The sequence below is a fragment of the Pseudophryne corroboree genome, chromosome 6, assembly GCF_028390025.1.
Source record: "Pseudophryne corroboree isolate aPseCor3 chromosome 6, aPseCor3.hap2, whole genome shotgun sequence".
In the NCBI taxonomy this organism is placed as follows: domain Eukaryota; kingdom Metazoa; phylum Chordata; class Amphibia; order Anura; family Myobatrachidae; genus Pseudophryne; species Pseudophryne corroboree.
Window position 1 is genome coordinate 777205528 of NC_086449.1, and position 288358 is coordinate 777493885.

The 288358-nt window shown below is 46.2% G+C and overlaps 1 long non-coding RNA gene across 1 annotated transcript; it reads right to left on the bottom strand.

The window, feature by feature from the left end:
• Window positions 1-8070: 8070 nt before the first annotated feature.
• On the bottom strand, window positions 8071-149779 carry LOC134935709 (uncharacterized). Its single transcript, XR_010180356.1, has 3 exons — window positions 148922-149779; window positions 114423-114461; window positions 8071-8840 (listed from the first exon to the last, which is right to left on the bottom strand). It is a non-coding gene; the product is annotated as an uncharacterized LOC134935709 (long non-coding RNA).
• Window positions 149780-288358: the final 138579 nt, after the last annotated feature.

Consider the following 288358-nt stretch of genomic DNA (forward strand, 5'->3'; position numbering starts at 1 on the left):
GGATGATGGAGGCTACTGTGCTTATTGGGACCTTCAAAGCAGCAGATATTTTTCTGTATCCATCCCCATATTTGTGCCTCGAGACAATCCTGTCTCGGAGGTCTACAGACAATTCCTTTGCACTGCCAAGTGTGGGACCTTATATAGACAGCTGTGTGCCTTTCCAAATCATGTCCAATCAACTGAATTTACCACAGGTTGACTCCAATTAAGCTGTAGAAACATCTCAAGGATGATCAGTGGAAACAGGATGCACCTGAGTTCAATTTTGAGCTTCATGGCAAAGGCTGTGAATACTTATGTATATGTGATTTCCCAGTATTTTATCTTTATAAATCTGCAAAAATTTAAGAAAAACTTTTTTCACGTTGTCGTTATGGGGTATTGTGTGTGGAATTTGGAGGGAAAAAATGAATTTATTACATTTCGGAATAAGGCTGTAACATAACAAAATGTGGAAAAAGTGAAGCGCTGTGAATACTTTCCGGATACACAGTAAATATTACATTTGTCCATATGTGTAGTCTGGATGAGCCCCTTATGCTGCTGGACCATGGATAGCACTTCCAGTTTTCCGGTATCCATCAGGGAGGTTTTTGTCTTGTACCCAGGTGAGCGTGGTTTGGGTGGTTGATTATGTGCCAGTTTTCCTTTATATAGCAACCATTTGGCAGTGCAAAGGAAGGAACCTTAAGGAAGGTTGTGTATACCACCAAAGTGATCATGCCTGCTAATACTTTACTAACTATGTGATATTGTGGCTGCTACTATGTGAATATAAGCACTTTATTTCTATAACTGGTGGGAGAAAGAGAGCATAAACACACAAACGTATTGCTTCTTTATGAAAGTCTGGCACTTGCTCAGAGATCTTCCTTGAGGACTGCCAGATCAATCAAAATGACTTGGCCACTTATTGACTCACCTGTGTTGTAGTAGAGATATCTTATTTAATTTGCCCTGCACAGTTTGTCAGGATCACCACTGTCTACCCCCGGGCAAGGCCTTCTAGCTTGCACGACCACTTTGTTTTCCAGTTAAAACTAACACAAAAAGTTTAACTTAAGTTCCCTATCACTGCAGGACTGATTTCTTTAATAGCAGGTTGTCAAGTAATTACAATGAGCATGGCCATCCGACTTTTCAATTAGATCTTGATAAAAATACAGAGATTGTTTTCCAAGATATTTGTTCTTTTGTTTCAACAAAACAGAGAAAACTGAATAGACAAGTATATAAACAAGGCTACTACTGTGATGCCCCAGAATAGGGTCAACGTGCGTGAGGTAAATGTACCTTTGCAAGTCAACATCATGTATTGGTGAGAAGGTGTGTAATTACGAAGAATAGGTCACTCTTCCACGGTTGAAGAACATTAATTGTCCATTCTGATCCATGTTTGGTGAAGTATAGGCCATTTCTCAGGACTTCCTGTTATACATACTTAGAGAAATAGATTGTTTAACTCCAGTTTGTCAATAAAGTTGAGTATGTTGAATCCCCATCACAAGGCTGAACAGATGCCATAGCATAACAATAACTGTAATAAATATCAATCACAGATTGTTAATAATAACAACAAAAAACACCTAATGTTAATGGGTGTTGCAGTTGCAAGAGCAAACTATTTTGTATTAAAATTTTCTAATCACTAATTTTAATTAACTTTAGTTTGTTCAGAATTAAGGACCATAGGTGAAATCCACTGAAAGTAAATAATAAAAAAAAATCTTAATCCCCTTATTAATTGCTGCAAAGTCCTTATTTCGGGAGGTAGTTAAATGGTCGACAGCTGTTGTCTGGACAGTCAAAACGTCTACGGCATAATGTTGAGTGCAGTATGCCGACACAGAAGTAATGTAGAGCATTTTTATCATGTCAGCATTAAAACTGTAAAACTGGTGTCGGCATTCCGTGCTCAACATTATGCTGTCGCTATTTTGACTATCCACAGCATAACTGTTGACCACATATCCTTAGGGTTGCCAGGGCTTGCTGGAATTAGTAGTTTCCCAGTAAGAAGTGCTGATATCTATCTTTAAACATTGTATTATCCCAACACACACAAGAGGTGCTGGGAGGTGTCCTGGTGTTATCACCAGCACAGAAACTGTTATTATTTTATTTAGGGAATTCGCCACACACCGCGCTTGTGCTTGGTCTGACATTATGAGAGGGGACCCAATGCTTCAGGGATCTCTGTAGTAGTGTCATAGTGTCACCAGTCCTCCCATTATAGGGGGTCACTCTGAGTTGATCGTAGCAGCATGTTTGTTAGCAATTGGGCAAAACCATGTGTACTGCAGGGGGGGTGGGGGGGGGGGCAGATATAATATTTGCAGAGAGCGTTAGATTTGGGTGGGTTATATTGTTTCTGTGCAGGGTAAATACTGGATGCTTTATTTTTACACTGCAATTTAGATTTCAGTTTGAACACAACCCACCCAAATCTAACTCTCTCTGCACATGTTATGTCTGCCCCACCTGCAATGCACATGGTTTTGCCCAACTGCTAACAAATTTGCTGCTGCGATCAACTCAGAATTAAGCCCATAGCCAAGTGCTGGTAGCAACTTTTTGGTGGAACCCTGTGCAACTTTTTGGTGGAACCCGTGGAACCATTTCTGCCACTAGCTCAAGTATCGAGGTTTTGTAAAGGGGAATCACATTTTTTTTAAATTATTGAAACACATGTTTTACTCTAGCATGATCCTTGCCAAGGTTTCATCATCATCATCATCATCATCATCATCATCACCACCACCATTCTCATCATAATTATAGATCTTGGTACAAGGTTGTAACTAAAGGGTATGGGTCATTAGGTCGACCACTATTGGTCAACGTGCATTAGGTCGACATGGTCACTAGGTCGACATGGTCATTAGGTCGACATGTACTAGGTCAACGTGGAAAAGGGTCGACATGAGTTTTTTTACTTTTTTGTGTGTCATTTTCTTTGTAAAGTGACGAGGAACCTCAATTAGTGCACTGTGTCTCCTCCCATGGATCACTTTCAGGCAAGGTGCCTCGCTACGCTCCTGCTGTGCTCGGCACAGGTTACTATTCCCAATCGTAATCCATGTGAATTGTAAAGTAGGAAAAAGTAAAAAAAAATGTAAATAAATGTGTAAAACTCATGTTGACCTTTTTCCATGTCGACCTAGTGACCATGTTGACTGTCGACCAAAGTGTTGTCGACTTAATGACCGTATCCCTAACTAAGGGAGGCTGAGCGTCCTTAGGGATGCTCCAATTGCTCAGTTCTACTTGCTCCACCCCCTCATCGTGACGCTCTTTTGGGGGAGGGGGAGGAGTTTGCACAGGACAGATTATAATCTAGCTATAGGCCTGTATTTTATGGCGGGTCTAACTTTGGCTGTCTTGACCTCCACATACACAGCAAGTACATATACACACACACCTTTACTGTAATTACCCTACGTTGAAACACCCCATTCACTCTCCCCGTTCGCCTCTCAGAATGTAATCTCCTTACAGGCCTTGGATAATATGATCGCATGGATGCACATTGTACACATATTGTTCAAAAAGGCAGGTTTTAACCTATAGAGCCAACATTTTTATAGACTCCCAAAATGTGGAGAAAGATGGGAAATTCATACATTTACTCCACACAAAGCACGCTAAAGTTATCAAAAAAACTTACTCGAGAAAAAAATAGCTCAATTAAATAATTCAGCTTAATGTATCATTTTCAATTCAAACAACATTCTTGTCCTAAAAATAAGCAGTAATTAAGAGTTCTATTAGTATCCAACCAAAACACGACTAAAAGCCAGTTACTGTATGTGCAATTATCTATCAGACCACCTGAAAAACTAAGGATCTGGCAGAGGATTGTATAATGTGTATGCAGGTACAATCTCCTATTAGCTCAGCTAAATCAATAAGATTGAATGATCACATCTTCAAGAAATGTCATAAGATGCGATGAGTTTGGTCACAGAATCGTCCAAATTTTGCAGTGTGTATGGGGGTAATTCAGAGTTGATCATAGTCTACGATCATTTACTCTGACATGCGGCGGGAAGCCCAGCACGGGGCTACTTGTCGCATCCCGGGTCGCAGCTGCTGCGTGTGATGTCATGCAGCCACCGCAGCCCTCCCCCCACACGGTCTGGGCATGCCTGCGTTGCTTGCACCGCGCACCCAAAACGGCGGCCAAACGCCGCCGCCCGCCCCCTCCTGCCCAGCGAACGCCTCTGCCTGTCAATCAGGCAGAAGTGATCGCTGGGCTGAGATGCCGATAGCATCTCTAGCATGTACATGCGCATGCACAGTTCAGACCTGATCGCCTGCTGTGCGAAAACGCACAGCAGCAATCTGGTCTGAATTAGCCCCAATGTGCGGATGACCAATACCTGTACAGCCATTTAAGAGAGGAGAGGGCCCTTCTGAACACTGTACGTGCGGGCCCCCTTCTCTTTGGCAGCGCAGTAGACATAAGCGGCTTATTGTTGGATGCATTTTTTCATGGGAACAATGTCAGAATTGACATAACATATATATTAAGATGGATACTACAGGGGTGGTCTTCTGGTTGCCGAATGTCGTGATCCCGGCGCACAGTATACCGGTGCCGGAATCCCGACACCCAGCATACCGACACATATTCTCCCTCGTGGGGGTCCACGACCCCCCTGGAGGGAGAATAAATAGCGTGGTGCGCATAGCGTGCCACCGTGCCCGCAGCGTGACGAGCACGGCGAGGGGCTCATTTGCGCTCACCACGCTGTCGGTATGCCGGCGGTCAGGCTCCCGGCGCCAGTATGCTGGTCGCCGGGAGCCCGGCCGCCGGCATACCATACTACACCCTACTACAGTATCTCTATTCAGGGGCTATATTGGACCGCAAGTGAGTTGCGATTGTGGTCCACCGAGGAATTAGTTGCAAAATGAGTGACAGGAAGACAGCATTCAGGGGTGTGAACGGGGGGAGTGGTCAGAAAAACGCAGGCACGTCATGGCAGTTTGGACTGCGTTTTCTGGGCGTACATAAATTAGCAGTTACGCTCTTACTTGCTAATGGAGAGCGCTCTGTGGGCCTAATTCAGAGTTGATCGCAGCTGCAAATTTGTTAGCAGTTGGGTATAACCATGTGCACTGCAGGTGGGGCAGATGTAACTTGAGCAGAGAGAGTTAGATTTGGGTGGGGCGTGTTCAAACTGAAATCTAAATTGCAATGTAAAAATAAAGCAGCCAGTATTTACCCTGCACAGAAACAAAATAACCCACCCAAATTTAAAGGGGGGTACACACGGAGCGATGTTCAGCTAATTCCTAAGCAATCTGACTAGATTGCTTAGAACATCGCTCCGTGTGCAGGGGTGCCGGCGACAGCGATGCGTGGTCCAGCGTGTCGCTATCGCTGGTGCTAGATTGGCCTGCATGTAGGAACAATCTAGCAGGTCGCTCATTTCACCGGTGGGTGAAATGAGCGGTCCCCCGTGTCCCCCCCCCCCCCCCCTCCCTCGCTCAGCACATCGTGCTGTGCTGAGCAGGGGGAGAGATGTGTGCTGAGCGGTCTGTGCTAGACCGCTCAGCACACATCTCTGGCGAAATCTCCAAGTCAGTGCGGCCCTTAACTCTCTCTGCACATGTTATATCTGCCACACCTGCAGTGCACATAGGGCCTAATTCAGAGTTGATCGCAGCAGACAATTTATTAGCAGTTGGGCAAAACCATGTGCACTGCAGGTGGGGCAGATTTAACATATGCATAGCGAGATAGATTTGGGTTGGGTGTGTTCAAACTGAAATCTAAATTGCAGTGTAAAAAAAAAGCAGCCAGTATTTACCCTGCACAGAAACAAAATACCCCACCCAAATCTAACTCTCCCTGCAAATGTTATATCTGTCCCCCCTGCAGTGCACATGGTTTTGTCCAACTGCTAACAAATTTGCTGCTGCGATCAACTCTGAATTACCCCGTGTCTTCATATGCACTCAGACTCTGTGATATGACCCAATTTGCGATGATGGTACCGATGTTTCATCAGTTGTACGCCGTAAGAATGCTAAATTGATTTCTCACAAATATTTAAAATGCCCGCTCTAATATATATTGTAAATGCCTGCATCTCTTATTACCATATCCCATGAATGTGCGCTATACATCGCAAAACACTGTATCCCATAAGAGAAAACAATACACCCACACATTATCTGAGATCCGAAGCTCATTGATGTATATATTTGTTATTAAAAAGGATATGGATTCAATATATATTACAAAGTACAGTATACATATAGTTACATGGTTACACTCACACAGTAAGCAGTTAAAACATAGTTACATACAATTACATGCCATTACATACAGTTTCAGTTACATGCCAGCGATACAATTACCATTCCCTCCAATGCATCTTATGTCTCCCTCTCTCTGTAAATAAATACAGGAACTGAACTGCCAGCAAGTCCATCATCGTCTCAGACCTTACAGCCACTAACTTCCTGTGTGGTCAATGTGTTATCTAGTTTCTGGGGGGAGGGGTTCACGATGAGTCACCAGTTCCTTTGTATATGCTGAACAGGTTCAGCCTTGGGGATGTCCAAAGGGGCTGGCCTGAGTTTCCTGTTTGGAATATCTATTGTTCTAATAAAAGTGATTTTAGCTTTTATACATATAATCATAACTATTTGTTGCAATGTCCTACAACTTAATAACAAGTATCAAATTAATCTACACATTAAGCTGGTTGTTTTAACAGTAAACACGACATGTCTATCTTGTTTCTTTCAAATAATACACATACATGACACCACTCCATCATATACAATTCTAAATCATCATGATGTCTGGCGCTTGATATTATTATAATTATGTACTGTATGAAATAAGTGTCGAATCCATCTCTGTGGCATGTCTGTGTAAATGCGTGTGTTACCATATATTGCTGTGCTCGCTGCGCGTATTTGCAAGTATAGCGACTCATATGTGTGTAGTTTGTACGTTCTCTTTATGTTATATTTTTTACTTCGACAGCCGGCAGAAGGAAATGATGCAACAGCAGTGGGCGTCCCTGTGCTCAGGTTAGCTTCTGCACATATTAGCATATAATCGCAACTGCGTACGGCAGAAAATAGCTACAGCAATCGCAAAACCAACCAACCTGAATTAGGCCCAAAGTTATTTATTGCTACATTTGTATCTTCCCAATGCTAAATTTGTTTTGCATAAGTATAATTGTGTCATCTTGTTTTAATTTGTATTTTTATGCAGTTTTTGTTCTTATACTAAAGTTTAATTGTGTTCAGCACTTCTGGACCCATCTGAGTAGCGCTTCTTTCTCTTAGAGCTATCTCTCTTGGTTTTTTTTTTATAGATGAGTGAAATGTTTAAACCACACAGAGCTTATATTTAGACAGCAGCAGGAGCTTGCAGCATAAATTAATAGATTAATAGAATTTTTATTCACTAGACTACATATTATTGGCTTCCATTCTACTGCTTATGCGCAGGTCTCCAGAAACATGGCACCTGCGCTACAGTATGTTCCCAAAGACTTCTCTACTGCGCATGCACAAATCTCTGGGAAAAGGGATCCGGTCTGAAGATCGACAGTGTCTAGGTCGACAATGTTTAGGTCGACCACTATAGGTCGACAGTCACTAGGTCGACATGGATGGAAGGTCGACAGGGTTTCTAGGTTGACATGTGCTAGGTCGATAGGTCTAAAGGTCGACATGAGTTTTTCAAAAAATTTTTCTTTTTTTGAATTTTTTCATACTTAACGATCCACGTGGACTACGATTGGAACGGTAAAGTGTGCCGAGCGAAGCGGTAGCGGAGCGAAGGCACCATGCCCGAAGCATGGCGAGCGAAGCGAGCCATGTGAGGGGACACGGTGCACTAATTTGGGATCCCGGTCACTCTACAAAGAAAACGACACCAAAAAAATAATAATCCTCATGTCGACCTTTAGACCTGTCGACCTAGCACATGTCGACCTAGAACCCCTGTCGACCTTCCATCCATGTCGACCTAGTGACTGTCGACCTATAGTGGTTGACCTAAACATTGTCGACCTAGACACTGTCGATTTGATGAACCACACCCCCGGGAAAATGTCTGATGCGCCATTTTCCCAGTGATGTTTGTCTGCAGCACTGGCCAATGTGGGACTCTGGAGAAGGACATATAATTATATGGGTGCAGGGTGTGCGTCGTGGCCCCCCCTGGACCCAGGGGCATGTGTGCACCGTATACCCTGCATCCATTACAGATACAAGAACATGGTCTTTCCTTCAGATCACCCGGACAGATAAATAGGAGGATCACATGACTACAGGAGGGTTTCCTTGCAAGAAAAAAAATCAGGAGAGTTTGTTGCGTCTGAAGAAACAATTGTACAGTGTGTTCCCAGCCTGTCTTGTTCCTTTATCTCTGTACGCAGAGATCTGTATCTAGTAATTGGTTGGAAAAATGCGTTATTAGCTTTTAATGAATCCGTCCAACACATACAATCTTTCCACCCTTCCATTTGCAATCGGCATAGATGTAGGCTCTTTGAGAATTCTGATGTCACTGTGCAGCGGTAACAATGCTCTTTTGAGAAGTCAAGTAGCAGCTAATTTGCCAGAGTGTTTCTGAAGGAGCAGGCTCCATGTTACCTGAATTGTTGCGGATCATCACCTGCGGCACTCTGCCTGTCACACGCTCAATGGGAAGCACTTGTTCAGATGCTTGGAAGTGCACAGAAGCGTATCCAATCCATTGGTCACACTAAAGCATTTGTCAATCAAACGAAGAAGAGAGCAGCTGTACACATCTCTGACCACCTACTACTGCAGTCGCTGTTTTCTTTTACCCCCTGAAGGAACACATAGAGGAGATAAGAATCAGGGAAACGTAATACAGAGGACCTGAAAGATAAACAGATGTGGGGTTTTTATTTTATGCTGCCAGATAACCCAGGTACCTTTCCACCAGCTTGGGGCACCAGCATCAGAACTGGACGTGCTCTTGTAATAGAGGAAAGCTTTTATGCAGTTTAGTAGGCTAGACTCTAATTATGCTGTTTTCAACAGAGATGTCAGGATTGTAAATGGAAGAAAGGACAACTTGACCTCAGTTCCCTTTTTTTTTTTTTGACTCACATTGAAATTCTCATGTTTGGGAAATAAACCAACAAGCAGGAAACTCTCAAAAGTAATATCCTATGTCTAACCTGTAGATATGTCTTGTTGATGGAGAGTTTGCCAGTTGTTTTCACGTGAGACTGTTCAGCCATGTTCCAGAATTGGTGAGTTGACCATGGCAACCAATCAGATGCTTTCTATCATTTTCAAAAAGGCAACAGAGAAATGATAGACAGCACCTGATTGGTTGCTATGGGAAACATCACCAATTATCTGGTTTAGAAGCTTTAGTCAATTTTTCCCATAGTGTCTATATCGCTGGAATTGAGCAGGACCAGCAAATTGGAACCTATAACATTTGTATCTAAGACAGTTCTTGTAATGAAACTCCACACTAGCATCACATATTGTATTTATTGTAAACAAAACAAAAAATATATATAATACAGTACACAAATATCAATGAAAATGGTCATTTGGATAAATTAATTAAATCAAATGTCTGTAAATGGAATTAACTAATTTGTCTGAAGCACCAGTGTTTGGGAGGTATCCGCTTGATAGGTCGATAGTGTGTAGGTTGATAGTCAATATGTTGACATCATATTGTCAACATGCATTAGGTTGACAGGTACAGACGGTTGACGGGTACAGAAGGTCAGCAGATGAAAGGTCGACCTGCACTAAGGTCAACAGGTTTAAAAGGTTGATATGACAATGGTAGACACAAATGGTCGACACACATTTTCTTGTTTTTTTACACAGGTTTTCCCAACATTTGCTTGATCAAAGCAAGCCCACAGGGTACATTTTTCCACTGATTGTGGTCTCATATGATGAAACATGCAAAATGACACCAAAAAAACTAAAAACTTGTGTCGTCCATTATCATGTTGACCTTTTGGTCTTGTTGATCGCTTGTACCTGTTGACCTTACCCACTTTCAACATTGTACCTGTCGACCTTTTGTCCCTGCTGACTTTTTGACTCTGTTGACCTAATGCATGTCGACCATCAGGGTCAACCTAATGACTATATCTTCTATACCACACCCGTTTGGGAGCACATGGTTGATTGTCATTTGCTTCCATATATTACCATCTTTTTATTCCAACCAACCATATGGGACATGACTTAATCCCCTGCTGTATTGTTCTCTGTATTGTATTGCAGTTGAGAACAATAGATGAAGGGTTTATGCTAATAAGTCATGTTGTGCCTAGGCGCAGAAAACTAGTCAAGATAACCGTGGACCCATCTGTATATATCTTTAGGTCTGTACCCAGCTTTAGGGGCTGTTTCAGAGGTGAGTGCAGCAGTGTATGTGTTTGCATCTTTTGGCCGTCTCCCATCTTAAGTTCTACGCATATTTCACTACAAAGCTTTTCCCTTGTATATATTTGTGCATCCAAACGTGCAAGGACTGAGGTGCCCACTTCTAGCATCTGTAGACATTGGAACACTGATGGCTGCATCTGTAGATGCCACCATCATTAACACCTTCTAAAAATGCACTAGCCCAATGGCTGGAGCATTTTCTCCGTCAGAGGATGGCCTCCACTGTAGACAATTCTGCATCTCTGTACGCAACCTGTATCAGCAACACGTTTGCAACAATCTCATAACCCACCCATAAGACGGACCATCTCTGTGGGTCAGAGGCGTTTCTAGTGAGGAGGGGACCTGTGTGCAGAATCCGTGTGTGGACCCCCTCCTCTCCTGTCGCCGTCACCGCCGCTGTTAGCGCTCTCAGCACTGAGACTCTGGCACAGTGCCAGAGTCTACAGCGCATGCACAGGACTCCGAAAAAATGGCCGCCACACCATTTTTTCAGAGTCCTGCACATGCGCTGTAGTCTCTGCCAGAGTCTCTAGTGCTCAGTGCGCTAGCAGCAGTGGTGACGGCTATGGGAGAGGAGGGGGCCACACACAGTCGCCAATGGATGCCGGAAAGGTAAGTATAGAAGAAATGGGTGCAATGCGTGCAGTGTGGGCCTCCTCTGGACCCAGGGGCCTGTGTGCACCACACACACTGCACCCATTGTAGATATACCACTGCCGCGGGTGCCCGAAGCCATCGCCATGTTTCTGCTCAGCAGCGCTCACATTCTTTTCAACGCATTTCTGAGACCACGGGTCTCTCGTGCACCCCAATCACAACTCTTTGACTGTATGCATGTGACTCAGAATCCTGCCCATAGTTTTTTGCTTGTTTACTTCTACACAAACACATTTGAGAATATAATTAAGGAAACTGATAAATAAGGCCCCGATTTACCAAGCCTTGGAGAGTGATAAATAGCACTGTGATAAAGTACCAGACAATCAGCTCCTAACTGTCATGTCACAGGCTGTGTTTGAAAAATGACAGTTAGGAGCTGGTTCGTTGGTACTTTATCACCGTGCTATTTATCACCCTCCAAGGCTTGATAAATCTGGGCCTAAGTTCTCAAGTATATGTGTCATTACACACTATGACCTGACTGATCTCCAGTTAAAATCATACTTACTGTACCTTCTTTGTATGTCTACTCTTTGCGAGAAGCCTGAAGAGGAGTCTCTACTGGCCAAGTCGAGTGGCAGGTCCGGGCTTGCATATCACTCGACCCTGCCCGTTGCTGCAAAATGCCACGATTTGTGCATTCCCGGGCAGGGGGCAGGGCTAAATGATGACATTTTGTGTAGTTTAGCCCCCCCCCATATGGAACCAAAAATACAAGGAATAATCTCCATATCCAGCCCGCTTCACTAGATAGTAGATGGAATGTGGGCGATGTGACCACTCTTCTGTGGATGCAGGGGCAGGGTTGGACTGGCCCACTGGGGAAGGGGAAACCTCCGGTGGGCCCCACTGCCTGGGCACCCCCACCTCCTCTAGGGAATCAGTTTCCAGACTGAACACTTGAATTATATATTATACATATATTACCTTATACTGCACAGGACTATGGTCTATTTTCTACAGTGCATTTTCGTTATTTAATCTGGTACATTATAATGCATGCACTAGCAGTATTTACTGTATATACACTGCTCAAAAAAATAAAGGGAACACTAAAATAACACATCCTAGATCTGAATGAATGAAATATTCTTATTAAATACTTTGTTCTTTACATAGTTGAATGTGCTGACAACAAAATCACACAAAAATTGTCAATGGAAATCAAATTTATTAACCCATGGAGGTCTGGATTTGGAGTCACCCTCAAAATTAAAGTGGAAAAACACAATACAGGCTGATCCAACTTTGATGTAATGTCCTTAAAACAAGTCAAAATGAGGCTCAGAAGTGTGTGTGGCCACCACGTGCCTGTATGACCTCCCTACAACCCACACAAGTGGCTCAGGGAGTGCAGCTCATCCAGGATGGCACATCAATGCGAGCTGTGGCAAGAAGGTTTGCTGTGTCTGTCAGAGTAGTGTCTAGAGCAGTAATTTTCAACCTTTTTTTACTCGCGGCACACCAAACAATATTTTAAAATTGCCAAGGCACACCATCAGTTCCCCACAGAAAAAAAAACAAAAAACACACATTGGCCCTCATAGTAAAAAAAAAAATCCACACATACATTGGCCTACACAGAAAAAACAATCACATTGCTCCCCACATAAATCATGTTGCTCACACATAAATCAATCACATTTCTCCCCACATAAATCCTATTGCTCCCCACATTAATTATTCACATTGTTTCCCCCATAAATCCTTATTCTCCCCACATAAATCCTATTGCTCCCCACAGGAGAAATAAAATAACAAATATTAGCCCCTACCGGTCAGCTGTCCTCCTCCCTGTCCCTCAGTGGCGGGGGTTGTTCATAGTGTAGTGCTGCGAATACTGAGCAGCGGGCAGTCGGGCAGGTGTGGATGAGGGTGGCCAAGGAAAGCTGTGTATGCAGGCGGGAACTGGAAGATGTGTATGCAGGCGGGTGGGCTGGCTGGTGATACGCGTCGGCCGTGACCTATGATATCACACCGCCACGTCTTCAAGGCATACATCACGGCCGGAGCACGACTGATCCTCTAAGAAGAGCCCGGGCCAACAGTTCACTCTGAAGGTGCAGGAAGCTGCTCTGGCTCCGCGGCACACCTTGCAACTGGTCGCGGCACACTAGTGTGCCACGGCACACTGGTTGAAAAAGCCTGGTCTAGAGCATGGAGGCGCTACCAGGAGACAGGCCAGTACATCAGGAGACGTGGAGGAGGCCGTAGGAGGGCAACAACCCAGCAGCAGGACCGCTACCTCCGCCTTTGTGCAAGGAGGAACAGGAGGAGCACTGCCAGAGCCCTGCAAAATGACCTCCAGCAAGCCACAAATGTTCATGTGTCTACTCAAACGATCAGAAACAGACTCCATGAGGGTGGTATGAGGGCCCGACGCCCACAGGTGGGGGTTGTGCTTACAGCCCAACACTGTGCAGGACGTTTGGCATTTGCCATAGAACACCAAGATTGGCAAATTCGCCACTGGCGTGCTGTGCTCTTCACAGATGAAAGCAGGTTCTCACTGAGCACATGCGACAGACGTGAAGAGTCTGAAGACGCCAAGGAGAACGTTCTGCTGCCTGCAACATCCTCCAGCATGACCGGTTTGGCAGTGGGTCAGTAATGGTGTGGGGTGGCATTTCTTTGGGGGGCCGCACAGCCCTCCATGTGCTCGCCAGAGGTAGCCTGACTGCCATTAGGTACCGAGATGAGATCCTCAGACCCCTTGTGAGACCATATACTGGTGCGGTTGGCCCAGGGTTCCTCCTAATGCAAGACAATGCTAGACCGCATGTGACTGGAATGTGTCAGCAGTTCCTGCAAGACGAAGGCATTGATGCTATGGACTGGCCCGCCCGTTCCCCAGACCTGAATCCAATTGAGCACATCTGGGACATCATGTCTCGCTCCATCCACCAATGCCACGTTGCACCACAGACTGTCCAGGAGTTGGCAGGTGCTTTAGTCCAGGTCTGGGAGGAGATCCCTCAGGAGACCATCTGCCACCTCATCAGGAGCATGCCCAGGCGTTGTAGGGAGGTCATACAGGCACGAGGAGGCCACAGACACTACTGAGCCTCATTTTCACTTGTTTTAAGGACATTACATCAAAGTTGGATCAGCCTGTAGTGTGTTTTTCCACTTTAATTTTGAGAGTGACTCCAAATCCAGACCTCCATGGGTTAATAAATTTGATTTCCATTGATAATTTTTGTGTGATTTTCTTGTCAGCACATTCAACTATGTAAAGAACAAAGTATTTAATAAGAATATTTCATTCATTCAGATCTAGGATGTGTTATTTTAGTTTTCCCTTTATTTTTTTGAGCAGTGTATTTATCAATGGACCTAATCCATGCACTCTTTAATGGTTAGCCAAGCCTCTGAAGTTTGGCCACACCCCTAAACACGGGCCCTTACAAATGCATTCCCCCAGTGGGACCTTTTCAGTCCCAGTCCGACACAGTGTATAGGGGACGACCCGAAAAATTCTTTCCAGCAACTTGCGTCCAAGTAAAGTTAAAATCAAATATATTTTCAAATAGCCGCTACTTTTTAAATGTCACAAAATGAGCAATTCATTTGCGTATTGTGAAAAAGTCTGTTGGCAAACTCATCATGGGAAAACGCTATTTACAGGGCAACATGCAAGTATAGAATAATTAAAGTGCATGCTGCCTGTCTACATTCAGAGTTTTATAATAGTCCATAGTTCAGTTTAGCCTTTGGTGCACTTCAAATAGACATAAATCTTTGAGCTAACTACCATAAAAATAGTTTATTGAACAACAGAGTGTTTACTCTAATACCTTTTGTCTGCCGCAGCTTTCTGCTCAGCTTACAGTAACTCAAGTAATTTCTATAAATCCTTTGAACATAAGATTTATAAGTTGAACCTTAATCAGAAGTAATGTTCCCCTGTAAATAGGGTGTTCCTGCAGTGTGTGTGCGGACAGACTTTTCCATTGTAAATCTTGTGGGGAGCAGCAGGAGCGGCAGCTATAGACCTCATCGACAATGGTGTCTCAGTCCAAATGGCTTTTGAGTTTAATGGGAAGACTGACTGTGGATATTACACTTCTGACCCTGTGCTGGCTTTTATGTCATGCCTTATACGGGTAACACAAAAGGAAAACAATGTCTCTCCGTCCTCATTTTTATATGGAAAATCAAAACAAGTTGAATGAAAAGATTTTTTTTTTTGTAGATTTTAAACTTTTATGGTCCAATAATAAAAATAAGATTTTTTTTTTAATCTTTATTTTCAGATATCCATGGCAGCTTCTCAGATGTTATAAACATTTTATATCAACATCATTAGTAATGGTAATGTATTTCCTTATTTTCATGAATATACCGCACAGACCATATCTACGTTGTGCTGCATTTTACTGTTGGATTAGGCTGCTCGGCACTCACAAATATAATTTGCTCCAAGGATCCTACAGATGTTAGGGAAATAACACGTTGCTTAGTACATTTTGCTTGTGCCTCTTTGAGACACTAGTAGAAAAAAAGCAATGTTTTACCTACTGTAATACCCGGACTTGCATGCGTACTACGGGAACTTGTGGCTAATTGACTCTGCCCCTAAATCTGAAAATGTATCTTCCAGCATTCGGATATGTATTTTGCCACTATCCCTTACCCTAATCCCTACACCTAATCATCCCTATAGTGCCTTGCCCTAACCACCCCCTTCTGTAGCCTATCCCTAACCTCCCCCCACCTAAATCTAATGTTGACAATCTCAACGTTCCCCAGAATGTTGACACATTACCTATCGACATTTTAACAATGCAAACAAACAGTGGTAGCAGCTCAATCACTCTGGAGATACTTATCAGGTGCTAGAAAAGGCGGAGGGGGTCACAGCAAGCACAAAGGGGAGGGGAGGGCTTCCCCCCCGGCATCCCCCCAGCACACTGACTAATAGCTGTAACAATACTTGAACCTATCTGGTAATATGGCAATTTGCAAATACATGGAAAGCTGGAAAGCTGTTGAGCCACGTCACGGCTTCTCTGATACAAGAGAAGCTGTGATGTGGCTCAGCAGCTTCCATGTATTTGCAAATTCATGTAACAAATATCTCTGAAATTCTATTACCAGATAGGTTCAAGTATTGTTATAGGTATTAGTCAGTGTGCTGGGGGGATTCCAGGGGAGGAAAAGCACCTCCCTCTCTGTTAGACATTTTAACAATGTCAGCATCATAACAGTTAACATTATGGTTTTGACATTATTGTGTATGATGACATTGTTATTGTCGACCTTTTGACTACACCATTTAAAATATGCCTGTCCTATCCAATACAATATAGATAGCCAATTAGAGGCCAGTAGTAATGAGATTGCAATATCTGATGGTAACTTGCTTGGCAATGGAAGAGATTAACAGAATGCTGGAAGTACTGTAAAACAAACTTGCCTATTCTCATGGAAGTTGTGGGAGGCTCCCAATTTTTCCGGTAGTACCTTGTACCTCCGCAAGAGCAGGGCGATCTCGGCATCCCGTGTACTTCCCTAGGGTGTGGAGATAGTACAGGGAAAATGCGGTGCCATGTGGAGGAGTAAGGCTAAATGACGTAAATCCTTTTAGGCCCACCCTCTACCTGAGAACCTGCAAATCGTGGCATTTTCCAGTGAAGGGGCTGGGCCTGGCGACCAAGGGGCCAGCAATGGGTTTCACCCAAAAAGGAGACTACAAAAGTCGGTACGTATGAAGCACATCATTACTCAGTATACTGTAAGAGTGCATGCAAAAATTGCATATTCTCAAGAAGTGACCACATCTGTGTGCTAAGAAAATGCCCGTGTTTTGCTACCAGTCATAGCTGGGTGCAAAAGATGTGTCTCCTAGCAGCCATACATTCACTTACAATACTTACACTTTCTGTAGTTACATACACCAATTTTGTGAGCATACACAGTGCAAGATATGCTCCACAAATGGACCATCGTTCAAATCGTTATCATTACTTAAACCTGTCTAGGTTGAATTTTTTAAAAGGTTATTATCCATATGTAATTTACCTCAGTGTTCTTGGAATGTAACAGAGCTGTGGTATGCTAATTTGATTCCTATATGGATTATACACAGTAGTTCATACAGAATACACATTTATGTGGATTCCTCTTATCCTTTAAGGACATCTATTTCATTAGCAATTTATTGGACAACCCAGTTTCTGCCTGCTTGGAAAACAGCAATTACTCACCAATTATAAAATGGCAACCGCCATTGTGAAATATGCAGATCACACTGTCTGGGAACAAAGCCTAAACAGACTATTGTCTCTAGTTGTTCATGGCTTGTATCTACATTATCTGCTTCTATAGTAGGATGCAGAGATGCCTCTGTTTGCAAATTTAGTTTTATGAAGGGGTCATGTGCACACTTAGTAGGGTCATTCCACTGACGGATTAAAAAAAGTGGCCTGTCCGTTGTCCATAAACCTTTTCCCTCATAAATCTGCATAAAAGCTGCCCAAATTATGATATGCAAATGAACCATTGTAGAAGAAAAGCCACCACAAAGACCAAAGAACGAGTAATAGCTTATGGTTGTTTGCATATGTTAACTTATACAACTGGAATAAAATACTTGCTTGAAATAGAACACCGGTAAGAGTCACACACTATAATATAAAAAATAATATACGAATTTGACAAAAAATAATAAATTTGTAACAAACACAAAAAAAATATGTTTGAGCAAGTCAGTAAAATGTGCTTTTTATTACCTGCCAATACCTGTGAGTACAAATCAGCTTTTGCCCATCATGTTACTACATTTTGCCCCAACCAAGATGGCCGCTACAGTAACTGGCTAGTATTGTATCTCCATTTACTAAGCATACAGTAGCATTGATCATTAATGTAACAATGAAGACTATGAATATTTGAGGAAGGTGAACATGGAAGAGCTAAAAATAAGCAATGTATTGGAAACACATATTGCCGTGGAAGTTACAGAGATTGGTTATGGGAATAAGTGGAAGGATGTAGGTTCATAGCAGGGATATATTAAGAGGGAAGGTGTTCTTAGATGGTAGTTTGCAAGTTACATGATCTACTGTACATGCCATGTCTGCTAGGTGCTAGAATGGGATGTATTCAGCATGCTTGACATGGAGAAAGCTTGGTCCAACAGTTTCATAATTACACTGCAATTTATATTTGAGTTGGATACACCCCTCTCACATCTACACCTATCTGCACACTTTCTATCTCCCCCACCTTCAGTGCAGCATGGTTTTGGCCAGGTGCAAAGTTGCTTGCTCTTTTTTGCTTCACTCCCACCTTAAGCTGGGTACCCACTGGGGCGATGGACATTTGTTCCAACATCGGAACGAATGCCCATCAACCCAGATAGCCCGTACACACTGCAGTGATGTTAATGAAGATCATGTTCCATCCTTCATAAGCACAAACAAGGTCGCTAGCGATATCGTTAGGTTTGATGTGCAGCACATCAAACCTAACGCCCGTCACTAGCGACTGCGGGAGCGCGCAATCGCCCGTACATAGGGGGTCATTCCGAGTTGATCGCACACTGCAACTTTTTGCAGCCCGTGCAATCAACTAGACGCCGCCTATAGGGGAGTGTTTTTTGCACAGCAAGGCTCTTATCGCTTGTGCAGCCCTGCTATGCAAAAAATTTTTTGTGCAGAACTAGACTAGGGTAAGACTTACTTATCCTGTGCGATCAATCCAGCATTGATGGTCCCGGAATTGACGTCGGACATCCGCCCTCCAAACGCCTGGACACGCCTGCGTTCGCCGCACCACTCCCAGAAAACGTTCAGTTGACACCCCAGAACGCCTTCCTCCTGTCAATCTTCTTGCTGTCAACGCTGCGACCGATTTCTTCGTTAGTGGTGTCGCTGCCTGGCGACGCCCGTCGATGGGCAACGACACGCCTGCACAATGCGGCCGCAGAGCATGCGCAGTTCCAACACGATCGCACGGCTGCGATGAAGCGTAGCGTGCAATCGGGTCGGAATTACCCCCATACTGAGAGATGTAGGCGATTTGTCGTTATATCGCTCCAGTGTGTACCCAGCTTTAGAATCAGCCCCAATGTGTGTTTGTATTCGACAAAATAGTGTATAAAAGCATATCAAACTATGAATCTGTGTCCTCCAACCCTCCCGTGTCACACAGGGACACAGACACACAAAGCTCTGCTAGGGCTAGCTCATTCAGAGTCTTTGTCCCAGACTACAGACCTTCTGTAAAACTATTCTTCACTAATTCCCCACTCTCCCAATTCTTCCTCCTACCCCTTGGTGTTCTTTCAACCACTCACTACCAAAATAAACTAATTGAACGTGTACTGTAGCTGCAGACTAACAAGTAGCAGCAGCCACAGTCTATATACCTGGGACCCGGTTACCGCAGACTTTAACTGCCACATTTTTTGTTAACTGACAGAAGCCTCACAAATGGTCACCTGGATCCTCTTTGAATTATTTTCCTGACCCCTTTCCCCCCTCCCTCCTCGTAACCCCATTTTCCATAACGCATTCTATACATTTGGTCCTCTGGTTCATTACTGTAGCTTATTTTGCAATCTGGGCCATAACTAGGGGTGTGCAAGTGCTGCCATTGCCCAGGACACAGAGAACTGGGGGCGACATCATCGCTGCCCAAGGATTCCAGCGTTGGGCTAGCAGGGTTCTAGGATTGACACCCTGCACCCAGTAATGCTGCTGTAGTGCATTTACTATCGAATACAAAAAATATATATATATATATATATATATATAGTTTTTACCAACACATTGCAGAACTGTTAAATGTGATTTTGGATATGATGTATGAATGAAGCAGCTAGTCATGAAGGGGTTAAGTGTTCTCCATTCCTGTACAATGCACATAATTTATACTAGTAGTCATGTACTATTTCTTATATTAGTAAAAATAATATTTTTAGAATAAACTACCCCCTGACAGTGGATTTCACAATGTTACTGCTAGTTGCAATGCTGATGGGGAATCCGGTCAGGATCCCAACTACTGGGTTAGGCTGCGGGGTGGGGAGGGTTCGGTTTAGGCTGCAGGATGGGGTGGGTTTTAGGTTTAGGCACCACCGGGGAGGCTTAAGGTTATGCACGGGGGGAGAGTTAGGCTAAGGCTAGGGTTAGGGTGTGTGTGTGTGTGCGTGGGGGGGAGGGGGGTTGGGCGTTGCCCCAACCCACATGGAATACAAGGCCTGCATTTCAAGCTGTGGGGCCAGAGTGATGTACTTTAATACTGTATGCAGATATCAGTACATATATACAGCTATCCATGGTGCTGACCTTTTTCTTTATTTCACATTTCCTCTGGCCATGTTTATCACCCGACTCTCCATCAGAGAGCAATGGCTCAGCATGGGCGGCTTCTGGATAGGCCTCTGCCAACTCCTGCCCCTTTTTCCCTTCCAGAGGAGCTCTCAGCCACAATGAGGCTCTAATATATAACACAACAAGAAGAAGCAAGGTGTCCCCAACATGTGCACAAATCTGATGAAGAGTAGGGCACAATTTGGTAAGATTTGCAGCTGGCAATTAGGTGCAGCAAACAATGGGCAGGATGCAAGGGAGGACTGGCAACGTTTGATCTGGGAATGAAACTAAAGTGACTCAGAACCTCTGAGAAGAGGCATGGCCACTATCGGTATATTTTTAGTTCTGAGTCAAGGTACCACATACTCATATTAAGTACTTATACAACAAGTATTGCCTCTTGCTCTTCTACCCAGTGCAATATGTCAAACCTTATCTAATGCCCAGTCTTATTGCAGAGGTATATCTGATGCCAAGTAATGTGCAGCTGTCTCCAGAACCTTCACGTAGTTGACAATCCAAAATCCTTGGCAGTACCGCTGCTAGGCATCACTCAGCGAAGCTTGGCTAGTCATGACAGCTACTGGGGGGTGTTCTGATATATTTATCAAATGATTCCATCTCCCAACCAGTGCTTCCATCTCTAACAGTCTGCACAAGAATAGATTCTAGGCTATAGTGGTATCTGGGTCTTATATCAGGGTGAGGGAGTGAACCTGGAGCCTCAAGGCCTACTTCCATGTCTACTGCTGAGTGGAGACCTGCACATCAGAGGCTTAGCTATTGCACTACGTGTAGCAGTTCAGTAGTGAATAATATTTAATGAGGACAAACCTGTGTTAATGGTGTTTGCAGGAGCAACCTGAAGGGTGGTTACTAATTAAACGGGCCCAAGCTTATCTGTGGGGACCTGGCAGGGACCCTGGCATGGAGGAGGAGGAGATTTGGAAATAAATGCAGATCTCCTTCTGTATTTATGTTAAGCTGCATCCGTGCGACTACACTGTTCCCAGCCATACGCAGTCATCATCAGCGCTCATTTGCACCAGACTTGTGTGTTGGGGCAGGAGATCTGTCTGAGGTCCGACAGGTTTCCAAGGTAGCAGCAGCCATAGCAACTCCTTCCACATTTGAGTCAGCCCAATCAGCATCATCATGCCATAGCATCTCTCCCAGTTGGGGAAGAGGGAAGTGGTCTAAGCCTCCCTGGAACAGTTACAACACTGTACAAATGGTCACAGGACTGTAGTGTCACACTGCGGGCTGTAATTGCCTTCTCTGCAACATGGATAATGATCCACCTGCCAGCTCTGGATCAATGTGTTGTACCAACAGCATGATTACAGTCTGTAAGAGAGCACATGCTCCCAGTATCTTCTCCTGTACATGTCCAGGTCATTCCAAAAGCAGCACACCTTGTACCAGTACCTTACAGACATGGACAGCTGCTTGTACAGCAATTCTACGCCTGCTCACAGAGAAGGTTCCATGACCCCTCTTCCCCCCAGTGCCAGATTTAACCCAGTGGAGGCCCCTAGGCAGTCGAAATGTAAAGTTTTTTTTCTTTGAGTGGATTCCTTTTTTCTCTCTTTTGGAAACAATTTAAGAAAGCTTGATTGTAATTTTCTGTCAAGATCAAATCAATATTATTTTGATCTGTTGTCGCGGGGCCCCTAAAAGGTGCAGAACCCATAGGCCGGTGTCTACTCTGCCTATTTGGTAATCCGACAGTGGGAATAGAGCCTGTGGGTCGGCATTCCGACTACTGCCGGCATTTTAAGCGCTCGGGATCCCGGCATCGGCATGGTGACCGCCAGTAATCCCAGCACCGGTCACATGACCACATCCCCTCTCAACAGTTGTTCAGGTGACTTCATGCTGTTAAACAAAGATCGCCCGCTGATAATCGAGCTGTTGATCCCATTGTACCTTCCGCCAGATCATCTGCTTTATATTACACATTCCATGTATTGCAAGTCATATTATATAGACCAAGCCACCTTTTTCCATTGCTTGATGTTCCAGTTCTCATGCTGAAGTGCCCATTGTAGGTCCTCTCGGAGGTGTGTCAGCAAGGACACGCTGATTGGTCTGCGACTATGCCTCCCCATATGCAGCAAGCTGTGATGCACTGTGTGTTCTCACACTTTTCTATCATAGCCAACATTTACTTTTTTTATAAATTTGTGCTAAATTGCCTAAATTTAGCATAGCTACGATCAACTCGGAATGACCCCCAGAGTGCAAACTGATGCAAGGTGCACTGCACATAAGGGCATACATATGGGAAGCAGTGATCTTCCCGATGGCTGCGATCCCATCGGTCAATGTACTGACGCCGGGATCCTGAGGTAGGATGCAATGCCGGCATCCACATACCGACACCGATCGGGATGCCGGCAGCACATTACTGACAGCCGGCATCCCGATCGCCCTCACATTGGAATGTGCTGGCATCCTGCCGCGAGAGGGGGAGTTTAGGTTTAGGCAGGACAAAGGGGGTTAGGGTTAGGGAGCAGGGAGGGGAAGGTTAGGCTTAGGGACCGGGGAGGGAGGGTTAGGCACTTAAAAGGGAAGGTTATGGGTTAGGCATCAAGCGGGGAGGGTTAGGTTTAGGCAGCGGGGAAGGGAGAGGTAGGGTTAAGCACCACCGGGGTGGGTTAGGGTTAGGCACCCAGAAGGGAGGGTTAGGGTAGGGAATGGGTGAGGGTTAAGGAGCAGAATGGGGGGCTGTCAGGATCATGATGGACGAGATGCCACTGTCGGTATACTGACAGCCGGCATCCCATCCATCTGCAAATCATACTGAACCCACACATATAGCTCTGCACCATCCCTATAGTGTTATTCAGTTACTTAACCTTTTGTGAGTTTTCCTACAAATCTAGTAAATTACACATAATGGTCCATGTATCATTTATATCTGTAACCTAATTCCATTACTAAAACAAACAAGTGCAGGAACCGTTTTGCCAAATACGTGTTTCAGACATATTGCTCAAATAATAATTTTGCAATATTTTGCCATGGTAAAGGGATGCCCTAAAGCCCAAATAAAGTTACAGATGTTTTCCAAAGTTAAAAAGTAAATAAATTCTTCTATATGTTTTTTCTTGGGTTACACCAGCTGAAGTATGCTCTGGAAATACAATGCACATTAGCTGATTAGCTCACGTGGCTGTTGTTATGTGTGTAGTTGTATTTTTGCATTGATTTGACTATAAATTACAGGTTGCTGCTCTTGTGGGGCGCTGAGAACATAATTGCATATCTATAGGTCTAAATTGCCTCCTATGATTAAATCACACTGATGGGGAACAAATCGTGCTTCAGATCACGGCTGGAAAATGTGAGACGTTACACCATCATGTAAAAATAGTTAAAAGCTTATTACAACCATTCATAGCAGTATGATTTCCCCTCCGTCTCAGAAAACCCCTGCCCATCCTTTCATGCTTTTGTAAACGGAGCAATTCAAATCTCTCTTTGTTGCCATGAATGGCCACTCTTAAAGGTCTTTTATGCCAACATATTCCCTACAGGCACATGCCCTTTAGCTCTGTTACTGATTTACCCAAGTATTCATCCTTTACCTTCTGCTTTTCTTTCTTACTCACTGAAGTTCCAAATGACACGAGCCTCTGGCTCCTTTATTTGCTCATTGAAATTTGCGAACCGGCCCACTCACTTTCTATATCAGAAAAAAGTACTTTTTACAATTATTGCTATTATATTATATATTATTATTTTACTTTTCACAAGTAGATGTTTTAGCACAAATTTAAAAGAAACACACACAAAAACAACAAAACAAAAACACAGCACACATGAAAAACAAACTAGGTTAAAATAAGAAAGGGGGGATTCGGATGTGCTAATTAATTGTTATTAACTCTTGTTATGTAGATCCAGATTTAGGGGTGCATTTACTAAAGGTTCTAAAAATGAAAGGTGGTGATGTTGCCTATAGCAACCAATCAGATTCTGTCTATTTAGGATGCAATAGTATATTTAATGCCAGTCCTAAAATAAATTTGAAAGTTTAGGGCAAATTCAGGCTTAATAACAAAATTGCAAAATGGGCATAAACAATTATGTTAATATATATATATATATATATATATCTATCTATATCTATATCTATATCTATCTATATATATATATATATATATATATATATATATGATAGTGCAGTGATAGGGATACAAGCGACCACTGGTATTTTAAGCTGTTATATTAATAGAAGGCTTATAGAGTTCCGGAGAATAAAATATGTATAACGTGGGACAATTCTTTATATAGAGATAAGCAGACCCAGTTTGTTTAGGTAAAAAAATATTGACAATATTTTATTTTTAAACCAAAATAGTTAAAGAAATTATGAAAAAATGTTTTTACACACCATAAGAACATGTAAAAAAACATATGAAAAATGGACTATCAGACTGAGGCATACAAAAAAAAAAATAATAATAATAAAAAAAATAAAAAATAAAAATATATATATATATATATAATTCAAAATTATTTACATACATGTGCAGAGTGTGAGATGATTTCAGCAATGGTATCTATGCACCAAGTTTAATCTAAGCACAAATCACAGACACTACATTGCACTTGAGCATTTGCTTCCATTTATTTAACAAGCGTTACCTATTACATAGCAAATAAACTACAAAAGCATCACTAATGCAGGTGAAACAAGCTCCAGGATCAGCTTTTGTCCCAATTTTTCTCTTCAACAGCTCTCACTTCATTTCCCACTTTCACGCCACAACAGAGAGGCAAGGATCCCCCCCCCCACCCGCCACAACAGAGAGGCAAGTATCCCCCCCCCCCCCCCCGCCACAAACAGTGATCAGATCAGAATTTTTTACAAAATAAATCAGTTTATAACTCTGCTAAGGTTTGATATATGACTCAGATGATTACCCAAGAATAGGGCATAAAGTAGAAAGAAAGCACAGAATTCTCATAATAATAATAATAATAATAATAATAATAATTATTATTATTATTATTATAATAATTATAATAATAATAATGGCTCTGCAATAAATTGGTACAAAGGACTTCTTAACACTGTGAACAGGGACGGCTTAACAGAGGAGGGGGCCCATGTGCAGACTCCATTGGGGCCCCCTCTTCTTTATGGTGGAGTGTGTGCGGTGTGGACCCCTGGACCCAGGGACCCATATGCACTGCACACACTGCACCCATTAGATGGCTTTGATTCAGTAAAATATTGTACAATTGCATTAGGATAAGGTTTACTAATTTAGCTGCTTTAAACTTGATTAACTGAACCTTATATGCTACCAAATATCTATACATGTATCTAAATATCAATCTTACAGCCCTAGCCTCATATCTATATATATAAATGCGAAAGCCCTCACTGACTGACTCACTGACTGACTGACTGACTGACTCACTCACTCACTCACTCACTCACTCACTCACTCACTCACTCATCACTAATTCTCTTACTTCCCAATATGTTAGGAAGATGATATATAACATAGGTATTCTTCAGGTGGGATTAGCAAAACAACAAAATTGGAATTTTAATAAACCTCCCCTAAGGAGATGAAAATGGGATTGACATAATGACATCATTACCGATGCATGGCTTGCGTTGCGTGAACGATAACGCCCAAATGGACAAGCGGATCAAAATTTGGATTGCACCTCTAGTGGGTAGAATTTAATAAACTACAAAAATGGTCCTGTCACTTTTTACCGTATCTGCTACTGATGCTCCTCGGGTAACGCCAAGAACCATGGATTAATATTTACTTACATTAAGACGTCTCAAATTTACATCTCAAGAGATTTACCACATTTTTAACACTTATTTATACTTACAACCATGAAAATCAGAAACTCCCGTGCGAAGAACAGGGAGAACAGCTAGTATATATAACATCTATTTATTTGAGCTTTCTCAAACTGTTCTTACAACACTTGTTGTGCGTCTCACTCATCTGACTACAACTTTGATTATCTTATTAACTAACTAACTAACTAACTAACTAACTAACTAACTAACTAAGGTGCAGATTTATTAAGCATGGTGAAGTGATAAATTACACGGTGATAAAGTACCAGCCAATCAGCTCTTAACTTCCATGTCACTGGCAGAGTTTGAAAAATGACAGTTAGGAGCTGGCTGGCTGGTGCTTTATCACCTTCCACTTTATCACTTCACCAGGCTTAATAAATCTGCACCTACCTTACTAAAGGTTGCCTTTGTGTACACAATTTGAGCCCCTTGCACTGAATATTGCAGTTTTAATACAAAGTCTATCTCTCTCACTCTTTCTCTCTCTCTCTCTCTCTCAAAATTCCAGCTGACGGCATTGTCAGCATTCGGTATTCCGGCGTCAGTATCCGGAACGCCGGAATCCCGACTTCCGCCAATGTAACTGTATCCCTGTAAACTTATATAGATTTTATTAAAGGCCAGTTTGAAAGTAGCAAATATTCTTGTATTCAAAATATTATATTATACAGTAAGACAAGCAATAAAAGACATAGGCCCAGATTTATCAAGCCTTGGAGAGTGATAAATAGCACGGTGATAAACTGCCAACATACCAGCTCCTACGTTTCATGGTACAGGCTGTGTTTGAAAAATGACAGTTAGGAGCTGATTGGTTGGTCCTCAGTATGCACAGGAGGTCTGTCTCTCCCTGAAACAGATTCTCCATACCTCTCCAGCAAATATCTATTCTAACCTTGCCGCATACTGTACACAGTGGTCTCTCTCTTTTTGTTTGCTCTTCTTCTTCTTAGCTCAGCATCAGCATGACAATTCCATGCACTAAACACACGTTCGTCTTCCCCGGCTTTTTATTGGTTCATTGATAAGTAACTGACATCTACCAAATTGAGTGTTCATGCTGATGCAACACTGCCATGTTAGTAAGTTGGCCTATGGGAGGAGCCAGTAGGCCCCAGAGGGAGAGACGAGGCAGATGATCTCTTCTCCCACAGCAGGTGACACTGCATTACCCTATTCCACAATCTCGAGCAAAGTTTAGATAGAACGGTGGAGGAGTTGTAGGGGGGGAACACTGGTAGATGAGGAGGATCAGGTAGACAGCTGGGTCACGGTTAGAAGGAAGAGAGGGGGAGAGGGAGACAGGACATCGCCGATCTGCCAAAGCCCAACAAATTTCGCCTGGTTGGACGAAGATTTTGGGGAGGACAGTGAGGAAATGACGGAACTGGAGGAGCCTGTTCCCTCTAGCAACCATAAGAGCGGTCCCTCCGGTGCAGATGGGAAAAAAAGGTAGTGAGGCACCTAGTCAGATTGTGGTGGTAGGGGATTCTATTATCTGGAGGACAGATAGGGCAATCTGCTACTGGGACCGTGATTGCCGTACAGTCTGTTATCTTCTGGGTGCTCGGGTATGGCACATCGCGGACCGGGTAGATAGATTGTTGGGAGGGGCTGGTAAAGACCCGGCGGTCTTGGTGCAAGTTGGCACCAATGACAAAGTTAGTGGTAGGTGGGATGTCCTTAAGAAAGACTATAGTTAATTAGGCAGAAACTTAAGGCAAGGACATCTAGGGTAATATTCTCCAAAATATTACCAGTGCCACGCGCTAGCCCAAGGAGGCAGGGGGAGATTAGGGAGGTAAATGTGTGTCTTAGAGACTGGTGTAGGAAGGAGGGGTTTGTGTTCTTGGAACACTGAGTGGACTTCTCAGTCAGGTGCCATCTTTTTTGTCACGATGGAATGCACCTGAATGATGAGGGGGTTGCGGTGCTGGGGGGCAGGATGGTTAGAGGGTTGGAGGAGCTTTTAAACTAGGAGCCTGGGGGGGGGGGGTTTAGCTATAAGCTACTGGTCAAACAGTGAGAATAGTAAAGATGGGGGTAGTAATCAATTTGGGGGAGGAGTAGGGGGGAGCGCAAGGTCAGCCGGCAAGGGCAAAGGTATTTGCATGGGTATTGGCAAAGGATTTACTGACACAGGTATTGCCCACGATATTCCCAATTTATTACTTAATGATAATTATGGCTCAACAATATGTTTTATAGAAAATTATGTTAGGTCAAATAGAGATAGTAATGAGGAAGGTTGTATTAAATATGATGGGGTAGAAAGGGAGGGAGGAGAATAACAGTCGGTAAGGGTAATTCTACAAAGACACTCGTACACATAGATAAGATACCATTAAAATAAACGGGCAGGGGAAATACTAAGATAAAATGTATGCTTGCGAACGCAAGGAGCCTATCAGGTAAAATGGGGGAATTGGAATGGCTTGCATCAAAGTATCAGTATGATATTACCGGTATTACGGAAACATGGTGGGATGACTCTCATGACTGGGCTGCATATTTGGAGGGATATTCTCTTTTCAGGAGGGATAGGGCTACCAAAAGGGAAGGAGGGGTATGTCTCTTTGTTAAACCCTCTCTTGAACCAAACTTAATAGATGTAATTTACGAGGGGACTGGGGATAACGTGGAGTCGCTATGGGTTGAGATCACTAGTGGGGGCACTGATACAAAGAAACTAGTCATTGGCACGTGCTATAAGCAACCAGATATTAGCATACATGAGGAGGAACAACTCTTACAGCAAATTGAAAAAGCTTCGGGAATGAGGGACATCCTACTGTTAGGGGATTTTAACTATCCTGATAAAAAATTGGAGTAACGATTCATGTGTAAAAACTAAGAGCAGCAGATTCTTAAATACATAAAAGGATCAATACTTGACTCAATTAGTAGAGGACCCAACTAGAGGTAAAACTATTCTGGACCTAGTTATTACCAATAATGTGGACATTATATCAAACATTAGTGTTGGGGAGACCTTGGGTAACAGTGATCACTATATGATCACATTCGACATTAGTTTCAAGAAACATACCTATAAGGGATCAACCAACATATTTAACTTTAATAAAGCTAACTTCAATATGCTAAGACGGGCACTAAACGACATTGACTGGGAAGTTTTGTTTCAAGGTAAAGTCACAACGTAAATGTGGGATGCTTTAAAAGGGTTGCTTGATAGCAATATTCACAAATTCATTCCCATGAGCAGTAAATGCAGGAGTACTAAACACAAACCAATGGGGCTTAACAAGGATGTCAAAGTAGCAATGGCTAAAAAGAGTCATGCTTTCAAAACATTTATATCCAATGGTGGGGAGGAGTCATTCCTGTATTATAAGGAATGCAACAAAAGATTCAAGAAAGTAATAAGAGCAGCTAAAATTGTAAACGAAAAGCAAATCGCTATAGAAAGTAAAACCAACCCTAAATTTTTTTATAAGTACATAAACAGTAAAAGGTTAAAGAAGGAGAGCATAGGTCCATTAAAAAATTAACTGGGAGCTTTGGTAAATGATGACAAAATAAAAGCGGAAATACTGAACAATTTTTCCTCAGTATTCACCAGGGAGGATCAGACGGTGAGAGTAGTGCATAATGATAGTGAAGATAATGACTCTTGGCTTGATACTCTTTTCAGTGAGGAAGTAGTCCTGAAGAGACTAAGCAAAATAAAGATTAATAAATCACCAGGCCCAGATGGCATTCATCCAAGGGTTATTATGGAGCTCAGGTCACAGCAAGCAAAACCCCTATACTTGATTTTCTATAGCTCTAGTAGATCAGGCATGGTACCAAAGGATTGGCGCATAGCTGATATAGTGCCCTTATTTAAAAAGGGAAATAAAGATAATCCTGGAAACTATAGACCAGTTAGTTTAACCTCTATAGTGGGTAAAATATTGGAAGGAATTTTGAGGGATAGCATAGAGAATTATCTGCATACTATTAAAATTATTAGTCATCATGGGTTTGTAAGGGACAGATCGTGTCAAACTAACTTAATTAGCTTCTACGAGGAAGTGAGCGAGAAGCTTGACCAGGAAAAAGCAGTGGATGTGGTCTATTTAGATTTTGCAAAAGCCTTCGATAGAGTGTCTCATGGGAGACTGATCATCAAATTAAGGGAACTTGGCCTAGGATAATAAGATTTTAAACCTACCGGTAAATCTTTTTCTCGTAGTCCGTAGATGATGCTGGGGACTCCGTAAGGACCATGGGGATAGACGGGCTCCGCAGGAGACATGGACACTTTAAGAAAGACTTTAGGTATGGGTAGGCACTGGCTCCTCCCTCTATGCCCCTCCTCCAGACCTCAGTTAGAGAAACTGTGCCCAGAGGAGACGGACAGTACGATGAAAAGATTTTTGTTAATCCAAGGGCAAGATTCATACCAGCCACACCAATCACACCGTATAACTTGTGATATACTAACCAGTTAACAGTATGAAAACAACATAGCATCAGTCCAAGACCGATGAAAACTATAACATAACCCTTATGTAAGCAAAACTATATACAAGTCTTGCAGAAGTAGTCCGCACTTGGGACGGGCGCCCAGCATCCTCTACGGACTACGAGAAAAAGATTTACCGGTAGGTTTAAAATCTTATTTTCTCTTACGTCCTAGAGGATGCTGGGGACTCCGTAAGGACCATGGGGATTATACCAAAGCTCCCAAACGGGCGGGAGAGTGCGGATGACTCTGCAGCACCGATTGAGCAAACAGGAGGTCCTCCTCAGCCAGGATATCAAACTTATAGAATTCTGCAAAGGTGTTTGAACCCGACCAAGTAGCAACTCGGCACAGCTGTAGTGCCGAGACCCCTCGGGCAGCCGCACAAGAAGAGCCCACCTTCCTAGTGGAATTGGCCTTTACCGATTTTGGTAACTGCAATCCAGCCGTAGAATGAGCCTGCTGAATAGTGTTACAGATCCAGCGAGCAATAGTCTGCTTTGAAGCAGGGGCGCCAACCTTGTTGGCCGCATATAGGACAAACAGTGCTTCTGTTTTTCTGACTCTAGCCGTTCTGGCCACGTAAATTTTCAAAGCCCTGACTACATCAAGGGACTCGGAATCCTCCAAGTCGTGCGTAGCCACAGGCACCACAATAGGTTGGTTCATATGAAAAGATGACACCACCTTAGGCAAGAATTGAGGACGTGTCCGCAATTCCGCTCTATTCATATGGAAAACTAGATAGGGGCTTTTATGAGACAAAGCCGCCAATTCCGACACTCGCCTAGCCGAAGCCAAGGCTAACAACATGACCACTTTCCAAGTGAGATATTTCAACTCCACCATTTTAAGTGGTTCAAACCAGTGCGACTTAAGGAAACTCAACACCACGTTAAGGTCCCAAGGTGCTACCGGAGGTACAAAAGGAGGCTGAATATGCAGCACTCCCTTTACAAAAGTCTGTACTTCTGGGAGAGAAGCCAATTCTTTTTGAAATAAAATGGATAAGGCCGAAATCTGAACCTTAATGGAGCCTAATTTTAGGCCCAAATTCCCTCCAGTTTGTAGCAAGTGTAGGAAACGGCCCAGATGGAATTCTTCCGGAGGAGAATTCCTGGCCTCACACCAAGCAACATATTTTCGCCATATACGGTGATAATGTTTAGCTGTCACGTCCTTCCTATCCTTTATCAGAGTAGGAATGACCTCATCCGGAATGACCTTTTCCGCTAGGATCCGGCGTTCAACCGCCATGCCATCAAACACAGTCGCGGTAAGTCTTGGAACAGACAGGGCCCCTGTTGCAACAGGTCCTGTCGTAGAGGAAGAGGCCACGGATCTTCTGTGAGTATTTACAGTAGATCCGGATACCAGGTCCTTCGTGGCCAATCTGGAACAATGAGAATTGTCTGTACTCCTCTTTTCCTTATTATTCTCAACACCTTTGGGATGAGAGGAAGAGGAGGAAACACATAGACCGACTGGAAAACCCACGGTGTCACTAGGGCGTCTACAGCTACCACCTGAGGGTCTTTTGACCTGGCGCAATAACTCTGCAGCTTTTTGTTGAGGCGGGATGCCATCATGTTTATCTGGGGCAGTCCCCACTGACTTGCAATCTGTGTGAAGACTTCCTGATGAACTCCCCACTCTCCTGGATGCAGGTCGTGTCTGCTGAGAAAGTCTGCTTCCCAGTTGTCCACTCCCGGAATGAACACTGCTGACAGTGCGCTTACATGATTTTCCGCCCAGTGAAGAATCTTGGCGGCTTCCGCCATTGCCACTCTGCTCCTTGTGCCGCCTTGGCGGTTTACATGAGCCACTGCGGTGATGTTGTCTGACTGGATCAGAACTGGTCGGTCGCGCAGTAAGGTTTCCTCTTGACGTAGGGCGTTGTATATGGCCCTCAGCTCCAGGATGCTGATGTGAAGACAAGTCTCTTGACTTGACCAAAGACCTTGGAAGTTACTTCCCTGCATGACTGCTCCCCAACCTCGGAGGCTCCAGGATCCAGTCCTGAATGCTGAACCTGCGGCCTTCTAGAAGGTGAGCACTCTGCAGCCACCACAGGAGAGATACCCTGGCTCTGGGGGACAGGGTGATCAACTGATGAATTTGTAGATGTGACCCGGACCACTTGTCCAATAGGTCCCATTGGAAAGTCCTCGCATGGAACCTGCCGAAAGGAATGGCTTTGTATGATGCCACCATCTTTCCCAGGACTCGATTGCAGTGATGCACTGACACCTGTTTTGGCTTCAATAAGTTCCTGACCAGAGTCATGAGTTCCTGAGCTTTTTCTATCGGAAGATAAACTCTTTTCTGGTCTGTATCCAGAATCATGCCCAAGAAGGTCAGACGAGTCGTAGGAACCAACTGCGAATTCGGGATATTAAGAATCCAGCCGTGTTGCTGTAACACCTTCAGTGAAAGTGAGACGCTGTTCTGCAACTGCTCTCTTGATCTCGCTTTTATGAGGAGATCGTCCAAGTACGGGATAATTGTGACACCTTGCTTGCGCAGGAGCACCATCATTTCCGCCATTACCTTGGTGAAAATCCTCGGGGCCTTGGAAAGCCCAAACGGCAACATCTGAAATTGGTAATGACAATCCTGTACCGCAAATCTCAGGTACGCCTGATGAGGTGGATAAATGGGAACATCAAGGTATGCATCCTTTATGTCCAGAGATACCATAAAATCCCCCCCTTCCAGGCTGGCGATGACCGCTCTGAGCGATTCCATCTTGAACTTGAACCTTTTCAAGTATAGGTTCAGGGATTTTAAATTTAAAATGGGTCTGACCGAACCGTCTGGTTTCGGGACCACAAATAGGGTTGAGTAATATCCCCTCCCTTGCTGAAGCAGGAGAACCTTGACCACCACCTGTTGAAGATACAATTTGTGAATTGCATTTAACACTATCTCCCTTTCCGGGGGAGAAGCTGGTAGGGCCGATTTGAAAAACCGGCGAGGAGGCACCTCTTCGAATTCCAGCTTGTAACCCTGGGAAACAATTTCTATTGCCCAGGGATCCATCTGTGAGTGAACCCAGATGTGGCTGAAAAAAAAGTCGAAGACGTGCCCCCACTGGGACAGACTCCTGTAGCGGAGCCCCAGCGTCATGCGGTTGATTTTGTAGAGGCTGGGGAGGACTTCTGTTCCTGGGAACTAGCTGTGTTGTGCAGCTTTTTTCCTCTGCCCTTACCTCTGGCAAGAAAGGACGCACCTCGTACTTTCTTGTTTCTTTGTGATCGAAAGGACTGCATTTGATAATGTGGCGCTTTCTTAGGCTGTGAGGGAATATAAGGTAGAAAATTCGATTTACCAGCTGTAGCTGTGGAGACCAGGTCCGAGACACCTTCCCCAAACAATTCCTCTCCCTTGTAAGGTAAAACCTCCATATGCCTCTTTGAGTCGGCATCACCTGTCCATTGCCGGGTCCATAGGACTCGTCTAGCAGAAATGGACATCACGTTGATTCTAGAACCCAGTAGACTAATGTCTCTTTGAGCATCTCTCATATACAAGACAGCATCTTTTATTTGCCCTAGGGTCAATAAAACGGTATCCTTATCTAGGGTCTCAATTTCCGCTGATAAGGTATCTGTCCATGCTGCTACCGCGCTACAAACCCAGGCCGACGCAATCGCCGGTCTGAGTAAGGTACCAGAATGTGTGTAAATGGACTTCAAGGTAACCTCCTGCTTGCGGTCAGCAGGATCCCTGAGGGTAGCCGTATCTTTGGATGGCAGCGCTACCTTTTTGGATAAGCGTGCTAATGCTTTGTCCACCCTGGGGGAGGATTCCCACCGTATCCTGTCCGTTGGCGGGAAAGGATACGCCATAAGAATCCTTTTGGGAATCTGCAGTTTTTTGTCTGGAGATTCCCAAGCTTTTTCACATAATTCGTTCAACTCATGTGAGGGGGGAAAGGTTACCTCAGGTTTCTTTCCCTTATACATGTGTACCCTCGTGTCAGGGACAGGGGGTTCCTCTGTGATATGCAAAACATCTTTTATTGCAATGATCATATATCGAATACATTTAGCCAATTTTGGCTGTAACTTTGCATCATCGTAGTCGACACTGGAGTCAGAATCCGTGTCGGTATCTGTGTCTACAATGTGGGATAGTGGGCGCTTTTGAGACCCCGAAGGTCCCTGCGACATAGGGACAGACATGGGTTGACTCCCTGGCTGTTCCCTAGCTTCAGCTTTGTCTAATATTATGTGCAATAAATTTACATTAGCACTTAAAACCTTCCACATATCCATCCAGTCAGGTGTCGGCGTTGTCGACAGAGACACCACACTCATTCTCTCCTCCTCCTCCTCCCCCTGAAAGCCTTCTACCTCAGACATGTCGACACACACGTACCGACACACCACACATTCAGGGAATCCTCTTATCTGAAGACAGTTCCCCCACAAGGCCCTTTGGAGAGACAGAGAGAGAGTATGCCAGCACACACCCAGCGCTATATGACCCAGGATAAAACACTATATAAATATATGTTTACCCAGTAGCGCTGTTTGTACATATATAAATGCGCCAAATTATGTGCCCCCCCCCCTTCTTCAAAACCCTCTTTCACCGTGGTTAAGCAGGGGAGAGTCCGGGGAGCTTCCTCTCAGCGCTGTGCTGTGGAGAAAATAGCGCTGGTGAGTGCTGAGGGAGAAGCCCCGCCCCCTCGGCGGCGGGCTTCTGTCCCGCTCAAATATACTGAAAACTGGCGGGGGCTCTTTATATATACAGTCCCCATACCTATTTTTGCCAGAGAGAGGTTTATATGCTGCCCAGGGCGCACCCCCCCCCCTGCGCCCTGCACCCTTACAGTGACTGCCGTGTCCCGTGTGTGAGGTGTATGGGAGCAATGGCGCACAGCTTCACCCTTATAGTGACTGCCGTGTCCCTTGTGTGAGGTGTATGGGAGCAATGGCGCACAGCTTCACCGCTGTGCGTTACCTCAGTGAAGATCATGAAGTCTTCTGCCGCCTCTGAAGTCTTATTTTCTTCTCATACTCACCCGGCTTCTACCTTCCGGCTCTGTGAGGAGGACGGCGGCGCGGCTCTGGGACGGACGGCAAGGGTGAGACCTGCGTACTGATCCCTCTGGAGCTAATGGTGTCCAGTAGCCTAAGAAGCAGAGCCTTGAAACTCACAGAAGTAGGTCTGCTTCTCTCTCCTCAGTCCCTCGATGCAGGGAGTCTGTTGCCAGCAGGCTCCCTGAAAATAAAAAACCTAACAAAATACTCAGGAGAGCTCCCTGTAATGCACCCAGTCTCCTCTGGGCACAGTAGTAAACTGAGGTCTGGAGGAGGGGCATAGAGGGAGGAGCCAGTGCAAACCCATACCTAAAGTCTTTCTTAAAATGCCCATGTCTCCTGCGGAGCCCGTCTATCCCCATGGTCCTTACGGAGTCCCCAGCATCCTCTAGGACGTAAGAGAAATATTATTTGTACATGGATAAGTAATTGGCTGGGTAGCAGACTACAACGTGTAGTGGTAAATGGGGTGTTCTCTAGCTGGGCACCAGCAGTCAGCAGAATACCGCAAGGGTCCATACTTGGCCCGCTACTGTTCAATATATTTATTAATGATCTAGGAATAGGCCTGGAAAGCACAGTGTCAATCTTTGCAGATGATACTAAACTGTGTAAGGTAATTAATTCAGAAAGTGATGTGGATTCTACAAAATTACTTATTTAAACTTGAAACCTGGGCATCTTAATGGAGAATGAAGTTCAATATAGAGAAATGCAAAGTTATGCATTTTTGGTTAAAAAAAAGACATGCATCCTAAACTCTAAATGGGGAAAATATAGGGGTAACTGTGGTGGAAAAAGATTTGGGGGTGCTCATAGATAATAGGCTAACAACAGTGCACAATGTCAAATTGCAGCAAAGAAGGCAACTAAAGTGCTTGTGTGCATAAAACGGGGCATTGAGATGAGGGACGAGGATGTAATCTTGCCTCTGTACAAATCATTGGTGCGTCCCCACCTGGAATATTGTGTTCAATTTTGGGCACCATATTATAAAAAAAGATATAGGGGAGCTAGAAAGAGTTCAAAGAAGAGCTACTAAACTGATTAAAGGGTTAGAGACTCTGGAGTATGAGGAGAGGCTTACTAGGTTAAATATGTATACACTAGAAAACTAAGAGGAGACATTATTAATATCTTAAAATATGTAAAGGGTCACTATAAGGAGTTAGCAGGGGATTTGTTTATTAAAAGAACTCTGAATAGGACACGTGGGCACTTGCTGAGGCTAGAGGAGAGAAAATTCGTACACAACGTAGGAAAGGGTTCTTCACGGTAAGGGCAATAAAGATTTGGAACTACCTGCCGGAACAGGTAATAATGGCAGACTCTGTAAATAAATGTGAAAATGAATTGGACAAATTTCTAACTGGAAAAAGTAACCAGGGCTATACCTCTTAACATAGTGACATTAATACTCTATCTGGAATTGGTAAGAACCATAGTTGTCAATTGATACTAATCCGTTACTTCAGATGGTGCATTATAATATGCACAGCTTAACACAGAATACAGGTTGAACCCGACGGGCATCTTGCCTCTTTTCAACCTCACTATGTAACTATGGGAGTCATTCCGAGTTGATCGTAGCTGTGCTAAACTGCAGCGAGCGATCGGGTCGGAATGACCCCCTATGTAACTATTCCAATGGTTCTCAATCTTTTTTGAATCACGGCACCCTAGAGTTACCATTGCCCTATCCTGATGGTGCTGATATGTTTCTTTGATGTATTGATTGCACACACTGCCTCCATATCATTTCAGCACAAAAACAGAGGTGCCACTGGAGGAATGAGATATTTCTCCACTATATGCCTCTTAATAAATTTGGAGCTGTTTTATCTCTGCTTGATAAATGGGTGTGGCTTGTTGGGTCGACAGTAACTAGGTTGACATTTATTAGGTCGGCCACTATTGGTCGACAGTGACTAGGACGACACCTGAAATAGGTTGACACAGTCATTAGGTCGACATAGAAAAAGGTCGACATGAGTTTTTTAAATACAAATTGGTGTTATTTTCTTCGTAAAGTGGCCGGGAACCTCAATTAGTGCACCGTGTCCCCTCGCATGGCTCGCTTCGCTCGCCATGGTTTGGGCAAGGTTACTATACCCAACCATAGTCCACATGGATCGTAAAGTATGAAAAAAGTGAAAAACCCATGTCGACCTTTTCATGTGTCGACCTTTGTCATGTCGACCTAGTGACCATGTACACCTAATGCATGTCGACCTAATGCATGTCGACCAATAGTGGTCGACCTAATGAGTGTCGTCCTGAGTGTTGTCGACCTAAAGACTGGATACCTTGATAAATATACCCAGTAAGTTACAGGAGTAGGTGGGTCTTGCACAGAATTCTATGAACATCCTCGTTCCCAAATAGAAACTGCAAAAAACAGAACACCCCAAACAGGGTGTCCACCATGGAATGCTGTCAAAATCAGTGTACCAGATTCATTCCTATATTGTATATGCTCCATTGCATGACAATTAAGGGTGGGAATGCTGGGGCGTCTTCAGCCGAGGTCCCAACACTTGTATATTATCCCCAGTGGTGACTGCAAGTAATAAAAGTAATCTCTGTGGTGCTATTTATCCCACTACCAATAGCAATGTATAGTGGTGAAGAGGTCACAGCAACCCTTGACCAATGCACAACTGCTTCTCCATCATGTATCAAAAAGGTTTACTAAACCAGAGGTCAAGAAGACTGTTGACCTGTGTTTAATTTCCTAGTAACAGCTGAGCCTGCATCATTTTGGGGGAGGGGGTCTAATAGGCTGGCCAGTATACTTCACGGGTCCATAGAGTCTGCTTAATCTTTGCCATGGAATGTTGGTCTCACAAAGCAGGAAGCCAAGGTCATGGCAGATGCTGCAAGGTCAGATGATAGATACCAAATAATTAGAATAATAATGGTCAGGAATAAAGGCAAAGTCACCTATTGCTCACACTGGTGAGATATGTCAGAGGAAGCCTTCAACAGACAAAACCACTGGTGTCAACACGGAAGCACCCAATTATACAAGTGTATCACCCAAGTGCGCCCAACCAAGGGTAACAATAAAGAAAGATCAGTAAATTGAATGGGAATCTGGAGTTTTAGATGGCAGTCTATATTTAGGTCAAGGATAAAGACAGGTGAGGGATTTACTGCACTATGGGCCTCATTCAGAGGTGGATGCAAATGTCGTCGTTCCTGCGATCATGTAGGTGTTTGGTCTGTATTTGTACAGAGACACCCACTGATAGCACACCATTGGTCGCACATCACCACAAGCAACCCTAAGGTGTTTAGAATGTCTGTCACAAATAATAAGCTGTCGGAGCCTTTACAACTGCAGATTAATGTACATGAAAACGTATGCCCTTATTTATCAATGAGTGATAAATTTCACTGTGAGTGATAAATTTCACCAGCCAATCAGCTCCTAACTGCCATGTTACAGACTGTGGGGCCTAGCTATTTACTAAGATTTGGATGGAGATAAAGTGGATGGAGATAAAGTACCAGCCAATCGGCTCCTAACTGTCATTTTTCAAACTCAGCTTGTGACATGGCAGTTTGGAGCTGATTGGCTGGTCATTTATCGCCGTCTACTTTATCTCCATCTAAGGCTTAGTAAATAGGCCCCTTATTAGCTTGAAAAATGACAGGAGCGGATTGGCTGGCGAAAATTATTCCTCACAGTCAAATTTATCACTCATTGATAAATAAGGGCATTAGTCACTGGCTCAGACGTGCCCACTAAATGGTTGAGACAAGCGTGCGTTTGAGTCGACGACCCCGTTACCTGCCACAAACACTCACTACCTCTCACTAATTTTGCAAATAAAGTCTCACTGTATCCGCCATCACTAGCCAGTCGCCGTGTGTGCTCAGTGCAACTCTGACACATGAAACAGTACAAAAAATAAGAATTTACTTACCGATAATTCTATTTCTCGGAGTCCGTAGTGGATGCTGGGGTTCCTGAAAGGACCATGGGGAATAGCGGCTCCGCAGGAGACAGGGCACAAAAAAGTAAAGCTTTACTAGGTCAGGTGGTGTGCACTGGCTCCTCCCCCTATGACCCTCCTCCAGACTCCAGTTAGGTACTGTGCCCGGACGAGCATACACAATAAGGGAGGCATTTTGAATCCCGGGTAAGACTCATACCAGCCACACCAATCACACCGTACAACTTGTGATCTAAACCCAGTTAACAGTATGACAACAGAAAGGGCCTCTTAAAGATGGCTCCTTAACAATAACCCGAATTAGTTAACAATAACTATGTACAAGTATTGCAGATAATCCGCACTTGGGATGGGCGCCCAGCATCCACTACGGACTCCGAGAAATAGAATTATCGGTAAGTAAATTCTTATTTTCTCTATCGTCCTAAGTGGATGCTGGGGTTCCTGAAAGGACCATGGGGATTATACCAAAGCTCCCAAACGGGCGGGAGAGTGCGGATGACTCTGCAGCACCGAATGAGAGAACTCCAGGTCCTCCTTTGCCAGGGTATCAAATTTGTAAAATTTTACAAACGTGTTCTCCCCCGACCACGTAGCTGCTCGGCAGAGTTGTAATGCCGAGACCCCTCGGGCAGCCGCCCAAGATGAGCCCACCTTCCTTGTGGAGTGGGCTTTTACAGTTTTAGGCTGTGGCAGGCCTGCCACAGAATGTGCAAGTTGAATTGTGTTACAAATCCAACGAGCAATCGACTGCTTAGAAGCAGGTGCGCCCAACTTGTTGGGTGCATACAATATAAACAGCGAGTCAGATTTTCTGACTCCAGCCGTCCTTGCAATGTATATTTTTAAGGCTCTGACAACGTCCAACAACTTGGAGTCCTCCAAGTCGCTAGTGGCCGCAGGCACCACAATAGGTTGGTTCAGATGAAATGCTGATACCACTTTAGGGAGAAAATGCGGACGAGTCCGCAGTTCTGCCCTATCCGAATGGAAGATTAGATAAGGACTTTTATAAGATAAAGCCGCCAATTCAGATACTCTCCTGGCAGAGGCCAGGGCTAGTAACATAGTCACTTTCAATGTGAGATATTTCAAATCCACCTTTTTCAATGGTTCAAACCAATGGGATTTGAGGAAATCTAAAACTACATTTAGATCCCACGGTGCCACCGGAGGCACCACAGGAGGCTGTATATGCAGTACTCCCTTGACAAAAGTCTGGACCTCAGGGACAGAGGCCAATTCTTTTTGGAAGAATATTGACAGGGCCGAAATTTGAACCTTAATGGATCCCAATTTGAGACCCATAGATAATCCTGATTGCAGGAAATGTAGGAAACGACCCAGTTGGAATTCCTCCGTCGGAACCCTCCGATCCTCGCACCACGCTACATATTTTCGCCAAATGCGGTGATAATGTTTCACGGTGACTTCCTTCCGTGCCTTAATCAAGGTAGGAATGACTTCTTCTGGAATGCCTTTCCCTTTTAGGATCTGGCGTTCAACCGCCATGCCGTCAAACGCAGCCGCGGTAAGTCTTGAAAAAGACAGGGACCCTGCTGTAGCAGGTCCCTTCTCAGAGGTAGAGGCCACGGTTCGTCCGTGAGCATCTCTTGAAGTTCCGGATACCAAGTCCTTCTCGGCCAATCCGGAACCACTAGTATTGTTCTTACTCTTCTTTGCCGTATGATCTTCAATACCTTTGGTATGAGCGGCAGAGGAGGAAACACATACACTGACTGGTACACCCAAGGAGTTACCAGTGCGTCCACAGCTATTGCCTGTGGATCTCTTGACCTGGCGCAATATTTGTCCAGTTTCTTGTTGAGGCGAGACGCCATCATGTCTACAATTGGTCTTTCCCAACGGTCTATTAACATGTTGAAGACTTCTGGATGTAGACCCCACTCTCCCGGATGAAGATCGTGTCTGCTGAGGAAGTCTGCTTCCCAGTTGTCCACGCCCGGGATGAACACTGCTGACAGTGCTATCACGTGATTCTCCGCCCAGCGAAGAATCTTGGCAGCTTCTGCCATTGCACTCCTGCTTCTTGTGCCGCCCTGCCTGTTTACATGGGCGACCGCCGTGATGTTGTCCGACTGAATCAACACCGGCTTTCCTTGCAGGAGAAGTTCCGCCTGGCTTAGAGCATTGTAGATTGCTCTTAGTTCCAGAATGTTTATGTGAAGAGACTTTTCCAGACTCGTCCATACTCCCTGGAAGTTTCTTCCTTGTGTGACTGCTCCCCAGCCTCTCAGGCTGGCGTCCGTGGTCACCAGGATCCAATCCTGAATGCCGAATCTGCGGCCTTCTAATAGGTGAGCCTTCTGCAACCACCACAGAAGTGACACCCTTGTCTTTGGTGACAGGGTTATTCGCAGGTGCATCTGCAGATGCGACCCTGACCATTTGTCCAACAGATCCCTTTGGAATATTCTTGCATGGAATCTGCCGAATGGAATTGCTTCGTAAGAAGCCACCATTTTTCCCAGGACTCTTGTGCATTGATGTACTGACACTTTTCCTGGTTTTAGGACGTTCCTGACCAGATCGGATAACTCCTTGGCTTTTTCCTCTGGAAGGAAAACCTTTTTCTGAACCGTGTCCAGAATCATTCCTAGGAACAGCAGACGAGTTGTCGGGATTAAATGGGATTTTGGAATATTCAGAATCCACCCGTGTTGTCTTAGCACCTCTTGAGATAGTGCTAAAGCTGTCTCCAGCTGTTCTCTGGACCTTGCCCTTATTAGGAGATCGTCCAAGTATGGGATAACTAATACGCCTTTTCTTCGAAGAAGAATCATCATCTCGGCCATTACCTTGGTAAAGACCCGAGGCGCCGTGGACAATCCGAACGGCAGCGTCTGAAACTGATAGTGACAGTTTTGAACAATGAACCTGAGGTACCCCTGGTGTGCGGGGTAAATCGGAACGTGTAGATACGCATCCTTGATGTCCAAGGATACCATAAAGTCCCCTTCTTCCAGGTTCGCTATCACTGCTCTGAGTGACTCCATCTTGAACTTGAACTTTTTTATGTAGAGGTTCAAGGACTTCAGATTTAGAATAGGCCTTACCGAGCCATCCGGCTTCGGTACCACAAATAGAGTGGAATAATACCCCTTTCCTTGTTGTAATAGGGGTACTTTGACTATCACCTGCTGAGCGTACAGCTTGTGAATGGCTTCCAACACCCTCTCCCTTTCGGAAGAGACGGTTGGTAAGGCAGACTTCAGGAAACGATGAGGAGGATCCGTCTCTAATTCCAACCTGTACCCCTGAGATATTATCTGCAGGATCCAGGGGTCTACCTGCGAGTGAGCCCACTGCGCGCTGTAATTTTTGAGACGGCCCCCCACTGTCCCCGAGTCCGCTTGAGAGGCCCCAGCGTCATGCTGAGGTTTTTGCAGGAGCCGGGGAGGGCTTCTGTTCCTGGGAAGGAGCTGCCTGTTGGTGTCTCTTCCCTCTTCCTCTGCCTCGTGGCAGGTACGACAAGCCCTTTGCTCTCTTATTTTTGTAGGAGCGAAAAGGCTGCGGTTGAAAGGTCGGTGCCTTTCTCTGTTGGGGAGTGACTTGAGGTAAAAAAGTGGATTTCCCGGCAGTAGCCGTGGCCACCCAGTCTGATAGACCAACTCCAAATAACTCCTCCCCTTTATACGGCAAAACCTCCATGTGACGTTTTGAATCCGCATCGCCTGTCCACTGTCGTGTCCATAAGGCTCTTCTGGCTGAAATGGACATAGCACTCACCCGAGATGCCAGTGTGCAAATATCCCTCTGTGCATCACGCATATAGATAAATGCATCCTTTATTTGTTCTAACGACAGTAAAACATTGTCCCTATCTAGGGTATCAATATTTTCAATCAGGGATTCTGACCAAACTACTCCAGCACTGCACATCCAGGCAGTTGCTATAGCTGGTCGTAGTATAACACCTGCATGTGTGTATATATTCTTTTGAATAACTTCCATCTTTCTATCTGATGGATCCTTAAGTGCGGCCGTCTCAGGAGAGGGTAACGCCACTTGTTTGGATAAGCGTGTGAGCGCCTTGTCCACCTTAGGGGGTGTTTCCCAGCGCGCCCTAACCTCTGGCGGGAAAGGGTATAATGCCAATAACTTTTTTGAAATTATCAACTTTTTATCAGGAGCAACCCACGCTTCATCACACACGTCATTTAATTCTTCTGATTCAGGAAAAACTGTTTGTAGTTTTTTCACACCATACATAATACCCTGTTTTACGGTATCTGTAGTATCAGCTAAATGTAACGTCTCCTTCATTGCCAAAATCATATAACGTGTGGCCCTACTGGAAAATACGTTTGAATTTCTACCGTCGTCACTGGAATCAGTGCCCGTGTCTGGGTCTGTGTCGACCGACTGAGGCAAAGGGCGTTTTACAGCCCCTGACGGTGTTTGAGGCGCCTGGACAGGCATTAATTGATTGTCCGGCCGCCTCATGTCCTCAACTGACTGTTTAAGGGAAGATAAACCATCACGTAATTCCACAAATAAAGGCATCCATTCTGGTGTCGACCCCCTGGGGGGTGACATCTGCATATTTGGCAATTGCTCCGCCTCCACACCAATATCGTCCTCATACATGTCGACACCACGTACCGACACACACCGCAAACTCACAGGGAATGCTCTAATGAAGACAGGACCCACTAGCCCTTTTGGGGAGACAGAGGGAGAGTCTGCCAGCACACACCACAAAGCGCTATATATACAAGGGATATCCTTATATTAAGTGCTCCCTTATAGCTGCTTTAATATATATATATATAGCCATTAATGTGCCCCCCCTCTCTGTTTTACCCTGTTTCTGTAGTGCAGTGCAGGGGAGAGACCTGGGAGCCGTTCTGACCAGCGGAGCTGTGACAGAAAATGGCGCCGTGTGCTGAGGAGATAGGCCCCGCCCCTTTTTCGGCGGGTTCTTCTCCCGCTATTTTTCCAGTCAGGCAGGGGTTAAATATCTCCATATAGCCCCTATGGGCTATATGTGAGGTATTTTTAGCCTTGTATAAGGTTTATATTTGCCTCTCAGAGCGCCCCCCCCCAGCGCTCTGCACCCTCAGTGACTGCCCAGTGAAGTGTGCTGAGAGGAAAATGGCGCACAGCTGCAGTGCTGTGCGCTACCTTATGAAGACTGAGGAGTCTTCAGCCGCCGGTTTCCGGACCTCTTCACGCTTCAGCATCTGCAAGGGGGTCGGCGGCGCGGCTCCGGGACCGGACTCCACGGCTGGGCCTGTGTTCGATCCCTCTGGAGCTAATGGTGTCCAGTAGCCAAGCAGCAAATCCACTCTGCATGCAGGTGAGTTTACTACTTTCCCCCTAAGTCCCACGTTGCAGTGATCCTGTTGCCAGCAGGACTCACTGTAAAGAAAAAAACCTAAACTAAACTTTCTCTAAGCAGCTCTTTAGGAGAGCCACCTAGATTGCACCCTTCTCGTTCGGGCACAAAATCTAACTGGAGTCTGGAGGAGGGTCATAGGGGGAGGAGCCAGTGCACACCACCTGACCTAGTAAAGCTTTACTTTTTTGTGCCCTGTCTCCTGCGGAGCCGCTATTCCCCATGGTCCTTTCAGGAACCCCAGCATCCACTTAGGACGATAGAGAAATAATCGCTCAACTGTGCAAACATTGGCACTGTGTCCTCTTCTGAATCAGAAGATAGAAGAAAGAAGAGCAAAGGAAACTATGACAGGAAAGATGACAGAAATGAAAGAAGACTAAGGAGCCGATTCAGCATGGGACATTGCCCGCCACAGTGTGCGCGTGTGCAGATGCCGCGACGGCATCTCACATATGTGAACGCCTCTGCCTAATTGACAGGCAGAGGCTTTCTCAGGTCGGAAGGGGGTGTCACGGTGGCGTTTCGTGAGTAGCATTTGCAGCGTTGGGGGGTGGGCGCGTTCCGGGCAATGCAGGTGTGTCTGGACCGTTTGCAGGATGGGCACCGGAGGCTGTATTCAGGCGATGCAACCCAAAAGATGGCGGGTTGCCGTCTGCCTTAGCAGGTAGACTGCGTAGGCAGAGGGCAACCCTAAACATGCAAGAGCATCGCCGAACTGCGTTGCGCTCACATGTTTCCGGGAGGGGGGTTGGATCCGGCATGCGGGGCGGACTTGCCCTGTGCTGGGCGTCCCCCGCATGTCAGTGTAATGGGTTGTAGAATCACACATCTACGACCCATACTGAATTAGGGCCTAAAAGAGTAGAGGAAAAAGTACAGGAAGATGACATGAGTGGTTTTAGAAAAGAAGGAAAGGAGTGTTTAGAAAAGTAAAGTTTTCTCTGTATTATGTTTAAAGAAGGGGTTATATTTTCATTGCCTTGATTACTATATATACTATATTCTATTTCAATAGGTACCCTTTACAGGTTTTTCGGGTTTTGTGTTTTGGTTTTGGGTTCGGTTCCGCGGCCGTGTTTTGGGTTCGACCGCGTTTTGGCAAAACCTCACCGAATTTTTTTTGTCGGATTCGGGTGTGTTTTGGATTCGGGTGTTTTTTTTAAAAAACACTAAAAAACAGCTTAAATCATAGAATTTGGGGGTCATTTTGATCCCAAAGTATTATTAACCTCAAAAACCATAATTTACACTCATTTTCAGTCAATTCTGAATACCTCACACCTCACAATATTATTTTTAGTCATAAAATTTGCACCTAGGTCGCTGGATGACTAAGCTAAGCGACCCTAGTGGCCGACACAAACACCGGGCCCATCTAGGAGTGGCACTGCAGTGTCACGCAGGATGTCCCTTCCAAAAAACCATCCCCAAACAGCACATGACGCAAAGAAAAAAAGAGGCGCAATGAGGTAGCTGTGTGAGTAAGATAAGCGACCCTAGTGGCCGACACAAACACCGGGCCCATCTAGGAGTGGCACTGCAGTGTCACGCAGGATGTCCCTTCCAAAAAACCCTCCCCAAACAGCACATGACGCAAAGAAAAAAAGAGGCGCAATGAGGTAGCTGTGTGAGTAAGATAAGCGACCCTAGTGGCCGACACAAACACCGGGCCCATCTAGGAGTGGCACTGCAGTGTCACGCAGGATGGCCCTTCCAAAAAACCCTCCCCAAACAGCACATGACGCAAAGAAAAAAAGAGGCGCAATGAGGTAGCTGTGTGAGTAAGATAAGCGACCCTAGTGGCCGACACAAACACCGGGCCCATCTAGGAATGGCACTGCAGTGTCACGCAGGATGGCCCTTCCAAAAAACCCTCCCCAAACAGCACATGACGCAAAGAAAAAAAGAGGCGCAATGAGGTAGCTGTGTGAGTAAGATAAGCGACCCTAGTGGCCGACACAAACACCGGGCCCATCTAGGAGTGGCACTGCAGTGTCACGCAGGATGGCCCTTCCAAAAAACCCTCCCCAAACAGCACATGACGCAAAGAAAAAAAGAGGCGCAATGAGGTAGCTGTGTGAGTAAGATAAGCGACCCTAGTGGCCGACACAAACACCGGGCCCATCTAGGAGTGGCACTGCAGTGTCACGCAGGATGGCCCTTCCAAAAAACCCTTCCCAAACAGCACATGACGCAAAGAAAAAAAGAGGCGCAATGAGGTAGCTGTGTGAGTAAGATAAGCGACCCTAGTGGCCGACACAAACACCGGGCCCATCTAGGAGTGGCACTGCAGTGTCACGCAGGATGGCCCTTCCAAAAAACCCTCCCCAAACAGCACATGACGCAAAGAAAAAAAGAGGCGCAATGAGGTAGCTGTGTGAGTAAGATAAGCGACCCTAGTGGCCGACACAAACACCGGGCCCATCTAGGAGTGGCACTGCAGTGTCACGCAGGATGTCCCTTCCAAAAAACCCTCCCCAAACAGCACATGACGCAAAGAAAAAAAGAGGCGCAATGAGGTAGCTGTGTGAGTAAGATAAGCGACCCTAGTGGCCGACACAAACACCGGGCCCATCTAGGAGTGGCACTGCAGTGTCACGCAGGATGTCCCTTCCAAAAAACCCTCCCCAAACAGCACATGACGCAAAGAAAAAAAGAGGCGCAATGAGGTAGCTGTGTGAGTAAGATAAGCGACCCTAGTGGCCGACACAAACACCGGGCCCATCTAGGAGTGGCACTGCAGTGTCACGCAGGATGGCCCTTCCAAAAAACATTCCACAAACAGCACATGACGCAAAGAAAAATTAAAGAAAAAAGAGGTGCAAGATGGAATTGTCCTTGGGCCCTCCCACCCACCCTTATGTTGTATAAACAGGACATGCACACTTTAACCAACCCATCATTTCAGTGACAGGGTCTGCCACACGACTGTGACTGAAATGACGGGTTGGTTTGGACCCCCACCAAAAAAGAAGCAATTAATCTCTCCTTGCACAAACTGGCTCTACAGAGGCAAGATGTCCACCTCATCATCATCCTCCGATATATCACCGTGTACATCCCCCTCCTCACAGATTATCAATTCGTCCCCACTGGAATCCACCATCTCAGCTCCCTGTGTACTTTGTGGAGGCAATTGCTGCTGGTCAATGTCTCCACGGAGGAATTGATTATAATTCATTTTAATGAACATCATCTTCTCCACATTTTCTGGATGTAACCTCGTACGCCGATTGCTGACAAGGTGAGCGGCGGCACTAAACACTCTTTCGGAGTACACACTTGTGGGAGGACAACTTAGGTAGAATAAAGCCAGTTTGTGCAAGGGCCTCCAAATTGCCTCTTTTTCCTGCCAGTATAAGTACGGACTGTGTGACGTGCCTACTTGGATGCGGTCACTCATATAATCCTCCACCATTCTTTCAATGTTGAGAGAATCATATGCAGTGACAGTAGACGACATGTCCGTAATCGTTGTCAGGTCCTTCAGTCCGGACCAGATGTCAGCATCAGCAGTCGCTCCAGACTGCCCTGCATCACCGCCAGCGGGTGGGCTCGGAATTCTGAGCCTTTTCCTCGCACCCCCAGTTGCGGGAGAATGTGAAGGAGGAGATGTTGACAGGTCGCGTTCCGCTTGACTTGACAATTTTCTCACCAGCAGGTCTTTCAACCCCAGCAGACTTGTGTCTGCCGGAAAGAGAGATCCAAGGTAGGCTTTAAATCTAGGATCGAGCACGGTGGCCAAAATGTAGTGCTCTGATTTCAACAGATTGACCACCCGTGAATCCTTGTTAAGCGAATTAAGGGCTCCATCCACAAGTCCCACATGCCTAGCGGAATTGCTCCGTGTTAGCTCCTCCTTCAATGTCTCCAGCTTCTTCTGCAAAAGCCTGATGAGGGGAATGACCTGACTCAGGCTGGCAGTGTCTGAACTGACTTCACGTGTGGCAAGTTCAAAGGGCATCAGAACCTTGCACAACGTTGAAATCATTCTCCACTGCGCTTGAGACAGGTGCATTCCACCTCCTATATCGTGCTCAATTGTATAGGCTCAGATGTATAGGCTTGAATGGCCTTTTGCTGCTCCTCCATCCTCTGAAGCATATAGAGGGTTGAATTCCACCTCTTGCTTCAGATGATGGCAGGGCAGGTTCAGGTTTTTTTGGTGGTGCTCCAGTCTTCTGTACGCGGTGCCTGCACGCCGAAAGTGTCCCGCAATTCTTCTGGCCACCAACAGCATCTCTTGCACGCCACTGTCGTTTTTTAAATAATTCTGCACCACCAAATTCAAGGTATGTGCAAAACATGGGACGTGCTGGAATTTGCCCAGATGTAATGCACGCACAATATTGCTGGCGTTGTCCGATGCCACAAATCCACAGGAGAGTCCATTTGGGGTAAGCCATTCTGCGATGATCTTCCTCAATTGCCGTAGAGGTTTTCAGCTGTGTGCGTATTCTGGAAAGCGGTGATACAAAGCGTAGCCTGCCTAGGAACGAGCTGGCGTTTGAGAGATCCTGCTACTGGTGCCGCCGCTGCTGTTCTTGCGGCGGGAGGCAATACATCTACCCAGTGGGCTGTCACAGTCATGTAGTCCTGAGTCTGCCCTGCTCCACTTGTCCACATGTCCGTGCTTAAGTGGACATTGGGTACAACTGCATTTTTTAGGACACTGGTGAGTCTTTTTCTGACGTCCGTGTACATTCTCGGTATAGACTGCCTAGAGAAGTGGAACCTAGATGGTATTTGGTAACGGGGGCACACTACCTCAAGAAATGGTCTAGTTCCCTGTGAACTAACGGCGGATACCGGACGCAGGTCTAACACCAACATAGTTGTCAAGGCCTCAGTTATCCGCTTTGCAGTAGGATGACTGCTGTGATATTTCATCTTCCTCGCAAAGGACTGTTGGACAGTCAATTGCTTAGCTGGAAGTAGTACAAGTGGTCTTACGACTTCCCCTCTGGGATGACATCGACTCCCAGAAGCAACAACAGCAGCGCCAGCAAGCAGTAGGCAGTACACGCAAGGATGCATCGGAGGAATCCCAGGCAGGAGAGGATTCGTCAGAATTGCCAGTGACATGGCCTGCAGGACTATTGGCATTCCTGGGGAAGGAGGAAATTGACACTGAGGGAGTTGGTGGGGTGGTTTGGTGAGCTTGGTTACAAGAGGAAGGGATTTACTGGTCAGTGGACTGCTTCGCTGTCGCCCAAAGTTTTTGAACTTGTCACTGACTTATGATGAATGCGCTGCAGGTGACGTATAAGGGAGGATGTTCCGAGGTGGTTAACGTCCTTACCCTACTTATTACAGCTTGACAAAGGCAACACACGGCTTGACACCTGTTGTCCGCATTTCTGTTGAAATACTTCCACACCGAAGAGCTGATTTTTTTTTGGTATTTTCACCAGGCATGTCAAGTGGCCATATTCCTCCCACGGACAACAGGTGTCTCCCCGGGTGCCTGACTTAAACAAACCACCTCACCATCAGAATCCTCCTGGTCAATTTCCTCCCAGCGCCAGCAACACCCATATCCTCCTCATCCTGGTGTACTTCAACACTGACATCTTCAATCTGACTATCAGGAACTGGACTGCGGGTGCTCCTTCCAGCACTTGCAGGGGGCGTGCAAATGGTGGAAGGCGCATGCTCTTCACGTCCAGTGTTGGAAGGTCAGGCATCGCAACCGACACAATTGGAGTCGGACTCTCCTTGTGGATTTGGGATTTCGAAGAACGCACAGTTCTTTGCGGTGCTACTGCTTTTGCCAGCTTGAGTCTTTTCATTTTTCTAGCGAGAGGCTGAGTGCTTCCATCCTCATGTGAAGCTGAACCACTAGCCATGAACATAGGCCAGGGCCTCAGCCGTTCCTTGCCACTCCGTGTGGTAAATGGCATATTGGCAAGTTTACGCTTCTCCTCCGACAATTTTATTTTAGGTTTTGGAGTCCTTTTTTTACTGATATTTGGTGTTTTGGATTTGACATGCTCTGTACTATGACATTGGGCATCGCCTTGGCAGACGACGTTGCTGGCATTTCATCGTCTCGGCCATGACTAGTGGCAGCAGCTTCAGCACGAGGTGGAAGTGGATCTTGATCTTTCCCTAATTTTGGAACCTCAACATTTTTGTTCTCCATATTTTAATAGGCACAACTAAAAGGCACCTCAGGTAAACAATGGAGATGGATGGATACTAGTATACTTATGGATGGACTGCCGAGTGCCGACACAGAGGTAGCTACAGCCGTGGACTAACGTACTGTGTCTGCTGCTAATATAGACTGGATGATAATGATATGAAATCAATATATATATGTATGTATATATAATATCACTAGTACTGCAGCCGGACAGGTAGATAATATATTTATTAGGTAATGATGACTGATGACGGACCTGCTGGACACTGTCAGCTCAGCAGCAAAGCAGACTGCTACAGTAAGCTACTATACTATAGTAGTATCGTACAAAGAAGAAAGAAAAAAAAAACCACGGTAGGTGGTATACAATTATGGATGGACTGCCGAGTGCCGACACAGAGGTAGCTACAGCCGTGGACTACCGTACTGTGTCTGCTGCTAATATAGACTGGATGATAATGATATGAAATCAATATCATATAATATCACTAGTACTGCAGCCGGACAGGTAGATAATATTATTTATCAGGTAATGATGACTGATGACGGACCTGCTGGACACTGTCAGCTCAGCAGCACCGCAGACTGCTACAGTAAGCTACTATACTATAGTAGTATGTACAAAGAAGAAAGAAAAAAAAAACCACGGGTAGGTGGTATACAATTATGGATGGACTGCCGAGTGCCGACACAGAGGTAGCTACAGCCGTGGACTAACGTACTGTGTCTGCTGCTAATATAGACTGGATGATAATGATATGAAATCAATATATATATGTATGTATATATAATATCACTAGTACTGCAGCCCGCCGACAGGTAGATAATATATTTATTAGGTAATGATGACTGATGACGGACCTGCTGGACACTGTCAGCTCAGCAGCACCGCAGACTGCTACAGTAAGCTACTATACTATAGTAGTATGTACAAAGAAGAAAGAAAAAAAAAACCACGGGTAGGTGGTATACAATTATGGATGGACTGCCGAGTGCCGACACAGAGGTAGCTACAGCCGTGGACTAACATACTGTGTCTGCTGCTAATATAGAGTCTAGACTGGATGATAAATTATTGATAATGAGATGAAATCAATATAATATCACTAGTACTGCAGCCGGACAGGTACTATATATATTTATTATGTAATGACTGATGACGGACCTGCTGGACACTGTCAGGTCAGCAGCACCGCAGACTGCTACAGTAAGCTACTATAGTAGTATGTATAAAGAAGAATGAAAAAAAAAAAAAACACGGGTAGGTGGTATACAATATTATAATATATATATATTATATACAATTATATATATATATATATATATATATTAAACTGGTGGTGATTGATTATTAAACTGGTGGTCAGGTCACTCACGTTGCAACTTGCAACTAGTAGAGATGAGCGCCTGAAATTTTTCGGGTTTTGTGTTTTGGTTTTGGGTTCGGTTCCGCGGCCGTGTTTTGGGTTCGAACGCGTTTTGGCAAAACCTCACCGAATTATTTTTGTCGGATTCGGGTGTGTTTTGGATTCGGGTGTTTTTTTCCAAAAACACTAAAAAACAGCTTAAATCATAGAATTTGGGGGTCATTTTGATCCCAAAGTATTATTAACCTCAAAAACCATAATTTACACTCATTTTCAGTCTATTCTGAATACCTCACACCTCACAATATTATTTTTAGTCCTAAAATTTGCACCGAGGTCGCTGTGTGAGTAAGATAAGCGACCCTAGTGGCCGACACAAACACCGGGCCCATCTAGGAGTGGCACTGCAGTGTCACGCAGGATGTCCCTTCCAAAAAACCCTCCCCAAACAGCACATGACGCAAAGAAAAAAAGAGGCGCAATGAGGTAGCTGTGTGAGTAAGATTAGCGACCCTAGTGGCCGACACAAACACCGGGCCCATCTAGGAGTGGCACTGCAGTGTCACGCAGGATGGCCCTTCCAAAAAACCCTCCCCAAACAGCACATGACGCAAAGAAAAAAAGAGGCGCAATGAGGTAGCTGTGTGAGTAAGATTAGCGACCCTAGTGGCCGACACAAACACCGGGCCCATCTAGGAGTGGCACTGCAGTGTCACGCAGGATGGCCCTTCCAAAAAACCCTCCCCAAACAGCACATGACGCAAAGAAAAAAAGAGGCGCAATGAGGTAGCTGACTGTGTGAGTAAGATTAGCGACCCTAGTGGCCGACACAAACACCGGGCCCATCTAGGAGTGGCACTGCAGTGTCACGCAGGATGTCCCTTCCAAAAAACCCTCCCCAAACAGCACATGACGCAAAGAAAAAAAGAGGCGCAATGAGGTAGCTGTGTGAGTAAGATTAGCGACCCTAGTGGCCGACACAAACACCGGGCCCATCTAGGAGTGGCACTGCAGTGTCACGCAGGATGTCCCTTCCAAAAAACCCTCCCCAATCAGCACATGATGCAAAGAAAAAGAAAAGAAAAAAGAGGTGCAAGATGGAATTATCCTTGGGCCCTCCCACCCACCCTTATGTTGTATAAACAAAACAGGACATGCACACTTTAACCAACCCATCATTTCAGTGACAGGGTCTGCCACACGACTGTGACTGATATGACGGGTTGGTTTGGACCCCCCCCAAAAAAGAAGCAATTAATCTCTCCTTGCACAAACTGGCTCTACAGAGGCAAGATGTCCACCTCATCTTCACCCTCCGATATATCACCGTGTACATCCCCCTCCTCACAGATTATCAATTCGTCCCCACTGGAATCCACCATCTCAGCTCCCTGTGTACTTTGTGGAGGCAATTGCTGCTGGTCAATGTCTCCGCGGAGGAATTGATTATAATTCATTTTAATGAACATCATCTTCTCCACATTTTCTGGATGTAACCTCGTACGCCGATTGCTGACAAGGTGAGCGGCGGCACTAAACACTCTTTCGGAGTACACACTTGTGGGAGGGCAACTTAGGTAGAATAAAGCCAGTTTGTGCAAGGGCCTCCAAATTGCCTCTTTTTCCTGCCAGTATAAGTACGGACTGTGTGACGTGCCTACTTGGATGCGGTCACTCATATAATCCTCCACCATTCTATCAATGTTGAGAGAATCATATGCAGTGACAGTAGACGACATGTCCGTAATCGTTGGCAGGTCCTTCAGTCCGGACCAGATGTCAGCATCAGCAGTCGCTCCAGACTGCCCTGCATCACCGCCAGCGGGTGGGCTCGGAATTCTGAGCCTTTTCCTCGCACCCCCAGTTGCGGGAGAATGTGAAGGAGGAGATGTTGACAGGTCGCGTTCCGCTTGACTTGACAATTTTGTCACCAGCAGGTCTTTCAACCCCAGCAGACCTGTGTCTGCCGGAAAGAGAGATCCAAGGTAGGCTTTAAATCTAGGATCGAGCACGGTGGCCAAAATGTAGTGCTCTGATTTCAACAGATTGACCACCCGTGAATCCTTGTTAAGCGAATTAAGGGCTGCATCCACAAGTCCCACATGCCTAGCGGAATCGCTCCGTGTTAGCTCCTTCTTCAATGCCTCCAGCTTCTTCTGCAAAAGCCTGATGAGGGGAATGACCTGACTCAGGCTGGCAGTGTCTGAACTGACTTCACGTGTGGCAAGTTCAAAGGGCATCAGAACCTTGCACAACGTTGAAATCATTCTCCACTGCACTTGAGACAGGTGCATTCCATCTCCTATATCGTGCTCAATTGTATAGGCTTGAATGGCCTTTTGCTGCTCCTCCAACCTCTGAAGCATATAGAGGGTTGAATTCCACCTCGTTACCACTTCTTGCTTCAGATGATGGCAGGGCAGGTTCAGTAGTTTTTGGTGGTGCTCCAGTCTTCTGTACGTGGTGCCTGTACGCCGAAAGTGTCCCGCAATTTTTCTGGCCACCGACAGCATCTCTTGCACGCCCCTGTCGTTTTTTAAAAAATTCTGCACCACCAAATTCAAGGTATGTGCAAAACATGGGACGTGCTGGAATTTGCCCATATTTAATGCACACACAATATTGCTGGCGTTGTCCGATGCCACAAATCCACAGGAGAGTCCAATTGGGGTAAGCCATTCCGCGATGATCTTCCTCAGTTGCCGTAAGAGGTTTTCAGCTGTGTGCGTATTCTGGAAAGCGGTGATACAAAGCGTAGCCTGCCTAGGAAAGAGTTGGCGTTTGCGAGATGCTGCTACTGGTGCCGCCGCTGCTGTTCTTGCGGCGGGAGTCCATACATCTACCCAGTGGGCTGTCACAGTCATATAGTCCTGACCCTGCCCTGCTCCACTTGTCCACATGTCCGTGGTTAAGTGGACATTGGGTACAACTGCATTTTTTAGGAGACTGGTGAGTCTTTTTCTGACGTCCGTGTACATTCTCGGTATCGCCTGCCTAGAGAAGTGGAACCTAGATGGTATTTGGTAACGGGGGCACACTGCCTCAATAAATTGTCTAGTTCCCTGTGAACTAACGGCGGATACCGGACGCACGTCTTACACCAACATAGTTGTCAAGGACTCAGTTATCCGCTTTGCAGTAGGATGACTGCTGTGATATTTCATCTTCCTCGCAAAGGACTGTTGAACAGTCAATTGCTTACTGGAAGTAGTACAAGTGGGCTTACGACTTCCCCTCTGGGATGACCATCGACTCCCAGCGGCAACAACAGCAGCGCCAGCAGCAGTAGGCGTTACACGCAAGGATGCATCGGAGGAATCCCAGGCAGGAGAGGACTCGTCAGACTTGCCAGTGACATGGCCTGCAGGACTATTGGCATTCCTGGGGAAGGAGGAAATTGACACTGAGGGAGTTGGTGGGGTGGTTTGCGTGAGCTTGGTTACAAGAGGAAGGGATTTACTGGTCAGTGGACTGCTTCCGCTGTCACCCAAAGTTTTTGAACTTGTCACTGACTTATTATGAATGCGCTGCAGGTGACGTATAAGGGAGGATGTTCCGAGGTGGTTAACGTCCTTACCCCTACTTATTACAGCTTGACAAAGGGAACACACGGCTTGACACCTGTTGTCCGCATTTCTGGTGAAATACCTCCACACCGAAGAGCTGATTTTTTTGGTATTTTCACCTGGCATGTCAACGGCCATATTCCTCCCACGGACAACAGGTGTCTCCCCGGGTGCCTGACTTAAACAAACCACCTCACCATCAGAATCCTCCTGGTCAATTTCCTCCCCAGCGCCAGCAACACCCATATCCTCCTCATCCTGGTGTACTTCAACACTGACATCTTCAATCTGACTATCAGGAACTGGACTGCGGGTGCTCCTTCCAGCACTTGCAGGGGGCATGCAAATAGTGGAAGGCGCATGCTCTTCACGTCCAGTGTTGGGAAGGTCAGGCATCGCAAACGACACAATTGGACTCTCCTTGTGGATTTGGGATTTCAAAGAACGCACAGTTCTTTGCGGTGCTTTTGCCAGCTTGAGTCTTTTCAGTTTTCTAGCGAGAGGCTGAGTGCTTCCATCCTCATGTGAAGCTGAACCACTAGCCATGAACATAGGCCAGGGCCTCAGCCGTTCCTTGCCACTCCGTGTGGTAAATGGCATATTGGCAAGTTTACGCTTCTCCTCCGACAATTTTATTTTAGGTTTTGGAGTCCTTTTTTTTCTGATATTTGGTGTTTTGGATTTGACATGCTCTGTACTATGACATTGGGCATCGGCCTTGGCAGACGACGTTGCTGGCATTTCATCGTCTCGGCCATGACTAGTGGCAGCAGCTTCAGCACGAGGTGGAAGTGGATCTTGATCTTTCCCTAATTTTGGAACCTCAACTTTTTTGTTCTCCATATTTTATAGGCAGAACTAAAAGGCACCTCAGGTAAACAATGGAGATGGATGGATTGGATACTAGTATACAATTATGGACGGACTGCCACGGTTAGGTGGTATAAAAAAACCACGGTTAGGTGGTATATATTATAATAATAATACAATTATGGATGGACGGACTGCCTGCCGACTGCCGACACAGAGGTAGCCACAGCCGTGAACTACCGCACTGTACACTGGTTGATAAAGAGATAGTAGTATACTCGTAACAACTAGTATGACACTATGACGACGGTATAAAGAATGAAAAAAAAACCACGGTTAGGTGGTATATATTATAATAATAATACTACAATTATGGATGGACGGACTGCCTGCCGACTGCCGACACAGAGGTAGCCACAGCCGTGAACTACCGCACTGTACACTGGTTGATAAAGAGATAGTAGTATACTCGTAACAACTAGTATGACACTATGACGACGGTATAAAGAATGAAAAAAAAACCACGGTTAGGTGGTATATATTATAATAATAATACAATTATGGATGGACGGACTGCCTGCCGACTGCCGACACAGAGGTAGCCACAGCCGTGAACTACCGCACTGTACACTGGTTGATAAAGAGATAGTAGTATACTCGTAACAACTAGTATGACACTATGACGACGGTATAAAGAATGAAAAAAAAACCACGGTTAGGTGGTATATATTATAATAATAATACAATTATGGATGGACGGACTGCCTGCCGACTGCCGACACAGAGGTAGCCACAGCCGTGAACTACCGCACTGTACACTGGTTGATAAAGAGATAGTAGTATACTCGTAACAACTAGTATGACACTATGACGACGGTATAAAGAATGAAAAAAAAAACACGGTTAGGTGGTATATATTATAATAATAATACAATTATGGATGGACGGACTGCCTGCCGACTGCCGACACAGAGGTAGCCACAGCCGTGAACTACCGCACTGTACACTGGTTGATAAAGAGATAGTAGTATACTCGTAACAACTAGTATGACACTATGACGACGGTATAAAGAATGAAAAAAAAACCACGGTTAGGTGGTATATATTATAATAATAATACAATTATGGATGGACGGACTGCCTGCCGACTGCCGACACAGAGGTAGCCACAGCCGTGAACTACCGCACTGTACACTGGTTGATAAAGAGATAGTAGTATACTCGTAACAACTAGTATGACACTATGACGACGGTATAAAGAATGCAAAAAAAACCACAGTTAGGTGGTATATATTATAATAATAATACAATTATGGATGGACGGACTGCCTGCCGACTGCCGACACAGAGGTAGCCACAGCCGTGAACTACCGCACTGTACACTGGTTGATAAAGAGATAGTAGTATACTCGTAACAACTAGTATGACACTATGACGGTATAAAGAATGAAAAAAAAACCACGGTTAGGTGGTATATATTATAATAATAATACAATTATGGATGGACGGACTGCCTGCCGACTGCCGACACAGAGGTAGCCACAGCCGTGAACTACCGCACTGTACACTGGTTGATAAAGAGATAGTAGTATACTCGTAACAATTAGGATGACACTATGACGGTATAAAGAATGAAAAAAAAACCACGGTTAGGTGGTAGGTATATAATAATAAATAATACAATTCTGGTCGGACGGACTGCCTGCCGTGTGCCGACACAGAGGTAGCCACAGCCGTGAACTACCGCACTGTACACTGGTTGATAAAGAGATAGTAGTATACTCGTAACAATTAGGATGACACTATGACGGTATAAAGAATGAAAAAAAAACCACGGTTAGGTGGTAGGTATATAATAATAAATAATACAATTCTGGTCGGACGGACTGCCTGCCGTGTGCCGACACAGAGGTAGCCACAGCCGTGAACTACCGCACTGTACACTGGTTGATAAAGAGATAGTAGTATACTCGTAACAATTAGGATGACACTATGACGGTATAAAGAATGAAAAAAAAACCACGGTTAGGTGGTAGGTATATAATAATAAATAATACAATTCTGGTCGGACGGACTGCTTGCCGTGTGCCGACACAGAGGTAGCCACAGCCGTGAACTACCGCACTGTACACTGGTTGATAAAGAGATAGTAGTATACTCGTAACAATTAGGATGACACTATGACGGTATAAAGAATGAAAAAAAAACCACGGTTAGGTGGTAGGTATATAATAATAAATAATACAATTCTGGTCGGACGGACTGCCTGCCGTGTGCCGACACAGAGGTAGCCACAGCCGTGAACTACCGCACTGTACACTGGTTGATAAAGAGATAGTAGTATACTCGTAACAATTAGGATGACACTATGACGGTATAAAGAATGAAAAAAAAACCACGGTTAGGTGGTAGGTATATAATAATAAATAATACAATTCTGGTCGGACGGACTGCCTGCCGTGTGCCGACACAGAGGTAGCCACAGCCGTGAACTACCACACTGTACTGTGTCTGCTGCTAATATAGACTGGTTGATATTTAAAGAGATATTAGTAGTATACAACAATACTATACTGGTGGTCAGGCACTGGTCACCACTCCTGCAGCAAAAGTGTGCACTGTTAATTAATATAATTGTACTCCTGGCTCCTGCTAACAACCTGCAGTGCTCCCCAGTCTCCCCCACAATTAATTATAAGCTTTTAATTTATACATTGATGACTGTGCAGCACACTGGGCTGAGCTGAGTGCACACAGACTGAGTCACACTGTGTGACTGACTGTGCTGTGTATCGTTTTTTTTTTCAGGCAGAGAACGGATATAGCAGAGAGAAGTGAACGGATATATTATATTAAATAAAAGTTAACTAGCAACTGCACTGGTCACTGACTGTGGTAAACTAACTCTGTCTGCGACTCTGCACAATCTCTCTCTATCTAATCTATCTATCTCTATTCTAATGGAGAGGACGCCAGACACGTCCTCTCCCTATCAATCTCAATGCACGAGTGAAAATGGCGGCGACGCGCGGCTCCTTATATAGAATCCGAGTCTCGCGATAGAATCCGAGCCTCGCGAGAATCCGACAGCGTCATGATGACGTTCGGGCGCGCTCGGGTTAACCGAGCAAGGCGGGAAGATCCGAGTCGCTCGGACCCGTGGAAAAAAAAGTGAAGTTCGTGCGGGTTCGGATTCAAAGAAACCGAACCCGCTCATCTCTAGCAACTAGTACTCCGAGTCCTAAGCAGACAATCACAAAATATATTATTATACTGGTGGTCAGTGTGGTCACAACAATGGCAGTGTGGCACTGACTCTGGCAGCAAAAGTGTGCACTGTACGTTATATGTACTCCTGAGTCCTGCTCTCAGACTCTAACTGCTCCCCACTGTCAGTGTCTCCCCCACAAGTCAGATAATACAATACACTTACAGTCACACTATCTAGTATCTAATCTATATCACTTCAGCAAGTAGTATAGTAGTATAGTAGTACTCCTCCTAATAATGCTCCCCAAAATTACTACTACTGTGTCTCTCTCGTCTCTACTGTGTCTCTCTCTTCTCTAAACGGAGAGGACGCCAGCCACGTCCTCTCCCTATGACTCTCAATGCACGTGTGAAAATGGCGTCGACGCGCGGCTCCTTATATAGAATCCGAGTCTTGCGATAGAATCCGAGCCTCGCGAGAATCCGACAGCGGGATGATGACGTTCGGGCGCGCTCGGGTTAACCGAGCAAGGCGGGAAGATCCGAGTCGCTCGGACCCGTGAAAAAAAACATGAATTTCGGGCTGGTTCGGATTCAGAGGAACCGAACCCGCTCATCTCTAATTATTAGCATCATTGTACTTTTTACTGATTATGGGGCAAATTCAGTATGGATCGCAAGTAGTGATTCGTATGGAATTTTTGCTGAGGGGCTGCGGGCGCACGTGCAGCAGGCCCTACTGCGCATGCGCCCGCAATTTCTGCGGGGGGGCGCAGAACTTACGATCGCCTCTGCCTGTCAATCAGGCAGAGCCAGTCGCGGGGAGGGAGGGGGGGCGGCAACGCTCCGTTTTCTGGGTGGAAAGGGAGCGTTGCGGGGGCGTGCCAGCCCAAATGGTGGGCTGGTACGCGCAAACGGGGGCATGTCGTGGGTGCGGCCGCAGCGGCTGTGTGACGTCACACACAGCCGCTGCAACAACAAAAATGGCGCCGGGACTCCTGCGGCTGTAACTAAGCTTCGCCGGCAGGAGTCATCCTTAATATCTGCTAACAAGCAGAAATTGCGTGCTGTTTGCAATTTCTGCTTGAAGCAAGGGGGAAGGCGCCGGTCAGCATGTTGGGCGGCCTTGCCCAGCACTGGGCGGCCCCCAGCATACGTGCTAATGGTTAGCAAATTTGCTGATTAGCAGCATCCGCTAACCTTACTGAATTGGCCCCTTTATTCTTTATTATTATTATTATTATTATTATTAATAATACGGTATTAATAATAATAATTAAAAAATAATAATAATACATTCAGCAAACTGCCACCAAAACTACCTTCCAGGTAAGTTACAAATTTATTAGCAATCCAAAAATATTTATTTAGAACTCGTTTTGAAAATAAAAGTATGAGGCAAAAACATGAACAGTACATTTATAAACAGAAAATATAATGCGGTCTATTTACTAAGCCTTGGATGGAGATAAAGGGGACGGACATAAAGTTCCAACCAATCAGCTACTGACTGTCACTATGCAAACACAGCATGAGACATGACAGTTAGGAGCTGATTGGCTGGTACTTTATCTCCGTCCCCTTTATCTCCATCCAAGGCTTAGTAAATAGACCCCATAGTGGTGTACCTATAAAGGAGCACATGGGCCCATGATTGAAGGGGTCCTTGTGCCGTATACCCTGTACCCAGAGCAGACTTACAAGGTGCCCACCAGTGGGGCCCACCTATAGCTGCTACAATTGGCATCATCTTTCTGGTGATGTTTTTTTTAGAAAGATCATGGTGCCAGCAAAGGAGAGGGTTGCTGGCACCATTGTGTTGCCACGCACAGTATAAGTACAGGGACCCCTTCTGATTACAAGTATACCCGAGTTTTTCCTGTGGCATTTTTTTACTTAATTATGATCTCCTGAAATATTAACATAGGAAGCTTTACCAGTGGCTCAAGTTATTAAATGCGCTAGTTAAAACATTTCCTAGCCATGTTCTAATGTATTGTGTTAACCTGTGTTCTGTTATGTCACTGGAATTATATCTCCAGAAAAGCGGAAATTAATCAACAATGGGAAGACCCTGAATTTGGACAATACCATCCTCCCTTACAAAGGTGCATTATATATGTACTGTAGAAATGTATTGTACCATGGGGGTAATTCAGACTTGATCGTAGATGTGCTAATTTTAGCACATCTACAATCACTTTCACAGACATGTGGTAGGGACGCCCAGCACAGGGCTAGTCCCAGTGGCAAACGCAGGATTTCTAGAGGGGGGGTTTCCAAATGCATTCCACAATCTCCCACTCTGCAGAACATTGGAGCAAGTGCAGGAGTCTGGGGGAGCGGTAGAAGAACCTAGTAACGACTTTGAACATTGGTCTTTTTATACTTCTCTGACAGCAAAACTGTGTCAGGACATGCTAGGATATGTAGTTTCACAACAGCTGGAGGGCCGCAGTTTGGACATGCCTGCTGTATACTGTATGGAATACAGTATTTATATTTAACATTATAGATGGTCTATAGTATAGGCTGTATAAAATATACTTAAATAAGATAATTAAGATAAGTGGTCAGGAAAAGGTTGAGAATACTATAATAAATAAATACACAAACATAATAGAACCAGTACTGCACTTTCTAAGCACACATTATCCCACCTGATGGTAAGGCTCCTGTTTCCTCTTTCTAGTAGCTGCTTTCTGGTCCAGTGCACTGATTGAGGACTCAGATCCACAGACACAGCAAACTTGGTAGAAGAAGCTGCTACCACTGGGCATGTGCAGATGCTCCGCTCTGTCCCAAAAACTGCATGATGTGGTGGCAGCTCTAGTAATTGTATATATCATTACTATTGTTATCATAATTTGAGCAACTTGCCAAGAGGAGGGGGGTTTCCGTGCAACTGGAACCCCCCCCCCCCCCCCCCTGCGTTTGACTATGAGTCCGCCCCACATGTCTGGTTCTGCCCCCCCCCCCCCCCGCACAGGTACAAAAGCATCACACAGCGGCGATGCTTTTGTACCTGAGGAGTAGCTCCCTACAAGCGCAGCTCCTGCGCGCTGGCAGGAAGCTACCCGTTGCTCTCCGGGTCGCAGCAGCCGCGTGTGACATCACACGGCTAATGTGGCCCCCCCCCCCCCGCACGGTCCGGTCACGCCTGCGTTGCCCAGACTGCACCCCAAAAGCAGCGGCCCAACGCCCCTGGCCCACCCAGTGAACGCCTCTATCAATCAGGCAGAGGCGTTCGCTGGGCTGAGATGCCAATCGCATCTCTGGCATGCGCAGTTCAGAACCTGATAGCCCGCTGTGCGAAAACGCACAGCAGCAATCAGGTCTGAATTAGCCTCCATGGTCGATGCGATCTACATTGACTTGAAACAAAGAAATATGAAGCTAAATATAAACTAAAAACCGTAAGATTTTAAAATGCAACTACAATAGTTTTATTATAATTGCGTAATTTGTTTACTGTTGAACTCTTGAGATATGGGTGTAAATTTACTAAAGGTCGGTTTTGTGTTTTTAGTAGCTTTTCCATCGATTTTGCAATACCAACCAGTTACTAAAGTCAAAACCAAAATGGCCGAAAACCCGACTTTAGAACACTTTGAAAACATTGGAGCAACTATTGATATTTGTACATAGACAAATATAGGAGACCCAGATGCATAAGAAGAACCAGCCTCTGAGACTAGGCTTGGGGTTTTCCTATTTCCCAATAACCAGTACCAGGCTGAATTAGCCAGGAAGCTACTGCTATAGCAGGGGGACTCACAGCATGGTGTCCCCCTGCCATAATGGCAGCCAGCCACAAACTAGTAAGTCCAGGGCAGGAATCACTACTGTAGGTAAGTGGGGACCTCCCACTTGTGGATTTATAATGGCTGCACCCATTTTTTAGAATACTCACCCCTCTGGAGTCCCGCGCCGATGTCAGCAGCATTGTTAAATCATTGTGAAAATGGCACAGATGCCATTTTCACAGAGTTCTGCACATGCGCAGTAGAGACATCACTGGGAAAATGGCCGCCTTACCATTTTTCAGGAGATCTGCACATGCGCCAGTGCTCAGACTCAAAGCACACCCGGCAGAGAGAAGGGGGCCCAAATGGAGGAGGCTGCACATGGGCCTCCTCCTCTCTCCAAGTGCCCCTGGGACCTCCCCAAAAAATGGAGTCAACCCTGCCCAAGGACAGCCACCTTTTGGTGCAGAGGTGATATTCATTAAATAGTTAAATGATTTTGTTCTTTTCAGGTGGCTCATTGGCACATGTAGTTCACCTACTGTAGAAAAAAAATGATTAAATAAAAGACATGACACACACACCATTGGGGAAATGTAATAGGGTCTGAGTTTTCCATATTTTTAATGCCGCAATTATTTATAAGGCAAAACCAACTTAGTTTTGTCTTGTAAATGATTGCTGCTTTAAAAATATGGGCAATCTCGGCTGAAATCCCGGACCTCTGCAAACTCGGACCCTATTAAGTTTCCCTGCATGTGTTAAAGTCCTGTATTAAATAAATACGTCCTCACACATTGTTAGTGGTGGTATGGCAGAGTAATGGTACACATCAGTGGATACCCTGAAGTCAGTGAACAGACCAGGGGGTTTATTTACTAATATTCATGTTTGTGCCATTTTTAAGGGAGTTTGATCTCGAATTTTATCGGACGTAACTTACTGCAACTTTTTGAATCCATGGCCCTCATTCCGAGTTGTTCGCTCGGTAAAAATCTTCGCATCGCAGCGATTTTCCGCTTAATGCGCATGCGCAATGTCCGCACTGCGACTGCGCCAAGTAAATTTGCTATGCACTTAGGAATTTTACTCACGGCATTTTCATCGTTCTGGCGATCGTAATGTGATTGCCCATGGCCCTCATTCCGAGTTGTTCGCTCGCAAGCGGATTTTAGCAGATTTGCTCATGCTAAGCCGCCGCCTACTGGGAGTGAATCTTAGCATCTTAAAAATGCGAACGATGTGTTCGCAATATTGCGATTACACACCTCGTAGCAGTTTCTGAGTAGCTCCAGACTTACTCGGCATCTGCGATCAGTTCAGTGCTTGTCGTCCCTGGTTTGACGTCACAAACACACCCAGCGTTCGCCCAGACACTCCTCCATTTCTCCGGCCACTCCTGCGTTTTTTCCGGAAACGGTAGCGTTTTTTCCCACACGCCCATAAAACGGCCTGTTTCCGCCCAGTAACACCCATTTCCTGTCAATCACATTACGATCGCCAGAACGATGAAAATGCCGTGAGTAAAATTCCTAAGTGCATAGCAAATTTACTTGGCGCAGTCGCAGTGCGGACATTGCGCATGCGCATTAAGCGGAAAATCGCTGCGATGCGAAGATTTTTACCGAGCGAACAACTCGGAATGAGGGCCCATGTACGGTGATTTACTAAGCTGACGAATTTTCTAGTTTTGTATTTTCCGATGTCGATGTGATTCGTATTCTCAGGCAGTGTTTTACGGGAGTGATTAGTAAAACACTGCCTGACATAACACAATGAATCCCGGCCGGATCAGTGAGATCCGTGCAGGGCTTCATTGTGTATATTCTATTAAGTGATGAAAGGGTTAAAAAGGAAAAAAAATTGCGTGAGGTCTCCCCTCCTATGCGTAACCAGCCTTGGGCTCTTTGAGCCGGTCCTGGTTGTAAAAATACAGGGAAAAAATTGTGTAAGGTTCCCCCATATTTAAAAAACCAGCACCGGGCTCTGTGCCTGGTCCTGGTGCAAAAAAATACGGGGAGCAAAAGACGTAGGGGTCCCCCGTATTTTTAACACCAGTACCGGGCTCCACTAACCAGAGAGATAATACCACAGCCGGGGGACACTTTTATATATATAGTCTCCGCTGGCTGGGGTACCCTGGAGGAGTGGGGACCCCTTAAATCAAGGTGTCCCCCCCTCCAGCCACCCAAGGACCAGGGGTGAAGCTCGAGGCTGTCCTCCTCGTCCGTGGGCGGTGGATGGGAGGCTGATAGCCATAGTGTAAAAATAAAACATATTGTTTTTTGTAGAAGAACTACAAGTCCCAGCAAGCCTCCCCCGCAAGTTGGTACTTGGAGAACCACAAGTACCAGCATGCGGGAAAATAACAGGCCTGCTGGTACCTGTAGTTCTACTACAAAAAAAATATCCCAAAAAATACACAAGGCACACACCGTGATAGTATATCTTTAATTTACATACATGCACACTTACACACACACATACTTACCTATGTTGACACAGAGCACCTCGGTCCTCTTCTCCAGTAGAATCCACGGGGTACCTGTAAATAAAAAATATACTTACAAACAATCCTGTGTAGCTCGGTCCTCTTCTTTAAGTTTGTAATCCACGTACTTTTTGGAAAAAAAAACTGAACAGGGGCAGTTAAGCGACACAAGTGTGCGGCACAAACACCTGGCCCATCTAGGAGCGGCACTGCAGTGGCAGACAGGATAGCAGATTTAAAAAATAGGCCCCAAACAGCACATGATGCATAGAAGAAAAAGAGGTGCAATTAGGTAGCTGGATGGCTAAGCTAAGCGACACAAGTGTGCGGCACAAATAACATAGGACGTGCTGGAATTTGCCCAGATGTAATACATGCATAATATTGGTGGCACAGAAGAGTGTACCCCTAAAATGAATTTGGATAATAATAACCCTTTTATTTGGAGCTATTATAATAATATGCAGAACAGGCAAGCGTACCCCTACACCACACAGGGCAAACCCTGTAAAAATTATTTGGATAGTAATATAATATATAAGTAATGTATATAACCCTTTTATTTGGAGCAAATAATTTACAGCACAGGACACTACCACTGGTCAGATGCAGGACAACACAGCGACACTGTAAGGGACTTATTATACAGTAGCACTGGACATATGGCAGCAGAGGACACCACCACTGTGACTGGTCACTGGACTGACTGATGCGCAGGACACTACCACTGGTCTGATGCAGGACAACACAGCAACAATGTAAGGGGCTTATACAGCAGCACTGGACATATGGCACCAGAGGACACAACCACTGTGACCGGACTGATGCAGCACAAGACACTACCACTGTATTGATGCAGGACACTGAGAGAACGGAGACACGTCCCCTCTCTACACTCTCCAATGGCGGAGTGAAAATGGCGGCGACGCGCGGCTCCTTATATGGAATCCAAACCCTGCGAGAATCCAGCAGCGGGATGATGATGTTTTGCCTCGTTCTGGTTTCCGAGTAAGGCGGGAAAACCCGAGCCTGACTCGGAACCGGGCTCGGGTAGTGAAGTCCTGTAGGGTTATCTCTACTGTAGATGCAACAAAGGTATTCTCCCTAATTAAGTAAATTGCAAGCTCAGTATTTGTTACAACTAGGCTAACTGCTCTCTGATCCTCATGATTAAGATCCCATGGATTAAGAACATCTATTTAAAACTTATCCTACATGATTTTATTAGAAAAAACATAAAATTCACACTTGTAAAATATTGATTGCCCCCAAATATTGGTTCCCAATATATCGTATTACAGATCATCGTAACATTGTGGCTTTTGTTTTTAGTATACCAGGCAGCTACTCCTCTCTACAGCCACCAGGTGTATACAGTGCAGGTAAGAGCTGTTTCATTCACATTGTCCCAGTGGCTGCTAATGTCTGTAGCCGTGAGGTGGGGGCTGCAGTGATTGGCTGCATGGCAAGCACTGGGGGAAGGAACCTGGAAGCAAAGGCTGGGAGTTTCCTCATCAGATGTGACCATTTCAGCAGCGCCGGACTGGCAATCTAGTACATCTGGAAAATGCCAGAAGGTCCGATGGCCTGCTGGGCAGGTCCGGCCACACAGAGAAAGGGGCCGGTCAAGCAGCACAGCCCCCTAGCTTTCCCACCCGTCCATGGGCAGGATACAATTAGATGAGGGCACGCTGTGAGACCAGGCTCCCCTGGGTCATGACATACCTCCGTGAGCCGTGGTCACACACCCTTTTCCCTCATGCCTGCAGCCCTAAACAGCTACTTTGGTACCGACCCGGGGGGCCGACGGCACTCCACAAACTGTTTCAGTGTTTAAAGTGCATATTTAATTTATGATGCCAACGTTGCAGGACCAATACATACTGTATATATTTTTCCAGTGTGTCCACACACAGGCATAACGGTCCGTAATGCTGAAGGAGCAACCAAAATCAGGCAAAATAGCCATAATCTGTAATGATCAATGAGGGGGTGCACTCACAAGTCTTACAGGAAAGCGGCAAACGTTATTTCCATGAAAAGCCATCATAAAGTGAGTTGATGGGATGTAGTCACGATACTCTCGGTCAGAATACCAATGCCAGGATCCCACCCACCAGAATGCCGGCAGGGGTGCCGAGGGCTATACCCACTCGTGACACCCATATAGTGGGAATAGAATCTATGGTGAGCGCAGAGAACCACTGAGCACGCGGTGTGGTGAGTGCAGCTTTGTTGTGCTTGCCCCCCCGCGCCGGCGTTCTGGCGGCTGGGATCCCGGTGTGGTTATGCTGACCGCCAGGATCCCGGCTGCCAGTATCCCGTATCCAAGGCTATATATATGTGGGTATATATAGGCAAAGAATGGGAGCACTCACCAGTCTTCATTTAAGCAGGGTTTTAATTTATAATTTCATACCAGACAAAGTAATCAATCGACGTTTCGGTCCTCACTTGGACCTTTGTCAGGATTAATACATATTGAAAAAGACAGACATATATACCCAGTATGTGCCCACCCACCAATTAACATCAACCAATCACAATAAAATCCATTTTAACTGTTTGAATATCACACTAGTGAGTAGTCAAATGTTTACATCTGACATATACCTTAACAAAAAAATTTAAGCTCACCTATAGAAGTGTATCTGTTAATGGCATCCCTGTGTCCATAGGGTCATACAACTCCACATGCTGGGCGGCGTGCGTTCCATTGCCGCCATCCATCCCTAATGGAGCACGAACGGCTAGGAGTATGTACAGCCCGGCTCACGGCTGTACTTTCCATCGCCGTCATCACTTCCTGTGAATGGAACGCACTTCCGCTCCCGAAACCGGAAGCGAGTGCGTTCCACCACACGCGGGGCATGTGTATAGATTGGCTCACAGTGATGCGTTCCACCACCATTGTCTTATCCTATAGATGGAACGCATTTCCATCACTCAAACCCGGATGCAAGTGCGTTCCAGCCCCCATTACTATCTTACTGTATGGCCTAAAGATATCAAAGTATTAACTTATAGGAGGCTATTTGTATAAGATGGTGGAAATGGACACAGGGTGCATATACAGTCCCCTCATCTAGGTGGCTCTAAAAACAACCCCATGTTGTGTAACGGGATACACAGCCTGGGATCCAATATACATAGAGAATTATTTTATTTCTATTTTATTTTTATATATATTCCCCATATATATTTCTTTCTGAAAACCACAATAGTGCTAAAAACAATCCCAATAATATCCTAAAAAAAGCTACAAACCACTCATGGAAGCGGACCTTATTGCACAGAGCCCAAAATAAAAATAAAAATAAAAAATAGAAAAAAGCGTGTTTAATTAAAAAAAAACACCATATTGAATACCATCATTTAGGCCTCTTGGCCGTGTTGTATCCAGTCGGTAAATCCAGCTTGCTTCCCGTTTTAGAAGCATTTTACCACGGTCACCACCCCTTCTCGGTTGGTCCACTCGATCAATGATCATGCTCCTTAGCGATGCCAGTGAGTGACGAGCTTCCACAAAGTGTCTGGCAACTGGTTTGTCGGAGCCCCCACTCTCCAGTGCAGATCTAATTGATAGGCGGTGATTCATCATCCTCTCCCGGAATGGGCGAATAGTCTTACCCACATATATCAAAGAACAGGGGCAAGTGAGGATATATATCACACAGTCAGAAGTACAGGTGACCCTGTGTCGTATATATATCTTTTTTCCGGTATGAGGGTGATGGAAGAATTCACCAGTCATCATGCTCCTACATGTAGTGCAGTTGATGCATCTATAGCATCCCATCTTCTTAGGTTGTAACCACATGACTGGGGATTTTGGGGGTACTCTGTCTGGTTGCATTAGAATATCCTTCAAGTTTCGTGCTCGTCTGAAACTCATCAATGGTTTCTCTGGTAATTTTTTAGTGAGCATCGGGTTGGTCTTAATTACGGGCCAGACCTCCCTAAGGGCCTTCTGTATACTTGGACCAGCAGTGTCAAATGTGACCACAAAGGGATTTTTAACTTTATGTTTGTTGATATTTCCTTTGGTAAAGATTGTCTTTGCTTTTCTCAGACATCTGTTTACCGTCTGTAGATTATAACCACGAGCCAAGAAGCGATCCTTCATTTCTCTCAGTTGGGTTTGAGCCATATCTTCATCAGAGTTATTACGTAGAACCCTCAAAAATTGAGAGATTGGTAAATTTTGTTTTAAAGGGCCAGGATGATGGCTCTCAAAGTGCAATAAAGTATTTCGGTCCGTAACCTTCCTGAATAGTTTATAGCCATATCCCAGTTCAGTGGCGTAGACACTTACATCTAAAAAATCAATAGTCTCCTTATGGTATTGCATTGTTAAACGAATCGGAGAATCTAGATCATTCAGATGTTGTACCATTGTTAGTAAGGACTCCTCAGAGGAGGTCCAAATTAGAAATATATATATATATATATATATATATATATATCTATATGTCTGTCTTTTTCAATATGTATTAATCCTGACAAAGGTCCAAAGTGAGGACCGAAACGTTGATTGATTACTCTGTCTGGTATGAAATTATAAATTAAAACCCTGCTTAAATGAAGACTGGTGAGTGCTCCCATTCTTTGCCTGTGTATTGTACTGGTGACTCCTAATAGGTCTCCAGTTTTGGACGGCACCCCAGCAGAAAATCTTGAAACGTGAGTGTGGACCCAACGCTTGGTATGTTGTGGGTATATATATATATATATATATATATATTGTAACGCTGTAAGGGAACAAGGTGCCGTTTTCTGGGGTAAATGGCACCTTGCAGCAGCTGAGGAATCATACAAGTCCAGTTTATGGTGCAACTGGCCATGACCAGTTTTATTAAACAGAAAATAAAACAAACACCAAAAGAAAATACCTTGCCTGTCCGGCACTAACTAAACACAAGACGTTCCTAACTGTCTCTAAACAAAAACACAGAGTCTTCCAGTCAATACTGTTTAGCTCATTTGTATAAGGAAGCGTATCTCTCTCACAGAGATCCTGCAGTCTTCCCAGGTAGTCTGCACACACTAATCAGGCTAGCAGCCCTATAACACTCTTACACAGCTGAAACCCTGATTAGCCCTCTGTGAGGCCAAAGACCCGAACTGGGCCCAATGTCTGGAACTTGCCCTATCTCTCTTTCAAGGCCCTTATCCAGCTTTTCCAATAAACTTAAAAGGTTCTGACAAAACAAAACATTTTCCTAGAAGTTTTCATTTTTCTAATACATGTAAGACAAGAACCTGGGACACACATACCTGCCCTCAAACACTATTCCAGTGTTCTTGTCACATATCCCCCTCCCTTGTTTCGACCCTGGGGGCCGGAACACTTGTAGCCCCCAAACCATACTTGCCTACCTGACCCTCTCCATGAGGGAGAAAATGTTCTGTTCCTGGACTTTCCTGGTAATGTATGATTGCCATCACCTGTGGTGAAACACCTTTCTTATCAAATAACTAGCTCACCACAGGTGATGGCAATCATACATTACCAGGAAAGTCCAGGAACATAGCATTTTCTTGCTCATGAAGAGGGTCAAGTAGGCAAGTATGCCCCAAACAGAAGATGCGGGACAATGCATCTGCGTTGGCCAATTGTGTACCCGGTCTATGTTCGACAGTAAACTTAAAATCCTGCAATGCTAGAAACCATCTAGTTACACGAGCATTCTTGCCTCTATTTACATACATCCATTTTAAAGGGGCATGATCTGTCACTAGTCTGAATTGTCTACCCAAGAGGTAATATCTCAAGGTATCTAGTGCCCACTTAATGGCCAAAGCCTCCTTTTCCACAATGGCATACCTTTTTTCATGCTCATTGAGTTTCCTACTCAAATAAATGATAGGGTGTTCGTCCCCATCTCTGGTTTGGGACAGCACAGCCCCTATCCCTACCTCTGAGGCATCTGTCTGTACCACAAATTCTTTTGAAAAATATGGTGTTATCAACACAGGTTGTGAACACAAAGCCACTTTTAACGCTTGGAACGCTTTTTCTGCATCAGGGTTCCATTTTACCATATTTGACTGCTTCCCTTTGGTAAGGTCTGACAACGGCACTGCTGTGGTCGCAAAATTGTGAATAAACCGTCTATAGTACCCAGTTATTCCGAAAAAAAGCCCTTACCTGTATTTTATTCACTGGACGAGGCAAGTTTTGAATAGCATCAATTTTGTTCAATTGGGGCCTAATCAGACCTCTGCCTATGGTGAAGCCCAAGTATTTGACCTCCTCCATTGCGAGGCAGCACTTCTTTGGGTTAGCAGTTAACCCTGCCTCTCTGATTGAGTCCAGTACTGCTTGTACTTTAACTAAATGGGACCCCCAGTCTGTACTGTGAATTACCACATCATCCAAATAGGCAGCTGCATATTTTCTATGGGGCCTCAAAATTTTATCCATCGCCCGTTGAAAGGTTGCTGGAGCCCCATGCAACCCAAAGGGTAACATCTTATACTGGTACAGCCCCTCCGGAACCGAAAAGGCTGTTTTTTCTTTTGCTCTATCAGATAAAGGTATTTGCCAGTAACCTTTGGTCAGGTCCAACGTGGTGAGAAACCTGGCTGTTCCCAGTCTTTCTATAAGCTCATCCACACGGGGCATGGGGTATGCGTCAAACTTGGACACCTCATTTAACTTACGAAAGTCATTACAGAAGCGTATGCTACCATCTGGCTTCGGGATGAGAACTATGGGACTGGACCACTCACTGTTAGATTCCTCTATGACTCCAAGTTCTAACATGGTTTTAACTTCTTTAGAAACAGCTTCTCGCTGAGCTTCAGGAATCCTATATGGCTTTAAATGGACCCTGACCCCCGGTTCTGTGACAATGTCATGTTTTATCATGGTCGTTCGGCCAGGCAGCTCTGAAAATATCTCCCTATTTTGGATGAGAAATTCTTTAACCTGATTGTTCTGATCAGCTGATAATGTCTCTGACACCATTACTGCGGGAAGCAACCGAGGTGAAGACACCGAAGGGCAAGGCTCCGCTGACAGAGACAACCTATCTTTCTAGGGTTTGATTATGTTAACATGGTAGATTTGTTCAGGTTCTCTCTTTCCCGGTTGGTATACTTTGTAATTAACCTCATTCACTTTTTCCCTAATCTCAAATGGACCCTGCCATTTAGCTAATAACTTGCTTTCCACAGTGGGTACCAAAACAAGAAATCTATCTCCAGGAGCAAATTCCCGTATCTTGGCACTCCGGTTATATACCCTCTGTTGAGCACTTTGGGCCTGTTCCATGTGCTCTCTGACAATAGGTACCACGGCTGCAATCCTATCCTGCATTTGTGTTACATGTTCAACAACACTTCTTTAAGGAGTGGGCTGTCCTTCCCACATCTCTTTGGCAATGTCCAACAGCCCTCTGGGGTGGCTACCATACAACAAATCAAATGGAGAAAACCCCATAGAGGGCTGAGGAACTTCTCTGATGGCCATTAACAAGTAGGGCAACAAACAATCCCAGTTTTTCCCATCTTTATCAACAACCTTTTTTAACATACTTTTTAATGTTTTATTAAACCTTTCCACCAACCCATCAGTTTGGGGATGGTAAATGGACGTTCTGAGGTGAGTGACCTTAAATAATTTGCACAATTCTTTCATGATCCTTGACATAAATGGAGTACCTTGGTCAGTCAAAATTTCTTTTGGTATTCCCACTCTACTAAAAACCTGCACCAGCTCCCTAGCTATCGCCTTGGTTGTGATAGTGTGTAAAGGGACAGCCTCAGGATATCGAGTGGCATAGTCCATTATTAACAGTATATACTGGTGGCCCCGAGAGGACTTTAACAAGGGCCCCATGAGATCCATGGCTATTCTGTCAAACGGGACCTCTATAATAGGCATGGGAACTAGTGGGCTCCTGAAATGGGGTCTAGGGGCATGATACTGGCATTCAGGACAGGAAGAACAATATTCAGACACTTCTTTATAAACCCCTGGCCAAAAGAACCTTTGTAAAACTCTTTCAGTGGTTTTTTCTGCCCCTAAATGTCCTGCTGTAAAGTGACTATGAGCTAAATCTAGTACCGTTCTCCGATAAGGCTGGGCAACTACCAGCTGTTCCACCACATCCTCACCCCATTTGACAATGTGGTACAAGAGCTCATTACAGATGGCCATGTGGGGATACGTAACCCTGTCACCTGGTACCACAGGTTCCCCATTAACAATCTTAACATTCTCTCTAGCCTTTATAAGGTAGGATCCTTTAACTGTTCAGATGCAAATAGATCCTTCTTTACCTCCAGGTCAGGCACGTTTTCAGTTCTAACTACTATGTCTCTGTTCCCAGCAAGAGGGTCTTCACTGGACTCCCCATCTGTCACTTCCCCAGCCAAGCTAGCAAAAGGCAAAGGGTCAGAAAGTTCCAAAGACACGTACATCCATAAAATCACCGTGATTATCAACTGGCTCTTTACGTCTCACATCTGTTGATAAACGTGATTCCCACAGTTTCCAAAAATGAGGAAAATCCCTCCATATTATGGCCTCATGCACTAAGGTGGGGACCAGTCCTACTTTAACAATTGCTGACCCACAACAAGTTTCTATATTCACTTCAGCAGTGACATAATGTTGGGTATCCCCATGTGTGCAAGTTACCCCAATAGGTATTTGCTGGACCTTTAAGGGGTTCACTAACCCAGCTTTCACGAGGGTAACTAAACTTCCTGAATCTAGCAAGGCATCTACACGGTTACCGTCTAAGAACACGTCACACATTTGTTTTTCCAGCTCAGGTGAAGGTACCACAATACAGGCTAACCTAGCAAAGAAAGACATTCTGCGACATTCAAAGGCAGCATCACATTGCATGGGTTCTTGCGTGACTGGGCAATTGGCAATAACATGACCTGGCATACCACACCTAAAACATTTAACCACACGATTATCAACCCGTTTGGGCAGCATAGACCTTTCTAGCCCCATTGGCCTGTCTCCAGGGCCAGTGTTTACAGTCTCTCCAGCCTTGCGTTCTCTTATCCGCCCAGCAACATTTTCCCACGGAACAGTCTTACCAGTCTTTACGGAAGGGCGCTGTTAAGGATCTATGGGTTGCTGGGTGGTCATCAGTAGTTCCTCTGCCGCCAAGTAGCTCTCTACCATGTCCACTAATTGGTCAGCTGTATCCGGGTTTCCATGGCTCACCCACTTGCACAGGACCACGGGCAAAGATCTCAAATAGCGGTCCATGACAATTCTTTCAACCATCTGGGGACCAGTTAATGTCTCTGGTTGTAACCATTTTTTTGTTAGCTGAATAAGGTCGTGCATCTGGGAGCGAGGAGGCCTCTCCATGGCGTACACCCAACAGTGCACCCGTTGTGCTCGTACTGACAGCGTGACTCCCAGGCGGGTCAGGATCTCAGTCTTTAGTTTATCATAGTCCCGAGCCTCAGCAGGGCTTAAATCAAAGTACGCTTTTTGGGGTTCACCTGACAGAAAAGGTGCCAGCAGGCTGGCCCACTGTGCTTTCGGCCAGTTCTCACGCTCGGCAGTCCTTTCAAACGTGGTCAGGTAGGCCTCCACATCATCAGCCTATGTCATTTTCTGCAGGAAGTGACTGGCCCGTATAGAACTAGAGCTGGTCGGAGTACTGACGGCCACATCTCCAATCCGGGCTGCAAGGCTCTGCACCACTTCTGCTAAGGCCTCTCTATCCTGACGCTGTTGCCTCCAATTTTTCTCCATTGCCACCTGCTGCTGTCTAATGGCCTCCTGCTGAGCCGCTGTAGCTTGCAGCAAGGCTTTGAGCAGTTCCTCCATGCCGACAGATTTTTCAGGCGGCTTTGTAGCTGCTTTCACCCAGGACATATATCAAACACTCAGGGGTGAGTCTCAGCAACTTCACACTGGGCTGTATCTGCATAAACTAGTGATGTGCACCGGAAATTTTTCGGGTTTTGTGTTTTGGTTTTGGGTTCGGTTCCGCGGCCGTGTTTTGGATTCGGACGCGTTTTGGCAAAACCTTACCGAAAATTTTTTGTCGGATTCGGGTGTTTTTTTCAAAAAACCCTCAAAAACAGCTTAAATCATAGAATTTGGGGGTCATTTTGATCCCATAGTATTATTAACCTCAATAACCATAATTTCCACTCATTTTCAGTCTATTCTGAATACCTCACACCTCACAATATTATTTTTAGTCCTAAAATTTGCACTGAGGTCGCTGGATGGCTAAGCAAAGCGACCCAAGTGGCCGACACAAACACCTGGCCCATCTAGGAGTGGCACTGCAGTGTCAGGCAGGATGGCACTTCAAAAAAATTGTCCCCAAACAGCACATGATGCAAAGAAAAAAAAGAGGCGCACCAAGGTCGCTGTGTGACTAAGCTAAGCGACCCAAGTGGCCGACACAAACACCTGGCCCATCTAGGAGTGGCACTGCAGTGTCAGACAGGATGGCACTTCAAAAAAATAGTCCCCAAACAGCACATGATGCAAAGAAAAAAAGAGGCGCACCAAGGTGGCTGTGTGACTAAGCTAAGCGACACAAGTGGCCGACACAAACACCTGGCCCATCTAGGAGTGGCACTGCAGTGTCAGGCAGGATGGCCCTTCAAAAAAATACTCCCCAAACAGCACATGATGCAAAGAAAAAAAGAGGTGCACCAAGGTCGCTGTGTGACTAAGCTAAGCGACACAAGTGGCCGACACAAACACCTGGCCCATCTAGGAGCGGCACTGCAGTGTCAATCAAGACAGGATGGCCCTTCCAAAAAATACTCCCCAAACAGCACATGATGCAAAGAAAAAAAGAGGCGCACCAAGGTCGCTGTGTGACTAAGCTAAGCGACACAAGTGGCCGACACAAACACCTGGCCCATCTAGGAGTGGCACTGCAGTGTCAGGCAGGGTGGCCCTTCAAAAAAATTGTCCCCAAACAGCACATGATGCAAAGAAAAATGAAAGAAAAAAGAGGTGCAAGATGGAATTGTCCTTGGGCCCTCCCACCCACCCTTATGTTGTGTAAACAGGACATGCACACTTTAACGAACCCATCATTTCAGCGACAGGGTCTGCCACACGACTGTGACTGAAATGACTGGTTGGTTTGGGCCCCCACCAAAAAAGAAGCAATCAATCTCTCCTTGCACAAACTGGCTCTACAGAGGCAAGATGTCCACCTCATCATCATCCTCCGATTCCTCACCCCTTTCACTGTGTACATCCCCCTCCTCACAGATTATTAATTCGTCCCCACTGGAATCCACCATCTCAGGTCCCCGTGTACTTTCTGGAGGCAATTGCTGCTGGTGAATGTCTCCACGGAGGAATTGATTATAATTCATTTTAATGAACATCATCTTCTCCACATTTTCTGGAAGTAACCTCGTACGCCGATTGCTGACAAGGTGAGCGGCTGCACTAAACACTCTTTCGGAGTACACACTGGAGGGAGGGCAACTTAGGTAGAATAAAGCCAGTTTCTGCAAGGGCCTCCAAATTGCCTCTTTTTCCTGCCAGTATACGTACGGACTGTCTGACGTGCCTACTTGGATGCGGTCACTCATATAATCCTCCACCATTCTTTCAACTGTGAGAGAATCATATGCAGTGACAGTAGACGACATGTCAGTAATCGTTGGCAGGTCCTTCAGTCCGGACCAGATGTCAGCACTCGCTCCAGACTGCCCTGCATCACCGCCAGCGGGTGGGCTCGGAATTCTTAGCCTTTTCCTCGCACCCCCAGTTGCGGGAGAATGTGAAGGAGGAGATGGTGATGGGTCACGTTCCGCTTGACTTGACAATTTTCTCACCAGCAGGTCTTTGAACCTCTGCAGACTTGTGTCTGCGGGAAAGAGAGATACAACGTAGGTTTTAAATCTAGGATCGAGCACGGTGGCCAAAATGTAGTGCTCTGATTTCAACAGATTGACCACCCGTGAATCCTGGTTAAGCGAATTAAGGGCTCCATCCACAAGTCCCACATGCCTAGCGGAATCGCTCTGTTTTAGCTCCTTCTTCAATGTCTCCAGCTTCTTCTGCAAAAGCCTGATGAGGGGAATGACCTGACTCAGGCTGGCAGTGTCTGAACTGACTTCACGTGTGGCAAGTTCAAAGGGTTGCAGAACCTTGCACAACATTGAAATCATTCTCCACTGCGCTTGAGTCAGGTGCATTCCACCTCCTTTGCCTATATCGTGGCCAGATGTATAGGCTTGAATAGCCTTTTGCTGCTCCTCCATCCTCTGAAGCATATAGAGGGTTGAATTCCACCTCGTTACCACCTCTTGCTTCAGATGATGGCAGGACAGGTTCAGGAATGTTTGGTGGTGCTCCAGTCTGCTGTACGCGGTGCATGAATGCCGAAAGTGGCCCGCAATTCTTCGGGCCACCGACAGCATCTCTTGCACGCCCCTGTCGTTTTTTAAATAATTCTGCACCACCAAATTCAAGGTATGTGCAAAACATGGGACGTGCTGGAATTTGCCCAGATGTAATGCACGCACAATATTGCTGGCGTTGTCCGATGTCACAAATCCCCAGGAGAGTCCAATTGGGGTAAGCCATTCTGCGATGATCTTCCTCAGTTGCCGTAAGAGATTTTCAGCTGTGTGCCTATTCTGGAAAGCGGTGATACAAAGCGTAGCCTGCCTAGGAATGAGTTGGCGTTTGCGATATGCTGCTACTGGTGCCGCCGCTGCTGTTCTTGCTGCGGGAGCCAATACATCTACCCAGTGGGCTGTCACAGTCATATATTCATGAGTCTGCCCTGCTCCACTTGTCCACATGTCCGTGGTTAAGTGGACATTGGGTACAACTGCATTTTTTAGGACACTGGTGAGTCTTTTTCTGAGGTCTGTGTAAATTTTCGGTATCGCCTGCCTAGAGAAATGGAACATAGATGGTATTTGGTACCGGGGACACAGTACCTCAATCAAGTCTCTAGTTGGCTCTGAATTAATGATGGATACCGGAACCACGTTTCTCACCGCCCAGGCTGCCAAGGCCTCAGTTATCCGCTTTGCAGCAGGATGACTGCTGTGATATTTCATCTTCCTCGCAAAGGACTGTTGGACAGTCAATTGCTTACTGGAAGTAGTACAAGTGGTCTTCCGACTTCCCCTCTGGGATGACGATCGACTCCCAGCAGCAACAACAGCAGCGCCAGCAGCAGTAGGCGTTGCACTCAAGGATGCATCAGAGGAATCCCAGGCAGGAGAGGACTCGACAGACTTGCCAGTGACATGGCCTGCAGGACTATTGGCTTTCCTGGGTAAGGAGGAAATTGACACTGAGGGAGTTGGTGGTGTGGTTTGCAGGAGCTTGGTTACAAGAGGAAGGGATTTAGTGGTCAGTGGACTGCTTCCGCTGTCACCAAAAGTTTTTGAACTTGTCACTGACTTATGATGAATGCGCTGCAGGTGACGTATAAGGGAGGCTGTTCCGAGGTGGTTAACGTCCTTACCCCTACTTATTACAGCTTGACAAAGGCAACACACGGCTTGACACCTGTTGTCCGCATTTGTGTTGAAATAATTCCACACCGAAGAGCTGATTTTTTTAGTATTTTGACCAGGCATGTCAATGGCCATATTCCTCCCACGGACAACAGGTGTCTCCCCGGGTGCCTGACTTAAACAAACCACCTCACCATCAGAATCCTCCTTGTCAATTTCCTCCCCAGCGCCAGCAACACCCATATCCTCATCGTGGTGTACTTCAACAGTGACATCTACAATTTGACTATCAGGAACTGGACTGCGGGTGCTCCTTCCAGCACTTGCAGGGGGCGTGCAAATGGTGGAAGGTGCAAGCTCTTCCCGTCCAGTGTTGGGAAGGTCAGGCATCGCAACCGACACAATTGGACTCTCCTTGGGGATTTGTGATTTTGAAGAACGCACAGTTCTTTGCTGTGCTTTTGCCAGCTTAAGGCTTTTCTTTTTTCTAGCGAGAGGATGAGTGCTTCCATCCTCATTTGAAGCTGAACCACTAGCCATGAACATAGGCCAGGGCCTCAGCCGTTCCTTACCACTCCGTGTCGTAAATGGCATATTGGCAAGTTTACGCTTCTCCTCAGACGCTTTTAATTTTGATTTTTGGGTCATTTTACTGAACTTTTGTGTTTTGGATTTTACATGCTCTCTACTATGACATTGGGCATCGGCCTTGGCAGACGACGTTGATGGCATTTCATCGTCTCGGCCATGACTAGTGGCAGCAGCTTCAGCACGAGGTGGAAGTGGATCTTGATCTTTCCCTTTAACCTCCACATTTTTGTTCTCCATTTTTTAATGTGTGGAATTATATGCCAGTATCAATAGCAATGGCCTACTACTATATTTACTGCGCACAACTAAAATGCACCACAGGTATACAATGTAGATGGATAGTATACTTAATGGATGACGAGTGACGACACAGAGGTAGGTACAGCAGTGGCCTACCGTACTGCTATATACAGTATAATGGACCTGGTGGACACTGTCAGCAAACTGCTAAACTAGTCTAAAAAAAAGGCACCACAGGTATACAATGTAGATGGATGGATAGTATACTTAATGGATGACGAGTGACGACACAGAGGTAGGTACAGCAGTGGCCTACCGTACTGCTATATACAGTATACTGGACCTGGTGGACACTGTCAGCAAACTGCTAAACTAGTCTAAAAAAAGGCACCACAGGTATACAATGTAGATGGATGGATAGTATACTTAATGGATGACGAGTGACGACACAGAGGTAGGTACAGCAGTGGCCTACCGTATTGCTATATACAGTATACTGGACCTGGTGGACACTGTCAGCAAACTGCTAAACTAGTCTAAAAAAAAGGCACCACAGGTATACAATGTAGATGGATGGATAGTAAACTTAATGGATGACGAGTGACGACACAGTGGTAGGTACAGCAGTGGCCTACCGTACTGCTATATACAGTATACTGGACCTGGTGGACACTGTCAGCAAACTGCTAAACTAGTCTAAAAAAAGGCACCACAGGTATACAATGTAGATGGATGGATAGTATACTTAATGGATGACAAGTGACGACACAGAGGTAGGTACAGCAGTGGCCTACCGTACTGCTATATACAGTATAATGGACCTGGTGGACACTGTCAGCAAACTGCTAAACTAGTCTAAAAAAAGGCACCACAGGTATACAATGTAGATGGATGGATAGTATACTTTATGGATGACGAGTGACGACACAGAGGTAGGTACAGCAGTGGCCTACCGTACTGCTATATACAGTATACTGGACCTGGTGGACACTGTCAGCAAACTGCTAAACTAGTCTAAAAAAAAGGCACCACAGGTATACAATGTAGATGGATGGATAGTATAATTAATGGATGACGAGTGACGACACAGAGGTAGGTACAGCAGTGGCCTACCGTACTGCTATATACAGTATACTGGACCTGGTGGACACTGTCAGCAAACTGCTAAACTAGTCTAAAAAAAAAGGCACCACAGGTATACAATGTAGATGGATGGATAGTATACTTAATGGATGACGAGTGACGACACAGAGGTAGGTACAGCAGTGGCCTACCGGTCTGCTATATACAGTATACTAGACCTGGTGGACACTGTCAGCAAACTGCTAAACTAAAATGCACCACAGGTATAGGAATGTAGATGGATAGTATACTTAATGGATGATGACACAGAGGTAGGTACAGCAGTGCACTCTGCACTGTACTCCTCCTATATAATATTAATTATACTGGTGGTCCCCAGTCCCCACAATAAAGCAGCACACTGTGAGCACAGATATGGAGTGTTTTTCAGGCAGACAAACGTATACTGGTGGTCACTGTCAGCAAAACTCTGCACTGTACTCCTGTTATAGCTGCTCCCAAGTCCCCACAATTAAGCAGTGTGAGCACTCAGCACAGATATATCATGCAGCACACTGAGCACAGATATGGTATGGAGCGTTTTTTTCAGGCAGAGAACGGATAAAAACTAAACTCTGCACTGTACTCCTCCTAACAGCTGCTCCCCAATCCTCCCCACAATTATAGTAATAAACAAGCAATCAAATCAACTGTCTTTTACTAAACGGAGAGGACGCCAGCCACGTCCTCTCCCTATCATCTCCAATGCACGTGTGAAAATGGCGGCGACGCGCGGCTGCTTATATAGAATCCGAATCTCGCGAGAATCCGACAGCGGGATGATGACGTTCGGGCGCGCTCGGGTTAACCGAGCCATACGGGAGAATCCGAGTATGGCTCGGACCCGTGTAAAAAAGGTAAAGCTCGGGGGGTTCGGTTTCTCGGAAACCGAACCCGCTCATCACTAGCATAAACCACCGTTTTCTGCAGGCCTCATAAAGCTGCTGCTTTCACTTATGCGCAGAACGGCATGCTCGCATTCTCCACCAAGTTGTAACGCTGTAAGGGAACAAGGTGCCGTTTCCTGGGGTAAATTGCACCTTGCAGCAGCTAAGGAATCATACAAGTCCAGTTTATGGTGCAACTGGCCACGACCAGTTTTATTAAACAGAAAATAAAACAAACACCAAAAGAAAATACCTTGCCTGTCCGGCACTAACTAAACACAAGATGTTCCTAACTGTCTCTAATCAAAAACACAGAGTCTTCCAGTCAATACTGTTTAGCTCACTTGTATAAGGAAGCGTATCTCTCTCACAGAGATCCTGCAGTCTTCCCAGGCAGTCTGCCCACACTAATCAGGCTAGCAGCCCTATAACACTCTTACACAGCTGAAACCCTGATTAGCCCTCTGTGAGGCCAAAGACCCGAACTGGGCCCAATGTCTGGAACTTGCCCTATCTCTCTTTCAAGGCCCTTATCCAGCTTTTCCAATTAACTGAAAAGGTTCTGACAAAACAAAACATTTTCCTAGAAGTTTTCATTTTTCTAATACATGTAATACAAGAACCTGGGACACACATACCTGCCCTCAAACACTATTCCAGTGTTCTTGTCACAATATATATGTAGATAGATAGATAGATAGATAGATAGATAGATAGATAGATAGATAGATAGATATTATTGTAACATATGTTAACATATGCAGTGCGGATGGTGTAATGGTTAGCATTACTGCCTCACAGCACTGGTGTCATGGGTTTGACTCCCACCATGGCCCTAACTGTGTAGAGTTTGTATATTCTCCCCGTACTCCCGTGGGTTTCCTCCGGGTACCGCGGTTTCCGCCCACAATCCAAAAATATACTGATAGGTTAATTGGCTCCCAACAAATATTAACCCTAGTATGAATGTGTGTGCATGTATATGTGATAGGGAATATAGATTGTAAGCTCCACTGGGGCAGGGACTGATGTGAATGGCCAAATATTCTCTGTAAAAGCGCTGCGGAATATGTGTGCGCTATATAAATAACTGGTAATAATAAATAAATAAATTATAACACAATTGTTTCTGCATGATACTTATACTTTGAAAATGTTTTGAAAAAATGAATATATAATGAATAGAATGTTGATGCTTTATGATGCTATCTAGATTTGACAATTCTAAATACTTTTGTCGTATAAACAACCCTTTATGAAGTCTAAGAACACTGTACGCTGTTTGCTTAAGAAGTACCGTAATGGTACGCTAGTTGCGTAACGATCGCTCAGCCGTAGGCGAGACGCTCAAGCGTCACGTTCGCTCACGGCCCAGTGATCACAGGACACGTTATTGGTTATGACTAGAGTAATGATTCGCTATGGCGTAGCATACGCTCGAGACCACGAGGAGGTCACCAGCGGCGCTGACGCTCACAACGCTATACCTTTATGTATAAACCTTATACCAATGAAATACACAGAATAACTTAATGTGAAAACAGGGTGTAAGTGCAACCTTGTGTAACCTGACTAACTACAAAGCTGCTTGAGCGTCACCGACGCTCAAGTGAACACTTAACACTATAGAAAATACACAGATACTGGTTTAGGTTCCAAAGCCTATTAACTGTATTATATCTAATATATATGTAAAAGGGGATAACAGTACAAATGATACACTACAATATAACAGAGACTTCCTAACCACAGAACTAAACAATAAATACAAAAGGACAATACTACACTGACCTAAATGCAATACAATACAATACTATCTAATACAATACAATACTAGCCTAGTCTAGGGGAGATATGAGAGAACAGAACAGGGAGAGAGAGAGAGAGAGAGAGATGAGAGAAATTGGCTCACAGAAAGACAATGATTACGGAGAGAAACTTACGCACAAAGGGTATGATCGCCTGCGCCTCGATATCCAGCTCCCGGCTATCAGCAGATAACCGTTGATGAGAGAGTGAGAGCTGGATGTGGTCGGCCTGCCTATTTATGCCCCACACACAATGCAATCTCCTGGTCCTACAATCCCATTGTCCATTGGCCGAAGGAATTCGGCCCTGCATCATAACAAAAGGTCATAGGGTGATTCATACAGGTGGGCTGTGACGATTTCCAACAGCTCAGGTGGGTGGGAAACTGGGTTTCCCGCCGCATACCTGAGTATGTGTAAATAATAGAAATGGACATAAACTTCTTATGTCCATAACTATTCGCACGAGCGATTAATACGCTCCAAACCAACACCGGAATATTACTAATTAAATACTCTTCCGATGGGTACCAAACACTGCTGTATGATTCCTGTCAGACCCTTCGTACAATACAAAGAGGGATTCCTTTAAACAGGGACCTTCTATTTTAACCAGACTTTCAGAATCTATCAAGGTGACCATGATCTACAAACTACATTAATTGTGAACATTTGTAATGAATGAGTCGCACGCTACGACTACATAAACTCAACCGTAAATACGCATACCGCGCCTGCGAGTGCACGCTATCGCGGGTATGCGCCTTCACGGGAGAGCGTACGCATGCGCAGCGCGGACCAGTGTGCGGTGCAAATATGGCAACGTGCATAGAGACATTTTTCTGACTTTGACAGTCCACCCTTTGGCAGTCAATAATAACTGCCACCTTCTAAAATATTTAAGGAGAAAAATGTAAGTCAGGGGTTAATTGATTTCCATGGTTGGGTAGGGGAGAAGAGTGGAGTAGGTGTGAAGAGGGTATGACCTAGTGAGAAAGCAGAAGCATGTGTGTATGAGTCCATGTTTGGAGGGTCATGTATCATCGTGCCGTACGTGTGGTAAATCAAGCTTCGAGGTATTGCGAAGTATACATTTGAATTCCTTCTTATCCTGTGGTACAGGTCTGTGGATGGGCTGTCAAACTCTACCGAGCTCATTTCGGCTGTGGTTGTAACAAAATGGGGATGCACATTTTAGTTGATGATACATGAATGGGGGAGGTATGTGGTTGCTGATATCTGTGCCTGTATTCCCTATCGTCTATGTGTGTCGTTACCTGAGGGTTGTAGAGATGAAGATAAAGAACACTTACGAAAAATGCAATGATATTCTATGTCAGGGAAATGTACATCTGTTGTTGAAGTTGTGTTCGGTATCTGTTGAGAGTCGTCTTCTTTGCGCTGTTTTGCTCCTTAGGCATGAGCAACAAGCTTTGTCAGTGCCATCAGATTTACAAAAATGTTGGGCTAGCGTGAGTTTAAAAATACTAGGGAAACTGGGGATCCATGGCAAAGTTCATCAAGTGTCCATATTTAAAGTTGTCAAATCTTCTTCTTTGGTGCTTGTCTGTTGTCTGTATAGCGTCTCGTCAACTTCCTCGTCCAAGGGGGTCTTTGTATCTTGGAGAAAAGCAGAAAAACAGGTGAAAGAAACGGACCGTATAATCGCATTTTCATCACATTCTGGTTTCTATCATTGGGTCATAAATCAAATCCAGGTTAATTACGGTTTCCTCACTCCTCAAGCTCATCACTTTTGTACTTTGTTTGCACCTCATTAAAGCCTGCCCGCATCTAAATATCAATCCAATCGATATAACGACACCCAAGATACATAGTAGAAACTTTCCAACATCCATTATGACTCCTTGAGCCCAGTCTCCTAAACCGGAGAACCAATTTCGCGGGTTCAACCATGACACCCAACCAGTCAGCTCATTACCTACAGCAGCAAGGGTGAGATTGTGTTTTCGACGAAATTCCCACTTTAATTGCAGAATATCGTCCATCTTTTGGTCTATGACCTCTACCGGATCCTCGGTGCTATTTGTGATATACGTGCAACACTTTATGCCGTACTGTGTTGCCAATGTAACACAATATCCGCCTGTTACTGCTGTAAGATAATTAAGAACCATCCTATGCTGAACTAGTTCTGTTTTGTAAGCTTGAAGTTCTCTTCCAGTGTATCTAAACGTGTCATCATACATTTCAGTGATATTATCTAACAAATTGGCGAGTGCGGAAATGTATCTATAATTCATCACACCTCGAGCGGTACGAGTGAAATCTAACGCTACCAGAACCTGAATCCCGGTGGATTCATGGATAAGATCAGAGGCCGGATGCTCTAACCTTTCTGACAGTTGTCTTTTAACTCGGTGCTCGTAATGAGTGTGAGTATAAGGAGCTTGGGCACCACGGTGTATGTCCTTCATTTTGTCATGTGTAACAGTCATCACTTCAGGCAATACTTTTCCAATATAACACAATCCTTCAGAGTTTGGGGCAAGCCACTTGTACGCCTTTCTCCCGCATATGAAATATGCATCATCGGGGAGAACATAAGGGACGGAGAAGGACATGATCATGTTACAAACCTTCCAGGTGAAATCTCCTGACCCTAATTCTTCCATCTGCTTAATGCACGTATCAGTTTGTACGATATGTGCACAGTATCCTGGTGATACCTCTCCAACTCTAGTAATCCTATTTCCTAAGGTATATCGATACCGGAAAGATTTTCCTCTACTGGCTATGTGGCGTACGAGCTCTGTATCTGTAGGCATTCTATCTGCTCTGTGTGAAAAGGTCATGGTAAGGTTGCTCCACGACACTTCCCAATTTCCCGGTTTTCTGGGATTGGAGATGTTGAAACATAAGAGGGACCTATCCACATGGTATTGGTGGAGCTTCAAACTAGGAGGGCTGGAGATGTTAAACCTCCGGTCCACCGGTCTCCCACCACTTAGCTCAAGTACCTCCCCTAACGTTAAAGGAAATGGTACTAGCCCTGATTTGCTGTGACCCTGAGGTACTTGAGAGCATACCCAACAATCTGTTTGGTTTAACACGTTACCCACTAAGGAGTGATAGTCACTCAATGGATGCCGGTCCATATGGATATTAAAACTAGATTGGCATTTCTTTATGCATCCATCTTCAACCAGATTATCACAGAGCCTACAGATACAATTTTCTTCAGCTAACAATCCATCACAATTTCTTCTATCGGATCGTTTTCTGATACTCGCCTTTGCTTGTTGGTTTGGTTGATCTTGGAAGACTACGCCTCCATCATCATAATCGGAACCCATTCCAGAACCTCTTTCGACCTCTATGGTACTCTCGCCGGAACAGACTGCTCTGGTCAACATCATGGTTAACATCAAAATCCGGATCACAGTCTCTTGGGGCAAGTCCATCTTTGAGGAGGAAATAGAGAAGAATGAGAAGGGGGAAAAAGAAATTTTAAGGGAGAGGGGCTGGGAAGTGGAGAAAAACAATAAAAGGGAGAGGGGAGTCGACAACTGCTTCCGGTCTTCAAGGCTCAGGTGCCGCCTCAGTCCTCCTGGAACAGACACTCTAGTGATACAACCTCTACCGTCTGTTCCTTATCACGGGACTTCTCTGGATCAGCAACCTTTTTGCAGTGGGATGAATGGACCCAAGTCTCTCTCTCAGCAACCTTCAATGCTGTGGTGCTAGTCAATAAGACCTGGTATGGTCCTTCCCATCTATCAATAAGACAACCTGAGCGTAGAAAATTTCGTATCATTACATAATTCCCAGGTTCAATGTCATGACAATTACTATCTGGTAAATCAGGAATCACCAACTTCAGATTATCATTTTGATTCCTCAACTGTTTACTCATGTTAATTAAGTATTTTACAGTTACTTCATTGTTACATTTCAAATCATCCTGAGGGTTAATCATGACATGCGGTTGTCGACCAAACAAGATTTCAAAAGGAGACAGATTAAGAGGGGACCTGGGAGTGGTTCTGATGCTATACAAAACAATGGGTAAAGCTTCTGGCCACGTTAATCCTGTCTCTGTCATTACTTTACTCAATTTATTTTTAATAGTGCTGTTCACTCTTTCGACCTTCGCGCTCGCCTGTGGACGGTACGGAGTGTGCAGCTTGCTATCAATTCCCATCAACTTACACATTCCTTGAAAGACATCACCTGTAAAATGGGTACCCCTATCACTTTCAATGATTCTAGGGATACCATATCTACATACAAATTCCTGCACAATTTTCTTAGCTGTAAACATAGCGGTATTTGTAGCTGCTGGAAATGCTTCGACCCAATTCGAGAAAACATCTATACAAACAAGTACATATTTCAAATTTCGACATGGGGGTAATTGAATGAAGTCAATTTGTATTACCTGGAAAGGGCCGCCGGCAGGTGGGATATGGGATGGTTCTGTAGGTATTGCTTTTCCAATATTCTTTCTCAGACAGGTAAGGCATGACATTGCTCTTTTACTCGCATGAGAGGAGAATCCTGGGGCGCACCAGTATGCTCTTACCAATTTGCACATCCCCTCCTTGCCTAGATGAGTCAGCCCGTGAGCTGCTTCAGCCAGACATGGAAGGTATGCCCTGGGGGCCACCGGTTTACCATGTCCATCCGTCCAGAGCCCTGAGGACTCCTGGCCATATCCCTTTGCCTTCCAGACTGCTCTCTCCTGTGTGGAACACAAATTCTGCATCTCACACAACTTTTGTGTGTTGATGGTATTAAATACCATCAGTTGTGTGGTGTCTGTCTGTATGGGGGTAGCAGCTGCAAGCTTTGCGGCTTCGTCTGCTCGGCTGTTACCAAGTGACACTGGGTCTTGACTATATGTATGTGCTTTACATTTGATAACAGCCACTCTGTCGGGTTCCTGTATCGCTGTTAGAAGCCTTTTTATATGAGCTGCATGCGCTATCGGTGTGCCAGCTGCCGTCATGAAATTTCTGAGCCGCCATAGGGCTCCGAAATCATGGACTACCCCGAAGGCGTATCTAGAATCGGTGTAGATATTGGCTGACTTACCCTTAGCCAATTCACATGCTCTGGTTAGGGCGACCAGTTCAGCAACCTGGGCTGAGTGAGGTGGGCCTAGCGGTTCCGCTTCTATGGTGTCTTGGTCATCTACGACTGCGTATCCAGTACACAAGTCTCCCGAGTCTGACTGTCTGTGACAACTACCGTCCGTGTAGAACGTGAGTTCTGCATCTTCCAGTGGATTGTCACTGATGTCAGGCCTTGCGGTAAAATTTTGGGTCAAATATTCCATACAATCATGTGTATCTTCCTTTGCATTAAATCCTCCTTCCCCATCACTCTCACCTTCCACCCTTTGTGTCTGACCAGGCACACCTGGGAGAAATGTTGCAGGGTTTAATGCACTGCATCTCCTTATGGTGATGTTTACTGGGGCCATTAATGCCAATTCCCATCTTGTAAACCTTGCTGATGAGACGTGTCTGGTTTGGGCAGAATTCAATAAGGCAGATACCGCATGCGGTGTATGGATTGTGAGGTTGTGGCCTAGCACGACATCTTCGCTTTTTGTCACTAGCAATGCTATCGCCGCAACGCTACGCAAGCATGTGGGGAGGGATCGCGCTACTGTATCTAGCTGAGCGCTGTAATATGCAACTGGCCTGCTGGCATCACCGTGTTTTTGTGTTAGTACACCTGCTGCGCACCCAGCACTTTCTGTTCCGTATAGTTCAAAGGGTTTCCCATAGTCTGGCATACCTAGTGCTGGTGCCTGCGTTAGACACTGTTTGAGTCTCTCAAATGCTGTTTCGGATTCGTCTGTATGCGAAATCCGATCAGGTTTGTTTGAGGAGACCATTTCCTGCAAAGGTAGCGCCAATATGGAAAACCCTGGGATCCAATTACGGCAATACCCACACATTCCTAGAAACGTCCTGATCTGTTGTTGGGTTTGTGGCAGTGTCATGTCTCTAATGGCTTGGATTCTATCAGCGGTCAGGTGTCTCAGTCCTTGTGTTAGACAGTGTCCCAAATATTTTACCTTAGCTTGGCATAATTGCAACTTGTCTTTGGAAACCTTGTGACCTGTGTCTGAAAGATGAAACAGGAGCTGTTTCGTATCCTTCAGGGATGCCTCCAATGAATCAGAACACAGTAGTAGATCATCCACGTACTGTATCAACACTGATCCACTCTCCGGTTGGAAAGACTGTAAACAATCATGCAAAGCCTGAGAAAATATACTTGGACTATCTATGAAACCTTGGGGTAACCGAGTCCACGTGTATTGGACTCCTCTGTATGTGAATGCAAACAAATATTGGCTGTCAGGGTGCAGAGGTACCGAAAAGAATGCGGAGCAGAGGTCAATAACAGTGAAAAATTTGGCAGTGGGAGGAATTTGCATTAGGATGACAGCTGGATTAGGCACTACGGGGAACTGACTCTCAACTATTTTGTTAATCCCCCTTAGATCTTGCACTAGCCTGTAACCCCTCCCCCCACTCTTTTTAACAGGGAAGATGGGACTATTTGCTGTGCTGGACGTTCTTACTAGAATGCCCTGTTGTAGCAAGCGCTCTATTACTGGGAAAACTCCTAACTCCACCTCTGGTTTCAGAGGATACTGTGGGATTTTTGGAGCTATCCTACCATCTTTTACTTGTACAACTACTGGAGCTACGTTTGCCATTAATCCAGTGTCCTGTCCATCTTTTGTCCAAAGTGACTCGGGTATCTGAGATGTCATCTCTTCTACTTGGGATGGATTCCTATTTGTCATAATGGAATGTGACATTAATTTTGATGGGGAGTCTAACATGTCTCGTACTTCCTGAGCGTGATTCTCAGGGATGTCCAAGAATACACCTTCAGGAGTACAATAAATGACGCAACCCATTTTGCATAGTAAGTCTCTTCCCAGGAGATTAGTTGGTGCCGATGCAGCCAGCAAAAAGGAATGCTTGGTATGCAAAGGCCCTATTGTAATCTCGGCTGGTTTGCTAACAGGGTAGTGCTGGACTACTCCTGTTACTCCCATGGCTGGAATTGTCCTACCAGTGGTTCTCATGCCCACTGTCGAATTTATCACTGACTTGGCCGCCCCTGTGTCTACAAGAAAGTTTAAAGTTTTACCAGCTACATTGATTGCAATTTCTGGTTCGCTTCCAAGACTAGCAATCAACTTAACTGGGTGCAGATTACAGGTATGGCCACACCCCTATTGGGTATGCTGACCTCCCTGAATCCCGCTGGCAGCAACTACTTGTGAGGGGGTTAGCTGGGAACTACCAGAGGCATGCCAATCTCTGTTCGGGGGATATCTTTTTGTTTCCCCTGTATGTGGCTCAAAACTCCGCCTCTGTGGACCCTGCTCCCAATGTCGTGTGTTGTGTTGTTGTCTAGGGGGTTGAAAAGATCTTTGTACATTCTTTGTTCTACATTCTCGTGCAAAGTGTCCCGGTCTGTTACACGAAAAACATGTTATTACACTTGCCTTACCCACAGGATTCGGTGGTACATACGCAGGCTGCTTTGTGGTCAGCGCCTGTATACTTACTGACATCAACTTATCACTTTGCGACTCCCTGTGCCTAGTGATATTTCTGTCGTGATCAATAGCAGCCTCTCTCAATGTGGACACTGACAGACCTCGCCAGCATGGTTGCGTGGTCTGTACCCTAGCTTTTAATGTTTCTTTCAAACCATCCATCAGTACAGATACTGCTACTTCTCGATGGTTTGGGTTGGTCTTAATGTCTTCTATACCAGTGTACTTTGCCATTTCTAATAGTGCCCGGTGAAAATATTCTGTTGCCGTTTCGGACTCCTTTTGCTTAATGGAAAATATTTTATTCCATTTAACAACGGCTGGGAAATACTCCTTTAGCTGTAAATTTATCCTTTTTACATTATCCTTGTTGTACACGTCTGTAAGCGGTACATCTTTATCCAATGCACAGTCAGCTAAAAATTGAGTTGCGTCAACATTGGAAGGTAAACAAGCTCTTAGCAGTATCTGCCAATCCTTGTTGTTGGGTTCTACAGTGTTACCTAGATCCCTGATGTATTTTTGGCTAGCAACTAAATCCTTCCTGGGGTCAGGAAATTCGGACACTATTGTTCTTAATTCCATTCTGGAAAATGGAGTGTACATGGCAATGTTCCTTATGGGAGTGGCTCCAGACACATCTGTTTTTCCATTGGGAACTGCTATTACCCTTACAGGAGCAATTCTAACAGCCTCTTCCTGTGTAGATTCTACAGCTTGTTGTGGTACAATTGTTTCAGTGTAGTGCATGGTGCCGTACTTACCCGTTGACACGACCTCACCTATCCCTCCGCTAGGGGCTTTCACTAATCTCGTGGGTGTCGCTGTGCCTACTGTGGTCTCTGCTATGGTGGCTGCAAGAGAGAGAGCTGAAATTGTTGCTGAATCGTCTTCTTGATCACACTCCTGAGGAAGGTTCAAAACAGGGTACATCTTGCACGGGTTAATACTTGCATGAGTTATTTGGTTAACATCATTAACATTTACAGGGTTACTAAGAGTTTGTGTTTTACAACCCAGTGCGTTTCTCTCCGTAATCAACTTCTCTCCTGCAATGTATGGTGGAGGAGGAGCTGTGGCTATCAGCTTCCTGACTGCCCCAGATCCTGCCGCCAGAGCCAAACCTCTCTGTATCTCACCTTCCTGGTGCCATAACTGTAAATAATCATGATGTTGAATTCGTCTCTTTGCTGATTTTACGAGACATATCCTCCTCCTTAAATTTTGTAACACTTCTGGACTAAAGCTACCTATTCTTGGGAATTTGTCCCTGTCTTGTACAGTCATTCTCTCCCATTCATCACATAAAGATTCGGTGTGACTTCCATATTTTTCACACATTACATATCGTGCCGACCCAACTGGTCGGTTCACAGAATCAACCTGAACCAGGGTTGATCGCCCCCTACCTGAGCAACTGGCCCCCATAGTCTGCAGGTGTTGCTTAGTCCTCCTTGGATCTCTGTATCAAGGTTTTCAGCAAGCCTTTACAGACAACCAAATTACTCCACAGTAGGCCGGCGGTGGCGGTTTACCGAGTACCCCACTCACTCGCCCACCTCGACCAATACGACCTGATCACACCGACGTGGTGCTGGCGTACTCGATACAGGGCCCCTATGGAACCTTCAGTTTACTGGAACATATGAGGGTTACCCGCAGGACACTTACTCTTTCCAGTAAAGGTGGGGTTGTTAGATAGTTCCTGAGTGACCAGCGAACTTCCCTTCCAAAAATAAAAAAATTACACAAATCACGTCAGAATGTACAAATAGCGTTTGTGACCACTTTACTCTTATGGTATTAGGTCAGATCACTAACTACTGCACACAATTACGTGCGGTCCAATCGTTCAGTACACAAGCACTACTTGTTATGTACTGAAAGATCAATGGAATCGATGTTTCCGGCCGCGATTCCTTCAGCAAGAGCTTGTATGGCCTATATGGGTTCTGCACCAACACCCCAGGCGTTGTGCCACTGGACTTTTATAGCGGACCTTTTACCTTACGACCTCCTGGTCTTGTTACCTTATGACCTCCTGGTCTTGTTACCTTATGGTCCGCTATACTCTAATGCTCAAATATTATTTAACCAGGGATGCCTCCCTAGCCACCGTATATGTCACTTACACGTATGTCCCTTGACGAGTACCCGGCTTTCCTTTTGGTTCCACCTTAAAGTTGTATAAACTTATGTATACAAAACCACACTCACTCAACACATGTACACTTTGTTTCTATAGCTATTTCTGCGCAGAAATTGTCTTCAGTCCAACAGTGTTACCAATTAGGAGCAGGATCTGTTAAACTAAATTTCAGATTTTTTTCCAAAAATAGATTTGCGTTATTTACCGCGTCGCGTTATCTACCGCTGTGCGTTACTTATCGCCTTTGCGCTAATTATCGCTTTGCGCTAATTCAACTTTTCGTGACTTGAGCTACGTGAGCGTAACCGGACGCTACGTTGCGTAATGTACGCTGCGTGCGTCTGCCTTTTGGATTGCGTACGCTAGTCTTTGTTAGCGACACGTGTACGCAATGCAAAGATCCACCGTAACACAATATATACTTTTATCAATGTAAATGATCCCTGATCATCTACCGCAATCCACACTGACTGCCTTGTCTCCTAGACAAATCGTGTGTTGTTCTATACTTTAACTATTACCTTTATTATGAAATAACAGCAAATCTCTTTTTAGCACTTTCTATCAACTATAAAAATTGGCAAACAGGAATAGTGATATACGAAATTGAAAAAGAAATGCAGATAAATGTATGCGTGCAAGACAGAAGAGAAATAAAACAGTTTTTAAAAGACACAAGCGTTTTGTTCTTACTTCCGGTTCCCGGATTCCTTCAGCACTCTTTATCTAAGCGAAGCAGACGCTTATCCCGTCAGCACTGGGAGACAACCTCCCACCCTTTGCTGGGGGATAATGTCTGCTGATCTACCTAGTGCAGATATGAGAAGGATAGGACGAGCCCCCAATTGACAATTCTAAATACTTTTGTCGTATAAACAACCCTTTATGAAGTCTAAGAACACTGTACGCTGTTTGCTTAAGAAGTACCGTAATGGTACGCTAGTTGCGTAACAATCGCTCAGCCGTAGGCGAGACGCTCAAGCGTCACGTTCGCTCACGGCCCAGTGATCACAGGACACGTTATTGGTTATGACTAGAGTAATGATTCGCTATGGCGTAGCATACGCTCGAGACCACGAGGAGGTCACCAGCGGCGCTGACGCTCACAACGCTATACCTTTATGTATAAACCTTATACCAATGAAATACACAGAATAACTTAATGTGAAAACAGGGTGTAAGTGCAACCTTGTGTAACCTGACTAACTACAAAGCTGCTTGAGCGTCACCGACGCTCAAGTGAACACTTAACACTATAGAAAATACACAGATACTGGTTTAGGTTCCAAAGCCTATTAACTGTATTATATCTAATATATATGTAAAAGGGGATAACAGTACAAATGATACACTACAATATAACAGAGACTTCCTAACCACAGAACTGAACAATAAATACAAAAGGACAATACTACACTGACCTAAATGCAATACAATACAATACTATCTAATACAATACAATACTAGCCTAGTCTAGGGGAGATATGAGAGAACAGAACAGGGAGAGAGAGAGAGAGAGAGAGATGAGAGAAATTGGCTCACAGAAAGACAATGATTACGGAGAGAAACTTACGCACAAAGGGTATGATCGCCTGCGCCTCGATATCCAGCTCCCGGCTATCAGCAGATAACCGTTGATGAGAGAGTGAGAGCTGGATGTGGTCGGCCTGCCTATTTATGCCCCACACACAATGCAATCTCCTGGTCCTACAATCCCATTGTCCATTGGCCGAAGGAATTCGGCCCTGCATCATAACAAAAGGTCATAGGGTGATTCATACAGGTGGGCTGTGACGATTTCCAACAGCTCAGGTGGGTGGGAAACTGGGTTTCCCGCCGCATACCTGAGTATGTGTAAATAATAGAAATGGACATAAACTTCTTATGTCCATAACTATTCGCACGAGCGATTAATACGCTCCAAACCAACACCGGAATATTACTAATTAAATACTCTTCCGATGGGTACCAAACACTGCTGTATGATTCCTGTCAGACCCTTCGTACAATACAAAGAGGGATTCCTTTAAACAGGGACCTTCTATTTTAACCAGACTTTCAGAATCTATCAAGGTGACCATGATCTACAAACTACATTAATTGTGAACATTTGTAACGAATGAGTCGCACGCTACGACTACATAAACTCTACCGTAAATACGCATACCGCGCCTGCGAGTGCACGCTATCGCGGGTATGCGCCTTCACGGGAGAGCGTACGCATGCGCAGCGCGGACCAGTGTGCGGTGCAAATATGGCAACGTGCATAGAGACATTTTTCTGACTTTGACAGATTACAATTGTACAACTGTTGGTGCATCCCATGTGTCAAATTTCTTTGGAACTCCCCCTCGTTCCGTTCCATTTTCATGCAAAGCGAATCCGATAAGTTCATTGGCAGCGAAATTGGGCAGATATAGATTTGCAGGATAAACTTTCACTTTCAGTCGCGTTTCATGACGCACAGCTGCCACTGCTAAACTTCAATATGAAAATAAGTCCTAAAATCTTTTCAGCTCGATTAAATGCAGATGACACAGTGACGGGAAAGTCAGTGTTAAAATAACGCTAGAATCCTAACAGGATAGAAGAGTGTGAAATCAATGCAAAGGGGCAGAGAATAGGCGGCGATGCAGGCCATTCTTCAGCACGCATGCATCCTAGACAATTTGACTCTGGACCTATTCAGCTGGTCAGCTGGAGCCTTTTCTAAACTTGAATGGACACATTTGGAGAACACAACAGTGCGAAAGAAAAACACACATTTGTAGAGAGATAATACGTGGTATTTTACTGCAAAAATAAATAATATACTGCAGTCGTAGACAGACATGCAGACGATACACACACTACATGCCTAACAATTCTAATGTATTTCCTTTTCAAGTGCTACACTTATATTTTTCTGATAAATTAAACTTGAGTCAATGATATCTGTCTTAACTAGTGTATCAAGATTATTGCCCAGTGCCCACCTGTCCTCAATCAGTGTATGGCTGAAATAATTTAGGGTTCTCTTTCTTAAGACCCTTCCGAAAAGAACATTTTCTATCAGTGGGAAATCTTCTTTTCGGCTCTTTATAACATGGGCTTCCAGTTCCAGATTCAATTTAAAACAAACAAATAAAGAAACAACAACAAACAGAACAAAAAAAAAAAAAGACAAAAAAAAAAAGGAGACACACAAAAAAAAACCCCGGAAAATTAATATTACAGTATTTTTTTCCTTGGGCGCACATATGGCTAAAGGTGTCCTTAGGGTGGGTTAGCAATCGGAAGACAACGGCGGTACTTTTAGCTTTAGCAGGGCTTATGAGAGGCCTAATTGGGGTGATTATATTGCGTAATGATAAGCAAATAAAAATGTTACAACATCTGATTATGGTTCACTGCACTGACCTTGATGGTTATAGAAGGCATTGCGGGCATACTTACCGATATCCAGAAATCCCTCTCCAGGAGGGGAAAGCCAGGTCAACACAGCACGCAGGGCAACCATCGGGGGGGGGGGGGGGACTGTGGGGACTGGTGTCCCGGGCCCTTACAGAGAGGAGGCCCAACCCCTGGCTTCTACCGCCAATACCTGTACAGCTGCACCAGTCTGTAAATCAGCAGCAGGCTGATGCACAGTGAGTACTTCTTAAAACAAGCCTTCCCTGTGTAACAGTGAACAGTTCCTGTAGGTTCACAACGCTACACCTATATGTAACGTCACAATATATGACATCACATAAGGTGGAGCAGTGCGGCAGAATCTTTTTTTTTGGGGGGGGGGGAGGGAGGGACCCTGTCTATTTTGTCAGCCTCGAACCCCACAATTTCTTATGGCAGCCCTGACAGCACGTCACCATAACCACACACCCTGCTATACAGCAGTGAGATTACCGTCATTGTGCAGCAGGGGGCGTGGCTATAATGGCTGGGGGTAGATGGTGGCCGACTCCGAGAAGCTTCCAGGCATCCGGGAGCACCACACAATTTTCGGGAGCCTCCCAGCTGTTTTGGGAGAGTAGGCAAGTGTGATCAATGTGGTAAATTTACTAAGTGATAGGTTTAAAAGCAAAACACCCGTTAGGGTTTTTTTTTTTTTAATTTAAATATATTTTAAAAATGCATTCTAAATGTATTTTAAAAAAAATTAAATTCCAATTTTTTTTAGTGCTATCATTTATCGCCTTAGTATAAAATTCATATTCAGATTGATATTATGACATTATTTTGCAATCACGGTTACATTTAAAAATGAACTCATGATAGACGGGAATATTTACTTTGTAGCGTTTGACTACTGTACATCAAATAGCAGCTGCTGAAAGTGAAAGTGAAAGGCAACTCTTATATAGATTACGTCATTAAACGCTCACATTGGGCATTTTTCATATACATGTGATAAAGACAATCTTGTTACGACTTGTTCTTATTTTACTCCCCAGACTTTCACATTAGGGCCTTTGGTTTGGTGCACGTTGCTAGTTTAGAGCCTGAAACACTGCAATGCTCTGGTAGCTACAGAAAAGGCTTCAGCTGTCTCATCAATGCCTCTAGAGCTCAGATAGCCCCTTCAATTGCTTTACTGCTCCGATAACTGTTTTGTTAGTTTATATGCTCCAGTACACACGTCAATGGTCTAATAGCTGTTTCGATAGCCGCGCTGATAACTTCAAGCCCTGACAGTTATATCTCCGCAGCCATCAGTCGTATCAAGTAGAAATGTTGTATTATTCTACAGCTGAACCTGATTGCCTGTAAAACAATGTCATTTGATTAAACTTGTAATAGCTCTTCTTACTCCCAGCTTCAATGTGACCTCGCTTGACCAGCGGCCACCCTAAAGCTGAGCCGTCACTATTCTTCTCAGTGGGTGACAATAGCATCTCAAATCCCCTTTATATATTTCCTTTGTTCATATCAATCCAAGGGTATCCCATTAATTGCTAGCCTGTCATCTTGCTATTATAATAATGGCTTCATCTAATGCAATCTTTGCTTTTATTGCGCTCCTAGCAAACTTTTAAAAGTTTATTTAGCTGAATAGGATCGTCTTTAAATTAATTTAACGTACAGGGAAGTAAAATTCAGGCAATGAAGGTATAGCGCACACACACACACACACACACACACACACACACACACACACACACACACATTTAGACACACATACACATTGTGTTTGTTTTGTGCACCTACTAGTTTTGATGTCATCACCTCAATGTTTGTGCTGTGATGTCATCACCTCAATGTTTGTGTTGTGTACTCTATTACATTTGGCCCAATGTTTTTCAGTTTTGATGTCATCACCTCAAAGTTTGTGTTGTGTATTAGAAGCAAACTCATATTGTTCCTTTGAGACTTGTAATCAGTGGCGTTTGTATAATGGGTGCCAGGTGGGCAGTGCGCTTATACCCGCAGACACTGCATTCAAGAGATATCTATCAGTGTGCCCATCTTCCACTATTGTATTCAGAAAGGTGGCAGCACACATAATAATAGTGGATTTGGTCAAGCCCCCCCCTCAGTACGGGATTAATACCTGCACATTATACTTGAAATATTTAATGTCTAGCAATTTTAATACTATCAACTTGTTCTGCTGTTATATCAGCCACCACACTCCCTAAGGGAGACTTTAGAATTCACTAATTGCAGTCTTTAATTATAGCAGTCCATCATTGTTTGGTATTCTAACAATTTCTAAGGTTCCCATCTTCCATGGGATCCAGTCAGCATACCGGCGACTGAGATGCCGGCAGTCGGAATCCTGACGCAGGAGATCCCAACACTCAGTGGCGTAACTACAGAGGGTGCAGGGGATGCAACTGCCTTTCAAGATTTTACTATGGGACCCACAAAGTTCTAGTTATGCGCCTGCCAGTGCCAACATTGGTCACAACTCACAAGACTGACGCTGGGATCCTGACATCTATTACAGTGCCGGTGCTGGAATCCCGGCTGCCATCATCCCGATCGTACATATGCCGAGGAGGGTTAGGCTGTGTGTGTGTGTGTGTGTGTGGGGGGGGGGGGTTAGGGTTAGGCTGCTGGGGGAAGAAGGTTAGGCTTAAGCCAGGGCTGGCCAAACCAGGCCTCGAGATCTACCAACAGTTCACATTTTCCAGACCACCTAGCAGGTGTAGTCATTACTAATTAAGATGTGCTGCATTCGTTCATAACTGACAATTCTACAGATCTCCAGGAGGCCTGGAAAACATGAACTGTTGGTAGATCTCAAGGACCGGTTTGGCCAGCCCTGGTTTAAGATGTGGGGGGGAAGGATTAGGGTTAGGCACTAAGAAGGGGGTTAGGGTCAGACACTAAGGGGGGAAGGTTGGGATTAGGCTGCGGGAGGGTTAGGGTTAGGCACTAAGGGGGGAAGGTTAGGATTAGGCTGTGGGGAGGGAGGGTTAGGGTTAGGCACTAAGGGGGGAAGGTTGGGATTAGGCTGTGGGGAGGGAGGGTTAGGGTTAGGCACTAAGGGGGGAAGGTTGGGATTAGGCTGTGGGGAGGGAGGGTTAGGGTTAGGCACTAAGGGGGGAAGGTTGGGATTAGGCTGTGGGGAGGGAGGGTTAGGGTTAGACACTAAGGGGGAAAGTTGGGATTAGGCTGTGGGGTGGGAGGGTTAGTATTAGACACTAAGGGGGGAAGGTTGGGATTAGGCTGTGGGGAGGGAGGGTTAGGGTTAGGCACTAAGGGGCTACTTATTAACATTAGTTTTAATAAAATAATGTGAAAAAGGGAGTTTTCTGTTTTCACACACTTTTCACATTATTTTATTATCACCTGAATGTATTAAAGGGCATTTACAGCAGTTATCATGAAAAACTGCTCCAAACCCTTTAATTCACTTTTTTTAAGTAACCTACATCGCATTCCCCATACTTATAATGGGAAATGTGATGTGGCCAAATTTACTAAAAAAAAATGTGAAAAAATAACGCAGTGTGCCCTGTGATAATCTCACCAGCTCAGGCTGGCGAGTTCACAGGGCAGCACTGCGATAATGTGGCATTTGCCCAGCTTTCTCTGCCCCTGGCAGAGAAAGCTGTGCGGGGACCCGGCAGAGTGATCAGCTATGCGTGTCCGATGGACCTATTTGTCCCACGCCAGTCAAGCTTTTTATCACCTTTAAATTATCTGAACATGGGCCCCTCAGCATCAATTGGTATTGCTGCTAGCCCAGTGTGTTATGATTTAAGACATAAAATATCCTCAGTCTCCTCTCAATACCAATTGATGTTGAGGAGCCCATTTACCACCACTAACCACATACTGTATAGGGGCATGTTTAATATACACATTCCCGGAAGCCGCCCACATCAACAGTAACTTTTTTCAGATATGTTTATTCCTCTTATAGCTGGAGTGGATGAAATTGTGCTAATAGGAGTGAAGAAGTGGATTCTGCATAGTGGCAGCCAGGACTGGTACATGGTAAATCAGTATAGTGGTAGGGAGGAATGAAGCCATGGATTGGTATATGATAATTCTACAGGGTGGTAGTCGATAAAAAAAAGAAACACTCAATAATCTGTCAATATGAGAATGGCGTTGCCAGATACTTATAGTCACTAAGATGTGCCAGCCACAGTACCAACATGATCAACAGTGTATTTTTTTTATTATTTTCCAGTGTCATTTTTCAATACCTCTATGTACAACACTATGGAACCCTTGTTGGACCATATCAGTAACAGATGGTAATAATAAAAAATAAGAATATATACAGTAATAATAATAATAATAATAATAATAATGCAATCTACCTTTGACAGCATACACAGCCCTAGGCTACCCTTTACACATGGGCTACATTAATGCCAGGGTTTTTTGACAGCGCCCCCTCCTTAATAAGCGGCTTCCAGGATCAACTTAGGGGCATATTTATGTCCTCCACAGGTTTTTATGAACGTTCATCCAACATACAACTTTGCATTTTAAAAAGTGTTGTCATTTTATAGCCAGTACCTGAGAATCTACAACTTCCTTCACAATAAATTATTCATGCCCATGAGCAGTTTTGAGTAGTGATGAGCGGGTTCGGTTCCTCGGAATCCGAACCCCCCCCGAACTTCACCCTTTTTACACGGGTCCGAGGCAGGTTCGAACCTTCCCGCCTTGCTCGGTTAACCCGAGCGCGCCCGAACGTCATCATCCCGCTGTCGGATTCTCGCGAGATTCGGATTCTATATAAGGAGCCGCGCGTCGCCGCCATTTTTCACTCGTGCATTGGAAATGATAGTGAGAGGATGTGGCTGGCGTCCTCTCACTTTGTTTCAGGGGGCTGCAGTGCAAATATCTTTATTCTGGGGACCAGCAGTATTATACGTTATCTGCCTGAAAAATGCTCCATATCTGTGCTCAGTGTGCTGCATATATCTGTGCTCACACTGCTATATTGTGGGGACTGGGGACCAGCAGTATTATATAGGAGGAGTAAAGTGCAGAGTTTTGCTAACCAGTGACCACCAGTATTATACGTTGTCTGCCTGAAAAACGCTCCATATCTGTGCTCAATGTGCTGCATATATCTGTGCTACTGCTCACACTGCTTTATTGTGGGGACTGGGGACCAGCAGTATTATATAGGAGGAGTACAGTGCAGAGTTTTGCTGACAGTGACCACCAGTATATATAGCAGTACGGTACGGAAGGCCACTGCTCTACCTACCTCTGTGTCGTCAAGTATACTATCCATCTAGATTCTATACCTGTGGTGCATTTTAGTTTTGCAGTTTGCTGACAGTGACCACCAGTATATATAGCAGTACGGTACGGAAGGCCACTGCTCTATCTAGCTCTGTGTCGTCAAGTATACTATCCATCTAGATTCTATACCTGTGGTGCATTTTAGTTTTGCAGTTTGCTGACAGTGACCACCAGTATATATAGCAGTACGGTACGGAAGGCCACTGCTCTACCTACCTCTGTGTCGTCAAGTGTAAACTATTCATCTAGATTCTATACCTGTGGTGCATTTTATTTTTGCAGTTTGCTGACAGTGACCACCAGTATATATAGCAGTACGGTACGGAAGGCCTCTGCTCTACCTACCTCTGTGTCGTCAAGTATACTATCCATCCATACCTGTGGTGCATTTCAGTTGTGCGCAGTATATATAGTAGTAGGCCATTGCTATTGATACTGGCATATAATTCCACACATTAAAAAATGGAGAACAAAAATGTGGAGGTTAAAATAGGGAAAGATCAAGATCCACTTCCACCTCGTGCTGAAGCTGCTGCCACTAGTCATGGCCGAGACGATGAAATGCCATCAACGTCGTCTGCCAAGGCCGATGCCCAATGTCATAGTAGAGAGCATGTAAAATCCAAAAAACAAAAGTTCAGTAAAATGACCCAAAAATCAAAATTGAAAGCGTCTGATGAGAATCGTAAGCTTGCCAATATGCCATTTACGGCACGGAGTGGCAAGGAACGGCTGAGGCCCTGGCTATGTTCATGGCTAGTGGTTCAGATTCACATGAGGATGGAAGCACTCATCCTCTCGCTAGAAAACTGCAGTGCCACTCCTAGATGGGCCAGGTGTTTGTGTCGGCCACTTGTGTCGCATAGCTTAGTCACACAGCGACCTTGGTACGCCTCTGTTTTTCTGTGCATCATGTGCTGTTTGGGGACAATTTTTTTGAAGTGCCATCCTGTCTGACACTGCAGTGCCACTCCTAGATGGGCCAGGTGTTTGTGTCGGCCACTTGTGTTGCTTAGCTTAGTCACACAGCGACCTTGGTGCGCCTCTTTTTTTCTTTGCATCATGTGCTGCTTGGGGACTATTTTTTTTAAGTGCCATCCTGCCTGACACTGCAGTGCCACTCCTAGATGGGCCAGGTGTTTGTGTCGGCCACTTGTGTCGCTTAGCTTAGTCACACTGCGACCTTGGTGCGCCTCTTTTTTTCTTTGCATCATGTGCTGTTTGGGGACTATTTTTTTGAAGTGCCATCCTGCTTGACACTGCAATGCCACTCCTAGATGGGCCAGGTGTTTGTGTCGGCCACTTGTGTCGCTTAGCTTAGTCACACAGCGACCTTGGTGCGCCTCTTTTTTTCTTTGCATCATGTGCTGTTTGGGGACTATTTTTTGAAGTGCCATCCTGCCTGCCACTGCAGTGCCACTCCTAGATGGGCCAGGTGTTTGTGTCGGCCACTTGTGTCGCTTAGCTTAGTCACACAGCGACCTTGGTGCGCCTCTTTTTTTCTTTGCATCATGTGCTGTTTGGGGACTATTTTTTGAAGTGCCATCGTGTCTGACACTGCAGTGCCACTCCTAGATGGGCCAGGTGTTTGTGTCTGCCACTTGGGTCGCTTAGCTTAGTCACACAGCTACCTCATTGCGCCTCTTTTTTTCTTTGCATCATGTGCTGTTTGGGGACTATTTTTTTGAAGTGCCATCCTGTCTGACACTGCGGTGCCACTCCTAGATGGGCCAGGTGTTTGTGTCGGCCACTTGTGTCGCTTAGCTTAGTCACACAGCGACCTTGGTGCGCCTCTTTTTTTCTTTGCATCGTGTGCTGTTTGGGGACTATTTTTTTGAAGTGCCATCCTGCCTGACACTGCAGTGCCACTCCTAGATGGGCCAGGTGTTTGTGTCGGCCACTTGTGTCGCTTAGCTTAGCCATCCAGTGACCTCGGTGCAAATTTTAGGACTAAAAATAATATTGTGAGGTGTGAGGGGTTCAGAATAGATTGAAAATGAGTGTAAATTATGGTAATTGAGGTTAATAATACTATGGGATCAAAATGACCCCCAAATTCTATGATTTAAGCCAGGGATGGGGAACTTTCGGCCCTCCAACTGTTGTTGAACTACACATCCCAGCATAACCTGCAACAGTTTTTGCATGGCCAAATAGCAAAACTGTAGCAATGCATGCTGTTATATGTAGTTCAACAACATCTGGAGGGCCGAAGGTTCCCCATTCCTGATTTAAGCTGTTTTTGAGGGTTTTTTGTAAAAAAACACCCGAATCCAAAACACACCCGAATCCGACAAAAAATTTTCAGGGAGGTTTTGCCAAAACGCGTCCGAATCCAAAACACGACCGTGGAACCGAATCCAAAACCGAAACACAAAACCCGAAAAATTTCCGGTGCACATCACTAGTTTTGAGTAATATGCTGATGTACAAAAAAAAAAACATTTCATGATAAGATATCACAACTCATGCTAAAAGTCAGCTAAAAGTAATGTCACAAGTCAGTATTGTATGGAAATCTACATAAAGCTACTGTAGCTTGTGACACACTATCAGTAGTGATACCTTATCTAGAATATCTTACAGATATCCACACAGAAGGATAGTTAATACCCCTTTTCCACTATAAGCACTGGTCGCAGCCGTGTCGCCTGACCACGGCTGCGACCCATGCTATAGTCCCCTTTCAGCAGCGCTCACCAACCCGGCATATTGCCGGGTAGGTGACGCGGCTAGTGACGCGGCAGGGGCGGCGCTGGGAGATCACATGATCTCCCAGCGCCGCCCTCCCTATACACAGTGAACGGGAGCCGTGTCACCTCGACACGGCTCCCGTTCACACTAGACAGCTAGCCGGGTTGAACACGTGTTCAACCCGGCTAGCTACCCGGGTAGGATTCCCGGATCACTTGATCCGGGAATTTGCCGGGGGACCCTTTTCCACTAGGGAAAAACACGGGTAAATGCGCGCCCCCGCGCATTTACCTGTGTTTTAAGGAGCTAGTGGAAAAGGGGTATCAATAAGGAGACACCTGTATATATTTCTCTTACGTCCTAGAGGATGCTGGGGACTCCGTAAGGACCACGGGGATAGACGGGCTCCGCAGGAGACATGGGCACTAAAAAAGAACTTTAGGTATGGGTGTGCACTGGCTCCTCCCTCTATGCCCCTCCTCCAGACCTCAGTTTGATACTGTGCCCAGAGGAGACTGGGTGCATTACAGGGAGCTCTCCTGAGTTTCCTGAAAGAAAGTATTTTAGTTAGGTTTTTTATTTTCAGGGAGCCTGCTGGCAACAGGCTCCCTGCATCGTGGGACTGAGGGGAGAGAAGTATACCTACTTAAATGCTAGGCTCTGCTTCTTTGGCTACTGGACACCATTAGCTCCAGAGGGAGTCGGAACGCAGGTCTCACCCTCGCCGTTCGTCCCGGAGTCGCGCCGCCTTACTCCTCACAGAGCCGGAAGATAGAAGCCGGGTGAGTATGTAAAGATAGAAGACTTCAGAGGCGGCAGAAGACTTCGGATCTTCACTGAGGTAACGAGCCATTGCTCCCACACAACACACACACGGCAGGCACTGTAAGGGTGCAGGACGCAGGGGGGGCGCCCTGGGCAGCAATTAAACCTCCGATCTGGCTGAAATATATATATGTATAGGCTCTATACTATATATAAGAGATCCCCCGCCAGTTTTTGAAAGATTTTAAGCGGGACCGAAGCCCACCGCTGATGGGGCGGAGCTTGATCCTCAGCACTCATCAGCGCCATTTTCTCCACAGCACACTGCTGAGAGGAAGCTCCCCGGACTCTCCCCTGCTGAACACGGTGACAGAGGGTTTGAAAGAAGGGGGGGGGGGGCGCACATAATTTGGCGCAGTGCAATAATAGCGCTATCTGGGTAAAGTTGGCGCAGTGCAATAATAGCGCTATCTGGGTAAAGATATTTGTTTTTCCCTGGGTCATTGGCGCTGGGTGTGTGCTGGCATACTCTCTCTCTGTCTCTCCAAAGGGCCTTGTGGGGGAACTGTCTTCAGATAAGAGAATTCCCTGAGTGTGTGGTGTGTCGGTACGCTTGTGTCGGCATGTCTGAGGTAGAAGGCTCTCCTAGGGAGGAGGTGGAGCAAATGACTGTGGTATCTCCGTCGGCAACACCGACACCTGACTGGTTGGATATGTGGAATGTTTTAAGTGCTAATGTGAATTTATTGCACAAAAGGTTGGACAAAGCTGAGTCCAGGGAGTGTACAGTGAGTCAAGCCCTACCTGGCCACTATGTTGCAGGGACCTTCTGGGTCTCAAAAGCGCCCACTATCCCAAATGGTAGACACTAATACTGACACGGATTCTGACTCCAGTGTCGACTACGATGATGCAAAGTTACAGCCAAAATTGGCTAAAAGTATTCAATATATGATTATTGCAATAAAGGATGTGTTGCATATCACAGATGACCCCTCTGTCCCTGACACGAGGGTGCGCATGTATAAGGAAAAGAAACCTGAGGTAACCTTTCCCCCATCTCATGAGCTGAACGAGTTATTTGAAAAGGCTTGGGAATCTCCAGACAAGAAACTGCAGATTCCCAAAAGGATTCTTATGGCGTATCCTTTCCCGACTAAGGACAGGATACGGTGGGAATCCTCCCCAAGGGTGGACAAAACGTTGACACGTTTATCCAAAAAGGTAGCGCTGCCATCTCAGGATACGGCAACCCTCAGGGATCCTGCTGATCGCAAGCAGGAGACTACCTTGAAGTCCATTTATACACATTCTGGTACCTTACTCAGACCGGCGATAGCGTCGGCTTGGGTTTGTAGCGCTGTAGCAGCATGGACAGATACCTTATCGGCGGAAATTGATACCCTGTATAAGGATACCGTTTTATTGACCCTGGGTCATATTAAAGATGCTGTCTTATATATGAGAGATGCTCAAAGAGACATTGGCCTACTGGGTTCTAGAGTCAACGCTATGGCGATTTCTGCTAGACGAGTCCTATGGACCCGACAATGGACGGGTGATGCCGACTCGAAGAGGCATATGGAGGTTTTACCTTACAAGGGTGAGGAATTGTTTGGGGAAGGTCTCTCGGACCTAGTTTCCACGGCCACGGCAGGTAAATCAACTTTTTTGCCTTATGTTTCCTCACAGCCTAAGAAAGCGCCACATTATCAGATGCAGTCCTTTCGGTCGTATAAAAACAAGAGAGTACGGGGATCGTCCTTTCTTGCCAAAGGTAAGGGCAGGGGAAAAAGCTGCCAACCACAGCTAGTTCCCAGGAGCAGAAGTTCTCCCCGATCTCTACAAAATCCACCGCATGACGCTGGGCCTCCGCTGAGGGAGTCCGCCCCAGTGGGGGCATGTCTTCGACTTTTCAGCCACATCTGGGTTCACTCACAGGTGGATCCCTGGGCAATAGAAATTGTTTCCCAGGGTTACAAGCTGGAATTCGAAGAGGTGCCTCCTCGCCGCTTTTTCCAATCGGCCCTACCAGCTTCTCCCCCAGAGAGGGAGATAGTTTTAAATGCAATTCAAACAAGTGGTGGTCAAAGTTCCCCTGCTTCAACAAGGGATGGGGTATTACTCAACCCTGTTTGTAGTCCCGAAACCGGACGGTTCGGTCAGACCCATTTTAAATTTAAAATCCTTAAACCTATCCTTAAAAAGGTTCAAGTTCAAGATGGAATCGCTCAGAGCGGTCATCGCCAGCCTGGAAGGGGGGGATTATATGGTGGCCCTGGACATAAAGGATGCATACCTTCATGTTCCCATATATCCACCTCATCAGGCATACCTGAGATTTGCGGTACAGGATTGTCATTACCAATTTCAGACGTTGCCGTTTGGGCTTTCCACGGCCCCGAGGATTTTCACCAAGGTAATGGCGGAAATGATGGTGCTCCTGCGCTAGCAGGGTGTCACAATGATCCCGTACTTTGACGATCTCCTGATAAAAGCGAGATCACGAGAGCAGTTGCTGAACAGCGTATCACTATCGCTGAAGGTGTTACAACAACACGGTTGGATTCTCAATATCCCGAAGTCACAGTTGGTTCCTACGACTCGTTTGCCCTTCTTAGGCATGATTCTGGAAACAGACCAGAAAAGGGTTTATCTTTCTGATAGAAAAGGCCCAGGAACTCATGACTCTGGTCAGGGACCTATTGAAGCCAAAACGGGCGTCAGTGCATCACTGCACTCGAGTTCTGGGAAAGATGGTGGCGTCTTATGAGGCCATTCACTTCGGCAGGTTCCATGCGAGGACTTTCCAATGGGACCTACTGGACAAGTGGTCCGGGTCACATCTACAAATTCATCAGATGATCACCCTGTCCCCCAGGGCCAGGGTATCTCTCCTGTGGTGGCTGCTGAGTGCTCACCTTCTAGAGGGCACCAGGTTCGGCATTCAGGACTGTATTCTGGTAACCACGGACGCGTGCCTCTGAGGTTGGGGAGCAGTCACACAGGGAAGAAACTTCCAAGGTCTCTGGTCAAGCCAGGAGGCTTGTCTTCACATCAATGTCCTGGAATTGAGGGCCATATACAACGCCCTTCGTCAAGCGGAGAATTTGCTTCGCGACCTACCAGTTCTGATTCAGTGGCTCATGTAAACCGCCAAGGCGGAACAAAGAGCAGAGTGGCAATGGCGGATGCCACCAGGATTCTTCGCTGGGCGGAAAATCATGTAAGCGCACTGACAGCAGTGTTCATTCCGGGAGTGGACAACTGGGAAGCAGACTTCCTCAGCAGACACGATCTACATCCAGGAGAGTGGGGACTTCATCAGGAAGTCTTCGCACAGATTGCAAGTCAGTGGGGACTGCCCCAGATAGACATGATGGCATCCCGCCTCAATAAGAAACTACAGAGGTATTGCGCCAGGTCAAGAGACCCTCAGGCGGTGGCAGTGGACGCCCTGGTGACACCGTGGGTGTTCCAGTCGGTCTATGTGTTTCCTCCTCTTCCTCTCGTCCCCAAGGTATTGAGAATCATAAGAAGTAGAGGAGTACAGACAATTCTCATTGTTCCAGATTGGCCGCGAAGGGCCTGGTATCCGTATCTGCAGGAAATGCTCACAGAAGATCCGTGGCCTCTTCCTCTAAGACAGGACCTGTTACAACAGGGGCCCTGTCTGTTCCAAGACTTACCGCGGCTGCGTTTGATGGCATGGCGGTTGAACGCCGGATCCTAGCGGAAAAGGGCATTCCGGATGAGGTCATTCCTACTCTGATAAAGGCTAGGAAGGACGTGACAGCTAAACATTATCACCGTATATGGCGGAAGTATGTTTCTTGGTGTGAGTCCAGGAATGCTCCTCCGGAAGAATTCCATCGGGGCCGTTTAATTCACTTCCTACAGACTGGAGTGAATTTGTGCCTAAAATTAGGCTCCATTAAGGTTCAGATTTCGGCCCTATCCATCTTCTTTCAGAAGGAATTGGCTTCTTTCCCAGAAGTACAGACTTTTGTGAAGGGAGTGCTGCATATTCAGCCTCCTTTTGTACCTCCAGTGGCACCCTGGGACCTTAACGTGGTGTTGCGGTTCCTTAAGTCTCACTGGTTTGAACCACTTAAAACGGTGGAATTAAAATATCACACTTGGAAAGTGGTCATGTTGTTAGCCTTGGCATCGGCTAGGCGTGTGTCGGAGTTGGCGGCTTTGTCTCACAAAAGCCCCTATCTGGTTTTCCATGTGGATAGAGCAGAATTGTGGACTCGTCCTCAATTCTTGCCCAAGGTGGTTTCATCTTTTCATATGAACCAACCTATTGTGGTGCCTGTGGCTACGCGAGACTTGGAGGATTCCGAGTCCCTTGATATGGTCAGGGCTTTGAAAATTTACGTGGCTAGAACGGCTTGGGTCAGAAAAACAGAGGCACTGTTTGTCCTGTATGCAGCCGACAAGGTTGGCGCTCCTGCTTCGAAGCAGACTTTTGCTCGCTGGATCTGTAACACGATTCAGCAGGCTCATTCTACGGCAGGATTGCCGTTACCAAAATCGATAAAGGCCCATTCCACTAGGAAGGTGGGCTCTTCTTGGGCGGCTGCCCGAGGGGTCTCGGCATTACAGCTGTGCCGAGCTGCTACTTGGTCGGGTTCAAACACCTTTGCAAAGTTCTACAAGTTTGATACCCAGGCTGAGGAGGACCTCATGTTTGCTCAATCGGTGCTGCAGAGTCATCCGCACTCTCCAGCCCGTTTGGGAGCTTTGGTATAATCCCCATGGTCCTTACGGAGTCCCCAGCATCCTCTAGGACGTAAGAGAAAATAAGATTTTAAACCTACCGGTAAATCTTTTTCTCCTAGTCCGTAGAGGATGCTGGGCGCCCGTCCCAGTGCGGACTAAATTCTGCAAGGCTTGTATATAGTTTTTGCTTACATAAGGGTTATGTTACAGTTTTGGTCAGTCTCGGACTGATGCTGTGTTGTTTCATACTGTTAACTGGTTCGTATATCCCAGGTTATACGGTGTGGATGGTGTGTGCTGGTATGAATCTTGCCCTTAGATTAACAAAAATCCTTTCCTCGTACTGTCCGTCTCCTCTGGGCACAGTTTCTCTAACTGGGGTCTGGAGGAGGGGCATAGAGGGAGGAGCCAGTGCACACCCATACCTAAAGTTCTTTTTTAGTGCCCATGTCTCCTGCGGAGCCCGTCTATCCCCATGGTCCTTACGGAGTCCCCAGCATCCTCTACGGACTAGGAGAAAAAGATTTACCGGTAGGTTTAAAATCTTATTTTTTCTAGCAACACGGTTGGTAGGCATTTCAGATTCAAGTTCTCTTTGGATAGCCAAACCTTGTCACCAATTGTATATATCTTAGTTGATCTGTGATGTTTATTTGCTTGGTATTTCTAGCGTTTCTGAGCCTCTATCAGCCTGAGTAGTAAGAATCCAAAACTACTGAGTACTTTTCTATGAAGAACCAAACCAATATATTGTTGAGGGTACCTGTCTTGGACAATATCCATAATTTGAAAAGAATGATCTTAGTTTAGTGGATTCATGAACAACATTGTTATAAGTGAAGTCAACCATAGAGTACGCCTGTCCAATAATTTTGGTGAAATCCAATATATAGCATTAAGTACTGTTCCAGACACAAGTTGACTCTCTCAGTCACCCCATTAGACTGGGAATAGTGAGAAGTCCAGCTGCGTTCGCAAAGCTTTACAGAAGGTCCTCCAGAAGGGGATGCGGTCATTTTACCTACAATCAAAATCCTGAAGGTCAAAATCCTGACATGGTCAAAATACTGACATTTAAAATACCAACAAGGTCAAAATATCGACATTTAACATGTTGACAGGTCAAAAAGTCGACAACAGTTTTTCACCATCCCAGTGGACCTGGAGGGGGACTATAATAGTCTGCCCGAAGCATGGCGAGCTATGTCGACATACATACAAAAAATAATAATGAAAAACGTGTGTCGACTTTTTGACCTGTCAACAATTTAAATATTTTGACCTTGTCTGTATTTTAAATGTCAGTATTTTGACCGTGTTCGGATTTTGATTGTAGGTATTTCATACTACACCCTCCACAAGTGAACTGTGATTTGCTGTCTGATACGAGTGTAGCCCGCCCCTATACTAGTATTGACCGAAGAAAGGAGTAATAACTGAAATACATGTACCTGTAGTAATTATTATTAATTATAGTACTAGGGAAAATAGACCAGAAGAAAATCTACTGTATATATATATATATGTATGATATTAATTGTATAGGGAGGCTGTGGTATAGGTTATGGTGACTACAAATACCTAAAGGGGACCACTGGACTTTTATATTAATATTATGGCACGAGGGGCTGGAGAGAGACTTCTAGAAGCCCCGCGCGCAAGGACAGGGGAGAGCGAGTGAGGAGGAGATAAAACGACGGTTGGTGTGTCGCAGAGAGGATCGGGGGAGGAAAGGAGAAGGACGGGAGTGAAGCCGCACGGAACCAGAGGAAAGAGCCAGTATTAGCCGGAGGACGATAGACGGCACCGAGACTAGGTATCCGGAGGACAAACCGAGAAGATACCACCGGGAGTCCTATCGACGAGGATAGACGGAGTCCCGACATCAGCTCACCCCGCGCTACCTCACAAGCGCCAGCCGCCATCACGTCCTCTTCCGCTGCATAAGAGAGTGGTAAGCCGCCTATGTGAGGCTAGCGCTACGGCAGGCAGGTTGTTATAGCAGAGAGGTAACGAGAGGACATCAGAGTACAGGGTGCTGGCTAGAGTAACCCAGAGAAGGAAGGAAGTGCATTACCTGTGGAAATCCAGAGAGCTGTCAGGATCACAGGTACCCACAGTATAACTTGATTGCAGTGCATGCCAGTCGGGGGAGGAGTTTGTGTGCATAAGTAAACCCTCCAATATATGGACTGTGGCCAGGAGTGTGGATATTAAAGACTATATAGCGAGCTATAATAGGTGGGTGGCTTCTAAATTTGTTTAAAGTATATACGGACGAAGGAATCAATAAGTCCCCCTCCCTATGGCTGCCAGGGGAGGCGGCTGCTGCTATGAATGTGAATAACTGGCGACAGCTTCTCCTTTACAGCCCCAGGAGTAAATACAGCTTTTCTGAGTATAACCCATCCAGATCTTCCGTCATCATTAAAGGACTATTTACATGAGTACTATTCAGATGTATCCGAAAAAGTATAAGTCCTTTATAAGGATATCCTTTCTCCAGTTTAAACCAGTGTTATCAATTCTGTGGTAGACTATTAATAGAGGACATACCGAGTATCAGAACACATACTAAATTAGACATATGGCTCTCTCCAAATACCAGAGACTACATAGATCCTACTGAACTATTTATACAGTATAGCCTATAGTCTGTCCCATATCTATCGTCTAATATACTAAATACGGACTGACCAAGGATAAAGGAGGAGTCCTGCTTATCCCCTCAACAGTTTGCTTTTTGCCGAGTTTGAACATTTGACCAGTCGTATCACCCTTAGTTCACATTAACTGTGCTACCAATCTATCCTACAGTGTTTTACTTTTATTAGAATATGGATATTTGAGTAACGGTAGGGGATAGAGACGAAGTAAATAATACATTCAATATGATCTATGATTAGGGTGACTCCCCTATAACTACCTGAATTGGAATTCATACGAGGATCCAACCCCATCTACATTTAAGTCCACAACCTCTACTGGGCCCCAACAAGTGCACCAACGGTATATCAGTATAGACTAGAACCACAAGACTATTTTAATGTAAGCGCAGCGACTAACCCTGTACTTTTCTTTCACAGGGAGTGTTTTTCAAGGTTTTTTGTGTTGCATGCAATTTAATTGTATTTAGTGGGAGAGTACAGATAAATTCTATAAGTACGTAACGCTATAACATATTATAATTGTTTAATAAAGTTACATGGTTGTCACTAATAATGGGTATGGTATGTATAATTAGTTAACACTTACCTTTAGTCTGGAGTCCGGGAAGAATATTCCGAAGAGGATCTGAAAAATAGACGAAAACGGATAAGTGAACCACCTTGCGTACTGTGGGTAGGTGTATAACTCTTATTAGAATTATTATCCATAGGTAGGTAACTTGAAACATTCAAATAGGGTTTTCCCAAGCTAGCCCAACTATATCCAGAACGATAAAATTAGCTTGGGTGGAGGCACTTCTGAAGGTGTTAATCCATTGTAACTCTGTTATACAAGGTAGAGACGAAGGCAAGAGGGTTACACGATATTTTGGCCAATCATGATGGCTAAAATTATGAAGTTTGTGTAGCTAATGGTGACTAAGGGGTCTATTTACTACGCCTTGGTGTTAGATAAAGTGGAGAGAAATAAAGTACCAGCAAATCAGCTCCTAACTGCCATGTTACAGGCTATGTCGAAAAATGACAGTTAAGAACTGATTGGTACTTTATCTCCATCCATTTTATCTCTCCCCAAGGCTTATAAATAGACCTCTCTAAATAAATTATGCCATTTTGAGAAACATACCAGCCCCACCAAGATTGTTTAAAACCCCTGTGAAGATGGAAATTCTGAGATATAATCCATAGATTCCAATATATTTTATATATTTAGATTGTGAGCAATGACTAATGGCTGCAATAGACACATATACTACTACCATGGAGATAAAGATTTCCTTGCACAAACTGGGCTACCAGTAATATCTGTCTAAGAGATAAAAAATATTGGTTCTTCTAAAATGACTAGTGACCTGGAGTGATTTTCACAAATAATAGTCTGTCTTAAGGTGGCGGTGAGTTACAGAACCATCTGATTGGGGTTTCATTTTGAGATATCTTCATTTTACTTTGAGTTAAATTCAGACAAACTTTGCAGGTAAATTAAAATGTCATCAACATGGCATGTCTAGATACTGGTCACAATTACAAATGTTGGAAGGTAGCTGGGGGGGGGGGGGGTATTCAAGTGACCGGCGGTCGGGAGACCGACAGTCACATGACCTCCTCCACCATCCCGACCCCTCACTATCCCGATGGTCGGCATGCCGACCAACACGGACTATTTCCACTCGTGGGTGTCAACGACACCCATAGAGTGGGAATAGATCCCGTGGCGACCGTAGGTCGCCACCGAGCCCGCAGCGTGGCGCTTGCTGCACACGCCCCTCCCCGCCGGGATCCCGGCGTCGGTATGCTCCCGGGATCCCGGCGTCGGTAAGCTGACCGGCCGTCTCCTGACCGCCGGTCAGCCATACTACACCCAGCTGGGGCATTGATAGGCAAATGGGCATAAGCAGGCATTCACAGTGCCCATACAGTGTTCAGAAGACTTACTTCCAGTCATACTCTGCTCTTATATGGACTGGGTATGGGTCATTAGGTCGACCACACTTAGGTCGACCACACTTAGGTCGACCACTATTGGTCAACATACATTAGGTCGACATGGTCACTAGGTCAACATTGTCATTAGATCGATGTGAACAAGGTCAACATGGAAAAAGGTCAACATGAGTTTTTTTTACTTTTTTTGGTGTCATTTTCTTCGTGAAGTGACGGGGAACCCCAATTAGTGCACCATGTCCCCTCGCATGGCTCGCTTCGCTTGACATGCTTCGGGCAAGGTGCCTCGCTCCGCTACCGCTGCGCTTGGCACAGGTTTCTATTGCCAATCGCAGTCCACGTGGATCGTAAAGTATGAAAAAGTTAAAAAAAATGATGTGAAAAACTCATGTAGACCTTTTTCCATGTCGACCTTGATCATGTCGACTTAATGACCATGCCGACCTAGTGACCATGTCAATAAGTGGACAGTCTGAATCCTTTGTGGAGTGGACTCGCGCAGCGGGCGTACTGCACGTTCGTACCCTTGGAGCCCAGTGAGATGCTAAAAGCAGTGATCGCCTCTGCCTGATTAACTGGCAGAGGTTGTCGCGGTGCAGGAGGGGGCATGCCAGTGGTGTTATAATGCCATTGACGGGGCGCAGTCAGCACAACGTAGGTGTATCCGGACCATTGCGGGGGTGGGCAGCGACACCTGTGTGATGACCCGGGATGCGGTGGTTTTCCCCATGCCAGCGCGCAGAAGCTGCACTGGCAGGGAGCTACTCAGAGGGTGCAAAAGCATTGCCTCTGTGCGATGCTTTTGCACCCTTGCGGGTGGAGGGGACAGGGCCTGACATGCGGGGCGGGCTAGCCCTGTGCTGGGCGTCCCCCCGCATGTCAGAGAAACTGATCATAGATATGCAAAATTTAGCACATTTACGATCAGTTCTGAATTAGGCACTAAGTTGTGGCCTCTAGTATAGGGAAGATGCTTGCGAATTGTAGTCTTTCACATAACTCTAGAATGAGGGGAAGAAAATATACAATATGGATAGTGAAGGAATTAACAAAAAATATAGGAACACCTGCTGGAAATGTTCAAGGACACATAAATTCTCTGACAGTGGATAAATAAAATCATTCCAAATAGCAAACAACGTGTCTCGATTCAATTCAACACAATGTTAAAAGTGCATGGAAGAAGGTCCCAGAGATATTCAATTGTTCTCATTGCTAGTTGGGAGATGCCAGTTCTTGCGTCTTAAGCTGGGTGTTTAGTGGCAAGAACCGGCATTTTCCAACTTTAGTGCCTGCCGCAATGCTGTTTGTGCCACGCTAAAGGCAGTAGTCTTAGGAGACAGAGAAACGTAAAATTATATATCTACTTCAAACGGGCACTCAAGATGTACTTCTTCACCAAACCTAGCCAACTGTCCTCCTAACCCTCTTGTCCACACTTACAGTCTACCCCTTCTGTGTCACCCCGGTCTGTTATCCCTTCACCTTTTAGATTGTAAGCTCGCAAGAGCAGGGCCTCCCCTAATGTAATAACAGAAAAGAAGAAATCCACAAGTAAAAGCGCTCAGTGTTGTGTGAGACAACACTGAGCGCTTTTACTTGTGGATTTCTTCTTTTCTGTTATTACATTAGGGGAGGCCCTGCTCTTGCGAGCTTACAATCTAAAAGGTGAAGGGATAACAGACCGGGGTGACACAGAAGGGGTAGACTGTAAGTACCAGATTGACAAAGTATACTTAGTGTCCAAATAAGGATCAAATCAGTCCCACAGATGAGAAATCCTCTGTTTACGCTCCCACCGTGAAGGCCTCTGTTTCCAGTAGTCACTCATGATGAAAAATAAAAACAATAAAAGATCATGGTGCAGTACGTCTCAAACTTCTTTCACACAAGGGCCCTCATTCCGAGTTGTTCGCTCGCAAGCTGCTTTTAGCAGCTTTGCACACGCTAAGCCGCCGCCTACTGGGAGTGAATCTTAGCTTATCAAAATTGCTAATGAAAGATTCGCAATATTGCGAAAAGACTTCTCTGTGCAGTTTCTGAGTAGCTCGAGACTTACTCTGCCAGTGCGATCAGTTCAGTGCTTGTCGTTCCTGGTTTGACGTCACAAACACACCCAGCGTTCGGCCAGACACTCCTCCGTTTCTCCAGCCACTCCCGCGTTTTTCCCAGAAACTGTAGCGTTTTTCAAACACTCCCATGAAACGGCCAGTTTCCGCCCAGAAACACCCACTTCCTGTCAATCACATTACGATCCCCAGAACGAAGAAAAAACCTCGTAATGCCGTGAGTAAAATTCCTAACTGCATAGCAAATTTACTTGGCGCAGTCGCAGTGCGAACATTGCGCATGCGCAGTTAGCGGAAAATCGCTGCGATGCGAAGAAAATTACCGAGCGAACAACTTGGAATGACCACCAATGGCAGATAAAGATGCTAGAGAACCAATGCGTACCCCACTCACAATGTGTAAGGTGTCTATCCTCATATAAAGGTATCTTTAGTTATGGTGCAGATGTAGCAATTCTTGTCAAATTATGCGTACCATACTCACTTCTCCAAAGGCGGTACTCCTCACATCACGGTTTCTTTAGATATTCCATGCCGGATCCCTCCTCATTCAAAGAAAGGAATATATACTGATATAAAAGGGTTTTATTAAAAAATATATATATAGGCAATAACCATATGTAAAGCCTCAACTGATATCGATGCTGTTAACAGGTATAGCCGTCGGCCGAAAACGGCAAATTCCCTGTCTGGTGTTATGACATCAATTACAGAGGGGAAAAAACAAAAATGGATATGCCTAAAAGCACTCTTCCTACACGTTTCTACCCTCTGGGGGTCTTTATCAAGGAACAAGAGTGCTAAACGAACAAACATATTTAAATCCAAGAACAGGAAATTGAAACAATAAAATGTTTAATTTGGAAACCGGGTTGCCATGGCAACGCGTTTCCACGTGTACCCAGCATTCCCTATGTTGATAATTACTACTTCCTTCATAGAGCGCAGACTGCTGGGAATTGTACCAGCTAGTCTGTCTGCCCTTAGTTGCGGTCACATCCGCCCCACGTTGCTATGGGAGCCGCTCCCCGGGCCGGACACACGTCCGCCTCTGGCGCGCGTCATTTCCGCTAACCATCCCCATAGCAACTTATCATCACAACAACGCGTACGGCCAAATTACACCGAACGCGCCTTGTGTCACTGACAGACAGTCGAAAGTAAGCTGCTGCCCTGGTGTCACTAGAGTCCCATTCATGTAATAATATACGTGCAGCTATAGCGTGCTTGACATATATAAATGCTCGGCACCTCGTCTCCCCTAATGTGCTCTCCTTCTCTTACTTACACTATCTTATACTCCATGCTCCCTTTGATGGCACCTAACCCCTGGTTTTCCATACCTGTCCTATATTGTCTCAAACTGTATGTGCTTTTTTCTTGTTTTGCTCATTTGTTTATGCACTCTGTAATGGGCGCTGCAGATCCCTTGTGGCGCCATATACATAAAAGATAATAATAATAATAATCTCAGCAGAAGACAGTAAGTGATAAGAAAAAGAACAGAGGGGGAGTGGTCAAGGGAGATAGACAAATATTATGGTCAGCAATCTGAGGGAAGAAATATAGTTTGAGAAGAAAAATGGATTAAGGACAGACCTTTGGGGAAAACTGAAAGAACGGGACAGTGAGGTAGTGTGAGGTAGAGGCAGATGTAGAAACAGAGAAGTGTCAATTGGACAAATAAGAGGTTCTGTACGAGACTAGGTGTCATGACAGTTGAGTAGAGGTTTTTACTGGAGGAAAGGGTGGCCAATGCTTTTGCAGACCACCATGAGGTCAAGGAGAGTAGAAAGTCATACAGTATGGATTAACAGTGTGAAGGTCATAGGTGAGCATGGTGAGGGCAGTTAGTGAGTGGTATAAGGCACTGACCAGAATTTAGTTATTGTAGAACAGAACTAGAGAAAAGCCAAGATGCAAGGCTGTTAGAGACAACCTACACAAAGTTCTTGGAGGTGTAGAGGAGAGAAAGGCATGGTCAAGGGAGAATTTCTTCAGCATGTTGGAGACAAGCGCATGTTTGAAGGATAGAACAAATGTGCCACAGGAGCTAGATAGGCTAACAGGGTGGCAATACATGATCAGGCATCAAGGTGGAGGGTTATGGGTTTAACTTTAAATGGTCAAGTGGAGGGAGAAAAGGAGGAAAGGATGATATAGACTTTAAGTCCTGTGATAAGGAAAAAGGAAGACAAGGCTGGTAGGCCATGTGGGGGTAAATGAGAGTGATAGTTGGAAATTTTGTGGCAAATTTTGAGTGGTTAAGTCAGTTGCAGGAAGAGAGGAATGGAGGGGGGAGGAGGGTGTTAAAGATTTTCAAAAAACTGTGAGGGTTGTAGGATTTGGAGGAAATGAGAAACTTAAAGTATAACTTTGCAGATTAGGAAAGTGCAGAACTGTATGGGAAGAGGATGGGTATGAAGGGGGGAAACCAGCAAGGGAGCATGATTTCCTCCAGGGGTGCTCACAAGAACACCGATATAGGCTGATATTTACTGCTGAGGCACCAGAGTCAATGGCAGAGGAGAGGGTATGATTATATAGAGTGACAGCTTGGTAACGCCAGGAAAGGATGGAAATGGATGGAGAGAACACAGGGGCAGATGTATTAACCTGGAGAAGGCATAAGGAAGTGATAAACCAGTGATATGTGCAAGGTGATAACGCACCAGCCAATCAGTTCCAATATGTAAATTAACAGTTAGGATCTGATTGGCTGGTGTGTTTATCACCTTGCACATATCACTGGTTTATCACTTCCTTATGCCTTCTCCAGGTTAATACATCTGCCCCAATGTCCAATCAGGAGGAGAAACTGATGAGGCTAAAGAATTCAAGATTTCAAGGGACCTGGGAATGAGAGATCTTGAATAAAATTAGTGACTTCTAAGGACCCCTATAATATTGTGTAAGAAGTGTATACACCCAGGTGCCCACCCAAGAAAGAAAGACACAAAAAAAACTTTATTGATCTTTTTTCTGGTATAGATCCTCTTAATATTTTATGGGATTTATTTTTTTAGGACAGTTACTATGCACAATGGGTGTTATTCAGATGTGGTTGGAGGTGCGATGGAATGTGCAAAGTACCAATTATCGGTACTTTGCACATACACAAGACCTGTTGCGTACGTGAATGGGTCCCGCAACGTAGCACCTAGTCCAGCATCAGACTATCCGTGAATGACAGTCTGATGTAATTTGAGGACAGGGAGGGGGCGGCCATAGCTTCCATATCTCCATATGGAGGCTGTCACCCCCTTTTGGGGGAGGGAATAAGCTAGAGATCATTTCCTGTCCTCTGCGACAGGTGGCTTGAGGGTGCTGGAAGCTGCTCGATGGTGAGTGACAAATCCGATGCTGTGTCCTAGGACAGAGATTGGATCCCTCCTGCAGCATGAAGTGTCTGCTTGTAATAGACGCCTCCTGCTGCATCACCGTATAGAGCAATCACTGCTGCTGACAAGGAAGTGATAACAACTCCAACCACGTCTGAATTAGGCCCAGTGGTAGTTGGACATTTTACCACAAGAGATGAGTGAAACTATGGTACAATTTCAAATCAGTTGAGTTTAGCAGCTGGCCTGGATGGACCCAGTGATACAGTCTTCTTGTTCCATTTTGCTTTGCTGCTCTGCTGATTGGCACTGTACATGTAAATTTGTATTGCACGTTTGGCAGAATTAATCATTTTATATACAGATCTAGGATGGCCAGGTCGTCAATACTATTTGTTCAGTGATGTGGTCTTGACTTTGTGGTATAAAAATTGAGAATTTTGCTCAGAAGTTAAATTATTGGAATTCTGTGAGTAACACTTAAATCCAAATTCCCTTTTCCAAAACTATGTGAATATTCACTACCAAGTGCGAAACACAGTGAATATTTAGCAGAACACTTTTGGAAATTTTTGTCATATAATTATCTTTAGTGATGGTGAATGTATTCCAAGCCACTGTGGTCTTTATCAATGAGTATACACCATGTTTGCGTTCCCTTTTTTTTAAAATTCTACATACAAAGGGTTTCTCCATTTCCTAGGAGTCATGGTTATATAAGCTTCAGATCTTGGCTCAGTGAAGTTGCGAGGGTCAAAGGTCATAACAGGGCATCACTCTCAGACAAAGTCCCTTCAGCTGTTAATATAAGCTGTGGAAACAGTGTTCTGAACGCACAACCACTTGAGACCATCCACAAGCCACTCACAACTCTCTAAGGGGTTATAATGTTGACTCTTCTGACATTGGATCCAGCTTCGCTTTAAGCCCCCAAGGTATGGAGGCTTAAAGACATTCATTGAAAGGGAAGAAATCCTATTGCAGCTATTCACTCCATGAAGACAAATATACCCCAAACAGAACAAGGAAACACTGCACTTCTGCCCTCTATTCACCTGCTGCAAATCATTTCATTTGGTCTAAAACAAAAACATAAGAATTTATTGTGCTTCCGTCCAAAAATTCACCGTAACAATGGATCTATATTAAATAAGCAAACACAGCTAGTGCTTCGCATTACGTATATGCAACGTGGCAAGGGAGCAACTAACTAACTATACAAATACCTTCATATTTTTAAAACACATACAATTTTTTATTGAATTTTGCCTGGAAGCAAGAAAATAACTACAGGGTTACTTACCACCTTCTAACAGTGCAGTGTGGAATATGACACAGCAGGTGCAATACCACAATATGTAAATGCAAATTTTACAAGTGTACATAGATGTCCGGGATGAAGTCATTGATTCACGATAACAATATCGACACCACAATGCCAACAGTTATAATGTTGACCTTCTTAAAATATCAACAGACAGCATGGCAACATTCCAGAATGTTGACATGTGAAAGGCTGATATTGACAATATATTGACATTAGGGTTAGGCTGCGGGACGGGAGGGATAGACAATAGGAGGAGGTTAGGGCAGAGCCGGATTAAGGGTAAGGTCAGTACCCCAGGCCCCCCTAGTCTTAAGGCCCCCCCCCCCCCCGGCCAGAGCTCTGCACCGCTCTGGGGCAGACTGTCTCAATTTTCCAGCCTCCTCCATGCATCAGTTCCCAACTGTGCTGCCCGAGAAGAGGGGGGATGAGGCCACATGCACATGTGGTATGGGACATACCGCACTCCTCTCCTGGCAGTGTGGGACTCCCCCTCCCGGCATCCTGGAGTCTTCTCTCCCTGCTGCAGCATGGGGGCCTTCCCTCCGATGGCTCCTGTTGCCGTTGGCCGTTGGGAGGGGAAGGGGGGGGGGGGGGCGAGCAGCAGGTGCAGCTGGGGGGTGGTTGCTGGTGCGAGGGCCCCCCTGTCTTGGGTGCATGGGCCCTTGAGGGCTTAGTCCGGTCCTGGGTTAGGGTTAAACTATGGAGAGGAGGTTTGAGTTAGACACTAGAGGGAAGTTTAGGGGTAGGGATTAATATGAAGGTCAGTAAACTCACTGAAACACCAATCCATCAGATGATGAAGTGATAGTGCTGGTGCGTTGGAGCCCCTTGGGAGCAGATGAGAAACCTCTGGGCCACCATGGTCAATATGTCGACATTTTATCAGTGCCGTTAAGAGGAGGCATTATTTATTTACCCAGGCTGGATGGAGGGGCCTGGTGGGAGCCTGAGTCTACAATTGCTCTCACTGTTCTGCCCTATACTTAGTCTGCCCACTACTGCTTGCTGCTTCTGTATAGCAGCACATTGGGCAGTGAGAGAGAGGAGCCTGCTGCAGCAGCAGTCTTCTCTCACTGGCCGATGCGCTGCTGGGCTGTGCTGCACTGTTATACAAACACATCCAATGGTAGTGGGCAGAGGGGAAGGGTGTCTACTGCAGCCGCCCCTCGCTCCCCTACTGTGCTGAGTGTGTGGCAGCAAATAGAGCATTTAACAGGGGCAGTGGTCACACTTTCCCAGGTGTTGGCCACGCCCTCCACCAGTAACGGGGCACGCCCCAACTCTTGGCAGCCCTGGAACTACATGATGAATGTCAATATGGTCAATGTCTGTGTTCTCATGTTGACATTATGAATGTCGACAGATCATGCACTACCCTAGTTGGTCTGGTTCTGAGGCCACTTTTCTGTTCCACCACGGCTGCCTGCTAACTCATGCTAGTGCGAATATCCACCCATCTATGCCAATTATCAGTCCATTTACACATAAATTACTGGCCCACTCCCTGCTTTCATTCTGCAGCCTCCATCATATAGTAGTATCACCACTTACACTCACCGTATGCTGGGTGTAAAAGATCAGTCAGAAACAGGCGTCCCAGCTGCGTCAACAGCACAGAGGTCGGCCTACACGCCAATGATGCTCACATGACACTTCCACAAGATGGATTGTTTCCCTGTGATGGCATGTCCACCACCCAGTTGCTTCCCAGAAACGCCCATCTGCTCTTTCAGACCCTGTCCGTATGTGCATGTATGGTGCGATACATGCAGCGATCATGTCTATGATTGCTTTCTATAGCGCATGCGCAGTTTGCAGACATCTGCAGGAAGGATCTGCATTTGGACTCGTGTCAGACTCAGAATCTGGCCCAGAATATCTAGGCAGTATTCATATACTCCCTTTTATCACGATGGGGGAGATGTATCAAACCTTGGACAGAGATAAAGTGGAGACATTGCCCATAGCAGCCAAACAGGTTCTGTCATTTTATACACTGTGCTAGACATGGGCAAACGTAAGTACATACCAAGTGCCCAGAAGCAAAATAGAAAGGTGGCAATGCATCTCGGTGCGCATGTGCCAATGTCTGTAATGTGCCAGTGATCCTGCCAGTTGTGGATAATCTCCAGCCACTTTTCCTAGTTCTCTTCAGCCTCATCCCTCCTGTGTCTCCCCAGCCTCAACACCCTGTGTTTCTGCAACTCCAGCCCCACAGTATCTCTCCAGCCAGACCCCTTTTTTCTCTCCAGCCCTCCATTATTTCTCTAGTTCCAGCCAGCCCCCTTCTGTCTTTCCAGCCACTAATCTCTCCAGGTACGGCCAGTCCAGTTCTGTCCCTCCAACCCCAAGTGTCTCTCCATCTCCAGCCAGCTCCTGTTTATCCAGCCTCCAGTGTCTCTCCATCTCCAGCCAGCCCTCTTCTGTCTTTCCAGCTGCCAGTGTCTCTCCGGATACAGCCAGTCTCCTTCTGTCCTTCCATCCCCTCAGTGTCTCTCCAGCCAGCCCTAAAGTTTAACCCCAGCACCAGCTAGCTCCCTTCTGTCTCTCGAGCCCAGCTCCCCCAGTGTCTCTCCAGCTGCCCAATGGATCTCCAGCTCCATCCAGTCCCCTTTTTTCTCTCCAGCCCTCCATTATTTCTCTAGTTCAAGCCAGCCCCCTTCTGTCTTTCCAGCCACTAGTCTCTCCAGGTATGGCCAGTCCAGTTCTGTCCCTCCAACCCCAAGTGTCTCTCCATCTCCAGCCAGCTCCTGTTTATCCAGCCTCCAGTGTCTCTCCATCTCCAGCCAGCCCTCTTCTGTCTTTCCAGCTGCCAGTGTCTCTCCGGATACAGCCAGTCTCCTTCTGTCCTTCCATCCCCTCAGTGTCTCTCCAGCCAGCCCTAAAGTTTAACCCCAGCACCAGCTAGCTCCCTTCTGTCTCTCTAGCCCAGCTCCCCCAGTGTCTCTCCAGCTGCCCAATGTCTCTCCAGCTCCATCCAGTCCCCTTTTTTCTCTCCAGACCTACATTATTTCTCTAGTTCCAGCCAGCCCACTTCTGTCTTTCCAGCCACTAGTCTCTCCAGGTACGGCCAGTTCTGTCCCTCCAACCCCAAGTTTCTCTCCATCTCCAGCCAGCCAGCTCCTGTTTCTCCAGGCCCCAGTGTCCCCTTTATTCTCTCCAGCCCTCCATTATTTCTCTAGCTCCAACCAGCCCTCTTCTGTCTCTCCAGCTGCCAGTGTCTCTCCAGGTACAGCCAGTCTCCTTCTGTCTATCCAGCCCCTCAGCAGTTTAACCCAGCTCCAGCCCGCTTCTGTCTTTCTAGCCCCCCAGCGTCTCTTCATCTCCAGCAAGCCCACTTCTGTCTCTCCAGCCCCAAGTGTCTCTCCATCTATAGCCAGCCCCCTTTTGTCTCTCCAGCTACCAGTGTCTCTCCAGGTACAGCCAGCCTCCTTCTGTCCCTCCAGCACCCCAGTGTCTCTCCAGCTCAAGCCAGCCCGTTCTGTCTCTCCAGCCCCCAGTGTCTCTCCATCTCCATCCACCCATCACCCTTCAGTCTCTCCACCCCCCCAGGTGTCTCTTCATCTCTGGCCTCTCCACCACATTCCAGGTGGATCTGCCAAGAGCCCACTTCCAATATTCTGTAACTAAGTAACATGTCATTATTTTTATTAACAGTCATTGATATACAGTAGTGCACACATATTCTGCATCACTTTGAATGTTTAGCAACTCCGTCAGCCCCAGTTGAGCTTACAATCTATTTCCACTACCAATATATTTTTGGGATTGTGGGAGGAAACCATATTACCCTGAGTAAAACCACAGAAACATGGGGAGGGCATACAAACTCTACACAGATACAACCTTGGTGGAATCGAACTCATAACCTCAGAGCTGGGAGGCAACAAGTTAATCATTAAGCCACCATGCTGACTGATTGTTGCTCTTTATAGACAAGAGTAATAGGCTCTACACACTGGGCGATATTACTGAAAGATATGAACAATCTCCTTCATTAATGAACGAGATACCGTTCATATCTTTCAGTGTGGAGGCAGCAACGATGAACGATGTGCGGCCCCGCACTCGTTCATCGTTGGGTACCCGTCGCTTCTGCATGCAGGCCAATATGGACAATCTCGTCCATATTTGCATGCACTGCTATGGAGCCGGGTGACGGGGGGAGTGAAGAAACTTCACTCTCCCGTTACCTCCCCCTCCTGCCGGGCCGCCCGTCTGCCGTATCGGCGGTCGGGCAGCTCGGCGGCGGGTCACACAGTGTGTAGGGCCCTTAAGACCAATGAGGCACATGAGTCTGATGATTCAGGAAGCAGATCCACTGAGAAGAATGAATGAACAGACTTGCCAAGGTCACAGACTTGAGAAGGTAGGATAATGGTAGCTGAGGTTCGGAATTGAAAGAACAGAACAGAAGGGGCATCATTAAGCCCCACTCGTTGCAGTTATTTGCCGCGATTCCTGCATATTTAAATAGGGGGGGGCTAAAATGACGCAATTACCATAGAATCCGGTGACTGCAAATTCTCCTTATTATTCTCCTGATTCTGCCCACTTCACTAGGAAGTGGGCAGGATGCGGGAGCGGTGACCACTCTTTGGGGGTGTGGGGGACTCCCTGAAAAATCAGTTGTCTCCCGCAGGAACCGGCAGAGATGGCAAGTATGCAATAAGCTGCAGAGAGAAGTTTCAACTTGCAAAATTCTGCCTCCTATGGATTGTAGGAGGCAGAAAATTAGAATAAATGGTATAGACAGCTATTCAGTATAAAAATAATATTATCTATTAGACTCGTTCATTTTTTCCCCCCAGGCCGTAAGTAGCCAATGACACTGGTACTTATTTTAGCAAAAGCAACATAGTCCTTTACTGTCACTCGTGTATTCAAAAATGACAAACGGCGCTTAATGGAGGGGAGGAGAAGGCTGGAATCTGTGAGCAGGTAGTTACACTCAGCTTTCATTTATTTATTTTCTCACTTCTGTACCAGTTAGAATTGTTTCCAATCACCTTTCCCTAAACCGATAAGCCAGCTCGATAAATATTCTATTGAACATTTCTATCCGTTATATACTGTACATAGAACTTATTCTCAGTGGTTTAGGTTTTATTGTATCCAAGTGAAATAGACAGAAAGGCAAATGAACATTCAAACAGAACAGGGTCACCCAGGTCAACAGGGACATAAGTGTAGGTTATCCAAGTCATTCTTAGGCCAATTAGTTAGTCTTACCCCCCAGGGCTGACAGTTGCGCCCCCTCTTGGCTCTATCAGCAAAAGTCATATATATGTTTAGCAAAATCACATTGGAGTTCTAAAGAAGCATTACAATTCCTTATTGGAAACAATTACTGTAACATTTACTAAGTGAAATAAACCCATTCCGCAAACTGCGGTGACAAAGCCCAGTCTGCATCATGTTTCTTGTAAACTCAGACGTTGCAATGAGCAGAAGTATCAGAAAACAAAACACAATTTTCCAGAGGTTCTAAAATGCGGTCCTCAAGGCCAGTGGCGCCGAGAAGGGGGGGGGTTTACAAATTACCTGTGCCCAGGTCTGCTGGAGGGGCCCAGTGGGGGCCCAGGTCCATGCCTCCTGTGATAAGGCATTGCCCCCTGAAAAGTACCTGGGCCCAGCCAGGCTCTATACTGCCCTGGCTGGGAGGCACGCCATAATCCTGTGAGTGGGTGCTCCTCATGTGCTAGACACGCCCCAAAAGAGGTGTGGCTATGCCCCCATCATGCTGTGGCCACACCCCCTCCAGGGGGGCCCAGGAAGTTGTTGTACCGGGGCCCAGGATTTCTCTTGGCAGCCCGCTCAAGGCACCCCGATGGTCCAGGTTTTAAGTTTATCCATACTTGGCCACAGGTGACGTAAAGAGCACCTTAGTCAGTTTAATGTAACCATCTGTGCTGAGCCGTGGATATACCAAAAACCTGGACGGATGGGGTGCCTGGAGGACCGCGTTTGAGAACCTCTGTGTCATTATAGAGTGAAAGGAAGTGTTCATGCCTACAGTAGAGATGTGCGGTTCAGTTCTCCAGAAATCCGAATCCACACAAATTTTGTGGATTTGAAATCTGAATTTCGGGATTTGGATTGCAAAAATGACATGATTTTAGCTGTTTTTATTATTCTTTTTTTTTTAGCAATAATTAATCATTTTTTTTAATTGATTTTTAACTGAACCAAAAACCGAATCCAAACCAAAACTGGGTGGTTTTACCAAAACCAAAACACAATGATGAATCAGAAGCAAAATCAAAACAAAAGCATCCGCGTGCATCTTTAGTCTATGGAGATTTTTCAGGTAAGTGTCCATATCTAAAATTACTTTCAAAATCGCAGATGGAAACAATGTGCATTAGATGTCTTAAAGCATGACAGCATACTTCCCAACTGTCCCAATTTTTGCGGGACAGTCCCGTTTTTTGGGGACTGTCCCACCCACGTATCTTCACTGGAGACAGAGGGAGAGGGGGCATGCCAGCGGCTCACAGAGCGCTGGGCATGCCCCCACAGTGATGGAAATGGGAGGCGTGGCTCGCGATCGCGGCACTCCCTCGAAGCCATGCCCCTTTTCAACAGGCCACGCCCCCTTTCAAAATCGGGCGCGGCTTGTGACAGCCATGCAGTTTATTATTATTATTATTGGTAGTATCAGTGGCGGATTTTACCTATGAACTGCAGGGCAGAGGGTAAAATCTGCCACTTTGAGGGACTGAATAGCCGTGGCAGTGAATTCCCATTGGAAGCACTCCCCGCTAAGCACAGCCAGTCAGTCCCAGGGAAAGGTGCTTGGGACATACGTTCCATCCGCCAGTGCAGTGAGGACAAAGCAATACCCCACCAGAATCAGGACAGTTGGCATTGCAGGCACTAATCTTTGGGGGACAGCCCAGCAGTGTAGGGAAATCGGGGGCTTCCCATGCACCTGTATTGACATCATCAGGGAACTTCCAGCAATGCCACGCCCTTTTCCATGAGGCCACACACCATGGAAATGTGGGTGGGGAGGTAATAATGTTCACACCAGGTGTCACGACCCCTGTGCTGTTACTGATTAATATTCTCTTTTTTTTTTTATATATTGCTCCTTCTAAACTCAGCTACACCTTCATTTGTTAGCTCCCAAACCATCAAATAACTGGTCCCATCAATAAATTAATTTGGCACTCCTAAATAACTAGCCCTCACAACTTCTAAGATTTGGTTAAGACTATGGGGTGTACTGTATTTATTAAGGTGTGAATTTTTTAGACGTGGAGATGTTACCAATAGCAACCAATCAGATTCCGCTTAACATTTATCTAGCTGCTTCTAGAAGATATTAGCTAGAATCGGATTGGTTGCTATGGGTAACATCCCCACTTCTAAAAAAACACACACCTTAGTAAATATACCCCTATGTTTCTAGTTAGAGTATGTTTCTAGATACTTGCTCCTCTACATTTATACTAGTGGTTTCAGGTATAGCATCAGCAGATTATATCCCCTAAGGGGTCTATTTACTAAACCTTGGATGGAGATAAAGTGGACGGAGTTAAAGTACCATCCAATCTGCTCCTGTCGTTTTTCAAACCCGGCCTGTGACATGGCAGTTAGGAGCTGATTGGCTGGTACTTTATCTCTCTCCGCTTTACCTTGGTCCAAGGCTTAGTAAATAGACAAGAACCAGTTCACACTGCTGTTCTCGCAAATAGAAAAATGTGCACACCTACAGTAGCAGTAGTGCAGCCAGTAATGCTCATGCATTCGAAATGGGTGGGAAGGGGTCAGAGAGTGGCCTTACACTGGCTAAAATTATACCCATGCCCCTTTCACTGTGCACGAAGGAAAGAAGAATCACACCCTCGCAGGCGGCATGCCACACCTCTTCAGCTTTGCGCTGTCTCAGAGGGCACCATTCAACGGTGAAACCTCAATCGTACTGACTAAATAAAGTTTATACTTAGGCACTAGTCCTCAAAGGACCTGGAGGAGGCCAGGAAGGAGGATATGAAGGAGGCCAGGAAGGAGGATATGAAGGAGGCCAGTAAGGAGGACATGAAGGAGGCCAGTAAGGAGGACATGAAGGAGGCCAGTAAGGAGGACATGAAGGAGGCCAGTAAGGAGGACATGAAGGAGGCTAGTAAGGAGGACATGAAGGAGGCCAGTAAGGAGGACATGAAGGAGGCCAGTAAGGAGGACATGAAGGAGGCCAGTAAGGAGGACATGAAGGAGGCCAGTAAGGAGAACATGAAGGAGGCCAGTAAGGAGGACATGAAGGAGGCCAGTAAGGAGGACATGAAGGAGGCCAGTAAAGAGGACATGAAGGAGGCCAGTAAGGAGGACATGAAGGAGGCCAGTAAGGAGGACATGAAGGAGGCCAGTAAGGAGGACATGAAGGAGGCCAGTAAAGAGGACATGAAGGAGGCCAGTAAGGAGGACATGAAGGAGGCCAGTAAGGAGGACATGAAGGAGGCCAGTAAGGAGGCAACTGTAAAGTATATTATTCTAATTAGCACGTTCCGAGTGTTCTGGATATAAGAATGTATTTTACTCAAAGGTAACGGCAGTAAGTTGAGCAATGTGCACATAACATGTAGCCTAATAAGAGGCCAACTTTAATTAATTCCTGCCTTTGATTATATTTAATTAGCTTGGTGTCTCTGCTTAGTTGATATGATCCAAATCCTGTAGTGAAATTGGATACAAACAACTTGTTGCCTTGGGGAGGAGAAATTTTGAGTTTTTCAAGTCCCTTTATCTAAATGGAGAAATAATAGGATTTTGTTCTGGGATTCAAACTGATCTTCAAATGAGAAAATCCGTTTTGCCTTTTTTTTTTTAAGCCAGGAACACAAATCCAAAGCCATCTTAAGTCATCTGTATGATCTGGTCTTTTCACCTAATTGATAGTGCTGTGTTTATAGGGATGAGCTGAATTCCACTGGCACTGTCTAGAAAAGATTATGTTCTTCTGTAGCATGGCCAGACTATGACAGTTACATGTTCTAGCACTTTCACGAGAATTTGGAACCATTTATGTTGTGCCATGGAGAGTATAGAAGAGCTGCGTGGCACCCAATGGGCCTTATTCACAGTCAAACGCAAATCCTCTTCTTCCGCGGCTGCATGGAGTGTTCGGAAATTAATGCAGACCTCCACTTGTATTCAGAGTTGGGCCGTACCTCCCTTATACTGGACATCCACTTGTGAAAGTAACCGTAATCACTAACAGTGCATATTTGCACCCGTCCTATCTTAAGAGATCTATCGGAAGTCAGCCAGATCTCTGCATCTGCTTGCCTCCATTCTGTTTATATTTCAGATCCATCCACAGCTCAGCTTGGCGCTGAATCAGACACACTGACCGTGTAAAAGCGACAGATCGCAGTGCATAAATTCTCATGGCTGACGTTACATGCCTTGAGCTGCACTGGCGCATCTACAGCACTTATCCACTTTTGCAAGTGAGGGTCAAAATACTTAGGGGGAGATCTATCAAGGCTTGGAGAGAGATAAAGTGCAAACGATATAAAGTACCTATCAATCAGCTCCTGACGTTTTACAGGCTGCATTTGAAAAACGACAATTAGGAGCTGATTGCTTGGTACTTTATCTCTCTCCACTTTATCTCTCTCCAAACTTTAATCAATCTCCCCCTTAGATACGCTGATGGGAAGAGTTGGAGTGAGACTAGGCAAACAGTATTATTCCATACTGCCCCGCACCCTTACTGCGATCGGTAGTTGAAGGACTATTAGTACCTAGAATCTCCCGGAATTCATCTGGGGGTCGAGCTTTTAGTCATGCGGATTCGGGTCTATGGAACTCACTTCCCTGCACAGTGCGAGAGGCACTGGCGTCACAAGGTGGGTGCGGGGGGTACTGCCCGCACCCGGGTGTCATCCACCGAGGGGTGACACCAAAGTGTCGGCTCCTGCTCGGTGACAGGAGCCGGGTGCTGCACTGTAACATTACGTGCAGCAACCCGGCTCCTGTCACCATGTAGGAGCTGGCACTGCAGACACGTTAGTCTCCGGGGGCAAGCAGCAACTCCCAGACCCCCAGAGTGTCGAAAACGGGGGTCGGGGTGCTTAGCCACGCCCCCTATCGTGAAGACACGCCCCTCCCGCAGGTCATCTTGCGAAGCCATGAACCCTTTGAGCCCCCTGCCGCACTGGGTTCAGAAGAGGTGAGTGACGCCTCTGGCGAGAGGTCCCCACTCTAGGATCCTTCAACAGTAGACTCAAGACTTTCCTGTTTACTCAGCATTTCCTTATAGTCCCTTTAGTATCTCCATGCTCTCTGTACTTTATGAAAAGCTTATCCGTACTTCATTGTTTCTGCGCTGTATTATGTTTTATTAATAAATACAAGATCTGCTTTGTATAGTGAGATATTTAAAATTAGATCATGGAGCAAGATGGTGCCATTTGCTGAGGACCAGGAGTCTGAACAGGATGCGTTCAGCATCCCGGTTGTTGGGATGCCGGCGGTTGGGCTGTGACCGACGCCGGAATCCCGACACCACTCAGGAGACCGGTGCCAGACCACTGACAGCCGACATCCCAAAGATGAGTATCGGGGTACGGGTTAGGGCCTGAAGAAGGAAGGGGGACCAGGGTTAGGTACTAGGGGGGGTTTGGTTAGGCACTGGGGTGGGGTATGGGTCATTAGGTCGACCACACTTGGGTTGACAGTCATTAGGTCGACCACTATTGGTCAACATGCATTAGGTCGACATGGTCAATAGGTCGGCTTGGTCATTGGGTCGACATGAACAATGTCGACATGGAAAAAGGTCGACATGCAGAGTTTTTTTTTACTTTTTTTGGTGTCATTTTCTTCGTAAAATGATGGGGAACCCCAATTAGTGCACCGTGTCCCCTTGCACGGCTCACTTCACTCGCCATACTTTAGGCAAGGTGCTCCGCTGCGCTCGGCACAGGTTACTATTCCCAATTGTAGTCCACGTGGATCATAAAGAATAAAAAAGTAAAAAAAAATTATTTTTTTAGAAAAAAACTCATGTCGACCTTTTACCATGGCGACCTTGTTCATGTCGACCTAATGACCATGTCGACCTAGTGACCATGTTGACCTAATGCATGTCAACCAATAGTGGTCAACCTAATGACTGTTGACCTAAGTGTGTTCGACCTAATGACCGTATCCCCTGGGGTGGGGTTAGTCCTAGCCACCATCCCCCAATGGTTATCCGTAGCCGGCACCCCCGAAGGGTTAGCCCTAGCCATCCCACCCAAGGTTTAGAGTTAGGGTTGGGGACGGGGGTACTGTAGAAATACTTGCTCTCTCCAATGTCGGGATCTTCAACGTCAAGCTGCCGTGGTTGGTCATGTGACCACCAGCATCCCGACCCCTGGGATATAGTATATATTCCGTCTGAACAGCCAGAGTGAAGAGTAGCTAGGAGACCCAAGGGCAGTGACACATCAAGAGAAAAAATCACAAAATACAGTAAAACAGAGGTGGCTGTGTGATGTCAGATGGCGCTCAATCCTGACGCAGTTTCATCTATCCTGACTTGGGATTCTTGCCGGGTCCTGGCTTACAGAACATGATGGCTGCGATGACGATACCAAGTGGTAAAACACAGTTTTTGTAGTCTTTTATTTCGTTAAATTGTATTTTAATAAAATGTATGCATACCCACTCTTGTAAACCGTTAGTGGTGCGCACAGAAGCCATTTAAACATTCCCTTTTTTTATTTTTTTATTAAGAATTAAGGCAACAATATCAGTTACATGTGAATTTCTGCAATGGAGATATACTTGCTAGCAGTTCCGCCCATTCTCCTCTTTCTCTCCAGCAGCCACAAAAGTGGAATGCTAATCTGGACATTGTCATGTAAATAAGTGTATGGAGTGCCCACTTGCCGTTCTTGAATTCTTGTATACCCTGCTGCCAATGTTTTAAGAAAGGAGCTTTTCAAATCCTAACTGAACAGAAAATTAGCTAAGTCAAATCTCCAACTGCAGACAAGTATCCAGGCATATTAAAGGTTCATTTCGCAGAAAGGACTTGTGCATGTTAAGTGTCTTGTCGCACAATCTACATGGGAAACAATCCAAGTGCCTCATTTAAGAGTCCCTAGCTGTTGCCAAGAAGAGTGTACACATGAGTTTGTCCGACGGGTTCCTTTCAGCCGACTGGTTTAATGAGTTGATAACTGCACTGGCTGCAAGATCAGCGATAGTGTATTAAAATCTATTTATCTGACTTTAATTGTGTTCTCTTCAGGGTTTCGTCTAGACAATGGATGGCTGTCATTTATAAAAAGAGGGTTTTTTTTGTGTGTGTCTCTACGTTGAATAAAGTAGTTTTAAAATTTTTCTATTTTGCGGATTTTCTGGATTTTAGCTATAATAGGTCTTCACTTACTTCTTGCCTTCAAAACATTTTTTTATTTGTGTTTAGACATTTTTGTAGTAGATTATTGGTCTCTTGCCTTTAATTGTTTGTTGCATATGATATACATTTTTAATGATATTTTATACAAAATTTTTATCAAGACTTTAGATTTTTAAACAAAATTTAAAAGACGCAGGCATCGCTTTATCATACAGCAATAAAGCGACATGGCTTTTCCTAGCTTTGATGTGTTCTAAAAAGTTTTACTGCCGGCTCAAAATGCCGATAACAGATTAAAAAAAAAATCTATCTTATTTTTTATTTTTTAATGCGGCCTTAGTTTTGAATGTTTATGGACCGAAATGCTTTTTTTTTTTTAAATATTACTTTCTTAACACAAGTGTAACAGAAAGCCCTAATCCTGGTGGATCCCATTTGCATATATATATATATATATATATCGCCAGGCATTTTTTGGAAGCGCACCATAATCTTTCCACATTGCGGTACAGAATGATCGATCACATCCCGAGATCAATCAGGGGGGGTGATCGGGGTAAAAGGTTATTACAATGTGAATCCCGATGGATAATGCGTTTAAATACGCTAGCACCAAAAGGGTTAAATGAAATGTTAAATTTGAATTGCTTCTAAGAATACCTTTTGGAGTAAGTTTTTGACTATTGGTCATTTTGATTGAATCATTGTATTACTGAAATATTGTTGGGATACGTTGTAGAGAATCGTGGTAACTTTGCACGTACTTGTAATTTTAATGTTTATGTTGTTGCTAGGTGATGGGTGTCACTATCACATACGTCATCCAAAGGAGCCTGGAAGTCCGGGGCCTCCGGCGGAATGACGTCATTATTTCAGTGCCGGGGAAGTACGGCGGGAAGGTGCACGGGGTGTTTTATCAATAAAAGGTAAGATGGTTTTATTATTTTTTGTAGCCCTAACGAAAAAGTATAAACTTTGAAACGTTGGCAAAACTGCTTTTGGAGTGGACAATTATTTAGCCCCTGTGTGCCGTCGCTGTGGAGTATATATATATATATATATATATATATATATATATATATATATTGGCCTGGCAGAGTGGTGATTTAATCCTCACCAAAGTTCTACTGTTATCATTGGTTTACTGCGGAGGTTCTCAAACGTGGTCCTCAAGGCACCCCAGTGGTCCAGGTTTTAAGTATATCAATTACTTGGCAAAGATGGTTAAATAAATTTGACTGAGGCACTAATTAAGTCACCTGTGGCCAAGCATGGACCATTTGGATGCCTTGAGGACCGCATTTGAGACCCTCTGGTTTACTGTATAAAACAGGAAGGGTCAAAGAACTCTCACATTCACTTTTCAGCTTCTTTTTCAATGAAATCACAATTATACTTTAGGAGTCTATTTACTAAGCCTTGGAAGGAGATAAAGTGGACGGAGATAAAGTTCCAGCCAATCAGCTTCTAACTGCCATGATACACGCTGGGTTTGAAAAATGGCAGTTAGGAGCTGGTTGGTTGGTTGGTTGGTTGGTTGGTACATTATCATCGTTCACTTTATCTCCATCCAAGGCTTAGTAAATAGACTCCTTAATCTTTTTCAAAAATGAATAACCAGCCCCCCGCATGTGGACAATGCTTGCCTTTCCCAATGGAGCCGCAGAATACAGGCCTAACAGCAAGTTCTGCTGCAGAAGGTTTTTACACTTTGGGTCCACATTTCTGAAGGTATCAGGGTTACCACCAGTTTGCAGGTATGGGGTGTGTCATTATCTAAAAGGAATTTCCTACAGACCATTAAGATATGGTATATGTGGCTTTTCTGTTTCAGTAGACCCCAGGTCTAAATCAGCGTATGACCTCTAACATTCCGCCTGGGGGAGACATAGCAAACATTCTAAAGAGGACAAGTGTAGGTTTTGTCCATAGCAACCAGATTCTAGCTATCATTTATCTAGTATATTCTATAAAATGAGAGCTAGAATCTGATTGGCTGCTGATAGTCCTTTGAGATTTCCACTCCTTTCACCCCAGGGTGGACAGGCAGAGCTCAGAAACAGCTGGAAACTCTTTTGTCAGCGCGCTAGGATGGTATGTGCCGTGCTAGTGTTTATAGCTTTGTCACTCATTCAGAAGTGTCCAGCATCACTCCACCACTGCAAATTCCTCAGTTAATTCCGCTCAGCAGCCCATTGTGAGGCTTTACAAGCCCCCCTACAGTAAAATTGGACACTTCCTTATCAGTGGCACTCTTGCCTGTTAGTTTGCTCATTGCATGACAGTGGAATTTCCATAACAAAGGGAGAACAATTTGCCTTGTACTGGAGAAGGAATTTGTACTGTTCATTTCTGAGGGGCCTATTTATTAAGGGCATTCCTTTCTAAAACCATGTGGAAATGGCAACTTTTGCAAGATTTAAGCTAGAGATGAGCGGGTTCGTTTCTCAGAGAACCGAACCGTACTGAACTTCACGCTCTGAACCCGGTTCCGAACCCGGCTGGGGTTTTCCCACCTGACTCGGAAACCCGAACGAGGCAAAACGTCATCATCCCGCTGTCGGATTCTCGCGGGATTTGGATTCCATATAAGTAGCTGTGCGTCCCCGCCGTTTTCACTCCGGCATTGGAGAGTGTACAGAGTAGTGATGTGCACCGGACATTTTCGGGTTTTGTGTTTTGGTTTTGGTTCCGCGGCCGTGTTTTGGATTCGGACGCGTTTTGGCAAAACCTTACCGAAATTTTTTTGTCGGATTCGGGTGTGTTTTGGATTTGGGTGTTTTTTTCAAAAAAACCTCAAAAACAGCTTAAATCATAGAATTTGGGGGTCATTTTGATCCCATAGTATTATTAACCTCAATAACCATAATTTCCACTCATTTTCAGTCTATTCTGAACACCTCACACCTCACAATATTATTTTTAGTCCTAAAATTTGCCCCGAGGTCGCTGGATGGCTAAGCTAAGCGACCCAAGTGGCCGACACAAACACCTGGCCCATCTAGGAGTGGCACTGCAGTGTCAATCAAGACAAGATGGCCCTTCCAAAAAATACTCCCCACACAGCACATGATGCAAAGAAAAAAAAGAGGCGCACCAAGGTCGCTGTGTGACTAAGCTAAGCGACCCAAGTGGCCGACACAAACACCTGGCCCATCTAGGAGTGGCACTGCAGTGTCAGGCAGGATGGCCCTTCAAAAAAATACTCCCCAAACAGCACATGATGCAAAGAAAAAAAGAGGCGCACCAAGGTGGCTGTGTGACTAAGCTAAGCGACACAAGTGGCCGACACAAGCACCTGGCCCATCTAGGAGTGGCACTGCAGTGTCAATCAAGACAGGATGGCCCTTCCAAAAAATACTCCCCAAACAGCACATGATGCAAAGAAAAAAAAGAGGCGCACCAAGGTGGCTGTGTGACTAAGCTAAGCGACACAAGTGGCCAACACAAACACCTGGCCCATCTAGGAGTGGCACTGCAGTGTCAATCAAGACAGGATGGCCCTTCCAAAAAATACTCCCCAAACAGCACATGATGCAAAGAAAAAAAGAGGCGCACCAAGGTGGCTGTGTGACTAAGCTAAGTGACACAAGTGGCCGACACAAACACCTGGCCCATCTAGGAGTGGCACTGCAGTGTCAATCAAGACATGATGGCCCTTCCAAAAAATTGTCGCCAAACAGCACATGATGCCAAGAAAAATGAAAGATAAAAGAGGTGCAAGATGGAATTGTCCTTGGGCCCTCCCACCCACCCTTATGTTGTATAAACAGGACATGCACACTTTAACGAACCCATCATTTCAGCGACAGGGTCTGCCACACAACTGTGACTGAAATGACTGGTTGGTTTGGGCCCCCACCAAAAAAGAAGCAATCAATCTCTCCTTGCACAAACTGGCTCTACAGAGACAAGATGTCCACCTCATCATCATCCTCCGATTCCTCACCCCTTTCACTGTGTACATCCCCCTCCTCCCAGATTATTAATTCGTCCCCACTGGAATCCACCATCTCAGGTCCCCGTGTATTTTCTGGAGGCAATTGCTGCTGGTGAATGTCTCCACGGAGGAATTGATTATAATTCATTTTAATAAACATCATCTTCTCCACATTTTCTGGAAGTAACCTCGTACGCCGATTGCTGACAAGGTGAGCGGCTGCACTAAACACTCTTTCGGAGTACACACTGGAGGGAGGGCAACTTTGGTAGAATAAAGCCAGTTTCTGCAAGGGCCTCCAAATTGCCTCTTTTTCCTGCCAGTATACGTACGGACTGTCTGACGTGCCTACTTGGATGCGGTCACTCATATAATCCTCCACCATTCTTTCAATGGGGAGAGAATCATATGCAGTGACAGTAGACGACATGTCAGTAATCGTTGGCAGGTCCTTCAGTCCGGACCAGATGTCAGCACTCGCTCCAGACTGCCCTGCATCACCGCCAGCGGGTGGGCTCGGAATTCTTAGCCTTTTCCTCGCACCCCCAGTTGCGGGAGAATGTGAAGGAGGAGATGGTGACGGGTCACGTTCCGCTTGACTTGACAATTTTCTCACCAGCAGGTCTTTGAACCTCTGCAGACTTGTGTCTGCCGGAAAGAGAGATACAACGTAGGTTTTAAATCTAGGATCGAGCACGGTGGCCAAAATGTAGTGCTCTGATTTCAACAGATTGACCACCCGTGAATCCTGGTTAAGCGAATTAAGGGCTCCATCCACAAGTCCCACATGCCTAGCAGAATCGCTCTGTTTTAGCTCCTCCTTCAATGTCTCCAGCTTCTTCTGCAAAAGCCTGATGAGGGGAATGACCTGACTCAGGCTGGCAGTGTCTGAACTGACTTCACGTGTGGCAAGTTCAAAGGGTTGCAGAACCTTGCACAACGTTGAAATCATTCTCCACTGCGCTTGAGTCAGGTGCATTCCACCTCCTTTGCCTATATTGTGGCCAGATGTATAGGCTTGAATGGCCTTTTGCTGCTCCTCCATCCTCTGAAACATATAGAGGGTTGAATTCCACCTCGTTACCACCTCTTGCTTCAGATGATGGCAGGGCAGGTTCAGGAAGGTTTGGTGGTGCTCCAGTCTTCGGTACGCGGTGCCTGAACGCCGAAAGTGGCCCGCAATTCTTCGGGCCACCGACAGCATCTCTTGCACGCCCCTGTCGTTTTTTAAATAATTCTGCACCACCAAATTCAAGGTATGTGCAAAACATGGGACGTGATGGAATTTGCCCAGATGTAATGCACGCACAATATTGCTGGCGTTATCCGATGTCACAAATCCCCAGGAGAGTCCCATTGGGGTAAGCCATTCTGCCATGATCTTCCTCAGTTGCCGTAAGAGGTTTTCAGCTGTGTGGCTATTCTGGAAAGCGGTGATACAAAGCGTAGCCTGCCTAGGAACGAGTTGGCGTTTGCGAGATGCTGCTACTGGTGCCGCCGCTGCTGTTCTTGCTGCGGGAGGCAATACATCTACCCAGTGGGCTGTCACAGTCATATAGTCCTGAGTCTGCCCTGCTTCACTTGTCCACATGTCCGTGGTTAAGTGGACATTGGTTACAACTGCATTTTTTAGGACACTGGTGACTCTTTTTCTGAGGTCTGTGTACATTTTCGGTATCGCCTGCCTAGAGAAATGGAACCTAGATGGTATTTGGTACCGGGGACACAGTACCTCAATCAAGTCTCTAGTTGGCTCTGAATTAACGATGGATACCGGAACCACGTTTCTCACCGCCCAGGCTGCCAAGGCCTCAGTTATCCGCTTTGCAGCAGGATGACTGCTGTGATATTTCATCTTCCTCGCAAAGGACTGTTGGACAGTCAATTGCTTACTGGAAGTAGTACAAGTGGTCTTCCGACTTCCCCTCTGGGATGACGATCGACTCCCAGCAGCAACAACAGCAGCGCCAGCAGCAGTAGGCGTTACACTCATGGATGCATCGGAGGAATCCCAGGCAGGAGAGGACTCGTCAGACTTGCCAGTGACATGGCCTGCAGGACTATTGGCTTTCCTGGGTAAGGAGGAAATTGACACTGAGGGAGTTGGTGGTGTGGTTTGCAGGAGCTTGGTTACAAGAGGAAGGGATTTAGTGATCAGTGGACTGCTTCCGCTGTCACCCAAAGTTTTTGAACTTGTCACTGACTTATGATGAATGCGCTGCAGGTGACGTATAAGGGAGGATGTTCCGAGGTGGTTAACGTCCTTACCCCTACTTATTACAGCTTGACAAAGGCAACACACGGCTTGACACCTGTTGTCCGCATTTGTGTTGAAATAATTCCACACCGAAGAGCTGATTTTTTTTGTATTTTGACCAGGCATGTCAAGGGCCATATTCCTCCCACGGACAACAGGTGTCTCCCCGGGTGCCTGACTTAAACAAACCACCTCACCATCAGAATCCTCCTTGTCAATTTCCTCCCCAGCGCCAGCAACACCCATATCCTCATCCTGGTGTACTTCAACAGTGACATCTTCAATTTGACTATCAGGAACTGGACTGCGGGTGCTCCTTCCAGCACTTGCAGGGGGCGTGCAAATGGTGGAAGGCGCAAGCTCTTCCCGTCCAGTGTTGGGGAGGTCAGGCATCGCAACCGACACAATTGGACTCTCCTTGGGGATTTGTGATTTTGAAGAACGCACAGTTCTTTGCTGTGCTTTTGCCAGCTTAAGTCTTTTCTTTTTTCTAGCGAGAGGATGAGTGCTTCCATCCTCATTTGAAGCTGAACCACTAGCCATGAACATAGGCCAGGGCCTCAGCCGTTCCTTGCCACTCCGTGTCGTAAATGGCATATTGGCAAGTTTACGCTTCTCCTCAGACGCTTTTAATTTTGATTTTTGGGTCATTTTACTGAACTTTTGTGTTTTGGATTTTACATGCTCTCTACTATGACATTGGGCATCGGCCTTGGCAGACGACGTTGATGGCATTTCATCGTCTCGGCCATGACTAGTGGCAGCAGCTTCAGCACGAGGTGGAAGTGGATCTTGATCTTTCCCTTTAACCTCCACATTTTTGTTCTCCATTTTTTTATGTGTGGAATTATATGCCAGTATCAATAGCAATGGCCTACTACTATATTTACTGCGCACAACTAAAAGGCACCACAGGTATACAATGTAGATGGATGGATACTAGTATACTTAATGGATGACGAGTGACGACACAGAGGTAGGTACACAGCAGTGGCCTACCGTACTGCTATATACAGTATACTGGACCTGGTGGACACTGTCAGCAAACTGCTAAACTAGTCTAAAAAAAAGGCACCAAAGGTATACAATGTAGATGGATGGATACTAGTATACTTTATGGATGACGAGTGATGACACAGATGTAGGTACACAGCAGTGGCCTACCGTACTGCTATATACAGTATACTGGACCTGGTGGACACTGTCAGCAAACTGCTAAACTAGTCTAAAAAAAAGGCACCACAGGTATACAATGTAGATGGATGGATACTAGTATACTTTATGGATGACGAGTGACGACACAGAGGTAGGTACACAGCAGTGGCCTACCGTACTGCTATATACAGTATACTGGACCTGGTGGACACTGTCAGCAAACTGCTAAACTAGTCTAAAAAAAAAGGCACCACAGGTATACAATGTAGATGGATGGATACTAGTATACTTAATGGATGACGAGTGACGACACAGAGGTAGGTACAGCAGTGGCCTACCGTACTGCTATATATAGTATACTGGACCTGGTGGACACTGTCAGCAAACTGCTAAACTAAAATGCACCACAGGTATAGGAATGTAGATGGATAGTATACTTAATGGATGATGACACAGAGGCAGGTACAGCAGTGCACTCTGCACTGTACTCCTCCTATATATAATCTCCTATATATTAGGCCAAATCTGTGACTCTGTGCCTAGCCGTCATGCTGGGTGGAGTCACAGCGCTGGGCGGAGGCAACGGCCTCTGCCCTGTCCCAGCACAACACTAGAGAGGCGGACACAATCACCAGGGAACAGCCGCCACTGGACGGATGCCCCACCGTGCCCGGTCACACAAAAGCCGGATTAAGGGGGGTGGGCGGGGGGTCACTACCCCGGGACCCCCTAATTTACTGGGCCCCTCAGCCGGAGCTCTGTCCTCATTCAGGTTGCCGGGCCAGGAGGCATCCACGCTGCCGCGGGCGGAGTGCGGGCTGTGCATGCGGCTTCCTCCTCTCGGGCAGCACGGTCGAGCAAACTCCAGCCTCCGCCGCTAGCAGGAGAGATGCTGCTGGCGGCGGAGGCTGGAGGTTGCTTGACCGTGCTTCCCGAGAGGAGGAAGCCGCATGCACAGCCCGCGCTCCGCCCGCGGCAGCGTGGATACCTCCTGCCCTGGCAATCTGGTGTCCTCTCTCCCTGCTGCAGCGCGGCTCCCGTTGCCTGTGTGACCGGCCCAGGTGAGCAGCACGTGCCGCTGGGGACGGGGGCTGTGCTGCTGATTTTGTACTGATAATCGGGGGGGGTTTGCTGCTGATTCTGTACTGGTAATCGGGGAGGGGGGGGTGCTGCTGATTTTGTACTGATAATCGGGGGGGGGGGGGTGCTGCTGATTCTAAACTGCTAATTGGGGGGGGGATGGGGATGGTGATCGGCGGGGGGGGGGGGGTGCTGGTAATCGGCGGGGGGGTTCTGGTGATCGGCAGGGGGGGCCCACTCCTGTCATGGGCTAAATCCGCCCATGTATACACCCACACCCCACGCCATGGACCCCTCACTTATGCAACCCCATCACCACCTAACACAGGGGGCCCATGCAGACCAACACGCGCCATTTGCACAACGCAACATGACCCACCCATCCCTGCTCACACGGACAACACTCCCACTGCACGCACCATGCTCCCCTCCGGACACAGCTGGCAGCTCACACACACACTGCAGGCCTGTGTAAACAAGAGCCTCCTTTCCCGCCAACATACAGTCACCCAAACCCCGACTGACACCAGCACCCCACACCACGGAACCCTCCCACCGCCAAACCCCGTCACCAGCTACCAAATCCAGCTACTGAGGGGACATGCTGGCCGGGAGCCACCGTCCGCACAACGGACCAGCACACACCATGTTAACACTGCCCGTTGCTGCACATGCAACGCCGCATCACACTCTGTACCTCCGTTAGGTGTATCGCCACAACTGCCCCCAGTCCCGCGGGAGACATGTGTGTTCCACGCAAGCACCAGACACCCACACCGCGGGACAAGGGACACGAGCGCACATTCCAGATTCTATACACCTAACGCAGCCACACACTCACAGACGGCCACCTTGCACTATCACCAATCCCTGTATGTGCAGCAATGCCTTTTGCCCTCATCCACACTCGCATGCCCCCATCACGAGGGGGGAAGGGGGGGGGGACAAGTGCAGCCTCATGGTCCCAGCACAGCCCTATCACCACAACACTTTACAACTACCACCATACTACTCATTAGCTCCAGCCAGCAGCAGAGATAGACCATCGCCTATCAGCGCACAAACAGTGCAACCTCTTCTCCCTTACACACACAAACACTCGCCCTCCACACTCCTAGCAACACGCACGCACACTCCCCCGCCCGCTGCACACACAAAACACCTTCCCCATCCTTGCTACACCCCCACCCAACAACAACCCCTCCTGCCCCCATCACCGTCACACCACATGAAAAAACACAACCCTCACACACCCAACACCACAAATTACAAACAACCCCACACCCACTCAACCACCTGTTCAACACCCACCGCACACCACAAACCCATCCCACAACCACAATTACCCCATACCTGCCACCCACCCTCTAAATACACCACCCATCCAACACCCCCTGCACCACAACACAACCTTCCCCATCTGCCTAACCCAGTCAACCCCCCTTGCATGCACACACCACAACCCCAACAAAACCCTCCACCCATCCATCCATCCATCCCATGTGGACCTCCTCCACCCATGCAAACTTCCAACCCCATCCCCCTGCCACCCACAACCACAACTCCATCACACACTACACCTCCTGTCACCACCACCATCCCTCACCCCTACCCAAAACATATACAGTCAGCAGCCCCCCTCCACGCACTTGCGCAAGCACCATAAAACACTACCCACACCATTTTTGCAACCCCCACAGCAAACTACTTTGCCCTCCCAAACAACACTCCACCACGCACATTCCCTTCAACGCCCTCCACAATCCATGCCCACACCACCCTAAACCTATCACACACCCACCTCCCTCCCTCTACAGCCAACTCATCATCTCAAACCATCAAAACACCAGTTAGCGCACGACACTACCCACATATCCTACAGCCACAAAGATGCTAATCGCAACTCCAACATCTACCAAACCAACACACCTCAGCCCCCAACAAACACCCTAACACCACATCCTCTTCTCCTTACCACACGAAGGTACAATCCACCCACCCCTCCCCCAAACACACCATGTACGCACCCTTCACACATCCCTGCTCGCACACCAGTTCCCCATACTTGCAAAGCACCACCCACCAACTCCACCTTAGCAACCACTAACCCTCACAGCTATTAACACAACCCTTGCACGCCCACAACTCCAACACACAACAAACCCCGCCACTACAATTCACCCACAACACCTCACACCAACCTTCCACATCTCCCTAGCCTACTCTCCCCCCCCCCCTTCACAGGCACACACCACACACCCCAATACCCTACACAACCCACCCCATGTAGACATCTCTCAGCCATGGCACCTTCGTCTACCCTCCCCCTAACCCCTACACCTCCACCAAGTGGAACACCTCCTCTCCCCTCCCCCAACCCTCACCCCTAGCCCAAAGTATACAGTGTCTGGACCACATCCACCGTCCAGCCTCACTCTGGTCACCCACCTACCACAGCATCTTCGGGCCAGCAAGCCGAATCCATGTACACCTTCCCACAACACACTCCGCCACCCACAGTCCGTTCACCCCCCTCCACAATGCAGCACAAAACCACCCAAAACCTATCACATACAACATCGGCCCCTAACCGTAAACCACATGCACCTCAACCCCCCCCCTCCCCCACCACCTCCACCAAAAAAAACACTCAAACTACTACTCTACACCTTAACATTTCTCTGGGGGTTACGGGGGCGTAGCCCCTTACGACGGTGTGAAGAGCGCCCGTAGGGCGCAATGAATCACCTAGTATTAATTATACTGGTGGTCCCCAGTCCCCACAATAAAGCAGCACACTGTGAGCACAGATATGGAGTGTTTTTCAGGCAAACGTATACTGGTGGTCACTGTCAGCAAAACTCTGCACTGTACTCCTGCTATAGCTGCTCCCCAGTCCCCACAATTAAGCAGTGTGAGCATAGGCGTGCGCAGAACATTTTATTAGGGGGTGCACCATCGGAGGGGTGTGTTTAGCACCACCTACTGGGTGTATCTAGCACCGCTTATTGGGCGTGTTTAGCACCTTTGGGATGTCAGCTGTCGGTGCCGGTTTTCTGAGTGGTATAGTGATTCTGGCATCGATCACATGACTTCCCGCATCCAGACCGCCGGGAAGTCGAACTTCACCAAGAAGTGCTCTAAGTAGTTTCCATGATCTTATAATAAGATAGGGAAGGAGGTGCTCATCTACACAACAAAATGAAATAAGTTCAAACATCCTAACTGGCCTGAGTGATAAATTGTTGAACCACAATTCACTAATGTCACACTCACACACTCTAGTCAGCGCCTTATCTAAGAAATGAGTGGGATAACAGAAGTTTTTATTTTTCTGGACCCCTTCAACATTCATTTGCATGTTAGCTGAAGGAGAATAAATATTGTTCACAGACAAGTACGTTTTAACATAGTGGACATTTACAAATTTTCGTTCCCCTATCCCATGGAAAAACAGTCCATGCTTTTGGGAAATGAACACATTCAACCAGGGATGGATTGGGAACTAAAAGTGGCCCTGGAATAATTTCTGGAAGTGGCCTCACATGGGCGTCACCAAATCAACTATATGTGGTCCCAACAACAAAGTTGCCGGGATCAGTACATCACTATACCTGGATAAATCGGTGATAGGCAAGGCAAAAGTTGGCCATGTACCAAAGCAACTTCCCTCCAACTGACCTTAGTGTCCGAAACAGTGACTCCATACACCTAACCAACTTTTTAATCAGACCAGCCAACTTTCTCCAACTTGTGATGCCACAGAAGTAGACGGACACCGTCCGCCTACTTCTGCATGTTTTGAATAAAATTTGGTGGGGCACAGTGCTGCACAGAGAATATACCAGCTGGTTACTATACTCTATCCCCATCACTAGGGCGGGGATGACAGAAAGGAGCAGTGGCACTACATGGTTGACAGAAACATTTATTATAACAAAGTGATAAGAGTATCTGTGAGATACTGTAGATAGAGAGAGAGAGTGAGAGAAAGTGACAGATAGGGGAAAATACGTGGATTAAGAGGTAAGGGGAAAATAAGTAGAGAAAGAGAGATAGGAGAGAGATAAGGATTGGGGGTGCTATATAAAGAGGGCGAGTACAGGTTCCCCCTGTTAATACTGTATGTCACTGGCTCTCACTACTTAAAAGTAGTCTCCCTGTCCTGTCGGTTATTACCCCTCACTGGAGCAGTCCTCAGTGAACCCTTCGTTACTAAGGGGTCTATTTACTAAGCCTTGGATGGAGATAAAGTGGACGGAGATAAAGTAGCAGCCAATCAGCTCCTAACTGCCGTGTCACAGACTGGGTTTGAAAAATGACAGTTAGGAGCTGATTGGCTGGTGTGTTATCTCCGTCCACTTTATCTCCATCCAAGGCTTAGTAAATAGACCCCTTATTCCTGTAATGTGTAACTAAGGCATATATATGTGTACTGCCCCAATATTTGTAAAATGTATTTTCCCACACTTTGTGACTGATTAAGGGGAATAGCTACAGTTACCAGAACATGTAGCCGCAACGCTGCACCCAACTGTCCACCAGTATAACTTTAGCTTCAGGGGCAAAGCAGTCCCGCAACTATGGCGGCAGCATTAAAGTAAGCGAATGGGACATTTTCTTATTGAGGAGCACTTTCTTGTGGACACGCTCAGTATCTAGTGACATTGCTGCCATGCTTAAGTGTAATCACTGCCTTTTATGTTCCCTCTCCTTTTTCCCGCTCAGTGGCATTACAGGGCATGTGAGGCCCTGGCAGCAGTCCGGGCCACATAACAATGGCATCCCCTGCACCCAGGGTTGCCACGGGATTTAATGGGGCCAGTACAAATTAAACTGACAGGGCTCCCCATGACCACCACACCCCCTGCTGCCGACCCGGTGGATGCAGAGGTGTTCCATGAGGCACTGGTACCCAGAACGAGTGCATGCTATGATGCACCCCCATAGTCCCTGCATACTCCAGATGCTCCTCGGACTTCACCACATACCCCCAAATCTACCTACATTAGGCTGACCATATTATCCCTTTAACCTGGGACACTCATGGATTACACCGGTTCAGTGGCTGCTTAAAACCATGTGAAATGCAGGCTTGTAGTCAGCCAGCCACAGAACCTGTGTAATTCATGAGCGTCCCAGGTAAAAGGGATAATATGGTCAGCCTACCTACATGCCCAGACATCCCACATTCCCTATGCATGCCTGTCAGACATCCACAAATGCAATCAGGCCTCCACATATTGCATACATGTCTATTGTATGTACACACATTTCTGTGGCTCACCTGTTCCCCTCCTTCTGTCCCCGTTCCCTCTCATCTCATTATACTTACTCACCACCCCGTTCCTGGTCCTCTTCATTCCTGATGCTGGGGCACACATCTGCACATCACACCTGAAGCGTAATGGGGGCTGGAGCACAAGCCGTGCTTATAAAGTGTACAACACACACACACACACACACACACACACACACACACACACAAACACTATGTATTTATATATATATATATATATATATATATATATATATATATAATTCACATACATACAAACACACACTTAAAATAGGAATATACAGTTATTAAAAAAGGAAAAATTGTGCTAACCTGCCATCCTGATGAATGATGTGGCACTGTACACTGTGTTGATTTTGTTGCTCTGCACAACCAGCCATGGGGTGGTGTTGGTGGTACACATGGGGAAGAAGCAGTGTCCCTCTGAAGATGGTGCCAAGGGTACCATGACAAAGGGGGCAGGGGTACAGACTACAGAGTGGGGAAATATCAGAGGTATATACTAGATAATGTGGCAAAAGTATAGATGGGAAAGTGGACAGAGGCACATGAGAAAGGAGGCTGAGGTACAGATGAGAGATAGGCAGAGGTACACATGGAGGGAGCAAGAGACACAGGCAGCTGACATAGGTGGTAGAGGCACACATGGTGGTAGTGGGGGGGGGGGGAGGTTAGAGGCACAGCTGGGGAACCTCTGAGTGTCTCCCCCTGAGCTGCCCAGTGCCCAGCCCGTGGAAGCAGATGGGGAAGGGAGGAGCTGTAGGAGACCTGGGGGCGGGGAAACATGTTGTACACTAGTTTGTGCAGGTCTTGAAGTCTGAGGAGAGGGGAAACTAGTCCCGTGCTAGATTGGTGGGGGAGGGGCACACAACCTCCATCTAAAACCCTAATCTAATGATCAGTGCCTGAGGCTGACAGAGGGGCCCGCTGGTGCTCATGATCTCAGCCCTGAGCTGCTTCTTTACTCACAATCTCAGGCAGACATCTGCCTGTGTGTGAGAAGCAGGCTGCAGCCACGATCATTAGCTCCAGCTGTACCCCTCTGATCAGCCCTGTTCTCCCGGTCTTCAGCTGAATCCATCTTCCCTTCTCCTCTCTGCTCCACCTATGTCCCGCTCCTCGGTCACCCGGCTTCTCAACCCAGCTGGCTGTACTGGCCGCTTAGCTCCGCCCACCTCCACCCTGTGTACTGTTATAGTCATCCCAGCCACTGAGAGTCAGCCCTAGGTGTATTGTCTCCACTGGCTGCCTGTCATTTAACACAGCCCGGCCGCGCTGCTCACCCTCGGCTGCCTGTCATGGCATGTGAAAAAAAAAACCACACGGCAGACAGGTGGCCTCACTTGTGCATCGGCCTCCCAGCAATCTTCCCAGTCCATCCCTGCTTTCAACTAACCTAAAGGCTCCATGCTGCCCACTAGACTGCGGGAAGCTGACAGGCAACCCCCGCGCTGCACTCAAACACGTCTTCATTCCTTTCAAGTGGCGTCCGTCCCAGTTCATTTTGCACTTCTTGTGGAGAGCGGAGTGACGTCATGCTGTACATTTACATCTAAAAGGGCGGCATCGTGAGATGGGGGACAGCAGCACCAGCAGTGAAAAGGCTGGCTGCTGCTGTGTTATTATAGACGATGCTGGCTACCTTGTCGCGGCCAGAGCACCCTCTATGCCTGCCGCCCTACTCGGCTGCGTACAGCGTGATATTATAGAGCCGGCGATAGCTGCAGTGGGGGCGGGGGGAAAGGAGAAATCAGCACGCATAAGCAGCAGGCATTTGTGAGGGGGTGCCGGACATTAGGGGGTGCCTGTGCGCACCAGGCACCCCCCGTGCGCACGCCTATGAGTGTGAGCACTCAGCACAGATATATTATGCAGCACACTGAGCACAGATATGGTATGGAGCGTTTTTTTCAGGCAGAGAACGGATAAAAAACTGGTGGTCACTTATCAGCAAAACTCTGCACTGTACTCCTAACAGCTGCTCCCCAATCCTCCCCACAATTATAGTAATAAACAAGCACAAGCAATCAAATCAACTGTCTTCTGACTTCTACTAAACGGAGAGGACGCCAGCCACGTCCTCTCCCTATCATCTCCAATGCACGTGTGAAAATGGCGGCGACGCGCGGCTGCTTATAGAATCCGAATCTCGCGAGAATCCGAGAGCGGGATGATGACGTTTGGGCGCGCTCGGGTTAACCGAGCAAGGCGGGAGGATCCTAGTCTGCTCGGACCCGTGTAAAAAAGGTAAAGCTCGGGGGGGTTCGGTTTCTCGGAAACCGAACCCGCTCATCACTAGTACAGAGAGGACGTGTCTCCATTCTCTCAGTGTCCTCAGTGTACGTGGCTTGTGCTGAATCTGTCCAGTCACAGTGCTTGTGTCCTCTCCTGCCATATGTCCAGTGCTGCTGTATAGGGTGCTCTGTTGTGCTGCATCAGTCCAGGGTGGTGTATTGTGCTGCATCAGTCCAGTCCATACTTGCCTACTTTTGAAAACCACTTTCAGGGAGATTTCAGGTGGCAGCAGAATACGCAGCGCTTTCCGTTGGTGGAGGGGGGTATCGGGCCATGCATGTCTAGGTCCACCTATGAGGGTATTTATTGCCACTCAGGGGTGTGTCCTGATGAAAACTATAGTACTAAAAGCAGGAAAAAAAAGCGTAATAATATAGGTACACTATATATTAAGACAGTGTGTACTGTACACTTGTGAGGAGACTGACAAATAGAGAACCTACAGTATATACACTGGTGTGCGATTGTGTGATTTTAAATATATTATAATATATATATATATATATATATATATACATACACACACACACACATCACACCCAGTACACACAGCACCGTAATCTACTACATTATACACACAGCCAGAGCCGTAGCTAGACATTTTGGTGCCCTGTGCCGAAAAAAAAAAATTGGTGTCCCCCCCCCCACATGCTACACAGGGACTGCGCGCTGAAGGCGTGCATCAAAAATATATGGGAGTGGCTTCATGGGAAAGGGGCATGACCACATAATTCACATTACATTACCCTGCACAGTATTGTACTTTTGCCACATTACACCACACAGTAGTACCCCTTATACACATTACACCAGGTAGCCTACGCCAGGTAGCCTCTTACACACAATACGCCAGGTAGCCTCTTACACACATTACACCAGGTAGCCTACGTCAGGTAGCCTCTTACACACACATTACACCAAGTAGCCTCTTACACACATTACCACATTACATTACACCCCCCCCATATTACACACAGTAGCACATTACATTACACCAGCCCCATATTACACACAGTAGCGCATTACATTACACCAGCCCCATATTACATACAGTAGCACATTACATTACACACACTCCCATACTACAGACAGTAGCACATTACACCCCCCCCCACATATTACACACAGTAGCACATTACATTACACCCCCCAAATTACACACAGTACAACATTACATTACACACACCCCTATAACACACAGTAGCATATTACATTTTACACCCCCCATATTACACAGTAGCACATTACACACACACCCATATTACTCACAGTAGAACATTGCATTACACACACACCCCATCAGTGATCGCGCTGGGACAGAAATTATGTGGGTCCCAGGGACCCATCATTTATAAATTTTGGAGTCCCACTTCATTATTTTTGGGTCACATCATATTTTATTGAAACTAAATCTATTAAATGGGCATCAGACCTCTAAACATACCCTTTAAATACACTTAAACCTCTATATGTGTCCTTTAAAGTCCCTCAGACCCCCTTACATGGAATTAGATCATTCTACATACCTCTAAAATTCCCATCAGATCCCCCAGATGCCCTCAGACATTGCACATATAAACAGTGGTAGAACTAGTGAGTGGTGGACCCAGGTTAAAAAAATAAGAATTTACTCACCGGTAATTCTATTTCTCATAGTCCGTAGTGGATGCTGGGACTCCGTAAAGACCATGGGGAATAGCGGCTCCGCAGGAGACTGGGCACAACTATAAAGAAAGCTTTAGACTACTGGTGTGCACTGGCTCCTCCCACTATGACCCTCCTCCAGACTTCAGTTAGGATACTGTGCCCGGAAGAGCTGACACAAGAAGGAAGGATTTTGAATCCCGGGTAAGACTCATACCAGCCACACCAATCACACCGTATAACTCGTAATACAATACCCAGTTAACAGTATGATAACAACTGAGCCTCTCAACAGATGGCTCAACAGTAACCCTTTAGTTAGGCAATAACTATATACAAGTATTGCAGACAATCCGCACTTGGGATGGGCGCTCAGCATCCACTACGGACTATGAGAAATAGAATTACCGGTGAGTAAATTCTTATTTTCTCTAACGTCCTAAGTGGATGCTGGGACTCCGTAAGGACCATGGGGATTATACCAAAGCTCCCAAACGGGCGGGAGAGTGCGGATGACTCTGCAGCACCGAATGGGCAAACTCTAGGTCCTCCTCAGCCAGGGTGTCAAACTTGTAGAATTTAGCAAACGTGTTTGACCCCGACCAAGTAGCTGCTCGGCAAAGTTGTAGAGCCGAGACCCCTCAGGCAGCCGCCCAAGAAGAGCCCACCTTCCTCGTGGAATGGGCTTTTACTGATTTAGGATGCGGCAGTCCAGCCGCAGAATGTGCAAGCTGAATCGTACTACAGATCCAGCGAGCAATAGTCTGCTTAGAAGCAGGTGCACCCAACTCTTTGGGCGCATACAGGATAAACAGCGAGTCAGTCTTTCTGACTCCCGCCGTCCTGGAAACATAAATTTTCAGGGCCCTGACTACGTCCACCAACTTGGAAGCCTCCAAGTCATTAGTAGCCGCAGGCACCACGATAGGTTGGTTCAGATGAAAGGCTGATACCACCTTAGGGAGAAATTGGGGACGAGTCCTCAATTCTGCCCTATCCATATGGAAAATCAGATAAGGGCTTTTACATGACAAAGCCGTCAATTCTGATACACGCCTGGCCGAAGCCAAGGCCAACAACATGACCACTTTCCACGTGAGATATTTTAATTCCACGGTTTTCAGTGGCTCAAACCAATGTGATTTTAGGAAATCCAACACCACGTTAAGATCCCAAGGTGCCACTGGAGGCACAAAAGAGGGCTGAATATGCAGCACTCCCTTAACAAAAGTTTGAACTTCAGGTAGAGAAGCCAGTTCTCTCTGGAAGAAAATCGATAGAGCCGAAATCTGGACCTTAATGGAACCCAATTTTAGGCCCATAGTCACCCCTGACTGTAGGAAGTGCAGGAAACGGCCCAGCTGAAATTCCTCCGTTGGGGCCTTCCTGGCCTCACACCACGCAACATATTTTCGCCATATGCGGTGATAATGGTTTGCGGTTACTTCTTTCCTAGCTTTAATCAGCGTAGGAATGACTTCCTCCGGAATGCCCTTTTCCTTCAGGATCCGGGGTTCAACCGCCATGCCGTCAAACGCAGCCGCGGTAAGTCTTGGAACAGACAGGGCCCCTGCTGCAGCAGGTCCTGTCTGAGCGGCAGAGGCCATGGTCCTCTGAGATCATTTCTTGAAGTTCCGGGTACCAAGCTCTTCTTGGCCAATCCGGAACAATGAGTATAGTCCTTACTCCTCTTCTCCTTATTATCCTCAGTACCTTTGGTATGAGAGGAAGAGGAGGGAACACATAAACCGACCGGTACACCCACGGTGTCACTAGAGCGTCCACAGCTATCGCCTGAGGGTCTCTTGACCTGGCGCAATATCTTTCTAGCTTTTTGTTTAGGCGGGACGCCATCATGTCCACCTGTGGCCTTTCCCAATGGTTTACGATCATTTGGAAGACTTCTGGATGAAGTCCCCACTCTCCCGGGTGGAGGTCGTGCCTGCTGAGGAAGTCTGCTTCCCAGTTGTCCACTCCCGGAATGAACACTGCTGACAGTGCTAACACGTGATTTTCCGCCCATCGGAGAATCCTTGTGGCTTCTGCCATCGCCGTCCTGCTTCTCGTGCCGCCCTGCCGGCTTACATAGGCGACCGCCGTGATGTTGTCTGACTGGATCAGTACCGGCTGGTTTTGAAGCAGGGGTTTTGCCTGACTTAGGGCATTGTAAATGGCCCTCAGTTCCAGAATATTTATGTGCAGGGAAGTCTCCTGACTTGACCATAGTCCTTGGAAGTTTCTTCCCTGTGTGACTGCCCCCCAGCCTCGAAGGCTGGCATCCGTGGTCACCAGGACCCAGTCCTGTATGCCGAATCTGCGGCCCTCTTGAAGATGAGCACTCTGCAGCCACCACAGCAGAGACACCCTGGTCCTTGGAGACAGGGTTATCAGCCGATGCATCTGAAGATGCGATCCGGACCACTTGTCCAATAGGTCCCACTGAAAGGTTCTTGCATGGAACCTGCCGAATGGAATTGCTTCGTAGGAAGCTACCATCTTTCCCAGGATCCGCGTGCAGTGATGCACCGACACCTGTTTTGGTTTTAGGAGGCCTCTGACTAGAGATGACAGCTCCTTGGCCTTCTCCTCCGGGAGAAACACTTTTTTCTGTTCTGTGTCCAGAACCATCCCCAGGAACAGTAGACGTGTCGTAGGGATCAGCTGTGACTTTGGAATATTTAAAACCCAGCCGTGCTGTTGTAGCACCTCTCGAGATAGTGCTACCCCAACCAACAACTGCTCCCTGGACCTCGCCTTTATCAGGAGATCGTCCAAGTACGGGATAATTAAAACTCCCTTCTTTCGAAGGAGTATCATCATTTCGGCCATTACCTTGGTAAAGACCCTCGGAGCCGTGGATAGACCGAACGGCAACGTCTGGAATTGGTAATGACAATCCTGTACCACAAATCTGAGGTACTCCTGGTGAGGATGGTAAATGGGGACATGCAGGTAAGCATCCTTGATGTCCAGTGATACCATGTAATCCCCCTCGTCCAGGCTTGCAATAATCGCCCTGAGCGATTCCATCTTGAACTTGAATTTTTTTATATATGTGTTCAAGGATTTCAAATTTAAAATGGGTCTCACCGAACCGTCCGGTTTCGGTACCACAAACATTGTGGAATAGTAACCCCGTCCTTGTTGAAGTAGGGGCACCTTTACTATCACCTGTTGTGAATACAGCTTGTGAATTGCCTGTAACACTGCCTCCCTGCCTGAGGGAGTGGTTGGTAAGGCAGATTTGAGGAAACGGCGGGGGGGAGACGTCTCGAATTCCAGCTTGTACCCCTGAGATACTATTTGAAAGATCCAGGGATCCACCCGTGAGCGAGCCCACTGATTGCTGAAATATTTGAGACGGGCCCCCACCGTACCTGGCTCCGCCTGTGGAGCCCCAGCGTCATGCTGTGGACTTAGAGGAAGCGGGGGAGGACTTTTGCTCCTGGGAACTGGCTGTATGCTGCAGCTTTTTCCCCCTACCTCTGCCTCTGGGCAGAAAGGATGCGCCCTTAACCCGCTTGCCCCTATTGGGCCGAAAGGACTGTACCTGATAATACGGTGCTTTCTTTGGCTGTGAGGGAACATGGGGTAAAAATGTAGACTTCCCAGCTGTTGCTGTGGAAACGAGGTCCGAGAGACCATCCCCGAACAACTCCTCACCCTTATAAGGCAGAACTTCCATGTGCCTTTTGGAATCTGCATCTCCTGTCCACTGCCGAGTCCATAACCCTCTCCTCGCAGAAATGGACATTGCACTAATTTTGGATGCCAGCCGGCAAATATCCCTCTGTGCATCCCTCATGTATAAAAGTGCGTCTTTAATATGCTCTACGGTTAGCAATATAGTGTCCCTGTCTAGGGTATCAATATTTTCCGACAGGGAATCTGACCACGCAGCTGCAGCACTGCACATCCATGCTGACGCAATAGCTGGTCTCAGTATAACACCTGTGTGTGTATATATAGACTTCAGGATAGCCTCCTGCTTTCTATCAGCAGATTCCTTCAGGGCGGCCGTATTCGGAGACGGTAGTGCCACCTTCTTTGACAAGCGTGTGAGCGCTTTATCCACTCTAGGGGATGTTTCCCAGCGTGACCTATCCTCTGGCGGGAAAGGGTACGCCATTAGTAACCTCTTAGAAATTACCAGTTTCTTATCAGGAGAAGCCCACGCTTCTTCACACACGTCATTTAACTCCTCAGATGGAGGAAAAGCTACTGGTAGTTTTTTCTCTCCAAACATTGGCCCTCATTCCGAGTTGATCGGTCGCAAGGCGAATTTAGCAGAGTTACACACGCTAAGCCGCCGCCTACTGGGAGTGAATCTTAGCTTCTTAAAATTGCGACCGATGTATTCGCAATATTGCGATTACTAACTACTTAGCAGTTTCAGAGTAGCTCCAGACTTACTCTGCCTGTGCGATCAGTTCAGTGCTTGTCGTTCCTGGTTTACGTCACAAACACACCCAGCGTTCGCCCAGGCACTCCCACCGTTTCTCCGGCCACTCCTGCGTTTTTTCCGGAAACGGTAGCGTTTTCAGCCACACGCCCCTGAAACGCCGTGTTTCCGCCCAGTAACACCCATTTCCTGTCAATCACATTACGATCGCCGGAGCGAAGAAAAAGCCGTGAGTAAAAATACTTTCTTCATAGTAAAGTTACTTGGCGCAGTCGCAGTGCGAACTTTGCGCATGCGTACTAAGCGGATTTTCACTGCGATGCGATGAAAAAGAACGAGCGAACAACTCGGAATGAGGGCCATAATACCCTTTTTTGTGGTACCGGGGGTAACATCAGAAATGTGCAACACATTTTTCATTGCCTCAATCATGTAACGTGTGGCCCTATTGGAAGTTACATTAGTCTCATCGTCGTCGACACTGGAGTCAGTATCCGTGTCGACATCTGTGTCTGCCATCTGAGGTAGCGGGCGTTTTAAAGCCCCTGATGGCTTTTGAGATGCCTGGGCAGGCACAGGCTGAGAAGCCGGCTGTCCCATAGTAGGTATGTCGTCAAACCTTTTATGCAAGGAGTCGACACTGTCGCGTAATTCCTTCCACAGAACCATCCACTCAGGTGTCGACCCCGCAGGGGGTGACATCACATTTACAGGCATTTGCTCCGCCTCCACATAAGCCTCTTCATCAAACATGTCGACACAGCCGTACCGACACACCGCATACACACAGGGAATGCTCTGACAGAGGACAGGACCCCACAAAGCCCTTTGGGGAGACAGAGAGAGAGTATGCCAGCACACACCAGAGCGCTATATAATACAGGGACTAACTGAATTATATCCCCTTATAGCTGCTATATATATATATATATATATACTGCGCCTAAATTTAGTGCCCCCCCTCTCTTTTTTACCCTTCTGTAGTTGTAGACTGCGGGGAGAGCCAGGGAGCTTCCTTCCAGCGGAGCTGTGAGGGAAAAATGGCGCCAGTGTGCTGAGGGAGTTAGCCCCGCCCCTTTTTCGGCTGACTTCTCCCGCGTTTTTGAAACTCTGGTAGGGGTATTAATTTACACCTATATAGCCTTTGGGACTATATATGGTGTATATTTGCCAGCCAAGGTGTGTAATATTGCCCTCAGGGCGCCCCCCCCACCCCAGCGCCCTGCACCTATCAGTGACCGGAGTGTGAGGTGTACATGAGGAGCAATGGCGCACAGCTGCAGTGCTGTGCGCTACCTTGGTGAAGACCGAATTCTTCTGCCGCCGATTTTCCGGACCTCTTCATGCTTCTGGCTCTGTAAGGGGGACGGCGGCGCGGCTCCGGGAACGAACATCAAGGTCGGGTCCTGCGGTCGATCCCTCTGGAGCTAATGGTGTCCAGTAGCCTAAGAAGCCCAAACTACCACCTGTTAGGTAGGTTCGCTTCTTCTCCCCTTAGTCCCTCGCTGCATTGAGTCTGTTGCCAGCAGATCTCACTGTAAAATAAAAAACCTAAATATACTTTCTTTCTAGGAGCTCAGGAGAGCCCCTAGTGTGCATCCAGCTCAGCCGGGCACAAGAATCTAACTGAAGTCTGGAGGAGGGTCATAGTGGGAGGAGCCAGTGCACACCAGTAGTCTAAAGCTTTCTTTATAGTTGTGCCCAGTCTCCTGCGGAGCCGCTATTCCCCATGGTCCTTACGGAGTCCCAGCATCCACTTAGGACGTTAGAGAAATATGCTTTGGGTCCCCCACTCATACGCCTCCCCCCACATATGCTAAAGATTAGCAAGACAGTACGTTCATGCACTGAGTGCCCTTGGCTGTGCTCCCTCCACGGTAGCACGTTTCCCACTACACATTGCGGCACTAGATCCCCCCCCCCCCTTACAAACTACATCCCTGCACTATAGTCCCCTTATAATATGCTATACTACTTTGCTGTACTACGTTACATCACCCTATATATACCTTGCACTACATCACTACACTCCATTTTTGCACTACATCCTTCCTATACCCTGCCGTACATCACTACACTACATTACTTAATACATCCCCCTATATGCCGCACCACATACACTACATCCCCCCATATGCTGAACTACATCCCCCCCATGCGCTGCACTACATCACTATATCTCCCTCCCTATACGCTGCACTACTTTACTACAGTACACTACACATTAACATTAGCAACATCCCTCCAGATACCTTCTCAGCTCCTCTGTCCTATGGAACTCAAACAGGGTAATGAGGGTGCAGGCAGGGTAGTGTGAAAGAGGGGAACAAATTTAAATTGGTGGTGACAAGGTGGAGGGTAAGAAGCGGTCGAGCCTAGTCCTCAGAACATGAGGAGCAGATTATAATATAGAGGGTCAGTCATGTGCGGTCGCACCTGAGACCATCAGTGCAAAGTACTGATTTTAGTACTTTGCTAATGTGTAGGACCTGTTCTGCATGTGAGCGAGCAGGTCCTGTGGCACAGGATGCAGGCTGGCATTTGATTGGCAGTCTGATAACATTTCATTTCGGGGAAGGGCGGCAGGTTACAGGGGAATGATTGCAGCATTGTGGGAACAGGGAATGAAGGGGACAGGCTATGTCCTGCAGAAACTGCCCCCTACTCTTCTCCAGGGTTCTCTTGTCCTATTCCTGCCCATGCCACCCTCAGCCGCCTCCTGTCCCGCCACCTACTGCTGGCATCTTCTGTGGGCATGACTCCAGCATGCTGCTTACTTCGCAGTTAGTATTCTGCAGAGGCGGATTGTCTACCCATTAAATCTCCCCTCCCCCACCCCCTTCCCCAACTGTAGCACGCAAGATGATTTTTCTGTGTACTGATGATGAGCCCCCTCACCTGCTGTAGTTATAGCCCACCATCCTCAGACCTGACATTGATAGTGGCAGCGAGGGGCTCTATCCAGTGCTGCTTGAACAGCCAGAATGCTGTGTGTAATCTGGCAACAGCCTCTTCATCCCAGAGTCCTTAGGGTTGCCATGGGTTTATACTAGAGATGAGCGGGTTCGGTTTCTCTGAATCCGAACCCGCCAGAACTTCATGTTTTTTTTCACGGGTCCGAGCGACTCGGATCTTCCCGCCTTGCTCGGTTAACCCGAGCGCGCCCGAACGTCATCATGACGCTGTCGGATTCTCGCGAGGCTCGGATTCTATCGCGAGACTCGGATTCTATATAAGGAGCCGCGCGTCGCCGCCATTTTCACACGTGCATTGAGATTGATAGGGAGAGGACGTGGCTGGCGTCCTCTCCGTTTAGACACTTGATTTACTAATTTTGGGGAGCATTAGGAGTACTCAGTAGTGTACAGTGCAGAGTTTTGCTGATAGTGACCAGTGACTGACCACCACTTTTATTTATAATCCGTTCTCTGCCTGAAAAAAGCGATACACAGCACACAGTGACTCAGTCACATACATACCATATCTGTGTGCACTGCTCAGGCTCAGGCCAGTGTGCTGCATCATCTATTATCTATATATAATATTATATATATCTGTCTGACTGCTCAGCTCACACAGCTTATAATTGTGGGGGAGACTGGGGAGCACTACTGCAGTGCCAGTTATAGGTTATAGCAGGAGCCAGGAGTACATAATATATTATATAGTGAGTGACCACCAGACACACAGTGCAGTTTATTTAATATATCCGTTCTCTGCCTGAAAAAAGCGATACACACAGTGACTCAGTCAGTCACATACCATATCTGTGTGCACTGCTCAGGCTCAGGCCAGTGTGCTGCATCATCTATATATATATTATATATCTGTCTGACTGCTCAGCTCACACAGCTTATAATTGTGGGGGAGACTGGGGAGCACTACTGCAGTGCCAGTTATAGGTTATAGCAGGAGCCAGGAGTACATAATATTATATTAAAATTAAACAGTGCACACTTTTGCTGCAGGAGTGCCACTGCCAGTGTGACTAGTGACCAGTGACCTGACCACCAGTATATAATATTAGTAGTATACTATCTCTTTATCAACCAGTCTATATTAGCAGCAGACACAGTACAGTGCGGTAGTTCACGGCTGTGGCTACCTCTGTGTCGGCACTCGGCAGCCCGTCCATAATTGTATATACCACCTAACCGTGGTTTTTTTTTCTTTCTTTATACATACATACTAGTTACGAGTATACTATCTCTTTATCAACCAGTCTATATATTAGCAGCAGACACAGTACAGTGCGGTAGTTCACGGCTGTGGCTACCTCTGTGTCGGCACTCGGCAGCCCGTCCATAATTGTATATACCACCTAACCGTGGTTTTTTTTTCTTTCTTTATACATACATACTAGTTACGAGTATACTATCTCTTTATCAACCAGTCTATATATTAGCAGCAGACACAGTACAGTGCGGTAGTTCACGGCTGTGGCTACCTCTGTGTCGGCACTCGGCAGCCCGTCCATAATTGTATATACCACCTAACCGTGGTTTTTTTTTTCTTTCTTTATACATACATACTAGTTACGAGTATACTATCTCTTTATCAACCAGTCTATATATTAGCAGCAGACACAGTACAGTGCGGTAGTTCACGGCTGTGGCTACCTCTGTGTCGGCACTCGGCAGCCCGTCCATAATTGTATATACCACCTAACCGTGGTTTTTTTTTCTTTCTTTATACATACATACTAGTTACGAGTATACTATCTCTTTATCAACCAGTCTATATATTAGCAGCAGACACAGTACAGTGCGGTAGTTCACGGCTGTGGCTACCTCTGTGTCGGCACTCGGCAGCCCGTCCATAATTGTATATACCACCTAACCGTGGTTTTTTTTTCTTTCTTTATACATACATACTAGTTACGAGTATACTATCTCTTTATCAACCAGTCTATATATTAGCAGCAGACACAGTACAGTGCGGTAGTTCACGGCTGTGGCTACCTCTGTGTCGGCACTCGGCAGCCCGTCCATAATTGTATATACCACCTAACCGTGGTTTTTTTTTCTTTCTTTATACATACATACTAGTTACGAGTATACTATCTCTTTATCAACCAGTCTATATATTAGCAGCAGACACAGTACAGTGCGGTAGTTCACGGCTGTGGCTACCTCTGTGTCGGCACTCGGCAGCCCGTCCATAATTGTATATACCACCTAACCGTGGTTTTTTTTTCTTTCTTTATACATACATACTAGTTACGAGTATACTATCTCTTTATCAACCAGTCTATATATTAGCAGCAGACACAGTACAGTGCGGTAGTTCACGGCTGTGGCTACCTCTGTGTCGGCACTCGGCAGCCCGTCCATAATTGTATATACCACCTAACCGTGGTTTTTTTTTCTTTCTTTATACATACATACTAGTTACGAGTATACTATCTCTTTATCAACCAGTCTATATATTAGCAGCAGACACAGTACAGTGCGGTAGTTCACGGCTGTGGCTACCTCTGTGTCGGCACTCGGCAGCCCGTCCATAATTGTATATACCACCTAACCGTGGTTTTTTTTTCTTTCTTTATACATACATACTAGTTACGAGTATACTATCTCTTTATCAACCAGTCTATATATTAGCAGCAGACACAGTACAGTGCGGTAGTTCACGGCTGTGGCTACCTCTGTGTCGGCACTCGGCAGCCCGTCCATAATTGTATACTAGTATCCAATCCATCCATCTCCATTGTTTACCTGAGGTGCCTTTTAGTTGTGCCTATTAAAATATGGAGAACAAAAATGTTGAGGTTCCAAAATTAGGGAAAGATCAAGATCCACTTCCACCTCGTGCTGAAGCTGCTGCCACTAGTCATGGCCGAGACGATGAAATGCCAGCAACGTCGTCTGCCAAGGCCGATGCCCAATGGCATAGTACAGAGCATGTCAAAACCAAAACACCAAATATCAGTAAAAAAAGGACTCCAAAACCTAAAATAAAATTGTCGGAGGAGAAGCGTAAACTTGCCAATATGCCATTTACCACACGGAGTGGCAAGGAACGGCTGAGGCCCTGGCCTATGTTCATGGCTAGTGGTTCAGCTTCACATGAGGATGGAAGCACTCAGCCTCTCGCTAGAAAACTGAAAAGACTCAAGCTGGCAAAAGCACCGCAAAGAACTGTGCGTTCTTTGAAATCCCAAATCCACAAGGAGAGTCCAATTGTGTCGGTTGCGATGCCTGACCTTCCCAACACTGGACGTGAAGAGCATGCGCCTTCCACCATTTGCACGCCCCCTGCAAGTGCTGGAAGGAGCACCCGCAGTCCAGTTCCTGATAGTCAGATTGAAGATGTCAGTGTTGAAGTACACCAGGATGAGGAGGATATGGGTGTTGCTGGCGCTGGGGAGGAAATTGACCAGGAGGATTCTGATGGTGAGGTGGTTTGTTTAAGTCAGGCACCCGGGGAGACACCTGTTGTCCGTGGGAGGAATATGGCCGTTGACATGCCAGGTGAAAATACCAAAAAAATCAGCTCTTCGGTGTGGAGGTATTTCACCAGAAATGCGGACAACAGGTGTCAAGCCGTGTGTTCCCTTTGTCAAGCTGTAATAAGTAGGGGTAAGGACGTTAACCACCTCGGAACATCCTCCCTTATACGTCACCTGCAGCGCATTCATAATAAGTCAGTGACAAGTTCAAAAACTTTGGGTGACAGCGGAAGCAGTCCACTGACCAGTAAATCCCTTCCTCTTGTAACCAAGCTCACGCAAACCACCCCACCAACTCCCTCAGTGTCAATTTCCTCCTTCCCCAGGAATGCCAATAGTCCTGCAGGCCATGTCACTGGCAATTCTGACGAGTCCTCTCCTGCCTGGGATTCCTCCGATGCATCCTTGCGTGTAACGCCTACTGCTGCTGGCGCTGCTGTTGTTGCCGCTGGGAGTCGATGGTCATCCCAGAGGGGAAGTCGTAAGCCCACTTGTACTACTTCCAGTAAGCAATTGACTGTTCAACAGTCCTTTGCGAGGAAGATGAAATATCACAGCAGTCATCCTACTGCAAAGCGGATAACTGAGGCCTTGGCATCCTGGGTGGTGAGAAACGTGGTTCCGGTATCCATCATTACTGCAGAGCCAACTAGAGACTTGTTGGAGGTACTGTGTCCCCGGTACCAAATACCATCTAGGTTCCATTTCTCTAGGCAGGCGATACCGAAAATGTACACAGACCTCAGAAAAAGAGTCACCAGTGTCCTAAAAAATGCAGCTGTACCCAATGTCCACTTAACCACGGACATGTGGACAAGTGGAGCAGGGCAGGGTCAGGACTATATGACTGTGACAGCCCACTGGGTAGATGTATGGACTCCCGCCGCAAGAACAGCAGCGGCGGCACCAGTAGCAGCATCTCGCAAACGCCAACTCTTTCCTAGGCAGGCTACGCTTTGTATCACCGCTTTCCAGAATACGCACACAGCTGAAAACCTCTTACGGCAACTGAGGAAGATCATCGCGGAATGGCTTACCCCAATTGGACTCTCCTGTGGATTTGTGGCATCGGACAACGCCAGCAATATTGTGTGTGCATTAAATATGGGCAAATTCCAGCACGTCCCATGTTTTGCACATACCTTGAATTTGGTGGTGCAGAATTTTTTAAAAAACGACAGGGGCGTGCAAGAGATGCTGTCGGTGGCCAGAAGAATTGCGGGACACTTTCGGCGTACAGGCACCACGTACAGAAGACTGGAGCACCACCAAAAACTACTGAACCTGCCCTGCCATCATCTGAAGCAAGAAGTGGTAACGAGGTGGAATTCAACCCTCTATATGCTTCAGAGGTTGGAGGAGCAGCAAAAGGCCATTCAAGCCTATACAATTGAGCACGATATAGTAGGTGGAATGCACCTGTCTCAGGCGCAGTGGAGAATGATTTCAACGTTGTGCAAGGTTCTGATGCCCTTTGAACTTGCCACACGTGAAGTCAGTTCAGACACTGCCAGCCTGAGTCAGGTCATTCCCCTCATCAGGCTTTTGCAGAAGAAGCTGGAGGCATTGAAGAAGGAGCTAAAAGGGAGCGATTCCGCTAGGCATGTGGGACTTGTGGATGCAGCCCTTAATTCGCTTAACAAGGATTCACGGGTGGTCAATCTGTTGAAATCAGAGCACTACATTTTGGCCACCGTGCTCGATCCTAGATTTAAAGCCTACCTTGGATCTCTCTTTCCGGCAGACACAGGTCTGCTGGGGTTGAAAGACCTGCTGGTGACAAAATTGTCAAGTCAAGCGGAACGCGACCTGTCAACATCTCCTCCTTCACATTCTCCCGCAACTGGGGGTGCGAGGAAAAGGCTCAGAATTCCGAGCCCACCCGCTGGCGGTGATGCAGGGCAGTCTGGAGCGACTGCTGATGCTGACATCTGGTCCGGACTGAAGGACCTGACAACGATTACGGACATGTCGTCTACTGTCACTGCATATGATTCTCTCAACATTGATAGAATGGTGGAGGATTATATGAGTGACCGCATCCAAGTAGGCACGTCACACAGTCCGTACTTATACTGGCAGGAAAAAGAGGCAATTTGGAGGCCCTTGCACAAACTGGCTTTATTCTACCTAAGTTGCCCTCCCACAAGTGTGTACTCCGAAAGAGTGTTTAGTGCCGCCGCTCACCTTGTCAGCAATCGGCGTACGAGGTTACATCCAGAAAATGTGGAGAAGATGATGTTCATTAAAATGAATTATAATCAATTCCTCCGCGGAGACATTGACCAGCAGCAATTGCCTCCACAAAGTACACAGGGAGCTGAGATGGTGGATTCCAGTGGGGACGAATTGATAATCTGTGAGGAGGGGGATGTACACGGTGATATATCGGAGGGTGAAGATGAGGTGGACATCTTGCCTCTGTAGAGCCAGTTTGTGCAAGGAGAGATTAATTGCTTCTTTTTTGGGGGGGGTCCAAACCAACCCGTCATATCAGTCACAGTCGTGTGGCAGACCCTGTCACTGAAATGATGGGTTGGTTAAAGTGTGCATGTCCTGTTTTGTTTATACAACATAAGGGTGGGTGGGAGGGCCCAAGGACAATTCCATCTTGCACCTCTTTTTTCTTTTCTTTTTCTTTGCATCATGTGCTGATTGGGGAGGGTTTTTTGGAAGGGCCATCCTGCGTGACACTGCAGTGCCACTCCTAGATGGGCCCGGTGTTTGTGTCGGCCACTAGGGTCGCTAATCTTACTCACACAGTCAGCTACCTCATTGCGCCTCTTTTTTTCTTTGCGTCATGTGCTGTTTGGGGAGGGTTTTTTGGAAGGGACATCCTGCGTGACACTGCAGTGCCACTCCTAGATGGGCCCGGTGTTTGTGTCGGCCACTAGGGTCGCTAATCTTACTCACACAGCTACCTCATTGCGCCTCTTTTTTTCTTTGCGTCATGTGCTGTTTGGGGAGGGTTTTTTGGAAGGGACATCCTGCGTGACACTGCAGTGCCACTCCTAGATGGGCCCGGTGTTTGTGTCGGCCACTAGGGTCGCTAATCTTACTCACACAGCTACCTCATTGCGCCTCTTTTTTTCTTTGCGTCATGTGCTGTTTGGGGAGGGTTTTTTGGAAGGGACATCCTGCGTGACACTGCAGTGCCACTCCTAGATGGGCCCGGTGTTTGTGTCGGCCACTAGGGTCGCTAATCTTACTCACACAGTCAGCTACCTCATTGCGCCTCTTTTTTTCTTTGCGTCATGTGCTGTTTGGGGAGGGTTTTTTGGAAGGGCCATCCTGCGTGACACTGCAGTGCCACTCCTAGATGGGCCCGGTGTTTGTGTCGGCCACTAGGGTCGCTAATCTTACTCACACAGCTACCTCATTGCGCCTCTTTTTTTCTTTGCGTCATGTGCTGTTTGGGGAGGGTTTTTTGGAAGGGCCATCCTGCGTGACACTGCAGTGCCACTCCTAGATGGGCCCGGTGTTTGGGTCGGCCACTAGGGTCGCTAATCTTACTCACACAGCTACCTCATTGCGCCTCTTTTTTCTTTGCGTCATGTGCTGTTTGGGGAGGGTTTTTTGGAAGGGACATCCTGCGTGACACTGCAGTGCCACTCCTAGATGGGCCCGGTGTTTGTGTCGGCCACTAGGGTCGCCTATCTTACTCACACAGCGACCTCGGTGCAAATTTTAGGACTAAAAATAATATTGTGAGGTGTGAGGTATTCAGAATAGACTGAAAATGAGTGTAAATTATGGTTTTTGAGGTTAATAATACTTTGGGATCAAAATGACCCCCAAATTCTATGATTTAAGCTGTTTTTTAGTGTTTTTGGAAAAAAACACCCGAATCCAAAACACACCCGAATCCGACAAAAAAAATTCGGTGAGGTTTTGCCAAAACGCGGTCGAACCCAAAACACGGCCGCGGAACCGAACCCAAAACCAAAACACAAAACCCGAAAAATTTCAGGCGCTCATCTCTAGTTTATACATTTGTGTTCTGTGTTATTCAGTCAAACACACCATGACCCTATATACACAGGAGGTTTCCACATTTCATCCTAGACTGTCAGCCCTGCCCCCCGCATTGTAGCAGCTGAATGATCAAACCAGTAAAGGCACTGGCAATCCTCACCCCCAATGCACAGCACCACGCCATCCCCCGCTGCCGCACCCACAGCACTCCCCCATCCCTGCACCGCACCTACCCTGATAGTCGGTGACACTCCTTTGCACTCCCCCATCCCTGCACCGCACCTCCCCTCCCGACTGCTAGTGAGTTTTAGTCCACCGCACTCCAATCCCTGCACCGCACCTCCTCCCGCTACTCGGTGACACTCCTCCGCTCTCCCTCATCCCTGCACCGCGCTGCTGCTGGTGAGTGACAATGCACCGTACCACACTCCCCTCCGTTGCCTAAGCATACCTTACCTTTGATAGGGGATGATCGGGGTACGGTGAAGCTGAAGGGGAGGGCAGGAGATCACACTCTCCATATAGCCTCCTCCCCTTTGTCTGCTGTCAAAGTGAAACTGACAGACTCGCACAGGACATGGACAGCGCTGCTGGCCAGAGCGCGTCCTGAGGGACCCAACGGGTTTTAATTTTCGGGTCCTCACTGTCATTTTTGGGGTAAAATACGCGCAGTAGCGCGTTTTTGCGATCACTGCCCATATTACACACAGTACAACATTACATTACATTACACACACACACCCACATTACACACAGTAGCACATTACATTTTACACTCCCCCATATTACAGACAGTAGCACATTACACACACACACACACACACCCATATTACAGACAGTAGCACATTACACACACACACACACCCATATTACAGACAGTAGCACATTACACACACACACACCCATATTACAGACAGTAGCACATTACACACACACACACACACACACACATTACACACAGTAGCACATTACATTACACCCCCCATATTACACACAGTAGCACATTACACACACCCATATTACACACAGTAGCCCATTACATTACACCCCCCACATTACACACAGTAGCACATTACATTACACCAGCCCCATATTACACACAGTAGCCCATTACATTACACACCCCATATTACACACAGTAGCACATTACATTACACCACCCATATTACACACAGTAGCACATTACATTACACACAGTAGCACATTACATTACACCCCCCACATTACACACAGTAGCACATTACATTACACCCCCCATATTACACACAGTAGCACATTACATTACACACAGTAGCACATTACATTACACCCCCCATATTACACACAGTAGCACATTACACACACCCATATTACACACAGAAGCCCATTACATTACACCCCCCACATTACACACAGTAGCACAATACATACATTACACTGCCCATATTACACACAGTAGCACAATACATTACACTCCCCATATTACACACAGTAGCACAATACATTACACACAGTAGCACAATACAACACTCCTCCCTCCTCTCCTCCCCACCCCCATAGTAGCACATTACATTGTACATAGTCCCCCTACCCCCAATAACCCCCAGTAGACACTGTACCTGCCTGGTTTGTTGCTCCCTCCTGTGAAGAGCAGGGTCAGGTGGCAGCCCTGGGACAGTGTGGTGTGGGAGGTAGCACAGAGCAGCCACATCCAGCAGCAGGGAAGCTGGGCTGTTACAGGCAGCCTACTGTGGTGGGCGGGGCCAGCCACAGCGATGCAGAGCCCCTGGCTGCCGGGTCATGTGCTTCACTGGTGGCTGCTGTGCTTATTTACACCCTGCTGCTGGTCAGACTGCCTGACTCTGGTACAGGGCACTAGGGCAGTGACCAGGACTCTCAGAGCACACAGTCTGCCTCTACGGCGCAGGCCCCGCCCCCCGCATTTCCGGAATCGCGCATGCGCAGCCCGGATTCACGCGGATGAAGAGTTAAAAACCGGGAGGGCTGACAAGGTATGCGGGGCAGCGGGAGGCTCATGTAAAAATCGGGAGCCTCCAGCTGAATGCGGGAGGGTAGGCAAGCCTGGTCCAGTCACAGTGGTGGTGTCCTCTGCTGCCATATGTCCACTGCTGCTGTATAATAAGTCCCTTACAGTGTTGCTGTGTTGTGCTGCATCAGACCAGTGGTAGTGTCCTGGCCATCAGTCATTCCAGTGACCAGGCAGTCACAGTGGTATACGCTGCTGCTATATGTCCACTGCTGACGTATAATAATAATAATAATAATAATAATAATAACAACAATAACAAGTCCCTCACTGTGTTGTGCTGCATCAGACCAGTGGTAGTGTCCTGGCCATCAGCCATCAGTCATTCCTTTGCCGCATATTGTGTTATATAACTCCAGAAAAATAATGGAGAACAAACATTTGGAGGATAAAATAGGGAAAGATCAAGAACCACTTCCTCCTAGTGCTGAAGCTGCTGCCACTAGCCATGACATAGACAATGAAATGCCATCGTCGTCTGACAAGGCCGATGCCCAATGTGATAGTAGAAGGCATGTAAAATCCAAAAAGCAAAAGTTCAGTAAAAAGACCCAAAAAAAGAAATTTAAATGGTTTGAGGAGAAACGTAAACTTGCCAATATGCCATTTACGACACAGAGTGGCAAGGAACAGCTGAGGCCCTGGCCTATGTTCATGATTAGTGGTTCAGCTTCACATGACGATGGAAGCCCTCATAACTGATGCCTTGGTACTTATGTTGGTGTTAGAGGTGCGTCCGGTATCCGCCATTAGTGCAGTGGGATTTAGACAATTGATGGAGGTATTGTGTCCCCGGTACCAAATCCCATCTAGATTCCACTTCACTAGGCAGGCGATACCGAGATTTTGCCATTTAATTCCAGTGATTTGGACGTATAATTATTAATTACAGAGATTTTGTCAATTAATTCCAGTGATTTGGACGTATAATTATAGTGATTTTGCAGTGTAATTCCAGTGATTTGGACATATAATTAATATTAATTACAGTGATTTTGCCAATTAATTCCAGTGATTTGGACGTATAATTACAGTGATTTTGCAGTATAATTCCAGTGATTTGGACGTATAATTATTAATTACAGTGATTTTGGCAATTAATTCCAAAGATTTGGACGTATAATTCCAGTGGGAATTGTTTGTGTCACTTGTCTTATTCATACAGCTACCTCATTGCACCTCTTCGACATCTTTGCATGAGGTGCTGTTTAGGGCCTAGTTTTTGAAAAGTGCCATCCTGTCTGACACTGCCATATGAGTCCAGGGGTACTGCTGTATTAGTCCTGGGGTACTGCTGTATAAATCCACCAATTGCAGAATTTTTTTTAAATGACAGGAGCGTGCTGGAGATGCTGTCAGTGGACCGAACAATTGTGGCCCACTCTCGACATTCAGCCACTGCGTGACACTTCTAGATGGGCCAGGTGGTTGTGTCGCTTAGCTTAGTCATACAGCAACCTCGGTGCACCTTTTTTTCTTCTTTGCATCATGTGCTGTTAGGGGCCTTTTTTTGATATCTGCCCTCCTGTCTGCCACTCCTAGATGGTCCAATTGTTTGTGTCGCTTGGCTTAGTCATACAGCTACCTCATTGCATCTCTTCAACATCTTTGCATGATGTGCTGTTTGGGGCCTTTTTTTTATATCTGCCCTCCTGTCTGCCACTGCAGTGCTACGGCTAGATGGGCCAATTGTTTGTGTCGCTTGGCTTAGTCATACAACTACCTCATTGCAATTCTTTTTCTTCTTTTCATGATGTACTGTTTGGGTCCTTTTTTTGCATATCTGCCCTCCTGTCTTCCACTGCAGTGCCACGCCTAGATGGTCCAATTATTAGTGTCGCTTGGCTTAGTCATACAACTACCTCATTGCAATTCTTTTTATTCTTTGCATGATGTGCTGTTTGGGGCCTATTTTGTTTTACATCTGCCCTCCTGTCACTGCAGTACCACTCCTCCTAGATGGGCCAGGTGTTTGTGTTGCTTAGCTTAGCCATTCAGCAATCTCGGTGCAACCTTTTGGCCTAAAAACAATATTGTGAGGTGTGAGATGTTCAGAATAGACTGGAAATGAGTGGAAGTGAATGTTATTGAGGTTAATAATACCGTAGGAGCAAAATTACCCACAAATTCTGTGATTTTAGCTGTTTTTATGTCTTTTTCAAAAATCATCCAGATCCAAAACCAAAACACGAAAGGGTGGTTTTGGCAAAACCAAGCCAAACCCAAAACACGAAAGTGGAATTAGAACCAAAACCAAAACACAAAACAGGAAAAGTGCCAGCAGCACATCTCTAATTTAAGTAGAGATGAGCGGGTTCGGTTCATCGAGATCCGAACCCCCTCGAACTGCACGTGGTTTACACGGGTCCGAGGCAGCCTCGGTTCTTCCCGCCTAACACGCAAAACCTGAACGGGGGAAAACGTCATCATACCGCTGTCAGATTCTCGCGAGATTCGGATTACATATAAAGAGCCGTGCATCGCCACCATTATCACTTGTGCATTGTCGAGATAGAGAGAGGACGTGGCTACGTTCTCTGCCCTAATAGCCCAATATCAGCAAATCTCAGCTCAATATCTGTGCTCAGTATCAGTGCTGCATTGTGGAGACCAGTATATGGTATTACAGTACAGTAGTCCAGTGCTGTTCTCGCTGCCCAGTGTCACTCAGTTCTATTATCCTGAATAGTGCAGTGTATCTGTGCTCATTATATTATCATTGCTGCATTGTGGTGATCACTGACCATATATAGTAGTACAGTACATAAGTCAATTGCTGTATTTTGCTGCCAAGTGTCAGTTCTATTATCCTGAATAATGCCCAGTATCTGTGCTCATTATTATTATCAGTGCTGCATTGTGGTGACCACTGACCAGTATATAGTAGTACAGTCCAGTAGTCAATTGCTGTATTTTGCTGCCTAGTGTCAGTTCTATTATCCTGAATAGTGCTCAGTATCTGTGCTCATTATTATCAGTGCTGCATTGTGGTGACCACTGACCAGTATATAGTAGTACAGTACAGTAGTCCAGTGCTGTATTTTGCTGCCTAGTGTCAGTTCTATTATTCTGAAAAGTGCTCAGTATCTGTGCTCATTATTATTATCAGTGCTGCATTGTGGTGACCACTGAACAGTATATAGTAGTAGAGTACAGTAGTCCATTGCTGTATTTTGCTGCCCAGTGTCAGTTCTATTATCCTGAATAGTGCTCAGTATCTGTGCTCATTATTATTATCAGTGCTGCATTGTGGTGACCACTGACCAGTATATAGTAATACAGTCCAGTAGTCCATTGCTGTATTTTGCTGCCTAGTGTCAGTTCTGTTATCCTGAATAGTGCTCAGTATCTGTGCTCATTATTATTATTACCAGTGCTGCAATGTGGTGACCACTGACCAGTATATAGCAGTCCAGTACAGTAGTGCAGTGCTGTATTTTGCTGCCCAGTATCAGTTCTATTATCCTGAATAGTGCCCAGTATCTGTGCTCATTATTATTATTATCATCAGTGCTGCATTGTGGTGACCACTGACCAGTATATAGTAGTACAGTCCAGTAGTCCATTGCTGTATTTTGCTGCCTAGTGTCAGTTCTATTATCCTGAATAGTGCTCAGTATCTGTGCTCATTATTATTATCAGTGCTGCATTGTGGTGACCACTGACCAGTATATAGTAGTACAGTACAGTAGTCCAGTGCTGTATTTTGCTGCCCAGTGTCAGTTCTATTATCCTGAATAGTGCTCAGTATCTGTACTCATTATTATCAGTGCTGCATTGTGGTGACTAAAAGTCCAATGTCTTGTGCTGCCTCTTGCTGCTGTAGGGTGCTGTGGTAGGGTCCTGTCACTGTGCATAGGTCGTCATCATTCCAGTCACAGTGGTATCTGGTATCTATCTAGTGGTATCTAATTCCAGACATTACTGCCGTCTAATTCCAGATATATTACTGGCATATAATTCCACACATTAAAAAATGGAGAACAAAAATGTGGAGGGTAAAATAGGGAAAGATCAAGATCCACTTCCACCTAGTGCTGAAGCTGCTGCCACTAGTCATGGCAGAGACGATGAAATGCCATCAACATCGTCTGCCAAGGCCGATGCCCAATGTCATAGTAGAGAGCATGTAAAATAAAAAAATAAAAAAGTTCAGTAAAATGACCCAAAAATCTAAAAGCGTCTGAGGAGAAGCGTAAACTTGCCAATATGCCATTTACGACATGGAGTGGAAAGGAACGGCAGAGGCCCTGGCCTATGTTCATGGCTAGTGGTTCAGCTTCACATGAGCATGGAAGCACTCATCCTCCCGCTAGAAAAATGAAAAGAGTTAAGCTGGCAAAAGCACAGCAAAGAACTGTGCGTTCTTCTAAATCACAAATCCCCAAGGAGAGTCCAATTGTGTCGGTTGCGATGCCTGACCTTCCCAACACTGGACGGGAAGAGGTGGCTCCTTCCACCATTTGCACGCCCCCTGGAAGTGCTGGAAAGAGCACCCACAGTACAGTCCCTAATATTCAAATTGAGGATGTCACTGTTGAAGTACACCAGGATGAGGATATGGGTGTTGCTGGCGCTGAGGAGGAAACTGACCAGGAGGATTCTGATGGAGAGGTGGTTTGTTTAAGTCAGGCACCCGGGGAGACACCTGTTGTCCGTGGGATGAATAAGGCCATTGACATGCCTGGTCAAAATACCAAAAAAATCACCTCTTCGGTGTGGAATTATTTCAACAGAAATGCGGACAACTCGTGTCAAGCCGTGTGTTGCCTTTGTCAAGCTGTAATAAGTAGAGGTAAGGACGTTAACCACCTAGGAACATCCTCCCTTATACGTCACCTGGAGCGCATTCATCAGAAGTCATTGACAATTTTAAAAACTTTGGGTGACAGCGGAAGCAGTCCACTGACAGTGACAGCTAAATCCCTTCTTCCTCTTGTACCCAAGCTCCTACAAACCACACCACCAACTCCCTCAGTGTCAATTTCCTCCTTAGACAGGAACGCCAATAGTCCTGCAGGCCATGTCACTGGCAAGTCTGACGAGTCCTCTCCTAACTGGGATTCCTCCGATGGATCCTTGAGTGTAACGCCTACTGCTGCTGGCGCTGCTGTTGTTGCTGCTGGGAGTGGATCGTCATCCCAGAGGGGAAGTCGGAAGACCACTTGTACTACTTCCAGTAAGCAATTGACTGTCCAACGGTCCTTTGCGAGGAAGATGAAATATCACAGCAGTCATCCTGTTGCAAAGCGGATAACTCGGGCCTTGACAACTTTGTTGGTGTTAGACGTGCGTCCGGTATCCACGATTAGTTCACAGGGACTTAGAGAATTTCTTGAGGTAGTGTGTCCCCGGTACCAAATACCATCTAGGTTCCACTTCTCTAGGCAGGCGATACCGAGAATGTACACAGACGTCAGAAAAAGAGTCACCAGTGTCCAAAAAAATTTAGTTATACCCAATATCCACTTAACCACGGACATGTGGACAAGTGGAGCAGGGCAGACTAGGGACTATATGACTGTGACAGCCCACTTGGTAGATGTATTGCCTCCCGCAGCAAGAACAGCAGCGGCGGCACCAGTTGGACTCTCCTGGGGATTTATGACATCGGACAACGCCACCAATATTGTGCGTGCATTACATGTGGGCAAATTCCAGCACGTCCCATGTTTTGCACATACAATGAATTTGGTGGTACAGAATTTTTAAAAAAACGTCAGGGGCGTACAAGACTGGAGCACGAAGAATTGCCGGCCACTTTCGGCATTCAACCAATGCGTGCCGAAGAATGGAGCACCAGCAAACACTCCTGAACATGCCCCGCCATCATCTGAAGCAAGAGGTGGTAACGAGGTGGAATTCAACCCTCTATATGCTTCAGAGGATGGAGGAGCAGCAAAAGGCCATTCAAGCCTATACAGCTACCTACGATGTAGGCAAAGGAGGGGAAATGCACCTGAGTCAAGCGCAGTGAAGTAAGTTCGGACACTGCCAGCCTGAGTTAGGTCATTCCCCTCATCAGGCTTTTGCAGAAGCAGCTGGAGAGATTGAAGGAGGAGCTAAAACGGAGCGATTCCGCTAGGCATGTGGGACTTGTGGATGGAGCACTTCATTCGCTTAACCAGGATTCACGGGTGGTCAATCTGTTGAAATCAGAGCACTACATTTTGGCCACCGTGCTCGATCCTAGGTTTAAAGCCTACGTTGTATCTCTCTTTCTGGCAGACACAAGTCTGCAGATGTTCAAAGACCTGCTGGTGAGACACTTGTCAAGTCAAGCGGAACGTGACCCGCCAACAGCTCCTCCTTCATTTTCTACCGCCACTGGAGCTGCCAGGAAAAGGATCAAATTTCCAAAACCACCCATTGGCAGTGATGCAGGGCAGTCAGGAGCGATAGATGACATCTGGTCCGGACTGAAGGACCTGCCAACGATTACTGACATGTCGTCTACTGTCACTGAATATGATTCTGTCACCATTGAAAGAATGGTGGAGGATTATATGAGTGACAGCATCACTGTAGGCATGTCAGACAGTCCGTACGTATACTGGCAGGAAAAAGAGGCAATTTGGAGGCCCTTACGCAAACTGGCTTTATTTTACCTAAGTTGCCCCCCCTCCAGTGTGTACTCCGAAAGAGTGTTTAGTGCAGCCGGTTACCTTGTCAGCAATCGGCGTACGAGGTTACTTCCACAAAATGTGGAGAAGATGATGTTCATCAAAATGAATTATAATCAATTCCTCCGTGGAGATATTTACCAGCAATTGCCTCCAGAAAGTACACAGGGACCTGTGATGGTGGATTCCAGTGGGGACGAATTAATACTTTTTGAGGAGGGGGATGTACACAGTGAAAGGGGTGAGGAATCGGACGATGAGGAGGAGGTGGACATCTTGCCTCTGTAGAGCCAGTTTGTGCAAGGAGAGATTGCTTCTTTTTTGGTGGTTGCCCAAACCAACCAGTAATTTCAGCCACAGTCTTGTGGCAGACCCTGTTGCTGAAATGATGGGTTTGTTAAAGTGTGCATGTCCTGTTTATACAACATAAGGGTGGGTGGGAGGGCCAAAGGACAATTCCATCTTGCACCTCCTTTTTTTTAAATCTTTGCATCATGTGATGTTTGGGGCATCCTGTCTTGATTGACACTGCAGTGCCACTCCTAGATGGGCCAGGTGTTTGTGTCGGCCACTTGTGTCGCTTAGCTTAGTCAAACAGCCACCTTGGTGCGCCTCTTTTTTTCTTTGCATCATGTGCTGTTTGGGGACTATTTTTTAAATCGGCCATCCTGTCTGACACTGCAGTGCCACTCCTAGATGGGCCAGGTGTTTGTGTCGGCCACTTGGGTCGCTTAGCTTAGTCACACAGCGACCTTGGTGCAAATTATAGGACTAAAAATAATATTGTGAGGTGTGAGGTGTTCAGAATAGACTGGAAATGAGTGGAAATTATGGTTATTGAGGTTAATAATACTATGGGATCAAAATTACCCCCAAATTCTATGGGGTCAATTCAATTCTGGCCTCAGATTGTCGCCAATTCCCGGAGAGGTCAAATTCGCGCTCATCGCAGGAATTAGATTGGCGGGAGTTACCTATTTTGCCGCTAATTCAATTTTGGGCGTGTTCTGCGCCATAAATATGCATGTCGGGGAGTAGTTTGGGCGGAGAGTTTTATTCCCGCCAAAAGTTCCCGCGCCGCCCGGGAGGATAAATAGCGCGAGCTTCCTGGAAGAAGCCAGTGTGCCATTTTTCCATGGACCTGGAAGGATCTTATTTGGACCTGGAAGGAGCTTATTTACTTGCAGTGGGCTGAGAAAGCGCATCACAAGAGAGATTAGTGGGTACAACTCATTTTTGCAGATCCTGGTTTGTTTTGTTCTGAGTATTTAAGGCATATTTGTTCACTAGCCAGCTATGTTTAGTCCCCCCTGGCCAGCTAGTCTCTAGGTTATAATATTATGGATGGTCAGATGTATGATTTTATATGTGTTTGTTTGTTTTTTTCATTACTACAGATTTAGCCTTATTTAGTTTATCCTTCCCAGCTAGTATGTTGCATGGAACATTGTGGAAGGGCATGTACATGTTTTCTAAAGCTGTTATATTTGCTGGAGATCTGTGTGTTTTTTCTGAAATTAAGTTCTTGATGTTTGTGTAGGACATGTGTATGCAAATAGTTGGTGTTTGCCAGCAGAATAAATATACATGCTTGCATTAGAAATATGTTTGTGTTAATATCTTTTTTGATGCAAATAAATGTTTGATTGTTTGTTTGTTTTTGGTGGGTTTGACCATGTTTTCTAGCTGCATTTGTTTTTTTCCCCTGCTTGGTGCCTCGCCTAGTTTGTAAAGCAGTGCATTGAGCTTTGACCATGTTTTCTTGATGCAGTCTTGTATGCCATGAGGTTTGTTTTTTATTCTGCATGGTCCCATGTGTACTTCTTATTGCTGTGCATTGATTTGAGCAAGTTTTCTTGCAGCATTTGTATGCCATGTTTTCTAATTTCCAGTTTGGTGGCACACCTAGTTGTGATATCTGTACTTTTGGGGTTTGCCCATGATTTTTTGCTGCATTTGTATGCCATGTTTTTCCCCCTGCTTGCTGCCACGCCTAGTTTGTAATGCAGTAGATTGGGGTTTGACCATGTTTTCTTTCTTCATATTTTTATTTTTATTTTTTTAATTTAAATGTCCATGCTTACTCAATTTTAATGGTTTGCTATTATGTGTTTAATTTTACTTAGTTTTCCTGGACCTTCTATTTGAGCTTTTCCTGGCCTGTCCGTCTGCTGGAACTTTTGGTGGTTTTTGGTGTTCTTTCAAATCACCTGGACCCTATGTAAGTGTTTTTTTTATTTTTTTCTTGTCAATTAAATATATATATATATATATATATATATATATATATTTATTCTCTCTATCGCAATTATATTCACAGCATGTCACGGAGCAGTGATACCGACCCACAACCTGCAGCAGTTGTCGAAGAGACCAGCACTTCGGCTACATCAAGTGAGGAATGGTTGGCCCCACCCCAAGAGCGCAGGAAAGGGGGAAAAAAAAGTAAAGCAACTAAAGCCAAAGATGCCTCCAGTAGTGAAGAACAATCTGAGGCTGAGGTTTCCCGTGCTCCTAGATTTTCTAAAGACGAGAATGATGTCCTTGTTAGTTTAGTAATTGAACATTATGACAGGCTTATGGGTAGTCATGCTGCTGCAACATCACTCCGACGGAAAAACAAAATTTTGAGTGAAATAGCTGCTAAAGTTAGTGCTGAGGGTGTGAGAAAACGCACTGTTGAAAATTGTAAGAAAAGGTGGCGAGACTGTAAAAAAAATCACAAAAGACAAAATGGCTCGTCTAGCAAGACATGCAGCGGGTACCGGGGGAGGGACCACTATTGATGTTAATTTCAACGTCTGGGAAGAGAAGGTCCGAACTCACTTCTCACCTGTACTTGTTGAAGGAGTTGAGGGTGGTGTGGACTAGAGATGAGCGCCTGAAATTTTTCGGGTTTTGTGTTTTGGTTTTGGGTTCGGTTCCGCGGCCGTGTTTTGGGTTCGAACGCGTTTTGGCAAAACATCACCGAATTTTTTTTGTCGGATTCGGGTGTGTTTTGGATTCGGGTGTTTTTTTCAAAAAACACTAAAAAACAGCTTAAATCATAGAATTTGGGGGTCATTTTGATCCCAAAGTATTATTAACCTCAAAAACCATAATTTACACTCATTTTCAGTCTATTCTGAATACCTCACACCTCACAATATTATTTTTAGTCCTAAAATTTGCACCGAGGTCGCTGTGTGAGTAAGATAAGCGACCCTAGTGGCCGACACAAACACCGGGCCCATCTAGGAGTGGCACTGCAGTGTCACGCAGGATGTCCCTTCCAAAAAACCCTCCCCAAACAGCACATGACGCAAAGAAAAAAAGAGGCGCAATGAGGTAGCTGTGTGAGTAAGATTAGCGACCCTAGTGGCCGACACAAACACCGGGCCCATCTAGGAGTGGCACTGCAGTGTCACGCAGGATGTCCCTTCCAAAAAACCCTCCCCAAACAGCACATGACGCAAAGAAAAAAAGAGGCGCAATGAGGTAGCTGACTGTGTGAGTAAGATTAGCGACCCTAGTGGCCGACACAAACACCGGGCCCATCTAGGAGTGGCACTGCAGTGTCACGCAGGATGTCCCTTCCAAAAAACCCTCCCCAATCAGCACATGATGCAAAGAAAAAGAAAAGAAAAAAGAGGTGCAAGATGGAATTGTCCTTGGGCCCTCCCACCCACCCTTATGTTGTATAAACAAAACAGGACATGCACACTTTAACCAACCCATCATTTCAGTGACAGGGTCTGCCACACGACTGTGACTGATATGACGGGTTGGTTTGGACCCCCCCCAAAAAAGAAGCAATTAATCTCTCCTTGCACAAACTGGCTCTACAGAGGCAAGATGTCCACCTCATCTTCACCCTCCGATATATCACCGTGTACATCCCCCTCCTCACAGATTATCAATTCGTCCCCACTGGAATCCACCATCTCAGCTCCCTGTGTACTTTGTGGAGGCAATTGCTGCTGGTCAATGTCTCCGCGGAGGAATTGATTATAATTCATTTTAATGAACATCATCTTCTCCACATTTTCTGGATGTAACCTCGTACGCCGATTGCTGACAAGGTGAGCGGCGGCACTAAACACTCTTTCGGAGTACACACTTGTGGGAAGGCAACTTAGGTAGAATAAAGCCAGTTTGTGCAAGGGCCTCCAAATTGCCTCTTTTTCCTGCCAGTATAAGTACGGACTGTGTGACGTGCCTACTTGGATGCGGTCACTCATATAATCCTCCACCATTCTATCAATGTTGAGAGAATCATATGCAGTGACAGTAGACGACATGTCCGTAATCGTTGTCAGGTCCTTCAGTCCGGACCAGATGTCAGCATCAGCAGTCGCTCCAGACTGCCCTGCATCACCGCCAGCGGGTGGGCTCGGAATTCTGAGCCTTTTCCTCGCACCCCCAGTTGCGGGAGAATGTGAAGGAGGAGATGTTGACAGGTCGCGTTCCGCTTGACTTGACAATTTTGTCACCAGCAGGTCTTTCAACCCCAGCAGACCTGTGTCTGCCGGAAAGAGAGATCCAAGGTAGGCTTTAAATCTAGGATCGAGCACGGTGGCCAAAATGTAGTGCTCTGATTTCAACAGATTGACCACCCGTGAATCCTTGTTAAGCGAATTAAGGGCTGCATCCACAAGTCCCACATGCCTAGCGGAATCGCTCCCTTTTAGCTCCTTCTTCAATGCCTCCAGCTTCTTCTGCAAAAGCCTGATGAGGGGAATGACCTGACTCAGGCTGGCAGTGTCTGAACTGACTTCACGTGTGGCAAGTTCAAAGGGCATCAGAACCTTGCACAACGTTGAAATCATTCTCCACTGCACTTGAGACAGGTGCATTCCACCTACTATATCGTGCTCAATTGTATAGGCTTGAATGGCCTTTTGCTGCTCCTCCAACCTCTGAAGCATATAGAGGGTTGAATTCCACCTCGTTACCACTTCTTGCTTCAGATGATGGCAGGGCAGGTTCAGTAGTTTTTGGTGGTGCTCCAGTCTTCTGTACGTGGTGCCTGTACGCCGAAAGTGTCCCGCAATTTTTCTGGCCACCGACAGCATCTCTTGCACGCCCCTGTCGTTTTTAAAAAAATTCTGCACCACCAAATTCAAGGTATGTGCAAAACATGGGACGTGCTGGAATTTGCCCATATTTAATGCACACACAATATTGCTGGCGTTGTCCGATGCCACAAATCCACAGGAGAGTCCAATTGGGGTAAGCCATTCCGCGATGATCTTCCTCAGTTGCCGTAAGAGGTTTTCAGCTGTGTGCGTATTCTGGAAAGCGGTGATACAAAGCGTAGCCTGCCTAGGAAAGAGTTGGCGTTTGCGAGATGCTGCTACTGGTGCCGCCGCTGCTGTTCTTGCGGCGGGAGTCCATACATCTACCCAGTGGGCTGTCACAGTCATATAGTCCTGACCCTGCCCTGCTCCACTTGTCCACATGTCCGTGGTTAAGTGGACATTGGGTACAACTGCATTTTTTAGGACACTGGTGAGTCTTTTTCTGACGTCCGTGTACATTCTCGGTATCGCCTGCCTAGAGAAGTGGAACCTAGATGGTATTTGGTAACGGGGGCACACTGCCTCAATAAATTGTCTAGTTCCCTGTGAACTAACGGCGGATACCGGACGCACGTCTAACACCAACATAGTTGTCAAGGACTCAGTTATCCGCTTTGCAGTAGGATGACTGCTGTGATATTTCATCTTCCTCGCAAAGGACTGTTGAACAGTCAATTGCTTACTGGAAGTAGTACAAGTGGGCTTACGACTTCCCCTCTGGGATGACCATCGACTCCCAGCGGCAACAACAGCAGCGCCAGCAGCAGTAGGCGTTACACGCAAGGATGCATCGGAGGAATCCCAGGCAGGAGAGGACTCGTCAGAATTGCCAGTGACATGGCCTGCAGGACTATTGGCATTCCTGGGGAAGGAGGAAATTGACACTGAGGGAGTTGGTGGGGTGGTTTGCGTGAGCTTGGTTACAAGAGGAAGGGATTTACTGGTCAGTGGACTGCTTCCGCTGTCACCCAAAGTTTTTGAACTTGTCACTGACTTATTATGAATGCGCTGCAGGTGACGTATAAGGGAGGATGTTCCGAGGTGGTTAACGTCCTTACCCCTACTTATTACAGCTTGACAAAGGGAACACACGGCTTGACACCTGTTGTCCGCATTTCTGGTGAAATACCTCCACACCGAAGAGCTGATTTTTTTGGTATTTTCACCTGGCATGTCAACGGCCATATTCCTCCCACGGACAACAGGTGTCTCCCCGGGTGCCTGACTTAAACAAACCACCTCACCATCAGAATCCTCCTGGTCAATTTCCTCCCCAGCGCCAGCAACACCCATATCCTCCTCATCCTGGTGTACTTCAACACTGACATCTTCAATCTGACTATCAGGAACTGGACTGCGGGTGCTCCTTCCAGCACTTGCAGGGGGCGTGCAAATGGTGGAAGGCGCATGCTCTTCACGTCCAGTGTTGGGAAGGTCAGGCATCGCAACCGACACAATTGGACTCTCCTTGTGGATTTGGGATTTCAAAGAACGCACAGTTCTTTGCGGTGCTTTTGCCAGCTTGAGTCTTTTCAGTTTTCTAGCGAGAGGCTGAGTGCTTCCATCCTCATGTGAAGCTGAACCACTAGCCATGAACATAGGCCAGGGCCTCAGCCGTTCCTTGCCACTCCGTGTGGTAAATGGCATATTGGCAAGTTTACGCTTCTCCTCCGACAATTTTATTTTAGGTTTTGGAGTCCTTTTTTTACTGATATTTGGTGTTTTGGTTTTGACATGCTCTGTACTATGCCATTGGGCATCGGCCTTGGCAGACGACGTTGCTGGCATTTCATCGTCTCGGCCATGACTAGTGGCAGCAGCTTCAGCACGAGGTGGAAGTGGATCTTGATCTTTCCCTAATTTTGGAACCTCAACATTTTTGTTCTCCATATTTTAATAGGCACAACTAAAAGGCACCTCAGGTAAACAATGGAGATGGATGGATTGGATACTAGTATACAATTATGGACGGGCTGCCGAGTGCCGACACAGAGGTAGCCACAGCCGTGAACTACCGCACTGTACTGTGTCTGCTGCTAATATATAGACTGGTTGATAAAGAGATAGTATACTCGTAACTAGTATGTATGTATAAAGAAAGAAAAAAAAACCACGGTTAGGTGGTATATACAATTATGGACGGGCTGCCGAGTGCCGACACAGAGGTAGCCACAGCCGTGAACTACCGCACTGTACTGTGTCTGCTGCTAATATATAGACTGGTTGATAAAGAGATAGTATACTCGTAACTAGTATGTATGTATAAAGAAAGAAAAAAAAACCACGGTTAGGTGGTATATACAATTATGGACGGGCTGCCGAGTGCCGACACAGAGGTAGCAACAGCCGTGAACTACCGCACTGTACTGTGTCTGCTGCTAATATATAGACTGGTTGATAAAGAGATAGTATACTCGTAACTAGTATGTATGTATAAAGAAAGAAAAAAAAACCACGGTTAGGTGGTATATACAATTATGGACGGGCTGCCGAGTGCCGACACAGAGGTAGCCACAGCCATGAACTACCGCACTGTACTGTGTCTGCTGCTAATATATAGACTGGTTGATAAAGAGATAGTATACTCGTAACTAGTATGTATGTATAAAGAAAGAAAAAAAAACCACGGTTAGGTGGTATATACAATTATGGACGGGCTGCCGAGTGCCGACACAGAGGTAGCCACAGCCGTGAACTACCGCACTGTACTGTGTCTGCTGCTAATATATAGACTGGTTGATAAAGAGATAGTATACTCGTAACTAGTATGTATGTATAAAGAAAGAAAAAAAAACCACGGTTAGGTGGTATATACAATTATGGACGGGCTGCCGAGTGCCGACACAGAGGTAGCCACAGCCGTGAACTACCGCACTGTACTGTGTCTGCTGCTAATATATAGACTGGTTGATAAAGAGATAGTATACTCGTAACTAGTATGTATGTATAAAGAAAGAAAAAAAAACCACGGTTAGGTGGTATATACAATTATGGACGGGCTGCCGAGTGCCGACACAGAGGTAGCCACAGCCGTGAACTACCGCACTGTACTGTGTCTGCTGCTAATATATAGACTGGTTGATAAAGAGATAGTATACTCGTAACTAGTATGTATGTATAAAGAAAGGAAAAAAAACCACGGTTAGGTGGTATATACAATTATGGACGGGCTGCCGAGTGCCGACACAGAGGTAGCCACAGCCGTGAACTACCGCACTGTACTGTGTCTGCTGCTAATATATAGACTGGTTGATAAAGAGATAGTATACTCGTAACTAGTATGTATGTATAAAGAAAGAAAAAAAAACCACGGTTAGGTGGTATATACAATTATGGACGGGCTGCCGAGTGCCGACACAGAGGTAGCCACAGCCGTGAACTACCGCACTGTACTGTGTCTGCTGCTAATATATAGACTGGTTGATAAAGAGATAGTATACTCGTAACTAGTATGTATGTATAAAGAAAGAAAAAAAAACCACGGTTAGGTGGTATATACAATTATGGACGGGCTGCCGAGTGCCGACACAGAGGTAGCCACAGCCGTGAACTACCGCACTGTACTGTGTCTGCTGCTAATATATAGACTGGTTGATAAAGAGATAGTATACTCGTAACTAGTATGTATGTATAAAGAAAGAAAAAAAAACCACGGTTAGGTGGTATATACAATTATGGACGGGCTGCCGAGTGCCGACACAGAGGTAGCCACAGCCGTGAACTACCGCACTGTACTGTGTCTGCTGCTAATATATAGACTGGTTGATAAAGAGATAGTATACTCGTAACTAGTATGTATGTATAAAGAAAGAAAAAAAAACCACGATTAGGTGGTATATACAATTATGGACGGGCTGCCGAGTGCCGACACAGAGGTAGCCACAGCCGTGAACTACCGCACTGTACTGTGTCTGCTGCTAATATATAGACTGGTTGATAAAGAGATAGTATACTCGTAACTAGTATGTATGTATAAAGAAAGAAAAAAAAACCACGGTTAGGTGGTATATACAATTATGGACGGGCTGCCGAGTGCCGACACAGAGGTAGCCACAGCCGTGAACTACCGCACTGTACTGTGTCTGCTGCTAATATAGACTGGTTGATAAAGAGATAGTATACTACTAATATTATATATACTGGTGGTCAGGTCACTGGTCACTAGTCACACTGGCAGTGGCACTCCTGCAGCAAAAGTGTGCACTGTTTTAATATAATATTATGTACTCCTGGCTCCTGCTATAACCTATAACTGGCACTGCAGTAGTGCTCCCCAGTCTCCCCCACAATTATAAGCTGTGTGAGCTGAGCAGTCAGACAGATATATAATATATATTATATAGATGATGCAGCACACTGGCCTGAGCCTGAGCAGTGCACACAGATATGGTATGTGACTGACTGAGTCACTGTGTGTATCGCTTTTTTCAGGCAGAGAACGGATATATTAAATAAACTGCACTGTGTGTCTGGTGGTCACTCACTATATAATATATTATGTACTCCTGGCTCCTGCTATAACCTATAACTGGCACTGCAGTAGTGCTCCCCAGTCTCCCCCACAATTATAAGCTGTGTGAGCTGAGCAGTCAGACAGATATATATAATATTATATATAGATAATAGATGATGCAGCACACTGGCCTGAGCCTGAGCAGTGCACACAGATATGGTATGTGACTGAGTCACTGTGTGCTGTGTATCGCTTTTTTCAGGCAGAGAACGGATTATAAATAAAACTGGTGGTCACTATCAGCAAAACTCTGCACTGTACTGAGTACTCCTAATGCTCCCCAAAATTAGTAAATCAAGTGTCTCTCTAATCTATTCTAAACGGAGAGGACGCCAGCCACGTCCTCTCCCTATCAATCTCAATGCACGTGTGAAAATGGCGGCGACGCGCGGCTCCTTATATAGAATCCGAGTCTCGCGATAGAATCCGAGCCTCGCGAGAATCCGACAGCGTCATGATGACGTTCGGGCGCGCTCGGGTTAACCGAGCAAGGCGGGAAGATCCGAGTCGCTCGGACCCGTGAAAAAAAACATGAAGTTCTGGCGGGTTCGGATTCAGAGAAACCGAACCCGCTCATCTCTAGTGTGGACACGGCTGTACCTTTCACTTATTTGGATACCGGTATAAATTTGCCTGTTTTGTCATCTTTGTTTCAGAGCTATTTCTCAGTGATTGGCACGATTACATTATGTTGTTTTTTTTGTGTTTTTTATTTTGGGTTCAGTGCCCACTACTACAGCTCAGAATCTGCCCAAAAAGCAAACTAGTAAAAGCAAAAGCACAACTGGTGAACAGTTGAAACGAAGCAGTGAGGTGACTAAAGCATCCACATGCATTTGGAAGAAGAAAAGACTTTCCGTTCAAGGCAGTGAAGAGCGTGGCAAAGTTGTTGTTTTTTTTCTATTCTAAAGTATTTATCAAATTTTTCACATTACAATTCTAATTTTTTTTTTTTTTTTTACAGATGTTGGTGTTGCAAGGGTAATAAGGCAGCCTGTTGCGGTTACTCCAGTCCGAAGAATACCCGCTGGTATTGTTTTATTTATATTTGGGACAAGTGTATGAACAAAAAGTGTAGTGTGTGTTTTAGCTTCCTGTTCGTGACTGATTTCATTTATTGCCCTGCTATATGCATTAATGTGCACTGGGCCTGTTTGGAGTTGTCAAGTTGTACCTATGCTGAGTTTGTAGTGCAATTTTTTACAAATGTAAGTTGTCAGGACTGTCTGTTGTCTGCAGACCCAGTTATCTAGTATGTGGTACCTGATGTAGTAGCATACAGCGTTGGATGTAAGTTGTGCACCTCGGTCAGGGAGGATAGGGTATGACTTTGAGGAATGGGTGTAATGCACTAGTGAACGGTGGTTTTGAGAGGTGCAGGGGACAAGTGAGAAGCATGCAGTGCTGACTAATCTAGAACAGGTGTTTGTAGGGAGCATGGTTTTTCGCTTGGCAAGAAGTTAGTGGCAAATGAGGTAAGGGATGGAAAACACTTAGGCTTTGGAGATGTGAGGCGTCCAGAAGTTTTGAACTCTACAAATTTCAGGAGGGGGCACTAATGTGGTCAATAGAGTTGGAGTTAGCAGTCCAAAAAATGATAGCTTATTTGTGCAGGTGGATGTGTATTTTTTATTTTTTTTTGTAAAAATCCTGGGAATCCTGCTGCCACTCTAACAAAGGCACAGCGGAAAACTACCAATCCATCAGGTATTTATGCTTCTACTGGTTGAGACCTAAAACATGGTAGTCCGAATTTTGCAAATCTTTTAAAATATTTTTCTCCCAAAATTACAGATCTCATGCTCAGGACGGACACCTCTCATGCGACAATTGCTGAATCAACTGGTGAGGAACCTATTGAAATTCAATCTCAAACAGCAGTTCCAACCCAACCTTCAGTTCAGGAACAAGTAATCCACGAAGGTATTTTAGGGTTCACAAGGTGCACACTGTTCTCTGGAAATCTCTTTGTGTATGTATATATAAAATGTTTTTTTGGTGGGCCCCAAGGCGTAGTTACCAGGATGAGGAGGTGGAACTACAGGTTAAAAATGTTGGTGGCACCATGGTCAGGCGACAGAGGGAGACTCGGGTAGAGAGACATGTTAAGAAGAGAGGAGCAAGAGGAGAGGGTATTTGGCAGAAAACCCTAGTAGATAACTCCATCCCTTCTCCCACCATGCAGCGCATGACCTGCCTGAGCAGGGTACATTATATCTCACACATACAGGGGCAGGGGAAGCACAGTTTCACACACTTGGGAGGCACAGAAAGTTAGACACACAGGGTTAGGGGGCACCCAGAAAGCCAGTGGGACTAGGGTGCCAATCAAAAATGTGAGGGGCGTAGAAGGTGCAAGTGCAACACGTACATAAAGCAGTGTGTAGAGGGTAATGAACAGTGGGTTGCAGGCCGTGAGGGCACAAAGTGTCACAGACATGGGAACACAGGGGGCCACACACCAGGGTTAGGGGTAGAGGGTGTTACATACAGTCCACATAAGGGAGGGGGTATAGGGCTGTCCGTCACAATGGTGTGAGGTGGTGGTGCATGAAAGCTAAAAATTGAGGCTCCCCCCAATGGTGAACCAACCACCCACAAGCACTGATTGCTTTCTGCCGGTTCACCCCCAAAGTCTTATGCCACTGCGTGCTTACCATGTCCTCTATCCAGAACCGTGCAAGCCTATTTTCATGCCCTAGGCAATATTGGAACTGGTGCCCCACCGAGTTAGTGGTTTTACAGGGCCAGAGTGGCTGCATGTGGAGACAGTGGTGTCAGGAGAGAGTGTTTGATAAAGCACACACAGTCTCCTCCCCCTTTCTCCTTGCCACAAAGGATGCCTCCAGCGGAACAGGCAGCTTTTGCACCCACATCACAGGGGATAATGAGTGAGGTCCACATGCAGATTCTTCCCTCTCTCCCCTATTGTCAAGGGATGCACTTGGCTGTGTCCAAGGTGGCTCATCAAACAGATGTATTACTGGGTGTAGACAGGGATGTTCCAGCTGCCTCCGCATAGGCACGCCTACTCCCAGTAATGTGTCTGTGAAGAGGCGGCCACGACATAGTCAAATGCAGCAGTAGTAAGCACTCCACCTCCCCTACGCATCTGTTATGTTTGGGGAGGGCGTGCTGTTCCCTTGCCCCCCATTATGAAGTGTGTGTGTGTTTTAGTCCCCCCCCCCCCTCCCCCCCAAACTGCACTTTAAAGCGATATTCCTTTTTACAAGCAGGTTTGGCCATTTTTGCAACTTTCACCTTTTGAATTCTAACATGAAGCTGGCAATTTTTGGGGGGATTGCCTGCTTCAGCAAGTTTGGACCACTATAGTTTATAAGGTCTCTGGAAGGTGTGTTTTTTGGCCAAGACTGTTAGTCACATAAATGATGACTGTGACTGGGTCTGCTGCTTTTTTAATTTGAAAAGTGCCTCTTTGATAATGGTAGCACATTGGGGATCCGGTCTGAAGATCGACAGTGTCTAGGTCGACAATGTTTAGGTCGACCACTATAGGTCGACAGTCACTAGGTCGACATGGATGGAAGGTCGGCAGGGTTTCTAGGTCGACATGTGCTAGGTCGAGAGGTCTAAAGGTCGACATGAGTTTTTCAATTTTTTTTTTCTTTTTTTGAATTTTTTCATACTTAACGATCCACGTGGACTACGATTGGAACGGTAAAGTGTGCCGAGCGAAGCGGTAGCGGAGCGAAGGCACCATGCCCGAAGCATGGCGAGCGAAGCGATCCATGCGAGGGGACGTGGTGCACTAATTTGGGATCCCGGTCACTCTACGAAGAAAACGACGCCCAAAAATCCTCATGTCGACCTTTAGACCTGTCGACCTAGCACATGTCGACCTAGAAACCCTGTCGACCTTCCATCCATGTCGACCTAGTAACTGTCGACCTATAGTGGTCGATCTAAACATTGTCAACCTAGACACTGTCAATTTGATGAACCACACCCAGCACATTGGCCTGAGTATTGTTGCTTGTTAGCATTTATTAGCAGTATATTTGTGCTGCTTTTTGGGAAGTGGCCTCCTTAACTGGTTTGGGTGCTATTGTAGTAAACTTATGGTCGAACCCCAAGTTAAGAATCTAAATTTGGGGTAAACACCGGCACATAACTTCTACAAAGTTAACTTGTGTAAAATTTTTCTACAGGAAGTGGATTGCTAGAATTATCTCAGGTTACATCGGGAACCAGTTCTCAAATTTCGGAAGGTAATTAGGTTTTTTTGGCCCAGATGTAAAATGTGTAAACTTCAAAGCTACTAAGTTCTTTCTATTTCTATTAGGTATGTATGACAAATTTACATTTTATACGTGTCTAACCATAATATGTTGCTTCATCTATAGAACAAGGCCAAGCACACCTTCCTCCAATGCCCTATGACAGCATAGCTGATGTTGCCAAATCCATGGACAAGCAGCAAGAAATACATCGTCGAAAAATGGAGGGTAGCATGGTTTTTCTGACTCAATGCGTGGACCGTCTGGCAGACAACCTTGAGGAGGATAGCAGAGAGCGAAAAACACGTGATGCTAGGAATGAAAATCAGCACTCACAAATTATAGATGGTTTAAACAACATTAATGGAACTCTACATCAAATTAATTTAGTGCTCACACAGTCTGCCTCTGCATCTCTATCCATGTCAACTAGTCTAGCAGTGATAGCTGACGAATTGAGGAGATCACATGTTACAATATCTGATTTTCCTAGTCCCTTTTTGGCCCCCACTCCACAGGAGACCTTTGCTGGCCGGCCCACACCCTCCTCCAGTAGAATGACACAATCTACCTCAGAGCACACAGCAGCCACTTTGCGCAGAAGGGTACTAGACGACCCCAACGTTTGTTCCCTCTGGAGGTAATAATTTTTTTGGTGTGTTGGGGGTGTTTGAACCTAGATTCTACCTGTTTCCCAACTTTATCTCACCTTTGTAAATGACAATAGGTACACTTTATTTTTTAAAATATTTGAATCAAAATTTTCCTCATTGGCTGGACCAAAGAAGTTCACATGTGGTTGTATAGTGGACCAAAAGTAAATTTGCAAGGCCAAACTAAGTAGACATGATGTTTTGTTGAAATCTGCTTTGAATTAAAAATCTCAAACACAAGCCTATTCCAATTTGGGAAGTGTGAACCACAACCTTTTCTCAGTGGTGAATCTGTACCTGTCCAGAGCTAAAAAGCAGACGTCGATAGTAAAGGGTAACCATACATCCTGCCAACAGAATGTTGACCTTGTTTGCTTCCTTCAGGCAGGCGTTACAAGGCCATCCCCGACTGGTCCACCATAATTGCTCAGAATGTTTTTTTCCAAGTGGTGTGCTTCCTAAACATTAGGCGTACATGTAACTTGTCTCCCTACGGTATACCTATGTGTCTGACTTTACTTGACCCCCCCCACCCCAACACCAGGCCTTGTTTTCTACTGTACTGTTGCAGAGCAAACCAAAGTCCAATTCCTACTATACGCAAGTATACCTGGACAATATACTGTAGGTGTTTGTGATTGTAAGCAAAGCTCAGCATATACAAGAGTTTGACATTGCTCCAATTTTTTCAAAAAGGAATATTGTGGGTTATCTGTTATTTTTAACCAACCACGTATTCATAGCGGACAAATGTGTGTATTACATTTGACTAATTTCAAACAGGAGAAGCTTAGGGCTTTGCAAATCTATTTTTCATCAATATGGTGTTTAAATTGGGATACTCATTTTTTTTACGTCAAAGGGTAGGTTTAAATGCTGCTGGCCACCTGCCATGATCATTTTGCACTTTGTGAAATATATTTGGCTGCCGACATATGTAGGCTACCCAGGGTAAAATTAGGGGTCATAAGAGGTCTGTAAAATCAAACTGGTGTATGTTAAAGAGTGTTTTGCAACGTGATGCTATTTGTAAGTTCACATATATCTAAAAAAGAATATTTCTTATCTTTTTCTCTTGTAGATCAATTCTGATTTCCAGACACCTAACTATCCAAGTTTTGAAGATTTATTAAAGTTTGCAGTTCGGCACACAATTTAACGAATCTGAACAAAATTTTATTGTTTACAAGTTAACTTTACATAGCAAATTGCACCTTATTCATAGATTTCTAAAGTCGTATGTACAAGGAATGTTTTATACTGTTAAATTGTTTTGATATCCAGATTTATATATAAATATATATATATATTCTAATATATGGATAAAAGTTATGCATAAACAGTTAACAGTGGTGTCTGGATTTATTCTGAAACTGGCAATTTTGTGAAAGGTTTTGAAGAAGCCAAGTAGTTCGTTGGACTCTGGAGTTAAGAATTGGTCACCTGCCTTGCCTTGTGAAACAGACAGAGGCGTTTGCAGGGGTGGTCTTCAGGTTGCCGAATGTCGGGATCCCGGCGCACAGTATACCGGCGCCAGGAACCTGACACCTGCCATACCGACAAATAATTTCCCTTGTGGGGGTCCACGACCCCCCTGGAGGGAGAATAAATAGCGTGGCCCGCAGCATGGCAAACCCGCAAGGGGCTCAGTTGCGCTCGCCACGCTGTCGGTATGCCGGCGGTCGGGCTCCCGGCGCCGGTATGCTGGTCGCCGGGAGCCTGGCCACCGGCATACCATACACCTGTTTGCAGGGGGGCCAAAATGACCAGCATTCTGGTGCGAACAAGCGTATTTGAGCTGCCTGCCCAACATCACAACAACAGATCATTAGATTGGTATTATAGATGTCCTGGCTCCACATTGTGATGGATATAGACTGTAGGGTTATCATGGAACTTCAAAACACACATCTGCAAGTTAAGACAAAAAACACAGGCATTTTACTATCTGACCGCATTTGTCCGACAAACCCTAACTACTTTCCAGCTAACTATTGAACAGGTAAGGGCCTGAAATGTGTACAAATGCATCTTTACAAAATCTTGCTATTTTAAAAATAATAGGTTAGGGCCTTTACAAGAGGACATGATTCTTGAATAAAGCAAAGGGATGGGCCCATATCTCAACTTACACTCTTTTGTCTTCAGTGCTGGAAAAATCTGAGTTCAAAATGAAAAGGCAAAATAATTCATGGCCTGCTACTCATCCTGTGGCCTTTAGTTAGACTGGTGGAAAGATTACCATGGTCCAGTAGTGCTAATGCACGTGTGGGAAGCTATGCAGAAACTCAGCATCTGCTGCCTTTACATTGTAAGAGTAATGCTTCACACTATTTTACAAGTGTTCAAAATACATTACGTGAAGATTGTTAATTACAAAATGCGGACTGACCAGGAGAATTGTCTTACACTCCTGAGGTCCAGGAAGTCTAAAGGTAATGAGCACACTGACACTGTCTACCATCATCTATTTGACCGTTAGTTAGACAAATGGAAGAAACTCACCTGTGTGCCGGATTCCGCAAGCCCATAGCCCCTCTGCATGCCAAACATCATCTGTCCAGGGGTCCGACTGGGGCAGCCTTGACTGGCGAAGTGGGTCTCCGCAGCGCCACTGGTGGAGGAAAGCTCCCTATAAAACAGGAAAGGTAAAAGCCCACACACGCACGCACTCACTCTTTCCAACTTTAGAGCAGTCCAGGGGCCAGATGGATTAACCTGGAAAAGGCACAAAGAAATGATAAACATATCAGCCAAACCGGAGGTGACTGGCTCCTGCATTTAACACTTTCTGTTAGAAGATGAATACATTTGCCCCTACATACTTTACAATACACACTTGCGAGGAATCCTCACCCAGATGGTCGTCCATGGGCAGCCGCTGCTTCATCCAGGTGAGTTCTTTCATCGTGACAGGCTGATGCTGGTAAGAAAAAAAAAGGGGAAAAGGTGGTTAGACTCTGGAAATGTTTTTAGCTCTCCAGTGTTGCTTTGGTGTGACCAAGACTGAGTCCTAAAAGTGGGTCAAAGCCCTACCTAGGCTTAAGCAGACGGAGTGGGAGGAGACACATTTACAGGACACTCACCTGTGTGCCGGATTCCGCAAGCCCATAGCCCCTCTGCATGCCAAACATCATCTGTCCAGGGGTCCGACTGGGGCAGCCTTGACTGGTGAAGTGGGTCTCCGCAGCGCCACTGGTAGAGAAAAGCTCCCTATAAAACAGGAAAGGTAAAAGCCCACACACGCACGCACTCACTCTTTCCAACTTTAGAGCAGTCCAGGGGCCAGATGTATTAACCTGGAAAAGGCACAAAGAAATGATAAACACATCAGCCAAACCAGAGGTGACTGGCTCCTGCATTTAACACGTTCTTTTGCCTTTAGAAGATGAATACATCTGCCCCTATGTACTGATAAAGATGGAAGCCATATTTGTTCATAGGACTCCATTTTATAATTGACATCTTACAAGCTGTTTCCAAATTGTTATTCTCCAGCTTAGAATTGACACAGGAAAGAGTGTAGACCTGTACTTTGTTTGAACCCACATTGTGAAGTTATGACCTTTATCTAAGATATATTTTACGGTAATTTCCTAGCAGAAATATAATGTCAGCAGCTAGACATGTGAGCTTCAAAGGGTATTTGTCAGTTTGCGGTACAGCAGGTGTAAAAATATAACCAGACATATGTAGGTTTCGAGGTTAGCAAAAACCCCCTAGTTATTCCACTTAAGAGCACATATAAAAAATATAGATGTTGGCAAACATATTACGTATAAGATAGAAGTTTTATTAGCCAATAGGATTAAGCTTCGTGTCAGGAAACGACGACACGATATGTTAATTGGTATCACTTTATAATGTACTGCTGGTAGGAAATAAAGCTCTCTCTCTCTCTGCTCTATTACTTTCCACTTAATACACGTGTGCCTAGTTATTACAAAGGTTATTTTGTTGACTGGTCACTGGCTGCAGCCGTGTATGAACCTAATGCTGACTGACTGAATGCGTGCTTGAACTTGGTTAAGCAAAGGGTGCCCTTTCCTGGGGATCCCTTTATCAATATGGAGGTTCCTACCGAGATCCCACATCACCTGTTGAACAGCGGACGACTGAGCGGACGGTTCCTGGACTGAGACTCAAAACCCATGCATGGTACGTAGAGATATTTCTCTGTAGACTCTCATTCCATTAACTATCCAATCTGCTCTGCTGGGAGACAGGCATCGGGATCGTACGCACAAAGTTCACTCAGTAAACAGGTTTTTCTCATTTTCATTCTATCTCTTGCTTATATGTGCTTATATATGTGTTATAAAGGCGTAACAATGAATGAATGTGGAAGTAAATGAATTCTGAGTATTTAGAGTGTGTCTGCATATAACCAACTGATGGATTGTTACACTAAACGTTGCTGCAACCACTGTCTTGTTTTGTCTTCTATTGAGAATTAGAACTTATGTTAAGTTTGTGTTACTGCAGTCTATATGTGTAGAATATTGTAGAAAGACTTTAAAAATAAGTCAGAGTTATGAAACAGACATGTCCCCTTTGTAAGTGTGTAGTACTCTTAGTAAAGGCACACCACGATCAGAAATTGTATTTACATTATATTTGTAATCCAGGACAATCACCCTTATTCTCTGAACCGTGGGAAGAGGGGTTTAACATTTTTGTACCAATACATTGTCATTTTATTCTTAAAGTAAGAAATATTGGAAAGGATTGGTCAGATATACTGTCTGAATTGGAAGGTTCAGAACATTATATTGTACATAATATAAAAGTCTAAGTTGTACTCACAGTAGAATATCATTGCATCTGACTTGCATATATTGCTAGCACCTCAACAAAACACGTCCTGTCACTTTAAAAATTATAGCGTACAGAGTTTAAGAAAAAAAAAACAGGAACGGAAGCCGTTTAAAAAAAAAAAAATTTCTCGCTCTTCCGTGAGCTGTAACCACAGACTAGTGCGAGCACTGAATGCAAGTTAAATTTCCTGTCAGAATTGTGTCTGCATAGTTATCGTACATAAGTTAGTAAAAGGATATTCATTTATTTTAAAAGCCATAGTGTATACCGCAGAAGAAGGGGTTTGGGAAAAATTGGTTACAGATCACCTCTGTTTCAGGCAATTTTCCTCACAGTTATATCTCTGAGGATCCGTTAGATCCAGGCTACTGATGTTTCCCGGATTTTATTGAATACTTACTGGCCATAAGTATTGGGAAATACAAATACTTATCCTTCGGATGAAGCACCTCGGAGTGCCATGGACATTATGAAGAATGTACATGGTGAGCAATGCTTGAAGGGTATGAGACGATTGTTTCAATGGGCAAAAGTGACTACTAATGGCACTAGACCCGGATAGGTTGAAACAAATTATAGTAACCTATGGGAGATATGTGAAGGATAATAATCTGAAACAGAGTCTTGATTTGTGGATTAAAACAGGTAAATTACTTCAGTATAAGAAAAAGTTAAAGAGTTAGGACAAACTCAAGAACAAATGGCTCTAATTAATATGGATGATTTTAAAGATGCAGACATATCTGGACAGGAAACAATGATACATAGAGGTCCCAAGAAAACCAAAGGGTATCCGTACTGGGCATGTCCAAACTGTAGACATTGTAACCCACCAAATGATACACTATGTCCAATTAGTCAAACACCTTGGTCCTATAAATGTAAGCACTGTAAAGAACCAAATGTTAAAAAAATCTGTTAAAATCTAAAAAGTTAATCAGTAAATGGTTGCCAGTGTTAAAAAAATAAAAGACCTACTAATTATACCTGAAGATGTGCATGCCACAGACCAATATATTGGTAGACTAAAAATTGTACAGCATGTAATGTCAAGAGACCAAAAATGTCTCCAAAATTTTTTTTATGTATGGTCTCAAGCTTGGCATCTGCACCTCCAGTGTATAATTTACTTAAGAATTTGGTCTCTGCAAACTATATCCGGTGTACACATAAGATGCTGTCACACCTGGTGTAGCTGCTGACGGACCTAATCCAGCGCGCCAAAAGTTGCGCTGAACCACTGCATAATATAAAAAATTCAGAACTGTTAACATAACAGTTACAGAACTCCCTGATGTTAAACAACAATTTATGAAATTCATTAAACATGTAAAAAAAAAGAAATTAAAAATAATTTAAACCTAGAAATAAAATCCAAAAAGGGTTATAAGTTTTCTGGATCCTGCTTAGTGATGGACAATTGGACTCAGGTGGCATGAAAATGCAAACATAAAACCAGCTGGTAGTAATCTATTCTTTACTTCTTTTTTGCCTTCCCATGTGGGCTGGCCTGGTCCGTCATTAAGTAAAACTGGGGTCCAAAAGTCTCAGTTTCAGGCTGCTTTTGTCTCTGAAACTGCATGCTTATCAAATTGTGTAAAGAAATTATTCATAAATTGTAATCAGTGTGTTTGCACTTTTCTGTCAATTTGTGCCACAGAATAGCAAAATATATATTCTGTAAATTACATTGGTAAATATGTATTTAATCAGTGGCTACAAATGATTTGTAGACTTCAATGGAAGTGTGTAATATAATGTATTATGTAAGTTCTAATGGTTTATCATTAAACTCCAGCCAACCCCTGTTCGGAGTTGGGAGAGTGCCGGCTCACTCTCAGTGTTTTATTTGTGTGTGTAAAATAGTATTCTCTTAATATAAAGTTTTGGATAAGTATAATGAAATGTGTTGTGGCCAAATGAATATTGCCCCAGCCAATAGCAAAGGGCTGTCATAAGACTAAAAATATAACATGTATTTGTATTAAAAAGATCTCCACAGTAAAATTAATATCTCTGTGTCTAAAACAGTAACAGTTCATAGGTAGATAATTAGAAACATGTTACAGATGTAAGAAAATATTTTCTTTAATGTACAGCTCGTTGCTGTTCCAGTTACAGTGTGTAATGAAATGCCAGAGAATCAGGAAGTGTTTGGGTAACTAATACAAGGGGTGGGGCCAAGTGATGAGGTAAACTAGGTATGAGAAGTGGGCAGAACTGTAGTTATAGTCCATACCCCTAAAATAAAAGTCTGCCCACATGATACAATTACATTTACATGGTATAAAATCAAGATTGTAACTGTAAACTGTAACAATGCATAAATGATACCTCTGAAAGATGTTAGGTGAACATACATTAACATTGCATTACTGCTGATGCTCGGCATATAACAGTAAAGGAGGGAGGTTTATTTTAAAAATATCTCTATGACGCACCTTACAACAGCTTAAGTCATTTCTAAAATGAATCACCTATTGTACAAAATACATTCCAAGGGCATCACAGAAAACTAAGTTTTATATGATGCCATCAAAAGAACAACAAGTGTAAGGTATTTTTAAATAGAACCCAAATGTCAACCCTTATTGCTATTCCTATATAAAAAAAAATGTAAGGTACATAGAAATAAGTTACAATATGCATAAAATGTTTTTACAATTTCTAGGACACTGCATTTCTGCTTATAGTAAGCATATCACTACAAAAAGAAGGAAAATTATTTCAGAAGTTAAACCTCCTCAAACAGGAAGAAGAAGCCTCAGCATAATAGCACCTCTTGAAATCTCTAGTATTAGGGTGTGCAGTCCAGGCCCCCCTTTTTACCTCCTCAAACATGTAAACAACTCATATCCTTTTAGGACTAATCACTTATTGCAAAAAGTGGATTGTAGGTGCATCACAGAAACTACAAGTGTTATATGATGCCCTAAAGGGACAAAATGCACAAGGTGCATTACTCATGACACAAGAACAGCTAAATGCTTATTGTCAGCTAAAAACAAACATAATATCGGCACCAGCATTAGGACTCCGGATTATGCAAGGCCTTTCAATTTGTTTTGTTGTGAAATTTTAGGCCATGCGCAAGAAATATTAACGCAGGTAGATTGTAATAAGCAGCGACCCCTAGCGTATTACTCAGTACAGTTAGACCCAGTCATACGGGCAGCACCAACATGTGTCAAGTCAGTAGCAGCAGCAGCGTTATTGTTAGACATAGCTGCTGATATTGTTCTGGGTCATCCCTTAACTGTACAGGTACCTCACTCAGTGACTGAAATTCTGAACCAAGCGCAGACTAAACATTTATCTGCTGCTAGACTAACCAAATATGAAGTAGCATTGCTTACACCATCCAATGTCACTATCAAGCGTTGTACTTCTTTGAACCCAGCTACATTATTGCCGCTGGTTTCAAAAGAGGGGAATGGTGCAAGTGATGATAAAATGACAGTGACAGGCACAGAAAACCAATCAAATTTTTAAATTTCTACACACGCTCAAGAACATGATTGTATAGAGTTAATGACCCTTGAAGCCGCAAGTACACCAGAAATACAGGAACATCCTCTACTAAATGCAGATTTACATTTATTTGTGGATGGCTCCAGGTACTATGTGGATGGGGAACCTCATACAGGTTTTGCAGTTACCACAGAGACAGACATCTTAATACAAGAACCCTTGCCATCAGGTAGTTCAGCACAGGAGGCAGAGCTTAGGGCACTGATGGCAGCCTGTATTTATGCTAAAGGTCAAACAGTTAACGTTTATACAGACTCAAGGTACTGCTTTGGTATTGCCCATGACTATGCAGTTATCTGGAAGAGCAAAGATTTTATAGGTTCTTCAGGAAAACTAATAAAACATGCAGACTGTATTAGGGCATTATTTGCTGCCTTTCAATTGCCAAAGACATTAGCAGTCATAAAGGTCAAAGCGCACACTAAAGAGGATACTGCAGAGGTCAGAGGAAACGCTCTAGCTGATCAGGCTGCAAAATCTGCAGCAATCCAGCCTCTGCCAAACACTCAGGTGATGTTAACTGTCACACCAGAGTCATTAGACTTACAGTTATTGTGCAAATTACAAGCACAGGCCTTAGGCAAGGAGAAAAAGGATTGGGAAAAATTAGGTGGGCGAATACACGGTGACAGATGGATGGTGGAAAACCGTATCTGTTTACCACGCTCACTTTACCCAGTCTTAGCACAAATATTGCATAAAAAAACTCACCAATCAAGAGATGCAATGGTGAGGATTCTGAACCAGCATTGGGTAGCACCAGGTTTCACACAGGCAACACAGGGCTTATGTTGCAGGGTGTGTAACTTGTGCTTTACATAACCCAGGAAAGGTTGTGAAGGTACCAGCAAAAAGTACCCCGCAAACCTGCTACCCCTTTCAGCGATTACAAATAGACTTTATCCAGTTACCTAAATGTTCTGGGTATAAAAATGTACTTGTGTGCAAAGATCTATTTCCAAATTGGGTCAAGGCTTGGCGTTGTAAAGCAGCAAACGCCAAAAACAGTTGCAAAGAAGTTAATGCAAGAAGTAATATGTAGATATGGAATACCTTAAGTTATTGAAAGCAACAGAGGTACCCAGTTCACAGGAAAAGTATTAGGCAAAATTATGTCAGATTTAGGTGTTACTCAGGCCTTTTACACTCCCTATAGGCAAAGTAGTAAACATGTAGAAAAACGTATCTATTACCTTAAAACTAAAGCTATAAAAATAAGTTACAGAAACAGGCAAAACATGACTAGAAGGTTTACCCATTGCTTTGTTCTCACAAATACTAAGTGGAAAGCATGGGTTAATACCATATGAAATCTTATTTTGGTATTGTTGCTAGGACAGTATGCTATTTTCCACAGCAACTGCAACATGAGCATGGTAACTTAACTTATTATGTAATGCATATATAACAGCAACTAACCAAATTGCACGGCAAAGTTTTTGATTCTATTCCAGACACCAACTGTTCCCAAGACTCACATGAACTAAAGCAAGGTGATTGGGTGGTCACTAAGAAAGAGAAAGTCTCTTGAACCCAAATTCAAAGGACCGTTTTAAGTTCTGTTGACTACCGCCACTTCAGTCACGTTGAGTGAAAGAAACTCGTAAATAAACGCATCTCATTGCAAGAAAGTGACAAAGGAAGTATTATCCAATCACGATACATAATCAAAATATATAGATACAATTTAATAGGCCCCAGGCCATATAAGGGTCTGGGGGATGTATAATGTGTTACTTAGTTCTTCTTGTTAGCATGATTATTCTTATATAAACAGTAATGATTGAATCTTACTTATATGAGGAGTCAAGTGATAGTGCAATAATCAGTAACTATGCCAAAAATAACAGAACAAAAGGGAATACACATAGGATGTCAACAATTACCCAGGTAAAGACAAATAGGCATAGAAGATGCTAGTCATTAAATGTAAAACAGGACCAATATAAACAGTTGTCACCAATAGTTTACTGTATCTGCAGGCTAGTATGTCACTTTGCAGACCATGTATGTAGTTAAATGTTGAACTTATTTAATAAATTATACTAGCCCAGAAGATATTATTGATGAAAAGATGAATGAAGTAATACAGTTGAAAAATCAGTTCGCTACTAATCATAATTATACCAGTGTATTTCCAGATTCTTTCTTTTCTTGGTTTTATAAACACTATACAACCAATTGCTTTTCAGAAATATTATCTATTGTTGCTAAGGAACTTGTTTTGCTATTAATTACATATTGTAAGGCTTATTATGTGGATACTGACACTAAAATGTTTTTCTACCTAAGGCATTGCTGAAACTGCTAAACTGCAACCAATTTATATGAAACTTATTGGAAGAGCTATAATATATAACTCCACATCACACTACTGTGAAAGCTGCCATACAAGATACTCAGAAGCTGTCCCTGCTGTTATGATGATGTGATCTAAAGAAACATTGCTGTCACAATATTGAGTCAAAAAGACTTTCAAAAACTATTGAGCAAGGACTATGAACATTATCACGATCTCATCTTCAGAAAACGCTTCTCCTTTATGAACTTTCTCTTGTGGTTAGGGATAAGAGGATAGGGAACATTGGTTCTACCCGAGTATAGGGATGTTGAATGGACTAGCCCATGCCTGGAGTGCCCCTATGGTACACCAGTCGTGAAAGTAGGTGTCCCTATAAAATCAGTGACCAGGTAAAGGAAGGGTAAAATAAAATTAGAATCAAAGAGGGGAAGTTGATAAAGATGGAAGCCATATTTGTTCATAGGACTCCATTTTATAATTGACATCTTACAAGCTGTTTCCAAATTGTTATTCTCCAGCTTAGAATTGACACAGGAAAGAGTGTAGACCTGTACTTTGTTTGAACCCACATTGTGAAGTTATGACCTTTATCTAAGATATATTTTACGGTAATTTCCTAGCAGAAATATAATGTCAGCAGCTAGACATGTGAGCTTCATAGGGTATTTGTCAGTTTGCGGTACAGCAGGTGTAAAAATATAACCAGACATATGTAGGTTTCGAGGTTAGCAAAAAACCCCTAGTTATTCCACTTAAGAGCACATATAAAAAATATAGATGTTGGCAAACATATTACGTATAAGATAGAAGTTTTATTAGCCAATAGGATTAAGCTTCGTGTCAGGAAACGACGACACGATATGTTAATTGGTATCACTTTATAATGTACTGCTGGTAGGAAATAAAGCTCTCTCTCTCTCTGCTCTATTACTTTCCACTTAATACACGTGTGCCTAGTTATTACAAAGGTTATTTTGTTGACTGGTCACTGGCTGCAGCCGTGTATGAACCTAATGCTGACTGACTGAATGCGTGCTTGAACTTGGTTAAGCAAAGGGTGCCCTTTCCTGGGGATCCCTTTATCAGTACTTTACAATACACATTTGCGAGGAATCCTCACCCAGATGGTCATCCATGGGCAGCCGCTGCTTCATCCAGGTGAGTTCTTTCATCGTGACAGGCTAATGCTGGTAAAAAAAAGGGGAAAAGGTGGTTAGACTCTGGAAATGCTTTTCGGTCTCCAGTCTTCAGAAGGTGTGACCGAGGCTGTGTCCTAACAGAGTGGCCTGGCCCTACCTAGACTTAAGCAAACACAAATACAGCTGTGCACCACATTATTGTAAGAGGAAGAGGAGCCACAGTTAAAGGACACTCACCTGTATGCCGGATTCCGCAGTCCCAAAGCCCCTCTGCTTGCCAGTCCAAATTAACATAGGTACTCGAAAAGCAGTGGGGTAACTCCGCTGCACTACCTGTGGGATGGCTCAATCTAAAGAATAATTCAAAAAGAGATTTGAAAAATCCCACCCAAGGAAATTACTTTTTAAAACAAAAAACACAGACATACTTACCAAATACCACAGCCGAACAGAAATTCCAAAAAACAGATAGCCGCTGTATTAAAGGCCAAACAAAACAAGGCTGTAAAAAGTAAATGTAAAAAATTACAGCCTTGAAACATGGTAGAACGCCATTTAGCAAAAATACAAAACTTCAAAATTACTTACCCTTGCAAGTAACCAGAATGCAACGAAGTTCACTTGAAAAGTAACATAACAAAACTGTCAACACGTTGAAACTTAGAACGACCAACTTGCTGTGGATCTGTGACCTCCTACAAAATAAACAAATCCATGTTGAAAGGGAAAAACATTAAAAACTGTTTGCACAAAAAATACGCATCAGAGAAGATTATACTTACAAGAACTATAGAAGCCCGCGATCACATCCTGCCTGGTATCACTCCCCAAATCAACCACATCAAGTACTGCTGAACTGAGGTTCATATCCAAAGGAACCAATGGATCAATCTCCATCTCCAGTTTATTTGCAATACAGATGTTGTGCAGAATGCTGCATGCAACTACTATACTGCAAACTTTGTCAGGAGAATAGAGAAGCAGGCCCTTGTCGCAGTCTAGGCACCTAAAGCGGCTTTTAAGAACACCAAAAGTTCGTTCTATAACAACTCTGGTCTTTTTGTGAGCCTTCTGATACCTCCTTTGGGCAGTACCACGTGGATTGGAGAGAGGAGTGAGTAGCCATGTCCGATTGCCGTATCCAGCATCACCTTTAATAAAACAAAAGAGATATTTGAAGATAACTAGTAACTTGCAAATGTACAGTATATAGACTACAAAAAAAAATAAAAGCAACATGCCTACACTTACCTAACAACCAGCCATTTTGGAAAAGCACCCTCCTCAAACAAACAACAGATTGCAGACTGCTGCAAGATAAAAGCATCATGAGTGGACCCAGGAAAGCGGGCATTCACATTCATTATGCTTAGGTTTGCGTCACAAACCATCTGTACATTAAGCGAATGGAAAACTTTTCTGTTGCGCTAATATTCTTCCATTTGCTTTGGCGCTGTCATCGCAATGTGGGTGCAGTCTATTGCACCAATCACATTGGGCATATTCGCCAGCTCATAAAAATCCGCCTTCACAGCGCGCCACTCAGCATCACCCTGTGGAAATTTAATAAATTTCCCAGAGTGTTTTAATATAGCCTTGAGAAATTGGTTCAGGGAACGGGAAAACGTTGCCTGAGACATACCAGCCACTTCAGCTAAAGTGGGCTGATATGAGTCAGATGCCAAAAAATGCAATGCACCGAGAAGTTTACACATCCCAGGCACTGCTTTTTTTGTTGGCATTTGGGGCTCCAAATCCTCATGCAAGAGCTCATATAGCTCATAAATTGCTGAGGGAGAAAGGCGGTAAAGCTTTACCACACGATCCTCTCGTATCCCATCTAGCAAACGTCTTTCAGGATAAAAACGAGGCCGGGGGATACGGGCTGGCTGCAGGTTGGTGTTTGGTGTTATGTTATCAGCACTATGCTCCTCCAGCCATTACCTTCTGGATTCAGTGGCATAGGCTGCAAACATAAGCACACACACAGAATCTGGGAAAAACTCCATAGCAATAATGTGAAAACAGAACTGTAAACAAAACTGCATACTATACAAAACCACACTCCAAAAAGATCAGGGATGGAACAGGTCCTCTTCAGAATTCTCCTCACTACTGGTCCAGCAATCTTCCCTCTTCAGCTGGAAAGCCTCTTCTGCAGCTTGATATGTAATTTGACACAACTAAAAATGAGGAGGGAAAAAACACTTTATAACTAAGCCAGGGGGGTAGAAAGTAGTTTGTTTGAGAGTTAGGGACTTTCTAAGGCATAACACAATTAAAAGCTTCCATAAAAATCGAAATTATGAAAAACTCTCACCCCTTGGGGGATGAGAGAAAAAAAGGGAGAGTTTGAGTCTAAAATTGTCGGGAATTCAAACTCTCTCCCCACCCACGAGTTCATTGAATTGGTCCGACCATTATAACCTATAGGGAGATCAAATTGTCGGGAATTGTATATACATCGCTGACTTTAACCGAACATCGCCGACTAAACAGTCAAATTGGTGAGAATTGAATTGGTGGGAATTCCAATTGTCGACAAAACTTAAGTAAACTAGCGGAATTGGCAACTAGTCGTGGAATTGAATTGACCCCTATGATTTAAGCTGTTTTTGAGAGGTTTTTGAAAAAAAACACCCGAATCCAAAACACACCCGAATCCGACAAAAATTTTCAGGGATATTTTGCCAAAACGCGTCCGAATTCAAAACACGGCCGCGGAACCGAATCCAAAACACAAAACCCGAAAAATGTCCGGTGCACATCTTTAAATTTAATCATCGTCACTATATAAGAAATGACTAACTCAGGAGAAAATAGTGATACTGTATCTCCTGCGTTAGGAAAACTGACCCTGCAGACACCGCAGTCCCCATTATTTGCAATGAGGACTGCCGTTTGGCCCAATTTACTGAGCTCCTAAATGTTTACAGTGTGTACAGTCTAGTTTATATAAACAGGAAATCTCCTATCACCATTACACCTATGCACATTTATTTTCTTATCTATCTAGCCATTTTTACCTGGCTGGGGGTAATTATTCTGGTAGTTGGATGGCAAGCAATGGACAAGAAACAGCACAGTAGCAAAACAGAAGTGTATTTATCAAAGAGCAAAAATGCCTAAATGCTGATATCACCACAAATAGGTGTTCAAACTAGAGATGAGCGGATTCGGTTTTACTCGGTTTTACTCGGTTCTCAAAACCGAATCTTATTGGCTCACGGATGTCACGTGTTTTGGATAGCCAATAAGATTCGGTTTTGAGAACCGAGTAAAACCGAGTAAAACCGAATCCGCTCATCTCTAAATTTTGTTCCATACATCAATCGGCAAGTTGTTGAGGTGTACAGTGATAACGTCATGTCAGGGAAGGAGGTTTGGGTTTGGTTCGCTGCCTTCGTACACACTTGGCCACCAGATCGCTGCTCATCTTGAACATCTGTCCTGTCGTTATCAAAGGCCGTGCATGACTTTATCACCGTACATCTCAAGAAGCTGGCGGTGAATTTCAGCTGCAGATGTGCCCTTTTAGATGCAGAAATCTGATCACACTATGCACCTTAATGTGTGACCATGTTTCCACCAGCCCTAGTCATCTTACATCTGATGTTGGGACAGTATGACTGATATGAGGCGCAGTCTAATGGCAGTGAGGGGAAGCAGCAGTCTACCTGCTCTGTCCTGGCGGGAAATTAGACTGAAATAGAGAACATTACACACGTGAGAGTTGTTACCTTCCTTATTGACCCACCCATGTCTACATACAGTATATATGCTTTTTTGTTTAGAACATTTGTACTTTGCTAACTAGGAATGCACAAGATGGTAACGTAAATCCTGACTGTCCACACAACAGCGGGACAGTCACAAATTGTTGACTTCAATATAAGAAGAACTTATTGTAAAGTGAGTAAACTTAGCGGTGGAATCTGCTTGGTTGGGTTGTGTTTTGTGTGAATTAGGGACAAGGCTTCCATGGATCAGGAACTAGGATAATTTTGGACCAATTTTGCATTGGTAAGTGTTGGGAGTTATGTGGGTAGGCAGTGAGATTATATATAGAGGTTTTATGACTAATCGATACAGCAAGGCTTATATAGTAGCCAGATGGAACAGTTAGAAGAAGAAACTAGAGACCTTGGGCCTGGGGTCAGGAGGCCGGTGCACACAGTCACACAGCAACAATATCTAAAGGATAAGGAAACTACCACTTGCCTTATTCACAAAGGAGCACTGAGTGTTGGATCTCAGCATGCTGTAGGGCCTACACCAGCCGTCTTTCTCTTGAGACTGCCGTTAGGTGTTCAGTTGCCATGAGAACTTGAATAGCGTTCAACGGATGGTAGGAGCAATAACAGAAAAGACAAAAAATAAGATTTTACTTACCGATAAATCTATTTCTCGGAGTCCGTAGTGGATGCTGGGGTTCCTGAAAGGACCATGGGGAATAGCGGCTCCGCAGGAGACAGGGCACAAAAAGTAAAGCTTTTCCGATCAGGTGGTGTGCACTGGCTCCTCCCCCTATGACCCTCCTCCAGACTCCAGTTAGGTACTGTGCCCGGACGAGCGTACACAATAAGGGAGGATTTTGAATCCCGGGTAAGACTCATACCAGCCACACCAATCACACCGTACAACTTGTGATCTAAACCCAGTTAACAGTATGATAACAGCGGAGCCTCTGAAAGATGGCTTCCTTTAACAATAACCCGAATTAGTTAACAATAACTATGTACAACTTATGCAGATAATCCGCACTTGGGATGGGCGCCCAGCATCCACTACGGACTCCGAGAAATAGATTTATCGGTAAGTAAAATCTTATTTTCTCTATCGTCCTAGTGGATGCTGGGGTTCCTGAAAGGACCATGGGGATTATACCAAAGCTCCCAAACGGGCGGGAGAGTGCGGATGACTCTGCAGCACCGAATGAGAGAACTCCAGGTCCTCCTTAGCCAGAGTATCAAATTTGTAAAATTTTACAAACGTGTTCTCCCTGACCACGTAGCTGCTCGGCAAAGTTGTAATGCCGAGACCCCTCGGGCAGCCGCCCAAGATGAGCCCACCTTCCTTGTGGAGTGGGCCTTTACAGATTTAGGCTGTGGCAAGCCTGCCACAGAATGTGCAAGTTGGATTGTGCTACAGATCCAACGAGCAATCGTCTGCTTAGACGCAGGAGCACCCATCTTGTTGGGTGCATACAATATAAACAACGAGTCAGATTTTCTGACTCCAGCTGTCCTTGCAATATATATTTTTAATGCTCTGACAACGTCCAGTAACTTGGAGTCCTCCAAGTCACTTGTAGCCGCAGGCACTACAATAGGCTGGTTCAGATGAAATGCTGACACCACCTTAGGGAGAAAATGCGGACGAGTTCGCAGTTCTGCCCTGTCCGAATGGAAAATCAGATATGGGCTTTTGTAAGATAAAGCTGCCAATTCTGACACTCTCCTGGCAGAAGCCAGGGCTAGAAGCATGGTCACTTTCCATGTGAGATATTTCAAATCCACCTTTTTTAGTGGTTCAAACCAATGAGATTTTAGGAAGTCCAAAACCACATTTAGATCCCACGGTGCCACTGGAGGCACCACAGGAGGCTGTATATGCAGCACTCCCTTAACAAAGGTCTGGACTTCAGGGACTGAAGCCAATTCTTTTTGAAAGAAAATCGACAGGGCCGAAATTTGAACCTTAATAGATCCCAATTTGAGACCCATTGACAATCCTGATTGCAGGAAATGTAGGAATCGACCCAGTTGAAATTCCTCCGTCGGAGCACTCCGATCTTCGCACCACGCAACATATTTTCGCCAAATTCGGTGATAATGTTGCACGGTTACTTCCTTCCTTGCTTTAATCAAAGTAGGAATGACTTCTTCCGGCATGCCTCTTTCCTTTAGGATCCGGCGTTCAACCGCCATGCCGTCAAACGCAGCCGCGGTAAGTCTTGAAACAGACAGGGACCCTGCTGAAGCAAGTCCCTCCTTAGAGGTAGAGGCCACGGATCTTCCGTGATCATCTCTTGAAGTTCCGGGTACCAAGTCCTCCTTGGCCAATCCGGAACCACTAGTATCGTTCTTACGCCTCTTTGCCGTATAATTCTCAATACTTTTGGTATGAGAGGCAGAGGAGGAAACACATACACCGACTGGTACACCCAAGGCGTTACCAGCGCGTCCACAGCTATTGCCTGCGGATCTCTTGACCTGGCGCAATACCTGTCCAGTTTTTTGTTGAGGCGAGACGCCATCATGTCCACCATTGGTCTTTCCCAACGGGTTACCAGCATGTGGAAGACTTCTGGATGAAGTCCCCACTCTCCCGGGTGAAGATCGTGTCTGCTGAGGAAGTCTGCTTCCCAGTTGTCCACTCCCGGGATGAACACTGCTGACAGTGCTATCACATGATTCTCTGCCCAGCGAAGAATCCTTGCAGCTTCTGCCATTGCCCTCCTGCTTCTTGTGCCGCCCTGTCTGTTCACATGGGCGACTGCCGTGATGTTGTCCGACTGGATCAATACCGGTTTTCCCTGAAGCAGAGGTTCTGCCTGGTTTAGAGCATTGTATATTGCTCTTAGTTCCAGAATGTTTATGTGAAGAGACATTTCCAGGCTCGTCCATACTCCCTGGAAGTTTCTTCCTTGTGTGACTGCTCCCCAGCCTCTCAGGCTGGCGTCCGTGGTCACCAGGATCCAATCCTGTATGCCGAATCTGCGGCCCTCCAATAGATGAGCACTCTGCAACCACCACAGAAGAGACACCCTTGTCCTTGGAGACAGGGTTATCCGTAGGTGCATCTGAAGATGCGACCCTGACCATTTGTCCAACAGATCCCTTTGGAAAATTCTTGCGTGGAATCTGCCGAATGGAATCGCTTCGTAAGAAGCCACCATTTTTCCCAGGACTCTTGTGCATTGATGTACAGACACCTTTCCTGGTTTTAGGAGGTTCCTGACAAGCTCGGATAACTCCTTGGCTTTTTCCTCCGGGAGAAAAACCTTTTTCTGAACCGTGTCCAGAATCATCCCTAGGAACAGCAGACGAGTTGTCGGCATTAACTGGGATTTTGGAATATTCAGAATCCACCCGTGCTGTTTTAGCACTTCTTGAGACAGTGCTAATCCCATCTCTAGCTGTTCTCTGGACCTCGCCCTTATTAGGAGATCGTCCAAGTATGGGATAATTAATACGCCTTTTCTTCGAAGAAGAATCATCATCTCGGCCATTACCTTTGTAAAGATCCGAGGTGCCGTGGACAATCCGAACGGCAGCGTCTGAAACTGATAGTGACAGTTTTGTACAACGAACCTGAGGTACCCCTGGTGTGAGGGGTAAATTGGAACGTGGAGATACGCATCCTTGATGTCCAAGGATACCATAAAGTTCCCCTCTTCCAGGTTCGCTATCACTGCTCTGAGTGACTCCATTTTGAACTTGAACTTCTTTATGTACAGGTTCAAGGACTTCAGATTTAGAATAGGCCTTACCGAGCCATCCGGCTTCGGTACCACAAAAAGAGTGGAATAATACCCCTTCCCTTGTTGCAGAAGAGGTACCTTGACTATCACCTGCTGAGAGTACAGCTTGTGAATGGCTTCCAACACCGTCTCCCTTTCGGAGGGGGACGTTGGTAAAGCAGACCTCAGGAAACGGCGAGGTGGATCTGTCTCTAATTCCAACCTGTATCCCTGAGATATTATCTGCAGGATCCAGGGATCTACTTGCGAGTGAGCCCACTGCGCGCTGTAATTTTTGAGACGACCGCCCACCGTCCCCGAGTCCGCTTGAGAAGCCCCAGCGTCATGCTGAGGCTTTTGTAGAAGCCGGGGAGGGCTTCTGATCCTGGGAAGGAGCTGCGTGTTGCTGTCTCTTCCCTCGACCTTTGCCTCGTGGCAAATATGAATAGCCCTTTGCTCTCTTATTTTTAAAGGAACGAAAGGGCTGCGGTTGAAAAGTCGGTGCCTTTTTCTGTTGGGGAGTGACTTGAGGTAGAAAGGTGGATTTCCCGGCTGTAGCCGTGGCCACCAAATCTGATAGACCGACTCCAAATAACTCCTCCCCCTTATACGGCAAAACTTCCATATGCCGTTTTGAATCCGCATCGCCTGTCCACTGTCGCGTCCATAAAGCTCTTCTGGCCGAAATGGACATAGCACTTACCCGTGATGCCAGTGTGCATATATCCCTCTGTGCATCACGCATATAAAGAAATGCATCCTTTATTTGTTCTAACGACAGTAGAATATTGTCCCTGTCCAGGGTATCAATATTTTCAATCAGGGATTCTGACCAAACTACCCCCGCACTGCCCATCCAGGCAGTTGCTACAGCTGGTCGTAGTATAACACCTGCATGTGTGTATATACTTTTTTGGATATTTTCCATCCTCCTATCTGATGGATCTTTAAGTGCGGCCGTCTCAGGAGAGGGTAACGCCACTTGTTTAGATAAGCGTGTTAGCGCCTTGTCCACCCTAGGAGGTGTTTCCCAGCGCTCCCTAACCTCTGGCGGGAAAGGGTATAATGCCAATAATTTCTTTGAAATTATCAGCTTTTTATCAGGGGCAACCCACGCTTCATTACACACGTCATTTAGTTCTTCTGATTCAGGAAAAACTATAGGTAGTTTTTTCATACCCCACATAATACCCTGTTTAGTGGTACCTGTAGTATCAGCTAAATGTAACGCCTCCTTCATTGCCAAAATCATATAACGTGTGGCCCTACTGGAAAATACGGTTGATTCGTCACCGTCACCACTGGAGTCATCGCCTGTGTCTGGGTCTGTGTCGACCGACTGAGGCAAAGGGCGTTTCACAGCCCCTGACGGTGTTTGAGTCGCCTGGACAGGCACTAATTGATTGTCCGGCCGTCTCATGTCGTCAAACGACTGCTTTAGCGTGTTGACACTATCCCGTAGTTCCATAAATAAAGGCATCCATTCTGGTGTCGACCCCCTAGGAGGTGACATCCCCATATTTGGCAATTGCTCCGCCTCCACACCAATATCGTCCTCATACATGTCGACACACACGTACCGACACACAGCAGACACACAGGGAATGCTCCTAATGAAGACAGGACCCACTAGCCCTTTGGGGAGACAGAGGGAGAGTTTGCCAGCACACACCAAAAGCGCTATATATATATCAGGGATAGCCTTATAATAAGTGCTCCCCTATAGCTGCTTTGTTATATAAAAATATCGCCATAAATTTGCCCCCCCTCTCTGTTTTACCCTGTTTCTGTAGTGCAGTGCAGGGGAGAGACCTGGGAGCCGTCCTGACCAGCGGAGCTGTGAGAGGAAATGGCGCCGTGTGCTGAGGAGATAGGCCCCGCCCCTTTTCCGGCGGGCTCGTCTCCCGCTATTTTGAGAAATCAGGCAGGGGTTAAATATCTCCATATAGCCTCTAGGGCTATATGTGAGGTATTTTTAGCCTTTATAGGTACTCATTTTGCCTCCCAGGGCGCCCCCCTCCCAGCGCCCTGCACCCTCAGTGACTGCCGTGTGAAGTGTGCTGAGAGGAAAATGGCGCACAGCTGCAGTGCTGTGCGCTACCTTTAGAAGACTGCAGGAGTCTTCAGCCGCCGATTCTGGACCTCTTCTGTCTTCAGCATCTGCAAGGGGGCCGGCGGCGCGGCTCCGGTGACCATCCAGGCTGTACCTGTGATCGTCCCTCTGGAGCTTGATGTCCAGTAGCCAAGAAGCCAATCCATCCTGCACGCAGGTGAGTTGACTCCTTCTCCCCTCAGTCCCTCGCTGCAGTGATCCTGTTGCCAGCAGGAATCACTGTAACATAAAAAACCTAGCTAAACTTTCTCTAAGCAGCTCTTTAGGAGAGCCACCTAGATTGCACCCTTCTCGGCCGGGCACAAAAATCTAACTGGAGTCTGGAGGAGGGTCATAGGGGGAGGAGCCAGTGCACACCACCTGATCGGAAAAGCTTTACTTTTTGTGCCCTGTCTCCTGCGGAGCCGCTATTCCCCATGGTCCTTTCAGGAACCCCAGCATCCACTAGGACGATAGAGAAACGCACACAAGACTCAGACTAATGCAATAAAAGCAAATACTAATTACAATCCTTCTTGCCTTAGTGACAAATGTGCACTGTGAGGGCCAGTGGGGCAAAGGGGTATCTCACTTTCTTCGCCACATTATCTTAGCTGTTTCCACATGATTCATTTGGATGGTAGGACAGATACAGTATATAGGCACCAAAGACTAAAATGCAGCAGATGCGGACTAAACATTAAGGTGGACACATAGGGACTGATTCAGATTCACAAGTAACACGCCACATCATGCTGACATGTTCTCGGTGCAAAAGATTGTTCCGAAATCAGACGAATTCCTGCGTATGCACAACTACACGCCCATGCAGGGGTTCCATAAGCAGCAGAGCCATCTTAATGTATAGACACCGGACATCTGCCCAGGGGCCCACAAGTCTAGTGGCCTCCGAGCAGGGTTGGGTGGTGGTCACACAATCATAGCTGCCAGGCAGCATAATCTACCTGCCTCCCAGCCTGCAGCCAGACAGTGTATAGCTGTCAGAATACTGATTGGTGGTTGGCTGGAGCTATCCACAGATCAGAGTGCTGAAAGCCATTCACGGTGTGGAAGCATGTGGAGAGATGGCACAGGACCGCAGGAGGGGCATGTTATGATTTTTTTTAATTGGCTCCCATGAATGGATGGCTAGGGGCCCCAGTGCACTGCTTTGCCCAGGGCCTGCTATATTGTTAAGAGGGCCCTGGTGAGGGAGCAAGGGTGGGTACTAATTACTTGGGCCCGGGCCTGATGGAAGAGCCTCACGAGTGTCCACAGAATTCCCCTCTCCTTACCTGTGAGCAGCAGCAGTCTTTCTCCCCAGCCCAGTATAGTCTCCTCTGCCTGCGGGGGGAGGGAGTAATCAAACTGTTTGCCCCCCCCCACACACACACACACACACACACACACACCCCTCCAGATCTGACCCTTGGGGAGCTTGTGGCAACTAGCACAGTATTTTTTCATATATATTTTTTTACAGCGTCCGGGTAACACTAAGATAATTGTCAATGCCCAAGTGCCACCCAGTTACAACTACTCAGCGACAAGTGGAGCTGTGTATGACTCATAGGGGGGAATTCAAATGTTTGAAAAGTCGGTTGGGTGTCTGTTTTTTCCTGTCTATTAGATAGGAGAAAACAGACACCCAACTGACTTTTAAAACAATTGAATCTCCCCCATAGTTGTTCAAAGTTGCGTCTGAGTCAGGACCATAATGCTTTAACTACCTCCAATGCGTTTTTAGGCTGTGTTTACCACCGACGGTCGCTGGGAACTCATTACAACTTTCAAGAGATATTCATACCTTAAATATGTATGACAACCTTACTGAGTATTTTATCAATACAAATATACCATACCATAGTAAATATACAATAAATTCAAAGGCAATTATATTCCTAAACGTCATATGCTTATATACTAGAGAGACATGAAACTCAAAGTTACCCATGTTATCCACAAACCTTCTATACAGTAATTAGTTCAAACAGAAGTGGTTTTACTATTAGTCCCAATAGCATGTGAGGCAGGTTCCTAGGGAAGGCACATGTATGGGGGCAGTACTTGGATGCTTGTGTTGGTACTGTCAGCCCAAAAAGTACCAGTAACTGCAAAATATTCCTATTGTACTGTACCATGGGGGTCATTCCGAGTTGATCGTAGCTGTGCTAAATTTAGCACAGCTACGATCATTCACACTGACATGCGGGGGGACGCCCAGCACAGGGCTAGTCCGCCCCGCATGTCACTGCCGCCCCCTCCCCCCCGCAGAAGTGCAAAGGCATCGCACAGCGGCGATACCTTTGCACTTCAAGAGTAGCTCCCGACCAGAGCAGCTTTAGTGTGCTGGCCGGGAGCTACTCGTCGTTTCTCAGCCCGCAGCGGCTGCGTGTGACGTCACGCAGCCACCCCGGCCCGTCCCCCCAACGGTCCGGCCACACCTGCGTTGGCCGGACTGCGCCCCCTAAATGGTGGCTTAACGCCGCCGTCCAGCCCTCTCCTGCCCAGCGACCGCCTCTGCCTCAGAGGCGATCGCTAGGCAATGACGGCTGGCATGCGCCGGCGCACTGCGGTGCCGGCGCATGCACAGTTCCGACCCAATCTATGCGCTGCGAGAAACTGCAGCGAGCGATCGGATCGGAATGACCCCACATATGCCATCCTGAATGGAGTATAGACAGGTAGGACATGCACATTCTGCCCCTGTAAGCGGTATACATCATTAAAAATTAAAAAATGGCATTGCTAGTGACTTTTTTTTTATTATTATATTAAATTGGCTATCATTAAATGAGAGCTTCTAACCAATCACTAAAAATAATAAAATTAGACAGGCGGGGGCGGCTGTTACTGTTGTGCCTAGGGGCTCCCTCACCCCTAAATCCGCCCCTGACTATTAAAATAATAATAATAATAATAATAATAATAATAATAATTTTATGTATATAGCGCTCTTTCTCCAAAAGGACTCAAGGGGGGAAATTTACTAAGCTCCCGATTATGACCGAGATGCCGTTTTTTCATCAAAGTGTCATCTCGGTAATTTACTAAACACTAATCACGGCAGAGATGAGGGCATTCGTAATTTTATGCAAGTCCAAGTAAAAAATTACGAATGAATACACCATCGGTCAAAACGCGGCTGTTTAAGTATGAATCTCGGTCATTTACTAAGAAGTGCAAAGCAAAAAACAAACAAACACTGCCGTGAAAAATTACAACTCGTAAAAAAGTGCTAAAAAAAAACAGACCTTTTTTTTTTATTCGTGATTGGATAGGCATGCACGGATCCATGAGATCCGTGCATGTATATCAGTGGGAAGGGGTGGGAAAGTGCTTATTTTTTCAAAAAAAATTGCGTGGGGTCCCCCCTCCTAAGCATAACCAGCCTCGGGCTCTTTGAGCCGATCCTGGTTGCAGAAATATGGGGAAAAAAATGACAGGGGTTCCCCCATATTTAAGCAATTAAATATGGGGGAATTTAAGCAGTTCCACGAATGCCAGAAACCCACTTTGACTTCTGTCTAAGTGGGTTTCTTCAGCCAATCAGGGAGCGCCACGTTGTAGCACTCTCCTGATCAGCTGTGTGGTCCTGTCCTCACTGACAGGCAGCACACGGCAGTGTTACAATGTAGCGCCTATGCGCTACATTGTAACCAATGATGGGAACTTTCTGCCCTGCGGTTGACCTAAAGTGACGTCACCGCTGAGCAGAAAGTTCCCATCATTGGTTACAATGTAGCGCATAGGCGCTACATTGTAACACTGCCGTGTGCTGCCTGTCAGTGAGGACAGGACCACACAGCTGATCAGGAGAGTGCTACAACGTGGCGCTCCCTGATTGGCTGAAGAAACCCACTTAGACAGAAGTCAAAGTGGGTTTCTGGCATTCGTGGAAAGGTGACCCATGTGCAAACATGGGTCCCCTTTCAGTTCGTGGTCGGGACACCGTTTTGTTTTTTTTCTCAAGTACGTGGATTACCCCTGGATTTCCCGAGGAGCCTGGACCCCTGGATCTCGTGAGTATAATTTCTTCAACAGGTACCCCTTGGATTCTACTGGAGAAGAGGACCGACCTGCGTGGGAACTTAAGGTAAGTATGTATGTATGTGTGTATGTATGTAATAAAATTATACTTTCACGGTGTGTGTGTCTTGTCTTTTTTTGGGTATTTTTTTAGTAGTAGTACTACAGGTACCAGCGGGCCCGTTTTTCCGTCGCATGCTGGTACTTGTGGTTCTCCAAGTACCAGCATGCGGGGGAGGCTTGCTGGGACTTGTAGTACTGCTACTAAAAACAATATCTTTTCTTTTACAACAAAGGCTATCAGCCTCCCCATCCGCAGCCCATTGGATGGGGGGGGGACAGCCTCGGGCTTCACCCCTGGCCCTTGGGTGGCTGGGGGGGGGGACCCCTTGATTGAAGGGGTCCCCACTCCCCCAGGGTACCCCGGCCAGGGGTGACTAGTTGGATTTTTGATGCCACGGCCGCAGGGCACTATATAAAAGTGACCCCCGGCTGTGGCATTATCTGTCCAGCTAGTGGAGCCCGGTGCTGGTTTTAAAAATACGGGGGACCCCTACTCTTTTTGTCCCCCGTATTTTTGGGACCAGGACCAGGCGCAGAGCCCGATGCTGGTTGCTTAAATATGGGGGAACCCCTGTCATTTTTTCCCCCATATTTTTGCAACCAGGATCGGCTCAAAGAGCCCGAGGCTGGTTATGCTTAGGAGGGGGGACCCCACGCATTTTTTTTTATTATTTTACAGTGTTTAATTAAAAAAAAATAAAAAAATAAACCCCAGCACGGATCACACAGATCCGGCCGAGATTGATTGTAAAAAAAGTCGGCAGTGTTTTGCTAATCACTGCCGTAAAAATAGAAAAAAAACCACGAATGACATCGACATCGGAACAAAAGAAAAACCCGAATACGACAGCTTAGTAAATTAGTCGTAATCAATTCAAAAAGTTGCAGTTTTACACTTTCGATGTCATTCGTGATTGAACTTTGACCTGAAACGGGAAAATACGAATCTTAGTAAATTTACCCCAAGGTGTGTGTTTCCATTGCCAGGCCCTGCTGGTGTTTATAAGTGAGCCAAGGGATTTATTATGGGCTATTGGCCCACATTCCGAGTTGATCACTTGCTAGCTACTTTTTGCAGCCGTGCAAATGTATAGTCGCCGCCCACGGGGGAGTGTATTATCACTTTGCAAGTGTGTGATTGCCTGTGCAACCGAGCGGGACGAAAAAGCTTTGTGCAGTTTCTGAGAAGCTCTGGACTTACTCAGCCGCTGCAATCACTTCAGCCTGTCCGGTCCAGGAATTGACGTCAGACACCCGCCCTGCAAATGCCTGGACACGCCTGCGTTTTCCCTACCACTCCCAGAAAACGGTCAGTTGACACCCATAAACGCCTTCTTCCTGTCAATCTCCTTGCGATCGGCTGTGCGAATGGATTAGTTGCTAGAAGCATTGCACAGCAACGATGCTGTTTGTACCCGTGCGGCGCGCGTGTGCATTGCGGTACATACGCATGCGCAGTAGTAACCTGATCGCTGTGCTGCAAAAAACAGCAATGAGGACCTTTGTCATTGTATATTACAAAAAAGACACTTGTATTAACTAATATAGAATGCTGGCTTGGATGAATAGAAAACCTATTCTTTGACATTTGCTTACACACATGCTAATCTGTTTCTATTCATACTGTTGGTTACTAGAAGGGAGAAAAACACTATCTGACCAAATACTTGTCATGTGGTAACCATCTATACTAGAGATGAGCGGGTTCGGTTTCTCTGAATCCGAACCCGCACGAACTTCATGTTTTTTTCACGGGTCCGAGCAGACTCGGATCCTCCCGCCTTGCTCGGTTAACCCGAGCGCGCCCGAACGTCATCATGACGCTGTCGGATTCTCGCGAGACTCGGATTCTATATAAGGAGCCGCGCGTCGCCGCCATTTTCACACGTGCATTGAGATTGATAGGGAGAGGACGTGGCTGGCGTCCTCTCCATTTAGATTAGGGTTGAGAGAGAGAGAGAGAGATTGACCTGAGGCTGTGATACTGTAGAAGAGAGTGCAGAGTTTAGTGACTGACGACCACAGTGACCACCAGACAGTGCAGTTGTTTGTTTTATTTAATATATCCGTTCTCTGCCTGAAAAAAACGATACACACAGTGACTCAGTCACATACCATATCTGTGTGCACTGCTCAGCCCAGTGTGCTGCATCAATGTATATATATATCTGACTGTGCTCAGCTCACACAGCTTATAATTGTGGGGGAGACTGGGGAGCACTGCAGTGCCAGTTATAGGTTATAGCAGGAGCCAGGAGTACATAATATTATATTAAAATTAAACAGTGCACACTTTTGCTGCAGGAGTGCCACTGCCAGTGTGACTAGTGACCAGTGACCTGACCACCAGTATATATAATATTAGTAGTATACTATCTCTTTATCAACCAGTCTATATTAGCAGCAGACACAGTACAGTGCGGTAGTTCACGGCTGTGGCTACCTCTGTGTCGGCACTCGGCAGCCCGTCCATAATTGTATATACCACCTAACCGTGGTTTTTTTTTCTTTCTTTATAGTCATACTAGTTACGAGTATACTATCTCTTTATCAACCAGTCTATATTAGCAGCAGACACAGTACAGTGCGGTAGTTCACGGCTGTGGCTACCTCTGTGTCGGCACTCGGCAGCCCGTCCATAATTGTATATACCACCTAACCGTGGTTTTTTTTTCTTTCTTTATACATACATACTAGTTACGAGTATACTATCTCTTTATCAACCAGTCTATATTAGCAGCAGACACAGTACAGTGCGGTAGTTCACGGCTGTGGCTACCTCTCTGTCGGCACTCGGCAGCCCGTCCATAATTGTATATACCACCTAACCGTGGTTTTTTTTTCTTTCTTTATACATACATACTAGTTACGAGTATACTATCTCTTTATCAACCAGTCTATAAATTAGCAGCAGACACAGTACAGTGCGGTAGTTCACGGCTGTGGCTACCTCTGTGTCGGCACTCGGCAGCCCGTCCATAATTGTATATACCACCTAACCGTGGTTTTTTTTTCTTTCTTTATACATACATACTAGTTACGAGTATACTATCTCTTTATCAACCAGTCTATATATTAGCAGCAGACACAGTACAGTGCGGTAGTTCACGGCTGTGGCTACCTCTGTGTCGGCACTCGGCAGCCCGTCCATAATTGTATATACCACCTAACCGTGGTTTTTTTTTCTTTCTTTATACATACATACTAGTTACGAGTATACTATCTCTTTATCAACCAGTCTATATTAGCAGCAGACACAGTACAGTGCGGTAGTTCACGGCTGTGGCTACCTCTGTGTCGGCACTCGGCAGCCCGTCCATAATTGTATATACCACCTAACCGTGGTTTTTTTTTCTTTCTTTATAGTCATACTAGTTACGAGTATACTATCTCTTTATCAACCAGTCTATATTAGCAGCAGACACAGTACAGTGCGGTAGTTCACGGCTGTGGCTACCTCTGTGTCGGCACTCGGCAGCCCGTCCATAATTGTATATACCACCTAACCGTGGTTTTTTTTTCTTTCTTTATACATACATACTAGTTACGAGTATACTATCTCTTTATCAACCAGTCTATATATTAGCAGCAGACACAGTACAGTGCGGTAGTTCACGGCTGTGGCTACCTCTGTGTCGGCACTCGGCAGCCCATTCATAATTGTATATACCACCTAACCGTGGTTTTTTTTTCTTTCTTTATACATACATACTAGTTACGAGTATACTATCTCTTTATCAACCAGTCTATATATTAGCAGCAGACACAGTACAGTGCGGTAGTTCACGGCTGTGGCTACCTCTGTGTCGGCACTCGGCAGCCCGTCCATAATTGTATATACCACCTAACCGTGGTTTTTTTTTCTTTCTTTATACATACATACTAGTTACGAGTATACTATCTCTTTATCAACCAGTCTATATTAGCAGCAGACACAGTACAGTGCGGTAGTTCACGGCTGTGGCTACCTCTCTGTCGGCACTCGGCAGCCCGTCCATAATTGTATATACCACCTAACCGTGGTTTTTTTTTCTTTCTTTATACATACATACTAGTTACGAGTATACTATCTCTTTATCAACCAGTCTATATTAGCAGCAGACACAGTACAGTGCGGTAGTTCACGGCTGTGGCTACCTCTGTGTCGGCACTCGGCAGCCCGTCCATAATTGTATATACCACCTAACCGTGGTTTTTTTTTCTTTCTTTATACATACATACTAGTTACGAGTATACTATCTCTTTATCAACCAGTCTATATTAGCAGCAGACACAGTACAGTGCGGTAGTTCACGGCTGTGGCTACCTCTGTGTCGGCACTAGGCAGCCCGTCCATAATTGTATATACCACCTAACCGTGGTTTTTTTTTCTTTCTTTATACATACATACTAGTTACGAGTATACTATCTCTTTATCAACCAGTCTATAAATTAGCAGCAGACACAGTACAGTGCGGTAGTTCACGGCTGTGGCTACCTCTGTGTCGGCACTCGGCAGCCCGTCCATAATTGTATACTAGTATCCAATCCATCCATCTCCATTGTTTACCTGAGGTGCCTTTTAGTTGTGCCTATTAAAATATGGAGAACAAAAATGTTGAGGTTCCAAAATTAGGGAAAGATCAAGATCCACTTCCACCTCGTGCTGAAGCTGCTGCCACTAGTCATGGCCGAGACGATGAAATGCCAGCAACGTCGTCTGCCAAGGCCGATGCCCAATGTCATAGTACAGAGCATGTCAAATCCAAAACACCAAATATCAGTAAAAAAAGGACTCCAAAACCTAAAATAAAATTGTCGGAGGAGAAGCGTAAACTTGCCAATATGCCATTTACCACACGGAGTGGCAAGGAACGGCTGAGGCCCTGGCCTATGTTCATGGCTAGTGGTTCAGCTTCACATGAGGATGGAAGCACTCAGCCTCTCGCTAGAAAAATGAAAAGACTAAAGCTGGCAAAAGCAGTAGCACCGCAAAGAACTGTGCGTTCTTCGAAATCCCAAATCCACAAGGAGAGTCCGACTCCAATTGTGTCGGTTGCGATGCCTGACCTTCCCAACACTGGACGTGAAGAGCATGCGCCTTCCACCATTTGCACGCCCCCTGCAAGTGATGGAAGGAGCACCCGCAGTCCAGTTCCTGATAGTCAGATTGAAGATGTCAGTGTTGAAGTACACCAGGATGAGGAGGATATGGGTGTTGCTGGCGCTGGGGAGGAAATTGACCAGGAGGATTCTGATGGTGAGGTGGTTTGTTTAAGTCAGGCACCCGGGGAGACACCTGTTGTCCGTGGTAGGAATATGGCCGTTGACATGCCTGGTGAAAATACCAAAAAAATCAGCTCTTCGGTGTGGAAGTATTTCACCAGAAATGCGGACAACAGGTGTCAAGCCGTGTGTTCCCTTTGTCAAGCTGTAATAAGTAGGGGTAAGGACGTTAACCACCTCGGAACATCCTCCCTTATACGTCACCTGCAGCGCATTCATAATAAGTCAGTGACAAGTTCAAAAACTTGGGCCGACAGCGGAAGCAGTCCACTGACCAGTAAATCCCTTCCTCTTGTAACCAAGCTCACGCAAACCACCCCACCAACTCCCTCAGTGTCAATTTCCTCCTTCCCCAGGAATGCCAATAGTCCTGCAGGCCATGTCACTGGCAATTCTGACGAGTCCTCTCCTGCCTGGGATTCCTCCGATGCATCCTTGCGTGTAACGCCTACTGCTGCTGGCGCTGCTGTTGTTGCTGCTGGGAGTCGATGGTCATCCCAGAGGGGAAGTCGTAAGACCACTTTTACTACTTCCACCAAGCAATTGACTGTCCAACAGTCCTTTGCGAGGAAGATGAAATATCACAGCAGTCATCCTACTGCAAAGCGGATAACTGAGGCCTTGACATCCTGGGTGGTGAGAAACGTGGTTCCGGTATCCATCATTACTGCAGAGCCAACTAGAGACTTGTTGGAGGTACTGTGTCCCCGGTACCAAATACCATCTAGGTTCCATTTCTCTAGGCAGGCGATACCGAAAATGTACACAGACCTCAGAAAGAGAGTCACCAGTGTCCTAAAAAATGCAGCTGTACCCAATGTCCACTTAACCACGGACATGTGGACAAGTGGAGCAGGGCAGGGTCAGGACTATATGACTGTGACAGCCCACTGGGTAGATGTATGGACTCCCGCCGCAAGAACAGCAGCGGCGGCACCAGTAGCAGCATCTCGCAAACGCCAACTCTTTCCTAGGCAGGCTACGCTTTGTATCACCGGTTTCCAGAATACGCACACAGCTGAAAACCTCTTACGGCAACTGAGGAAGATCATCGCGGAATGGCTTACCCCAATTGGACTCTCCTGTGGATTTGTGGCATCGGACAACGCCAGCAATATTGTGTGTGCATTAAATCTGGGCCAATTCCAGCACGTCCCATGTTTTGCACATACCTTGAATTTGGTGGTGCAGAATTTTTTAAAAAACGACAGGGGCGTGCAAGAGATGCTGTCGGTGGCCAGAAGAATTGCGGGACACTTTCGGCGTACAGGTACCACGTACAGAAAACTGGAGCACCACCAAAAACTACTGAACCTGCCCTGCCATCATCTGAAGCAAGAAGTGGTAACGAGGTGGAATTCAACCCTGTATATGCTTCAGAGGTTGGAGGAGCAGCAAAAGGCCATTCAAGCCTATACAATTGAGCACGATATAGGAGGTGGGATGCACCTGTCTCAAGCGCAGTGGAGAATGATTTCAACGTTGTGCAAGGTTCTGATGCCCTTTGAACTTGCCACACGTGAAGTCAGTTCAGACACTGCCAGCCTGAGTCAGGTCATTCCCCTCATCAGGCTTTTGCAGAAGAAGCTGGAGACATTGAAGGAGGAGCTAACACGGAGCGATTCCGCTAGGCATGTGGGACTTGTGGATGGGGCCCTTAATTCGCTTAGCAAGGCTTCACGGGTGGTCAATCTGTTGAAATCAGAGCACTACATTTTGGCCACCGTGCTCGATCCTAGATTTAAAGCCTACCTTGGATCTCTCTTTCCGGCAGACACAAGTCTGCTGGGGTTCAAACACCTGCTGGTGAGTAAATTGTCAAGTCAAGCGGAACGCGACCTGTCAACAACATCTCCTCCTTCACATTCTCCCGCAACTGGGGGTGCGAGGAAAAGGCTCAGAATTCCGAGCCCACCCGCTGGCGGTGATGCAGGGCAGTCTGGAGCGACTGCTGATGCTGACATCTGGTCCGGACTGAAGGACCTGACAACGATTACGGACATGTCGTCTACTGTCACTGCATATGATTCTCTCCCCATTGAAAGAATGGTGGAGGATTATATGAGTGACCGCATCCAAGTAGGCACGTCACACAGTCCGTACTTATACTGGCAGGAAAAAGAGGCAATTTGGAGGCCCTTGCACAAACTGGCTTTATTCTACCTAAGTTGCCCTCCCACAAGTGTGTACTCCGAAAGAGTGTTTAGTGCCGCCGCTCACCTTGTCAGCAATCGGCGTACAAGGTTACATCCAGAAAATGTGGAGAAGATGATGTTCATTAAAATGAATTATAATCAATTCCTCCGTGGAGACATTGACCAGCAGCAATTGCCTCCACAAAGTACACAGGGAGCTGAGATGGTGGATTCCAGTGGGGACGAATTGATAATCTGTGAGGAGGGGGATGTACACGGTGATATATCGGAGGATGATGATGAGGTGGACATCTTGCCTCTGTAGAGCCAGTTTGTGCAAGGAGAGATTAATTGCTTCTTTTTTGGTGGGGGTCCAAACCAACCCGTCATATCAGTCACAGTCGTGTGGCAGACCCTGTCACTGAAATGATGGGTTGGTTAAAGTGTGCATGTCCTGTTTATACAACATAAGGGTGGGTGGGAGGGCCCAAGGACAATTCCATCTTGCACCTCTTTTTTCTTTTCTTTTTCTTTGCGTCATGTGCTGTTTGGGGAGGGTTTTTTGGAAGGGACATCCTGCGTGACACTGCAGTGACACTCCTAGATGGGCCCGGTGTTTGTGTCGGCCACTAGGGTCGCTTATCTTACTCACACAGCTACCTCATTGCGCCTCTTTTTTTCTTTGCGTCATGTGCTGTTTGGGGAGGGTTTTTTGGAAGGGACATCCTGCGTGACACTGCAGTGCCACTCCTAGATGGGCCCGGTGTTTGTGTCGGCCACTAGGGTCGCTAATCTTACTCACACAGCTACCTCATTGCGCCTCTTTTTTTCTTTGCGTCATGTGCTGTTTGGGGAGGGTTTTTTGGAAGGGCCATCCTGCGTGACACTGCAGTGCCACTCCTAGATGGGCCCGGTGTTTGTGTCGGCCACTAGGGTCGCTTATCTTACTCACACAGCGACCTCGGTGCAAATTTTAGGACTAAAAATAATATTGTGAGGTGTGAGGTATTCAGAATAGACTGAAAATGAGTGGAAATTATGGTTTTTGAGGTTAATAATACTTTGGGATCAAAATGACCGCCAAATTCTATGATTTAAGCTGTTTTTTAGGTTTTTTGGAAAAAAACACCCGAATCCAAAACACACCCGAATCCGACAAAAAAAATTCGGTGAGGTTTTGCCAAAACGCGGTCGAACCCAAAACACGGCCGCGGAACCGAACCCAAAACCAAAACACAAAACCCGAAAAATTTCCGGCGCTCATCTCTAATCTATACCTGTTATATACTGTAAATGCAAAAGCACATATTTACATTTTCCATATCGAAATTTATTATCTTGCTTTAGCGATCTATCTATTCTGCTACGGATACAGGAAACCAATCACACATCCAAGCCAGGCTGCCATTCATCACTCCACCATTCCTTCATTTAGTCATAGTTGACATACTGTAGGTAAAAAAAAGGCATTTAGGGGGTCATTCTGACCCGATCTCTCGCTGCAGTTTGTCGCAACGCAGCGATCGGGTCGGAACTGCGCATACGCCCGCGCCGCAGTGCACCAGCGCATGGCAGTCATCGTTGCCTAGCGATCGCCTCTAAGACAGAGGCGGTCGCTGGGTGGGAGGGGGCTGGACGGCGGCGTTAAGCCGCCGTTTAGGGGGAGCAGTCCAGCCGCCGGACCGTTGGGGGGACGGCGGCTGCGTGACATCTCACGCAGACGCTGCGGCCAGCGGCAGCGACGAGTTACTCCAGAAATACAAAAGCATCGCCGCTTCCGGACTGACATGCTGGGCGTCCCCCTGCATGTCAGGGAAGATGATCGTAGCTGTGCTAAATTTAGCACAGCTACGATCAACTCGGAATGACCCCCTTAGTCTGGTAAAATGAAGATAAGAAAAATACTTTTCTTCTAAACCAAATCTACTGTATCAAGCAAATCAGTCTAGATCTTCCCAGTTATTTTCAATGATAACATCCAGCGTCGGACTGGGGCATTAAGGGCCCAACGGGGGGAATGCAGTGTTAGGGGCCTGTATTTATTAGTGTGGGTGGCCACAGAGGCTTGGCTAACCAATAGAGAGTGCCTGGTCTGGGTCACTTGATAAATGTACAGATATATATATATATATATATATATATATATATATATACAGCCACAGTCCGGCACTCAAGTGATCCAGCCAGGGACCTTGCTTGCTCAGGTGCCCTCCACAGCTGACCAGCTCCTCATATACTTAACAAAACGAGGCGGCACTCGGAGACAGTGAATCAAGCATAACGTGTATTGTAAATCACAGGTGCCTCCTCGTTTTGTTAAGTATATATATATATATATATATATATATATATATATATATATATATATATATATTGTAACATATGCATAATGCATAATTCAAGTACACAGTCTGGAACCTGATCCCTAGAGGAGGAAATGGGTCCTCAGGGGGTAGGGCCCACCGGGGGGGTTCCCCTGTACCCAGGGGCGTCAGAAACTTTTTTGGTTGGGGGGTCCAAGATAAAATATCTGTTTGACACCCCTAGCTTCTGGCCACCATAGATGGGTCGCTTGCACCTATACGGAACTCTATGGAACAGCTGGGAGTGAGTGGCCCCTTATACACATTACACTTGGTAGAGCCCATTACACACATTATGGCAGGTAGAGCCCATTACACACATTATGGCAGGTAGAGCCCATTACACACATTATGCCAGGTAGAGCCCATTACACACATTATGCCAGGTAGAGCCCATTACACACATTGCACCTGGTAGAGCCGCTTGTACACATTACACCTGGTAGAGCCCACAGATATAGCCCATTATACATATTACGCCAGGTAGAGCCTATTACACATTACGCCAGGTAGAGCCCATTATATATATTACGCCGCTATAGCCCATTATACATATTATGCCAGATATAGCCCATTACACATTATACATTACGCCTGGTAGAGCCCATTATACACATTACGCCTGGTAGAGCCCATTACACGTTATACATTACGCCAGATATAGCCCATAATACACATCTGCTAGATAGAGCGCATCCTCCTCCTCCTTATTGCTCCTCTCGCTACTCCTTCCCCACAGCCAGCAGCTATGCTGGTGCTTACCTCTGCTGTCACGAGCAGCACGTCTCTGCAGAGCTTTGGTAAATGAGCTGGGGTTGGTGGAGCACACGGGGAAGGCAGCTTCAGTGCTGCCCGCTGTGTAAAGTAATATATTTAGCGGTGCCGGACGCACCGCTGCTAGCAGGGCCGGCCCGAGCTCAATTTTTTGGTAAGCGAATATAGATTTTTGGTGCCCCTTGATGGGATACATTTTGTAAAGGGGCAGCATGCGCCGAAGGCAAAAAGGGGTGTGGCTTCACAAGGAAGGGGCAAGGCCACACAATAGTAACGCCATGGGAACAGGGAGTCAGTGGGTAACTCGGAAGGCAATGTAGCTAGCAGCCAGCTGTAGGATTGGCAGTGAAAGGAGTCCCAGTGGGATAGGGCCCTGGGAATTTCCTCCCAGGCCCGGCACTATTATAGTGGTAACCGGTGGCAGAAGCAATCAGTAGGTATCAAACTGGTAGACTCTGCTCCCAATATAATAACTCATTCACAGTTCTCTAAAAAAACCAGCATATAACACATCACACACAGTAATCTCATACCCCACAGGGGGAGAGCTGTGGAGAGAGCAGGAGAGAGGCACACAAGGGGAGAGACGGGGAGAGAGCGGGTGAGAGGCACACAGGGGGAGAGCAGGTGAGAGACACACGAGGGAGAGACAGGGAGAGAGCAGGTGAGAGGCACACAGGGGGAGAGCAGGTGAGAGACACACGAGGGGAGAGGTACACGGGGGAGAGACAGGGAGAGAGCAGGTGAGAGGCACACAGGGGGAGAGCAGGTGAGACACACACGAGGGGAGAGGTACACGGGGGAGAGACAGCGAGAGAGCAGGTGAGAGGCACACAGGGAGTGAGACAGGGAGAGAGCAGGTGAGAGGCACACAGGGAGAGAGCAGGTGAGAGGCACACAAAGTGAGAGGCAGGGAGAGCAGGTGAGAAAGGCAGAGAGCAGGTGAGAGGAACACAGGGGGAGAGCATGTGAGAGGCACACGAGGGGAAAGGCAGTGAGAGAGCAGGTGAGAGGCACACAGGGAGTGAGACAGGGAGAGAGCAGGTGAGAGGCACACAGGGAGAGAGCAGGTGAGAGGTACACGGAGGAGAAACAGGGATAGAGCAGGTGAGAGGCACACGAGGGGAGAGGCAGTGAGAGAGCAGGTGAGAGGCACACAGGGAGTGAGACAGGGAGAGAGCAGGTGAGAGGCACACAGGGAGTGAGACAGGGAGAGAGCAGGTGAGAGGCACACAGGGAGAGAGCAGGTGAGAGGTACATGGAGGAGAAACAGGGATAGAGAAGGTGAGAGGCACACGAGGGGAGAGGAAGTGGGAGAGCAGGTGAGAGGCACACAGGGAGTGAGACAGGGGGAGAGGCAGGGAGAGAGCAGGTGAGAGGCACACGGGGGGAGAGACAGGGAGAGAGCAGGTGAGAAGCACATGGGTAGAGAGACAGGGAGAGAGCAGGTGAGAGGCACACGGGGGGAGAGACAGGGAGAGAGCAGGTGAGAGGAACACGGGGAGAACAGGTGAGAGGCACACGAGGGGAGAGGCAGTGAGATAGCAGGTGAGAGGTACACGGGGGAGAGACAGGGAGAGAGCAGGTGAGAGGCACACAGGGGAGAGCAGGTGAGAGGTACACGTGGGAGAAACAGGGATAGAGCAGGTGAGAGGTACACAGGGGAGAGCAGGTGAGAGGTACACGTGGGAGAAACAGGGATAGAGCAGGTGAGAGGTACACAGGGGAGAGCAGGTGAGAGGTACACAGGGGAGAGCAGGTGAGAGGTACACAGGGGAGAGCAGGTGAGAGGTACACGGAGGAGAAACAGGGATAGAGCAGGTGAGAGGCACACGAGGGGAGAAGAAGGGGGAGAGCAGGTGAGAGGCACACAGGGAGTGAGACAGGGGAAGAGGCAGGGAGAGAGCAGGTGAGAGGCACACGGGGGGAGAGACAGGGAGAGAGCAGGTGAGAGGAACACAGGGGGAGAACAGGTGAGAGGCACACGAGGGGAGAGGCAGTGAGATAGCAGGTGAGAGGTACACGGGGGAGAGACAGGGAGAGAGCAGGTGAGAGGCACACAGGGAGTGAGACAGGGAGAGAGCAGGTGAGAGGCACACAGGGAGAGAGCAGGTGAGAGGCACACAAAGTGAGAGGCAGGGAGAGCAGGTGAGAAAGGCAGAGAGCAGGTGAGAGGAACACAGGGGGAGAGCATGTGAGAGGCACACGAGGGGAAAGGCAGTGAGAGAGCAGGTGAGAGGCACACAGGGAGTGAGACAGGGAGAGAGCAGGTGAGAGGCACACAGGGAGAGAGCAGGTGAGAGGTACATGGAGGAGAAACAGGGATAGAGAAGGTGAGACACACACGAGGGGAGAGGTACACGGGGGAGAGACAGTGAGAGAGCAGGTGAGAGGCACACAGGGAGTGAGACAGGGAGAGAGCAGGTGAGAGGCACACAGGGAGAGAGCAGGTGAGAGGCACACAAAGTGAGAGGCAGGGAGAGCAGGTGAGAAAGGCAGAGAGCAGGTGAGAGGAACACAGGGGGAGAGCATGTGAGAGGCACACGAGGGGAAAGGCAGTGAGAGAGCAGGTGAGAGGCACACAGGGAGTGAGACAGGGAGAGAGCAGGTGAGAGGCACACAGGGAGAGAGCAGGTGAGAGGTACACGGAGGAGAAACAGGGATAGAGCAGGTGAGAGGCACACGAGGGGAGAGGCAGTGAGAGAGCAGGTGAGAGGCACACAGGGAGTGAGACAGGGAGAGAGCAGGTGAGAGGCACACAGGGAGTGAGACAGGGAGAGAGCAGGTGAGAGGCACACAGGGAGAGAGCAGGTGAGAGGTACATGGAGGAGAAACAGGGATAGAGAAGGTGAGAGGCACACGAGGGGAGAGGAAGTGGGAGAGCAGGTGAGAGGCACACAGGGAGTGAGACAGGGGGAGAGGCAGGGAGAGAGCAGGTGAGAGGCACACGGGGGGAGAGACAGGGAGAGAGCAGGTGAGAAGCACATGGGTAGAGAGACAGGGAGAGAGCAGGTGAGAGGCACACGGGGGGAGAGACAGGGAGAGAGCAGGTGAGAGGAACACGGGGAGAACAGGTGAGAGGCACACGAGGGGAGAGGCAGTGAGATAGCAGGTGAGAGGTACACGGGGGAGAGACAGGGAGAGAGCAGGTGAAAGGCACACAGGGGAGAGCAGGTGAGAGGTACACGTGGGAGAAACAGGGATAGAGCAGGTGAGAGGTACACAGGGGAGAGCAGGTGAGAGGTACACGTGGGAGAAACAGGGATAGAGCAGGTGAGAGGTACACAGGGGAGAGCAGGTGAGAGGTACACAGGGGAGAGCAGGTGAGAGGTACACAGGGGAGAGCAGGTGAGAGGTACACGGAGGAGAAACAGGGATAGAGCAGGTGAGAGGCACACGAGGGGAGAAGAAGGGGGAGAGCAGGTGAGAGGCACACAGGGAGTGAGACAGGGGAAGAGGCAGGGAGAGAGCAGGTGAGAGGCACACGGGGGGAGAGACAGGGAGAGAGCAGGTGAGAGGAACACAGGGGGAGAACTGGTGAGAGGCACACGAGGGGAGAGGCAGTGAGATAGCAGGTGAGAGGTACACGGGGGAGAGACAGGGAGAGAGCAGGTGAGAGGCACACAGGGGAGAGCAGGTGAGAGGTACACGTGGGAGAAACAGGGATAGAGCAGGTGAGAGGTACACAGGGGAGAGCAGGTGAGAGGTAGTAGGTACACGTGGGAGAAACAGGGATAGAGCAGGTGAGAGGTACACAGGGGAGAGCAGGTGAGAGGTACACAGGGGAGAGCAGGGGAGAGGTACACAGGGGAGAGCAGGTGAGAGGTACACGGAGGAGAAACAGGGATAGAGCAGGTGAGAGGCACACGAGGGGAGAAGAAGGGGGAGAGCAGGTGAGAGGCACACAGGGAGTGAGACAGGGAGAGAGCAGGTGAGAGGCACACGGGGGGAGAGACAGGGAGAGAGCAGGTGAGAGGAACACAGGGGGAGAACAGGTGAGAGGCACACGAGGGGAGAGGCAGTGAGATAGCAGGTGAGAGGTACACGGGGGAGAGACAGGGAGAGAGCAGGTGAGAGGCACACAGGGGAGAGCAGGTGAGAGGTACACGTGGGAGAAACAGGGATAGAGCAGGTGAGAGGTACACAGGGGAGAGCAGGTGAGAGGTACACGTGGGAGAAACAGGGATAGAGCAGGTGAGAGGTACACAGGGGAGAGCAGGGGAGAGGTACACAGGGGAGAGCAGGTGAGAGGTACACGGAGGAGAAACAGGGATAGAGCAGGTGAGAGGCACACGAGGGGAGAAGAAGGGGGAGAGCAGGTGAGAGGCACACAGGGAGTGAGACAGGGGAAGAGGCAGGGAGAGAGCAGGTGAGAGGCACATGGGGGGCGTTGGAAACTAGGGGCATCGAACTCATGCTGCAACAGCCTGCTGGATAATATTAGACAGACTGTAATGTGGAGTAAAGAAGTTTATTAATTAATGTATAAGAGTATGAGCAACATGAAATGAAAATAATAGATTACACCAGCGTACCTAAATAAGAGGCCCCTGGGATTTGATGGCGCAGGCACCGGTGGGCAGCGCGTTCCAACTGTTAAATCGCGCTTCTTCCACTTGAATGTTAATTGTGGCGTCCTGCCCCAGCACAGTTTCCGCATTTTGTAATGAGCGGCGTGACGTCATGACGCCCCGTCGCTCATTACATATGCACTGCAGGCTTAACAAGGAAGAGCCGCGATCAGTGAGTGCAGTAGTAAGACAGTAGGGACACAGACTGCCGATTATATAGCGGCTAGCGTGCCTTCAATATGCGGCGCCTTACACAGCTATCGTTGTGACTGTATGAGTGTTAATACAGCGCGGACAGCGCTGAAGCTGGTGGTGGCGGCTGCGGGTCCGGGTGGATGTAGATGGCGCCTCTCTCATGTTTTGGGGGGAGCGAGCTGCCCCCTTGCCCCCCCATTCCGACGCCCCTGCCTGTACCCCTGTGGGCCATTCCAACCCAGGTAACAGGGTGGTCAGAATGACAAGGCTGCGCCTATGGATTTCCATAGAGCTGTGATATCACCCTGCAGTGACAATGGTATCACAGTTTTTGCATACAGTACAATCTACAGCAAACTGTAGTCAGTGGTGGAGCGCGAGCTCCGGGCGCCGAAACAGTTACTGCCGCCCCACCCCTTCCCGTGGGCCGCTGTACTGAAGCAGAGGGGGCGCACCCAGACTTTGGACTTGGAGACTAGGAAAGGCAATCATGAGACCACCTGTCGGGATCCTGGCAGTCACAATGTCGACGCCGGAATCCAGAAAGGCGGTGAAATGCCGCTGCTGGAATACCGGCACCACAGGCTTTTCTCCCTCTTTGGGTGTCCACGACACCCACAGTGTAATGTGGTGTAATGTGTATAAGGGGCTATTTTAAACATGGTGGTCACCTCAAAGGAGACGTTCACCCTGAGCTCCACAAGGTCTAGAACCGGCCCTGTCACCAATTTAGGATTTTTTTATATTGTTTCTTTTCAAATGTAACATGCCACCACATGTTGACTAGGCCCGCAATTCAGTACAGGGGAGGAGGGTGCCAATACATACCCTTGCTTCGGGCACCATGGCCTCTGACTGTAGTATAGTAGTATACACTCTGTACGTCCAACCCATAATTTGGTATTCTGGAAATTCCAGGAGAGTAGTTAAGCATGGTGTAATGGCAGAAGAAATTCACTGGTGAATTTGCAGCCAATAAGAGCTGGAGAAGAATACGATCACACCTCTAGACCAATCGGTGATAGAAATGTTTCTAACAGCACAGGAAAGGCCACTCTGTCCATCTGGCACTTCTGACAAATTCCAGAAAAGCCAATGCCCTAATGGGCCGGCCCGGCCTAGCAGAAAGCCTGGCTGAGTAGCTCCGCCTCTAAGGTGCTATGCCAAGCTGGCATGCAGAGCGACATGAGGCACAGCCATGCCCCTTTTTCGTACGAACACACACCTACAGTGTACACGCAGTAAGGGATGCCGGGGATGAATTACAGCCCCACTCCTTCCCTGGGCATAGCAATAGAGAGAATGAAGGGAAAATCATAGGCAGGAAAGGTGGCCCTACTGTTATGGATTCTCCTGCCGATCCGGCCAAGGATACAAATTCATCCTTTAACGATAAATTAGTTTTCTATTTATTTATAGCAAAAACAAGTCTAATACTTTTGTTCATAATCAATTATTGGAGACTGTTTACCTAAGTGTGCATTGAATGTTTCATCTTCTGTTCTATAATAATAACTGAAATATTCAATTAATTTACTACTCGTGTGTCTTTTTTTTTCTTAATTGTTAAACGTGATTTTATTTTCAAATATGGCATCACACAGCAGTGAGCTTAAGCTGGGTACACACCTATACAAATGTTGGACAGTTCTTCTGATTCCCAACCTGTCCATGAGATATATTAAGAGTGTGTTGTATGCATCTTCGATCATGTTTTAGAAAACTGATTGCATCTGAAGATAAAGCTTTATGGACGTTCTAATAGTCGGCAGATGCAATGGAACCAGTGGTGGCTGCAGAGGTGGGGTTGCCACTGAGTCAGTTTGGGATGACAGTTGGTGGCAGTTGGTGTGGCTCCCCAATTTGAAATTTAAACTGTGCTGCATCCCCACCATTGGAGCTGCCAGTGGATGGTACAAAGTTGGCCAAAATATGAAGTGTGTACGCACTACTGACCATTCTGCCCAATACTTATCCTGCAGGCACAACATTTTCGGCAGATGGTTTCAAGAGATGAGGATCACAGATCGATTAGTAGATTGCAATAGTGTGTAAGCATGAATCTGCATGTTCATCTGGACTTTCCAACGTAAGTGCAATTGCTAAGCTAGGTGCACACTATACAATTATTGTCCGATTTGCCAATAATTGGGTGATCGGCCTGTTTCATGGAGTACTGCGTCGCTATGAGCGTTTCGGAATATTGGTGATAAACTGGTAAAAAAACGCCCACAAACGCTCTCCTTTGATTATGGAATTGGTCAGACTTGCCAGAAGATATCGTCCGAAAGCTCCTGATATCATGCATTCCTATGATTTATCCTGATTAACTCATCCTCGTTGTGGGCGGGCATATGCAAATTCAGTGTGGTGTGGCAGAAAATGTGTAATTTTATTTTAAAAAACCCCAAAAGGTTTAGGGCCCAACCAATCAGCTCCTAACTGCCATGTTATAGGCTGTGTTTGAAAAATGATGGGACTTGATTGGTTGGAGCACCATTTTAGATTAGTAACACGTGATAACAACAAGCATATAATTTTTTATTAAAAGGGTCCTTAGTGTGTAGAGCTGGGTTCGGCATCTGAAGTATGAGTGTACAAGTGTGTACCTGGCTTTAATACCCTAGTTGCAGATATTTTAATACAATTTCCAGGTACTTGGCTTGGCAATGTGCCGCATATATCACATATCAGAAAAACGTATTGTTTATAGGACTGACCTCTCGAGGAGCGAGATAGTAGTGGGAACCAATTGCCCATTTATAAATGGCTCCAATATTTTAAATTCTCCATAAACAGGTTTGATCTTACTCTGTTATCTGAGATGGTGCTCCGCAAAGATGTGTAAAGCTCTGCATACAGGCCAATATATACATTAAGTGGGAAATGTTACAAACCTTGTGTGTGGATTGGATAAGTGGAGAATTGGCCCAATCAGCTATGACCTTGTTTGTGGACAAGTGGGGGATTGGATAAGTGGACAAGTGGAGAAGTTACCCAATCAGGTATGACCTTATTTGTGGACAAGTGGGGGATTGGATAAGTGGACAAGTGGAGAAGTTGCCCAATCAGGTATGACCTTGTTTGTGGACAAGTGGGGGATTGGATAAATTGACAAGTGGAGAAGTTGCCCAATCAGCTATGACCTTGTTTGTGGACAAGTGGGGGATTGGATAAATGGACAAGTGGATAAGTTGCCTAATCAGCTATGATCTTGTTTGTGGCCAAGTGGGGGACTGGATAAGTGGACAAGTGGAGAAGTTGGCCAATCAGCTATGTCCTCTCAATTTTTAGAATGCACTAAAAGCTGATTGCTTGACATGTGCAACTTCTCCACTTTTTAGGGGGATTGATAACTCTCCCCCTCAGTCCAATGCTTGCAATGTCCAGACACTATTTTCTCTTATGTATGCACATTTTTGGCAAAATGTGTACGGGTATATTCAGGGTACAAAAATTTAGCAATCTCTAAGTAAGGCCCTTTAAACACAATTGATCCTTTTATTTTGGTGTGGTCAATACATAAGTTCTCATTAACTGTTAGCCTCTGAGCTATAATTAGGGTAACAAATTAGTTGTAGGCGTCCATTTTCAAAGCATCCTCGACTGTATTATATAAGAGAACCCACAACAAATAATTATAAGCTCACTGGAGTGATTTCCTCTACACTATTCCCAAAGGCACTTGTTTGAAGCTAAATTGACTTTTCTCTAGTGTCAAACCATTCATCACCCCCTGACATCTGCACAAAAAACCACAGACCAGAGTGGACCTGAGTGTCCAGGCTTCAGCAGGTTACCTGATGAACATACAGAGGTTTACAAATCGCTGAGGGCTCTGGCACTAGTACAATTGTCAAGTTACATGCTAATGCATGGTAGCCGGGCAAACGTTGTTTTGTTGTGCATGAATGGCTAACAAATTGACGTGAGGGAAACATTAACAGCTGTCTCCTTGCCTGTTGTAAAGTGTTATACGTAATGTACAATGAACCATGTATAGCCTTTGGCATGTGCTGGGTATAATAGAATACACTTTGAACTGTAGCACTATTTATTTTACTTATTCAGCATTTTTTTGTATTTTTGGTACAGGTTGTTTTGTTAATTTGTTTATGTATTTTGCTTGGAAACCCTTGTGGCGCCATACAAATAAAGGATAATAATAATAATCTTAATAACAATAATAATAATAATAATAATAATAATAATACAGTTTTATGCAAACATAACTGCTGCTAGCATTAACATGTTTTACATTATTTTATATTATTATTATTATTATTATTATTATTATTATCATCTTACTCAGTGCTTAAAGTGGTCGTAGAGAGGTGGTGGAACTCCCCCCCCCCCTCCGGCGCCCATGCAATAAAGGTATTGCCCCGAAAAAGGGGGCGTGGTCTAAAAAAAAAGAAAATAAAGGGGGCGTGGTCACACAATAGTAATAATGCCCACAGTAGTAGCACCCCCAATACACATAATGCCGACAGTAACAGCACCCCGTAATACACAATGCCCACAACAGTAGCGCCCCTTTTACAATGCCCACAGTAGTAGTGCTCCTTATGCAATGTCCACTGTACTGGTAGTGCCCTTTATATAGAGCCCATAGTAGTGGTGCCCATTATGCAATGTCCCCAGTAGTTGTGCCCCTTATGTCCCCAGAAGTGATGCCCCTTATGAAGTGCCCCCTTTACAATGCCCCCATTAGTAATGGCCTTAATGGTAATACCCCTGTGTAGTATTGCTCCCAGTAGTAATGTCGCCTGTAGTAATGCCCCCAGTCGTTTAGCCCATGTAGTTTAGCCCCATGTAGTTAGCCCCAAGTAGTAATGCCCCCAGTAGTAATGCGCCCCTGTAGTTATGCCCCCAATAGTAATGCGCCCCTGTAGTTTAGCCCCATGTGGTTTGCCCCCAGTAGTTTGCCCCTAGTAATGCCCCTGTAGTTATGCCCCCAGTAGTAATGCGCCCCTGTAGTTTAGCCCCATGTAGTTTGCCCCCAGTAGTTTGCCCCTAGTAATGCTCCTGTAGTTATGCCCCCAGTAGTAATGCGCCCCTGTAGTAATGCGCCCTTGTAGTTTAGCCCCATGTAGTTTCCCCCCAGTAGTTTGCGCCAAGTAGTAATGCCCCCAGTAGTTTAGCCCCTGTAGTTATTCCCCCAGTAGTAATGCCCCTGTAGTTATACCCCCAGTAGTAATGTGCCCCAGTAGTTATGCCCCCAGTAGTAATGTGCCCCTGTAGTTATGCCCTCAGTAGTAATGCGCCCCTGTAGGATTGCCCCATGTAGTTTGCCCCCAGTAGTTTGCCCCATGTAGTAATACCCCCAGTAGCTTGCCCCCTTGTAGTTAGCCCCTGTAGTTTAGCCCCCCTGTAGTTATGCCCCCAGTAGTAGTCAAACGTTTTAGAAAAACAAAAAAAACACCATACTTACCAATCCCTGCTCCCGCTGTGATCCTCCTGGCGTCATGACGTCTCTCATAGCGCGCACTGAGCCAGGAGCCGGAAGCGGGAGCTCAGTAGTGAGCTCCTGCCGCCGAATGTGCAGGGAAAGCCAGGCGCCGCTGATAACACAATCTCAGCGGGCGCCCGGCATCTCCCTGCGGCGCCGGCACACATCGGGTTAGGTGAGCCGGAGGAGGCGGAACTGCATTCCATCTCCAAGTGGCACTGACGGAACGCAGTTCCGCCCCGTTCCGGCTCACTTTAACCCCTGATCTTACTGAATCTAGTCTCTCCTCTTCTCTCCTTCCACAAAACTCACCTCGGCCACAACATCTTTAAGCCGGCTCCAGGGGCGCATATAGAATGGAGGAGGCCTGTGTGCAGGATCCGCCTGGGCCCCCTCCTCTCTAGCTGCCAGCACTATAGCTCTGGGGACCCTAGCTCTGTCCCAGAGTCTAGAGCGAATGTGCAGATGTCCGGTAGAAAATGGTAGTGATGTGCACCGGAAATTTTTCGCGTTTTGGTTTTGGGTTCGGTTCCGCGGCCGTGTTTTGGATTCGGACGCGTTTTGGCAAAACCTCACCGAAATTTTTTTGTCGGATTCGGGTATGTTTTGGATTCAGGTGTTTTTTTCAAAAAACCCTAAAAAACAGCTTAAATCATAGAATTTGGGGGTCATTTTGATCCCATAGTATTATTAACCTCAATAACCATAATTTCCACTCATTTCCAGTCTATTCTGAACACGTCACACCTCACAATATTATTTTTAGTCCTAAAATTTGCACCAAGGTCGCTGGATGGCTAAGCTAAGCGACACAAGTGGCCGACACAAACACCTGGCCCATCTAGGAGTGGCACTGCAGTGTCAGGCCGGATGGCCCTTCAAAAAAATTGTCCCCAAACAGCACATGATGCAAAGAAAAAAAGAGGCGCACCAAGGTCGCTGTGCGACTAAGCTAAGCGACACAAGTGGCCGACACAAACACCTGGCCCATCTAGGAGTGGCACTGCAGTGTCAATCAAGACAGGATGGCCCTTCCAAAAAATTGTCCCCAAACAGCACATGATGCAAAGAAAAAAAGAGGCGCACCAAGGTGGCTGTGTGACTAAGCTAAGCGACACAAGTGGCCGACACAAACACCTGGCCCATCTAGGAGTGGCACTGCAGTGTCAGGCAGGATGGCCCTTCAAAAAAATTGTCCCCAAACAGCACATGATGCAAAGAAAAAAAGAGGCGCACCAAGGTCGCTGTGCGACTAAGCTAAGCGACACAAGTGGCCGACACAAACACCTGGCCCATCTAGGAGTGGCACTGCAGTGTCAGGCAGGATGGCCCTTCAAAAAAATTGTCCCCAAACAGCACATGATGCAAAGAAAAAAAGAGGCGCACCAAGGTGGCTGTGTGACTAAGCTAAGCGACACAAGTGGCCGACACAAACACCTGGCCCATCTAGGAGTGGCACTGCAGTGTCAGGCAGGATGGCCCTTCAAAAAAATTGTCCCCAAACAGCACATGATGCAAAGAAAAAAAGAGGCGCACCAAGGTGGCTGTGTGACTAAGCTAAGCGACACAAGTGGCCGACACAAACACCTGGCACATCTAGGAGTGGCACTGCAGTGTCAGGCAGGATGGCCCTTCATAAAAATACTCCCCAAACAGCACATGATGCAAAGAAAAAAAGAGGCGCACCAAGGTGGCTGTGTGACTAAGCTAAGCGACACAAGTGGCCGACACAAACACCTGGCCCATCTAGGAGTGGCACTGCAGTGTCAGGCAGGATGGCCCTTCAAAAAAATTGTCCCCAAACAGCACATGATGCAAAGAAAAATGAAAGAAAAAAGAGGTGCAAGATGGAATTGTCCTTGGGCCCTCCCACACACCCTTATGTTGTATAAACAGGACATGCACACTTTAACGAACCCATCATTTCAGTGACAGGGTCTGCCACACGACTGTGACTGAAATGACTGGTTGGTTTGGGCCCCCACCAAAAAAGAAGCAATCAATCTCTCCTTGCACAAACTGGCTCTACAGAGGCAAGATGTCCACCTCATCATCATCCTCCGATTCCTCACCCCTTTCACTGTGTACATTCCCCTCCTCACAGATTATTAATTCGTCCCCACTGGAATCCACCATCTCAGGTCCCCGTGTACTTTCTGGAGGCAATTGCTGCTGGTGAATGTCTCCACGGAGGAATTGATTATAATTCATTTTAATGAACATCACCTTCTCCACATTTTCTGGAAGTAACCTCGTACGCCGATTGCTGACAAGGTGAGCGGCTGCACTAAACACTCTTTCGGAGTACACACTGGAGGGAGGGCAACTTAGGTAGAATAAAGCCAGTTTCTGCAAGGGCCTCCAAATTGCCTCTTTTTCCTGCCAGTATACGTACGGACTGTCTGACGTGCCTACTTGGATGCGGTCACTCATATAATCCTCCACCATTCTTTCAATGGTGAGAGAATCATATGCAGTGACAGTAGACGACATGTCAGTAATCGTTGGCAGGTCCTTCAGTCCGGACCAGATGTCAGCACTCGCTCCAGACTGCCCTGCATCACCGCCAGCGGGTGGGCTCGGAATTCTTAGCCTTTTCCTCGCTCCCCCAGTTACGGGAGAATGTGAAGGAGGAGCTGTTGACGGGTCACGTTCCGCTTGACTTGACAATTTTCTCACCAGCAGGTCTTTGAACCTCTGCAGACTTGTGTCTGCCGGAAAGAGAGATCCAACTTAGGTTTTAAATCTAGGATCGAGCACGGTGGCCAAAATGTAGTGCTCTGATTTCAACAGATTGACCACCCGTGAATCCTGGTTAAGCGAATTAAGGGCTCCATCCACAAGTCCAACATGCCTAGCGGAATCGCTCTGTTTTAGCTCCTCCTTCAATGTCTCCAGCTTCTTCTGCAAAAGCCTGATGAGGGGAATGACCTGACTCAGGCTGGCAGTGTCTGAACTGACGTCACGTGTGGCAAGTTCAAAGGGTTGCAGAACCTTGCACAACGTTGAAATCATTCTCCACTGCGCTTGAGTCAGGTGCATTCCACCTCCTTTGCCTATATCGTGGCCAGATGTATAGGCTTGAATGGCCTTTTGCTGCTCCTCCACCCTCTGAAGCATATAGAGGGTTGAATTCCACCTCGTTACCACCTCTTGCTTCAGATGATGGCAGGGCAGGTTCAGGAATGTTTGGCGGTGCTCCAGTCTTCGGCACGCTGTGCATGAATGCCGAAAGTGGCCCGCAATTCTTCGGGCCACCGACAGCATCTCTTGCACGCCCCTGTCGTTTTTCAAATAATTCTGCACCACCAAATTCAAGATATGTGCAAAACATGGGACGTGATGGAATTTGCCCAGATGTAATGCACGCACAATATTGCTGGCGTTGTCCGATGTCACAAATCCCCAGGAGAGTCCAATTGGGATAAGCCATTCTTCGATGATCTTCCTCAGTTGCCGTAAGTGGTTTTCAGCTGTGTGCCTATTCTGGGAAGCGGTGATACAAAGCGTAGCCTGCCTAGGAACGAGTTGGCGTTTGCGAGATGCTGCTACTGGTGCCGCCACTGCTGTTCTTGCTGCGGGAGGCAATACATCTACCCAGTGGGCTGTCACAGTCATATAGTCCTGAGTCTGCCCTGCTCCACTTGTCCACATGTCCGTGGTTAAGTGGACATTGGGTACAACTGCATTTTTTAGGACACTGGTGAGTCTTTTTCTGAGGTCTGGGTACATTTTCGGTATCGCCTGCCTAGAGAAATGGAACCTAGATGGTATTTGGTACCGGGGACACAGTACCTCAATCAAGTCTATAGTTGGCTCTGAATTAACGATGGATACCAGAACCACGTTTCTCACCGCCCAGGCTGCCAAGGCCTCAGTTATCCGCTTTGCAGCAGGATGACTGCTGTGATATTTCATCTTCCTCGCAAAGGACTGTTGGACAGTCAATTGCTTACTGGAAGTAGTACAAGTGGTCTTCCGACTTCCCCTCTGGGATGACGATCGACTCCCAGCAGCAACAACAGCAGCGCCAGCAGCAGTAGGCGTTACACTCAAGGATGCATCGGAGGAATCCCAGGCAGGAGAGGACTCGTCAGACTTGACAGTGACATGGCCTGCAGGACTATTGGCTTTCCTGGGTAAGGAGGAAATTGACACTGAGGGAGTTGGTGGTGTGGTTTGCAGGAGCTTGGTTACAAGAGGAAGGGATTTAGTGGTCAGTGGACTGCTTCCGCTGTCACCCAAAGTTTTTGAACTTGTCACTGACTTATGATGAATGCGCTGCAGGTGACGTATACGGGAGGATGTTCCGAGGTGGTTAACGTCCTTACCCCTACTTATTACAGCTTGACAAAGGCAACACACGGCTTGACACCTGTTGTCCGCATTTGTGTTGAAATAATTCCACACCGAAGAGCTGATTTTTTTTGTATTTTGACCATGCATGTCAAGGGTTATATTCCTCCCACGGACAACAGGTGTCTCCCCGGGGGCCTGACTTAAACAAACCACCTCACCATCAGAATCCTCCTTGTCAATTTCTTCCCCAGCGCCAGCAACACCCATATCCTCATCCTGGTGTACTTCAACAGTGACATCTTCAATTTGACTATCAGGAACTGGACTGCGGGTGCTCGTTCCAGCACTTGCAGGGGGCGTGCAAATGGTGGAAGCGCAAGCTCTTCCCGTCCAGTGTTGGGAAGGTCAGGCATCGCAACCGACACAATTGGACTCTCCTTGGGGATTTGTGATTTTGAAGAACGCACAGTTCTTTGCTGTGCTTTTGCCAGCTTAAGTCTTTTCTTTTTTCTAGCGAGAGGATGAGTGCTTCCATCCTCATTTGAAGCTGAACCACTAGCCATGAACATAGGACAGGGCCTCAGCCGTTCCTTACCACTCCGTGTCGTAAATGGCATATTGGCAAGTTTACGCTTCTCCTCAGACGCTTTTAATTTTGATTTTTGGGTCATTTTACTGAACTTTTGTGTTTTGGATTTTACATGCTCTCTACTATGACATTGGGCATCGGCCTTGGCAGACGACGTTGATGGCATTTCATTGTCTCGGCCATGACTAGTGGCAGCAGCTTCAGCACGAGGTGGAAGTGGATCTTGATCTTTCCCTTTAACCTCCACATTTTTGTTCTCCATTTTTTAATGTGTGGAATTATATGCCAGTATCAATAGCAATGGCCTACTACTATATTTACTGCACAAAACTAAAATGCACCACAGGTATACAATGTAGATGGATAGTATACTTAATGGATGACGAGTGACGACACAGAGCTAGGTACACAGCAGTGGCCTACCGTACTGCTATATATAGTATACTGGTGGACACTGTCAGCAAACTGCAAAACTGTCTAAAATGCACCACAGGTATACAATGCAGATGGATAGTATACTTAATGGATGACGAGTGACGACACAGAGGTAGGTACACAGCAGTGGCCTACCGTACTGCTATATATAGTATACTGGTGGATACTGTCAGCAAACTGCAAAACTGTCTAAAATGCACCACAGGTATAGAATGTAGATGGATAGTATACTTAATAAATGACGAGTGACGACACAGAGGTAGGTACACAGCAGTGTCCTACCGTACTGCTATATATAGTATACTGGTGGACACTGTCAGCAAACTGCAAAACTGTCTAAAATGCACCACAGGTATAGAATGCAGATGGATAGTATACTTAATGGATGACGAGTGACGACACAGAGGTAGGTACACAGCAGTGGCCTACCGGACTGCTATATATAGTATACTGGTGGACACTGTCAGCAAACTGCAAAACTGTCTAAAATGCACCACAGGTATACAATGCAGATGGATAGTATACTTAATGGATGACGAGTGACGACACAGAGGTAGGTACACAGCAGTGGCCTACCGTACTGCTATATATAGTATACTGGTGGACACTGTCAGCAAACTGCAAAACTGTCTAAAATGCACCACAGGTATAGAATGTAGATGGATAGTATATTTAATGGATGATGAGTGACGACACAGAGGTAGGTACACAGCAGTGGCCTACCGTACTGCTATATATAGTATACTGGTGGACACTGTCAGCAAACTGCAAAACTGTCTAAAATGCACCACAGGTATAGAATGCAGATGGATAGTATACTTAATGGCTGACGAGTGACGACACAGAGGTAGGTACACAGCAGTGGCCTACCGTACTGCTATATATAGTATACTGGTGGACACTGTCAGCAAACTGCAAAACTGTCTAAAATGCACCACAGGTACAGAATGTAGATGGATAGTATACTTAATGGATGACGAGTGACGACACAGAGGTAGGTACACAGCAGTGGCCTATCGGACTGCTATATATAGTATACTGGTGGACACTGTCAGCAAACTGCAAAACTGTCTAAAATGCACCACAGGTATACAATGCAGATGGATAGTATACTTAATGGATGACGAGTGACGACACAGAGGTAGGTACACAGCAGTGGCCTACCGTACTGCTATATATAGTATACTGGTGGACACTGTCAGCAAACTGCAAAACTGTCTAAAATGCACTACAGGTATAGAATGTAGATGGATAGTATACTTAATGGATGACGAGTGACGACACAGAGGTAGGTACACAGCAGTGGCCTACCGTACTGCTATATATAGTATACTGGTGGACACTGTCAGCAAACTGCAAAACTGTCTAAAATGCACCACAGGTATAGAATGTAGATGGATAGTATACTTAATGGATGACGAGTGACGACACAGAGGTAGGTACACAGCAGTGGCCTACCGTACTGCTATATATAGTATACTGGTGGACACTGTCAGCAAACTGCAAAACTGTCTAAAATGCACCACAGGTATAGAATGTAGATGGATAGTATACTTAATGGATGACGAGTGACGACACAGAGGTAGGTACACAGCAGTGGCCTACCGGACTGCTATATATAGTATACTGGTGGACACTGTCAGCAAACTGCAAAACTGTCTAAAATGCACCACAGGTATAGAATGTAGATGGATAGTATACTTAATGGATGACGAGTGACGACACAGAGGTAGGTACACAGCAGTGGCCTACCGTACTGCTATATATAGTATACTGGTGGACACTGTCAGCAAACTGCAAAACTGTCTAAAATGCACCACAGGTATACAATGCAGATGGATAGTATACTTAATGGATGACGAGTGACGACACAGAGGTAGGTACACAGCAGTGGCCTACCGTACTGCTATATATAGTATACTGGTGGACACTGTCAGCAAACTGCAAAACTGTCTAAAATGCACCACAGGTATAGAATGTAGATGGATAGTATACTTAATGGATGACGAGTGACGACACAGAGGTAGGTACACAGCAGTGGCCTACCGGACTGCTATATATAGTATACTGGTGGACACTGTCAGCAAACTGCAAAACTGTCTAAAATGCACCACAGGTATAGAATGTAGATGGATAGTATACTTAATGGATGACGAGTGACGACACAGAGGTAGGTACACAGCAGTGGCCTACCGTACTGCTATATATAGTATACTGGTGGACACTGTCAGCAAACTGCAAAACTGTCTAAAATGCACCACAGGTATACAATGCAGATGGATAGTATACTTAATGGATGACGAGTGACGACACAGAGGTAGGTACACAGCAGTGGCCTACCGTACTGCTATATATAGTATACTGGTGGACACTGTCAGCAAACTGCAAAACTGTCTAAAATGCACCACAGGTATAGAATGCAGATGGATAGTATACTTAATGGCTGACGAGTGACGACACAGAGGTAGGTACACAGCAGTGGCCTACCGTACTGCTATATATAGTATACTGGTGGACACTGTCAGCAAACTGCAAAACTGTCTAAAATGCACCACAGGTACAGAATGTAGATGGATAGTATACTTAATGGATGACGAGTGACGACACAGAGGTAGGTACACAGCAGTGGCCTATCGGACTGCTATATATAGTATACTGGTGGACACTGTCAGCAAACTGCAAAACTGTCTAAAATGCACCACAGGTATACAATGCAGATGGATAGTATACTTAATGGATGACGAGTGACGACACAGAGGTAGGTACACAGCAGTGGCCTACCGTACTGCTATATATAGTATACTGGTGGACACTGTCAGCAAACTGCAAAACTGTCTAAAATGCACTACAGGTATAGAATGTAGATGGATAGTATACTTAATGGATGACGAGTGACGACACAGAGGTAGGTACACAGCAGTGGCCTACCGTACTGCTATATATAGTATACTGGTGGACACTGTCAGCAAACTGCAAAACTGTCTAAAATGCACCACAGGTATAGAATGTAGATGGATAGTATACTTAATGGATGACGAGTGACGACACAGAGGTAGGTACACAGCAGTGGCCTACCGTACTGCTATATATAGTATACTGGTGGACACTGTCAGCAAACTGCAAAACTGTCTAAAATGCACCACAGGTATAGAATGTAGATGGATAGTATACTTAATGGATGACGAGTGACGACACAGAGGTAGGTACACAGCAGTGGCCTACCGGACTGCTATATATAGTATACTGGTGGACACTGTCAGCAAACTGCAAAACTGTCTAAAATGCACCACAGGTATAGAATGTAGATGGATAGTATACTTAATGGATGACGAGTGACGACACAGAGGTAGGTACACAGCAGTGGCCTACCGTACTGCTATATATAGTATACTGGTGGACGCTGTCAGCAAACTGCAAAACTGTCTAAAATGCACCACAGGTATACAATGCAGATGGATAGTATACTTAATGGATGACGAGTGACGACACAGAGGTAGGTACACAGCAGTGGCCTACCGTACTGCTATATATAGTATACTGGTGGACACTGTCAGCAAACTGCAAAACTGTCTAAAATGCACCACAGGTATAGAATGTAGATGGATAGTATACTTAATGGATGACGAGTGACGACACAGAGGTAGGTACACAGCAGTGGCCTACCGGACTGCTATATATAGTATACTGGTGGACACTGTCAGCAAACTGCAAAACTGTCTAAAATGCACCACAGGTATAGAATGTAGATGGATAGTATACTTAATGGATGACGAGTGACGACACAGAGGTAGGTACACAGCAGTGGCCTACCGTACTGCTATATATAGTATACTGGTGGACACTGTCAGCAAACTGCAAAACTGTCTAAAATGCACCACAGGTATAGAATGTAGATGGATAGTATACTTAATGGATGACGAGTGATGACACAGAGGTAGGTACACAGCAGTGGCCTACCGTACTGCTATATATAGTATACTGGTGGACACTGTCAGCAAACTGCAAAACTGTCTAAAATGCACCACAGGTATAGAATGTAGATGGATAGTATACTTAATGGATGACGAGTGACGACACAGAGGTAGGTACACAGCAGTGGCCTACCATACTGCTATATATAGTATACTGGTGGACACTGTCAGCAAACTGCAAAACTGTCTAAAATGCACCACAGGTATACAATGCAGATGGATAGTATACTTAATGGATGACGAGTGACGACACAGAGGTAGGTACACAGCAGTGGCCTACCGTACTGCTATATATAGTATACTGGTGAACACTGTCAGCAAACTGCAAAACTGTCTAAAATGCACCACAGGTATAGAATGTAGATGGATAGTATACTTAATGGATGACGAGTGACGACACAGAGGTAGGTACAGCAGTGCACTCTGCACTGTACTACTCCTATATAATATTAATTACACTGGTGGTCCCCAGTCCCCACAATAAAGCAGCACACTGAGCACAGATATGGAGTGTTTTTCAGGCAGACAACGTATACTGGTGGTCACTGTCAGCAAAACTCTGCACTGTACTCCTGCTATAGCTGCTCCCCAGTCCCCACAATTAAGCAGTGTGAGCACTCAGCACAGATATATCATGCAGCACACTGAGCACAGATATGGTACGGAGCGTTTTTTTCAAGCAGAGAACGGATAAAAAAACTGGTGGTCACTTATCAGCAAAACTCTGCACTGTACTCCTCCTAACAGCTGCTCCCCAATCCTCCCCACAAATAAGAAATAAAGTAAACCAATCAACTTCTACAATAAACGGAGAGGACGCCAGCCACGTCTTCTCCCTATCATCTCCAATGCATGAGTGAAAATGGCGGCGATGCGCGGCTGCTATATAGAATCCGAATCTCGCGAGAATCCGACAGCGGGATGATGACGTTCGGGCGCGCTCGGGTTAGCCGAGCAAGGCGGGAAGGTTCTAACCTGCCTCGGACCCGTGTGGAAAAGGTGAAATTCGGGGGGGTTCGGTTTCGGAGAAACCGAACCCGCTCATCACTAGAAAATGGTGCGGTGGCCATTTTCCCAGTGATTTTCCTATTGGGCATATGTGAAGCACCAGGAAAATGGCCACTGCGCCATTTTCCCAGTGATTTCTGCTGCTGCGCTGCGGGACTCTGGTGGGTAAGTATTAAAAATAATGGATGCAGTGTGTGCGGTGTGGGCCCCCCTGGACTCCGGGGGCCTGTGTGCACCGCACACACTGCACCCATTATAAATACGCCAGTGGCCGGCTCCCAGCCCCTGTCTTTATTAGTGCCTCTTCCACAGAACAAAGGGCCTGATTTTATATGTGTACACAACACACTTGCCTACACAACTGCAAATTTTTAGCTTCGGAACTGCTAGTCATCCCAAGTGAGGTAAATGGCTGTGAAGGCACTGGCTAGTACCAGAGCCAGATTTACACACATTATATGAGCCAAAGGGAACATCTGGGCATTATACACAGGAGCAGCAGTATTTACATGTGGGCATTATACACAGGTGCAGCAGTATATACGTGTGGGCATTATACACAGGAGCAGCAGTATATACATGTGTTTATTATACACAGGTGCAGCAGTATATACATGTGGGCATTATACACAGGTGCAGCAGTATTTACATGTGGGCATTATACACAGGTGCAGCAGTATATACGTGTGGGCATTATACACAGGTGCAGCAGTATATACATGTGGGCATTATACACATGAGCAGCAGTATATACATGTGGGCATTATACACAGGTGCAGCAGTATATACGTATGGGCATTATACACAGGTGCAGCAGTATATACATGTGGGCATTATACACAGGTGCAGCAGTATATACATGTGGGCATTGTACACAGGTGCAGCAGTATATATATACGTGTGGGCATTATACACTGGTGCAGCAGTATATACATGTGGGCATTATACACAGGAGCAGCAGTATATACGTGTGGGCATTATACACAGGTGCAGCAGTATATACATGTAGGCATTGTACACAGGTGCAGCAGTATATACGTGTGGGCATTATACACAGGTGCAGCAGTATATACGTGTGGGCATTATACACAGGTGCAGCAGTATATACATGTGGGCATTGTACACAGGTGTAGCAGTATATACGTGTGGGCATTATACACAGGTGCAGCAGTATATACATGTGGGCATTATACACAGGAGAAGCAGTATATACATGTGGGCATTATACACAGGAGCAGCAGTATATACATGTGGGCATTATACACAGGAGCAGCAGTATATACGTGTGGGCATTATACACAGGTGCAGCAGTATATACATGTGGGCATTATACACATGAGCAGCAGTATATACGTGTGGGCATTATACACAGGTGCAGCAGTATATACACATGTGGGCATTATACACATGAGCAGCAGTATATACATGTGGACATTATACACAGGAGCAGCAGTATATACATGTGGGCATTATACACAGGAGCAGCAGTATATACATGTGGGCATTATACACGGGTGCAGCAGTATATATGTGTGGGCATTATACACGGGTGCAGCAGTATATACATGTGGGCATTATACACAGGTGCAGCAGTATATACGTGTGGGCATTATACACAGTAGTAGCAGTATATACGTGTGGGCATTATACACAGGAGCAGCAGAATATACATGTGTGTATTATACACAGGTGCAGCAGTATATACATGTGGGCATTATACACAGGTGCAGCAGTATATACATGTGGGCATTATACACATGAGCAGCAGTATATACATATGGACATTATACACAGGTGCAGCAGTATATACATGTGGGCATTATACACATGAGCAGCAGTATATACGTGTGGGTACAGGTACAGCAGTATATACATGTGGGCATTATACACATGAGCAGCAGTATATACATGTGGGCATTATACACAGGTGCAGCGGTATATACATGTGGACATTATACACAGGTGCAGCAGTATATACATGTGGGCATTGTACACAGGTGCAGCAGTATATATGTGTGGGCATTATACACAGGTGCAGCAGTATATACATGTGTGCATTATACACAGGTGCAGCAGTATATACATGTGGGCATTATACACAGGTGCAGCAGTATATATACGTGTGGGCATTATACACGGGTGCAGCAGTATATACTTGTGGGCATTATACAGATGAGCAGCAGTATATACGTGTGGGCATTATACACAGGTGCAGCAGTATATACATGTGGGCATTATACACATGAGCAGCATTATATACATGTGGGCATTATGCACAGGTGCAGTAGTATATACATGTGGGCATTATACACAGGTGTAATGTAAATCTAAGCACCACAGATTGTATGATGAGCCAACCCAAGAACAAGTCCAGAGTGGCTTAACCAGATAATGCGGTTTATTTGTGCAAGTGGTAGTACAGCCGTAATCACTGTTACATTCGAAGTAGAGGAGCATGAAGTGGAGCAGGTAAAGGAGCAGGGTCCAGATAGATCACCAGCCGGTGACTGCCTCTGGGGTGCAGTACTGGTGCAGCTGCGCTGCTACAACATCCATATTGTGGGTAATGGCGTCATGGGTCTCAGGAGCTAATGGGGAGACGTCCATCTCTCACTATGGGGGACATGAAATAAGCAGGGATAAAAGTGGAGAAATTAGCCAGTGGCGAAGTTGCCCATGGCAACCAATCAGCTGTTCTGTATACTTTTATAGTATGCAAATGATCAGGGCCGTTTCTTGGGGCAGGCGAGCAGTGCAACCGCACTGGGCGCCTGCCGCGGCACTAACTATGGCTTCCTGCTTCCCTCTCCTATTTCTCCCCGAGTAACCCGCTCGGGGGGCGGAGTTTCACGGAATGACGCAGTTGCGTCACCCCGCGAAACCCCCCCCCCCACCGAGCGGAGTACAGAGGGGGATCCAAGTTAGGAAGAGGGAAAGGCCGGCGCGAGGAGCGACTGGTGAGGCGGGCCGAAGAGCGGTAATCGCCTCTGTAAGTATTCTCTCTCTCTCTCTCTGTGTAAAATGGAGACACCTGCCGTAATGTGTGAAATGGGGACTCTTGCCTGCCGTAGTGTAGGGATTTAATGTATCAAGGGCATTGTGGTGTGTGGCATAATATGGTGCATCTGTTGGAGCAGGGTCAAAAACTGGATTGTGAGGTAGTCATTTCAGACGAGGCCACACCCATTTAGATGAGGCCACGCCCCCTTTACGGGTGCGCGCACAAGTTTTTTTTATATCTAGGTGTGGGGGGGGGGCACATTTTTTTATGTCATGGGGGGCGCATTTTTAAATCTCGCACTGGGAGCCAAATTGGCTAGAAATAGCCCTGCAAATGATAAATGTTACGTCAATGCTGGGTTGGTTGCCATGGGCAACTTCTCCACTGGCTCACTTCTCCACTTTAGTTTAATCACTGCTTAGTTCATGTCCCCCTATGTTGCTCATACACAGTAACAAGATGGCTCCGGGCATGCACAGTAATAGTTCTGATGGCCATCTTGGTAAGGGAATGAAGTTCCTGGAGGAGCCATATTGGAGACTGCGCAGTAGCGCTCTCCACCTCTAACACTTGATAAATGATAGTTCCAGTCTTTAGAAGGTTTAATACATTTCCCCCTTTTCACCAGGGCCGGATTAAGGGCTACATGTTTTCAAAGGCCTATACTGAGATGGAGAGGAGCTGTGACCAGTGCTGTGTGGGTGTGCCCGAGTCACGTGTGGGTGCACACCCTGTACACTATGTACTCTAATGTCTCCCTGAATACATAAACATTGAAAAAAATTATAATTTTGTACAAAATTTTTTTAATACTTGTGATTTATGACTGTATGGCCAGCTGTCATCATCCTGCTGCCAGCATGATGGGCCTATTTTTATGTGGAGGCCTGGAGCTGGAGCTCCATCCGCCCCATTGTTAATCTGGCCCTGCTTTTCACACTTTAGCACAGATCAATTTGAAGAGAATCATCTGCTGTGCTGCAGAAAGAAACAAGCAGCCATCTTCTTTCTGATGGGCCTATGTCTATATGGAAGGCTGGGGCTGCAGTTCCATCAGGCCCATTATTAATCTGACCCTATAGGCTGGCAAATAGCGGGAGGCAAGTCATGTACTAATGCAAGAAGGGAGAAGAACAGGAAAACAGGGAGGATGGGGAACCCGCAAATAAGAAAATGGTCTCATGTACCCCTGGTAATGGCTGGCAAATCGGCCGGAGGCGTTTCTGTATAGAATTTATTACACATTTTTTGGGGGACAGCGTGCAGGGAACAGTGACATCTATCATGTTTCAGCAGCTGTGTCTTCCTGCAAGATAATCATGGATATGGCAAATTTCTCTATTATATGACTGTCCCGTGGGTAAGTGATAGCCAGTCACCTCGCTGGCACCGCTCACTTACATGCCAGCCCTCATCTGTAGAGCAGGCCATAGGCATAGGCAAACTAGGCAATTGCCTAGGGCATTTTATATGCCTAGGGGCACCAGCAGCTTCTGCTGATTAAAATGATATGCGGCATGCCTATATTCTGTGTGTTGCATTTCATATGCAGATACAGCCACAGTCTCACACAGTATATAGGCATGCTGAATATCATTTTAATCGGCAGAAGCTGCTTGTGCATCCTAGCCACATAGCAATGCAAATAAGATGCATTTTCATAAGAAAAGGTGCCCGACGTTAGCATTGAGGCAAGATTTATGAGGACACATCTGTATCCAAGCAGAGGCAGAGGTCACAGTGTTAGTGGCAGTGTGAGTGCTGTGTGCATGTGAGTGGGTTGGTTGTGCAGTAGTGTTCAGAATATGTGTAAGGAGCATTATGTGTGTCATGTAAAAATGCATTAATAATGTGCAACATATGTGTAGGGAGCACTATGTGTGTCATTATGTCATAATGTGCGGCATATGTGTAACAGGGTACTACTGTATGTGTGTCATTATGTGTATAGGGGCACTAATAATATGCAGCAAATGTGTAGGGGGCACTATGTGTGTCATTATGTGTATAAGGGCATTAATAATGTTTGGCATATGTGTAAGGGACATTATGTGTAAAAGGGCATTAATAAAGGTTGTCATAATGTGTAAGGCACATTATGTTTATAAGGACATTAATGTGTCTCATATGTGTAAGGGGCATTACTGTGTGGAATTGTGTATAAATGCATTACTAATGTGTGGCATTATGTGTATAAGGTGCTCTACTATGTGGCGTAATGTATAGAATGGGCACTACTGTGTCATCTAATGTGAATAAAGAACAATATGGTGTGGTGTAATGTGAATAAGGAGCAATTCAGTGTGATGTAATGTGAATAAGGGGCTCTACTGTGAGGAGTAATGTTTAAGGTAAAGTGATACTACTGTGGGATGTAATATGAATTATGGACATTATCACATGATCAAATAAGAATAAAGTTGCAGCATTGTGTGGCGTAATTGGAATTGGGGTTACTATTGTGTGGTCATGCCTCTTGCCAGCAAAAACACACCCCTTTTTGGGCTGTGCGCCAAATGTGCGAATTGTTCATATTTAAAATATAGGGGGTACAAACACCAAAATAAGGACTGCTATGGGTGAGGGGTGATGGTGCTGGGAAAGAGGTGCAAGATCAGAGGCGGAACCAGCGGTGGAGCTAGGGGGCACCAGCCAAAATCTTGCCTAGGGCATCATATTGGTTAGGGCCGGCTCTGCTCATCTGCATAAACAAATAAGATCTGGGAGGCAGCTGCCCTCCCGTTCCCATGCCAGTGCTCCACGGATGCCCGCTTGCATATTTCTCATACCATCGGTAACCTCATTTGAGAAAAGCAAAGTGTGATGGTGGTTGACATAAATGATCTGTTTATTGTGGTTTGGCCATTTGTCTATTTATCGCAGCGTAGTACTATAAATCCCAGCTTCTGGTATGGGGAACACACAAACTGTGCTTGACCATGGGGGTCATTCCGAGTTGATCGCTCGCTAGCTACTTTTAGTAGCCGTGCAAACGCATAGTCGCCGCCCACGGGGGAGTGTATTTTCGCTTTGCAAGTGTGCGAACGCGTGTGCAGCCGAGCGGGATGAAAATGTTTTGTGCAGTTTCTGAGTATCTCTGTACTTATTCAGCCCTTGCGATCACTTCAGTCTTTTTGGTCCTGGAATTGACGTTAGACCAGGGCTGGTTCTACACCTTGTGGCGCCCAGTGCGAAAGTTTCCACTGGCGCCCCCCGCGGCAAAACAGTTAGTGCGCGCCGGAGGTGCGCATCAAAAAATAGGGGCATGGCTTCATAGGGGATGGGCGTGGCCGCAGTTATGCCTCCAGTAGCTGTACCCCCAGATTTGCCCCAAGTAGTTGTGCCCCCCAATTGATTTGCCCCCAGTAGATTTGCCCCCTGTAGCTGTGCCCCCAGTAGCTGTGCCCCCTGTAGCTATGCCCCCTGTAGCTATGCCCCCAGTAGATGTGCCCCAGTAGTTGTGCCCCCTATAGCTATGTCCCCAGTAGATTTGCCCCAGTAGTTGTGCCCCGTCGCTGTGCCCCCTGTTGCTTTGCCCCAGTAGTTGTGCCCCCTGACGCTGTGCTCCCCGTAGTTGTGTCCCCTGTCGCTGTGCCCCCAGTAGTTGTGCCCCCTGTAGTTATGCCCCCAGTAGATTTTCCCCAGTAGTTGTGCCGCTTAGTAGCCGCTTACAAACACACACAAACATAAAAAAACAATATTTACCACTGCCCCGCTCCTGCTTCCCGCCCCCTGCTGCTGCTGCTCCGTCTGGCCTCCCGCAGCTAGCAGCGCTGCACAGACACTAGAGGTCAATAATGACCTCTAGCAGGGACGTGCGGTGAGCTAAATGGCTCAGGAGACACTGGCTAACCCCAGAGCCAGATTTACATGCAATATATGAGCCAAAGGGTACATCTGGGCATTATACACAGGTGCAGCATTATAAACTCCTGGAAATCTGGTGAGTTTTGATTCGAGATGTGTGGAAAGGATACACAATAGACTTTTTACTCCAGAGTTTGGGCTATAACAATTATCAGAATAATGCAAAGAAGATATTTCAAACAAATTATCAGTATTTTTCATTTATATTATTCAGTCAAAACTCTGGTTTAAACGTATATATGACAGGAAAGGCTCTGCCTCACCTGCCTCACCCCACCGCACGTCACTGACCTCTAGTGTCTGTCACTGGAGCCGGCTGCAGCGGACGCTCACACAGCCCACGGCGTCTGCTGCAGCCTGGGAGCGTGGTGCGGGTAGGTGGCGGTGCCTGCGGGGTGGCGCAGGCACTGCTTGCACGCACCAAGAACCGCTCCTGCGTCAAACACCCGCCCTGCAAACGCTTGGACACGCCTGCGTTTTCCCAAGCACTCCCAGAAAATGGTCAGTTGACACCCACAAACGCCCTCTTCCTGTCAATCTCCTTGTGATCAGCTGTGCGAATGGTTTCTTTGTTAAATCCATCGCTCAGCACCGATCCTCTTTGTACCCGTACGACGCGCCTGCACATTGCGGTGCATACGCATGCGCAGTAGTAACCTGTTTGCTGCGCTGCGAAAAACAGCAGCGAGCGATCAACTCGGAATGACCCCCATGTACAGTATCCATGATACCATCTGTGTGACTGTAAATCCACCAATTAGCATCCCTTGTTCTAAGCAAAACAGATGTAAAACTGTAATAAATGAGATTACACTTTGTGACTATAGTCTACATTTGGGCCTCACAGTCTCCATCAAAGATCACTTTCACAAACATTTTACAATGAATCAGAGCAATGGAAGGAGATCTCAGGTGCGGCACCAGTAATAGTCAGGTAGTGGAGGTGGGTAATTGATTGTTAATTGTTTTTTTTTAAAGTGAAATTGTCTTTAATTATTGTGCAGTAATGGCTGTCATTAGCACGTACGAGTTTCATTGTCTTGTTTGCTACTACCTACTGTATATGTATAGCTTTGCTCTAAGCACATATTAGAATATTAAATTGATTTACATTAAGTGTTTTTTTTTGTTTGTTTTTTCTTAATCAAGCAAATGCATTACTGTGACAGACACTGCAGGTTCATTGGGAGCACAGCAAAAAAGTGGAGTGACTTTGCACCTGGACAAACCATGCTGCAGTGCAAGAAATGCAATACATGCAATACATTTATTGTTTTTGCATGCAGGACAAATACTGGCAGCTCCAGCAGCCCCCGCATCCCCTCGCACCCCCTCCTCTCATGCCGATGTCCAAGGTGATTTGCCTCATTCCAGCCCGGCCCCCTGCCTAGCAATGCCGATAATCTTTGCATTGCATAGCGGGGGTGGGACCACATAACGCAATTGTGCAACCACGCCCTCAATCCCACCCTCTATATTTCATCTGCCAACCTCGTCACACCCCCCATACTTACCTACTCTCCCAGATTCTGCGGGAGACACCCGGTTCTAGGGTAGTCCTCCGCAGCCCTGGAAGAGTGGGCACCCCTCCCACTTCCGAGGGAAGTGGGCAGAATGAGAAGCTAAATAGGGCAAAATCGCGGACCTGATGGAGGGGGCGGGGCTTAAGAACACGTTTATATGCAAATTGCGTAATTGAAGCTCCGCCCTTATGCAAATACGATCAATCGCTGTATTTTCTCATGCAGCGTGTGGGGCCTAATTATGCCATCGGCTCGGTCCCGCCCCCATCGCCACCCACCAAAGAAATGTAGGTAAGTATGCGTCCCCCGCTGCTCCGACATGGCTGCCCCAGATTGTCGGTATGTATGTTTTACACCTGCCCCACCTGTAGGGCAGCAAGGTGTTACCCAGGTGCGGGTCCCTGATCCAGTGCATGCGCATAACATGATTGCTTTCTTTGGCGCAGTTTGATCCGTGTTGCAACTTGCATACAACTCAGAAACAGCTCCTGTGTATTCATTTAAGAGCAGTAATTGTGTTGCATACACAAAGCAGCAGCTATCTTAAGATACGTTTCGGACACCAGGCACACATCACTCACACCAGTGGCATATCTATAATGGAATACAGCACCTATTATTTTTAATACTTCTCTGAAGATTTCCGTTGGCGGCAGAACCTTTCCACAAATCACTGGGAAAATGGGGCGGCGGCCATTTTCCTGGAGTTCTGCACATGCAGTATACAGTCACTGCCCCTAGTGCTCAGACTTTACTGCGCTGCTCACATGTCTTTGTCGGGTGGTCTTCAGTTTGCCGGTGGCCGTGCTCCCGATGACCAGCATACCGGTGCCGGAATCCCGACCGCCGGCATACCGACAGCTTTTCTCCCACTTCGGGGTCCACGACCCCCCTGGAGGGAGAATAGAAGCGCCACCGTGCCCACAGCGTGGCGAGCGCAGCAAGCCCACAAGGGGTTCATATGCGCTCGCCCAGCTGTCGGTATGCCCGCGGTTGGGATTCCGGCGCCGGTATGCTGGCCGCCGGGAGCCCGACCGCCGGCATAACATATTACACCCATCTTTGTCCCAGTCTAGATGAGATCGCAATTGCCCTCCTGTTCTGCATAACCAGGCACAGACTGGCATAAATGACAGAGAAAATAAGAATTTACTTACCGATAATTCTATTTCTCGTAGTCCGTAGTGGATGCTGGGAACTCCGTAAGGACCATGGGGAATAGCGGCTCCGCAGGAGACTGGGCACAAAAGTAAAGCTTTAGGACTACCTGGTGTGCACTGGCTCCTCCCCCTATGACCCTCCTCCTAGCCTCAGTTAGGATACTGTGCCCGGACGAGCGTACACAATAAGGAAGGATTTTGAATCCCGGGTAAGACTCATACCAGCCACACCAATCACACCGTACAACTTGTGATCTGAACCCAGTTAACAGCATGATAACAGAGGAGCCTCTGGAAAGATGGCTCACAACAACAATAACCCGATTTAGTTAACAATAACTATGTACAAGTATTGCAGACAATCCGCACTTGGGATGGGCGCCCAGCATCCACTACGGACTACGAGAAATAGAATTATCAGTAAGTAAATTCTTATTTTCTCTGACGTCCTAGTGGATGCTGGGAACTCCGTAAGGACCATGGGGATTATACCAAAGCTCCCAAACGGGCGGGAGAGTGCGGATGACTCTGCAGCACCGAATGAGAGAACTCCAGGTCCTCCTCAGCCAGAGTATCAAATTTGTAGAATTTAGCAAACGTGTTTGCCCCTGACCAAGTAGCTGTAAAGTTGTAAAGCCGAGACCCCTCGGGCAGCCGCCCAAGATGAGCCCCCTTCCTTGTGGAATGGGCTTTTACAGATTTTGGCTGTGGCAGGCCTGCCACAGAATGTGCAAGCTGAATTGTACTACAAATCCAACGAGCAATAGTCTGCTTAGAAGCAGGAGCACCCAGCTTGTTGGGTGCATACAGGATAAACAGGGAGTCAGATTTTCTGACTCCAGCCGTCCTGGAAACATATGTTCAGGGCCCTGACAACGTCCAGCAACTTGGAGTCCTCCAAGTCCCTAGTAGCCGCAGGTACCACAATAGGCTGGTTCAGGTGAAACGCTGAAACCACCTTAGGGAGAAATTGTGGACGAGTCCTCAATTCTGCCCTGTCCGTATGAAAAAACAGGTAAGGGCTTTTATAAGATAAAGCCGCCAATTCTGACACGCGCCTGGCCGAAGCTAGGGCCAACAGCATGACCACTTTCCATGTGAGATATTTCAAATCCACAGATTTAAGCGGTTCAAACCAATGTGATTTTAGGAACCCCAAAACTACATTGAGATCCCAAGGTGCCACTGGAGGCACAAAAGGAGGCTGTATATGCAGCACCCCCTTGACAACGTCTGAAACTTCAGGAACTGAAGCCAGTTCTTTCTGGAAGAAAATCGACAGGGCCGAAATCTGAACCTTAATGGATCCTAATTTTAGGCCCATAGACACTCCTGTTTGCAGGAAATGCAGGAATCGACCCAGTTGAAATTCCTCCGTTGGGGCCTTCCTGGCCTCGCACCACGCAACATATTTCCGCCAAATGCGGTGATAATGCTTTGCGGTCACATCCTTCCTGGCTTTGATCAGGGTAGGAATGACTTCTTCCGGAATGCCTTTTTCCTTCAGGATCCGGCGTTCAAACGCCATGCCGTCAAACGCAGCCGCAGTAAGTCTTGGAACAGACAGGGTCCTTGCTGGAGCAGGTCCCTTCTTAGAGGTAGAGGCCACGGGTCCTCTGTGAGCATCTCTTGAAGTTCCGGGTACCAAGTCCTTCTTGGCCAATCCGGAGCCACGAGTATAGTTCTTACTCCTCTCCGTCTTATAATTCTCAGTACCTTGGGTATGAGAGGCAGAGGAGGGAAACACATACACTGACTGGTACACCCATGGTGTTACCAGAGCGTCCACAGCTATTGCCTGAGGGTCCCTTGACCTGGCGCAATACCTGTCCAATTTTTTGTTGAGGTGGGACGCCATCATGTCCACCTTTGGTTTTTTCCAACGGTTTACAATCATGTGGAAGACTTCTGGGTGAAGTCCCCACTCTCCCGGGTGGAGGTCGTGCCTGCTGAGGAAGTCTGCTTCCCAGTTGTCCACTCCCGGAATGAACACTGCTGACAGTGCTATCACATGATTTTCCGCCCAGCGAAGAATCCTTGCAGCTTCTGCCATTGCCCTCCTGCTTCTTGTGCCGCCCTGTCTGTTCACGTGGGCGACTGCCGTGATGTTGTCCGACTGGATCAGCACCGGCTGACCTTGAAGCAGAGGTCTTGCTTGGCTTAGGGCATTGTAAATGGCCCTCAGCTCCAGGATATTTATGTGAAGTGATGTCTCCAGGCTTGACCACAAGCCCTGGAAATTTCTTCCCTGTGTGACTGCTCCCCAGCCTCGCAGGCTGGCATCCGTGGTCACCCGGACCCAGTCCTGAATGCCGAATCTGCGGCCCTCTAGAAGATGAGCACTCTGCAACCACCACAGGAGAGACACCCTTGTCTTTGGTGACAGGGTTATCCGCTGATGCATCTGAAGATGCGATCCGGACCATTTGTCCAGCAGGTCCCACTGGAAAGTTCTTGCGTGGAATCTGCCGAAAGGGATTGCTTCGTAGGAAGCCACCATTTTTCCCAGGACCCTTGTGCATTGATGCACTGACACTTGGCCTGGTTTTAGGAGGTTTCTGACTAGTTCGGATAACTCCCTGGCTTTCTCCTCCGGGAGAAACACCTTTTTCTGGACTGTGTCCAGGATCATCCCTAGGAATAGAAGACGTGTCGTCGGGATCAGCTGCGATTTTGGAATATTGAGAATCCAACCGTGCCTCCGCAACACTACTTGAGATAGTGCTACCCCGACTACCAATTGTTCCCTGGATCTTGCCCTTTTCAGGAGATCGTCCAAGTATGGGATAACTAAAACTCCCTTCCTTCGAAGGAGTATCATCATTTCGGCCATTACCTTGGTAAAGACCCGGGGTGCCGTGGACAAACCAAACGGCAGCGTCTGAAACTGATAGTGACAGTTCTGTACCACAAACCTGAGGTATCCTTGGTGAGAAGGGTAAATTGGGACATGGAGGTAAGCCTCCTTGATGTCCAAAGACACCATATAATCCCCTTCTTCCAAGTTCGCAATCACCGCTCTGAGTGACTCCATCTTGAATTTGAACCTGTGTATGTAAGTGTTCAAGGATTTCAGATTTAAAATAGGTCTCACCGAGCCGTCCGGCTTCGGTACCACAAACAGCGTGGAATAATACCCCTGTCCCTGTTGCAGGAGGGGTATCTTGATTATCACCTGCTGGGAATACAGCTTGTGAATGGCTTCCAATACCGCCTCCCTGTCGGAGGGAGACGTCGATAAAGCAGACTTTAGGGGAGTGCCTGAGTCCGCTTGAAAAGCCCCAGCGTCATGCTGAGGACTTGGCAGAAACGGGAGAGGGCTTCTGTTCCTGGGAACTGGCTGTTTGCTGCAGCCTTTTTCCTCTCCCTCTGCCACGGGGCAGAAATGAGGAGCCTTTTGCCCGCTTGCACTTATGGGGCCGAAAGGACTGCGCCTGATAATACGGCGTCTTCTTATGTTGAGAGGCTACCTGGGGTAAAAATGTGGATTTCCCAGCAGTTGCCGTGGCCACCAGGTCTGATAGACCTACCCCAAATAACACCTCCCCTTTGTAAGGCAATACTTCCATATGCCTTTTGGAATCAGCATCACCTGACCACTGCCTCGTCCATAACCCTCTTCTGGCAGAAATGGACAGCACACTTACTCTTGATGGCAGTCGGCAAATATCCCTCTGTGCATCCCGCATATATAGAAATGCATCTTTCAAATGCTCTATAGTCAGTAATATACTGTCCCTATCCAGGGTATCAATATTGTCAGTCAGGGAATCCGACCAAGCCACCCCAGCACTGCACATCCAGGCTGAGGCGATTGCTGGTCGCAGTATAACACCCGTGTGAGTGTATATACATTTTAGGATATTCTCCTGCTTTCTGTCAGCAGGTTCCTTAAGGGCGGCCCTATCAGGAGACGGTAGTGCCACCTGTTTTGACAAACGTGTGAGCGCTTTATCCACCTTAGGGGGTGTTTCCCAACGTGCCCTATCCTCTGGCGGGAAGGGGTATAAACATCCTAGTGATATTTGGTGGACCCCCCTTTCTTTAAAAGTAAAGCATTCATAACCTAGAACCAGAAATAACGACACGGAGACTTGAATTTTGGCAGAAAATTGCTAGCTATTTATTTGTCCCTATCCATTAGCAACCTGTAATAAAGAAATTAATTTAATATGCCGCTCCAGCCGGCATATGGTGGCGGCCCAAAAGAACGGCTCAATTAACCTAAATTAACCTTAAATAACTAACCCTATAAATTTACTAAAACTTATCATAAACCGGTAATAGGTGACAACTCAACCCCCACAGTGACTACCCACCGCTCCTGGGTGCCCTGCCGCTGCCTTCCCGGATGGGTGGTCAAGCGGCTATAAGTCGATGGAGGTGAGTGCACCTAAACCACAACAAACTGTAAAACACTACAGTTTTCCCTACAATACAAAACTGCCGTTCTTTTCCGCCAACAGCGAAAGACTCATCCTCCAAAGTCCTTCGCACCGCCACCATAAACCTACCCTAACTCCTGCAAAACGAAACCTAGATCCTCCAGAAAAAACATCATCCCCTCATTGGATAGATGTACTCCATCGTGCCGGAAAAGGTGGCTGTCTCTGAATCGAATCCTCGGGTGGCGAACCACCCTCCCTCCGTGGGACAGCACCCACTTTGCCACCGCCCCGTTCACCTTTTTCCGGGCCTCATCAATCTGGCGCCCATCCGCCACACCCCTCCAACACAACCTTGGCACCATCATTGAAAAAACCAACACACAATTTGTCCAAGTTGCGGCCACACTTGCCAGATCATGTATCATGGCCCACCGCAGATCCAAGGATGTCCTCTCCCCCAGGTCGTTGCCACCTAGATGGACAACCAAGACCCTAGGGACTCCATGCTTGCTGGCCTGACTCACTAACCTACTCCTCAGCTCGCCCCACATCATTCCTCGCCAGCCAAGCCATCTGACACCCTGTGCTCCAAGCAACGCCTGAGCCCCTTCTGAGGCCACAAACCTGGCCGCCCAGTAAATGTAAGAGTGGCCAACCACCCAAATGGCCAAATTGTCGTCACACCATCCTGAAGGGGAAAAGAGGGGTAAAATTGATTACTAAGAGGCTTATTAATTGTTTACACTGAAGGATCTGCCAAAAAGAAAAAACTTTAGATCTCGCTATTGCAGCAGTCACGGCCTAGCCGAACTGCACCATGCTTCGTTGTCAATTTAAGCGCAATTAAAGACACAAAGGGGAAAGTTCAAATAAAACAATCGAAATAAAAAAGGGGAGGGGGGGGGGTATAAAATGGGAAACACATGTAATAACTCAGCTGGAGGTGAAAGCGTAAAGACCTGCTGAGGGACTCTGATTAGACCGGATTAGCCGAATTGTAGATTAGAATTCAGTCCGTCAAGTCAGGCAAAAAATCGCAAAATAACTCCAGACCCCCGCTGCCGACTCATGCCAGCAACGGCGAGTAGCTAATCCCTGAGTAGGATAAAAAAAAAGGGGGGGAAAACACCAACAGACGCACAACACCATAAATTCACAGAACTGGAACAACATAATACATTGCAATTAAAACAAAGCACTAGGCGCAACCCGATTTCTCATGCGACGGGGCGAATATATCGTCTATAACTTCCATCGCCCCACCGCCTGGATTTCAGTTCTGGAAAAACCCGCCGCAGCAGCCGACGTCGCCGCGCCTATTCGAAAAGAATGGGTACCGAAAGCAGCGGGTGGGAGGCCCAAGCTCGCCAAACAACGACCCAGCATCCAACGGAACTGGTATTTTGTGACTGGCAGCCCGTCATAATGCAATAGCCATGACCCCTCCTTAACGGGTCGCACCACCCCATATTGCATAGCCAGACCCACTGGGCAAACGCTCTCCTCTAGCGCTGGAACCATAGTGACCCAGCGCCCTCTCCCCACTTGGTCCGTTTTAGAGCGCCGCAATCTGCACAGCAAGGACCTCTCACCCACTACAACGTCTCCGACCAGCATGCGCGAATCTGCTCTCCTGGAAGGCGCTACCAACTCCGAAACCCTAAAGGCCCCGTGGTAAGCCATTGAGAACGCCAAACTGAACAAAAGCGTCTCAAACCTAGACGACGCGACTCGCCCCACTGCCGCGATGACGGCTGGCAACAAGGCCGCATCGATGGGCCGCCTCCTATCTGGTGGCGTCGACGCAACTCGCGCCCACCCTTTCATTGCCTTCCGCAGAACCTTGCTTTTTGTAAACAGCTGCAACCGCTCGCTGTCTACAGCTGGCGCTTGCCATATGCTCACTCCGTTGAAATCCACCAGGAACGAAGCCCAGACGGCCAAATCCCTTTTTAATTCGGAGGACAATCGCACGAAATGATGAGGCCTGGCACACCACGCCGTCGCCCTCTCAAGCTTCCGGCAGAAAACCCTGCCCATCGGTATAACCCGACAAGCAAAGTTCAGCATGTCCAGCAAGGACTGCGCCTGCCGCAGCTTAACTTTACGCGAGCCGTTGAACCGGCAAATGGTTTCGCGGAGCTTCGACACCTTGTCCCGGGGCAGGCGACACTCTCCTGTCAATTTCAATCCCCAAAAATGATAGGCAGGAGTCCGGACCCTCCGTTTTGTCCACGGCTACAGGAACACCGAAGTGGTAAAAAAGAGCCCGGGTGCTAAACAGCAAGTCGCCGCACCTTGCATCATTAGCCGGACCCGCACACAGGAAATCATCGAGGTAATGGGCAACCCCGTGACCGCCTGACGAAGACTCCACGCACCAATGAAGAAACGTGCTAAAGCGCTCGAAAAATGAGCATGAAACGGAACATCCCATCGGCAGACATTTGTCGATGAAATATTCCGCCCCAATCCGGAAACCCATAAAACGGAATGAGTCCGGATGCAATGGCAGCAATCTAAAGGCTGACTCAACATCAATCTTAGCCATGAGGGCCCCGCTCCCGTAGCTGCGGACCATCTCTAGCGCCTCGTCAAATGACTGATACACCACCGAGCAATGGGCCGGTGGTATTGCGTCGTTGACCGATGCCCCCGGCGGGTAAGAGAGATGCTGGATGAGCCGAAAAGCGCCCGGAGTCTTCTTCGGTACCACCCCGACCGGGGAGATGACCAAGTCATCCACCGGGGGTGACCTAAACGGCCCCTCCATCCTGCCCAACCTGACCTCCTTATCCACCTTTTCCCGCAGCACAGCCGGCAAGGCTCGGGCAGACTGGAGGTTCCTCTGCGCGCGCACGGACACTTCGCTCGCAACAGGCAAGCGAAAACCAAACTGAAAACCATCTAACAAAAATTTTGCATCCCTTTTATTCGGATACAAATCCAACCACTTGCCCATCGTTTCCAGCTTAACTGGCGTTGGGGCTCTGCCGAGCGGTCCCGCTCGCGGCCTGCTTAGGGTACGCTTGTTTTCCCCGATTTCCCTGTCGACCACCTTTGAAACAAGAGGAGGCTGGGTGGGCTCCTCCACACTGCTGGCAGGAGTGACGAAAACGACACTGCTTGCCAAAGGAACAAGCTCCGCTGTTAAAAGCGAAGCATTTCCCTCGTGGGGCAGACCGCCCGCCCACGCGAACGGCCGATCCGCCTGTCCTGGCAAATCCTCCGTCCGCGCCTGACCCCTGGGCTGATGACCCTGCGCGACGCCCACCTGCTCCCTGTTTCTGGGGTTCTTCCTCCTGCTGCGAGGCCCGGGTCACTTTGAGCCATACCTCCACGTCCTTGAACCCAAAATCCATGACCCTTAGCCCGTCCTGTTTCTCCCGAAACTCCTGGTCATAACGGCGCCATTCCGGGCCCGAGGACGTGCGCTGCATGTCGTGAATGAGATGCAGGTACCGGATAATATTCATGTGTTCCTCCGGCCTATCCTCTAAATAGCATGCCGCAAAGACCCAGAAACCGGCCAGCCAATTATCAAAAGACCGGAAAACCTCTGTCCCCATGCCCTTCTTAGCGGCCGCCGCTTTGTAATCCTTCTTCATGGCCTTAGTCAAAATGAATAAGTCCACGAAGTCACCCCTACGTATCTTCTTGCGGCAGCTGTCTCGCAGCCCCCGCATAACCGCGGTGTACTCGCAGCGCACTACCCCAGGAAGATCGCGCCGCTTCTTTGCCCTACGCTCTTCCTCGCTAACTCGCTTGCGCCGCTTACGCCTCTTCTGCTGTTTCGCTGCCCGCTTGGCAAATTTTGCCGCCTTCTTCTTTGCCCTAGAAGTACTGTCTACGTCGGACGCTTGCGACGACAGAGAAGAGGAAGAGGAGGAAGACGAGGAGCTATGCGAACTCGAGCTCGTGGGGGAAATTGATCTAGACTGTGCCAACTCACCGGATGCCATCGACCTCTCCGACCTGGAATCCTCATTCTCCCCAGTCCAATCGTCGTCATCCACGAATCCTGCCAAATCCCCTTCTTCTCGGCCCTCTGTGAAAGACAAAGCAGAAGAGGGCCCGGCCCATGCTTGCGGCGCATGCCGGGCCCCCCGTGTGGTATGCGCTGTGAGCGCGCGTCCCTGCTGCTCCTGGTCCGTACCTAGCTCCAGCTCCGCCGCGGCCGCCCCTAGCTCTCGGCAGGCTCGTGCCACCCGCTGCGCCGCTGAGGCCCTCCGCTTGCCAGACCCCCTGCCTCCTGTGGGCTGGCCGAGATCAGACATCGCCCTAGGGGAAGCCACTGCAGTTAACGGCCCCAAAGCCTCTACTACCGTGGCCAGAGCCGACGCTAGGGCCCCGGGAGGATCCCGGCGTCGCGACCTTCGTCAACGGCGCCCGAAGGACCACTGGCCCTTGCCTGGTCGCGAGCCCGCGCCCGCCGACCGGCCGATGTGACCCGGGGACCCGGCCCCTCCTGATCCGACGTGAAGGCAAGTGCCCCCCGGCCGGACCATTGGCTCTCCACTTCTGAGCCGTCGTCCTCCCTCCCCAGCGAAGCAGAAGAATCCCCCGGTCCTGGGGAGGACCCGCTGTCGTGCGCAGCGGCCCGTGCCGCGGCCCTGCGGCCGCTGACCCATTCCCTGTCTCCCCTCCACCCGCGGGACCCGCTGCGTCCCGCCTCTGTAGGGTTGGTGTGAGGATTCAAAGAGACCCGCGGTGCGCCCGCGTGCGCTCCCCCGTGCGTCGCACGGCCTCCGGTGTGCGCACGCGCATGTTGCTCGCGGTCACCCCTTGTATTTCCTGTCGTGGCCCCCTCTCCTGGCGCCATCTCTCTCCACCCAGCGCCGCCTACCAGAGGCAAGCGCTGCACCCCCCTTGTGTGCCCTCTCCCCCTGCCGGACTCCGGCATCCGGGGAGTCAAAAGGGGTGGCCGGTGCATTGGCGGCGCCGCTGCGCGCACACGTGCGCGGCCGACGCCGTCCGGAGCGAGCGTGGGCGCGCGCGCACCCCGTGCGCGCGTCCCACCTCTTCCCGCCAACGAGCTCCCGGCCGGCGTCTCCTCCTCGGCTGCCGCGCGAGGCTCCTGCACAGGCCCCGTGCGGCGACTGCCAGCTCCCCTTCCCGTCCTCTCCCCCCGCCCGGCACTAGCATTCAGCCGTGGCAAGGGAGGAGGGCTAGGATCTGCAACCGCCGAGCGCCGCGCGCGCCCGCGGGCGCCTGACACGATCCCGGACTCAGCGGCTCCCGGAGGGGATGGCCGCCGCCCGTCGATCCTCGGGCGGCCTGCAGGGACCCCTGGTACCCCACGCCGCCCTCGCCCGGCCGGTGTGACCGACTCGGCTCCCGGCGGCGAGCCCGACCGGGCCCTGCTCATGATGCCCGCGTCTGTGCTTGTTGGGGCCACGAGGGACGGAGCCCCGTCCCCCATGCCACCCACTGCATCCTCAGGCCCCGCTCGACCGTCTGACCCACGGTATCTAGCCGGGGCCCGTAAAACGCGCTGGGGGCGGGCAGCCATAGCAGCAGGTAATAAGAAGGTGGAGAGGAGGAGTATTAACAAGCAGGTGGGGGTTACTCTGTGTAATTTGCACAGTAAGTGAGAAAACAAAATTGCCTGCACTGCAGCACTCACCTAAAAGCAAATCCACCAAGGGAACTAAGATGGCCTCACCTTCCCTATATATATCAAACCCTCCCCCTAAAAAGGCTGTACTTTCCTAACAGCTAGGTCCATCCCTCCCCAGATGTTTAACTCTTTCCTTTCCTATGCAGTCAATTCTCTCTCCTGATGCTAATAACCTTTTAGGAATTATCAGTTTTTTATCGGGGGAAACCCACGCTTCATCACACACTTCATTTAATTCCTCAGATGCAGGAAAAACTACAGGCAGTTTTTTCTCACCAAACATAATACCCTTTTTAGTGGTACTTGTATTATCAGAAATATGTAAAACATTTTTCATAGCATCAATCATGTAACGTGTGGCCCTATTGGAAGTCACATTCGTCTCTTCATCGTCGACACTGGAGTCAGTATCCGTGTCGGCGTCTGTATCTGCCATCTGAGGTAACGGGCGTTTTAGAGCCCCTGATGGCTTTTGAGACGCCTAGACAGGCACGAGCTGAGTAGCCGGCTGTCTCATGTCATCAACCGTCTTTTGTAAAGAGCTGACACTGTCACGTAATTCTTCCATAAGCTCAGCCACTCAGGTGTCGACTCCCTAGGGGGTGACATCTCCATTACAGGCAATTGCTCCGCCTCCACACCATTTTCCTCCTCATACATGTCGACACAATCGTACCGACACACAGCATACACACAGGGAATGCTCTGATAGAGGACAGGACCCCACTAGCCCTTTGGGGAGACAGAGGGAGAGTATGCCAGCACACACCAGAGCGCTATATATATACAGGGATAACCTTATAGAAGTGTTTTTCCCCTTATAGCTGCTGTTTTATTTATACTGCGCCTAATTAGTGCCCCCCTCTCTTGTTTTACCCTTTTCTGTAGTGCAGGACTGCAGGGGAGAGTCAGGGAGACGTCCTTCCAGCGAAGCTGTGAGGGAAAATGGCGCCCGTGTGCTCAGGAGATAGGCTCCGCCCTCTTCTCGGCTGACTTTTCTCCCGCTTTTTGCTGTATTCTGGCAGGGGTTAAAATACATCCATATAGCCCTGGGGGTTATATGTGATGTATTTTCGCCAGCCAAGGTGTTTCTATTGCTGCTCAGGGCGCCCCCCCCCAGCGCCCCGCACCCTCAGTGACCGGAGTGTGAAGTGTGCCTGAGGAGCAATGGCGCACAGCTGCAGTGCTGTGCGCTACCTTGGTGAAGACTGATGTCTTCTGCCGCCGATTTTCCGGACCTCTTCTTGCTTCTGGCTCTGTAAGGGGGCCGGCGGCGCGGCTCTGGGACCGGACTCCGAGGCTGGGCCTGTGTTCGGTCCCTCTGGAGCTAATGGTGTCCAGTAGCCAAGAAGCCCAAGCTGGCTGCAATCAGGCAGGTTCGCTTCTTCTCCCCTTAGTCCCTCGATGCAGTGAGCCTGTTGCCAGCAGGTTTCACTGAAAATAAAAAACCTAAAACTAAACTTTTACTAAGAAACTCAGGAGAGCCTCCTAGAATGCACCCTTCTCGGCCGGGCACAAAAATCTAACTGAGGCTTGGAGGAGGGTCATAGGGGGAGGAGCCAGTGCACACCAGGTAGTCCTAAAGCTTTACTTTTGTGCCCAGTCTCCTGCGGAGCCGCTATTCCCCATGGTCCTTACGGAGTTCCCAGCATCCACTAGGACGTCAGAGAAACATACATTTACATGGATGCATATGTGTGTGACCATTGTTCTGGGAGTGAAGGGACAGCACAGTGGTGCAGGGATTAGTAATGCTACCTCACAGCACTGAGTTCATGGGTTACATTGCAACTAGGGGCCTAATTCAGATCTGATCGCAGCAGCAAATTTGTTAGCAATTGGGCAAAACCATGTGCACTGCAGGAGAGCAGATGTAACATGTGCAGAAAGAGTTAGATGTGGGTCTGTTATTTTGTTTCTGTGCAGGGTAATACTGGCTGCTTTATTTGTACTCTGCAATTTAGATTTCAGTTTGAACACACCACACCCAAATCTAACTCTCTCTGCACATGTTATATCTGCCCCTCCTGCAGTGCACATGGTTTTGCCCAATTGCTATCAAAAATCCTGCTGCGATCAACTTGGAATTACCCCCATGGTTTTGTCCATTAGCTAACAAATGTGCTGCTGAAATCAGATCTGAATGGGGCCCTAGGTTCCTATGTATGTGGAGTTTGTGCTTGCGTGCGTTTCATCCAGATACCCTGGTTTCCTTCCATAATCCAAAAATATACTGGTAGGTTAATTGTCTTCTGACGATAAATGAACCCTATATTTAGAAAGCAGCTGGAAAAATAGGAATATTCTACTTCTTACAATGAAATAAACAAATAGAAAATTAAGATTTTATTTAAATTGCTAATCATAAAATACCTACAGTGAAAGCATTTGTTTTTTTTTTATATATTTCTGTCCATTCTTTTCCTTTGTTATTTGACATTAAAGTTGTGTGTTTCTTGATTACATAGAATGTGACAGTCAGTATTTTCTTTAACACACAAATATTTATTCTGAAGAAGTTGATGAAAACAAAACTCCAGTATAGTCCGTGTTTTACAGCCTCCAAATAGTGTAGTGATTGGAAAGCTGTAAAATAATTTTAAAGAACCAATAATTGAGGCTAGGACCTATCTATTCCAAGCAGAATAGGAAGACACTGGAAAACCAGGTACTTTGGGACTATTATATACATTTAAAAAAAGTGAACTTCACCTAAAAGGTTGGCGCACTACAGTACATCATTCTACACCATAGTAAGAGTTTGGGGACTGTAACTGTGACCAAACTTGTGTAATGCATATACTGCGTATTCCTAAAGTGAGCACCACAAAGCAATAACATGTTGGGGCACAATATAATAGGGTAGGGATGTTCTAAGTGGGTAATTGTAGGCTTATCATGCTATCCCTTTAAATCAGGACAGTCATGAATTACGCAGGTTCTGGGGCTAGCTGACTTCAAGCCTGCATTTCGCCTGCGTTTTAATCAGCCACGGAACCTGTGTAATCCATGAGCGTCCCGGTTTAAAGAGATAGTATGGTAAGCTTAGGAATACGAAATGTGTGCATTATCCTAAAATTGGGATGCCAGCACCGGAGGACCAACTGCCTTCATCCTGAAGGTAAGTACCCATGTAACTTTTAGGTTTATGGCCTGGGGGGGGTTGGGGTCAGGCACCTAGCAAAGGTTAGGGTTAGGCACTAGTGGGAAGGTTAGCACTAGCCGCCATCCCCGAAGGGGTCGCCCTGTCCCCCACCCCCAGAAGGTTACAGTAGGGGAGGGCAAAAATACTTATCCCCCCCCCCCCCCCCCCCAGACGTCGGAATCTTCAAGGTCGGGATGCCGGTATTGGTCATGTGACCACCGGCATCCCGACAACCGGGATATCATACTGAATTCCTGAAATCAGTACAGTATACAGTATATGTACCCTTTCCCCATAAATAATTCTTGTTTAGTGCTAATATGCTACTAAAAGTAGTGTTACCTGCACCCTCCCCGGTTCTAAACTTGACTTTTTATTAGAGATGAGCAGGTTCGGTTCCTCGGAATCCGAACCCGCCCAAACTTCAGGTTTTTTTACACGGGTCCGAGCGACTCGGATCTTCCCGCCTTGCTCGGTTAACCCGAGCGCGCCCGAACGTCATCATCCTGCTGTCGGATTCTCGCGAGGCTCGGATTATATCGCGAGACTCGGATTCTATATAAGGAGCCGCGCGTCGCCGCCATTTTCACACGTGCATTGAGATTGATAGGGAGAGGACGTGGCTGGCGTCCTCTCCGTTTATAGAGAAGAGAGTGAGACTAGAGTAGAGAGAGACACAGTATTTACTTTAGTAATTTTGGGGAGCATTAGGAGGAGTACTACTACTTGCTGAAGTGATAGTGTGACTGTATATCTGACTTGTGGGGGAGACAGTGGGGAGCAGTTAGAGTCTGAGAGCAGGAGTACATATTAACGTACAGTGCACACTTTTGCTGCCAGAGTGCCACACTGCCATTGTGACCACACTAACCACCAGTATATATTGTGATTGTCTGCTTAGGAGTACTACTTGCAAGTTGCTGATAGTGTGACCAGTGACCTGACCACCAGTTTAATTAATCACCACCAGTTTAATATATATATATATATAATTGTATATAATATATATATAATTGTATACCACCTACCCGTGTTTTTTTTTTTTTTCTTTCTTCTTGATACATACTACTATAGTAGCTTACTGTAGCAGTCTGCGGTGCTGCTGAGCTGACAGTGTCCAGCAGGTCCGTCATCAGTCATTACATAATAAATATATATACCTGTCCGGCTGCAGTACTAGTGATATTATATATATATATATATTAATTTCATCTCATTATCATCCAGTCTATATTAGCAGCAGACACAGTACGGTAGTCCACGGCTGTAGCTACCTCTGTGTCGGCAGTCGCTGGTCCATCCATAATTGTATACCACCTACCCGTGTTTTTTTTTTTCTCTTTCTTCTTGATACATACTACTATAGTAGCTTACTGTAGCAGTCTGCGGTGCTGCTGAGCTGACAGTGTCCAGCAGGTCCGTCATCAGTCATTACATAATAAATATATATACCTGTCCGGCTGCAGTACTAGTGATATTATATATATATATATATATATATATATATATATATTAATTTCATCTCATTATCATCCAGTCTATATTAGCAGCAGACACAGTACGGTAGTCCACGGCTGTAGCTACCTCTGTGTCGGCAGTCAATGGTCCATCCATAATTGTATACCACCTACCCGTGTTTTTTTTTTTTTTTTCTTTCTTCTTGATACATACTACTATAGTAGCTTACTGTAGCAGTCTGCGGTGCTGCTGAGCTGACAGTGTCCAGCAGGTCCGTCATCAGTCATTACATAATAAATATATATACCTGTCCGGCTGCAGTACTAGTGATATTATATATATATATATATATATATATTAATTTCATCTCATTATCATCCAGTCTATATTAGCAGCAGACACAGTACGGTAGTCCACGGCTGTAGCTACCTCTGTGTCGGCAGTCGCTGGTCCATCCATAATTGAATACCACCTACCCATGGTTTTTTTTTTTTCTTTCTTCTTGATACATACTACTATAGTAGCTTACTGTAGCAGTCTGCGGTGCTGCTGAGCTGACAGTGTCCAGCAGGTCCGTCATCAGTCATTACATAATAAATATATATACCTGTCCGGCTGCAGTACTAGTGATATTATATATATATATATTAATTTCATCTCATTATCATCCAGTCTATATTAGCAGCAGACACAGTACGGTAGTCCACGGCTGTAGCTACCTCTGTGTCGGCAGTCGCTGGTCCATCCATAATTGTATACCACCTACCCGTGGTTTTTTTTTTCTTTCTTCTTGATACATACTACTATAGTAGCTTACTGTAGCAGTCTGCGGTGCTGCTGAGCTGACAGTGTCCAGCAGGTCCGTCATCAGTCATTACATAATAAATATATATACCTGTCCGGCTGCAGTACTAGTGATATTATATATATATATATTAATTTCATCTCATTATCATCCAGTCTATATTAGCAGCAGACACAGTACGGTAGTCCACGGCTGTAGCTACCTCTGTGTCGGCAGTCGCTCGTCCATCCATAAGTATACTAGTATCCATCCATCTCCATTGTTTACCTGAGGTGCCTTTTAGTTGTGCCTATTAAAATATGGAGAACAAAAATGTTGAGGTTCCAAAATTAGGGAAAGATCAAGATCCACTTCCACCTCGTGCTGAAGCTGCTGCCACTAGTCATGGCCGAGACGATGAAATGCCAGCAACGTCGTCTGCCAAGGCCGATGCCCAATGTCATAGTACAGAGCATGTAAAATCCAAAACACCAAATATCAGTAAAAAAAGGACTCCAAAATCTAAAATAAAATTGTCGGAGGAGAAGCGTAAACTTGCCAATATGCCATTTACCACACGGAGTGGCAAGGAACGGCTGAGGCCCTGGCCTATGTTCATGGCTAGTGGTTCAGCTTCACATGAGGATGTAAGCACTCAGCCTCTCGCTAGAAAAATGAAAAGACTCAAGCTGGCAAAAGCACCGCAAAGAACTGTGCGTTCTTCGAAATCCCAAATCCACAAGGAGAGTCCAATTGTGTCGGTTGCGATGCCTGACCTTCCCAACACTGGACGTGAAGAGCATGCGCCTTCCACCATTTGCACGCCCCCTGCAAGTGCTGGAAGGAGCACCCGCAGTCCAGTTCCTGATAGTCAGATTGAAGATGTCAGTGTTGAAGTACACCAGGATGAGGAGGATATGGGTGTTGCTGGCGCTGGGGAGGAAATTGACAAGGAGGATTCTGATGGTGAGGTGGTTTGTTTAAGTCAGGCACCCGGGGAGACACCTGTTGTCCGTGGGAGGAATAGGGCCGTTGACATGCCTGGTGAAAATACCAAAAAAATCAGCTCTTCGGTGTGGAAGTATTTCAACAGAAATGCGGACAACATTTGTCAAGCCGTGTGTTGCCTTTGTCAAGCTGTAATAAGTAGGGGTAAGGACGTTAACCACCTCGGAACATCCTCCCTTATACGTCACCTGCAGCGCATTCATAATAAGTCAGTGACAAGTTCAAAAACTTTGGGCGACAGCGGAAGCAGTCCACTGACCAGTAAATCCCTTCCTCTTGTAACCAAGCTCACGCAAACCACCCCACCAACTCCCTCAGTGTCAATTTCCTCCTTCCCCAGGAATGCCAATAGTCCTGCAGGCCATGTCACTGGCAATTCTGACGAGTCCTCTCCTGCCTGGGATTCCTCCGATGCATCCTTGCGTGTAATGCCTACTGCTGCTGGCGCTGCTGTTGTTGCTGCTGGGAGTCGATGGTCATCCCAGAGGGGAAGTCGTAAGCCCACTTTTACTACTTCCACCAAGCAATTGACTGTCCAACAGTCCTTTGCGAGGAAGATGAAATATCACAGCAGTCACCCTGTTGCAAAGCGGATAACTGAGGCCTTGACAACTATGTTGGTGTTAGACGTGCGTCCGGTATCCGCCGTTAGTTCACAGGGAACTAGACAATTTCTTGAGGTAGTGTGCCCCCGTTACCAAATACCATCTAGGTTCCACTTCTCTAGGCAGGCGATACCGAGAATGTACACGGACGTCAGAAAAAGACTCACCAGTGTCCTAAAAAATGCAGTTGTACCCAATGTCCACTTAACCACGGACATGTGGACAAGTGGAGCAGGGCAGGGTCAGGACTATATGACTGTGACAGCCCACTGGGTAGATGTATGGACTCCCGCCGCAAGAACAGCAGCGGCGGCACCAGTAGCAGCATCTCGCAAACGCCAACTCTTTCCTAGGCAGGCTACGCTTTGTATCACCGCTTTCCAGAATACGCACACAGCTGAAAACCTCTTACGGCAACTGAGGAAGATCATCGCGGAATGGCTTACCCCAATTGGACTCTCCTGTGGATTTGTGGCATTGGACAACGCCAGCAATATTGTGTGTGCATTAAATATGGGCAAATTCCAGCACGTCCCATGTTTTGCACATACCTTGAATTTGGTGGTGCAGAATTTTTAAAAAAACGACAGAGGCGTGCAAGAGATGCTGTCGGTGGCCAGAAGAATTGCGGGACACTTTCGGCGTACAGGCACCACGTACAGAAGACTGGAGCACCACCAAAAACGCCTGAACCTGCCCTGCCATCATCTGAAGCAAGAAGTGGTAACGAGGTGGAATTCAACCCTATATATGCTTCAGAGGTTGGAGGAGCAGCAAAAGGTCATTCAAGCCTATACAATTGAGCACGATATAGGAGGTGGAATGTACCTGTCTCAAGCGCAGTGGAGAATGATTTCAACGTTGTGCAAGGTTCTGCAACCTTTTGAACTTGCCACACGTGAAGTCAGTTCAGACACTGCCAGCCTAAGTCAGGTCATTCCCCTCATCAGGCTTTTGCAGAAGAAGCTGGAGGCATTGAAGGAGGAGCTAAAAGGGAGCGATTCCGCTAGGCATGTGGGACTTGTGAATGGAGCCCTTAATTCGCTTAACAAGGATTCACGGGTGGTCAATCTGTTGAAATCAGAGCACTACATTTTGGCCACCGTGCTCGATCCTAGATTTAAAACCTACCTTGGATCTCTCTTTCCGGCAGACACAAGTCTGCTGGGGTTCAAAGACCTGCTGGTGACAAAATTGTCAAGTCAAGCGGAACGCGACCTGTCAACATCTCCTCCTTCACATTCTCCCGCAACTGGGGGTGCGAGGAAAAGGCTCAGAATTCCGAGCCCACCCGCTGGCGGTGATGCAGGGCAGTCTGGAGCGACTGCTGATGCTGATATCTGGTCCGGACTGAAGAACCTGACAACGATTACGGACATGTCGTCTACTGTCACTGCATATGATTCTCTCACCATTGAAAGAATGGTGGAGGATTATATGAGTGACCGCATCCAAGTAGGCACGTCAGACAGTCCGTACTTATACTGGCAGGAAAAAGAGGCAATTTGGAGGCCCTTGCACAAACTGGCTTTATTCTACCTAAGTTGCCCTCCCACAAGTGTGTACTCCGAAAGAGTGTTTAGTGCCGCCGCTCACCTTGTCAGCAATCGGCGTACGAGGTTACTTCCAGAAAATGTGGAGAAGATGATGTTCATTAAAATGAATTATAATCAATTCCTCCGTGGAGACATTGACCAGCAGCAATTGCCTCCACAAAGTACACAGGGAGCTGAGATGGTGGATTCCAGTGGGGACGAATTGATAATCTGTGAGGAGCGGGATGTACACGGTGATGAATCGGAGGATGATGATGAGGTGGACATCTTGCCTCTGTAGAGCCAGTTTGTGCAAGGAGAGATTAATTGCTTCTTTTTCGGTGGGGGTCCAAACCAACCCGTCATTTCAGTCACAGTCGTGTGGCAGACCCTGTCACTGAAATGATGGGTTGGTTAAAATGTGCATGTCCTGTTTATACAACATAAGGGTGGGTGGGAGGGCCCAAGGACAATTCCATCTTGCACCTCTTTTTTCTTTCATTTTTATTTGCGTCATGTGCTGTTTGGGGAGTGTTTTTTGGAAGGGCCATCCTGCGTGACACTGCAGTGCCACTCCTAGATGGGCCAGGTGTTTGTGTCGGCCACTAGGGTCGCTTATCTTACTCACACAGCTACCTCATTGCGCCTCTTTTTTTCTTTGCGTCATGTGCTGTTTGGGGAGTGTTTTTTGGAAGGGCCATCCTGCGTGACACTGCAGTGCCACTCCTAGATGGGCCAGGTGTTTGTGTCGGCCACTAGGGTCGCTTATCTTACTCACACAGCTACCTCATTGCGCCTCTTTTTTTCTTTGCATCATGTGCTGTTTGGGGAGTGTTTTTTGGAAGGGCCATCCTGCGTGACACTGCAGTGCCACTCCTAGATGGGCCAGGTGTTTGTGTCGGCCACTAGGGTCGCTTATCTTACTCACACAGCTACCTCATTGCGCCTCTTTTTTTCTTTGCGTCATGTGCTGTTTGGGGAGTGTTTTTTGGAAGGGCCATCCTGCGTGACACTGCAGTGCCACTCCTAGATGGGCCAGGTGTTTGTGTCGGCCACTAGGGTCGCTTAGCTTACTCACACAGCTACCTCATTGCGCCTCTTTTTTTCTTTGCGTCATGTGCTGTTTGGGGAGTGTTTTTTGGATGGGCCATCCTGCGTGACACTGCAGTGCCACTCCTAGATGGGCCAGGTGTTTGTGTCGGCCACTAGGGTCGCTTAGCTTACTCACACAGCTACCTCATTGCGCCTCTTTTTTTCTTTGCGTCATGTGCTGTTTGGGGAGTGTTTTTTGGAAGGGCCATCCTGCGTGACACTGCAGTGCCACTCCTAGAAGGGCCAGGTGTTTGTGTCGGCCCCAAGGTCGCTTAGCTTAGTCATCCAGCGACCTCGGTGCAAATTTTAGGACTAAAAATAATATTGTGAGGTGTGAGGTATTCAGAATAGACTGAAAATGAGTGGAAATTATGGTTTTTGAGGTTAATAATACTTTGGGATCAAAATGACCCCCAAATTCTATGATTTAAGCTGTTTTTTAGTGTTTTTTGAAAAAAACACCCGAATCCAAAACACACCCGAATCCGACAAAAAAAATTTGGTGAGGTTTTGCCAAAACGCGGTCGAACCCAAAACACGGCCGCGGAACCGAACCCAAAACCAAAACACAAAACCCGAAAAATTTCAAGTGCACATCTCTACTTTTTATATTCCATCAGCATTTACCAACTTGTCAGATATTGAGCCATTTTTCTGATTATTACCTGGCATTGATGTCATTTTGGGGCAGCACACTCTGTGATATCGGGGCCAATGCTCAATGTTTCCCAACTGTACAGCACTATGGATTATGTTGGCGCTATGCGAATAACTTCATAAATAACATTGCACCACGTGTTGCAGGAAACTATAATTACTGTATAGAAGAGGACAGTTAGAGGTGAAATAAGAGAGACTAATGAATATTTAAAAAAAAAAAAAAACATTTATCATGTCTCAAAGTTAGGGGGAGACTTATCAAAGATTGGAGAGGGATAAAGTGGAGAGAGATAAGGTACCCGTCAATCATCCCCTAACTGCCATTGAAAAATGACATTTAGGGGCCAATTGACTGGTACTTTATCTCTGTCCACTTTATCTCTCGCCAAGCGTTAATAAATCCCTCCCTTTGTGTCAGCACTGAGCTGGCAGCTGATTTGTATATTAATGGAACCCTGCTATAGGCTGAGCTTTTATTATACTGGATACACTTACTCAACACTATTAGTCAGGCTTTTTCAGAGGCACATTTTGTCCTAATGAGAAAATTAGAAAGGGATCAATATTTTCCGTCCGTTTTGTACCTGTGCTCAGTTTACGTCCACAATGGGCGAATTCATGAGGGATTTTAGGGGTATAGTTAGAATTTGCACACCTGTAGAGGCTATACATGGTGGCTCTGCAGGGTCTACACAAGTTCTCCGTGTGGGAGGGCTAGCTGCTATCCATGATTTAATCACCGGCCACCTTTTGTACAGTGAACCACATGTCAATGACCTCCTGCGGCTCGTGGATGGACCAGTCCATAACAATGACTTAAGGATTCCAAACTTTAAAAAGTGCTGCCTCCAGCTGACAGTATTGAAAACTAATCCACAGTTACATCATTAGTGGGGTTTAAAAGGACACCAGTCTATCATGTTCAACCCTTTCTAGATCCCTTTTATGTCCATGTAAAGGAAAGGCAGCCAAGAAATCCACAGGGGTAATTTCCAAGTCCCAGTTTAAACCTCCTTTGCCCCGAATGGTGAATATGATGTGGTCAGAACTAAATGCCAGTGGGAGGCAGATTTCCGGGACCACAGCATCTTACCTTTCTTTGTTAGACGTGCTGCGTTGTGCGTGTATCAGGCTAAAACAACCTACAAAATCAAGTAATAACTGAAAATGTGTTCAATAAAAATATACCAACAGAACAAAGAGAAACGTTGACAAATATTTATGTAAAAGATTCCATGCCTTTAAAGGGGTCATCACATAAATTATTATTTTATATCTTACCAATATACCTCCATAGAAACTCAATGGGACCCCTACCGTTAGCTGAGATTAGCAGGACTGCACTTGTTACAATTACTACAAACGACCGCTAGCCACCGTTTGTAATCATCTATGACCAGTAGACTCCATGCTATAGGGCTGTTTGCTTCTGATAATGATCCAGCAGTCAGTTTAAGGGATCTATTTACTAAGCCTTGAATGGAGATAAACTGGACGGAGATAAAGTTCTAGCCAATCAGCTTCTAACTGCCATGTTACACACTGGGTTTGAAAAATGATAGGAGCTGGTTGGTTGGTACATTATCATCGTCCACTTTATCTCCATCCAAGGCTTAGTAAATAGACTCCTTAATCTTTTTCAAAAATGAATAACCAGCCCCCCGCATGTGGACAATGCTTGCCTTTCCCAATGGAACTGTAGGATACAGGCCTAACAGCAAGTTCTGCTGCAGAAGGTTTTTACACTTTGGGTCCACATTTCTGAAGGTATCAGGGTTACCACCAGTTTGCAGGTATGGGGTGTGTCATTATTATATAAAAGGAATTTCCTACAGACCATTAAGACATGGTATATGTGGCTTTTCTGTTTCAGTAGACCCCAGGTCTAAATCAGCGTATGACCTCTAACATACTGCTTGGGGGAGACACAGCAAACCTTCTAAAGAGGACAAGTGTAGATTAGTGCAGTTGAAGGTATCTATTTACTAAGCCTTGAATGGAGGTAAAGTGTACGAAGAAAAAGTACCAGCCAATCAGCTCCTAACTGCCATGTCACAGGCTGGGTTTGAAAAATGACAGGAGTTGATTGGCTGGTACTTTATCTCCATCCAAGGCTTAGTAAATTGACCCCTTAGACCTGCGTTATATCCTCCCTCCTCTGATGCTTACAAATGGTTATAGAGTCTGGACAGCAGAAGTCGCCATAACTGCGAGCAGCTTTAATAAACAAAGGTCACTCACGGAAGTACTAGCGGTAATAAGGTACGAATTTCTTTAAAAACAAGCAATGGAGAAAATTTTATAAAGATTCACTAAAGGGCATATCCATCAATATTTCTGATGCTATAAATATCTTATTTAGATATCCAGCTCCCCACAAGTTGCGGCATCAGATATCACATTACCAGATCAATTCATTATTCAGCTGTACGTAACAATTCAAAAGCAAATGCCACCTTCACTGCAGTGAAATCTTATATCGCCAGGTGCCAACGTGGGATTGTGTGTGGTGGAGGGGGCTGACCTCTGTCGTGTAGGAAAGCGTGGGGCTCCAGGGATCAACTTCTTCTGAAGATGACGCAGGTTCTTTCTGCAAACTCTGAAAATGTTGTACGAGTATTTGGAGTTTAATAAATTATGGTCCTCATACCATAGTATGAGGACAGCAGCCAGGATTGGAGAAGAAAGCTAAGCAGATATCACTGTCAGCTCCTGCATTACCACTGTGCCTCAGGGAGATTGCTAGACTGTCCAGGGAAAGTTGACAAATAATGCTCTTAAACGCAAATGCCCTCTAAATCTCAGTAAGGGCCATATCCCATCTCCATAAAGCTCTGTTCTGATATCTATTTCCACACTCCTGTTTACCCTCACAGGCATAGCTGAACCAATCAGTGAGTTTGGCATTGCTGGAGAGCGGACACCTCCTTGATTACAGTCCTTGTGAAAAGTGAGCTTGTGGGTGCGGAATGTGCTCCGAGATTAGGACAGTGTGCTGAAATTAAGAAGATCTCCAATCAAAGAACAATGTCCAGCATTAGGAAGTATCCACTTTAGGTAGGAGCTAGTTGGAACTAGACACCTCCTCCCCTGTATTTACACTAACTGGAAACTGTGATCTTCTCTGTCTGAAGGTCCTGCAAACTTATCAGGCCCTATGTCGGCACTGATAATCAAGCCTGTTTTAGCGCTTGCAGGTTGAAGAAGGAGATACAGTATATTCCTTTGGTACATATCGAGAAGCGATATTACCTTGGGACATACAGTACCTGGAATCACTCTCCGTGGCAGATCGTTTAACTCCCGCCAGGTATCTCACGTGAGTTACACATCTTGTATCTTGCAAGTTATGCCCCTGAAAGAGAAGGCGTTAGTGACATGAACATGTGGGATTGCAGTAGCTACAACATAAAGGACTATATTCACATTTTTGGGAACACCTATTAATGGGGGCTGAGAGGCAAAGGAAGTACAATTCCTGAGAACTTTTGGTGCCTAAGTTTACTGGTCAATGAGTCCTTTAAACTTCCCATCGTCAGCGGTCAGATACTGCATAAATGACCTTACCTTAAATTATTGAAACTTATCTAAAATAAAATAAAACAAGACAACAATGTGGTGTTTAAAAGGGTCAGCAATCTAATAAATATATAGTGATGTAAGAAAGAATGGTCCAGCTATCCAACATCCACTTGGCTTATGCAAATAACCCTAACACTTGCAAGGACCAACTATCCCTTTAAGCAAGTGGGAGGTATTTTTCATCTATACCAATACACTATTAAGGCCCGCTCGGGTGAGAGTGCCGCTGACCCCAATAGGGTGAAATCACCCTCCCCAGTATATTGAAGGGGATCGCAAACTCCAAACTGCAGCAAGCTGGACACTGGACTGATGCTCTTGACTGCCATAAGAAAACCAACAAACAAGACACAAAAAGGAAAGGAGGGTAGAAAGTCAGCAGAAAGCCAGAACTGGACCTGGCCAGGGATGGTCTTCAGTTTGCCGGCTGTCGGGATCCCGGCGCACAGTATATCGGCGCCGGAATCCCGACAGCCAGCATACCGACACCTTTTCTACCTCTTGGGGGTCCACGACCCCCCTGGAGGGAGAATAGATAGCGTGGCGTGCGTTGCGCACCACTGTGCCCGCAGCGTGGCGAGCGCAGCGAGCCCGTAAGGGGCTCTTTTGCGCTCACCCAGCTGTCGACATGCCGGCGGTTGGGATTCCAGCGCCGGTATGCTGGCCGCCGGGAGCCCGGCCGCCGGCATACCCTACTACACCCCTGGCCAGACACTAAGGGCCGGATGTAAGGCCGTTTTTTAAAGGGGAAATAACTAACAAGGCATGGTTTTGTCTTGTAAGTGATTGCCCCTTTAAAAAAATGTCCAAGGTGGGCCGGCATCCCACACGGCCGCCAAACTCAAGCTTCATGACATACCGCCCTAAAGCTGGGTACACACTAGGTGATATGTCGGTCATTCGAGTGAGCAGCCAATATATAGTGAGCCCATGACATCGTTCACAGATATATCACGTCGGCTGTGCGGCACAGCCAATGGCCAATATATCTTTAGATATATTGGCGCATATGGCTATATATACAGACGCTCCACTGCCCGCCCGTACACTTGCTGCATGGGACTGATGTTGCAGCTGAGCAGGCAAATTCAAATACCCACCCAGCTGGGGGTCCTGACATGCAGGTTGGAAAGTGTGGATACTTACCTGGATCGGCCGCTTAGTCGATGTTACCCAACTTTAGAAACTGATAAACTCCACCCATTCACTTAAACCCTATTGGACCACACCAATAGCTTCAACCTAACATGAGTAACCAAGCCTGCAACCTACATTTATTAACCATATCGGACTCTGCCTCGTCACTTAAAAGCTGTCCGACTATTTGTCCCTCTATTAGTCTAAAGAAAACAACAGTAATTTGTATAATCATGCATTCTGGAGTAAAGTTTTAATGATAGAAATGCCAGCTTTATGACCATCATTGTGTTATACAATGCTATGGAGCTTATAAAATGTATGTTTGCTTTAACAATAGGCCCTACAGCCAATAATACCCTGTAACACATACTGTAAGCAGTGGAATTCCTGCTGGGTCTACACAATGGTGGCGCAATGCATGGTTAATTTCTAATCCTTTTACTGCTGACTTTAACAAACTGCCACGTTAGGCAGCAAGACTTCACTTTAGCTTAACATGACCTGTGCACCTCATAGACTATATAGGTTCTTCCTACTAAAACATAAATAGTCTGCTCTTATTGGTAAATAATCTTTCAATTCATTGAGCTGGGGTTGCTCATTTTAAAGTGCCTGCTACTCAATGTACTTTGAACCAATTCAGTAGATATTCTCTTTACACAGTAGAAAAGACATTAATTGCAAAGCCCTTCTGCCGTCTTTCATAAGGCAGTACAAGGTCTCAAGTAACATTTTATCTGAAATTTGATTTAGCTCAACAATGAATGCATGCGTAAACCCTTAAGCATACACAGGTGTTGTGCTAGGGTGAGCGACCCCTCCTTCCCCAGGACACAGACCAACCTCCCTGTAGCATACTCTCCCCCCACAAAATATAGACTGCCCCTGCCCCCCACACCCTTAGGTATAGACTACTCAACCGCCGTCACTCACTGCTGTAGCCTTCACCCCACATCTCAGCCTACTCCCAGGTAAGAGGAAGCCTCCTTCTGAATGCAAGATGGCCGATGTAAAACTGTTCTGTCCAGATAGAGCGGTTTCACATTGGCCATCTTTCATTCAAAAAGAGGCTACCTCTTAAACTGGGTATACACCTATTTAATCCCCAACTGATCGGTTTAAATGCTTTTGCAAGGGCACAGCACACATACCTATACATCATCAGCAGAAGGCTAAAGTAAGGAAAAAGCTGTCAGGAAGAGGGACAGGCTGGTGAGTAGAGGGTCATGCAAGGGAGAAGCTGGTGGGCAGAGGGGAAACTAAGGAAATAGCTGGCTGACAGAGGGGAATGTCAGGGAAAATCTGCTCGGCAGAGGACAATATGGGCAAAGAGCTGGTTGGCAGAGTGGAATGACAGGAAAGAATTGGTGAGCAGAGGGGCATGTGAGGGAAAGCTGGTGGGCAGAAGGGCATGTGAGAGAAAAGATGGTGGGCAGAGGGGCATGTATGAGAAAAGATGATGGGCAGAGGGGCATGTGAGAGAAAAGATTGTGGGCAAAGGGGCATGTGAGAGAAAAGATGGTGGGCAGAGGGGCATGTGAGAGAAAAGATGATGAGATGGAGGAGATTTTCATGTGTTTTTTTTTTAAAGATATATTTATTGAAAGGTTTTTTTTTAAATTCTCCAATTTATCATTTATTTTTTATGCAAAAATACAAGTATATCACAGTGCGTTTGGGTAAGTACATAATACATAGACAAGGGGATCAAACAAATCTTAAAAGTTCCTTTGTTGGCTGATTATGTCAAGTTGATTTTTTCTTTGTGTTTTTGAAATCTAACATTTGTTGATTTCCCTGCATTTGACCTTGTGCAGCAGTGGAGCCTGGACAGTATTCTTCATAAAATACCAGTGCATCTGGACTGCCAACCAGCCAGGAGAAGGTAAGACTATTTATTATGTTGCATTCAATGCATTTGGGTCTGGAGTAATTGGAAACAAACACATCATGAGAATATCATTTTTTGAAAAATGTATTATTGATAGAGGAGGCCCCTACAAATTAGGTTCCCTGGTACCCTCGCAAACTTTAATCTGGCCCTGGCAACAACTGGCTGATAAGAATAATCCCATGGAAAGTAGCACATAGTAGTATGTACAACATGGTCTATATCAGTGATAGCCAAACTGATACACTTCGGAGGCCGCACTAAGCGGCCCTTCAGACTTCAGAAGGAATGCAGATTCCTTTTTTTTTATCATTTTATTAAAGGTTTATGCAAGGAGATATAAAATAAATAGAGATAACAGAGGTATACTAAACAAGGATATTAAAAGAGCTAAAAGATGTGCTTGTGACACCTTTAACAGAATTATTTAACCAGCCACTAAATGCAGATGCCATTCCAGAGGACTGGAAAAGAGCAAATGTAGTTCCACTGCACAAAAGTGGAAGCAAGGAAGAAGCAAGTAACTGCAGACCAGTAAGCCTGGTAGGGAAAGTAATGGAAAAACTATTAAAATAAACAGTTGTGGAACATCTTAAATCAAACAACTTACAGGATCCAAAACAGCATGGATTTAGTGGTGGGAGATCATGCCAAACAAATCTTATTGACTTTTTTGACTCTGTGATGAAAATAATAGATCAAAGGGCAGCTGTAGATGTAGCATATCTAGACTTTAGTAAGGCATTTGACACTGTCCCACATCGCAGACTGCTAAATAAACTTGAAAGCATAGAGGTGGATTATAAAACAGTTAAATGGATAAGAACCTGGTTGCAGGATAGGAAACAGACAGTAGTAGTAAATGGAGTGCAATCTATGGAGGGAAAAGTTACCAGTGGAGTACCCCAGGGATCTGTACTTGGACCAGTTCTCTTTAATATCTTTGTTGGTGACATTGCAGATGGTATTGAAGGGAAAGTATGCCTTTTTGCAGATGATACAAAGATATGCAACATGGGTAGACACACCGGGAGGGGTAAAACAAATGATTGATGACCTAGGTAGACTTCAGAAATGGTCAAGAATATGGCAACTAAAGTTTAACACTAAAAAATGCAAAATCATGCACTTCGGTCTCAAAAACCCAAAGGCTAAATATAGTATCAAGGGTACTATAATGGAAACTACTGAGGAGGAAAGGGATTTAGGAGTCACTATTTCAAGTGACTTAAAGGCAGGAAACAATGCAACAAAGCAATGAGAAAGGCAAGTCAGATGCTTGGTTGCGTAGGGAGAGGAATCAGTAGCAGGAAAAAAGAAGTAATAATGCCACTGTATAGGTCATTGGTACGGCCCCATCTGGAATACTGTGTCCAGTTCTGGAGACCATATCTGCAGAAGGCTCTAAATACATTAGAGAGTGTACAAAGAAGGGCAACTAAAATGGTGCATGTCCTACATCACAAAACTTACCCGGAAAGGCTAAAAGATCTTAACATGTATAGTTTGGAGGAGAGAAAGGAAAGGGGGGACATGATAGAAACTTTCAAATATACCAAGGGTCTTAACAAAGTTCAGGAGGGAAACATTCTTCAAAGGAAGAGAAGTATTAGAACTCGAGGACATACACTGAAACTGGATGGAGGCAGGTTCAGGGGAAATTTAAGGAAAAATTACTTCACAGAAAGGGTAGTGGATAAGTGGAATAGCCTCCCATCAGAGGTGGTAGAGGCTAAAACGGTAGAGCAATGTAAACATGCTTGGGATAGGCATATGAATATCCTTACAAAGAATTAAGGTTCAAAAAGAGTTGAGATTACCTAAAGGATTAAAAAAGGGGCAGACTAGATGGGCCAAGTGGTTCTTATCTGCCGTCAAATTCTATGTTTCTGTGTTATTTCAAAACAGGATGAATAGGAGACACTCATTCAGAAGAGTTTTAAACATTACATATTAAACATCTTGAGCAGTGTGTATATGGCAAACATATGCATTAGATAAGAATCATAACAGTCATGAAGATAAACATGTAATAGTACCATGGGGGTAAATTTACTAAAGCTTCCAAAATAGAGAATTGGTGATGTGGCCCATATCAACCAATCAGATGATGTCTATCATTTCTCTATTGCCTTCTATAAAATGATAGACTGCGCCTGATTGGTTGCTACTGGAAACTTCACCAATTCTCTTTTTTAGAAGCTTTAGTAAATTTGCCCCCTGTTGAAAAGAACTCCTGTTAGAAGACAGGAATAGGTGGTAGTTTGGTAGGGGGGTGCCGCTGTGCCCATGAAACAGGGTTAAAGAATTAAAGCTCTGACTGCAGCAAAATGGATAAATAAACTACACCTGATCAGCTGTAACTAACACCGCTCTCACATAGCAAATGCCGGATCGGACCCGGGAATTGGAATATGCCGAGTCGGGTTGCCATCGGGCAACCCGCAACCCGTTCACACTGCACCTGACCCGGTAATAACCCTTCTTTATTCCCAGGCTGAATTACCGGCTCAGGCGACATGGCAATTCGGAAGTGACCCTTTCACACCGCACAGCAACCCGCGTCGACCCGGCAACATATCGGGTCGATACCGGGTTATTTGTGCGTTGCGAAAGTGGTATTACTCTGTTAGTCAAACCTGGGTGCTACAGTGGCCTAAGACAAGCCTATTACTGTATTTACTTAATACTGAAAACACAATCACATTGGTTGTTTGCTATTCCTGTTTCCTTATACAGATGTGCATCCTACTGTATGAGAAACTCACACGTTGCTACACCTGTCTGAATATTATGGGCATGTTACATGTTGCATATACAGTATATTCCACGTGACTGTCTGCGAATGCGATCGGTAAATATTTTTCAGCACTGCACGCCTTAAAGTGTTCTTTATTTCTGTTTACTGACAAATTCTCTTCCATAAAGTTTAATATTGCAACATTAGTAGGTATAAATATGTGCAATGTGCATTTAATGCTACTCAACACAAACACCAATCACGTTAGGAAAAAAAAATATATAACACTCGACTCTGCCAGCTGTAACGCTTTCAGGTGCACAATAGGAGGAGGTGTAACGGAGAGGTGAGAGGGTTTCTTACACGTTCTGTTCTTCCTCAGGCAAATGCATGAATAAATTGGAATACTGCATTGATCAATAGAATTAAGCCCTCTCTGCCCCTGCAAAATGTCCCCAATATAGAGTTAGATTGAATTTTAGAGATTAACTCCTTGGATTAACCCAGCCGGGTGTCCATCATTCCTATGTTAGAGGTGACACTTAAGAATTATAGAAATCATTGTAATTACTCTCCAGAGAGTGGTTCCAGTATAGCAGGCGGTTTTCTCTGTTGCAGCGACGGGAATTTTAGACCGCTGAACAAGGTTTCGTCTTGTGCAGGTTCCTAAACTGTAAAAGGCTCCGTAAAAAAACCCTCAAAAGCAAACAACAACAAAAACACAAAATATAGGACACATGCCCATACTAAATGATGCAAGCAGTAAAGAAACAAAAACTTTAGCATAAAGCTGCCAGCTGAGGTTTGATGCAGAAACCTAAGTAACCCTGCCCTTTTCCAACATCTCTTCCTTGCTGCTAGCCCTTCTTAAATTAATCTTTTTTTGGCTCATTGAATTGTGGTCAAGGCTATTGTAACGTGAGCCCTCCCTCAGATTCGATTGGATAGAGGAGGCACTGAGAGGCCCCTTTTCACAGAGGACTAATTGCTTCAGACCACCAGTATTTCGAAACTACAGATGTCTTCCTTAATTTGCCTATAGAACACAATCGGCCCCATCTGTTGCATTTTTTTAAAGTCGCCTTCTCCCCCTGTCTGCAGGCCTAAATTGAAAACTCATCAAAAAGTAATACAAGACCAGTTTGGCTGGAAGGCCGCTGCTGAGGGAAGGAAGGAGGGGCAGCCTCTAATAAGGCCCCCCTGCTACTTTTACACTTAGTCTAAAGCCCTAAGAATAGCTGAAGCAGGGGACGAAGGCTGGGGGTGGGTTCTGCAAGGGCCAAAGAAAAGTTGGAAACTAAGGGACAGATGGGATAATTTGCGGTAGAATAATCTAATGTGTCATGGCTGAGGGGGAAAATACGGAAGGCTCACTGTGTTTTATGCACCCAAAACAATGTATATGACTTCTGCAGTTGCTTTTTTTTTATTGAAGACCAAAATAGTACTGCTTCAGCTCTTTTACCACAATGGTTTAGGCTCTGTAGTCATTGGTTGCCTTTTACCTGTCTATCTGTGGAATAAGTGTGCCCAGTGTTGTTTTACATGATTTCCTAAATAGCGACAGTGTGTAGTGTTTTATGGAAGGTCAGCGGTGAAAGGGCGGAATATTTGCAAGATTTAATTTATGGTTTAATATCTGTCATTAAATTACTATAGCTGCAATATTTTACATAACAATTATTTTTTTTTGATGGAGTAATATGTTTTGTTTAATTGAAGTATCATTTATAATTAATTATTATTATTATTATTATTATTATTATTAATGAATTAATTAATAATAATTACCTCATTAATTAATTAATAATAATTACATCACCATGGTTTCTTGTTTATTTACAGTACCCAGGTCTAATGGCCGGTATATTAAATACATATGTTGCATTGCATCTATTGTACAATAGCTCAAATGCAAACTGCAAAACTGCATAGTTATAAACATTGGTACTTTATGCAAATATGCATTTTTACTTACTGTAATACAATCATTCAGCTTATGTACACGGTCGTCGAGTCACATTATTATGCTTACCTTCTACGTGTGAAGTTGATTGCATAGCTTATGTAGTACGTCACGTGTCATGCGCTGGCTTGTGGGTATATAAGGTGTGGGATTGGGTATATAAGGTGTGGGATAGGCCGTCTGAACACATATCACTCGTTGCTGTCAT